This window comes from Alosa pseudoharengus, unplaced genomic scaffold (assembly GCF_046254945.1).
Source record: "Alosa pseudoharengus isolate Yale_2024_CS ecotype anadromous, Long Island Sound unplaced genomic scaffold, YU_APseudo_1.1 YU_APseudo_1.1_scf_6, whole genome shotgun sequence".
NCBI lineage: Eukaryota > Metazoa > Chordata > Actinopteri > Clupeiformes > Clupeidae > Alosa > Alosa pseudoharengus.
Window position 1 is genome coordinate 31,240,921 of NW_027468848.1, and position 288,358 is coordinate 31,529,278.

Genomic DNA, 288,358 nt, shown 5'->3' on the forward strand with positions numbered 1-288,358 from the left:
CGAATGTGTCTCTGATAGATAGTGCGTCTTTCTGCTGGTATCTGTTTCCCTGAAATACCCTTTTTATCCTAAAATCAAATGAATACATAGATGATCAACAATAAAAAAAAACACTGGGATACTTAAACTAACATGCTTTCATTTTCAATCACTTGGCAACCATATTTATTGGTTAGAGCGGAAAACGGGCCTAAACATCCCGCAACAGTAATGAGAGGTCTGCTTTAATATTTTCATAATATGGTAGGCCTATTTATATTCTGATTCTATGAATAGAAATTCGTTGCACATTCTTCAATTTCAATTGCCTGCTCAGTGGGTCTACAATTGTATCTTAAATTTAGATGACAGTAACTGGTCGTATTAGGGTTTAGACCGATTTAAAACAAAGCACAAATTCATGGGCCTATACGACTACACACGAAGGAATAATTAGTTTAAATTAATGTAATTGGTGTCAAAATAACTTGTGATGTGTGGGTCGACATTTCACACGAAGGCTCAACAGACACTCACCTCTGTCGCTTGCTGTCTTCTGAGCGCCACCTGAGCTGCCATAACACGCTGCCTTTCCACTACGAGCAGACAATTTGCGCACTGACAGTCCCGCCACCGACAGAATCTCTTGTGGCCCTTCAAGCACGACACCACGCCGTGGTTCCTGCAGCGAGCGCATTTCGGAGTCCGACTGAGTTTCCTCTGCTCGCCTGTACACAGGTTGGCGTGCCCCGACTTTTCATCGTCTTTGGAGCCCGGGTCGTCCTCCCCTGCGCTCGACAGAGTCGCGAATCCCGCTTGATCGTCGCCCTCCGCCTCCAGAGTCTCTACGTCGATTTCATATTCAGCACCGGTGATATCCGTCATACTTGCTCAGGATTAATAAACCAAATTTTGATATGGTCGATATCTTCTGGATGCTTTCTTTGTCGCCTGAAATAGTATAAGAATACAATGAATGGTACACCAAAATAAGCACGCCCGGCTTTATGATCTTAGCCTACCTTAACATAATTAAGAAATGAACAATAACCACTTTGACAGCAGAACCATCAGAAATTATCTCACAAGTACACCAACATCTTAGTCAAAATACTATACATAACAAACTTACCTGGTAACGACAATGGTGAAAATGACCAACTGGAATCCGTGTTTGACTGGTTAATGATTAAAATCTTACGAAACCAGTAACTGCTTTTGGCTCCGCTTCTGCAGAAGGCCCTATGTATCTTGCCGAGTAAGGGACAAATGACACTCACGCTGTGAGATCACAAGCGGATATTTACTAATGCTGTCACTTCAATGTGATCAAGGCTTTTCTCTAAGCGAAGCCATCAGGCACCTCCTCTTGCGCCTCTCCCAGGCTTTCTCCGTGATTGGCTCCTTTTCAGCGCCTTGCTGCTATTGGCCAGAGTCCGAAGCTCTCCCTCAATTGACTTCTTAATGGAGTGAAGTTACAAATCAAACAATCACAGGAAACCATTAATTAACAGCTCAAAGTCTATAGGGAAAACGTAAAGACAAAGAAAACATGTAGGTTACGTAATTGGGATTTTTTTCAATGTTTTATTCAATGTTTTATACAGATATTTTTCATTATTAGACAGGGCTGATATTTTGCAAACCTCTCTGCATGACAGATCGCATTCTGTATCGCTATAGGCATAATTTTTACAATAAGGGATACAGGGATATCGACACCTTTGGAGATTAGGCTACTGTTCTCCTCTAATAGGCTATAGGGTATTTTTAATTAACAAACCATTCAAGTAATGAGTATTTATTCTACAGTTTAACTACTAAATGACAGCTCAAAATTCGATAAGTCGTTTCGACAGCTGATTTGAAACAATTATATTCAATTGAAAATTAAATTGAACATTTTAAATTGTCCAACTCAAACAGATCAAAACATATCATACGATTCAAAGTTTTGCTTTTCATCATCACGATCACGCTGTGTACAAATTCCACAAGCGCGTCTGTAAAATAGCCTACATTATGTGCACGTTACACTATATAGCCAATACAATGTAGGCCTAAACGTTGCAAATATTTGCATTATTTGCAAATTGTATGGGCAACCAATAACCAATAATCATTATTGATATGTGGCCATTTATAAATGGGAGACGTGGGCTGATGCGTCTTTATTCCAACACACAAACCAGGATTCACAGATAAAGAGATAAGGAAGTTTCCCAAACAAAGCCAGTGGAAAAATCAAGCAGTCAGCATGAGGGACGGTTGCTACACCAAACAAAGCTCGCATGCCCCAACTGACCCAGCATATGTGACTTTCGACAAAACAAACGGGCCTTCCACCAGCCACCCGAGACTGACATCATTACATCGGACTGTTTGTAGGACTATATGAAAGCATTTTCATCGGTAAAGCCTATATGGATGTTTTGCCTAAATGTCAATGCATAGCCTACAATAGCCTTTATTTAAAATATCAGAAAATATTTGAAAATATCTAACTTTAGAAAAGTCTATAAATTATGAAAAGTCATCGTTGGCATTTTCTGCCTAATTTAATCAAATAGCCAGTTTATCCCCCACCCACCCTAATTCATAGGAAATACTGAAAACAATTCACGGACTTATGGTGGACACTGAACACAATCTTCTGACATTTGTGACCCAAACATCACAAAACAAACAATGCATTTTGTCTCCGAGGCCAATGACATGTAGCATTTTAGCGTAGCATATCGGAAACAGCCTTTGGATCATATTCTGCTTTGCAGGAGAGCCGCGGACGAGACCGAACGTATCCGCAGTAACCACTACAGCATGGAACATATATCTACATTATTTTAGAGGTGGATATATCTCTATCAACCAGGACATGCAGTGTGACAATTGCGCAAATGGAAGCGAACACATCTAAGAGTTGAGGTTTGTGTTTTATAACCTTTAGTTGCTAAAATGTATAACTATGAAACTATAACAAAAGCCTCAGCTTGTCACTATCAATTGTAGGCCATAATACAGAAAACTAAACATGAATTCTTCTCCAGAAATAAACGGACGATTGGCTCCGTTGGCAGAATTGTGCGTTCAGCGTCAGCTCGGTGTCAGGAGGACCTGCAGCTTGCCTCGACCAGACTCACATGTGGTGAAGATGTCAGACGTGCAGGTGCAGCTTCGTCACTCGCTCTTCCTCTTAAATTTATTAGCAAGGTTACGGCCAGCTAACCAAACTGCTACCCTGGGTGCTGTTTCCCTATAGCCTAAAGAATGCTTTGATCTTGCGCAGTTATCCTGCTCCCCAAAACAGATCAGATTGCCAAGCCAAAGACGATGCGAGTGTCTTCATTCATTGAGAGGAAATAGGATTAAAAAAGAAACAGAAATAAATTATAATTAAAAAAAAAAAAAAAAAAGCTTGTGCATAGGCCTACCCTGCAGAAAACAAGCCTGCTGGCCGAAACATGCCACCGGCACCTGAACCCGGCGTGGCAGTTTGCGCAAGGCCATTTCGCTTGAAAGATTAAACTCGTGTCACATTTAATTTGAATGTTTAGTCCATTTTCTTGGGTGGGCCTGTAATTGTTGACTAGGCTACTTTGCGTGTTTTACAAGCACCGCACTTAACGACTTTCCAGGCATGAATGTGGCCTGCGTGGAATTTATTCAAGTTGCAAAAACAATACGCAACCCTGCTCCTGGTTTGGTTCGCACGGTGTCCCTGTCGTAGGTGACTGGCAGTAAAACGTAATGTGATCCGTGCGGAATCGGCAAAGATCTGTGAGATCGCTATAGGGCCCTGTTTTGTTAATTAGCATTCAGGAGGCGTGATGGATTGGCAACACGTGCATTCCGTTGAATGCTAAAGCATCCGTAATTTGTCCTGTCATTAGATGGGCGCTAGAACGGCATGGTTTGTTGATTTAGCAGAGGCCATTCACATGCTCACTGCAGGAGCCCTCTTTTGGCTACGCAAACACTGATGGGCGACAAAACACATTTTCACACCTGCACTTCCTTGTGAAAATAAACGAATTACAAATTGACATAATAATAATAATACTAATAATAATACTAATAATAATAATAGTAAACAATAGCAACAATATAACCTGCCATTATTATTATCATCGTTATAGGCCTATTCATATTGTTTTATTCTCCTGGAATAGCCCATGGGGCGATTTTGAAATGGCTCATGTCAAAACGTTGATAATATAGCTAAATTATTTAAGGACTGACATGCAGAAATGTCGTTTCAAATTCAGGTATAGCGTAGCGGAAGAGGAAAAATACATCTTATTTTGGACCGATGCCTTGAAACGCTTCCTTCCCAAGCCACGCGGTGGCAACACTGAACTACAGGAAAAGTCAGTCCTGACCTCGTGCAGCTTAAACAGGTTGAGTTGCACGAAAGGCTCCCGGTGAGCTTGTTTGTTTCCTGTGGAGCCAGGTGTGTTTGAACCTGCCGCTATTCTGAATGTAATTAGTGTCTACACGGACCCGGCTAGGTGTTGCACCTAGAGAATCAGCACGTTACGATAAAGAAGGACGTGTAGACACTAATTACATTCAGAAGAGCGGCAGGTTCAAACACACCTGGCTCCACAGGAAACAAACAAGTTCACCGGGAGCCTTTCGTGCAACTAGCCCATAGGCCTTTATCACGGCAGCCTACGGGCAGCTGAAGTAGGGCTGTTCACTTTCCTGTTGGCAGGCAAACCACAGGTGTTCCTAAAAACATTAATGAGGCCTCTGGTTGAAGTAACTGTGGCCGAATCTGACACTTAATTAGAAACACCTGTGCTCACACAGGAACAGGGCTGTTCACTCCCTACTTCGGCTGCCGTGATAAAGGCCTATCTCAATAATATTAGTACTTATGGTTAATATTTTGATAAAACAACTCTTCCAGTTCCCCATCTTCTCTTCAGAGATTGAAGTATGGCCTATGCTAGCAAACTGATTTATTATTTTACAATTATTTTACTAATAGCAGTGTCTTGTAGTGAGAATGAAAGTTAAAATAAGGTTGCTTTCCTTTAGGAGTACGGTGATTAATCGCATTCATCAGAAAATAAGGCTTTGTGGGATGCTACAGTTTGTGTAGCGAACCCGCCACTAGGTGGAGTCATTTGCTCACATTTCCCCTGCAAGAACTCATTGACAAAAAGACTGAGGTTTATTTCCTGGCTATCTCTTAGTCGGCTTTGTTTTTGTTGTATTTACCATATAAACCTTCCAAATGTTCTCATATTGACATTATAAATGCATAAACACATTATAAATGCTTTGCATAAAATACAAAGTGTATTTTCCCATGCATTTACTCTCCCTAATTTTGTACATGGCATGATCATTAATGGGATAGGCTGTATATTTGGGAGTGATATTCCAATTACTTTTTGTTACTACACAAAACAATATAGAATATATTCAGAGAGAGATAAATAAGACCCTCCAAAAAACATAAATGACAAGAGACAGGTTACAGTGAGGGATTTATTAGTCATACTCTTCTCATGCATAATGACTGGAGTATTTCTACATTTGGAGACCCATTCACATGCAGTGCCAGGGAGATATAGATTTTCACAAACAGACACAATCCATATCATTCACTTTTTGGTCATAGTCATTTCATAGTGTTGATTGTTTTTTGTATGTGGGGGACTTGTAGTGTATGATTAAGCAAACACTTTTTGTTTTTAAATTTATTTGAATCTTTTCTCAAAGTAGAGCAAAAAGCATCTCTTTGCACATCATGGGGGGGTGGGCTTGTCAGCTCCACTGTCTTGTGTTACCTGGGTCTGAGCCAGCACGTTAGGTCGAAGAGTTCAAGATCCGAGAGTCTGAGGAGTCGGACCGCTCGTCATAGTCCTCGTCAGCGGCGTACAGAGTCTGTTTGGGGACGACGGGGCAGGCGTCCTCGGCGAGGGTCAGCCGATGCTCCTCCGAGGGCCGGGAGGAAGGGGGCGGCGAAGAGAGGACTGGTGAGCTGCGGAACATTCCGGCGTGCGAGGCGGCGGAGAAGGGCGAGATGTAGCCCGAGCGCAGCTGGTACTGCTGCTGCAGCGTCATGGTGTTCCACAGGGTCACGTCGTTGTGGACGAAGGGCCCCGCCTGACCGCGGGTCAGCGAGTTGCGCAGCATCAGCGGGTAGCGCGGCGGCTGGGGGAAGGGGTGCTGCAGTGGCATACCCAGCGGCCCGGGCATCACGCCCGCCGGCGACTCGGACGAGAAGCGCAGCGAGTCGGGCACGCGGAAGGCCGAGCCCACCGACCACTTGGAGGCAGCGGACGCGGCCGAGGCCGAGGAGGACGAGGAGGAGGTGGAGAACGAGTAGGGCCCCAGTGCATGCTCGAAGAGGGGCCCGGCGGACTGCAGGACCAGGGCATCACCGCCGGGGGACGAGGCCTCGGCCTGCGCTTGGACCTTGTCCGGCTTGAGGGCCGAGCGGCTGGACAGCAGCACCTCGATGGCCCCCACCAGGTCGCCGCCGCAGCCCTTGAGGATGAGCTCCAGCACGGCCGGCTTGTGGCCCGGGAAGATCTTCTTAAGCACCTCCAGCGGCGGCCGGTTGGCTCTCAGGTTAAACGGCAGCGACACAGACCCTGAGAGGCCCTCGATCAGCAGGCTCTGATCGCCGGCGTAGCGCGGGCTGTCCGACTTGGACTCAGGGGGGTCCGAGCTGAGCTTCTGCAGGCTGTAGGGACTGTCGTCGGGCTGCGGCGTGGCCTCGGGCGGCTCGGGGGTGTAGCACGAGCCAGATTTGGGCTCCTCGGGGGAGCTGGCTTGGTCTTGGTCCTTGTCGCTGATGGTGCTGCCATTCTCTCCTCCGGACTGGTCACCTGACACGTCATCACTCAAGTCTGTGGGGAACAGAAACAGAACTTATCTCAGTGGCCTATCCAACCAAATGACACGGTCAACACAAGTGCACTGAAATAAGTTCCATTACATAGATGAGCTGCCACTAAAAAAGTAATTTTAAGACCGAGAGGATCTCATACTTTGTCATATAATTTGTAATAACAGTTGCAACTCAAATATACTGTGCTGTCTAATATTTCCTTTTCATTTGATGAATGACATTTAAAACGTATATGGTTTTATATTGGCCTATCTGTCAACTCCTGTGTGATCTACAAACCCCTTCCTCTCTTTCGAGTAAATAGCTGATAAAACAAAATACTGAGCAATCTGACATCAACCCATTTCCCTGTAGCATGGTAACATTTCACTCAAGGTTGACTTCAACCAAAATGTGGCTATTGAATGTGGTTTCTATAGAGCCTTCGATTAATGTTTGAAGAGCCTGTATTGTATAGTAGCCTGTCTGATTAAAATTGCAGTGGTGCAAAATCTGTGGCAGCCTATTTCTGTGGAGCCTTAAACTTAACACTGTCCTACATGTATTTTTACAATTTTACAATTAATGTACCCCTAGGTAAAAGAATAACAATGAAGGGTATTCACCACATACAAACATGTATTCTAGTGATAAAACAACTTCCATAGTTTTTCTTAGTGAAAAATATTTTAGTTCTGAAGAACTGGTATTTTTCTTCAATTTCTATTTACTTCTACTACTACTACAGTAGTCTCAGGTATGGCTAGGAGAGAAAGGGTCCACCTATTGCATACCACAATAGTAATGTTTTTTTTTTTTTTTTTTTTTAGAGTATTACTGTTAATTTTAGGATACTGTCAAATTATTATTATTATTATTATTATTATTATTATTATGTAGGTTGTTATTATCAGGTCAAATTGCTTTGTAATGGAATGTATTTAATATCTTTATTGTTTTGGCTGTTGAGATACTTAGTAGTGGGATATTGTCCTTATATGCCTCAATCAGCTAAACAAACTCAACCTCTCCCAAACTTACATAACAACTCACAATAATGGTATTAAAGAGTATGAATTACACTATTACAGTAGCCTATATCAGCAGTTGCGTGCCTATAGCTTGCAATTGCCTATATTAAACCAAATTATCTTACCAGTAGACCTAATAGGTTACAGTGACTATAATTAAACATGTTAAATAGGAAAAGTAAATCATTTTGGAAAGATAAAGTTTATACATTATTTAACAGTGGTCGTAAGTACGAGTAATATCTGAAATAAAATGAAAGTGGCAGTTTTCGGCATTTAGTGCAGGCTTCAACATAACATGTAGGCATACCCATCATTTCAGTTCTTGAATTTCAACACAAAAGTTCAGAAGATTTAGTCAAAGAAGTTGCTAAAGATGAAGGGTCTCCCCTTGCTTACCCTTAGCTGGATGTGATGTCCCCGTATCGTTCACCCACCTCAGGTCTATTTCTCCAGTGCGCGGTGGCGCGCCCTGGGTGCCCTCTCCACTCCCAGCCACGGCCATGCCGGGCAGCACTCTCAAGGACTCCGGGATGAGGCTCTCCAAACTCTCATTCGCCTGCTGCCTGCGAAGCGCCACCTGCGCCGCCATCACCCGCTGCCTCTCGATGATCAGGATGCACTTCTCGCAGGTGCAGTCCTTGAAGCGACAGTAGCGCTTGTGTCCCTTGAGCCAGGAGAGCACGCCGTGGTTCCGGCAGCGAGCGCACTTGGGCGTCCTCTGAAGGGGCGCGCGGGGCTGCGACACCGGGCCCCCCATGTAGAGGTAGGGCGATCCGTAGCCATTCATTTTCCACGGGTCACACAGGCGCGCTCGCTTTCCCCCGGTGTGGCAGTGGCGCAAGTGCATCTGATAAGGTGCAGCAGGGGCAGGAGCGGCTGTTGTCAGCAGCGCAAAGATCAAGCCCCACTGCTGCTCGCTACACTCGTGATAAGAGGTGTTGACTTTGACTCAGAGATGAGGATCCACCTTTTCCCCCCCGGCAATAAAGACGTGCATCAGGCGATCTGACACGCTTTAATGGAGCCGAGTAACTCAACGCTATCTCTCGCATCACTGTCACTTTCACGGCAAATCCCACCGACGCACCATCCCTTCTCAAACAGATTAGAGAACAGATATTTCGACAAAAAGAAAAATCTAAAATATTGCTGCTGAGAAAAAATGAAACGCATCTTAGCATTGCATGTTCAGCCTTATCTAGACAGGCAATGCTTGTCATTTTAAACAACCTGATGTCCTTGAATTATGTAACCTTCCATGTTTTATTTTAGCCAACTGTCCTAGGTGTTGTAATATATCAGACCTCAACGAATTAGAGAAGTCTACAGCCAAGAATTTCCTAAAGAATGCAGTGCTGATTGACATTATGGCTGAGCTTTTCTGAAGGCAAAAGCACCAGGTAAAGGCTACTTTCGTTTGGCACATGCTGTGAACAAGAATTAACCAGCAGCTAAATAGCCCACCTCGGTATTTTGCATTTCAATATGTGCTTAACTTATTCCCACGAAGGAATTTTGAAGTCAGTGACTGGCCTATACAAACTGAACACCATTAAATAAAATTGAGTTGGGGTAGCCTGTAGTGAGAATCATGGGGTTTATTTATCAATTTAGTCTATTCCTCTTAATGCCTGCGAGATGGTAAGCCGAGATGTCTTGTGAGGGATTTAACCACAAACTCTTCAGTTGTTCAAAGGTGATTTTAGCTGATTTTTACCACTCAGGTGATGTTAGCCTTTTTTATACCAAGTATTTTAACCACTACCACGGGCCTACACCCAGCCGGCATAGCCTATACTGGTAAAACTATGCACCATAATTTCCAAACAAAATGCTGAAATTATTATATAAAAAAAAAAACTTTCAACATGTGGCATGCCAGCACGTCTTCAAATGCCAAATGCAAACAATATTTTGGACGCTGCGATGTCCTCTCGCCCTAGAGCCCATTGAAACACAACACCGGACACCCCGGAGTCCCATTTCTGTGCGTAAAAAGGGTTTATTCAAGCACATAATGGGATCCCATCAGACCGGCTTTGGGAACTGGAGGCCACGGTAAACTTCACCATATGAACTCGGTTTCCAGGGCTATTAAGCTTTTAATTGGAAAATAGCAGAGGAAATTTCAAGGTGACTATAATGCGTTTGCAGTTAGTGCAGGACGAGTAAATTTGCAGCTATTGAGAGTGGGAGGGAACCACGGTGCTATACAGAGGGGCAAGTCACAATAAAATCATTTATACTTTATTTCACTGCTAGTAGTGTGCATAAAACACATGCATAAAATATTTTCTCTGCACAAAATGTGACACTCACGTAAGAAGACTAATATACCTAAATTGTGCCTATTACGGACAAGCAATTTAAGCCAAGTGTTTCATTTTAGATACATCCACCTCCCACCTTCAAACCAATTTCGTTACGATATTAAAAAAGTTATTTTCTCTACATTTACGCATAGTAATTGTATTCAGCGATGCCCTAAACAAACATCTCGGTCTATAAACTACAATGTGGCTTTCTAAGTTATACATTTAAATTATATTTAATACGTAAGAATTTAATTGCATTCGTTCCTCTGCGTGCTTTTCTTATGGTTTCATTTTTCAGGTGTTTAGGAGAGCCCGTGTTTGACCCCATGGAATAAGCTCGACATTTTACAGTCATTACTTCTGGAGCACATGCGTACAAGGTCAGCCTCCAAATGGTTCCATATTAATAATGATCAAATCAAGCATACGCCAAGATAGATGTTTTATTAGTTGGTGGGAGAATTCGATTCAAAAGTGGCACTCAGTATGAATGACACGGACATTTTTTTCCTCTCAGAAAAACACTGATATTTTCATAATAATAATAATAATAATAATAATAAAACGTCTAAATTCCGATTATATTGACAGCACCAACCAACGTCTAATTATATTTCAAGGTTGGCAGTCTTTATTTCAAATTCTGTGTGAGGAATAGAAATATTAGCTAGCCATATGTCCGTCTATAGATTGAGTTAAACAATCCGAGCACAGAATACAACTCAAATTCCATTTCAGAGCGTAAATGGCGATAAGGGAGGCCGTTTATGATTGACATTGAGCGCTGAAGTAAAAAAGCGAAACCATCAGCATCAGACGGTGGTTTATCTGCGGGGGACCCCAACACTGTTTTACTCTGAAGGACAGCACAGTGGCCATAAACGTCCCAGCCCTGAGAATCAAGTACCCATAAAGGACTGACTGACTAAAACCAACACAGACGACCTATCCTCACGGGCGGATCTGTCTGCCCTCAGTCACACTTAGGCCCACCCAGACTGATTTGTACCAGCTGAAGCAATTTGAGATTCAATTTCCCCCAGATTTTGCTTATGCAGCTTTAGAAGTAACATTAGAAAAATATTTTGAATGTAATTTCGTTAATTTAACATATGTAGTTATATATGTGATAGACTTAATACATTAATTAAAATAGGTCACATGTAACCTGGCTGACACCAAACCAAATGCATCTGCCAGAGCAAATTAAAATGCATTCTCAGATTTGCCTGGTCCCCACACACTAGATAATCTGCCTAAAACCCATTAAACGAAATACAACTCAGCACATATGAAATTAAACATTTTTTAACAGCTACACATTTTAAACCAATGGTGGTGAGAATTATAGTGACTACAGGACATAATTTGAAGTCAATAATATCTGACACAAGTGTCACCTACAATATTAAAGACTAAAGTCTAAAAGGGGACTAAAAGGGGACTAAAGTGGTTCCCCAGAGACCAGTCTCTTCTTCTGGACAATCAAGTCTAAATAAATATCGAATGTGTCCACTGAATAATACTCTATTCAGAGGTGGGTGGGCGTTCCCACCATAGACTGCTCTGACAGGCAGCCAATGGGCTTGCCGGGAGTGAGTAATTGCAGGACATCTGTCCTGTGAAACGTCCAGCTAATTCCTCCATGCAGGCAGCGCCGCCAAGGGCATTGAGATGTGGCAGGGCCTGAGCTGGGTCTCTGAGCTCAGAGACACACCCACCCACAGCAGAGCTGTGAGAACTATGAGAGCCCTGCATGGAGCTCTCTGGGCTTCACTTAAAGACACTTCTAGAACATGTCTGTCCTAGTGTGGATAAGAATCAACAACCTCAAATTCAGCCATGTTGTATAGTGTTTTAGGACTCAGGTTTTAGTCCCAATGCCCCTGACACAAAGATGATGAGCAGACATGTCAAACAAACACACACACACACACACACAGATCTGTCGGTCAGATACCACCACTTTGCTGATCTCATCAATTTAACCACCTCCTCATGGAGTCTTCCAAAACACTTCAGCTACAATCTGTAGCTTTCATCTAATTCCTGTCACCCTCAGTTATCATTAAAAATGCTTTAGCTTTTCAGTGATTTTAAAATGGAGATAAGAGGGAAGATACAGCATTACTCAACATGCTGTTTTAGTATAAAAACAGGCTAATTTTGGACACAGTTGATAGAGGAAATCAAATATTAGTTAACAAAATAAGCTCTTGATAAGTTACAGCCTTACTGATGTTTCAGACAGTGCTAGTTGCTAATGTGCACAGTGATATATAATGTATGATCATTACAGAGTACATGGCATATCAGCATAATTGTAACAGGTACCATACAGTTCTTGATTGCAAGATGTTCTTTTAATTAGTTATATTTCTCATGGGGGGGGGGGGGGGGCAATATCATTGTGGGCTCAGCAGGCTTTTAAGTCTCAGAAAATCCACCACTTTTGCCACCATTTTTCCTACCACTTCCACTACAATCAAGGACTCAGTGGAAGTGACACAAGACATAGCCTTCCTGTGTGTGTGTGTTTGTGTGTATGTCTTTGTGTTAAAGTGTGCGTGTGTGTGTGTATGTGCGTGTGTTTACCATTATTCAAATGTGTGCAGGACGGGCCCCAGCTTTATCTATCACGGGACGTCGGCGTGATTGATGGCGCAATAGCAGCTCAAGGAAAACAAATCCGCCAACACTTTCTCCCTGGCAGTGTACACAGGCTCAGAGCAGCAACAGAAGGACACGCCCGCATGGCGAGCCACCCCCCCCCCCCTGACAACCGTGATGAAATGGCCTTCCTTAACTAAACTCGTAAAGCACACGGCAATAAAACTCAATCTTCTGTAAAATCCAATTAAGTCATTATCTGACTGATTGTATCTTTAATTGAAAACAGAAGTGACAGTAAATTTCTGTGATATATCAGGATCAATCGATACCTCCGTACGATCCAGTCTCAAGAAGTGATTTATAATGTCAAAGCCATATAGGTAACTCCACATTATTCTCTCTAAAACCACTGGGGGATGAAATTAAGAGTAAAGTGCGTTTAATAAAAAAAAAACAAGATGCTCACGTTATTGATTACAACAGATGGGACCAAATCAAATGAATGTTTTCAAAGAGCACAGCAAAGAAAATACAAGTAATTTTCCTTTTGTGTTTTATACTTTTGTGCGTGCTGCAGCTACATCCTCATCATGAATATTTATTCCCATTCCCATTCCACATTACCATACAGACATCCATGATGGGTTTTAGTGCTATTTTATTAAAACACAACTACAATTTTTTTTTTTTTTGCAACAAATAGAATTCAGTTTTAATCCCTATAACCCTTACCAATAAAACAGTACATGTTCAACATGGCCTAACCAAAAAAAGAGCTGATTTGTTAAGCAAGCATAAAGGATACACTGAGCAAGTGTGCTTGAGAGAATCAAAGTAAAACATATTCCACTGAAAGTGCTTTTACAAATTACAGAACTACTTACATGGTAAGATGTAAAAATGTTGGGCATGTAAGACTTTTCGAATGTCATCATTAAGTACATAAAGTAGCACATGTATCTAACCTTGAAAGTATGACTAAAATTGAAGAACATTACAGAACATTAACACTTTTTTAAGAAAGCTTGAAGCTACAGTACATGACTTTTATGGCATGATTTCAAAACAGAGGCAAACCAGCTATGATATAGAAATATGTGAAGCTCTTCTGAACATTTAAAACAGTTATAAACTTTCATAAAAATCAAAGGGGTAATCAGACAGATAGTTGTAGATTGTACAACAGAAAGTTGAAATCATACTGTAATCACAATGTAATGTGATTGAAGGTGAAACGGAAACTTTAATGGACTCTAAACTGACATTTTGAGTTGCAATTTGTTTGTATTTATTTTGGTAAGAAGATAATATATTTTCTCCAGTTTTGCATCAAGGCCACATTTGTACATTTTGATAAGAATTCACCAGAAATTGATATACAGGATAGTTGCATAGTTGCACAGGATAGTTAACAAATGCATGTTAAACACACCTATTGTCATTGGAGTAACAAGCTGAAGTCTTAGTTCACTTAATGTTTGAAATTTCAGTCAAGTTTGTGAACAAGGTGACAAATATCTCAAATGGTATGTGCAGCTTAGAAAACAACATTAAAAATAACAGGGAGCAAAAGGAAAACACAAGCTGAGAAGAAGTTGGCACAGTAACTTGAGCAAGTGTGTGTGTGTGTGTGTGTGTGTGTGTGTGTGTGTGTGTGTGTGTGTGTGTGTGTGTGTGTGTGTGTGTGCGTGCGAGGAAGCTCAAGGCTCCTCGGAGGCAGATGCCGCTGCATATCATCCAGGTGAAAATGATGCTGTCCGCCGCTCGCCATAAATAAGAGCTGCACTCGTTGGGCGGAGATCGAGTAGAGAGAGAGGCATAATTCATGTCTCAATGTCTCATTTTCTCAAGCCTCCTTGGAGACTAACCTACGCTGCCATTTCGGTATAAACACAATGTCGGAATATTGACATGTCATCGGTCTCTCTGACAAACTGTAATGGTGTTTTTTTTTTTTTTTTTTTTAAACAACACACACCAAGAATGCAATAACTGAAATGAGAAAAGCTAATCTTTACAATGCCATCATTCGGCAGAAAGTATGTGTTTTGAGAGTTTGAGGGGAAAGAAAAACAGAGAAAGAGAGAGAGAGAGAGAGAGAGAGAGAGAGAAGGGTTGCTGAGGGAAAAATAAATCTTTTTTTGTTTTCTTCTCTCAGAAAATATGAATTGCCGTTGTAGAAGAGCAGATATATAAACTTCTGTCCCCGATCACTCAGCAGAGTAATGCTGTGTCATACCTTGACAATTCAATTAAGTTTTTCTTTGATCTACTTTTGGACGTATAGATGGAAAAACAGTAAAACAGACATAAAAATTGTCTCTGTAAGGCAACAAACCATAAAGAAAAGAACTTGTCTGTTTAAAACATAACCTGCACATTTAAAAAAAATCCATGTGGAGCTGTAGCCCTGCACCACTGGGATGTCAGACATCTGGGCTTGAATGACTTCTGCGTCTGAGTCTCGTTTGGCAGGCTTCTACTTGGCGGTGCCGTCGATGATGGAGTCCACGGTGAAAGCACCAGACTCAGAGTTGGGCTCGCACTCGGGCTTGTTCTCCTGGTGCACCATGGAGTTGATGGACAAGCAGGCCATGCCGGAGTCCTGGCCAGGGGAGAAGACTGGACACAGAACACACAGGCGTCAGATGGGACGGAAAGCGCAGTAAGACCCAGTGTAAGAAGCAGTGGAGGGGCAAAACAGAGAAGGTGGCAGAAAAGGCAGAAAAAAGCTGAAAAGTGCAACAGAGGCAACTGTGGCATGTGGGAGTGAGTTTCAGCATTACTTTTTAAGGTGCGGTTCTGGCTGAGCCATTTGCAGACCTGTGGTGTCATTCTCTGCCTGTCAGATCAATACTGCGAAGGCTGAAACTGAGGCAGTCAAAACCAGTGAAAGAAAACACTTCACGTTCACTTGATGCGGTCAAAGAGAGAGAGAGAAAAAAAGTTATCCATCTCCCCCACAGTGAAGGGTGGCCTATGGAGTCCGGGCCATACTTAAAGACATTGCGCCGGACACGGCACTTTTGGACTGACGTTATCTGGCCGATCGATACAGGGCTCATTGTGAACCTCCTGGCAGCCACGCGGTTGGGGAGCGTAGGCTTTCAACATTACAACAGCAGAGCGCCAATGGCAGCTGAACACGCTGAACTCTGGCAGCGTCGGTGCTGAACCTCGCGTCAGATATATCGACTCACCGGAGACTGCTGACCCTGCATTCAAAGCAAGAGGGAGCAGCAACCGGCGAAACGATGGCCCTGCGAGATGAAGACGACGACAGCACGAGGCGCACATTTCAGTGAAAGATGAGTGCGGCGGCCGCTTCCTTCTGAAGTTATGACCGAGCGTTTTTTGAAAACGTAATCACTGCAGTCCCCTTCATCTATCGAGTTGTTAAAGCTTTCGCGATTTATATTACAGATGTAGTGGCCGTTACGGGCAAATTTCATTCATTGCTCATTTCCTTTACACAAAATGACACTCTTAATAGGATTGTATTTTTATTCGTTTGTACATACTGGCGACAAAACACATGAAACCACTGAAGTGGGGGGGGGGGGGGGTTTGATTAAAACAGTTGCAGCATGCCCAATAATCCGTCCTCATTAAAGAGAGCCGTGATTAAAACCATCTGTGTGCATTCCTCAAGCTCAGTGGCCCGCAACATCATGCGTCGCCTATGAGACAAATATTACAGTGTCCACAGATTCTATCAAAGTTACAAGACGGGGGACAGACACACGGGCTGCCGGCTCAGTCACTGACCTTCATAACCCTGAGGGATGTGTTCTTAGAGAGCGAGATCCCCGGTCCTCCCATTCAACCACCCCTTCTCCTCCTCCTCCTCCATCGCCCCCTCCCTCCTTTGTCTCTCCCTCTTATTCTCTCTCTTTCACTCACACACACACAGACACACACACACACACACACTCTCTTCATCTCTTTCTCTTGCACACTGGAGGTAATTAAGGAGCGCTAGAGGAACTGGAGTCATTTCCCTCCTCATTAACTTCCTGATTGGTTTCTGGCCTCAGGATTCTGCTGGCCAGCAGTTTGTCACCAATTCCAAACTGGCCAATCGTTAATGCTCCTGTTTGTGTAGCTAACTGCCGTGGCGCCCCTGCACAAGCTGTCCGATGGACAGCAATACTGCTCCCCAGTGGGGCGGGGGTAAACAGAGGGGCTTGTGGGTAGTAGTTGGGGGATCGTGTTAATTCTCCCAGAGTTCAATGTGTAATTAGGAGCATGAGCAATGCATGGTGTGAGAACATGTGTGTGTGTGTGTGTGTGTGTGTGTGTGTGTGTGTGTGTGTGTGTGTGTGTGCGATGATCAATCAGTGGCTGCAAAACGACCTGTTCACATCATGGCTCCGTTGCCTTTGATTATCTGCACTTTACTACAATTTAACAGAGATTAATGCTGGCCACACATAAATATTTCCAAAGTGCTTGTTGTGTGGGTCATGGCTAATTGTAAGAACAAAACACAAACACACACACACACACACTCACACACACACATTGTAACAGTTAATAAATGCATGCACCAGTTGAAAAAAAGCTACGAGTGACTATTGTCCTGAAGGCAATTTTTAGTTCATGGAAGTGTTTCTTGTACTTAAACCTTAAGATATCCGTCAACACGACAGGCTGACTGAAGCTGTTCTAAAAAAAAAATGGAGGGAAAGAGAGGTGGGCGTCTGTCAATTAGCAGAGACTGACACCACACGGAGCGTGGGGTTTATAAACATTGCATATGTCTGCCAAGTGCCGAGGAGCTCTGAAAGGAGAGAGGCTTTGGCCCCTGTTATTGTGCTCCCTGAGAGAGCTTATTTTCCCTTATGAACTTTTGCCCTATTCACCCGTGTTCAACCGACTATCTAAAATTTCCCGACTATTAAACTGTCTTTGTGTGGCTTAACAAAAGGAAGTTTTTTTGTTTTTTTAAAGAGGGTGAAAGAAGCTCAATCATTCTGTGTGTGTGTGTGTGTGTGTGTGTGTGTGTGTGTGTGTGTGTGTGTGTGGGTGTGTGTGTGTGTGTGTGTGTGAAGAAAGAGAGAGAGAGAGAGAGAGAGAGAGAGAGAGAGAGAGAAAGGGAACAAAAGCCCAGATGTGGGTGAAGATGGTAATTCAGGCCTGATCTATAGCGGATAAGTCCTTTCCGCAGGCCACATACACTACCTGCATGGGGTCATGTGGGTGGATAACTCCTGCACTTATATAAACATACACACATAGACACAAAACACATGCACACACACACACACACACACACACACACACACACACACACACACACACACACACACACACATCTGTATGTAATCTACTTAACATTTTGCCATGGTATAGGAGAACAATCCAAGGAGTAACTTTATTCTCATAAAGATTTTCACTTCTTTAAAACTAAAAGTATTTGGGGGAAAAAACATTCAGCATCCCACTCAAAATATGTCAACAATTGATAGCTGTGTTGGGTGCTGTTCTGTTCTGGTAAGAGAATAAAAATGTGTGTGTGTGTGTGTGTGTGTGTGTGTGTGTGTGTGTGTGTGTGTGTGTGTGTGTGTGTGTGTGTCTGTGTGTGTGTGTGTCTGTGTGAGTGTGTGTGTGTGCATGTACTATGCATATGTTTGCATTAAAGGGAGCGGGGAGAGGGGGACATGACAGAGGACGAGCCTCTGGTGAGAACGTGGGGGAACGACATGAGCGTCTCTCTCTCTCTCTCTCTCTCTCTCAATCATTAGGGCAGTGGCAGGACTTAATGGCGCAGAAAACGCACTCCAGCAGCAGTGGCAGTAGCGGCGGCGTGGGCACAGGCAGATGCTGACTACTAAAAGAGCCGGTACGCCAGCGAAGAGACGGATGCCGCGTCGCACGCCTGCCACTTCTTCACCATCCCATTGGCCCACTCATGCACCCACACAGCTCACGCAGGGAGTCCTGACTAATAAATATTATGCACTGCTCAAGTCAGTCACCCTTGTACCTTACCTTGCGCCTGCGACAGCATATAGTGACTGAAATGTTGGCCATTTCATAACTCAGTTTCCAGTGAAAAAGTTTGAGACTTAATCGTTAGGTATAGCTGAATGGTTTCACAAATCTCAAATGAAAAAAAATAAAACAAAAAATTCTCTGGTAGACAGTGCTCCAACAAGGGCAGTCATCCGAGCATTTCACTTGATCTATGGTGATTTGATATGACAAAAGATGATAGGGTGTAAAAGAATAACACACCATAGCACAATGTACAGGGGTTATCTGATTATGCTATGATATGATATACCATAATATTCCAGAATCCATAGCAGCAATATTTTTCTGCTAGGTGCAATTCATTCTGCAGTAAATATCACAACCTTCTGAGATTAGAATATCAACATTGTATTATCTATATTTTGTGGTCAACCAAATTGCTGAAATTGGTCTCTAAAGTAGACCTCAGCCCTCTACAACAAAGACTCATCTGAAACATCTGACTTTATAATTACTTATATAATTATTTAATCATAAGCAGCTAAGTCCTAGCCTGGCAACACCCACCTAGATCTCCTTTCAGGGAGATACTAGTCTGGAACACCATAATTCACTAACGTCTCCATCGGTAGTGGATAGGTAGGGCCAGTCAGCAACGAGAGCCCTGCAGTGCAGACATAAAAAATTGCAGTTGGAAGAATGTGTAGATTTATTTACAGCAAAGGTAGGCCTACATACATTGTTTCCTGCTGATGCTGTTTATTGTCAGTTTGTACAGTCTAGGCGAAGTAGGAAGTAACATGAGGAATCCCTGATCAATGTGATTGGTTAGGCTGGACCAATGACTTCAAAGTTAACGCTATGTCTACGCCCGTCACCATGTTAATGTTGGAATGATTTTGGAATTGTTAGTCCCCAGACTTTACTCACCATGTGAATGAGTCTGGTTTTAACCATGCTAGCTAAGTCCTCCGGTCAACTGTTTCACTGTCATTAAACACGGAAACAATAATCATCCAGCACTCTTACAGATGACACTGCCCAGCTGATCTCCTCCCTTCTGCATTCAATAAAGACAGGGCTGATCACCAGTGGATACAGCCATCATGGGATGGGTGGGTGACGTTCCCACCCCCTATTACGAGAGGCCAGGAGTGTCCACGACAGACTGGGACAGAGAGCCCTGGCTGAGAGGTCAAAGGCTAATTAAACACATAAGCACCTCTGCTCCGGCATTGTTAACCAATCTGTCCCCAGTGGCACTGAGCGGTGTCGCGGAGAGCTCAACGCTGCCCAGGCCGGTTTCACGGCGGCGGTAATGTGGGCCCCATCAACTCTGCAAATGACCTGTCCATCTTTCTGTCCTCCGTTTCTGTCTGTCGAAACATTATGGATATACTATAATGAACTCAAACGGCCGATCGATGGAGCAGTGGGAGGAGGGGGGAGGAGTACTCATGTCGGCCTGTGTTTGAACGGGAGGAAAATAATTACAGGCGCGGAATGGGTAATTTACGGGGGAGAGTGGAGGAATGCCCAATGAGCTGTCGGCGGGACATGGATCGAGAAACGCGGCCCGCTAAATAAAATAACCGTCTACTGTAAGTCGATGATTTTAGACACCTAAATTAAAAACACAGAGAGGTGAGAGTTTTGTGGTTTCTTTCCTTAACTGTAATTTCTTGGTTATTGGAGGAGGACTTAAATACACATACACAGTATACACTTTTTAGTTTATTCTAAAGATCGTAAAAGTCTTATCTCTCTCTATACCGATTTATACTTGGGGGAGGGACTGGCATTGCACATAGTCCAACAGCGTTAATCCATAGTTCTGAGACCCCCAATTTCAGTCCAGTTTTATTCCCGTCTATCGCCAGGTGCCACCCACCTGCGACCCATCACAATCAATCAATCAGCGTGGGCGTAGTCGACACGGCCAATAAACAGAGTTCACTACAAAACTAACTCAAAGCCATTCTTTTTAATCAAATGAACTGATAGAACAATATCCTGGTAAACCAAACTCATTCACAAAGTGAACAAAGTCTGGTCACTCACGACTGGGAAACCTGATAAGCATTCACCACCCTTGATATTTGCTTCTTATTTGCATAATATTCAACTTTTTCGCTTTGCCCAACTTGGTCTTTGCCATCGTCGGTCTATGTCAGCTGCCCCCAACTGAAAATGAATGGAACACAGAACTTCGCTTCACTGTCATTTATCTCGACCATAATGTCTATGTGTGTGTGTGTGTGTAAGTGGCTATGGCTGAGGAGCTGGTCAGTGGTGGGAGCGGGAGAGAGAGAGTGAGTGAGCGAGAGAGAGAGAGGAGAACATAAACCAGACAGCCCCGTCCATTTAATCTGTGCACAGCCTCGGGGCCGCTGCTAATGGGGATGTTGTACAACACATTATCGCACATTACCAGAGCGCCCAAGCCTATGCAGCCCGTGGGCAGAGGAAGTGCCGGCACTTAGCACCGCGGCAGGGCGAGGAGAGACAGCTGTGGGGCGCTGAGGTGGAGGGATGGCCGAGGGGAGAGAGCGAGAGAGAGGGGGGGGGGGGCAGCTGTCAGAGTCTGCTTAAAGTCCTTATGGTGGGTGTTAACACTAGCCCTGGGGCCTACGGGACTCCCAGTGGACATGCAAAAGCAACTCTCTCTCTCTCACACACACACACACACACACACACACACACACACACACACACACACACACACATTTTCTGTTCTTCCTCTCCCATCAACAATACACTGCCCATGTTTCTCTCTACCGATCAACTACACTAGCATGAATTAAATGTTTACCTTATTTAGCAAAAAAACGTTTCTTTACAAAACATCCCCACAGCCATCAGCCTTTCAACCTCTTCATCATCTACTTCAGCACATGCTGTATCACATGCAAGTATCTACTTTTGCTTCTGCCCTGTAGGTCACAACAAATGTGCCTTTTGGTGTTTTAAACGTCGTCTTCCAGGCAGTGCTGCATGGAAGGCACTAGGGTTAGGCAAGGGTTAGGGTTAGGTGCCTTGAAGTCGACGGTCACACCGCTGCCTTGGTTAGAAAACACCATCGAGAACACCATCGAGCAACAAATGTGTGGTGGAGCCGCTTGGGGAAATCTGAGGGGGAGCTGAGCAGGCAAGCGGTTCCTTTGGCGGGGTGTGGAGGTGGTGGGGAGGTGCGGGTAATGTCACCGATGGGAGGGTCATGTCAGTGTGGGGATTAAGGTGTGCGTTTGGGAACAGCCGTGAAGCTTCTCTGATACATGAGACGTTACACCTTTTCCTCCGCAGTTCTCTCACCTCCCCATTGTGCAGCGAGCTCTGAGAGAGAAGCGCGTTCCCCTTTGCCAGACTGCCCCCACAACACAAGAATGAATGGCCTCTTTGATTACTCGCAAAGTGGGGGCCGTATGTGCGGAAACATACACTTGTAACTCAATCTCTGTTTGCTTTTAGAATGATTTTACTCTGGGTCACTTCAAATGCGTAGAATACAATAACATGTTTCAGCCTCACTGGACGGCACCTGAATGTTTACAAACCAATGACCACTAAGATGCAATGGTATGTGGATTGTGTCATACAGACATGAAATCCTATTGGGAATTGGTGGATGGATGAGTTAATATGTTCCCTATTAAAGGAAACAATGTTGTTCTTTCACCTCAACATAACTTCTTCAAACTCATTCTGCTGCTAGAGTGACTTATAATATGGAGAACATAGTATCTGACATTATCAATGCGCGCCTGGAACAATTGATATGCCACTATGTAACATTTAACATTTAGTTGTGTTTTTGACTAACTGGGTACCGCGGTAAAAGGTGTTAAATATTGAGGCAAAGGAGCATAGATATTAATTCGTCCATGATGTTTATTAAAATGCTGTAAACTACCTAAAGGTCTGATGTCTGCAAATTTGGCTGTTAAAGTGTACCAACCAAATGAGAAGAGTAGCATTGCTTTCAAGACCTTTGCAGGAAAGGTGAGCGGATGGTGATTTTTCAGCTGCATGAAAAAAAAAAAAATCTGGCCTCAATTAAACAAGCAGACATCACCTGTCCCCTAAACTACCGCAGAAGGAAAAGAAGAAGAAAAAACTACCTTTAATTCAAAAAATGCCAAGACGACAAAAACTAAATCCTTGCGACGACAAAAATACAAAAGAAAAAAGGAAAAGTCTCGGCTGTCTCGTATAACACCAGAGTTCGGACATAACTCTGTATGGGCAGGCAGCTCATCTGTGGGGCGGTGGATGACTGGCGCGCAGGAGGGGTCTCAGTGTATGTGTCTGTGTGAGCGTGTGTGTCTGTGTGTCTGAGTGAGTTAAAGTGTGTGTGTGTGTGTGTGTGTGTGTGTGAGTGTTTTGTGTATAGAGGAGGGATGGGGGTGCAGCTCTACTGATGGGCCTGAGTGTTGAGCAGTGAGGCTGAGGTGTGAGTGTGTGTGTGTGTGTGTGTGTGTGTGGCGGCGGAGCGCGTGAAGCGACAGCAGCGGTGCCGGTGGCAGCCGCCGGGCGATGATGGAGGGGCGCGGGAGGATCGGGGGGGTCGCTGGGGATTTACGGTGCGGGGCGGGTGACGGGCTGGCAGGCAGTAAAGCGCGCGCTGGGGCGTATTTCACAGCGGGCTGGCTTTTATGAAGAACACTCGGACGCCCTGGCCAGGGATGGGGTGGGGGGGGGGGGGTCCCGCCGGCGTGACGGATGGAGGAAGACGCATGACAAGCTTCATCATTGTTTGTAAATCTTAACTGTTCCCGCTCACTAACTCCAGAGGCAATTTTCCGGAGACAGCGGGGTTGGGGGGGGGGCATTTGGGGTGCGGAGGAGGTGGTGGAGGAGGGTGGATGGGTGGTGAGAAGGACAGCGTCGCACTCCTGAAGGTTATTTGGCCCTGTATTTGACCAATGTATTACCCAGCATGCAGAGTATAAATACTGCTTTACGTCAGGAACAGTTGGAGAGAAGAAGAGGAGAGGAGAGAGGAGGCACAGACGGGTGAAGCTTGGCTGAAGCACAGGCACATAGGTGGGGGATAGATACACATGTATGTATACATGTCTGTGCAAATACCTAAATGTTGGACTAATTAGCCAAATAAACAGCAAACAATGCTATAATGCAGATACATATCTGTCTAAAACCATCTAAATAATCTGAAAACTTAAATTAAAAACTAACCTGAAGTGCAAGAAATGGATATTTCACTTGTGCCCTCCTTTTACCAATCCTCCTCAAGACAAAAACAACCCCAATCACGGGGTTCTCTGCTAAGAATCTGTACACTTAAACAAACACACCCCATTTTTTTTTTTTAAAGGCACTTGTGGCCAAAACTATCTCAGCAAGTTCCACCAAAGGAGAAAGCCCTATGTGGCCGTGATCTGTGGCAGTTCTTCCTGTGTGCTCTTGGGAACTGTTCAAGGCTACCTTGGCCTGCCCGCACTGGCTGCACCTCAGGAGCCAAAAGAAACACTGAGGGCTATTGATGCAGGAAATGGGAAGGGTGTGGGGATTGGTAGATGTAGGAGGAGGGGGGGTGGTGGTGGTGGTGGGTGTTAGTGAGCTGGTATCCACTGCCTGATAACGCAACTATGTGCAGTCATGCCAGGGAGGCGAGCCGGTACTGACCTTGCCTGATTGTATGCTCTGGTGACAAAGCCCTGCAGCATGCCAAGTCGAGCTTGGAGTGTGGGGCATGAACTGAGGGCTTGGACTTCCTCTTTTTTTGGCATATGATTTACAAGCTCTGCTTTCAGGACATATTATACCAAAATGTGCAATCTGAGCCACTTTGAAAAGACTCAAACATGCAATCATGATCGCCCGAATAGAAAAAAATACATGCCCAAATAGAAACCACAAACAAGACCACAAGAACTGCCAGCAAAACAGATGACGGACCGTCTCTAGTGGAGACTATAGGATACTCTGCACTCTCTCTCTCTCGGCAAAGAGAATTCTCGCTCCCCAAACGGTTTACACTAACGGCAGCAGCGGAGCGGCTAGTAAGCGATTTGAGATGCCGTCGTCACCACCGCGCTCCTCCTCAGTGTCTGTGCTGCGCTAAGCAGACTGGACCACCCGCCTAGCAGCGGCTCATTGTGTTGTAATGGGGCATGGCGTGGCAGCCCCGGGGTGGATAGGGACCCCCATGTATGACTGGGAGGATCTCAGCAGGTGAAATTCATTAAGCACCAGGGGCAGCTGTGCTGATCGGAGCTGAGATGAGGTGTGTTTTTAAAGAGGATGCATCAACTTAAAGAAGAACAGAAAAAAAAATCAACCTAAAACAATTTCATACGGCTAAAGAGGGTAATCTCCGGAAGGTGTTTTCATGTCATTTTGAAGCCTCGTGGTGTATGTTGGTGTTTCAAGAGAAACTGGTTGTTTGAAGACATGGACATTTTTATTTCAACAAATATGTACTGCATCATAGGCTGAGCTGGGTTTTACATGTAGCACAGGTATGCAAACAGCTGGCATTAGAGGTTGAATATTTGCGCTGTGGTGCGATATTTCTGCTGTGATTAGCACACAAGCATGAGGTTCTTGTCTCTTTAAATCCAAAGCCAAAGAATGAATGGCCCTAATAAATGTTTTTGCTTCTGAATTTATTTCTTTTTATGATGATTTTTTATGGCGCCCTTGACTTGAGGTGTATGGAGTGTGTGTGTGTGTGTGTGTGTGTGTGTGTGTGTGTGTGTGTGTGTGCGCGCGTGTATATATATATGTGTGTGTGGAGGTGTAGAGGGGGCCCTCCCTACGATGTACTTCAGCAGACTGTTGATAAACTCTGGATAAAAGTTTATGGGCCTAAGAGTGAGGAGTGAGATGTGTGAGTGTGTGTGTGTGTGTGTGTGTGTCTGTGCGTCAGCGTATAGATTTGTGTCTCTGTGTTTGTGTGTGTGTGTGTGTGTGGTACTGACCGGCTGCCTTGGGTTCAGGGCAGATGCTGTTGTCCTCCAGGGTGAAGATGGGGGGCACGCAGGCAGCGGTGCCCAGGCCCTGGCTCAGGTAGGAGGCGGCGGAGTAGTATGAGTGCATGCGGTACTGGGGAGACATGTTGTGTCCAGCCAAACGGCCATCGCCATTGGGCATCTGCTGCATGACGGGACACAACGGGGGGAAAACACACACATGCACGCACACACACACAGGCATACACACAAAGACATATAGTTATATGATCAGATTTGTAACAAAGTTGAAAACAATAAATAATAATAATTCAGAGCTAAACTCACACAAAGGGGAATTTTAAAGGGAATCTGTAAACATATGTAAAGTGTATATGGTCCTCTTGTAGGTTAAACATCTATAGGATAGGTCAGCATCCAGGGACAGATAAAAAAATACCAAACTCTTCCAATTAAAGCATACTGCAAATTCAGTAAGTAATTCCATGATTGTGAACGCAATACAAACTGGCGCTGCATTTGGGGAAAATATTGCAATATGATTTTTGAATGTCAATGAATTGATTCAATTCAATATTCCAAATGCCACCCCTGATTGGTGAGCACGCCTGGTGCACAAGAAGCACAGCACCCCCGACCGACTATGAAGCTCACCAATCAGAATGTCTGTGCCCCTCACACAGTACTCACACCCACCAACCAGAAGTGGCATAGTCAAGGAGGATGAAATGAATATAAAAGTCTGAAATGTGACAAAATTAACTGTGCATTATTATTTGTAGCTTTTGCGATTAGGTAACTGTATTGGTTCATATTGCGATTACGATTGCGATAATTGTGCAGCCCTAATACAAACCAGTGTAGTCTTTTCCACTGCACAAAACGGTGCATGTGACTACGACCAGCACCTCTCTCTAGGAGTTATAAACAGTTTGCCTTCAGCAGAACAATGTGTCACACTTAACACAAACCATCATTTATGTGCTTTGCTATATACCAAACTCCTGCGCTCACGACTTTTTGTCTCCAATCTGTGAGCGAGTGAAACGATTGCCTGCTCCAAAGTGAGAAGTCATAGTTGAGTGCCTGTGAGCTGTGTGTGTGTGTATGTGTGTGTTTGTGTGTGTGTATGTATGGGGGGGGGGGGGTGCTTTTGCAGAGAAATGAATTGCAACAAGCGAAGAGGCGAGTTTGCCTCAAGCCCCGCTCCTTCTTGCGCCAACTTTGAAATGAGCTGTCTACTCAGCAGCTCAGGGGCCTTAGAGGATTTTCAATTTCACTTTTATGGAATTTGATTTCTGTCAGCCTATAATCTGTCACCATTTATTGTCCACGCCATCAATTCCAGACAGGTTTATAAACTGTTATTTAAGCTACGCTCGGCTCTTGTAGTACCTATGACAAATACAATACAGATGGAACTGTATATTTTTCTTAGCTCACTGTTTGCCTCTTTCTGAAATTCCAAAATTGCTTTCATGAAAGCAATTTATACAAAAGCTATTCACACTATGCATTTAAGAACTTGATAAATCTCTATGGGCAAAGTTAGATGTGGCACCACCAACGTGTACATCATTTAAACACAGTACAGCACCCTTCACATTTATTGGCACCTCTGATAAAGTTATAAAAAATCATCTTTGGTGTTTATCTTAGTTTCATAATGAAGGCATTGAGGACAAGGAATTTTATTCTGGGAAGACCCATCTCCAATAACTTCTCATAAAGTTGGAGAATACAAGGCATGGGATTTGAAAGCATTCTACTTTACAGAATATCTCTGGATCGTCCAGATTCCTAGGTCCTCTCATGTACATTTTCCTGTTTTGGCTTCTGGTTCTCTATGGAGTGCAGATCAGGGCACTGAGATTGTAGCAGAGCGCTAACTTCTCTAGCTTCGTTTCTCATTTTTAACTTTATTTTGGGGAAACAATGCTGTGTTGCCTAGTTAAACGAACTTAAACTCAAAACTTGGTAAATTATTGCTACCTGGCATCTGAACTACTTTTAGTTCCAAAAAGTATCCCCTACTCCTGGTTTTGCTAAGCTACAAGATAACCATGGCACAATTTTTTGTGTTGGATCATTGACATGATCCAATAATGACCCATTTTTAGTGTCTTGGCAGAGGCATCCAGTTTTTAATGTAAAAAGCCCAGTTATTTCATGGAGTTCATGATACCATGAACCCTAATGTGGTTCCCAGGGCCTTTGGATTAAAAACAATCCCAGAATTCATCACAGATATACGTAGGAATTAAGTATTCATTCTTCTAAGTACTGTACACCAAACCCACCTTATCAGATCACAGAACAGGATTCCTGGCAAAGTGCCAGCATCATTTAGCACCTCCAGCCATTTATTTTTGTGGTAACAAAGACTTTGTCCTGGCACACCTTTTAAATAATCTGTTAGCATGGAGGTCACTTCTGACATTTTTTTTAGACTTGGTGACCCCAAGATTCTCCTTTAATTTGTATCTCTCCAACAATGATCCTTTGGGATTTTTTTGCCTCTCTTATCATCCTCCTCACTGTGCATACAGAGAAGATAAATATGGGTTATTTTCCAGGCAAGATGGTAATAGTTCCATTAGATCAGAACTTCTTAATTTATGGTTTAACTGTAATTATGGGCATTTTATGTGTTTTTTATATGAGACTGTATTTCAACTGTAATTTGACTTGTGTAACCCAACTATACTCAAAATAACAATCTTTCTTCTTTAACTGCCACACTTTATATTCCTTCTCCGGTTTCCCAGCTCTTGCTTTCCCAGCGTGGCCTTTTTGGGGGGTGAGGCATGAGGGGTGCCCTCCTTACCTCCCTGGGTGTCTCTTATCTGGCACCATCGGCTGTCTGGGGCCTCCACGCCACCCTTATATTTTCATTCTCTACCTGCAGTGCAGCGGAGCTCCTCTCGCTTGGGCGAGGAGAGGGCGGTGGGGGTGAGAGGGGGTGGGGGGTGGGGTGGTGGGGTGAGGTTGGTGAGGGCGGGAGATGGATGTGCTCTGATAAAGCACAGCCAACATCTCTCCACTCCAAGTGCTCACACGGCTCCACCACACATACTAGCCGAACAAGTCTAACACACTTGCTCATGACATAATACCCTACAGGCGCCCAAAGGGCCTGCAATGAGGTGGCACTAGGCAGCACAGCTTAGTTTTAATAATCTATCTACCTCACTCCATTCATTTGATCTGCAGTCCAGTTCCTGAAAAGACTCAGCTTACACAACTTAAACTAACTAGCTGTAACATTAGCTTGGTGCTCTGAGTGAGAATCACACATCCTAAGACCCTGAAATAGCCTGAATCATTTTCTTGGCCATTTTGACTTGAATTGGCATCTGGACTTTTTATTACTTCTGAACACTTCTGACACAAAGTCACACATGACATGGTTCTTATTGGCTTGGTGGTTACTTGATTTTTCATCGAGTTGTTGGCAAAATATTGTAGTCGTACATTTATCAGCATATAGCCCCTTTTGACCGCCACACAAACCCACACACACCATACACATCACTGCCCCCCACACACTTCATATCCCCCCATCCACACACCTCACCATACACACAAGCAACCCTGCACATAACTCATCTTCTTATATAGCTGGCTTATATAGCTGGCCACATTATGCATAATGAGATGAGTATTGAAGTCCCACGTTTGTTCACAGCTCTCTGGGACGGTGCTGAAACACTATAGCTGTTCCCATGTGACAGACAATATCATTAACCTTTGCGATTGAGGCTGGGGCTCACAGAGAACTGGCGGAGGCAGTGACCCCAAAGCAATCGGCTGCCAGTGGGACCGCAACTGCACACCAACCCCTCCTGAAATATGGCCCCATCAAGAGCCCCTGAGGAACAAACACCCCCCCACCACCCCTACCCCAACCTCACCCCCCAGTCCAGGTTAGGACCCCCCCCCCCCCGCCCCCCCACACACACACACACACTGGAGAAATATAGATTTAATTTACTTCACGCTTCAGCGAATATACCCTGCTCTGGTTCGGACACAACAGGGATACATTTTCAAGCATAAATCAGGCATATATGCAAACTGATGGGGGGATTATTGAAGAGCTCAAGCACGTCTGTGTGTGTGTGTGTGTGTGTGTGATGTCGCCATGGCAAGAGTAGCCAGGTGGAGTAGCCTGCTTGTCGGTGCGTGATGCTGTGTGATGTAAGGCAGACGGAAGTGAATGAGGTGAGATGGGGCGCCGTGCGCTGCGATACATCAACGCTGAGAGGGTCGTGACATTGAGGAGGCCCCCAATTTCATGCAGTCAAATTCAATTGTCCCTAAGTGCGCCTTGCTATATTTACAGTATGCTGCCAGGCCTAGGCAGCCCAGACCCCACTTGACAGCACAAGGCTACTCATTTCTAATTCCTGTTGAGTGTCACACAGGGCACTAGTCTCTGTGGTGTAATTAGCTAAACGAGCCTAATTACATTTACCAGACTGCATACTATTAATTTACCAGGACTCCAGGATTGTGGATTCAGTGAATTATAATGAAATACTATGTAATTACTCATGTGTACAACATATTGTTAACACCTTAAATGAACCAAATCATGTACCTATGATAGGCAATCATTCCTTAATTGGCTTAGATGAGTGCCATGAACATGAAACATCAAATGCATGGAACATCTGGCCTGAAGTATGCCATCTATGCCATGAAGTAACTCTGCAGGTTAGACATCCAGCATGCGATAAGATAATCATTCCCAGAAACTAAATGGACTAATGGGCTATTTGGACTAAAGAACCTAAAAAAGGCAGGGAATAGCCTGACAGCTAGTCCTAGTTGCATGTGAGTGTCCGACTATCCCCTAGCATTGAATGTGGTTAATTTGGGTCATGTTCCTCATTCACTACAGCAGAACAATGTGTCTAACTGAAAGTTCAAGTTCAAGTTTATAATCAGACAAAAATTCTGCTCAAAACTTCCCACTGAATCGCGCTACGCATCACTGTGGTTCCTGATTTTGACGCTAACACTGCACATGCAACGCTGCCAAACCACATGTCAGTAGAGTTGGGGTCTAAGTAGAACGGGGCCACAGGGGTCTAGAAATGGCAATATAAGAACTAAATGTGACAGAGTAAACCTACTGACTACTGTACATCTTGCTTGAGATATCTCACTAGAGAAATATGAATAACAGCAAGAATGGTGGTTAAAGAGGCCTCTATATGGCATGTAGACCAGCTCTGGTACCAGAACCTAGCTGAGCTGCAGTGGATAAGGGTTAGAGAACTCCCAGTGGCAGAATTAGTTGCGGTTCCGGCTGGGGGCCTCGGGGAAATGTAAACAGCACGCAGCAGGAGCACCCCAGCATGAAGCCTGCACACCTTCAGCCCTCCACGCTGTGCTCGCCCACTGGCTCGGAACGGTGGCACAGCCGGCAGCACGGTGCATTGGCATTCTGTGTGTGTGTGTGTGTGTGTGTGTGTGTGTAAGAGTGTGTATCTATGTGGGTGGGTGTGTCAGTGTATGGGGGGGGGGGGGTTATCTGCCAACCAAAACACTCATTGCAGGGGGATAGGGGTGGTGGTTGTGGTGGGTGGTGGCGGTGGGGAGGCAGATGACAGCTACCTCCATCAACAGCTATGCCCCCCACACTTACTCATCCTACTATAGCACCCAGAGATGTACGAGGATACAGCCAGAGAATTAACTAGATTAACTAGTATGAAAGTGTGACCTCTGTGTTAATAGCCACACTAGAATAATAATACTCAGTATAAGGCTCTGATAATATGTGTATTTGTCTGGAACCCCCATACGAACCTCAAGATTTAACACGTCCAGGCATACAGAGAATGCATGGTATATCTGCAAATGATGAACTTAATGCTAATTCTTATTGTTAGAGACAGAGACAGAGCAAACAGTTTTAAAGGAGTGGGGTTGGTTGCATGGTTGTCTGGTGTGGCTGTCTAGCAACGGAAAAAGTTTTTTTTTGTATGAGCTGTGTATGTGTAATGCAGTGATTGTGAAGCCCAAGACAAATTTCCCCTTGGGGACAATAAAGTATATTTTACTTTACACCTCTACCGAACACTGTGATATGAACCAAACTGTTACTTCTCTGTACCATGACACCCCGTTCACTAATGTCTAACTGGGACATTTACTTGCATTTACTTACTGAGATCTCACTTTTAAGTAAAGCTAGCAGTTTGAGAGTAAGGAAAACATTTTGCTACATAATGTCTCAAGGAGTAAAGGGGATAAACCATTTAGTTTGTTACTGTACTTAAGTATATTTTCCACGTATCTGTACTTTACTTAAGTACTGTAGGATCTATAGTGCATACTTTTGACTTTTACTTCGTTACATTTTGCAGCAATGGTCTATACTTTCTACTCCACTACATTTCTGCACACCATCATTCTGTTCTGTTACATTTTATCATCATTTTATTTTCTCTGACAAAAAGGCCTAACTGATCGGCACACGTTTGTCTTACCAGTGGAGTTGGGTTGCTACAAAAGATTTTAGAGCGCTACGTGCCCCACTCTTTCAATCTTTGAACCAGCTTGCTGTCGACACCGAAGATTCACTTACTGTAGCCGTAGTCACATGACATTTTGAACCACGTTCCAAAAGACTTGCGCTTCAAAAGCTCGACACTGATCGAGCTGATTTGAGGCGTCAATTTCGAGCATCACATCCTTATCATAAAGACACCTTTCTCAACAACTCACGCCTTGAAAAAACGTTTCTGTACAACCTGGACCAGCAGTGCTGGCATTATGATCCATCGGGATGTTTCCCTCATCCACCCCGTTAAACGTTGTACTGTCCTGCTTTGCTTAATGGTATTTAACTCAGCAGATCACCCTAGTAGATAACCGAAATTACAGAATTGTAAGTAAGAATGTAAACTGGGCCACAGATGGTAAGCATTTACATTAGCCTAAAACTAACTAGCCTAGTATAACCTAAAACTAACTTAATTAAAATGCCACAGCCCATACTGTTTCCTTTTTTATTAGAATATAGCCATTAACAGAATAAATCGTTAGGCAAATACTTTTACTTTTAATACTTCACACATTTAAAAGCAGGCACTTTTAAGTTAACTTAAGTAGGGTTGTCATTGTGGTACTTTTACTTTTACAAGAGTAAATATTTCTCTGGTAATTTGTACTTTTACTTAAGTACTGAGTTTCAGTACTTCCTCCGCCACTGGTTGCAAGCTACTATGCATGGAAGTGACTACTATGTGACAATTCAAATGAAAATACCAAGCCGCATCCTATTTGCAAATGACACACGTCACTTGTCACAAACACAGTCGCCTTAAAGTCCTCTGCAGGGTGAGATGTGTGAGGCGTGTGGGCTTCTGTGTGGTCCCAGTAGCGTCAGAGTGTGTGTGTACTCACCTGGTACTGCTGGTAATTGTACAGGTTGCTGTAGTATGCTGGGTAGCGGGAGGGCTGGTAGAAGTTGTAGTAGGAGGCGTCCACCACCAGGTCAGAGGCGCCCTCAGAGTGCCCTCTGCTGGCGGCCGTGGGGCTGGACGGCAGGCCAGTGCGACCGCCTGAAACGTACAATATGCTCATGTTCAATGCATGATTTTCAACTAAAACTGTTACACGAGTTTCTCACTCATGGGTGTGGTACATAAAATGGATAAATGTTTCAATAATTTCACCCCAATGGTAAGGCCTAATTAGGGCTGGGTACAACCTCACGATACCATACCCACCATGATACAGAGGCCACAATATGACAATACACATATAATATGCTTCGTAGAACAGCTATTCTTTAATATTCTCTATAACCATGGGAATAAAGTCTTTGATGCTGTATTGATACAGCAGAGTCTGTAGCAGTACATACATCAAAAAGGAGGATGTCATGATATATCGCAATATCAATATTTTGAGCACACCCCTAGACCTAAAGATACAAAAATTAGGCCAATTCAGATAGTGTCATGAAATGTTAAAATTTCTAACCCTAGATTGTACTGGTTAAAGAGGGTATTATAAAGTACTAGTGGCCTCGTGCTGTTATATATATGTTATATATACTGTATATGTATTGTTTTCACTCATGTCTCCTCAACTCAAACACCAAAAGTGATAATACCACTCAAGGACATGGGGAAACTTTTTGAGCAATGTTGCTGCTTTCTCATTGGCTGATCCTGACAGATTTAAAAATGTGTGAAACCAATAGGAGAGTGCTCAGGAACATTGGCCAGCAGCGTACCTCAAAGGGTGCGCAGCGTATCATCACATTCAGTCTAGCCATAATTCATAATACTGTAAATCATAGTTCAATTTAATCAATTAGCATTTGATGGGTGAAAATTTGCTGAAAACCTGTCCATTATATTGCCGCCTGCTGCACTGATGAAAATATAACAAAAAAAAAATGTCACAGCATCCAATTACTCATTTGAACGTTATTATCAACTTCCAGACATTCAGCACATGATGTGTTCAGATATTTAATTCATCTGAGCGTCATCTCTGTTTTTTTCGATACTCCCCCTCCACCCCCTCCTATCCCCAGGCTCAGATAGATTAGCCTTATCTCATCACATGAGCGGTGCGCTCAGATTGAGAAAAATGCTGCCCTTGTTGTTGAAAGCATTGTCAACGGAAAGCACCAGTGAGTGCTGCCCTCCTTTCTCTGTCCTCCTCTTGCAGGACAGCCTGAGCCCAGAATCCTGTTCACGGCAGCAGCCTTGACCGGTCTGGTAACCCCCCCCCCCCCCCCCGTCCTGTCACTATCACAGTCACCAAGAACAGGCTGTCTCTCCCACCACCACCACGCCAAGGGGAACAATCAAAAGATGTGCCTGACAGGCTGGTTTGGCACAATGCAATCAGCCAGGCTAGGAGACATGGTGACGAGGTATTTTAGGGATGTGCCACCATTACTGCCAAACACTTACAAGCATGCATGCATTGCACACACACACGCACGCACACGCACGGGCAGACAGACACACACACACACACACACACACACACACACACACACACACACACACACACACACACACACACACTAACACTGAACACATAGACAAAAAAGAGAACATAACCACAAACACAATCTAACTATTACCCCCCAACTGTCACCACCTCCTGAATAAACTTAGGTCACTGACAGGCAGTATTGAGTTCAAGCTGTGTTCGTTCAGGAGGGGCACAGAAAGTCCAGAGCAAGGTACAGTCTGTTCATACCCCCCTTTCCCAAAAGCGGCAGCCATGGGAGGATAGGGTCATGAAAAACAGCTTATCTTCTTACTGGTCAAGTGTGAGATGGAGAGGGAACCTTCTTAAAAATAATACAATAATAATAATTAAAAAAAAAAAAGAAATATGAAAAGAGTGAAGTGATGCTGGCAAATAATTGAAACAAGTTTAGCACAAGCAAAAGTTAATAAGTGAAACCGTTTTCAAAACCCAAAATTTGCCCAAAGTACACTTTCATTCCAAAATCTAGGAATACGGTTACTGCGCCGTTTCAGATTTTGCTCAAAATTTGTCTACCTAATATTTAGGTCCCAAAACTAAGTCCAATGTTTTCATATATTATTTAACTTGAAAATCTTGAAAAGTATTATTCCCAGTCTGCTCAAATGTGGGGTGGAAGTCAGACATGTTTTCAGTATGATTGTACTGTTAAAAGTTTATACTGCATGCCCATTATGCCCAATGATTTTGATTATTTATTTATCTATGGTACAACATTGGCACTTTGTACACTAAATGTCCATACACTGATCTACTTTTACATAGATTTTCAAGAGCCTCCTAGCTACCCCACATACCATTATCATCCTATGAAAATGAAAAACCTCCCTTTGTTTAATCCTTAAAATCTTCAAGCTCATTATATGTGGAGAGCCTAAATATTGGTACAACGTTAATAAAATATAGTATGTAAAGAAAAAAATAATTATTGATATCAAAATGCATACAAAAAGCTTATACTACCCATAATGTCACTCTTTTTGCACTTTTTTCCCAAATCTAGGGCCCTGTAGAAAACCAATGAGAATGCCGTACAAACCTTTAATGGTTCAGTCACACTAAGAACATGTTTGTCTTCCACCTTACAAAGTTTGCCTATGAATAATACTCTTCATGATATTAATGCCCAAACATTGCTTCCCAGATAATGTGATTTTCAGGCTGTAAAACTGATGTAATTTTAAGGGCTGAAAATAACATGAAGACATAGGATTTGAACAGAAATGTTTTACACACCTTGGTTTTAGGAGCCATTCTTGATCTAGGCAAGGTTCGAACAAAATCTGCAGCAACAACCTTATCTGATTTGACACAGAATGACCCATAACAACAGAGAAATGGAATTGATAGCGAAAAATAAACACTAACAATTTCTTAGGGAACCCCTTTTTATCTGAGACTGGGAAGAAAGGCAACTGTTTAAAACAGTTCATTTGTTACATCCCTTGCAACAAAAATATAACACACAAAACCATACTATTTTAGGTGAAGACGAACATCCCTGCCCTTACAAAAAATAACTGTAGTTTTGACACAAGCAGTGCAGTTCTCTTCTGTAAGGGTGACCCTGTCACAACCCAACAGTAAATTAACAGCCATGTAGAAGAATGTATAATTTATATGAATTGGAAAAGTTAAATATTTTGCTCCATGATGCCATGTCCATGATCATTTTACAAAACATGTCTTTAAAACAGATGTTAGCACACACACGCTTGCTCGTGCCGTTTTCAGACACTTCTGGACAAAGTGTTTCAGTGTTCATTTTTTTCACTCACCAGCGGCAGAGGGAGAGGAGGCTGCACTTGTAGTTGCCGATGAGGGTGACCTGGCCCCAACCGCGAAAAGCAGGTCTCCAGACGGTTCGTTTTTGACCACAATATCGGCATTTGATAGGTTGACTGGGTTGCAAATGCCCATCTCCTCCTCTTGTGCCTGCTGACGACGCAGAGCCACCTAGATTTGCAAAAAGAAATGCAAGTCTCATTGACTGCTGAGGCAACAGATATTTATACATTTCATTATACTGGTAGTAAATCATCATAAATTAATCATAAATCTACTTAATTACTCTTAACGTGCTCGCCTGCATAATAGTTAGCAATGTTGCTACGTTAATACATTTTGGAATGGCCACCTTGAACATTGTATCCTTAGTGCTAAATTGATTGTATCAATTCATGTTTATTTAACTTTGTAATTGCACACTAATACCACGAGCCACACGTCAATTTAGCAACAAACAAACAATCATACACTCTGATGCAAAGATGTTGCTACAAAAGTTTACTTTGTTTAGGCTACACAATGTCCACCAAAACTTTCTGCTAGCAACTACTGGGCTAGGTTAGCAACTACTAAGTCAGCTAACGTTAACATAAGGTGCACAACTAGTTCAAGGCATGTTATTGCAAACAAAACAAGTTTATAAACAAATGTCGGCTACCTGGTGGAAACAAAATATTCATACACCGGCGATATTAGAGGGAAACGTTTATGCATGCAACAGTTTTCTAAACATTTTGTCTTCTGCAAATTAGTATGTTAACATATGCTAGTCAGTACCAACAGACACAAAATTGATATTAGCTGTCTAGCATAGACCAGCTACCTGAGCCGCCATAACCCGCTGTCTCTCCGCAATCAGTTTACATTTTTGACACTGGCAATCTCTCCAGTTACAGAATCGTTTGTGGCCCTTCAATGGCGACACATAGCCATGGTTTCTGCAGCGAGAGCATTTTGGCATCCTCGGTGGTCGTTTTGACGTTGATGGGGAGACTGATCCGACATTTTCCATTAGATGCTTTGCCTGCTCCTCCTTGCTCATAGTTGAAAATAACTACTGTAAAAAGGAATAAACCAGAACGAAAAGCTGATCAGCAAAGACGACGAATTGACAAAAGTGCTCTTGTAAAAAGCCTGAGATAAGATTGGGCTTATAAAGCTGAGAGAAGCTGCAGGATAAAAAAGCTACAAGGTTGCAGCAGTGCCATCAGCTTACTTTCCTCAAATGACCTAGTGAAAGTTTGGCGCGATCGTTGTAAACATTCCAAGCCAGTGTGGGAGCAGGACTGATGGACAGAGACCTCCTCCAACCTCTGAAGACAACCATCACCAAAATTGATTATTTTTTAATTGTATTTTTATGAACAGCAATGGGCAGTTTTCTTCATTAGAATCTGAAAAAGGGGATGCACAAAAATAGCCTTAGGAGAGGATTTTTTTTGCTGTCAGGACAGGATATCATATAGCCTACTCTGCTGTATATGTTTTACAGTCTATGTGTATACCGTGTGTCAAGGCGGTTAGGCTATTTTACTCCCTGAGACATCTGCTTTACAGCCATTGGCATGTAGCCTACAGGTTGTATAGACCTATTTTAGCTCAAACTGCCTATCTTTTACTGTCTATGCAAACTGCCGAGGCCTCACCTCATATAATTTGTAAACCTAAATGTAACAGCAGAGGGCAGCATTTACTAACCATAGCCCGTTCTATATATACAGTCTATGCCATAGCCCAACAATTATTCTGCTGTTCTGAGAACTTAGCCCAGGGCTGCATTTCTAACAATAGATGAGGACATGGGCGTAGATTTAGAGTGGGACGCTAAGGACTAGTCCTAATCAAAATTTTAAGATGACAAAATTGTCCCCACCGTTAGCGAACTTATTTGTGCTGCTGATCATTCCGACAGCCAGCACGACAGTACAAGAAGAAACGTCATTTGATTGGCTGATCGAGGGGTAGGGGGAAGGGTTATCTGACACGCACGCTACACGCATGGAGAGTGCCAATGCACGGGCTACTTTGCACTGGCAGTCAAGCGAGCAGGTGTGTTAACGACAACGGTAAGTTACCAGGGCTGTCTGCCAATACATACCCCATAAAAGGCCAAAGTAAAACATTTTGATATTCCCTTTGCCCTTCAGCATGTACATGTTTGACCGAGGTGAAGTTAGTTTGATATTTGATATTCGGATATTCGACAGATATTCAAAAAAAAAGAAATTATGCGGCCGGTTTCACCCCGTGTTTGCAGACAATGTAGGCTACAAACAGATGACCTGTCTACTTGCTCCTAGCCGACCATAGGGACCGTCTAGAAAGTAACTTCTGAATTACCTTCATAGTCTTTTTTGTCAATAGCTTTGACATCATGTGACCTAGTGACTCCAAACCAATTCAAAATAGTTATCCTATATGGGACTCATCAGACACACCTCTTTTTATAGTCACTGTATGCACACTGTATTTTATATGAATATTTTAAAGATAATACATTATTTATCATAAGAAACGGTCTCCTTTTTTTCAATACCTCCCAAGCCATGCGACTTAGTGACTCCAAACCAATGCAGAATTGTTATCCTATATGGGACTCATCGGGCACACCTCTTTTTATGGTCACTGTATGCACACTGTATTTTTTATGAATATTTTAAAGAAAATACATTATTTCATATAAGAAACAGTCTTCTTTTTTTCGATACCTCCCAGGTCATGTGACCTAGTGACTCCAAACCAATGCAGAATTGTTATCCTATATGGGACTCATCAGACACACCTCTTTTTATAGTCACTGTATGCACACTGTATTTTATATTAATATTTTAAAGAAAATACATTATAAATAACTTCGTGCACAGAGGAAATAAGCGAACAGCTACATGCAAGGTGTGTGGCACCAGGATAAATTATGCCTATTCAACAACGTCTGATTTCATCAGGCATCTCCAAACGCACCAGGTCATGGCCTAGCATATTGTCACAGGTGACAAGCTAACCATCGCAAAGTGTTGTGCTAATGCTGGGAACAGACAGGGATGGACAAAAATACATCAGAATATATTTCAAAATAAAATACCTAATAGGCCTACCCTAATTTTTAATGTATCAAAAATACTGTATTTTTGTATTTAGAAAATACTCAAAATACTTTTTTCAAGGAAGTATGGAAGCACGGCAAAAAAACGTTTTTTATCCCAAACATTTAGCCTATTAAAACTAGCCTACTGTATATAGTAAAAAACAATCAAATTTGGCCCCTGTTATAGCAAATAGTATACCGTATGCAAGTTCATGTAGTGTGATCAAAATTAAGAATAATTCAAGAATTTACATTTACATTTAGTCATCTAGTTGATGCTTATCCAAAACAACTTACAGATTCGGCAGCTGTGGCCTAGGCTACTGGTTAGCGCTTCGGACTGCCGGTTCTAAACCCCAACCAGTAGGCACGGCTGAAGTGCCCTTGAGCAAGGCACCTAACCCCTCACTGCTCCCCGAGCACTGCTGTTGTTGCAGGCAGCTCACTGCGACCGGGATTAGTGTGTGCTTCACCTCAATGTGTGTTCACTGTGTACTGAGTGTGTTTCACTAATTCATGGATTGGGATAAATGCAGAGATTAAATTTTCGGGATCAAAGAGTATATATACTTATACTTACTTAATTAACCACATTATAATCAATAGGCCAAAATCATAATTGTGTATCTGTGCCGAATTTCGTAATTCAAGTCCAGTGCAGAACTGAATAAGAAAATCATAAGGCTATGTATCTTGAAGTTCCAGTATGTGAGAAACTTGACATGCCTTAATATCTCCAACCTCAAGTATGCAGCTAATAAGGAAATAAAATTGTTATTTAATTAAACAAGGATAACTTCTCCCCACTGTGGAATGCAGATAAGGATGCTACAAGGAAGGGAATTCAAACACACTCAACACCTTACCATCTATTGATGTCATTGTGGTTCATTGAGATATCTGACATTTTTTCTGTTAAAGATCGGCATGGAGACAATAGGACATTGTTGCTTTTGTCTGTGTCCTTATGTGAACTTGCACAGGTAAACTTGCTCATCTTTACTTGTGTACGACTTCACACCAGTGCTTCAGGGCAGCCGTGGCCTACTGGTTAGCGCTTCGGACTTGGGGGGTTGCCGGTTCGAACCCCGACCAGTAGGCACGGTTGAAGTGCCCTTGAGCAAGGCACCTAATCCCTCACTGCTCCCCGAGCGCCGCTGTTCTTGCAGGCAGCTTACTACTGTATGCCGGGATCAGTGTGTGTTGGGATAAATGCAGAGACCAAATTTCCCTCACGGGATCAAAAGAGTATATATACTTATATTGTATTGTCTATTTGCTTATACTTACTTATACTTTAGACCAGAGCTGATGCTTCAGCAATAGCCGTCACTGAAAAGCTGTGAGTGTCGTTGAACACAGCTGTTCTCACATTAGCTGATTGCGATAAACATAAACCATTGTTGCCTAATTACCAATTATTCATTACATTGTGTAGTATCTACTTTTTAGTGTCACATATAGTATTTTGCAATATTTTTAAAATACAAAAATACAAAATACAGAGCCATTTCCTTCAACCCAATAAAATACAAATGACAAATTACTATTTTGTATTTGAAATACATATTACATGTTTCAGAAATACTACCCATCCCTGAGAACAGGCAGATTACATCTTTATAGTTGGCCATATGATGACATACTTAGGTTAATACTGTATTTTACCAGTTAGGGCACCAAAATGGCCAGCACTGTGTAGCCTATCTTGACAGGTAGTGGGCTCTCTGTTGATTTTAATGAGTAGGCCTAAGCCTAAAGTTACAGCATTTCTATCACAATTGACCAGACTTCAACCTTTGGTCTGTTTTTAACAAAATTCTGGCTATGATTTTTCCTTGTATTGCATCATGAGCCATCACTGCGCCTATTGCATTCTACTGTTGTTAGCCTTAAGCCTAGCTCAGTCATTATGTTCGCCCTCCATTAGAAGTGCAATTAGCTGCATTGAGCATAATAATAAACTGCATTTAGAATTCCAAATCCATATTTCTAGATATTTTGGTAAAAGTAACTTAAAAGGAATACAATAGTAGTGTAATGCCTTACAATTCAGATACAGATTACTTTGAAATGACAGTAATGAGTAATACATAATACATTACGATTTTGAAGTAACTTTCCCAACACTGATGACAACCAGCACTTTCTATGTGTGTGTATGTATGTGTGTGTGTGTGTGTGTGTGTGTGTGTGTGTGTGGAGGGTCAATCAAATTGTATGATTGCCACTGATGTGAATGATCTCACAAATCACACAAACCAAATAATTTTTTTTTTAAATCGCAAAAGTATCGATTCGAGATTCTTAGTATTGTTATTGAAACAATAATGTTGGTATTGTGACAACAGGAGTTGGGGATATGTCCCCACCAAAGCTGAGACCAAACCTATGCCCTTGGATGAGAATGTGTGGTAGACTGAACTGAATGATAAAGATCATCAAATCGTTCAAGCTTCAGTCTACCTAAATCCTATGTCAGTTTCTTAATTTTGAATTTTACGAGAAGAGTAAAAAGAAGATAATGAGAAACCATGAACTTGTAAACTTAAAAAGGCCCTTATCAAAAATAGGGATAGATGTCTATCTCAAAAACGTTTATCTCAAGAAAAACACAAGTTTGACATCAATATCATGGTACTGCCATGTGTCCTTATGTCCATACATCCTAAAAGCAACCCTGTTTAAGCCTCTCCTCTATGGCTGTATACTTGGAGCTCCGGTAGCTCTCTGATTTACTATTATTGAATTGTGCCTGTGTCCATTAGAACTGGAAAATAGATATCTGCATGTGTGCGTTATGATGTATGGCAGCAAGCTGTAGACTAGCCTACCTCTGTACGGGGTGGTGGTAAATTAGACATCCCCATGCATAGACAAGGGGCTTGTAAAGCGCAGGAAATGAAATGTTGCCAATTAAAAACCACACCGCCACAAGGCTGCAATACTTTTCATTGCCTTACACAAACCATTTCCTTGGTCTGGTGCACTTTCCATTTGGAATAAAACCATCAAACAACATGATTCAGAGGTGTATAGCATACAAACACAATGGCCTAGAATAACCCATTTGCACGATACTGTTGAAATTGTTGACTAAACCATTAGTATTGACTAAATTATCATTTGAGCGTATGTTTGTTACCATCAGAGAGTCAGCGAAGTTACAACCATTGAATTCACAAAATCAGACCGGGAATTTAAATTACATTGTTTTTATTAGTAAGATACAGAGAGAAAATAAATTACATCACAAGGCTGGTTGCCAAACCAACTACCACCAGATGAGGGAGCCAGAGTGCTAACTGTCAAAGGCAGCAAAGACAATAGAGGGACCTGTTGGATTATTAAGGCCTTTCACAAGATTAAGTGTGACTGGGGAAAATACATGTTTTAGTGTTGTTTACACTTCTATGGCAAGTCAAAGGCACTTCTGTTCTGATATTACATGAAGTACCTAATAACATCTATAACAGGATAGTTTATTGTACAAAGAACAAGGTGTATCTCCAAGCTCTAGTAGCTCTACACATACAATATGTACAATGACCATACAATTATACCTGCATTAAAAACTTTTAATTGATAAATATATAACTTTATGTACTATTAGGAAATACAAGGAAATATCCAAAATACTGTGATTGTTTAAATATATATATATATAAATGACATGTATAAAAGTAAAGTTTATATCCAATTGAGATATAAGATCATTTGAAAATAGCCAGGAAAATATTGTCTTAGGAATCCCAATCAGCAAGCATCACACATACCTGCTGGAGCTTTGAATGGATACAAACAGGACTGAACACAAAATTGGCTGATACGAAACTGGGCAGCATATACACATATACTGTATAAACAGAGACTGTTTAGTCTCAAGTATAAAGCTTTATTTTTGGGCAGTGTAACCACACACAAAAAAACGAGTCCTGGGCACATCCACAAGAGATCATAACCCCCGAAGCTGATCCCTTCAGGGCCACCTCACCATCATCTTTGAAGCACTTATTAATAACCACATCTATATCATCCAGACCGAAGAGGATCTCTGCAGACAAAACCTCCAGTCAGACAGGCCAAGGCAAAAAACAAAGGCCTCCAAACGTTTGACGTTCCAGTGCCATGCAAGTCATTTCCTCTCCTGGACGCTGGTGGTCAAGCGTTGACCCTTCCTTTTCACACTTGCTCTGTCTGTCTGTTTCTTCGTTTGTTGGTCGTTCCTGTTGAGGGGCTGGGTTACATTCAGTCAGTCCAGGGAGTGGAGGGGCTCCTCAGCCCTTAGTCCTGCCAGATTGGGAGCAGGTGCTCAGGTGTGGCAGCGCTGGTCACCAAATGGGCCGGACCTCTGGAGAACGAGCTTTGGGATTCCTCGTCAAACCTGAACCGATAGCAGCATGGAAGGAGAGGGTGAGTGGGGGTCAGGTGGGGTGGGGGGCATTCAGGGCTGGGCTGGGCTGGGCTGGGGTGGGGTTGATTTGGGTGGGTGCCGGTCTAGTCGAAAACACTCCTCCTGGTGGGGCTGGGCGATGTCTTCCTGCTAAGTCGGGGCGTGCCCTGTGTGGAGAGACGTAACAGCAGGGTGAGTCACAATGTCAAGAGAGAGGGACGAAGAAGAACAACATGGCCTACAACAACACTGCTTATCCTCCACACCCAAGCAGATGAGCTCCGCTTCCTTAAGTCTAATACATGCCAGCAGAGTTTTAGAACAAAAATGTCCCGAGTTAACCCTTTAACACTGCATGGGTTAGGACACAAAGCTTTGCAATACCTCAGTGATCAATCCACTGCATCATCATTTAGAAGTGAGATCTTAGGACACAGAATGTTATGTGCAAGAATTTACTGTAAAAGACTTTAAAATGAAGGTCAGATGAGAAAGTGAAGGTTAAGGTGTTAAGTGGGGAATCCTGGGCTAAGAGAGGCATGAGGGTATGTGTGGTGAGTGTGTGAGCAGGTGGAGATGAGTGGTGAGTGTGTGAGCAGGTGGAGATGAGTGGTGAGTGTGTGAGCAGGTGGAGATGAGTGGTGAGTGTGTGAGGGTATGGGGTTGGGAGGAGGAGGGGTACACACCGGTGACTGGGCTTTGGAGAAGTTGACATGGGCATACAGCAGCACTGCAATGTCCTTGTGTCCCGCTTCCAGAGCTATGGACAGGGCATTGCTCTCGTCCTACACACACACGCACACACAGGGAGAGAAACACACAAGGAAAGCATTCCATTAGCAACTGTCTTGCTGGTCGGTATCTCAAGTGTTTAGGGTGAACACTGACAGGCAGCCGAACGACAGGACACACTCTCTCTCTCTCTATCACTCTCACACACACACACACACACACACACACACACACACACACACACACACACACACACACACACACACACACACACACAGAGAGCGAGAGACACTCACGCTGTCGCTGAGCGTGGCGTCGCAGCCCGGCTGCGCCAGCAGCAGCTTGACGATCTCCACGTGGCCGTGCTCGCTGGCGCACATCAGCGCCGTGGAGCCCTCATCGTCCTGCACGTTGACATCGGCGCCGCACGCCAGCAGCGCCTTCACCATGTCCATCCTCCCGTGGCTCACCGCCAGCATCAGAGCCGTCTGCCCGGCCTGGCCACACCACGCACACCGGGGAGAGGAGGGGGGAGAGAGGGAGAGACAGGAGGGAGGAAAAGAGAGGAAGCAGAGACAGATGGTAAATGACAGACTGATGACAGGCATGATGCTCTGACAGTGCTTTATGATGCAGATTTATGCTAGTGACACTGAAATCATATACCGTGTGTGACTCTAATATGCATAATTGCATATGTATAAATAACAAACACAAAATGGCATTCCTATATTCATATGTATATTTACATCGTACTGTGAGAGTACTGAGAGAGAGAGAGATAGAGAGAGAAAATACAAGGATTTTTTACACAGATCTTTGTGTATGTGGACACATAAACTACTCATCTACACAGAAAAACAAACTCCATGCTCTGTGTAACTCAGAGGGGTCAAATGTGTGGTCAAACAGGGTCGGCAGAGAGCAGGGTCAGGCACTCCCTCTGACCTGGCTGGCTTTGGCGTTGACGTCCCCTTTGCTGAAGAGCTCCTCCACGATGCGCATGTCCTTGGGAGACTCAACTGCCGCCAGGGCCGCCAGCATGATGGGAGTGTAGCCCGCCTTGTTCTGCTGATTGACGTTGCAGACATCTGCCACAAAAGGAGAGATTGACATCAGAAAGACCTCCTGGAGACCGGCCCTCTTGTCCGAGAGCCAAAGGAGGAAGGCGGCAGCATTGTCGGATGGTGCTGACGGGGGGGGGGGGGGGGGCTGGAGTGGGAAGGAAACACACACACAAGCTAAGGGATGTACAAAGTGTTCACTTACACACACACACACAGACCATACACAAGCACTGTCATACACACATGCACAAGCATGGTCTGGTCACACACACATGCAGAGCACTGCTAAGCAGCATCTACACACAGAGAGAAACACACACACACACACACTCTCTCTCTCTCTCTCTGTTTTCTATTGAGCCCATCATCTCTTTTGAGAAAGGGATGGGAGGAAGGAGCTTCGGGGGCTTAGCGAGTCAGGGGCATCGTAGGCCGAGGGGTTTGGGGCTGGAGGATCTGAGAAACGGTGGCTAACAATGGGCACAATGGAGCCCCCCCCCCCCCCCCCCCCCCCCCCCCCCAAGCACGGGGCGTCCGACAGCACCGGCGCACAAAGGACCTCCCCGTACAAACAATAGGCCCTCTCCCTCACAAGGGCCCAGGACCTCATCATACTCCACTGGGCTTTTCAAAACGGGGAGCTTCGCTGCCTTACTGCCTTACAGCTGCGTCTCTGGAGAGGACAGCTCGCCCATGAAGACCAAAAGGGGGAAGATTAGAGCTGGGGGGAGGGGGGGCTTCTAGCTGCTAACTTTGAAGTGTGTGGATATGTGATGTGTGGGGGTGTACAGCTGAGGAAGCACATCAGAGACGGACGATGCCTTTTTGATTCGAGTAATGAGCTCTTTTGCTCCGCCATTACCCGGATCGTTTCTTAATTAAAGAGAAACACGTTGACATGTGTTAACAAATTGAAGTACTTTTTTTTTTTGGAGGGGGGAGGGTGTGATCTGATGTTAACACAAACAGGGTGCATGCTTCACTGGAGCACTGGGGAGATTAAAGGGACTAACTTTGTATCAAGCTTGAAAGCCTTTTAATTACCTCATAATTATACAGAGTGCCTCATGTTCAAGAGTGCTACTGAACAGAATTGTAATCTGAACATGTATGTATGTACTGGATGTGTGTGTGTGTGTGTGTGTGTGTGTGTATGTAACAAACATATGGTTTGGCGAGGAAGTTATTTACACTTGTGCCCAATTACCTGCGTCCAGCAGTCTCTTGACGATGTCAAAGTTGGAATGGGACACGCTGTAGTGAAGGGCGGTGTTGCCGTTGCCGTCGGCCATGTTGACCACGTGCCGCAGCACGGGGCTAGAGACGCCACGGAAGGCGGCCAAGTAGTCCTCCACCATGGCCGGCACCGCTGACTTCTGGCTGGACACGCGGAACCACTCCTGCTGCACGGTGTTCAGGGACGCCCGCTGCAGATTCACAGAGCCAACAACAGCAGACAGGCCGTCAGTGGGGAGCTGTGGCACAAGTGGCAGCAGCCCTAATCCGTAACGTTACCACCTTTGGGTCTAAGTGTCCAACGGGGACCCGTGTTTGGTTCCGACATCTGGCTATCTCTCTCTCTCTCTCTCTCTCTCTCTCTCTCTCTCTCTCTCTCTCTCTCTCTCTCTCTCTCTCTCTCTCTCTCTCTCTCTCTCTCTCTCTCTCTCTCTCTCTCTCTCTCTCTCTCTCTCTCTCTCTCTCTCTCTCTCTCTCTCTCTCTCTCTCTCTCTCTCTCTCTCTCTCTCTCTCTCTCTCTCTCTCTCTCTCTGTAAAGGCAAAAGCCCCAAAAATATAGTTAAAAACTAAAGACGGACAGGGCGTCAGCGAGCGGCGCAGGCATTCCCGAGATGCCGAGGGCCAGCTTCCCTCATGGCATTCTCCAGGGGGAGGTGTGCAGGCTTCCTTCCCACACCATTATTCCACACTTCCTCCCTCTTTCGATTAAGCATTCTTGGGCCACGCCGGTGTTCAACAATAGCATCACCCGAGGCCAACTTTGCCAAGAACTAACAAACAAAACCCTCGCTGCAAAAACGAACGCTTTTCCAAACATCAAAAGGTGGCTCACGGCAGCAAATCTATAAATGCTCCAGGATTTAATTATGACTGGTCCCACATGGGGGGTGGGGGGGGGGATAACGATATGCGCAAACCGCCCCAGGGCAGATCAAGCGCAGCCTGCCAAGAAGGGGGCAAACACCCTGCAGGAGTGGGCAGTTGTGCCAACTGCCCCGCTGGAGTCCTTTCAAAGCCCCGGCTGGGTGAGGGCTGCTGCTGGCTGGGTCTGGCATTCCTTCATAAGGCATTAGGCACCGAGGACCTGGCCCGCCTCAGCGCTTCAGATTGCGGGGCATGGCCAAGTCAGAGAGATGAAACAGCCGTCATTCTAATTTAACCTGAGGCCTCGTTTGTTCGCCCTGAGCTGGCTGTTTGGAGAGCACAGGATTCTGCAAAGCCCCCAAGCCGACACAGATGTTCAGGAGGAAGAGTGAGAGGGAGAATGAGGAGGAGGAGGAGAGAAGAACGAGAGGGGAAAGCATTCCCTCCACAGAACAGAGAGAAACACAGAGAGAAGAAAGTCATAAACTGTAGTGTTTTAAGTTCATGGTTATTTAACCTATGCATTTCTTACCACATCTTTGCTGGTCAGTGACTTGGAATCGTTCAGGTGGGCTTTCAGCACATTGCACGCCGACACCATCTTTTCACTTAACTCGTATCTGTGGCAAAAGGGAAGAGAGGTGTGATTGTATCGCATGTGCATGTCTTACATTATTTATTTAACATTCATTTATTTCCAGAATAACTTGAATCATAGGTCTATTGTGGGCTTTATGTACAGTGAATTGCCATGTCCTGGACAGGTCACTCACCTCTCTCGCCTCTCCTGCTTCTCTGAGCCGCTGAGCTCAGCCCTCTTTCCCACCTCCACCGCTCCCTCGTTACAGAACTCCTCTCCTCCCATTCTCCGTTCACCGACATTCTTATGCGCCTCCTTTCCTTCCTCCGCCTCCTCCTCCTCCTCCTCTTCCTCTTCATCCTCTGACCCCGAGGAGCTGCTTTCCTCGGAGCTGGAGTCGTCACTCGACGTGGTCTCGTACCTGCGGACAGAAGCCGGGGAAGCAGGGACCAGCTCAGGAATGAAAAGACGACACAGGAGCCCCAAGCGATAATCTGACACAGGAGACGACACAAGACGCCTGGACATAGGCGACACCAACTATTCATAGTCATATTAAAAGCCTATTGTTATTTGTTTAAAATGGACTAAGCATAACACAACACAATGCAATGCCAAGGTCTTTATTGCATTGTTCCACTCATGTGTCTCTTGTCATAAACCAAACCCTATAGTGGTGACACTACAGACAGATAGCCCTGTCTGATCGAAACAGTGTGACTCAAACTGCAAAAAGCCTTCCTTAAGTAACACAACAATTATATTCTTACTCTATTTGTTGCTAATACCTGTGTGATCAGGCATTGCTTTGTCTTTCCTACAGTGACGCAGAACTGTCTGTTACATATTTCATTTGCGCTGGGTCTCTGGCACGTTCTCTTGAACCAAAGCTTTTAAAATCTCCTTGAGAGAATGGCTCTAGGGGTTTCAACAAAACAAAACTGCCCAAACAGGAAACAACAACAGGAAATTAGAAAATGAATTACAAGATCCAAAACACCCCTGACTGTTTTGGTAACAACAATAACTCAAATGTCTACTTAGTCTTGTGCAAAACACAGAGTAGGAAGGCTGTCATTCTTCACATTATTGTCTGTAAAGCATTACATCCTAAACTGTAGGCGACAGTGTTGAGAAGTAAGGGTTCCTGAAACTCACCCTCCATTGACACCCACAAACTGCAGGTTCTTTTTGGTACCATTGGATCCCTGACGGCCATCTTTCTTTTTCATGATGGACTTCAGGGTATTCTGACTGCCAGACTGCCCTAAAAATAAAATCATAAAGAGCCCATATTATTACAACTGTTTGATTTGTATTCATTCTGTTTTTGATAATTTGGTCAGCAATCATTTATTCATACGGTACAGATATACAGTGCTTTTTCAGTAGTCACCCATGTGTGCTCCCTTTCAATCAAATCAGTGTTGGTGTTGCTTGCACCTTGCATTACCAGTTACTCCACAACTTCAATCACAAGAACATTCAGTGACCAAACAGCTTTAACCGAGACAATCCATCCCCTCATGAACTGTCTGATTTGATTTGGCATCAAAACCACAACTCCGCCAACGCACTCGTGCACGGACACGCTGCATGCTCTGCTCTGTGCTTACAGGACCTCTGTCGGGTCATAACTCACTCGGCAGCTTCTTCTTGCACAAGCATAAACATCTAAGAGCGTGCGCAGCTGCACTTTCTCCCCGTGATTCACGTGTGCGGAGATGCGCTCCGGAGCGAGTCATCCATCAGCGCTGCGAGATGGAGGAGACGTTAGCCCGGAGCCTTAGCTGGAGGAGGCGCGTGTGCGGGCGCTCATGCCCTTTTACAGTATCAGAAAAGCCGCGTCCTCCCCCTCCAAAAAAAAAAAAAAAAACGAAGGAAAAGAAAAAGGAATTAAAAAAAACTCATTTTGTGTGGCACGGGGAGCTCGTTCCAAAACCCCGGAACTATCCCAAACATTTTAAGTACAGGGTCCGTCTGGCCAAGTAGCTGCAAGAGACCGCTGCCTCTCTGCTGCAAGTCTGTAAAGAGAACAACCACGCTCAGTGCCAGGCCTTGCCTTCTACATACAGGGGCCTCTGGCTCTTTTACTTAACTTTCATTCTCATTCTCCCTCCCTCTCTCCCTCCATCGCTCAATCACCATCTTTTCGCGTTCTATCCAGGAGTGGGCACCATGTAGCAACATGGTAATTGTGCACGCTTGCTTTATTTTGACAAGTGAGGGTCTAACTAACAGGCCTGAGGGGATTTAGCTGGGACATACAGACTGAATATAGAAAAACACACACACACACACACAGAGTAATTTCAGGGTAACTAATGGCTGTGTTATCTAGTTGATAAATGGTGTCCTTTGTGTGAGTGGGACACTGGTCATCGTCTTGACCCAAGTGGCCGTGGGTTGAGTCTCTTACCATGCAGGGCCGTGGACATCTGCTGATCCATGCGGCTCTTCAGCTCAGCCTGTCGGCTTTCGTCCGTGACCGTAACCCCCGAGCTCACACTCTCCGTCCCTGTCTGGATGACCTCTGACCGCAGGGTCAGAGACTGGGAACTCACCCTGCTGACCACCTGCTGGTCTGTACGGAAAAAGCAAAACAAAATAACAAAATAAGACGCGTACAAAATATCACACATTGCCCACATACAACAAAACTTCTTTTACTGTAAACAGTCCTTTACTCTAACTCAATTACATTCAAATTGGACTCAGCTTGCTTTATTGGCAAGATAAATCAAATCACTCACTGCTTTCAAATTATAACACACACACACACACACACCTATCTGGCATGGAGGACAACAGCATTACATGAGTTCCTGGTGGAGAGGAGCATTGATCTGAAATGTACCCCTGCGCTCAGAACTCTTCCTGGTTTGGTCACACATGAGAGCTTTGGCATGAGCCCCATCATAATGAGAGACATGCTGATGCATGTGGGGAAGAATGTACATTCCACAGAGGAAGGTGGAATCTGGAATTCCACACTCACAGACACTGCAAATATGTTTTTATAGGGACAGTTTGATTACAGGCTAGCATATTATTAATAATGTAACGCTAAAAAGCTCTACTGGAAGCAGTGTTTTTTTTCCAGAAATCAGAAATGGTTCTGTTAAGATTATAATTTGTATACATTTTGTATAATACTGTATATACTGACTAATTTGCTTTTCTGTCCCCCTCTTCACGCTTGGATAGTCCCCTCACAGACACTTAACAGATAATCTGTTAAGATTCAAGTTCATAACGTGTAGTTAACAGAGCGTCAACAGATAGCTCGTTGATAATCTGAGCATCTGTAGAGCGTCTGTGGGTGGATTATCAAAGCAAAGTGAAGGGGGCATAATTATATTAACCAGATCTTCAAACATACAGCATTTCCAAACAGGTTTTGAAATATTACATTTGTTCAAAATACATGAGCAGCTCACACATACTGTATACATTCCTCTGGTTACAGAGTTTATATAGACTACACAAGGAAGAAAGGAGCAAATGAACAAACTGTTCTCTACAGAATAAAAAAAGAGGTTTCTGAGAACACCTGACAAGCCGATTTCTTTCTTCTTGGTCCAGAAAAGTGCTTTAAAGTGCAGATGAAGTGGAAACATCCTGCTGTTGGCAGCAGCTAGTGCAGCTGGCCATTCACCACAACTATTTCATTTCACTTGTGCATTACAGTTCTATTCAGCTATTCATAGCATGGGCCATGACTTGCCAATTTTCCCCCATAATGTCATCCATAAACACATTATGGTAAATGCTCCTTTACATTAAATCTGAGTGAAAAACTATGTTTGTATTCATACATATAGCATATAGCGATACATATAGCATACTGCTGTACACTAGGGTGAAGATGATTATGGTCCAAATCAGCAACTGTTTATTTAAACAGCAGAAAGCACTCACATTCCTCAATCATTGCAACCAACTAATCAACTTTGTCCAAAAAATCCCACACGCTGTCCTTCCCACAGGCTATTACACTCATCTTAGTGCAAATAAGACCCATTTAAATACAGCATCTTAATAAAAATGCAAAACAGAACTTCTGTCTGTTGGGGGGGATGTGACGGGAGCCATGTCGCTCCGACGCCTCGGCACGTTACATAACGAGGAGGACCTATGAATCAGCATCAGCACAAACTGGGGGGGTCAAAACAAGAACAACAGCGCAGCCATTTAGCGCGAGCTGCTGCTTTCAAAAAGGAATGAGCTCACTGTTGGTTTATGGCCAAAGCCCTGATGCATTTTTCGGGGTCAGAGATAACTTTGCCCTGTCAGATCCGATCAGCCATCACACACACACACACACAAACACACACACACACACACACACACACACACACACACACACACACACACTGTGAGCACACACACCCCTTGCTAGCCTGCCTGAAAGCCTCACTAGGGTGGGGGTGTGGGAGTGTCTGGTCGCGGGGTCCGAGGGGGTAAAAATAGCCTTAGAATATGGCCTGTGTCCAGAAGTCTAAAGATCTATATGCTCTGAGGCCCTGTTGTTTTGTGAGGCTCCACTTTTTCTAAGGGCGAACAGTAGGCCCTTTCATAGTCAAGCAAAGTCCCTGTGGGCTGTTCCACAAACAGTTTCCATCGTGGGAGTGAATAAAACCTGAATTTACTGCCCAAATACAGCACAACATCATACTATCATACCACTAAGCTGGGTGCAATCAAATGTGCTACAAAATTTGCAGGAAACTATTATGTGTATGTAAGTGCAGTATACATGTTATTTGACTATGCTGGATAGCATGGATTTTTCTTTCAACATTTCTAGAAAGAACTTCCTTGCTGAATCATCTTGTTCCAAGTCCATCTGTGTTAATGCATAATGTGCTATCCATCATTCGTAATATCCACTATGGAAGTTAGCTAGTCAGAGCTGTACTGATGTAAGTCATCACTCACCTCCTCTTATGCTTCCATCTGTTGCCAGCTTGGTGACGTCAGTGGCGCGGAGCTCCTCCACACTGCCGTACTTCATGACTGAGTTGATGGACGACAGCGTGTTGACCAGCTGGCTGTTGATGGAGCCAAACTGGGTGTGCGGCTGGCCAAAGGCGTCAGCCAGCTCACTGTAGTTCTCCGCCAGCAGCATCTGCTGCTCCTGCAGGAGCTTCTGCACGCGCTCGATGTAGTGGTCCAGTCCGGCGCCGGACGCTGCTGGTGGGCCCGGCAGGACGCAAGCTGGAGGAGCCAGAAGCGGCACCTGCGTCTGGGTCGGGGTCTGGGTTTGGGTCAGCACCACGGCTGCTGGGCTCTGGCCAGGCTGGGTGAGGTTGGGCAGCTGGGGAAGAGAGGGCCCACAGGCGATGGTCCTGGTCTTCAGTCCCACCAGGAAGTTGTCGTTCACGCAGACCTGCCCCACCCCGCTGTCTTTGGTTTTGGCCGACGCTGCCGACCGCTCGCCCCCTGCGTCGCCCGGCGCTGCCGTTCCGACGGCGACTGAGCGCGTCTTCACCGTGGCCTGCACGTCTTTCACCAGGCCGTCCCCGACGGCCACCGTCCGGGTCTCGGTCGGGGCTGTGCTGGTTTGCTGGTCTCTCATGCTCAGCTCTGTGTCCGTGCAGGAATCCACCAGAGCAATCCCCTCCGTGCTGGTGGACCTGCTGACCCCTAGCACGTCCGTCTCAGAGTACTGAGATGAGGTCTCAGGAAGGACCATAATCCCCTGATCTGCTCGGCTCACAGCGTCCATCCCTGTCCCCGCACTCATCAGCTCTTTGATGGGACTCACGGTCACGTCCACTGAGCAGTCCCCACACCCGATGGACCGGACCTCTTTGGCCGCCTCGGCCTCCGCCTTGCGCAGTCCCAGACTCTCCACTGTCTCCTCCGTGTTGATGCCCATCTCACACACACTCAGCTGCGCCCCCACGTTTTTGTCCGTCACGGTCACCTGCCGGCCCACGCACTGGTCCTTCACCTCCTTTCGCTCGTGCACGACCCATCTGTCCATCGGTACGTCCGGACCCACGGCGGCCGGTTTCGTGTCCGGTCGGCAGGACACCCCGACTGCCTGCACCTGGGGTGCTTTGTCGGTGGTGCCGACGACGACGTCGCCGCTGGACTCCTCGTGGTCGCCCACGCCCAGGCTCTGCGTGGACACCCGGGCCTCCACGGCGGTGCTGTACATCTCGGGCCGGGCCATGCAGCCCTTGTCGGCCTTCTTGCGGCTGCCGGCGGCCTGCAGCTCCAGCTTAAGCTTGCTCATCTCCATATGGTGGGTGGTCTCCCTCAGCGCCACCTCCAGCCGGTAGATCTTCTCCTTCAGGGAGTCGATGGTCTGGTGCTGCAGCTCGATCTCGGCCTCCGCCTCCGAGCTCGTGCCCAGCATGGCCTCGGTCACGCCGACCGCCGCGCTCCGCGTCTCCGGACGCTCCGTCCCCACCGACGCGTCCCTGCTCCGATTCGGTGCTGGCGACGAGCGTCGGCAGATCACCACGTCGTTCATGTTCTCGTCCGAGCCCACGGCGATGGACTTCTGCTCCCGACTCGACTGCCTCTGCAGTGTGACAGCGGTGGTGGTGGTGGTGGTGGTGGTGGTGCGGTCATTCTGGGTCTGTCCACGCTGCTGCCTCCGGTCCTCCTTGGTGGCAGACCCCGGGTCCTGGATCTCCTTCTCCAGCGCCTGCATCTCGGCGGTCAGCTGCCTGAACTCCTGCAGCCGCTGCGAGCTCTGCTCCATGCCCTCCAGCTCGTCTTCCGAGTCGATGTGCAGCTCAGAGCGCCGGCCTTCCGCCGGGAGCTGGGGGGCCAGAGACGACTCGAACTGCTCGGCGCTGCCCACACTGTACGAGCGCTTCCGGAAGCCTCCGGAGCCCATCTGACCCTTCTGGCCCTTCATCTGGGACGACATCTGCCGCTTCTCCTCCTGCAGCACGGCGATCTTCACCTGCAGGATGGGGATGGTCTTGACCTGCTCCTCCAGCTCCTTGAGCCGTTTGAGCGCCACCACCATCTGGTCGCGGATGTGCTGCAGGTGCGCCGGGCTCACGTTAGTGACCGGCGTGGTCATGCCCGAGCTCATGGGGCTGTGGCGCATGGAGCCGCCCATGGACGGCGTGAAGTAGGGGTTGTAGCCGCCGTCGCCACCGCCGTTGCTGAGCAGGTGCCCGTTGTGCGCCAGCAGGTGGTGTGAGACGGGCGACACCTGGCTGGGCATCCCTGCCGAGCCGCCGAAGGAGGACGAGGCCAGCGAGCTGTTGGAGCCCATGCCTCCGAAGCTGGCCAGCCGGCGGCGCGGGGGCGGCAGGGGGTCGCTGGCCACGGCGGCCGGCGGAGGAGGAGGCGGCGGCAGCAGCGGCTGGGCCAGGAGCCGCTCCTGCTCGAGACGCCGGCGCGTCTCCATCAGCGTCTTCTCCACCTGCAGGTTGTGCCGGGGGAAGACCCGCGGGGAGGGGGGGGGAAGCTGCTGCTGCTGCTGCTGGCGGGCCTCCAGGACACTCAGGAAGGCCTGGGGGGCTTCATGGACAGGGCTAGCCGGGAGGGTCACTGGGCTGGGTCGGATTATCTGCGACTGGGGTAGGGAGTGAGGATGAGGTGGTGGCGGCGGCGGCGGCGGCGGCGTTGGTGGTTGATGTGCGGACGTGAGGAACACGGGCGACGGGGACCGCTTGTTCTCATCACTGGCGGAGGACGAGAGCGAGTCGGTGGACGTCCACTCGGCCAGGCCGCAGCCTCCGCCACTGCTGCTGCTCACGCTGTTGTTGTTGCTGTGCTGCGAGGAGGTGGAGGGCCGCGCCGACTTGGGCTTCCGCTGGATGTTCAGCTTCTTGATGGTGTTCCCCCGCTCGATGTCGTCCACATACTTCAGGAAGTCCAGGTCTAGCTGGTAGCCGTACGGGGTCTCCAGGTAGTACGGAGCCACAGGGTCCTTCTCATCCTCATCTTTTGCTGTTGATTCAAGAGAAAGAAAAAGCAGAGGTTAACACCACTTTCCCTTTTACCAAGCAACAATTATTCAATTCATCTACCATAGTTGGACATTAGATGATAAACACAGCATGGTGTATGAAAAACTTATGAACTGGCTTCTATTATATCTCTCTACCTTGCAATAAGAAGCAGATGAATAACTTCCTCCGGTCGCTATGGAGCCACACTTATGTAAGCTTTCAGCAAATGACCAGCAACATTTGTGTCAACAAATGACCCTGATTGTGGCGACAGAGAACAATGACTATAATCTAGTGGCAGCTATTTCCCCTCAACTGCAGCTAAAACACAGTCACATCCCATTAGCGGGCTGCATACCAAACTTCTCTCTCAGGGGGATCCTCCTTACGAGCTCATTTAGGGGAGGGAGAGACACACAGACACACACACACAGACACACACACACACACAGAGCACTAATTGTTTCTCTGTTAGTCTGTTCAGACTGATCACTCTGATTTACTGGTGCGACTAGCGACACGAAAGCAAATGTGCGTCTGACAGGCAGTAATCACTTTGGTGCGAGTGTGCTTCGTCACAGGAAAACTATCTCTGGCGTCTCGGAGGGGGGGCAATGTTTTTGGAAGAAACCCCGCACAGATCTTTTTTAAGACTGCAGACACCCACGCAAAATGGCTTCATGCTTTACTGCCAAATGCTTTTTAGCTTTCTCGTAGCACCACACGTCTGTTAAACTGTATCCTGGTCTCGCAAAAACAGGGTTTTTTTTATGGCAGAAACAGTCAGACATGCCAATCCCTGCCCATGTGCTGGTAACATTCTTGCTGCTGAGAGAAAGTGGAGCTAGGGGTGCAGGGAAGGGAGGTGTGTGTGTGTGTGTGTGTGTGTGTGTGTGTGTGGGGGGGGGGGGGGGGGGGGGGTCAAAGAGAACAAACATATTCCTCTCTCCACACACAACCCCCACCCTTCTGAAAAATCATTTAGTGGAAACTGGAGGTTTGGTCAAGTTTAAAACATGAAAATTGCGTAACCCTTGAGGCAAAACAAGGAGGGAACACTTGCCAGGAATAATAAAAAATAGAAGCAGCAGACGTTGTGATAACCAGTATCTATACCGTAAGGAATTTGAACGTATAGGGAGGACATCCATCAAAAAAGCAGCTTATGTCAAAGTCCAAATGCCACACCACAGACAGAAAAAGCCCTCCAGTTTGTCAGGCAACCAGCAGCAGCTCTCTGTGAAATGTTCAACTATCCAGGCCACTAAAGAGGCCAGCATACACAGTCACACACACACACACACACACACACATACTTGTACCAGTCACTAAGCAAAGCCCTATTGCTTCAGTTGTTTTCTACCCTGTGTACAACCAGGCAGTTCCACTCACCAGAAGTCTAACTCTTCCCTGAGTCTATTTACTGCTTCAGTGTAGCCCTCCACTCAAGCAACACCAAAATATAAACAAAATAAAAGATCAACAAAAGTTAAAACAACAAGAAATTTGTTCCGATCCAGATGTAAGCCGATCCAGGTTTGTTTGAGCTTCACTTACCTAGAGGCAGTCAGCCGTCCTGAATAGAGTGAAGAGAGTGCGTGTATGAGTGACTCCCTTCCTCCCTCCCTCCCTCCTTCCTTCTCTCTCTCTCTCGCTCTCTCTCCCTCCCTCCCTCCCTCTCTCTAATGTGCTTTTGTAAAGAGAACAAGCTGGAGTCTAGCTCCCTGCTCGCAGTGTTGCTCCTTCCCAATCTTCACTCCATAAGGGGAAAAATTCCAGTATTGGCGTAAACTTAGCCGAGATCTGCTGAGCTTACCATAGGCTGACGGGCTCCTCCAATCACACTCAGTTCTCTTTCTCTCTCTCTCCCTCTCTCGTCTTTCTACCTCTGCACTAAGACAGACCCTCTTTTCTTCTGTTAGAGATACCTCATCCCCCATCACAATGCTGTGCTTGGCCATACTGAACCTTGACCACCGACCACATTGCTTCCTGTATACAAAAACCATCCCTTTTTTCTTAAGGGGGAAACAGAGCTTTTATCTGCCCATATTCCAAAAGAGTATCATTCACAAACTTGCATACACAACCAGTCCCCTAAACACACGATGAGCACACACAACTATCTAAAGAAATCATTCTTTCATGACAACGGCCTCATTCAGATATTACAAGACTTCAAACGAATGTCATGAATGTCACTATTCAGCAGCTGCACAACAGTAAGTCTTCACACATTTCTGTTGAGATTGAAGAACTGAGCTATAAGAACAGAACGGAGACGTCATCAGTGGCGAGACGGGGCTGTCCGGCACAGGGCACTGCCCCTGGACAGCTGAGGGCTGACCTCACCCCTGCGAGAACAGGCAAAGGTCACAGACCTGCTGCCTTTAGGGGGCAAAAGTGTCGGGATGGACGACCTGAGACTGATAGGGCACTCCAATAATATTCTGCCGTCACACCATAAATTAGCCATTACGCAAGACTGGACAGGACGGTTGAGCCACAAGCAAGCTGAGTCTGCTTGTGTCCATCCATCTGATACATGAACAGGACAACCAAGGCAGATGATAAACGGACACACACAAATTGACCAGGGGAGAACACAGAGATGCGACAGTTTGGATAAGAACAACCTCCGCTACAGAGCGTGCTAGGAGAGTTAACGTTTAACAGAGACAGCTGGTGCTGTATTCTGAGATAGAGACCACGAGGAGAAAGCAGATAGGATATCAGCCAATCAGTGTTAATCATTCAGAAAGAAAACACCAGTATAGGGGAATATATGTCAATTACTACCAGGCAAATGAGGCGGGAAGCTGTCCTCACCTAAACTGTGGCAGTTGAAGGCTTTTTCCTGAGTGTTGTAGTAGAGACTTGAGTAGAAAGTCCTCCCTGACAAAGTCAAAAGACGTGGAGTGCTAACTGTTTGCTAAGGCCCGGATTGGCTGAAGCTCAGGAAAAGAATGACAGGCTCAGAAAAGCAGCCAGTGAGACAGCAGAAAAGGGCTGACACTGGAGACAGCGAGTGTGTGATTTTAGACGAAGAAACGTGAGACAGTGGCATGCCAATATCATCATATGTTGTTTGAGAACAAAGTGCAGTTGAAAGGGAGAGTTCAGAGGCCCTCACTAAGGGGGTGGGTGGCAAAAAGGAAAACGCTAGTCAGAACTAAATGCATACACATACAATACGTGTACACTGTTTGAAAGACAGTCATTTATGTTAAGTCAGAGTATAGTGAAGTTGTACATTTGGAAAATGAGCAATGCCCATTTCTAAAATATATGCCCACGTCCACGTGCCCAAGTGTCCACGTGTTTCATCTACAATCAAGTCTCATATTCTTCAGAAAACCATGTTTAAAATAGTACTACAGATCTTTCACTTTGTTTCAAAAATATACTCAGCTGGACTGTGCTATGTTTTCACAGGTTTTGTGTCAGCTGAAACATGTCAAGGCCTAACCAGCCAATGAAATGTAATGTTAGTGTCACGTAAACAACTGAAAATAGAAGGCTCCTAGCATTCCTATCAGCTTGGGTTCTCAACTCACATGTGGGCATATAGACCTTATGGCATATACACACACACACACACACACACACACACACACACACACACACACACACACACACACACACACACACACACACACACACACACACACACACACACACACACACACACACACACACACACACAAAGAGTACTGATTAAAGCACAAGCATTTCCAATCCAATGGCATGTAAACGAAACAAGGCCCCATTTATTATCCTACACTAGCTGAGACGCAGTTCAACCTCTCCAGACAACATGTCATTATAAATCCTCTATCTGCTTGTCTAATCTCACTCCTTTTACAACAACTGGTACAGTTTGTGCTATGGCACTCTTATACACACAGCATTGGCACGGACTGGTACCCTTGGGGAAGGGTCTAACAATCCTCTGCCCCCCACTGTCCCTAAGGGTCAGCCACAGGCCTGGTGACTCCTTGGAGATTTCTCCCACACCACACAGCCCATATTTGTCATCTAAACACACCATCATCTCTTCTGAGAATGACCACTGCCTGGACTCTGCTTTTCTTTCCCTACATTGAAGTCTCAAAGATCCTGCTGGCCGTTCGGGTGGAGAGCCTGTAAGTCATGGCAGACAGGGTGAATTCGCTGATTGTTTGCAATGAAAATAAAATGCAGACAGGCATGTTTGGCCTTGATATAGAGGCTGTGATGAGGGTGGAAAAACAAACAGTGAGAGCCTGTTGCAGATACAATGGCTAAGAGAAGTCAAGCCACTGTCAAGCCATATACTCTTCCCGTTTCAAATCGAAAACTCATGCATTCATTTCATTGTGAACGCTACATGAGATGTTGGAATGCTTCCGCGTAGAAAAAAAAACTCAGCCTGATATTTTTTTTTCTACACCAAACCAGTTATTAAGCAGGCGAAGTTTAAGATTACGGTTAGAGAATTTTTATTTTTAAAAGGAGCTATCCCAATATAGAAAATGGGATGCAAAATGCATTTTATGGTTGCCATCTTGCAATTCATGGAATAGAAAAGAAACCCCATCCTCCAACCTATACTGCAACCAGGGATGCGAGGGCAGTTTTACAGTATGCAATGTTTATTTGACTGAAAATATGCAGCTGGACATTTATTACATAATGTATACTTTACCTGCCGTATGTGTTTCTAAATGGTGCAGTACAATACATTGTTAATAGCAAGTTCCATATGTTCAGACTGAAGGCATTCATTAGAAATGCATGTAAAACAAGCTTGCCATACTATAGTGATAACCAATACAATGGAATGTGAATGTCTACTAATAAAACAAAACTACATGAAGCATTACAATGTCTGTCAATACAGTATATTACAATGATGTAAAAGCAGATTCCGTACCACAAAACTGGAGCTTTTGGCCTGTGCATTCATTTAAACCACACATTCATCATGTTCTGAAAAGAAACCAACATTTTCTCACACAGCTAAAACGAGTATCAGCTAGGGTGACTGTTCAGACAACAAAGCTATTATAAAAAAAAAAATTTGTGAGCAACAACCTCTCAACAAAGCCTACATCAATCAAACCAGTTTGTGAACCAGCTTCCCCCAGAAAGCTTCCTGGAAGCCAAGGGCATTGGAACAGACATTCCATACCTTATAAAAACCCAAGCTTCTCAGTCATAATATCACCCTACCACAGAGCCCACTGCCATGAAATTAGTATGGGAATAGAGGAGGGAGAGACTGCCATTTTCGGCATCTTGTAATGGGACAGAAAATCTGAACAGTGGGGCATTGACTGCTCCCTCAGCGCAGGTCCCAGTATTGGCCCAGCCCAAGTCCTCTGGAGCAGGGGATATAATAAAGCATTATGCGACTTACTGGTGCGAAGACACAGCCTGGTGCTGTGCTCTGCTGGTCTGGTTGGCATATAAAACAACTCTGGGCTGGGCTAGGAAGGGAGTGCTAACGCACTAACACGCACATAACCAATACACACACACACACACACACACACACACACACACACACACACACACACACACACACACACACACACACACACACACACACACACACACACACACACACACACACACACACACACACACACACACACACACACACACACACACACACACACACAGGGGCAACAGAGGCTCTTTTCTCACACTAGGCTGGTATTTCCTGAGCCGGCCCCAGCGCAGAAACCGCGTCAGTCAGCTAAGCTAACCCAACGTTTAATTACTCTTCCTCCTCCAGCACCATGTCAGGCTAGCACTGACACAAAGCAGCACTCATTAATCCACAAACAAACACCAGACCTCTGCTTTAGGAGCCTTCTCCTAGAATGGACATGGTGTGTGTGTGTGTGTGTGTGTGTGTGTGTGTGTGTGTGTGTGTGTGTGTGTGTGTGTGAGAAAGGGAAATGGCAAGATAGGGGGAGAGAGAGAGAGAGGGGTGGAGATTTGCTGATATATTAGCATCCACCCATAATGGCAAGTCTCACCAGTACCAACACAGACATGGCAAAAACATCCTGAAGGCAGAGCTAATGGTACAGGAATTCATGAGTCCTTAGCTGTCCAAACCACTGCCCTAACCAGTCCAAACCACACACAAAAAGAGAGGATCCCCACTGACAATAACAGAACTGGTCTACTAATGCCGACTTCATAGATGTCTGCATTCAATACATTTGTTTGTGTTTACAATGTTAAGAGATTATTGGTGTATTTTTAAGCCAGCGGATCAAGGTGTATAGATCGAAGTGGCTCAGCTGTTCATGCATTAGTCTGTCTATCAACACTAAGCTGCCTTTTAAGAGATCATTTAAACTACTATAAAATATCTATTCCTGGTAAGAGCATTTTATTTAATTTCTTTAATACTCTGACAAAATAAGTTCCTCTTTGATGCTGGCTGACCAAAATGGAGCTTGTAACCTTGAGCCCGAGCAGAAAAACAAAGCACAGACTCTGCATAAATATTAACCAAGGGAAAATAAAGCTAAACGCTGCCTGGACGCACTGTGTGGCACTGCAATGCCTTCCCCTGCCCTTGGCACAGTGCTAACATAAGCTCCTGGACACAAACATATTACACTCCGTTTGGTATTGAGGAGGTGTGACTCCCAGCCCCCAGGCCTTCAGCCATGCCACTTTGACACAAAGATTAAAGGGGGGACTCGGACTTGTCGGTGGCACCCCTTGGCAGCCTTGTTCTCCATGACATGCTCTCCTTAGACCTTAGCCTTGGCTAGCAATAGCGCTAGCGCCTTGTGGTTTTTCTGCCAAGCTCAACGCAAAAGCTGTTTAGTCTGTAAGTGACCTAATTTGAGGTTGTGCAAACAGTATAGGTGAGGAGCCAAGGGCACACAATCAGTGTTAGTGCAGTGAATGGGTCTACAGAGGGGGCATGTGTTGAGAGAGGTCAGGCAAGCAGGGTTTGGCAGATGGAACCTCCCTCAAGCTTACTGAGATGCTAATCACTACAAGTACAACAAGAGGACCTTGGAGACTCTTAACCTTGATGAACAGCACTGGTCATGTTTTTTTTTTACCACTGCCTTGTATGTACACAACAGTTTTAAAGAAAGAACATATGACACAATGACTGAGAATGTACCATCCAATCCTTTGATAAACAAAGCATGAATTAATGTGTAAAAACATGAATGTGTGTTCAGTGCTTAAGAGTCTTCAACTCAAGAAAAGAAAAAGCCTCTCCCTTCGTCTGTGTGTGTGTCTGAGTGTCAGTCATGTTTGCCATACGCAGCAGCGTGAAGTGAAGCGTGAAGTGAAGCGTGAAGTGTGAGAGGATTGCAGGTGTGTGTGTGCCTGCGTATCTGTGTGTGTTTGTGTGTTTGTGTGTGTGTGTGTGTGTGTGTGTGTGTGTGTGTGTGCCTGCGTGTGTGTGTGTGTGTGTGTGTATTGCCCGGCTAAGCTGACAGGGCATATTTCACATCACACTGAGAAAATCCCATGGAGACCCTGTCTGAGGTCTGTCTTTGCCAGGACAGGAATTTGAGGCCCTCACTTAAAAACAAGACGGAGACCCATAGCTTTTCTCCTAAGAGATAAGGGTGCTGTCTTCAGACTTATAGAGTGTAGGAATTCACTGAATTCATTTGAACTTGATGATAATCATGGAGACAGGCATCACATGGGTACAAGAGTGACGGCAGTGTTCAATGCAATTCATTTCGGTCTTCTTTGAACTTGCATGGTGGTGCAGAGCTTCCAAAGACCAATAAGTGTGGAAAGAATATGTATCTAAATAACGACCGTACCAATTTAAAGGGACACCAGGCAACGTTTTCGTGTTAATTAATCATCTTCGTAAGTCGGTATATGGGTAAATCAGTCATTACAGGGCGAATGAAGACTCTCTTGCCCGCCCCTACTGCCTGTAGGAAGAATATCCCGCTTGCCAATTCGGTGTATCCTACCCACGACCTTCAGTCTCACAAAGTCTCAGACATCGCGAGAAACAGGATCAGTTTACATCCTGCATCCCCAGCACAGAGGAAGGCTAACGAAACCCGGCTAGCGATTGTTGCAAACGTGTGTATAATGGCAGAGCCAGCGAAGAAGCACCTTGACGTAAGATGCAAAGAAAAGGAAAAGAGCTTCAGACCGAGCGAGGGCTCACACACGTATCGACACGTACAGACGCTAGGGGGAGCTTTGTAGAGAAAAAGCATCAGGCTTGCCTGGTGTCCCTTTAAATTCTTCCAAATTGAAGTATAAACAGCTGTTCAAGTAAAACATTAGCCACATTAACACACACAAACACAAACACAACGCATATTTAACTACTAGCACTGGGCAATTCAACACCACTTAACACAACATTATTCAAAAGACATGCAAAATATAAACAAGGTCATTCATTTGTGTAACTCTGAATTTTTACCTGATTAATACTCATACCCATGAAGATAAAACTGTTAAAATATACTCGATACATCAGCACAATAACAACAACAACAAACACAACAGGCTAAACCGGAATTTCAGTTATACCTGTCCAAAACACACATCAGTGTAACACTGTCAAATCAATAGCAGGCGTTTCCTGTCACACATCCAGGGGAGGAGGGGAGTTACCTGAGACGTTGCCGTTAATGTGTAAGGTCTGAGCCATGGTCACAGGTCACAGCTTGCGGTCAGCCCCACACCAGCACGCAATGGGATCATGCAAAGGCCATGCATCAAGTCCAGTTTATCATGCAACCTGTACACTGGGGGAGAGAGACACACACAGACACACACACAACAAAGTCAGGATCAGCGAGTCTGCAGGCAAAGCATGTTTATCTACATTTACATATGTCAGCTATTGGAAAATAATTGCATGAATGTTGACATACAGGAACTGAACATTGTTCTATTTTGTTAACCCAAGGTGTCCTTAGTGTCACCGAGCGAGTGAGTGAGTGAGTGAGTGAATATATATATTGTGTGTGTGTGTGTGTGTGTGTGTTTATATTTTTATATATTTGTGTGTGTGTGTGTGTGTGTGTGTGTGTGTGTGTGTCTGTGTGTGTGTGGAGTAGAGCACAAAACACCCAAAAAAAACATTACATCTTATTTTTTCCCCTTCCGTTCTCTCTCCTTCATTCTAACCATCATGTGATTGCTTCCTTGCCTTGGACAAAGTGAGATAATGTCACAGAATAAAAATTGGATTATGTAAAGATTATTAAAACAGTGGTGAGTTGAGGAGTTTGCCATTCTGCTTGCGATTTGAGGCTTCCGTGGCCAGTGGAACATTTTGGCCTGTGCAAAGCTGGCAAAACACCACAACACTGACCTTTGATTGTTTACGAGTTGATGTGTCCCTGTTGCTTTTGAGTCACTGAACAATTTGGTCTCCAGTTAGTCCAATAGAAGAGAGATCTCAAAATAATGCGTAAATGTTCAACCCGGAGGCATCAAATCACCAGTGTGTACAGGAAAATATGCTGTCACAAACCCATGATTAAATCTCCCATGCTTAGAACCCACTGCTTTATGTCAACCTTAGGGGATGAGTCACCTCAACACACACAGAAGCTCTGTTTGTGGCATGGGCTAATCAATGCAAACATTATAACTGAACACACAGGAGGCTTTCTCCTACTTGTGAAGTGTGTGGGAGAGATGAAGGGAGGGAGAGAGAGATAGAAAAAGAGAGATAAAGAAAGAAAGAGAGAGAGAGAGAAAGAGAGAGATAGAAAGAGAGAGAGAAAGAGGGACAGAGAGAGAGAAGGGGGAAGAGAGAGAGACACACGCTCAGGATCAGGTCTGACCAATGGTTTAAATTAGCACCTGAGAGGCCTTGGAAACAAACACAGGGCAGCTCAGATGCTCGGCCGGCCGGGTGCAAATATAGGCCTGGTGGAAATCCATCAAGCACAGCCAGCCAGGACCAGGCCATTCTTGTTTTATCTCCAGGGCGTACATAAAGAGCAACAGGCAGGGGGAGGGTAACTGACCAGTGGGTGAATGGCCTGAGAGCTCTGACTGACTAGGGAAGTGTGTGTGTGTGTGTGTGTGTGTGTGTTGGGGGGGGGGGGGGGTGGTCAGGTCATGTGGCCTTGTTCGGAGGCCCCTCTTCATGGGCTACAGCCAGTGTCTGGACCTTGAACCTTAAACGACCCCCCCCCCCCCCCCACCAACACACACCCCCCCACCTTCCCCACCCCCGTCTGGTTTGCTGAAGGGGCAGGTTTGTTTTAAAGTCAGGCCGAGATGTACACATCTGCCTAGCAGACTGACCTAGAATTTCCCAGCATGTTCCAAGCCATAAATTCCTTCTAGAAAGCAGAAGCAGGGACATAGGGAGAGGGGGGGGGGCAACCAAGAAAGAGAAGAGATAGAGGGAGGGGGGGACAAATAAGAGAGTGAGAAGAGGACAGAGACCAGAGGCCTCACATGCTTTGCACAAATATGATCTGCAAGTATTTATTTGGCCCCCAAGGCTTAATTGTGATTCTAAAGAGTCAAACCAACGGCGAGCCTAAAAATACACAAAACAAGAAAACGCTTCCTTTGGGCTTACCGTGTTGGATTACAAAGGCCTTCATAACATCCACACCAACGTTCCAACGTTTGAAAGTAAAACTTTTTGCAAGACCAGCAATGGTTTATGACTAAATGATGGCTGAACCACGTTTAAAAAGCACAATGAGTCCAGCACTGAGACTGTCCAGACATCATGCTGATATCAAAAACATCGTCATCCTTAGAGATTTCCCTGTGGTCTGATGGTCACAGGATCAAACGGATACCGTTTCTGGTCAATAGTTACGTTTCGCATGGCACAGCCAGGCCATCTTTCCGATCCAATTTTGCTGAGATTATAGTCTGGAAACACTCAAGGAAGATGAGTTCACTTTGGCAGATTTTGGGGCCAGTCAATCAGCAAGCTAATGCATCGTATATCTAACGGTTCATCATAACCTTTAAATTTGTTATGCTACTCTGCCACAACATGATACTTGCAACAGAAATGTTAGAGAAAGCAATGAATATAATATGAATTCTGGAAAACAAGCTAGTTGCCTCTATGTGTATTCTAAGTATTCATATAAACAGTGCTTTTTAGTCATCATCCAAATTAGCAGCTAGTGAAGAAAGTATTCAAATAAATACCATAGCTCTGAATATCTCTACTGCAAAAGGCCTATAAAAAAACTGGATAAGTCATTAACTGGGCTTAATCACACAAACTCACACACATATTTATGCGTACCCACAGAATCACTACACATGCTTTTAAGCATTGGATCAGGGGGATGCACACTGTGCCAAACTCCACTGTGGGTCTGGTTGTGTGAGCAGGCAGACCTGGGCAATGTCACATGCTAGAGAGTCAGACTAGACAGAGAACTGACCACAGATCTCCAGGGATTCAGTGTCCATTGGTTGGCCGAACACAGGCACCTAGAGAGGGGGAGCGGAGAAACTCAACACTGTAGCCGCTGCAACTTCAACAAAGGCGCCAAAGGCACACACACTTAGCCAGTGTTAATATAGCCAGCCAGCCTATCTGTTTAACCATGCCGTTAAAGGAGCTTGAAAACAAGTGCAGGTACATGATCAGATGGTGATGGTCGTTTACAGCATAAACAAAGCCACAGTCTGTATGTCTGGCCATTGCATACGTTGACAAGTTGTGTTAAGTCGGAGGACATGGCAACTCAGAAGAACAGTGCATTATTAATTAATTAATGGTTTGTAGTGGTCAGACACAATGCATGCTGGGAAGAGAAAAAAGGTAGCTTTTCAGCAACTGAGGCTATTTGAACAGCCAGTGCTGTAGCTTTAGCTGAAGCCACCCCAGTAGACCACCATTCCCTACTATGGTAATTAGTGTGAACATAGTCTAGCCAAGTCAATTAGCAACACGAAGCCTGTCGCAGCACAACTAGGAAGTAAATATAGGTTTTAAAAAAATATAAATATAGAGCAAACTAGTAGACATGATGCCTCAAACTCCAAATTCATGACCTTTTATGGATTGCTGACAAAGTATTAAGCACACATGTTACTTTGATTGAATGAAAGTGACAATTAGTGTAATTTTACAAGGTCTACATTAAATACGATCCTGAACTGCATTTTCAGGTACTCAGTCATGACATAACGTTGCAACTAATCTACCATCCTCCACTTTACAGTTGTGATAAACTAAACATAGTATTTCTCCACAGGTTGTCACATTGACACACTCAAAGAATCACTGCAAGAGTCCAGATTTACTGATCCCTTGTCTCCTTCCTCACAACATATGAAAAAAGGCACGATTTTTAGTAAAGAACATTCTCAGAAATATGAAACTGCAAATGGAAAGATAAGGAAAACCATCTGAACGCACATGGCCTACCTTTCACTTTCATTCTAATCCCTGACCAATGGCCCACACAACGGCAATGCGTGCGTGGCTGTGGCAATGGCTGCGGTCACCACCGTAGGTCCCACTATAACCTACGGCTCTCCTCAACAGAAGAGGTATGGGTTACAGCTAAGATTAGCAGACTTCCTCAGATGACAGCCAAACGATCCGAGCACTAAAACAGGAAACGATGCCCTGCTAAGTGTGGCCAGAAAGAAATCACAGGGTCCAGAGGACTGGACAGGAGGTTGGTGTGCGGTTGTTGGACGACTGTCAATCTGTTTGTTAGTCTCGAAAGCATATCCCACAGGTAGGGCAGGTGGAGCTTAACACCTGAAGTCCCACCCTGTCCAAGAGACAGTGGGGAAACAGTTAGCATTTCATTGTGACATAAGCAGGCCAGGTGTTTAGTTTATATGGCCACACAGGTTGACATTTAACCATGGGGGCGTCAACGCCAGAGTAACCTGTTCTGGCCCAGGAGTCAGTCACACAGTTGAGTCCCGACATGAATCCAGGTCACAGGGCTCCACCTGTTTTGTTAAGCACTGTGAGGGGAGGAGGAAGGAAGTTTAGGCGGGAAGCCACCTTGCCCTGGCAGTGGGTGTGAAGGTTTATTCAGGTTAAACGTTAGAGGAGGAAGATGCGTTTTCTTTTTTATGACTGTAAGGGGAGTAGGCCGGGGGCGTGTCGATTCAGGCTCTTCATCATGTCACGGACAGGACAGCATGGACGTAAAACACCCGGCCCCAAACACACACACACCCACTCTCGCCCCCCTCTCTCTCAACACCACATATAATCTCTCCATCTCTCTCTCTCTAAACCCCACACACAATCTCGCTCTCTCTCTCTCATGATCATACACACATTCTCTCTCTCTCTCTCCCTCTCTCATACACACATTCTCTCTCTCATGATCATACACACATTCTCGCTCTCTCTCTCATGATCATACACACATTCTCGCTCTCTCTCTCATGATCATACACACATTCTCACAGTGTCAGCTTTATTGGCATGAATGTAAATTTTACAGTGTTGCCAAAGCATTCAATACAATAATAATAACAAGAATAGTAATATAGATAATAATAATAGTAATACAAATAGTAATAATACCCATCCCTTCATACATAAACACACAGACTCTGTCCCTGACACTTATATACTCTTTCTCGCTGATACAGACAAATGAACACTCACAACTCTCTCTTATAACTGTCTCTCTCTCTCTCCACAACACACACACGCAGGTCTGTGATGCCCACGTCACACACCAGTGATTCTAGGAGACCCCGGGTAAGTGAGATGATCTCCCCGGTCTGTAGGTTCCATGACACACAAGTAGGAGTGCACATACCACAGGGAGACCATAGATTCACAATTACCCGACTGCAGCCAATAAATATGCCCAGTCATAGCAACGAGCGACTTGGCCAACTTCAGTTTATCCCATTACTTACCACTCTACAATGTCATGATTACCATAAAATCCAAATAAAAGTATGCAAGGAAAGAGAGGTGCAGTTCTGGGGATGAAAACGTTTGGGTAGGAGTGATAAAAAGGCAAAGTCGTGTTGTGTTTAAAAACTGAGTGCACAGTAGTTGAGAGCATCATGCAGTACACTACATGGTGTACAGGGGATGCTGGCATTAGTGGAGCTCAAACAGCGGTAAAGGAAAGTAGCAATCGAACTCCTGAAAGGCATGCAAACCCCTTACAATGATCAACAGCAGCACAGTTAGCAGAAGCATGCTAACGTGTGCCATTGGCGATGTCATGTTATGAAGGATTTTTTACATTTCCATGGGGTTGGTCTGACCTGCACCACAGCACTGTAGAGTGCATGGCTCATGCAGCTAGTTGGAACTATAGGTGTGTTAATCGGTCCTTCACATGACCATACACCATGGAAATGAGTTTGGAGATGCTAAAAGTACTACCTTGCCTATAAAACACTTCACAATTGTTGCATGCGGTCTCTTTGATGATACACTGTAGTGAGCGTACTGTGTCAATAACCCCCCTAAGGGGCGATACCTGTGCATGGTTAAGGCAAGAACACTCAGACATGGAGAGTCAGGCTGTCTGGCAGCCTGCTGTTCACCACTGGACAAACACTGAAGAGTGAAGACCTGTAGGATTCAGCAACGCTCCCTCCTTACACACACACACACACACATGTGAGGGGAAAGCTTTCTCAGGAACCAGAATTATATGTTTTTCAAGGATCTCATAATTGATTAGTTGTTGATTATTAAATTAATCGCCAACAATTTTGATAATCGATTAGTGTCATTTTTAAGGAAAATGCATCAAAATTCTATGATTGTAGCTTCTTAAATTTGAATATTTTCAGCTTTACTTACTCCTTTATGACAGTGAACTAAATATCTTGGTGTGTGGCCAATACAAGGCATAATCTTGGGCTTCGGAAAACAATGATCAATATTTTTTTTACTATTTACTGGCACTTTATTGATCAAACATTGATTAATCAAGAAAATAATCAGCAGATGAATCGACTATGAAAATAATCGTTAGTGGCAGCCCTATTACATTATATAACGTATTAATTATTACATGAGAGAATATGAAAAAGTTTGCGCATCACACTGAACTTAACTAAACTTAATGGACAGAAAAGACATTGCTCTGTGGAACAACTACTCCTGCTCTCTTCATTAAGGCCCAATCAGACACCATGTGTTTGCCTGGTGAGAGCAACGCGGGCGACACTTTCTTATTCTGGATGTAATTAATGACAGATCCAGTGGTGCAAGTACTCACTTTTATGTCTGCAATCAACACAACAGATGCTCATTTTCTCTTTTAAAGAGTGGAAAAACTTATTCACTAAATCTCTCTCTCTCTCTCTCTCTCACACACACACACACACACACATTCCCAGTAGGACCTGATAAACACCTCTGAGACAGAGGCAGGAAGTTGGGGTGAGGGTGGAGGTGGTTGGATGGTCTAGCTTTAGAGGGTGTCTGAGAGTAAAATAGAAGAAGGTGTCTGGAACAGTGGCTGGTCAACCGTGAAAACAAGCAGCTGGGCTCCATTTAAGCACACAACGTGCAGATCCTTTATGCATACACACACACCCTTCCACTATCACTCTCTCTCCCCCTCTCTCACACACACTTACAGATATGCTGATACAGTAACACATACATAACAGACCCACAACATACCTCTGCATATTTATGGGCACGCTAACACTGGCACACACACACACACACACAATCCTGACCCAACAGCAGCAGAAGGGTTCAGTCGGGCTGCGGTTCCCCCCATTATCAGCCCCAGTCCCCATGCTGAGCAGCCCTCCAAATCCACCTTCAAAGCCCAGCAATTATCCACACAAGAAAACAGCAGTGCAGGAGAATGAAGCAGAAGAAGAAGAGAAAAAACACTCAAGTCTTTTCCTCTGTCCTTTTTTCTCTCCCTCTCTCTCACTTTCAATTCACTCAGTCCTTCTGGAGAACCTCCTCTTATCAAAAGACCACAGAAATGGCCCAAAAGAAGCATAAATGACAGGCTTTAGAAAAGAGGAAAGCCTAAAATCAGCACTACTTCAAAATCCAAGGCAGAGAGAGTTCTATATTCATTCACATAAAAAATGTCTCTGGCCTAAGAAAAATACAAAAATAAATGCTGACAAAAGCGCTCAGCTTTAATCAAATCTGGCTGGAGCAGCACTCAGTCTGGGCACTCCACTTCAACGCTGTGTCGTTCTGGACGACACCTCTGTGCCAACGCATAAGAGACTGCATCACCCTGGAGATGTCCACATCAACACACACACACACACACACACACACACACACACACACACGGTACCTGGATCAGCCGAAGACACACACAGGTCAGCCAAACAGCCTGACATCCAAAAAGGCATATGGTGTCCAAATTCAGCCGCAGCGTGTAAGATCACCTAAATGCAAATGCGCCCACAGAGACAGACATAGGAAGAAAGAGGACCAGGCAAAAGTGAAAAAGCCCATACCACCCTGGGTGACCTAAATATATATGGGGGAGTATCTGTCCCCTGAAAAGAGTGTGACTTAATTGTCGCTACAGACATGCTAATATAATCACCCGTACTGCAACGGGCTAAATTTATCGCCTTCACCCCAGCCCCCCCTGAACCCAACCCCAGGCCGGTCCACTCTTAAGTATGCCCCCGTAGGTCTGGGCTCTGGGTTAGAACAAGGTGAGGATTAAGATTTGGGAAAGCTTTATCAGGGCACTAGCCAACAATTATCTGAACCAATGTGTCAACCTGCAAACATAAATGTTAACTTTGACCTCAATCAAAACATCTAGACACCAACGTGTATGTGGGAAGGGCATTTAATTTCATACATTTTCCAACATGTTTGAACATGTTGCAAAACAAAAAGAGAGACACACAGACAGTCTCTCTCCCCCTGTTCATCTCTGGGAGCTCTTGGGTCCTGCTTTTGAGAGGTCTGCAGGGGGTTAAGAGGTTGACCTCTTCTCACTCGCTCGGCCCATCAGAGGAATGAGAGCTGGGGCTAATCCGCAGCACTGGAATGCTTTGAGGAACTGGCTGATCAGATTTGCTTCGTCTGCCTGCCCAATTAAAAGCGATGACTGAAACACACATACACACACACACACACACACACACACACACACACACACACACACACACACACACACACACACACCTAGACCTAAAGCCACCTAGACCCTAGACCCACTAAAACCACTTAGAATTTTGCCTTCCTTGTTATCCTTTATTCCACTTCCTGACAACCTGCCAACTTTTGGAGCAATAACAACCACATAACCAGCCCCATTTATTCTGACTGGATGATCATGACGATTTGACTACTGATGGTTAAAGTCCTCCAGAAATGAAATTGTTGCCCAATATTAATGGGAATATGCCAGAATAAACAACATTGCTCAAAAAGTTGCCCCATCATGAACTGAACCCTTAACTGACCCTTGTGCACAGCAATTGCTCCTTTGCACAAAAAAAGACAGACAGACAGACAGACAGAAGTAGTTTGGCCCAACAGCCATCTATCAGCCATGTCCTGGATCATACCAAACAAGCAGGAGCTGCCCTCTCTGCCACCCTCTCACAGTGCTCTGATCTTCAGGGGCCCTGGAGGGTCAGCGGGGCTCTGGTAATGAGCAGGGGCCGGTCGGGAGGACGCGGAGCGGACAGCAGCTTCTGGAATGCTCCCCTTGGCTTCGACCGCCAGCCCCTCTATTTTAGGAATGTGTTTAATCTGTCCAGGCTGGAAACCATGACCGATGGCTCTGCACGTCTCCTCTCCCCAAAACCCCTCAACACACACTTAAAACACACATAGACACACACATATCCATACACACAAACACAAAAACACACAGTCACACACACACACATAAAGACACAAACACAGACATACACACACCACCCCTTGCCGCAATTCGTGGAACCTTTCCACACACCACGAGAAGGGGTGAGAATGCCAACTCTCAAATTACTCTCAGGAAATGCATGCTAATGGCCTACTCTTACCGCAGTGCATTTGAGAGTCTGACACAAATGATAAGGCTTGTAGAGAGATGAACTCCAGAGAGGGGGATTCTTTTTGTCTCTTCGTCCCCACTATCTCTTTCTTTCATTCTCTCTGTCTCTTTCACAGAGAGAGAGAGAGAGAGAGAGAGAGAGAGAGAGAGAGAGAATTCCAGAGTTTCTCCTGGCAATGGCGGCAGAGATGACTGTAATTAACATGTAAAGACAGAGCAATGGGCTCGATGAGAGAGCGTGCTGCCTTGGTGCTCCGACTTCAAACGGTTCTGCCCGGACAGCCTTGGAAACCTCCAGACTTCCTACACCACCGCGCCCCGCTCTCCCTAAGGTGAGACAGCGCCAGTGGGATCCAGCACTGAGCTGAGCGCTTCACTGGGCGCTTTCTTCTGTCTCTCAACTCCCACCCTCCTACCCCCCCCCCCTTTCTTTCTTTCTTTCTTTCTTTCTTTCTTTCTTTCTTTCTTTCTTTAACAGATCCCGTGGACCCGGTGCCAACCAGCTTCTATTCAGGTCCGCTCACCGAACAGAAATATATAGTCCACCGTGAGCCATTATTATCCCTGAGAAGGGCAGGCTAAAAAAGAGAGAGCCTAAGCTGAGACACAGAGAGAGAGAGAGAGAGAGAGAGAGAGAGAGAGAGAGAGAGAGAGAGCCTGTAGAGAGAGACTACAGGAATAGTCAAGCATATCAAGTTCTCCGCAATTCTGTTGGTGATAAATAAATAGACTGCAGGGAGACGGGATTTGTTCAAACAGTGTGCTAGCTGAGTGGGACAGGGGTCTGGAAGAAGTCTGCATTTCCTCTTCCTCTGACAACACTGCCACCTAGAGGCGAACACACACCAACAACATGTAGCTTTAGAAATGACCATAATGAGGTATCCACCTGCTTCACAACTGGACTGACTATATGATAGTATAACATACACATGCACAGTATATTAAATGTTTTATATAACACTGTGTCTTTGTCTGAGCCAAGAGAAAGTAAACTCTAAATACAGTGAGAGGTTCATTAAGTGTGAGTGAATGAGTGAAGATGAGTGAGTGAGTCAGTGAACGAATGAATGAATGAATGAATGAATGAATGAATGAATGAATGAATGAATGAATGAATGAATGAATGAATGAATGAATGAATGAATGAATGAATGAATGAATGAATGAATGAATGAATGAATGAATGAATGAATGAATGAATGAATGAATGAATGAATGAATGAATGAAATGAAATGCATTAATAACTAGATGTCTTCCTCTAGCTAAAGGTCAAAACACAAAACCATTCCAACAAGTTTACAGCTTAACGTTGATATTCCAAACCAAACAGCCTTGCTTACCCAGAGAGAGGTGAATGATGAATCAGACAGTCCATTGAGCAGTGAGCGCACTGAGCGCCCTCCTACACACACGCTGCGCACCAAAGGGGTAACTGGGGGGGCAGTGGGTTGGACATTCCCATTCTGTTGCTCTGCCCTCCCCCTAACGCTCCATCCTCTCTCTCTCGCTCTCCCTTTTTCTCTCTTTCTGCTTTGCTCTCTCGCTCTTATCAACCACCCCCCGCACTTGGCCAAGGACAGACTGGAGCCAGTTATTTGTTTTGCACTTGAGCGGAGCCGTGCAGGCTGAGGGGCCCGGAGAGTTAGTCATCAAAACCTCAATGCACTAATACAGGGACCCCCGTGGGTCTCTCTCACACACACACACACACACACACACACACACACACACACACACACACACACACACACACACACACACACACACACACACACACACACACACACACACACACACACACAAATGTGCCTTATCTAAATGAGTGACCAGCTGTTTTAACACTGACCAGTTCTGACAGACAGATAATCTCACTATACCAAGCTTTGTGACTTTCCCACATTTCCACACGTTTCCTCATTTCCCAATAACTCTGTCCTCATGTAAGGTACCAGCCCCCATAACAACTGTGAAGGATCCCCTCTCCCCAACAGTGTTTGCTCATGTGTGTTCGTGTGCATTCGTCTAAAAGGGACACTATTCAGTGCTAAGCATTTTGACCTTTCCAGAACAGCCAATCAAACGCCTGGGAAGCACATTATCTGGCCTTCCTCACAGTTCAGTCTCAGTCTCTCTCCCCCTCTCTCTCTCTCTCCTTCTTTCTCTCTTACGTCTCAAAGTTCAAACAGAAGGGCCCCTGGCAAAGACCTTTCAACACAACTGATTGACTTGTAAGTGGCCCAGTTACATTGAGGGGCTGTTGCTGCTGCAACCAAAAGTTATAATAACACTGCCAGACTATTAATTAACACATAGCACCTGCTGACTCCCGGCATCAGTCAAAGAACCATCCTCTATATTCCCGTATGCTTCATGTGCATATAGTAAATCTGGGTTCTGTCTTTTGACCCTCTATCCTCGACCACCTAAGGTCTATCTATCTTGCCATCTCTCTTTCTTTATCTCTCGCTTTATCTAAACTAGTACAAAGTGACCATCAGGCACAGCAACTTTAGCAAGTGAACACCAAAAGGATTACAGTGGATGGAAAACTGATCCACCCTACACCCCCCCCCCCCCCACACACACACACACAACCCCATTCAAACACTATTCTCAGGGAGAGTTTAACGAGAGGATTTGGCCCCTGAACTTGGTAAACAAAACCCAATCAGTTTAGCAGTGAGGAGCCAAATCCTTAAGGGGGACTTCCTTATTGACCATCACTGCAGGCGTGTTTAAAATATTGGCTCAGGGAACAATCCCAGACATTCCTGGGCTTAACCAAACCTTGTCAGTCTTAATTAGAGGTGCACTCCGAAGCTCAGTCTTTTTGGTGTGTGTAGACTCAGCTCTCGCACTGAGGGCTTTATAATGGTGCTAATGAGAAGAGGGTCTGTTCTGGGGGGGATTAGGCTGCAGAAATGTGTGGAATGGGCAAACTCTCCCTCTTGGCACCCAGAGGACTGGCCCAAGGCCGCCTACCATTGCCCAGCAATTACCCCCACAGGGACAGATAGAGAAGAGAACGCTGGAGCATTTCCATGTTCACGTAAAGAGAAACAAACACTTGAAATAGTCTATAGAGTTACTGTAGGAAAGTTACTCTGTTACTATAGTTACTGTAGGCTATGTAGATACAAACAGGACGCCCAAGCCTATAAATTAGTCCAGTACAGAAATGCTAGCGTCCCCATGGGAGAAGGGTGAGGGGAGAAGTTCCTCACCTTCCCTCCATCAGCAGTTGGTAATGGATTGGATCGGTCCCAGATGAGGGTCTTCTCCATCCCCGAGTCATTCCCTATTTGGGAGTTATTCCAGACACATGGTTCGGTGATAAACCTCCTAATATGAGGGCTCTATGGCTTCATTCTCCAAAGAAAACAATCATGGGGCTACTTTATGGCATGCTCAGAGTTGGAACTGGCCCAGGTTTATCACTAAACCACTTACATGGAATATCCTCCTGATCAAGCCCCATATAACCATCCTTATCCTGTGTTCATCCTAATCATTTGCTTTTCACCTTTGACACAACAGGCCGTAGTGACGCCTGGGTATGGCCTGAATTGGTTTCATGTCAAGCTATGTTAGCAGGGGGCTGGAAAGGCCATTGAAAATCAATCACTTTCCTCCCCCTCCGAATCAAGCGATGGGATTTCCTTAATGCTCTTTTCTCATCCGAATGATGCCATTGCCGGATCCACACAACAATGACCCAGACCACAGGCCATGACAGTATGTGAAATCAATCACCCATCTCATCCAGCAGCAGATGATCACTGTGCTCGACAGCCACAAACACCCTTCAAATAAGCCTTTCCATACAGCCATACAGTGTTACAATTTCAACAGGTAAAAACCTATCACGGCAAAAACAGGTTCAAAAACACAATGCGCAAAACTGGAAGACTTTGAAGAAGACTTTGATTGAACATATAACTGAGTGGTAACGGTTCCATATTCTGATGAGGTAATTTCCTAAAAGCAGATTGTATTCTGTGTATGAGCAGAGGGCCTTGTGGAGCCATTAGTATTTACATCTGAGTGGGTGGGTATGACACTGGATCCATTAAGCCATGTTGGGTTTTGCATAGTGATGGCCCGGGCGCGCTCCTCTGAGGATGCACCTATTGTGTTCATCTGATTTTATATTCCTGCTCTGATCCCCAAGCTCATCTTCTCCATCTGTTGACCAACAACAGGAGCAGCTGGTCCAACACCCCCCCCCCCCCCCACACACACACACACACACACCACCACCACCACCCAGAAAGAAAAAATCTGTATAATTTTATTTCAGCATGTCTGTGTCTGTGTGTGTGTGTGTGTGTGTGTGTGTGTGTGTGTGTGTGTGTGTGTGTGATCATAGCCTTGGCTTGGTCATTGTCTGCAGGGAGGGGGATGCAGGAGAGGTGTGTTGTGCCGTGTCGTGTTGTGTTGTGGTGTGGTGCAGAGAGGGGGGAAGAGTGAGTTAGGGAGAGGGAGAGAGAACCAGGGGACTATCAGACTGTGACTTAATGAGATGACATCATGGTCAGGCACGATTAAATAGCCTCGTTGTCATTCAGCGTGATATCAGGCTTGCTAATCTGGACCAGCCTTATCAGCGGGGGGGACGAGTGACGCTCTCCGTGCCAGAGCCCCTGCTGCTGCTGTGGGAACCATACGCTACGCCCCCCACACACACACACACACACACACAATCCACAAGCCCCACATCCAGCTATAGATAGCACTGTGCGGTGATGGGCAGCAATCTGTATGCTTCTGCAAATTCACTGTGAAATATGTTTTCAAGGCATAAACAGGGTGGTCACACATACTGTAGAGGGGAGGCAGATGTCTCCCGGCTGTACTGCTACGGGACATGTGGCATAAAACCACAGCACGCCCGAGCCCCAAATCTACAACACCCAGCGTTTAAAATATACCATGAAACTACCAAGGCCGTGGACTTCTACGCTATAATTTTAGTCTTATCTAATTAGTAACATTTTTGATGTGACATGCCAGGTTTCAGACCAGGAGGAAGAGAGGAGAGAGGGAGGGAGAAAGAAAGAAAGAGAGAGAGAATGAAAGAGGGAGGGAAACAGAACTAATCACATTGGAGTCGCAGTTAAATGATTTCTTTCACCATTCAGGGAAAAAGTGGGGGAAAGAGAGAGAGAGAGAGAGAGAGAGAGAGAGAGAGAGAGAGAGAGAAACAGTCAGAGGAGCGATCACAGTGGGCCACTGAGAATGCAGGAGTGGATGGGTGAGGAAGGGAGGGGAAAGAGAGAGAGAGAAAAGAGAGAAAAAAGAAAAAGTCCTAATCCTGTTTGGGTGGTGGTGGGGTGGAAGGGTCCTCGCTCTCCGTTCCACCACTTCAGCGGGGGCCAAGTGGACACTCTGTGCTCAGTGGTTCAGCTGTCCAACCAGGCCTGGTGGGTGCTGTCATCCTCAAGCAGGGCAAATAGGGCTCTGCACAATGCCACTGACCAGAGTTTAATTGCTTCCTGTGCTAAAATAAAGGAGGGCCTGGGCTTAGGCCTCTGTGTGCGGGAAACAAAAGGAGAAAGCTGAACAGAGAGAGAGAGTGAGAGAAAGAGAATGAGCGATCAAGAGTGTGTGTGTGTGTGTGTGTGAGAAAAAAAGAGAAAGACAGAGTGAGGGGGTGAGTAGGAATGGGCAGAGCCTTTGACTTGACTCTCATTAAGCCTCATTTGTGCATCCCTGAACACACACACACACACACACACACACACACAGGTCCTCAACGTGACACTGTGCAGGTCTCCTTACTTCCCCTCCATTCCTCCGCACTTAATCCCATTTAACTTCCATCTAAAAAGAAGAAATTAACACTAAATAAAAACGACACAGCAGCCTATTCAACTCAATTGAACAAACCGCCCACTGTTAACTACATCAAGTGCATCAAACCTGCTGTGTTTCTCTCACACCAATAAATGGAAACCAAGGAGATCTTGTGAGTGTAATACCAGAGTTCATCCTCTTTCCATGCCGCAGGGCTAGTTTACAGACACTCTACCACAATGTTTTTTGAAAGTGGGTCACAGAGGTGTGCTGGGAGGAGGGGTGTGTGTGCGTGTGCGTGTAGTGATTTATGTCAAAAGATGCTTCCGGTTGTCTCATCGCCATTCGAGGGCCGTCACAAAGGCCTTTCTGTGTGAGGATGCTTACTCACTATGGATGGGACAGGCTACATGGGGGAGGGGGTCTCTCTCTCTCATGGCTGTCACTCCCCAACGGTACAGGCTCAGGGGGTAAAGGGGTCATGCTGTCAGTCGGCAGGATGCTGGTTCAGGCCTCACCTTACTTCCGACATGCTCAGTCCTGGAGCAAGAAACTCAAGCCGGAGTTGCCTGCATGACGTTTTGTGTGTGTGTGTGTGTGTGTGTGTGTGTGTGTGTGTGTGTGTGTGTGTGTGCGCGATGTTCAGAGACTTTCCATTGCATAGTGCTATTTGGTACTCTTGTATAGCCACACTTACCATCAACAGCTGTGTCAGACAGTTGAGGCATCACTCTTGAAGAGTTTCATGCCATCAGTTATTTAATTTCAGCAGAGCTTGGAACCTTCAGCTGTAACTGACCTCACAATATGAATATGTATGGAGGAACTTGTAAGTAAACATGAGACATGCCCTACCTTTCAACCAGCTGTCCACCAAACTGAGATCCCCACGTCAGAAATGGCCCAGCTTGGCAAGGGGACAAACAGCGCCTGGAAAGTGATAAGAAACGTGTATTTAAATAATAGCCTAATTAGTCTGCACCACACACAGCTATGTAATTATAATGACCACACTGTAAGGTGATACTGCCATTGGTATTACTCTTGTTCCATCAAAAGAAGTTCCAACGGTAGTTCAGTAGTCATTATGTAAACGAGAAGACTTATCTCAACTGGGGAAGTAAATGTGGCGGCTATGCTGTGCCATTAAACTGATCCAGTGACTAGACTGGAAATAGCTGCTCTGATATCAAGGAGTACCCAACTATGCCAAAAGGCATTACACAAAACTGAAGAGAGTTCAGGTAGGCTGGATCCTTCCTGCTTCTTAGAGATAAAAGACACACAGAAAGGATTCTTTACATGGAAACACGCATGCTGTGTTGCCGTTGAAGCCATAATTGCTGTTGACAGCTATGACTGCTCCTGAAGGGGTTTGACACTTGGAGTTCCTGACATCCTTTCTGAGGCCCCATGACATGCACACATTCATATGCGCACGCACACGCGCACACACACACACACACACACACACACACACACACACACACACACAACAAAGTACTCCTGAGCTGTACCCTAGCTTTAAAAATCAAGCCATTTTGCCATAACACATTGCGTTCTTCACACTAACTACCAAGAAGAAAAAGCAATTTCACCGAGCCGTGCGGTTAATTCTCTATCTGTGTCCTATTGGCCAATCGAGTCCAGTCGACATTTCTTAAAAGATTAGCAGGCATGAGGAGAGTCTGGGAGTGTTGCACAAAAGAAGTCAGATGAGTATGAACAATCACAAAGACAGGAACTGGCCATTTCCACAGGTATTATTCTCCATTACACGCACTGACAAAAATGGAACAAAGGGGGGCTATGATCTAAAGTGACATAGAGAATCATGGCCAATCATTAAGCAAGTTCAGCTTCCCAAATGAAGTATGGATGGGTGTGTGTGTGTGTGTGTGTGTGGGCGGGGGGGGTGATGATGTTTCACAGTTCAGTGCGCAACACCCTGAACACACAGAGATGGCAATCAACTTACTCACACACACACACACACACACACACACACACACACACACACGGCAGCAGCAGCTAGCAGCATTCAGCATCACAAAATGGAAGGCATGGTTTTGGCCAAAATCGGATGGGGATGGGGCTGACAAGAAGGGATGGAGTGCCCCGGCCGTGGCGCAAATGGCTGGGGCACCTGCACCGTACACCGGCGACCCGGGTTCGATTCCCGCCGCGTGGTCCTTTCCGGATCCCACCCCGACTCTCTCTCCCATTCACTTCCTGTCATTCTCCACTATCCTACCTGCAATAAAGGCATAAAAGCCCCCAAAAATATAGAAAAATATAGGGATGGAGTGGGATGGGCGACGTTACGTACAGGGTCAAGAAGCCATGTTGCTATGCCAACATTAGTGTCCCCCATCTAAGGGTGAGATATGTTTCTATACCATCACAGTGACACACACGCACACACACACACACAGCAGGGAAGCTGCTCGATTACAGTGGACTGTCCTCTGGAGGGGGAACAGACACGGCCATTGTGGCTCCGGGTCACTGTTCTCTCCAATCAAAGCCAGAAGCCTGTATCCGATCCCCACCACCAATTATAGCTCCGGAGGAAACCACTCGGACAAAAGGAACTCAGGGGGCAAATTGCATCCACTGCAAAAAAAAAAGGGGGCTCAGAGGGCAAAATGAACAGAGCAATTTCTGGTAAAATTGTGGGGAGGAAAGAATTCGGAGAGAGGAAAACAAAAGGTGGACTTGTGATGCTGGGGTCAGGAGTTCACGCTGAGGACATGACGAGGGCCTGGAGGGAACGGAGCGGAGAGTCCAGCGTTTTTAATAGATGAGCTCACTGAAACGCTGTGGCACCCAGCATGGCAACGGAGTGGGCAGCTCCAGCCGGTTTAGGGAGCAGCGGCCGACCTTCACGCCACAGGAATGCCTGGGAATGAGTTCAGTGGCTGCGGGCAGGCTGTAAACCAAATCAGCAGGCACTGACCAAATTAGCCTAAAACGCTGTCCCAAACACAAGCCAGGTTAGTGGGACAATCCTCTGTGCAGCAATTTCCAAACTTCGCTCTGTGTGTGTGTGTGTGAGTGTGAGTGTGAGTGTGAGTGTGAGTGTGAGTGTGAGTGTGAGTGTGTAAGTGTGTGAGTGTAAGTGTGTGAGTGTGTGTGCTCGTCAAGTAAGCCCAGCACTCAAGAGTATCGGCTTGGTCAGGGTTTCTTGCAGTGTCCTTTCTATAAGGTTTGCCATGGTCAGCTGTTCCGTAAACAAGACTGCCCCCCTCCTCCTCACCCTCAGTAAAAACATTACCTCACTCTTGGAAAGTGATGTGCATCACTGGGGCAGACTCTCCAACCAAGGGCCAAGGTGGAGGAATTTTTAATCAAGCCATTGCACAGCGAGGGCCGGCAGAGCCCTCAACCCCAGACAGGACTTCTCTGTCTCAGGGCCCATCCACATCAGCCCTAGAGCACTCTAGCGGGGAGCTGGGACACCACAGTGCAGTGGTTTTACGTCCAGACTAACAACTTTGAGATAAAACGACAGCACTAGCCATCCTCAGACTTAATGTGGGCGCTGCTCCCAAACAATCAAAATGATCAAAGAAAAAAAGTCATGAAGTGCAGTGAGGAGTGCACATGTATGAATGAATGCTCATCTGGATCAAATTCTGTGCAAACCCTTTTGTGGTGTGTAACATATGGATGTGCACTGACACACCCTCTAAGGATACATGGACAGGAACCACTGCATCCTGTCATCTACAGCATCTGTATGACATGCTGCACCATCTTCATCTTATTTAAATAATTACATACATACACAGTAGAGACTACATAATATATAGCCTACTTAACATAGTTCTTTTGAACATTCTATTTCAACAACTATATACTGTGTTCTTTCTCGTAGTTAGTTATGAAGATGAGCAAGCTCACCAACTAAAAGTCAATAGGCTTCCCTTGCCAACACTAACAGCAGCACAACTAGTACTGTCAAAAGCTATATTTAGAATATTTATGACAACACTGGACAGTTCCATCTACAGTGGTTCCAGGGAATGAAAAATGTCCACAGCGACCAAATGGAGATGAATTTGAGGATTAAAACTAATTCCTAACAAATACCCTACAAAAGGTAACAAATGAAAGGCTGTTTCTGTCTCTCAGACAAATATATACATACATAAGTTAACTCCTGTTAGTGTTTGGACCTGCAATGAGGACGTGTGGAAGTATGGAAAATGGGGCCCTCATCAGCGCAGCTGAACCTGTCGGCCCCCTCATAACGTCAACAGGACCAGTGCATTTAAACAAACAAAGTAGGCAGATCTAGAAAGATATCCTGGAGCAGTGGCCATCTTTGTTTCCTTTCCTCCTCCATGTCAAACACCTCCGAGGCAAGGTGGTGACATTTTTGTATAAACACAAATTAACTCGTCTGTTCTCTGCTCCGAGAAGAGGTAGGAGCTGGGGGCAGCGCGTCAAAGAGGTGCATCCACACGGAAACTAGTTACCTACCTAGGAGAACACCCCCCCCCCCCCCTAGTCTTGAAAACAGAAATATGAGAAGGTCTTTGAATTGCAGCCTAGAAATAGTCAACAACAGCAGCTTGGACTAACATAGGCACACACACAGGCACACACACACACAGGCGCACACACACAGGCACACACACACACACACACACAAACACACACATATCCCTATGCTGCAGAGGGATTTGCTTGTAGTCATGGATGTTCACCTGGTCCCCCATTACAGATAACAGTGAAATTAATATTGGCAGCCTCATGAATTCCATGGAGGACAGATAACCATCAGTGAATCCAATTTTGTGGGCATAAAAAGAAGCACACAAGCACAGGAAGCATTTGGGTAGATCAAAATCAAGGGGGAGAACGCCAAAGGGCTTGGTCGTTAATAAGCAAATGCACTTTCGCAGTAGGCAAAGGGGGGGGGGGACAACAACTTTCCACTCCTCTGTTCTACGCCTTTACACGATGTGGGCCTATAGCCGACATGTGTTGGCTCGTAGCCAAAAACATCCACACCTGCTAGAGTTTCTTAAAAGTGCATGCATGCGTTCCATGTGTGTGTGGGAGAGATGCATGCCGAGGCAGGATTTAACAAGGGTACAGGAAAAGCAAGACCGACCATGTCACCGGGACGCCAATGCCTGACTGTAAACAAGGAAAGCCCAAACCACAGCAGGAAGCAATTTACTTGCTCTAATTAGGAGTGGAGACACAGTTTGGTGAAAAGCTGAGCCCCTATAGAGGGGACTGTGAGGACAAAAACAAGCGAAAGCATGTCGGCCTACCGAGTTGGCCCAACTCCTTCACATCGCCTATTTTCAAAAAGACCAGCCACTGAAAAGATACCCCAGGGACATCTCCGCATTCTAGATCGTTCTCCAGATCTCTTAAATCACTGTTGTTCTGATCTTGATCACAGCAATCCTTGCACCATTGACATCCATCATCAAAGATCATTTACAGTATGGCTCATTTGTGAACAAGTTTGAAAAGTCTCTTACAAAAGAGCCTTACAATTTGCACTTTCCCTTCAAACACACTGTAATCATACTGAAGTTCAACTGTTAGTCCAAACACCTGGGACTAACGCCCTGAAACATGTACACACCATTAGCTCATGAGCCTAGCCAACAGCTGTACATTGGCCAAGCAGTAGGTGGTGGACACACGGGCAGAGATTGGGGACGGGATGGCTGACATCATTCTCCATACTCCTGCAGCTCATTGCAGCTCGGCCTCTCACAGCGCGATTTACTACCAGCCTTTATGGTCAGCGGGGGAAAATGTGCAGGTCAGCCGTGAAACAAAAGGGGGTGAGACACAGGGCCTCCGTCGGGAGGGAGACTAAATGAGTTATCAGCAGGAGGCAATTGTTGGTCAAGGGCGCTAAAGCCACAAAAGGAGAAAAGAAAGCGCGTCTCAGGGACATTTTCTTGGTGTTTTGCGTGTTTGCTTTTCTATTGTCCCCCCTACAACATGCATGAAGGCATAGCACAAACGCAAAACACATAAAATCAAGTTCTTAATCCGAACAAATGTAGTCACATTGTTCACAAGTGACATAAGTAGGGACGAGTTCCTAAGGTGTATAAAAACATATTTGAAAACCAGTCGAAAAAAAAAATAAAAAAAAAAGAACAAAAACAACACAACTTCTCGGTAGCAACCACGAATAAGCTCAAGGACCTCTCACCTGTTGGGCGATCCCCATTCATCTAAAGATCACACGCCATTGCTAACATTTCTAAGTAACAAAAGCAGAAATACGAGCAGAAGAAACTGGCGAGGCTGGGCAGTAGCCCATTACACCACACCACACCACGCTACAGCAGCCCAGCCCAGCGTTGAGACACTCAGAGGGGTAATCTGAGCAGGGCAGTGGGGACTGGGAGACACTTCCATGTGAAATGTAAGGAGGCCTGTGGCCAGAGCGCCGAGCCCTCAGAGCAGAACTCAGCTGATTGAAGTAAAGGCATGTTCATTCTACAGGCCACACCTCATAGAGAGACAGAGACAGAGAGAGAGAGAGAGAGTGAGAGAGTGAGAGAGTGAGAAAGAAAGAAACTCACAACAGAGTACTTCACTGGAAGGCATTGGCTCTCAAAAACATTAATTCAGTAAATGTCATGTGGGAGGCAGCATTTAGACCTGTTAAATCCTGCATAAATTATGCATGCATGCCCGCTGAATTCCACAACAAGTGTTCCTTGCAGTTGCCTAGCCTTTCAAGACATGACTGAATCCATTTTCATAACTGGGTCAAAGAAAAGAAAAAAATTCCATAACTTCATTATTTTCAATAAGTCTAATAACTGTAATAAGCTAGAGAAATGTGACAGACTGACTGGGGAACCCTTCATTGTCTTACTTGAAGCCATTTCTCCAATGCTCTCTACCACGAAGGGCTATCAAAACATTCAATTAGAGCAGGCCTAGTCAAGCAGGGCACTCCAACCTATCCCAGGGGGCATCTTTTCATGCTGGAACTGAAAGGCAGTTGATTTTCTGTGGCGCTCACAGCAGTTCAGATTAGCCTGGGCAGAGACTCACAAGGCCTACAGTGTGTGTGCCCCCGCCCCACACACACACACACACACACACCATGGGAATGACACAGCTGTTCAACAGTGCAGCATTTCTCCTCGAGAAAGATACACTATTAAAAGCTCCTTAGCCCCTCTCCTCCACTTGTCTGTCACAATGTGTTTCTGCTTCACCACTTGCTGATGAATAAATAAAGAGCTCAACTAATGAATAAATGTGTGTGCGACAATAAGGGAAAGACTTGCCAAAGGCCTACCAGTCAGCAGGGAAATGCACACAACCCACCAGCTTCAGACTGTTTGTTGAGGTTAGCAGAGCCAGGCACATGAGAGCAAGATACTGTACACACTGGTGAGTCACAGCTGAAAAATACATACTTAGAGAGCCAAGAAATACATTTAGCACTCACTTACTACTTTAATAGGGGTTGCAACGACATGAAAATGTCAACAGTACAACTATTATGTACTGTAAATATCCCATTAAGAAACCGACGTGCAAACTATCAGGCATTCTTTCATACACCTGAGGTCTTGTGAGAACCATCGCATGACATTTGACAATTACTGTGACCAAAACAGAAACCTAACACTACACAAGCCATTGTGAAAAGGGAGGAGGAGGCCTAAAAACATGGCACTGAAAGAGTTAACTCCCAATCACAGGCAAAAAAATGAACGGCACGTGATTAAACTTTCAAAAGTGGGGTCTCCAGAAGAAAAGGCTTAGCGTTATGAAGAACAAAAAGCCTCTGTGAGTGGCCCTGACACATTTGCAGGGTGGGTGTTTTGTGCACAGGGGGGTAATCCCAGCTGAAAACAGTCGGCTTTGCTCATTCAGCCTCTGCAGCCCATCTTCAAGTTTAAACATGCACACCTTAGTAGTCAAGTCCAAAGTTCTTAAACATGCCCTGTCAAATGGAACTAGGTCAGGGTGAGGAAAAAAGAAGTCAGACAACATAGAGTTAAACACTGGAATTAGTGTTGCAAATGGTAGAGGTGTACTCCTCACCTTTGGTGCAACAATGTTGTTTCAGTGGTTGACTAATGAATTCAACAATAACACTAAGCTTATATTCACTTCTGAAAAATCCATAAAGCTTCGAGTAGATCCAAGAAAAAAGGCAAACATTGAGAGCAGAGACGGCAACTGTGTGTGTGTGTGTGTGTGTGTGTGTGTGTGTGTGTGTGTGTGTGTGTGTGTGTGTATGAGAGAGAGAGAGAGAGAGAGAGAGCTCTCATTTCAACAGATGCCACTGACAGGGACTTCTCTCATTAAGCACTACAACTTAGACTTCAAAGGCAGCTGGGCCAACAAGCCTCTATCAGGCAAACAAAGGGAGCGTCCCCTCGAGCTCCTCTGGACACAATGAGTAGAGGAGCATGGTGGGCCGAGCCTGACGTCACCACCAGGGGACAAGGGGTCAGGTCAGGGCCCCCAGCTTTTAACATAGGCTCCAGGCCAGAGAAAGGACAAAGTCGGGTAAAATATAGCACACTGTGGTCATGGTGGGACTACTAGGTCTTCAGCCCTAGAGGAACAGGCCTGAGGACAACCGATGTGGGCTTCTTTATCTTCTCTTGATTGACATTTTCTACTTGTGCCAGATTCCTTTGGCCACCAAGCCCTTAAAACAGTACAAGTAGCTACATGAAGGCAAATTGAAAGCAGTCAAAGAAAGCTGGGTAGCCACCCCAAAGTGACACTCAATGACCGGATTAAAACAGTCACTTCCACGCCTCCTTTTTCTGGAAAGAAGCCAAATAACGAAAAGTACATTTCATTCACAAGCGTACACAGGCTTCAAGGCATAGAGGCCTTGTTCTAATAGTAGTATCTGGTCCAGGTAGTAAGAGTAAGATAAGAATATGTCTGGTCCAAATTTTTACGAGGCCCCTTTTGGGAATCCACCAAATGCACAAGTGATGATGCTCCCTTTCCATTTTTACACTGACACATAGCCATGTTAAAAAGCCAAAAGTGGCCAGTGACGCAAGGACGTTCTGTCCAGTTTTTAATTTACCATGCATGTTTGTCTTAAGATGGGGGAAAGGGAAAGTTCACCTCGTGTTGGCAGCAGCGTATGTACCATGGGAAACTTGAGTCCAGGTGCTGAATGAACTACTGAGAAACGGCGAGAGCAATTCAAACTACGGCTTCTGGGATTCTGGGTAGGCCCCATTTCCACGTTTTATCTGATCAGTCACAGGTCATTTGGCAGCTGATTACCAAAACTGGCAAATTTCAATTAAGTATTCCTGGCCTGCTGAATTCTCTACAGAGCTACACAAAACCAAAATGCACGTCTTCACAAATCCATGGTTCTTGGAAATTTGGAACTGGTTCTCAGTACCCAATCCTATTCACATTATAAAGGTCTATTTTTCTTAATGAGGTTGTGCATTATAGTTCTTATTTAACTGACATCTGCCCTATCACAATACAAAAATCCAACTACATGGACATGTAGGCTACCCCCCCCCCCCACACCACCTTTTTTGGCTGTTTCTAATCTTTTACATCTTGAAAACATTTAACAAGATGTTTAAAAATCATGCCAAGGCTTTCATCTCTAAATAATCGCTTCCGGGTAATTCTGTAAACACTCCTAAGCAAGACTGGCCACAATCCCAATGAACTTGGTCTCATTTACAGACCCATGCTGCTGTGGTAGCAGCAGCATGGGTCCCCCCCTCTCTCTTCAGTACTTTGTGTTTAATCTGAAGCTATTAAGTCAGCAGGGAGTCGAGCTGAGCTGATCAAAGTCCTGGGCCTCTTAACCCTGAGAATCCCAGGTAATAATCTAAAAGGCACTAACAATTATGGGTGATTATGCCACTTCATCATTAGTGTCTTCCACTACAATGCAGCCAAAAGGGATGACCTAAAATCTTGCAATCAGCCAGCCAGCCTTGAAGAAGCATGTCAACACCTACTAATGACAGCACTGAAAAAAATGCCAAAGGCTTTTCTCAATTCAACTAAGTGTTAACATGTTGGCTCATTTCAACTGCATTCTATATAGCCTCTGATGACAAGTGTTGAGAACAAATCAGTGAAGCAGATTGTTCCAGATTGGCATTGTAAATAAGGTGTTCTTAATGACTTGCGTGGCTAAATAAAGGTTAAATGTAAAAAAATGGTCTCCCGACTCCATGACTTACGTTGACGTCCACTACTAGCCTGCAAGTGGTGAATGCAACATGGAGACCTTAAATATAAGCCTTACTAGCCTTGTTGTCAGTGTTAGCATCTGTAGTGCAGTTCAATTCTTCATTCTGTCATGTGTTCCGCATTCCCCCCCCGAAACTACTTTAAAAGGGTGTGGATGTAACCAACACTGTGGGTCCAAATGTCTCTCAAAGGGCTCTCCAATTCTGTCTCCATCCATCCTGTCCTTACCAGTTATCCTCCTGCTGCACTGGATCAAAATCCCCATGCATGAAAACATTTGCCCACATTTGCCTCTAGGGATTAGTGGGGTTGTGAGGATGACCAGGGGCAGATTTGATTTGCTAACAGTTCTAACCGGGCAGTAGAGTGGAAGTAATTTCCTAAAAACAAACAGGGTGACTAGGGGTTGGATTTTTCCAGCCTGGGAGAGACAGGGAGAGGTAGAAAGTGAGAGAGAGAGAGAGAGAGAGAGAGAGACAGAGACAGAGACAGAGACAGAGAGAGAGAGAGAGAGAGAGAGAGAGAGAGAGAGAGGTGAACGACGTAGAGGATGTGACTGGTTCCTCCAGAGGAAATTGGTCTTTGATCACTCAGCATAATGTGGCTTCTCAGTTAGGTGTAAATTGCAAGGCGTCAACCATATGTCAAACAAAGGCCCTAACTCAAAACACATGCATGAATGGCCAGCAAAGTCCCAGTGAAGCCTAACAACTATCATTAGCATGTGTCCTCTCCATTTTTAAATCCAGAGTCAAACTTGGCACAGCCATCTGCACGTGTCAAGTACAAAACTGCCCCCCTCCAACATCCCTGAAAGTAACTTGATATCCAAGTATGGTAGTTCCATCATAAAGGTCAAGGCATGTTTGCATTTAGATACAGATATTATTGTCCAGAGTTTGTAAAGTTTAGGCAAAGCCTGATCAAGGTGATTGGTTAGGCTGGACCAATGATTTCAACGTTAATGCAAAGTCTACGCCCATCACCATGCTAGTGTTGGAAACGTATCCCAATCGTGAGTCCCCAGACTCTTTCCACAAAGTGAATGAGTCTGGTTTTAACCAGGCTAATTATCTCATACCACCCTCCAAAAAAATGGGAACAGGTTTAAGCCATGTTGTTGAAGAAACCACATTTCACTTTTGCTATCAAAAACAGGTTTCAGGCATGCATATCTGTTTTTGATAGCAAAAGTGAAATGTGGTTTCTTCAACAACAGCTTAAACCTGTTCCCATTTTTGTGGAGGGTGGTATGAGATAGTTAGCCTGGTTAAAACCAGACTCATTCACTTTGTGGAAAGAGTCTGGGGACACATATATAGTAAAAAGGTGTACAAATCAGTTTTCAATGTACAAGGACAAGAACCTTTCACAGATGCAAAACCTTGCACACTGACCATGTCCAGTGCTGATCCACCACATCAAATGCCCACCCTTCACATATTGTAAACAGCTATCTCCTAACTGAAAGATGGTCTCAGTTTATGAAGTGAGGATAACGGGGTAAAAAATTGTGGGAGCTTTGCCTGAAATTGTGTCCTGTTGAAATGTTTCACAGGCTCATGCCAAAGGAATGCCATCACCCACTGGTAGGCATCCGCTGCAGTGGCTTTATTTTCACCTGGGATAATATCAGAAAATCCTTTTGTGGGCATAATGAACCCTCTGTAAGGTCTCAGACACTGCATTTTTTGTCCCTGTAAACCTCAGCAGGATGAGCAGGACCTATGCCCAAACCTATGCAACATATTATGAAAACAGATAATTTTGCTGACTCATAAATCAGAACAATAAATCTGTGTTGTATATGTGGGAAAATGTCCATAATTGAAAAACTATTTTAAAAATAAACCAGGTAGGCCTGAACTGTTTAAAAGAACATTAAAGCATCACTACACTGTACACTACTGTACTACAACACGAATGAGGATTTAGATTTTAAATAACGAAGAGCAGGTGCCTTTATGCACGTCAAACATAATGGCCTTGTCTCAATATTGTTACTATGATACGGCGGAAATCTCAAATCCATGGTTAACAAAAATGACGCACAAGTCTGAGCGCGCTGTTTCTCACCGGAGTGGATGGATGAAGGCAGCTCACGGTTAGCCTACTCCTCAGAGAATATCATGGCGGTGCAAGGTCAAGTAAAACTTCCTGACTACAATAACATGAAGTCATGTGCATGAAGGCTACTTGACCTGCAGTTTTCATGTAAAGGCATATGTCGTTTACAATTATTTGAGCAGCAATGTAGTTTAACAGAAGTGTGGTTTGGCTGCTATATGCGAGCATAACGTAAACTTGTAACAAGCAGGCTATGACAAACGAGCTACTAAAGTTTTCGAACAACCAGTTGGCTATCCCTTCCCAGAAAGACTGTACTACTACGTCAAATGTCCAACACACTGCACTTTATGTTGTAGTATGTAACTTGTTAATGTGCAGGTTACCAACTTGAATGGTTAGGGAAGGAAGGCTGAGTAACCTTTCCCAATAAGCGTTTTTCCCCCGCTTGGCAGGTGATTATACGCTGGAAAAGCCAGTCACATCAAAATACTGTCCATGTAGATAAGACCATCTGTAGCAATTACAGAATTGCCAAACTATACATGACGACGTTTTCCTTCTTGTTCTTACATGAGACAAACCTTGCAACTCGTGTGAATAAATAATTACACTATCGCACGCAACATACCATGTGCCAATCTACTGTGTGCCCACGACAAATAATAATAATAAAAAAAACAATGTAGTGTTTAGTCCGTGACAAAACATTTCATTAAACATAAGAAAGACCTTAACTTACCTACCTCCAATTACAATGACACCAACTCTGCAGCACTGTGGAGAATAGTTGACGCAGTTTTCCCTTGTAATTTAACACCCTTTTCGACTCGCACAGTAGACCTCTGCTATACTTCCTGCAGCCTTTCACAAACAGTAAAATAATCGTAATTTCACCAAGCTCGGTTCTCCCCCTGCTGCTATCTCTGCACTACGTACCCTTTGTGATTCCTCGGAGCCCTAAGTTACTAGGAACCCATCCACCACATACGGTCATGCGCACAAAACACGCATGGATGCCATTGAGTGGAATACAATGGATGTTCCCTGACGCAAAGACGTGACGTGCTGGCAGGCACAGGTACACACCAACACGCGTCCGTCCTGTCAAGTTTACAGTGCATTTGCAAAGGATGCATGAAAGACTCGAAGTTGCTTTACCAGACCTGGGTATCATTTGCCCATGCAGGGCTGATTATGTGGAGATTTGTATGTTGCTCTATCGATCAGCCACTTGTCTCTAAGCATGCAATGTGTCAGGAAATTACCAAAGTATATGACAACCACTTTCTCCCAGCATCTCCCCCTATTTGTTCTATAGTAAGAAAGGTATGAACCAGAATCCCCCTTCTGTGACCCCCACACCAAAATCCAGTTCAGATGTAGAAAGACTTTTTTTATTTTGTTTGATGAGTTTTTGTGTAGTTCAGGTCTCTACATGTCTGACAGTGACGTTCCCCCCTTCTTCTGATCTACAGATATAGTAGTTTCTTACATGTAGTATAAATAGTCTCTCATGCATCGCATACTGCACTAGGCCCATCAGTTCAAAAGCTGAATAAAAAACCCTTGTACCCAAAAGAACCAATTGTGTTAACAGATATGATTGTAAGCTTAATGCATGTCAGGCTCTTAGTATTTGTAGATAAAGACTCATTTTCATTATTCATACAAATGTGCAATCTCTGAAGCCAAGGTAAAGCTGCAAGATTTGGTGAAAAGCTAAACTACTTCACAAACCTAGATAGATAGATAGATAGATACTTTATTGATCCCCGAGGGGAAATTCAGGGGGGTCTCAGTAGCATACAGACATCACACACAACATGCACTTACAGCAGAAATGGTAAATATAAGTATAAATATAAACATATAACCAAACTCCACTGTACAATAGAGACAGTAGGAGATAAGAAAAACTAACAAAACTAAATACTAAATATACTATATAAATAAATGGAAAAAATCCAGTGTGCTTGAGGGTGATCAAGCATGAGACGCTTGTAGTGACAGGGCCTGTAGTTCTATGTGCATGGTGAGAACCTACAGAAAGCTGAGCTTGTACTTCATGAAATACATTTGTTATGTGCTTGCTTTTACACTTCTGCTTACACTCTAACCTTAATCCTTACCAGGGAAATCAGATTGCTGTCAGGAGGTCATAACAGACACAGTCAGCATTCCTGGAGGGTAACAGACAGTGTATAAGTCTTTGTCACACCTCAACTCTTAAGTAGCAGGCTAAAGTAGAATAATTGAGAGGACTTAGCTGATACTCAACTGATTTTCCAGCTCCTAAGCGGCCCTAAATTCCAGTGCATTGTGGGTATGTTCAGGGGTGTAACGGTACACAAAAATCACGATTCGGTAGTGTATCGGTGTTGAGGTCACGTTTCAGTTCATTTTTCGGTACAGTGAATCTGTAAGTAGTAGCCCAACATGGGGTCATCCCTATGTTCCCCACTCAGGGTTAGGGTTAGGGTTATGGTTAGGATTTTAAAAAAGGGTCCTATGTTCCCCGGTAGGTACGCTCCCCCTAACATTCACTGACAATATTGCTGATGTTCAACACATTCAAGCAGCAATAGTATTTTGAAAAGGTGTCAAATGTTTGTTGGCGTTAATTAAACTACATAGGCCTAGGCTAACTGACATAGAGTAGGCTATGTCACCTAATTTGTTTGTCAGAACTTTAATTTGAAACATGGTCCACACACAAAAAAGCCTACTGTTAACTAGATGTACCGCAGAGCGGTACAAAATATGACCGCCGCCAAGTCCAGCACATTTTTTCCACAAAAATACCTAGGCCCTACGGTTCTCGAGATATTCACAGAAAACTGTCTCCGGCCACCTACAGGCCAGTTGGTGTATAGTAACATAAATTAATTTATTGTGTGGCCCCCCATGAACGGAATTCCACAAAACTTGGCGTGCGTACAGAGGGTGTCATAATGATCCTACACTTCCAATTTCGTGCAGTTTTGACTATGTTAGGTCACAGATACCTGCGATTACAACACCTAATTTTTACTTTTTTGTGTTTAACTAGGTGGCACTATACATGAAATGAGTGGTTATGGGAAAAAAATGGTCCTCCTAAACCCTACGGTTCTCGAGCTTCGCTGCGCGGCGGTCATAATTACTCTTTAAGACTGCTTCTGGCCCCAGCTGTGGCGCAACTGGCTGGGGCACCTGCGCCGGCGGCCCGGGTTCGATTCCTTTCCGGATCCCACCCCTGCACTCTCTCCCATTCACTTCCTGTCACTCTCTACTGTCCTATCATTAAAGGCATAAAAAGCCCTAAAAATATACTGAAAAAAAAGACTGCTTCCAGTACCGCTACACATCTGTATTGAACATAACATTAAAGTGTGTAAAGACAGGATATGTGTTTTGTCAATAAATGTAATCATCTGATCTGTATTGAACCTAACGTCTCGTATCATTATGCATACGTTTGCCTTTACACTTCTAATACTTGTTGATTGTTTCAAAGAAATGGGTCAATTTAATTATATGTTTTTATTTTATTTTGGAAGAGGATGGGAGGGGGGTGCCTTTATTCAGATAGGACAGAGTGGGAGAGGGAGGTGGGGTTGGATCGGGAAATGAAATGACCATAGGATTTGAACTCGTGGACCCAAATGTGGTAGCCAATAGACTCTGCAGCCGCTTGCACCACAGCTCCCCCCATAGGGTATGTCACGTGATTATCTCTTTGTTAACAACAAAACACATACATTGTTATGGTTATGGTATTTAGCAGACGCTTTTGTCCAAAGCGACATACACATAACAACAATAGGCTACAAAGTTAAATTTAACAGTAAAATAATTTAACAAGTTGGTAAGACTACATTAAGGAGAATAGCAATAATAACCAACAATGCCAATTCAATCAATAGCCTAATGAAAATAAAGAAATACTATAATATACAAACCATAACACATAAGATATATATTCATGGGTTTCATCAGGTCCCTTTCCACAGGTGTATAAAATCAAGCGCCTAGATTATGAATGCAGGCTGCATGGTGCTTGATTACACCTGTGGAAAGGGACCTGATGAAACCCATGAATATATATATATATTATGAGAGACATAATCTCTTTGTATCTAAATAGCAGGCCTATTTTACAATTATCTTCCATGCCTGCATGAATAGGGCCTGTAGCCTGTGTCTTTCCATTGCTTTAAAATAAGATTAGATTAGATTATACACCAGGGAAAAATAGGCTTCAAGACCTGCAGATCTCATTCTCATAAATCATGGCTGATGGAATATAGTGAATCTTTTCGGACTCCGATAGACCTTGCTATTTGAGTAGCCTACTTACTTGGCTTGTTTGAATCAGATGTTTGGGAAAGTTATTGGTATGTACTGCCTCCTTGTGATTACAAGTGGTAACTACAAGAGTAGCCTAACAACCATTTACTAATCAAGCTTTTCACATACCTAATGAATTAATGGTCATCAGGAAAATTGTGTAAACATCCTCTAAAGTAGAACATATTTGTAGCCTATTGCACCAAAAACATTCCACTTCAGGGCACTTGTTCAAGGCATTAGCATAGGCTATTTCAGTGATGGGTGGTTAGTGTTAAATATTATAACATCATATTGGTGTTTTAAAATTATGAACTCAAAAATAAACAGAACGTGACTTAAATGTGGCCACTGGCCTCGCGCGTATGTACACACATTGCTTCTGTCGTTTACATGTGAATGATGACGCAGCAAAATGCTTGCTCACACGTTCGGACGTGCCAGCTTTTACTTAACAAATTACAAGCCTGAGAGAACCCATTGTACGCGTGCGACCCCATCCCCACTACAGTATCGGTTCTTTTACAGACCGGTTGCTCGCAGCAAGGCAAGCTGGAGTTGCAACTTTCCAGCGGCCACTCCTCAATTGCTCCGCAATCTGACATCTCGATTGGTTAAGCATTTTGCACACCCCCTCGGCCAACAAGTTCCGTGTTTGCAACCAGCCCCAAATCCTTTTAAGACTCAGTGACCAAATCATCTTTATTGTTGTCAGTTCCGTGAAGAGAGTAGCGCCTTACTTTTCTCCAAGATGTCAGACAGGGGGTCTTTCGATACCAATGTGGTAACTCTAACACGATTCGTATTAGAGGAAGGAAGAAAAGCTAAAGGTACGGGAGAGTTGACAACGCTTCTGAATTCACTGTGCACAGCCATCAAAGCTATCTCCAGTGCAGTCAGGAAGGCGGGGATCGCTAATCTGTAAGTATTACCTTGTTAATAAACAACAATAACACATTTAGCTCTCTTCTGCCTGTTTTCCTGCAAATGTAAGAACTCAACTTTTCTTTGGTTGAAGAACTCAACCAAAGAAAACCCATTGCACGACCACCACCATTACTTTTCGTCTTTGCCTGACCAGAATTACCGTTAACTCAGCTGTTGTGGTTACCCCCTCATTGTCTTACATAGTTATGGCATTGCTGGAAGTACAAATGTGACGGGTGACCAGGTGAAGAAGCTGGACATCCTCTCCAATGTCCTGGTCATCAACATGATCAAGTCATCCTTCACATCATGTGTGCTTGTTACAGAGGAGAATGAGGAGGCCATCATCGTGGAGGCTGAAAGCAGGGTAGGACACAGGAGTCAGTTCAATGTTATGAGTAAAATAAGTGTTAGAATGTTTTAATTTTACATGAATTCTAATCCATTTGTGGGTTCATAGGGCAAATATGTGGTATGCTTTGATCCTCTCGATGGCTCTTCAAACATTGACTGCCTTGCTTCAATCGGTACCATCTTTGCAATCTACAGAAAGGTAATACCATGGACTACAATTGTTCCTTTAACGACAAAACATAGAATCTGCAAACTGTTGTATTGATGAGGACACTCTTTGTGATTTATCCAGAACTCTGATGACGAGCCGTGTGAATCGGACGCCCTGCAGCCAGGCAGGAACATTGTGGCGGCGGGGTATGCACTCTACGGCAGTGCCACCATGATGGTGCTCTCCACTGGTCAAGGAGTCAACTGCTTCATGCTGGATCCAGTAAGTCGCTGTGGTCGTCTGTGTGTATGTCAAGTATGTCAAATACAGGACAGCATTTGTCAGGATATGCCTTGTGGGATAATGTTGAGGTTGTCCTCAAAATACCTTTTTTTATCACGTCTTCTTGTGGTTCACAAGACAAGTGTGTTTTGTATTAAATCAATCTTTCTTTACAATGCACACTTTTACTTTTTGCAGAGATGTGTGTTGTTTTTCTTGTGCAGTTTGCATAATGGTGACTACATGTCTTTGCAGGCTATTGGGGAGTTCATTCTGGTGGACAGAGATGTGAGAATCAAGAAGAAGGGGAAGATATACAGCTTGAATGAAGGCTATGCCCAGTACTTTGACCCGGCTGTAACAGAGTATTTGCAAAGGAAAAAGTTCCCAGAGGTAAATAGCTCAACAAATAAAATGTATTGTTTGAAGAACCTACTCCTATCATTACCCTAGTGCCATGTCAATATTTGTACCAGTATTTGCGATTGATTGATTGATTGATTGATAAAAAAGATTACAGTCGTATTACTATACGTCTATGTATTTGTACTGTGACTTGACACTGCTCATGTTATGAACATGCTGGTGTGCAGGATGGCAGTGCTCCGTACGGCGCACGTTATGTGGGCTCTATGGTGGCCGATGTTCACCGGACTCTGGTTTACGGAGGAATCTTCCTGTACCCAGCCAATGTGAAGAGCCCAAAGGGAAAGGTATGAGGAAGAGGAAGTGGTTGTGACCGCACTCTTTTGTTATTGTTCTTTTGTATTCTTTGTCAAGTCATGCAACGTTGTAAAGTATAGTGAATGTGGTGTCCAGGAATCTTGTTGGCAGAAATCCATTTCCCTGTTCTGTATGACCAGACTATCACACCAGGGAGACACTGCATGGGAGATGTGCAATCAAAGCGTAACACCGCTGTCACAAACACACACACACACACACAGACACACACACACACACACCACACACACACACCACACACACAGGGCATGCAGTGTGTCCCTGGCTGTTAGGCTTTGTTGCACCATGGATTTAAAAAAAGAAATTGAATCACCGATTGAGCAACACATCATGGCATTAGTCTTCAGTCTTCCCCTTGCAGTGATTTCTCTAATGGGGGTGACTGACCCCCAGTCCTGTCATTGGTACTGCAGTTTCCTAGTCAACCAGTAGGGGGCTCAGTGTGCCATGAAAGTTCTAATACGTTTTTCTCTCTCTCTCCCTCCCACTCTCTCCCTCCCTCTCCCTGCAGCTGAGGCTGCTCTATGAGTGTAACCCCATGGCCTTCATCATGGAGCAGGCTGGAGGCAAGGCCACTACAGGGGCCATGGACGTGCTGGACATCCAGCCCGTGGGCATCCACCAGCGAGTCCCTGTGGTACTGGGCTCTCCTGACGACGTGAACGAGTACATCAACATCTACAAGAAACACTTCCCCTGAGCGGGCAGCTGAGCGGAGCAGAGCTGCTGCTGGAAATGCTGACACCAGAGACCAATAAGCATCGACTAAAAGAGAAGGTCAACCTGACCCACGCTCCATACCTCACCCACACAAACCAAAACACACTGGAGACCAAAAAGCATTGACCAAATGTACAGAACCAGCCCAGCAGCTGGGAGGGCACTGTGAAACGTTTACTATAATGATCATTCCATCAGAAGAATGGACCACATATTTCTGTTACACTTCCAAACGGATTGACATGATATTGAAATGAGGACAATTACATTAATTAAAGCCTGGAAATCTTTATACAATATGCATTGTGGACTCAATTTGATTTTCCATTACACTCCTTACACTCCAGCAGCATTGAATACAACCTTATACAAATTATTGACCGTCACGCAAGCGAAGCTGCGTTCATATAGGTTTAGTCAGGGTTTTTTTCTTCCGGATTTTTTTTTTCATTTAAATTTTTTCTGACATGTTCAAAACTGCAGGAAATTTGAGGTGTAGGATCATTATGAAACCCTCTGAATGCTACACGCACACATGCAAGCACACAAACACAAACACACTGGCATACACACACACACACACACACCATTATGATACTAACTATATAAACTAGATCTCTTGTGCAATTATGTTATTATTAAGGTCTAACCTGTTACATATGTACACATAACCTGACTCCGCCAGATGGATTTGCTCCGCATATGTACACACTCATTTACATACACAAAAGTAGGGGATGGAGTAGAAGATGGAGACAAATTGACAAGCGTGATTTATTTTTGTGGAGAGAATGTGCAGGGCTAGGTGCCGGTCATATTTTGTACCGCTCTGCGGAACATCAAGTTTGAAATGGGTTGTACAAAATACAGTGCAACCGGAAAGTATTCAGACCCTTCCAAGTTTTCCACATTTTGTTATATTTCAGACTCATCTTGAAATGGATTTAAGTCTGGGGTTTTTCTCATCAATCTACACACAATACTCCAACACTCCACAAAAAATCAAGTGTTTGGAGTGTTTTGTAAATTTATAAATAAAAGTCTGAAATATTCCATTTATATAAGTATTCAGACCCTTTGTTATGACACTTCCTTCTTTACGCTTCTCTCATCCTCTCAAAGGAACTCTAGATCTCATTCATAGTGACCATTGGGTCCTTGGTTACCTGTCTGACCAAGGCCCTTCGTTCCGGATTACTCAGTTTGGCTGAGCGGCCAGATCTAGGAAGACTGTTAGTTGTTCCAAACTTTTCCAGTTGAGAATAATGGAGGCTACCGTGCTCTTGGGCACTTTAATGCTGCAGAATTTTTTTTGTATCCTTCCCCAGATCTGTGTATTCACACAACGCTGTCTCACAGGTCTACGGACAATTCACTTGACCTTGTGGCTTGGTTTTCACTCTGACATACACCATCAACTGTGAGACTGTATATAAAGAGATGTCTACCTCTCCTAATAATGGCCAATGAATTTATTTAGGCACAAGTGGACTCTAATCAAGTTGTAGAAGCATCTCAAAGACCATTGATAGAAGTAGGATGCACCAGAGATCAATTGCAAGCGTCATAACAAAGGGTCTGAATACTTAAAATTCAGTCCAAAATTGAACAGGCTCTTTCTTGGGGCATGTTACACCTTTCCAAATTTCATGAAATCAGCCATTTTCTTCTTACGTAATCACACTTACAGACAGACAGACAAACTGTACAGAAAACAATCTCCTTGGAGGAGGCAATAAAAAAACATAGTAGAAAACTCACTCACTGACAGCATTGAGATTCACATTGAATTCTTCACATTGAATTCTTGAATTTCCCCTGGAGAAATCAATAAAGTATCTATCTATCTATCTATCTATCTATCTATCTACATAGAGTGACCTGCTCCACTAACTATATCCTTCCAGGTTGATGGAAAACGGCGTGGATCACTGAGGTCATACTGTAGGTCACACAGAGTTATTAGGCTACCTTTGTCAATGCTATCCTGGTCAAGTTGAACGGTTGTCTGTTTGATAGAGAGAATATGGCAAAGCCAGAGTAAGAGTAGCAGGGACACTTCTGATGCTGATTCTGATCATTACATTGTGTGTGTAATACTATATTTCTATATTGTATTACTATAAGTTGTTTAGTTCAGCCAGTAAAGGCAGAAACCTGTGTAACTTGGCATTACATGAACAGACAAAGAATCAAGGCATTCTAAATCCACCAAAGAACTTTGGAAATGTCTCTGAAGTGTTTAAAACCTTTGGGGGGGATTTAGAGTTTGTTTGGGTTTTTTGATGAGTAAAAGCTATTCCTGTCGTTATTTTACAAAGCATCCTTACAGTTTGCATTACCAAAGACTTGTAGACTTGTACTGTGTACAGTATGCAGTATAAGTAATATGCATACAAATAATTGCTCTGATAATTCTCCCTTCTCAGTCTGTCCTGCTGCTCGTCAGGCTATTCACACCATCTTGCCAGATGGCCCACTGGAACAGCCAGTATTCCACGCATTACAAGACATGCAGGTTTCTGCAGTGATATTGATCTGCCAGAGGTAGACCTATCGAATTTCAGAGGTTATTTACCTACATCCCTTACATCCCTATTAGAGAGGCCATTCCTGGTGCAGCCTGTTTGTGTGATGAATTAGAGAGGAAAAACAAGTTGTTGTTCATGCAGTTCATTGATATTATGTTGCAGATAGAAGGGTTCTCAAAAACATTAAAAAGTTCTGGTCAAGTATCATATTGCATATGCTCTCAGAGAAAGCTGTGGAACAAATCAACACAGCAGAAATGTATTTGAAATCAAAGTTCTGTATGTCAAGTCAAATATGCTCTTTTGTGATAGCATAGCAACTCCTAAGTTGTGTAATATGAGCCCCTAAGACACACCTTGCCTGTAAGGTTGTGGGCAAATAATTATGGTTGTTTACTGTAAATCCTTCATGAAAATTATATTTTATTTGTTGGTCTTACACACCCATATTGAGTTTACATCTCTGAACTTTCACCTACTTTGACAATGAGCCTTTTAATTGTGGAAGTATAAGAAGAGGAATGGCCCAGGAAGTGCCATTGTTAGTCAGTGCAACACAGATGATCTTGTGGTGCATTCAGGACCTCTGGTGGACACACAATATTTATGTCAAGAAAGCTGCAAAAGACAGTATGCTGGTTTCATCTAGTGATCTTTGTGATGTAAAGGTGTGTTCTGCAGATTACAAAAAAACAGAGGTGAAAAAGCTTCAGCTTCAGAAAGTAAAAGTCCTACCACATACAGTATCTGTGCCAACCATTCACTTAAACAATGAGCACAGCTCTCCAGCCAGATAGAGCAGCTAATTGGTGAGATCATCTGTGTTAAGTGCACAGGTAGTACCAATACATGGTTGGACTTTTACTTTCTGAAGCTGGACTTTTCCACTTCTACAAAAAATGTGTTCGCTGCCGATAATGGACATATATCAGTATTGGTCCTCCTGGACCTCAGTGCTGCCTTTGACACCATAGACCACAACATACTACTCCACAGGCTTGAACATTCGATAGGCATTAAAGACTCAGCACTCGCTTGGTTTAGATCATACCTTTCCAACCGCAGACAATTTGTACAGGTTCACAATGAACCATCTACCCAGACTATGGTAAAATATGGGGTGCCTCAAGGCTCAGTACTAGGGCCCCTGTTATTTTCTCTCTATATGCTTCCTCTAGGCTCAGAAATTAGGAAACATGGCATTAAATTTCATTCTTATGCAGACGATACACAACTATACCTTTCCATAAAACCTGACGAATTGACTCCGTTAGCCAAACTTGACACATGTATACGAGACATAAAGACATGGATGACAAACAATTTCCTGCTTTTGAACTCCGATAAAACAGAAGTCATGGTTTTAGGTCCTAAAAAGATGAGGGATATCCTATCCTCATCACAGGCTACATTTACTGATCTCCGACTATCCTCATCCACATGTGTTAAAAATCTAGGAGTCACAATTGACCAAGACCTATCACTAAGTAATCACATAAAACAGATTACCAAAGTTTCATTCTATCATTTAAGGAACATTTCAAAGATAAGGAAGTCTTTATCCCTACCAGACGCTGAGCAATTAATCCATGCTTTTGTCACCTCAAGGATTGATTATTGCAATGCTCTATACGCTGGCTGCAATAACACCTGTCTAAAGAGCTTACAGCTTATACAAAATGCAGCTGCTCGCACACTCACTAGAACTAAAAAATATGAACATATTTCCCCTATCCTGGCATCTCTACACTGGCTGCCTGTTAGAAGTTGCATTGACTTCAAAATATTACTTCTAACATACAAAGCCATTAATGGCCAGGCACCAGAATATATTAAAGATCTCCTAGTTCCATATAACCCACCCAGACCGCTACGATCACAGAATACTGGCCTTCTTGTAATTCCAAGAATCTCAAAAACTACAGTAGGAGGCAGAGCTTTCAGCTATCGCGCACCCGTCCTCTGGAATAATCTTCCTACCTCAATTCGACTAGCAGACACCCTCCCTATTTTTAAGTCTAGACTTAAAACATACCTCTTTACTGCCTCCCATAGTTAGGTATGGTGCGTGGAAATTCACCCACCTCAGGGTTTTTTGGAATGGACCACCCTGCTGAGTCCTCGTGTGACTGGCACCCCAGTCGCACGTGCGATGGTGGTCACTGACCATACCTGCGCTGGTGTCGACTACCCCTCACCATGCCTTAGTTATGCTGCTATAGCATAGTGCTGTCATGGACTTTTCATGTGTCACGCCGTACAACCCCCCCCTCTCCTCTCCCCCCTTCTCTCTCTCTCTCTCTCAACTCTCCCTCTCTTGCCTATTCCCACCATGGTATACTGTAACAATATATAGTACTACTGATTACTTATTGACATTAACCATTTTGATTTTCAGTAATACTAACCCACTCTACATCTCTCTTTCTTCCCCCTTACTGTACCTCACTTGTGAGGTATATCATCACCAGTCATCAACCATCCGTGTGTTGGCCCTCCTCTCACCCATCTCACCTGAAGTCCCATCCTCGACTGCCCTATTACTGCCCCCTAACTGGACTCCTGGCCCGTACAGCCTAGCGACCCACCACCAGCCTATGACAACTCTGCCCGGATTACTGGCCCATCCACCAACCCACCACATGCCCCTCGCAAACTCCCTTCCCCTGGACAATCCCAACGCTGGACTATTGAACTTTCTGTCACTAAATCAGGAATAATGAATTACCATAACGGATACGTAATCATCCCACCTCTTGTAACTTTCAGCTCAAGTGCTTTTAACACCATGTCTTATTCTCTACACCCGACTATCATATGCATTTGTCATGTATACAGACCTTACTGCCATGTACTGACCCTAGGCAGATGGGTCAGGCCCTTGAGTCGTGGATCTGCTCGAGGTTTCTTCCTATATATATCTCCAATTCTAGGGAGTTTTTCCTCGCCCCTGTTACCCATGGGCCTCTCTCTTGCTTTCCTTTTCTTCCTTTCTTTCCTTCTTTCTCTGATTGCCTACATTCTGTAAAGCGCCATGATACATGTGTTATGTTTTGGCGCTCTATAAGCACAATAAATTGAATTGAAATTGAATTGTTCTGTTTTCTGCAATCGGTGTGGACCAACAGGAAACAAAAAAGGGAAACAGAGGCCTGCACGGGATATTTGCTATGCTTTGGGGTGTCTACTAATATACTTGATGCATTGTATAATATGTAGTCATATACTTTAAATGGTTTTGATTTTTTACACACTTATTTTTATTTCAAGGGCACTCCTGTGTAAAATCATAGTGTGGAGTGACTGCGTATCTAGGGGTGACGACCTTTTCTTAAAGGTCAGGTGAAGTGCATGAAGCTCCATTGACATTTGAGGCACACTTGGAGTGCTTAGTGCCACCTTCATGCCTGCTTTATAAAATTCTACATTATTTTCTCCAGCATAAATTCATGAGAAATGTTCATTACGATGTTCAATTGGTATTTTTTTGGAATGTTTATACCCACATTGATTCTTTTTTATCTGGAATATCTGATCTAATTGTGCAATGTTACATGGAGAGAGATAATATGATTTCCACAATATACTGTATTTATGTTTCTTTTAGTGTAAACGTAAGCTTTTTTCAATATGATAGTCTTTAGCTTCCATGTTTCAGATCAAATTCATTCTCAAAAATTGGAACCAATGAGTTTCATAATACTGCCTCTCTTCTAAACATGGCATTACCCACATACCCGAGTAGCAGTACTCCCCCTGTCTATAGCACACCCTGGTAATGTCTTGTTGGTGGGCACTGGCTGTGCTAACTCTGATACCTGATCCCCCTCATGCTCGACCAACAAATATAACCCATGGCCTTTATTCGCATGCTAGGACTGGGACCAGTTCGCTTCCTCTTGCCTTCCCTGATTCACTCTCACCCAGAGACCCTCACACACACGCTCCCCTGAACACGGCATACCCCATCTTGGGCTGACCAACGGCAGGATGACGGATCAGTCTATGTTTGACACGGACGTATGGACCCTGACCCGGTTCGTCATGGAGACGGGCCGGAAGGCCAAGGGCTCGACCGGCGAGCTCACCCAGCTGATCAACTCCATGCTGACGGCCATCAAAGCCATCTCGTGTGCGGTGAGGAAGGCGGGTCTGGTTCACCTGTAAGTCCTGCTGGCTGACCTGAGGTCAGAGAGTCTGCAAGTGTCAGGAGTGGGCAAGCAGGAAAGAGAGTTGTGGCAGAGAACATTTGCATGCATACTCTTTTTCCATAATGTAGACTTGCTCATACATTTACTTTCACATGCTGTACAAGCTGGTGTGTCAGACTTAATTTAGTGTTGTTTGAAAAAACTGTTAATTTCAAAACTGTGCATTTAAATAATCTTTCTTGGTGTTTTGACCTGCAATAGTTTAAGAGATTGGGTATGGTCTCATGTCCTGCACAATCACAAAACAGTTTAAGGCTTTGTACTCAACATACCCAGCCCTTATAACATCAATGACTGTAGAAGAATGATCTATCACTTTATCTTGTTCAAATAATGCATGGCAAAAATAACCACAGCTGTGTTCCCCCATATGGGTGTGGTGTTATACTATTGTTGGTAGTCTGTGGTATTTAACATCAACTGAATGTAGAAATGCCCCAAGGTCAAGTAGAAGAGGTCACAGTATATATTTTGTGTCAGATTCCTCAGGCTACAGCTAAGCTAGGATGTATGGAATAGCTAAATAAAAGCATACACAACTGGCTACACTCATGGACAATAAAAGCCCAGAGGGAATGATTGTCTGCACTCAGGCAATGCAACATGATGCAGATTCTAGTGTCCATCACTGGCACTGTTGTTTGGTAAAGTCTGCCTTGTGTCTCTCGCCCTCACTGCATCTCTGCAGGCAAGGCATCGCTGGCAAGACCAACGTGACGGGCGATGAGGTGAAGAAGCTGGACGTCCTGTCCAACGACCTGGTCGTCAACATGCTCCAGTCGTCATACAGCACCTGCATGCTGGTCTCTGAGGAGAACAAGGACGCCATTGTCATTCCAGCAGACAAGAGAGTAGGTTAAAGCCTGCATGACCAAATGCAGGGCCTATATACATTGAGTTAGGCAGGCCTGTGTGACTTTCTGAATATGAGCTCTAAATGAATGAGTATATGTGGTCAGTCCTCAGAGAATACATAAACAAGTGTTGGAACTGTTAACAATATAAGTTTTTTTTTTTTGTGTGTGCTTTGTTTTGTTGTTGTTTTGCTTTTGTTGTTGTTTGTTTATGATATGATACCGTACTAACTATAAACCATTCACAGGGTAAATATGTGGTCTGCTTTGACCCGCTGGACGGCTCTTCCAACATTGACTGCCTGGCATCCATTGGCACCATTTTCGCCATCTACAAAAGGGTGAGTGTGCTGTGCACAGTTGTATACACATAATTAGACTTACAAATATGTTATGTAAGCACTGTTGAATTATGAAGAGAACTGTTTCCGACTAGCAGTGTTGATTATGGGAACAGCTGCTGCGTTTGGGGTGTGTGTGTGTGTGTGTACTTTATGAGTGTAAGTGGCATAGACTAGTAAAAGTAGAAAAACATCATTCCATGTGTCTCAATTTCTTTCATACTGAAATGCAATACACACATCTGTATAATATCACAGTTTAAATACATTTCACCTTGTGCTGATGGTACCGTAATCTCCCAACTATTAGCAGAGGTTTATACATTGATTTTATACAATTTCTTCAGCTATGAGGTTAATACACGGGGTCAGTTAATATGGTATTAATATGTTTGTTTTTTTTAACTGGCATAAAATGGGGCTAATACACAGGAATTTACTGTAGATACTCACATATAATCACACATAGAGAAAAAAAGTAATATTTGCATTTCGCAAAATGTAAAAATGACCTAAATTGATGTTGGCCATTGTTGTGCTATTGTCTCACACAGATTGACGAGGTAGATCCAGCTATCCAGCAAACCAGCAGCCAAATCCAGACAGCTGGATAAGCACTATTGTATCATTGATTGTTTGTATTATATGTTGGGGTATTTTTTTCTAGTTTCCAAAGTTTGAAATCTAACTCAAGATACTTCTAAACAAGACTAAACTCACAATACGTTTAAATGTTATCTGCTTGCAACACTGAATATGTTGGCCACACATAACATTTGCAGTGTAACATCAAAGCCAGATTTAATGAAGATGTATGCCAAAATTTTAATCATAGACTTATCAGTATATGATTGCACAGAATTATTATTTGGCTCTACAGACCTGGGGTCAGGTTCTGAAAACGGTCAGAAATGCATCTCTGTATGTCATAGATTGAGATGGAATCAGAAAGATATACTACACAGCAAGGTCACTGACTTACCCAGGTAACTTAGGGAGTTACTTCTGATCTCAAAACAATATGTCATTTAAGAAACAATGCATGCAGTAAAGAGTTCTTTTGGAGATCAGCGGTCACTCCCAAAGTTACCAGAATAGGCCAGTAACCTCGCTTTAAAATATACCCCTCTGATTCACAATTAAATAAACGTTGCAGTAACTTTTATTGACACTGGATGGCGATATTTCTTTAACAAGTGCCTGTTCATTATGATCCTCGGCACAATGGCTAAACAGTCAGTTAACAATTGTCATGAAAACAATTGGGTAAAAACAGAAAGAATGTACCTTGAACAATCATTGTGCCTTCAAAATGTAATACACTTTTTAAATATCGAGTTGTTTATTTTTCCTCTGGACCTCCAGACTTCAGAAGGGGATCCCACTGACAAGGATGCCTTACAGCCTGGCAACCAGATAGTGTGTGCTGGCTATGCTCTCTATGGCAGTGCCACTCTAGTCGCTCTGAGTACCGGGGCAGGGGTCAACTTCTTCATGCTGGATCCGGTAAGTGTACTTTACACAAATCATCTTGCCCATATGGTGAAATCAAGGTATTGGCAGGGGACTGGGCAGAGTTCCTTGATCATTTAATTTTATAGCATATCAATAATTTACAGTTTACGTAGGCCAGAATGACTTGGACTCATTTGGAATAACACACCTGGGTCATAATGGGAGCGTTTGCAGCTGTAAAACAATTAATAGCCGTAGGGTGACATACATTTGAGACATACGGGAAAACTAGGTCTAGGATATATCTTTAATGGCATTGGAAGACAACCAGAAGCCACATCTATGCACACATTCAGAGGATCCATCAGGCTCAGAGCCTCTGAACAGGTCTGACACAGATATTGTGAATGGACCCAATGGATTTGCAGGCCCAGAACTATTTCACTGGTATCAGTGGGTGGGTGGGTGGGGGTTCTTAGCTCTCTATGGATGGTGTAACATTGCTGTGTTCTGTCTCACAGGCTGTGGGTGAGTTTGTTCTCACGGAGAGGAATGTAAAGATTAAGAAGAAGGGAAAGACCTACAGTGTCAATGAAGGCTATGCCAAGTACTTTGACCCTGCAGTGAATGAGTACATACACAAAAAGAAATATCCAGAGGTATGACCCCAATCTCTCCCACACACACACACACAGTCACACTGAACACACATGCACACAGTCAGTCACATATAGACACACACACACACACACACACACACACATACACACACACACACACACACACACACACACACACACCAACTCTCAGGATGTCCTGCTGTAGCAGCGGTTGACAACGCTCCCCGGTTGTTTTTTTCTCCATGTAAGCAGAACTAGTGTCTAATAGCACACAAATAAGTTAAAACATCACTTGGCACGTTCTTCAGACAGCATGACCCCAACAGGATCAGGCAGGTACAGAATCAGCTGACCAGAGGAGTGGTGACAACCTCCAAAACCAGACAGAGCCCTGTCACTAACGTCCTTCCCCAGGACATGCACTGGCTAAAGGCAGAAGTGGGGGGGGGGGTTGATGCCAGACTATGATCGTATGGAATCTATAGACTCAGCTAATTCGACACTTCAGCTTTGCACAAGCCAAATCTGGTCACATGGGGCTGAAGACTTGATGAATCCACACAAAAAGAAACCAGGCTGCTCTTTTACAGCAATTAATACACACTCTTAGCCACTGCACTCATCAGCAGATTCTTTATTGTGTATCTCTGGATTTGTAATTCACCAATATTGATTCCCAGAAAGCATTTGTCTGACATTGCTTTTTTTTATTATTGGTTTCTTTTGCTTGAGTGGTGGCTATTTTTTCTGTATGTGTGTGTGTGTGACGTGAAAAGTGGTAAATGATTGGCTTTTTTTTTTGTTACATAAACAAACTAAGTCTATCCAGCCAGCCAGCCACACACACACACACACACACACACACACACACACACACACACACACACACACACACACACACACACGCACACAGACGCCAGAGGAAGCACATGACACAGCGGGGTCCATGACTAAGCAACACATGACTCCTGCTCCTTTCAGTGTTCCCGTCACACTCACACTGATTCCATAAATCCATCACAAACGCATCTACTGAGCATACACCTGCTTAATCTGCTTATCAACCTTCACACGTATATCACACACGTATATCACACACCTGTATTGGTGCAGTAGCAACGACCTGTCTTGCTTAGGGTCTGTTGTGTTTTTCAAAAGCAGTTGCTTTGAACCTTGATCCCAGCCTTGTTTGTCTTTCCCGGAGCAGTGGAGAGAAGTCTCTTATCTCGCGTGTCAGCCTGATTGTACCACCGTAGGGCCAATGGAACACTGTGTTGCCCCCTGTGCACTGTGTGTGTGTTGAATTGTTGCCTTTGACCATTTCTTGGACATTTCTGGTGGTTGTCATAGATTCACAGAGCTGATTGACACTGACTATGTGCCCTAATGTTTTTCTTTTCACTGATGTGGAATAACATCTGTATATAATGAATTGTGAAGCATCACAGAGAAAAGCATAGCACTCTTGGTCAATTTGAATTCAGTGCATAATAATTGAATGCGTCGAATGCTTTGTATAAATCAGCTAAACTTTCATGTTGATGTCATGTCGAGTTAAACATAATGTAGACTTCTACGTATGCTTCTGCCACCTCTAGGATGGGGGTGCCCCATATGGTGCCAGGTATGTGGGGTCCATGGTGTCAGACATTCATCGCACAATCGCCTATGGAGGCATCTTTATGTACCCTGCCAATGAGAAGAGTCCCAAAGGAAAGGTGAGAATTCTGCACATCATCAATTATCTATGGTTATAATGAGTGGTTTGTGGAATGAGTCATGCCACACCAGCCGGTGTGGTATGGCATGACACTGACCCCTTGTCTTTGAGTAGCCCTCATGACTGCTTCCCTGTGCCTGTGGTTTATTTTGTGGCATGACTACGTAACCAAGTGTAGTAAGGCAGGACATCCCTATTAGTGTATTATGCTTTTGTCAGTCAATCCAGTTCTTCATTTTAAGCTGTGCACTAAGCACTAACATCTGTTACGCACCAGTATGACCTGCTGTCGAAATGCTGCCTCAGCACTTACTGACCAGGGTGCTCAGCACAACCATTAGATACAGGATATTGTCAGCCTCATTTTCACAACTCCGGAAGAGTTTCTCTCTGTGTGTGTGTGTGTGTGTGTGTGTGTGTGTGTGTGTGTGTGTGTGTGTGTGTGTGTGTGTGTGTGTGTGTGTGTGTGTGTATGTGTGTGTGTGTGTGTGTGTGTTTGTGTGCGCATGTATTAGGGAGAGGTTGCGTGGGAGTGGGGGCTTTTTCCTTTTCGAATTATTAAAAACACACTTTAGTCTAAAATTAACCAACAAACCAAAAGCAACAGCAAAAGCAACAACAAAACATGAATCAGAGAATATGTAATAGACTGTAAACTGGGGACACATACCTCTGATTGGATCCACATACTATTCCTATATAGTGTACTTTAGCTGATGTTGAATTGCTGCTGATTAAATGGCACATCTTGTCACATCTGCAGATTAAAAAAAAAAAGCTTTAGAGTGTGTAAGGCTATACATATTGTTACAAAAAAATGCTATTGCCAGACAAAATATTGTAATCAATTCTGGTAGAGTTAATGACTAAATTCACAGTTAGAGATTACATTCACTAAAATTGTAAAAATAATAGGTTGCAATTGAAATTTAAGAATTGCACTGAAATTGAAGAATTCAAAAAGGGTAAATGAGTATAAATATTGTATGTAGTAAACACGGTGCACATATCTATAAGTAGGTGTTAGAATAAGATTATTGATTATTGCCAGTAAGAATATATTACGTATCTGTCAGTTTTCCTGTCAGTAACTGCAAGTATACAAACAGCTATCTGAATGGACTTGTTTGTTGGTAGATTTGTCCTTGCTGACTGGGCAGCATTAATTAGAAGGGAATATGATGCAATACGGTCTAGCTTGGAAAAAATGTGATCCTATCTTGTAAGTGTAATAGTGAAATTCATAAATTCAAAGTTCATGAACTTGGTAAATTCATTTAGATTTTTGTTCTTTCAATGATTAGTGTCAGATACTAATATATACATATTTATTTACACTATTCTTGATGTAAAGATTTCATTAACCACTTTCATTTTTTAAAATGTCTTACATTTGGTCATAATAGAAAAGTAAATGTTTGGTAAATATTTCAATGAACCAGTCTGGGTTAATGACAAGTTTGCTCTTGACAGTAGGCCTATGCTTCCCATATTATCTGTTCCAGAGCTTATCTCTTCAGAGCCAGAAGTCTGCTAGCATGGGCAACAGTTGCCATGAATTGTTGCCTTCTCTCTCTGTAACACTTTTCTCTCTCTGTGTTTTTCCCCCTTTAGCTGAGGCTCCTGTACGAATGTAACCCCATCGCCTTCCTCATCGAGCAGGCGGGCGGCATGGCTACCACGGGCACCCAGAGGATCCTGGACGTCCAGCCAGAGGCCCTCCACCAGCGGGTGCCCTTCATAGTGGGCTCCCCTGACGACGTGGAGGAGTTCCTGGCCATCGTGAAGAAACACCAGAAGTAGATTGGCGGTGGCGGTGTGAACGTGACCACGATGCCGCCCCTTGGCCCCTGGTCACCTCAACACGAGTTTCATTTCAGTTCATTTTGTCAGTGTGACAGTAACTCTTATGCCAGGGACATTGTCTGCCTTTTTACAAGAAGACCAAAAATAGTAATAAAAGTGGGAAAACAATGTAGTCATGGAAAATGTCTTTGACTGTAAAAAAAAGATCATTTCATATCAGTATACTTAGTTTAAGTATATAGTGCAGATATTGGGACAATACTAACCATCGAAAAGTGGTAAGCAAGTAAGCGCTCAGTGCACACTAACATTGTACTGACGGAAGTATGCGGTCTGAGATAAAGCCATGATGAGCAACATATAGCTGAACACTAAAAGCCTAAAGCATGTCTATGAAGAGGTGTCCCAACCAGATTTCTAAGCCACAAGAAAAAGTGATAGTAAAAGCACTACTGCACTAATGAATGTAAACGTACATAGGTAGAGGCTACAGAGGGAATGTTCTTCCTGCAGCTCTCTCTCCCTCTTTATGACTCATTGTGTACTGGTGCATTGTGGGTGGGTACATTTGTCACGTAGAGAGGAAAAACATCAGGGTTCCATGTTCTATCCTTTTCTCTTGGGCAGGTCAAGTGCGAGGTTGAGAGTAAACATAGGATCTTTTTCCTGTCCAATGGCCCTCCCACTTCAAAAGTTTATCTGACAATGTAAATAAAAGTCCTTGCCAAGAGGCACTTTCGTCACATTGTTGTGTCCTGAGACTCAGCTCAGATTCAGGTTGTGAACAGGAAAACAACTGTTCAACCACAACAACTTTTTGAAGAACACTTGAAGGAAATTATTTGATTATTGAAATACCTGTGAATAACATTGCAAAAGTACTAGAAACACATTCTTGATAAATGCTTAATAATACACCAACATCCATGTCTATAATCCAACTAGACTAAAGGCATTTCTAAACTCAGTCTTTTATTATCAGATTTATATATTCAATTTCAATCAGTTTTATATATTAATTTGTAATGCATGTATCCTCCTGAGACCGAATCCATAGACCTATGTCCTAGTGGACATAAGTTCTAGATGCATACCCCTTTACCCCTTTGAGCTATTCTATCAATTCCTGTGGTCTTTTAAAGAGGAATCCATCCTGGGCTTTCTAATGATACATCATGTGATTGGCTGGGTTGCTGGGAACCTCCTCTTTCTTGTTCTCAAAAATGGTTGACATCAAAACAAGCACATTTTATGGAAGGAGGAGAGATAAGTCAAATAGTGTCTTCTTATTAAGCATTCATTATGATGGCAATATATGGTCTTGTTAATGAAAATGTCAGGAATCATATGATTAATTTTGAAAGAAGTTAAGTTATTTACATTTTGAAATAATAGTGACTTTTTGAATGTCCATTATAATGGAGACCAGGACCAAAATATTTAGATTTATTGGGAAATTTAGATAATTTGTATAGGATGAATGAGGGGGGGGGGTCAGATTTGGAGCTCTCAGGTGATGAGTGAAACAGAGAGGAGGACTATGAACCTGTGCCTCAAGAAGATAGCGAGGAAGAGTAAGACTAAAAAAAATGAATTATTGCAGATGAAAGAAAAACATGAAAATGAAATGAACAATCCAGAAAAAAATAAATACAACTGTCCAAAAAGGCAAATAAAGTAGTCTAGAAGGATAAATAACCTTTTCCCTTATATTTGGTTAAGTTTACCCTTAATTTAATAACACTAAAAGCATGTCCATTTTTGTCTATTTTCATGGCTACCTTTTCTTACTAAAACGGTCCTTTTGACATCCTATAAAATTTAAAATAAAAATTGTAGATGTTTTTTTAATCCTAAATAGAAAGGAAATCACAACAAAAAAGAAATTGTTGGACACTTTTTTTTCTTGGTTCCTAGGAGGTTATTTTAAGATTTCTAAATTGTTATTGATATTGATAAAAGCAGCCCACAAGGACTGATGAAATGATTTATATATTCATAAAACCACAGACAACGATGATTGAAGAAAAGTAATTTTTAATTGATCGTGCTAGGAGGTAGAAATAAAAAGAAAATCTTCAAACACACAAACAGATAAAAGACACTTCCAAAATGAAGTACACATATTTACATAACAATTTATAAAACCTAGAAATCAAGGCGGCATAAAATGATCTCAAAAAAAAAAAAAACTCAATTCCCTCTATGAACAGTGTTATTTCTTCTATATATCAACCCTGACAGTCACCTGTAGGGTTGGAGCAGCAGCCTTCAAGGCTGTAGTGGGGCAGAACTCAAAATGGCCCACTATTCCCTTACATAGTGCACTCAGTCTCAACATCTTTAAACAGAACTCCCGTGTATCCACTTAAAAAAGCCAAAACTTCCATGCTGAAACTTCACAAGCGAGCCGGATGAGACACTGGAGCGATCCTTTAAAAAAAAAAAAAAAAAAAGGAGTAAAAGTGGCAGTGCGACTGAGGACCTCTTCACATGAGTGGGTAGCTAGCAGCTGTGGCAATGCCGCAGTGGTTTTTCCGGTCCTTGGCCATGTAGATGTAGCCTTGATCACCCCACTTCTCACTCCAACTGCAGGGCGAAAGAAAAACAACCAAAAGCCAATGAGAGCAAGTCCCATAATGAGGATTTGAATAAAGAAAAGTATGATAATTGAAACGGCTGCTTTCTAAACTGCTTCTTATACCTGTTCTTGACAATCCAGAACTTCTTGCCATCAACATCTGCACCCTCAAAGCCATAGCCGACGGCCAGAACACCATGGTCAAGCTCGGTGCTGCTGCACTCCTTTTCATAGTAAATACCTACAAATAAAATATATCATTAGAAATCACAAGACATTGACATTTAGGATAGCAGCCAGCTACTGCCAGGAGGCTGTGACTTCTCACTGTGGCTTCGTGCCAAACCTGTGGCTGAAGATAGAACCGTGACGGTTCCTCACCTGAGTGGTAGAACTGGAAGGACTCGTGTCCAGCGTCAATCGCCACAGATACCGGCCCAACGGCAGCGATGGCCTTCATGAGAGCGCGCTCCTTTCCACTGGGGATATCCACGAAGCCAGTGTCGTTGGCAGAATTGTATTTGGGATCATAATGGCAGGGCTGATCATCCTTTAGACAACACAAGAAAGGTCATTTAGCAATTGTATTCCCGTATAGCATCTTCCAAACCACTCTAATCCACTCATCTTTTAAACTGCATTTATTATTTTATTCCAGTCACACAGTTGTTGGATATGATAAACAAAATGAAAAAACACTTACAGTGCCCAGGTAGGGGTATGCTTCCTCAGAGTCCAGGCCACCGTTGTCATTGATGTACTGGAAGGCCTGGTCCATGAGCCCACCGTTGCACCCCTCGTTGCCCTCGGGCCGCGAGCAGTCCACCAGGTTCTGTTCGCTCAGGGATACCAGCTTGCCCGTCTTCTTGAACACCTGGCCCTCCATGGCTCCAGTGGTACTGAAGGCCCAGCAAGAGCCGCACTCACCCTGAGGAACAATGCCATAAATGATCACATGGTTCAACCACTTGCTTAACACGTGCATGGTGTTATAATGAAAACCTGTTTCTAAGTGTTCCCGTGCACCTTGATTTCTGAACAATCAAACTTCGCTTTTTGCAACACGGCAATCTGTAGTTGCCTTGGTTTACATTTTCGCACGTCAAACCAAGAAAAGAACGGGTCATATGACAACACGCCCGCCTTCAAATTTCAACAAAAATCTCATAAGGAATAAGAACCTTTACACCGACACCATCATAGCAAACACCCCATGTATTGTTCATGGCTATCCATGTAGTTCCTCTAAAATATCAGAAGAAAGTCAAACACTTTTTTAAAGTGCGCTATCAGCATTGCTCACTGAACTTAGTGAACTATAAAGCAATTATCTACATAGACATTTTGTGTCTGGGAGGAGACTGGCCCGAGCGGTTTAGCCATATAGAAAGTCATAAACACGGCTGCACTCTAGAGCTGTTGACTACTGCACTATGTACTTGTTTAAATATAGCTGGGGGGAGGGGTTTGTTTTTGCTTCTCTGTATGGTAGGGAGGGACAACAAGATAACAGCAAAACATTGCGGGGTACAAGTGTGTCTGCATGGTCTTACCTGATCCTTCACTGGAGTCACATATCCCATCTCCCTGTAGTCAATCTTTTTGGGAAGTTCAATGAAGTTGGGCTCCAAGAACAGGGATCCCTTGGACTTCCTTTGCCCCTTCTGTTGGTAACCGTTCATGACCTGCCTGAACTCCTCATGAGTCTGCAGTAACAACAGCAACAACTTCTTGAGCAACTTGTGTCAATGTATTGACCTATTTAGTTGTGTAACACATCAAAACCATTAGCTGCAAAACCGATACTCTGGTACACATCTGTCTTTCAGTAAACGTTTGCCAAGGAAATGATTCATCTCAATCTTACCATGTCACCGAAATGATTCATCCCCAGGCGGTAGGAATGCTTGCCCACAGAGTGCTCAAGGTTGTGCATTTCAATCTTTTGCAGGTTCTTCTCCCAGACCACCCGCCGCCATCCTTCTTCCTTCTGCAGGGAAGATGTGCAGTCACTTAGTGACACAGTTCTTAAAACAAATCTAATCACACAGTTTGTAAACACATTCAAGTCACTCATTCTCCAACCTGATGATATTCTTTACTGTGGAAAGACTTCCATTGGTCCCAATGCTCATCAAGTACCCGATTAAAACTCGGAGCTGCCAAAACGGCACCGAGGCACAACGTGAACACCGCCACCACGTACATTTTCACAAAGTTCTGAGGATAAAGAAAAGGAACAGGTCAAGACTTTCTGCTGAATCACGCTACAGGGTAGACGTAGCCTCCGTCCCCTTCAACTGTATGCTAGGCCTATTGTCTACAATCACTTTTCATTCTAGTTAAAAAAAAAAAAAAAAAAAAAAAGTGTTCAGTGGGTACAGAATCATCCATTTGAGACACTATTAGGACAGAACTTAATTCAGTAGGCCTACCAATGAAATTTCTAACGGGGACAATATGTACTGCAACATTCCTGGCCAGGGAAATCAAGCCCGCAGCTGTTGAATAGCGATTGCCAAATAATGTTGACTGACCTAACTTTAAATAGGCCTACACAACATCTTAATCAAACAATTGTATGGCAAAAAATATAGCATCGTATTAATAAAGAAGAAAATAAAAACTTTGCAAGTTAATCTACAAGATCAACGTAGCCTTAATGAAGTAAGCAGAACGCAAGATGGAGTGCTTTGTTTGTCCCAGTCACGGGTTCCGGGAGGATCCAGCTATGCAGCTGAAACGCTTCCAAGGAACAAAACAAGGCCAGGAGCTCGACGACTAGGAAATCGAAAACAAAAGTGATACTACGAAATGCAATTCATTCATGTATCCAGATTCCCAAAACTAAACGGAACTCGACGTGCGGCCACAGTCAGGGAATTTTACGTTAGGCTACTTGGCGAGGTCTTTGATGGAAATGGGCTATGACTAGGCCTACAAGCACAATTATGGCCCTAATAAAACAATTACTGTTTTCACGTCAAACGCGTTTTCGACGATATAATAGCCTAATACGTATCAGACCTGTGTATCTGTTTAGATGTATTACTAAATACGACAGATTAAAGACAAAATGCAAAATATGCTTACCTAACCAAGCTGCAAAGCGAACGAATAATACAAAATCTATGGAATGTGGACCTATCCACAAAATAAAATAAAGACTGGGTTTGGTAAATGGTAAAACTGTGCAATGTAAGATAGACTACCACTCACCTCAAAGACGCTGAGAAGTCTACAATGTTTGTGATAGTGGAGAATACAAATTTATAAAGCCGTTTCACGAATGAATAATCTGCAATAGGCTATTCTTATTGGTTGGCTATTGATGTCGATCCCGCCCATGTGAAGTCACCCTAGCATGTGACTTGGCGGCACGTGATGTTGCAGCAACAGCAACAATGACCAGAGACAAGCAAAACTTCCCAGTAGGTCTATGGAGGAAATTATATAGGCCTATAGTCTGCAAAATTCAGTCATCCCAATATAAACACATTGTGTGTGTATATATATGTATTTACATAAATAAATAAAATGCTATAATTTGGGCTACTAGAGGCTTTTAACCTTATACTAGTTAATTTGCTAGATCGAGATTCTGGTCAGAGAGGCCCCCAACAATTGAAACACTCCTGTAGAAACATAACCCTTTTATTACAGTGCATGAAAATGCACTGTATTGTTCTTCCTAGGCTTCTTCTTCTTCTTCTTCTTCTTCTAACGCAATTAATGCAGCTTCAACCGTTTAACGTAGAAACTTAATTCAAACTTTTTAATTTTCATGCACTGGTAATTTCCTCAAAATGACATTTTCTAGTTAAATACTGTGCTTCAGCTCTTTGGCTTCTTTCTTATTATGCTGTTACTTGGATTCTGCTATTTTCACTTTTATTACCTGTTCGAGCATAGCATCATTTCCAGTGATTTCAAGTTGCTCACAGAGAGCTTGAATGAAGCTACTGCTACCTTTGTATTTTTTGAAACATTTTATATTTGTTTTGCACAATTGACTACTGTGATGTCAAAAGTGTTCATTTTCAAAACGAAAGACTACCTGAACAGATACATTTAGTTAAACAATGGGTACAGGTCAGATTTCATGGCTCATCTATTTTCTGTGTTGATGTAAAAAAAAAAAAAAAAACAGCCATGACACATTAGTTAACAACATCAAGGTTCTGGTGTGTTTTTGTTTTGTTTTGCAAAGTAGATAAGCTTCCTAAAGGGAGTTAGTAATGAATGTGAATCAATTCAACATTTTCTCAGAGATGTAAAAGTCCGGCTTGAGAAAGTAAAAGTCCTACCATGTATTGGTTCCCCCTGTGCACTTAACACAGATGAGTTCATAAATTAGCTGATCTAAAGAGTGGTGGTTTAGTGAATAGTAGAACAAATATGTGGTAGGACTTTTAATTTCCAAAGCTAGACTTTTACACCTCTGCATTTTCATCATATCTTTTAAAACCCTGATCGCATAACAAATATCACAATGAGCAGTGCACTATACATTTCCCTGTTTTGTGGGCTACAAGTCTGGACAGTCTACCAATATGCCCCATCAACCACAGGGGTGCAAAAGGAAACCAGACAGGCCCACATTCTACCTGATTATATTGATTTGACCCCCAGTGGTTAGGAGGAATTCCTTTCTTGTACATGGTTTATTGACCAACCTGGGTAAGTGTTAACAGAAAAGCCTTTTGGCTTCATTCTCCTAAATAATGGCATATTCTTCAACTTAGATAAGTTAACCCAAAATGCAAGTGGTTGACACTAAACCACATACTTTACCTCAAACAAACATTTGACCAAATTAGATCAGCTGGCTGGCATGCGTTAATTCTCTTAAAACTGGTGCACACTACAATAATATGGTTAAGTTTGCCAGTTAATGGAGTCTCAGCAGTCTTCCTGAAGTTTTATTTCTAAACCAGAGAAATTGATTTTGATTGGATGTTGAACTCAAATATGAACCCTTACACAAAATCAAAATGGCAGACTATCTTTTATTGTTGAGAGATTCTAGAGCAAGGGCACATTTAAATGTATTGACTGAAACATCTTCACTAGTGAAGTGATTGCATTCAGGATGGTTGCTTATTGAATAATGGAAAGGGCTGGGTAGAAAGATAACGTTTGAGAACTGGAATTCTCAGGTCAATTCTAGCCCTACAACATTGCTTTAAAACAAACCATCAATGCTGTTTAAACACACATAAGTGAGTCAGAATAGTCTGATAAGGCAACAATTTTGAAATGCATGATCAAGTGCTCCCCTCCCACACACACACACACACACAAGTGCCCCCTTCAACTTTCCTTAATCTCATTAGTAAGTGTTAATAGTTTTTTAGCAGTCTCACACAGCAGGCTGCTTGTGGCCAACGTCGCTGTAAGGGAAATGATGGCTCAATCCCTTGCCAGACAGGATAGCTTTACACAATAGTAAGTTCTCATGATCTCCAATAAAATCACTTAGTACTTCATGTGACTTGAAACATACAACATTGTTGAACATGGCTTTTGGCGCAAGGCCACTTTTTGCTAATTTCAAAAACTGACTTGTCCAAATACAAGTTTGTAATACAGATGTTAAATGGATTGTAATCAATGGAAGTCAAATAATCCATCAGGAGGTCTTTGGAAAGGGGGCCAAGTAAGAGGTTTTGCTGCGGTGTACCCAAGACAAGCGCCAACTTGCCTAACCTCGAGGCTTGGGAGAGGGGACCACATGTGAGAGTCATCCTCGTCTACTGACTGCGTTTTACTGAGCTTGTGAGTTTTCTGCAGTGTAAACGACTCTTGCAAAAGCCAACGACATTGCACAACTGAACTGAGGAAAACAAAAACAGAATTGGGATACAAAATATTAATGATAGTTCACATTTTACTGTCTGATTGAAGAGAAGAAAATTGCACACAAGATTGTGACATAAACAATTTATTATAAAATGTACTACACTTAAAGGAAGTATTAAGGAAATGACATTCTGAGACATGCTTTAAGAACATAATATAAATAGAACAAAGGTCATGTGCAAAGAGATGACTGTACAAAGACTTTTTTTTAAATACAATAACATCCTTTTCCCTAAAAAGGACATCATATAGCATGAGCCTCACAAGGGGAAAAAGTGATAGAACCACTGCTCGACAAAGAGAGGGAAAAAACCCAACACAAAGCGAGAAAGCGCAGTAATTACATGTATATTCAATCACAATATATAAAAATGTGCCTTTTGGAATGAGAAAACACCATCTGTTTGGTTCCCTTTAGGATACATATGTTTTTACCGACTTGACTGCAGTTCAGACAGAGGGAGAGTGGCCTCCCCCTGTACTGTACAACTCATGGGTTACCATCAGGTGACTCTTCATAACCATCCTTCATCTGGTCAAGCGTTCTTTGTGTCAAGAACTCATGTGGCATTTGGGTTTGCCCAAATTCTTTGCGGCTCAGTCCAACTGTCTGAATCTTCGGATGAAGTACATTCAATTTTTATAAATTTTAATTAAGACTACTCATATGGAATGATGGTAGGAGCTGGGCTTCATCGAGCACTGTGCAGAGGAGCATGGAGAGCGAAAATGCCTGGAGAAGGCCACAAATTAGATGCTAAACAATAAGCAGGAGGATCACTCTCCTCAGAACTCCAGGAAATCATTTCCTCTGACTGAGATTGAGAATGCTCCCTCCACAACCACTACTTAGTCGATGGATGTCCATTAGTTCAGTGCAGTCAACAGTATTCGCTCTCAGCTATACTTCCTTGAATACACAACAATAACGCTACCCTGCTCTGCACATGCTCTCAATATAAAAGGGGTTTTGTTTGGTTCATGATCCATCACAAAAAAACACAAAGGCTTGTTAGCTGAAAGAGATGCAATAGCTTTAGCAATAGCTAGTTTTGGCTGTCAAAGAACAAAAATCCCTCTACACCCAAGACAATAATTTCCTTACTCTGGACCTAAAAATGTCATCTGGCTGACACATGACTTAAACTCATTCTTATTGAATATTATTATTATTATTATCTAGAAGTGGTTTCATATTATTATACTGATGTTACTCAGAACATGCTCCTTCAGACACTCAGATCAATGGAGAGATTCATTAATATGCAACAGCAACAGCAATCAAAGAGTACCCTTCTTTTGAGAAACACTCAGGTCACACCCAGATGAGCTGTTTGGATGTACTGACACATCAGTAAATGTGGCAATGACTTGCTGAAACTTGTGTCAGCACAAGATGTCCTGTCCACATCACATGATATCACTACTGTAGAGCTTGGGATTCCATAGGACATTTTTTTGATATAGCTAAGTACATATCTTTGACGATGCAAGATAGCAAGATGCTGATTTTTGCCCAGATGTTGTGTAATGCCATGTACTTTTGATGTAATGCCATGTACTTTTGATGTTACCGTCACTACACTGCCAAAGGGAAACACTGTAACAGTCTGGCCAAACCGTCTCTTACTCCCAGGAGAAACAGAGTTATTTTTTTTACTTTTTTTAAAGCTAACTGATTTTCTTCATAACAATAAAATAGCTTTTCCTCACACATCTGAGCTCTTGAGTGTTTTCCCCCCTAGCCAGCTGGTCACTAGCAAAACACGAGAACACATTTACATGGATCATGATGTGTAACAGATCTTTACCAAGCACTCTTGGCCTCTGTTGGTACGCCTGAACACACAGCTTAGAGAGTCACATGAGCTAATTCTCTTCTTATAGAGAGAAGCTAATAGTGAGGTTTTGTTGCATGGGCACAAATAACAGCTATTCTGTGCAGAGTAATACAAATGGGTAGCTGTCTTGTGGAGGTAGAGGGTGGGTCCAATTTGTAGTCTAAAAAGGTGGTCTTTTGACAAGTTACCATTGAAAAGGCACTCGAATGTCACTCTTGTTTTTCTTCACATCTTATCTAGCCTCGGCTAGTGCTCTCGTTAATTTGCCATCATTTTTAATCAGTAGTACACACTTAGAAGAATGTATTTTGTCAAAATAAACTTCATTTTAAAATGCATGGAATAAATTCAGCTTGTCGGAAATCCTTTGGGGATATCGTTCTTTTTGCTTTTTACAGTTTAGCAGTATTTTTAGAAATTGAACTTGATGAGATGAATATATTGATAGAAAGCACTAGAATAGATGGGATCAACAGACGTGCACATCCTCTCTATGAGATGCGTTAGCTGACAAACATTCAAACAGGTAGGGACAGCAATGTGGATGAATACAAAGCATGGAAAGTCTTCACATATTCATCCTATCATTTATACGAGAGCTAGGAGGACGGAGGCCTTAACAAGTGCCTATCCTGCTCCATCTGAATTGCACATTTTGCTCCGACTTCTCCCCCTCACTCCTTCCCTCTATCGTGATATGACGGAGCTGATGGAGTTGTAAGAGATGCCGCCACCGTTGCAGGTGGGTCCGTAGCCATTGGGTGTGGCCAGTGCCTCAGGGCTAACCCTGAACACGGGAGCCCCCTTGAGCAGGAAGTCAGCTGCGTCACGGCGACCCAGCTCCCGCAGCTTGGTCATCAGGACACCCACGGTGCTTTCGGGCTTGCGACCCCACTCCTGCAGCAGGGCAGCGGTGGGGCTAGGGGACGGCAGCGAGGACGAGCAGGATCCATTAGGAAGACCGTTAGCCATTGCCAGGCTAACGCTAGGACTGACCCCGTTCCCGGACGAACCCCCACTGTATTTAGCTACCAGCTCGCTTAAGCCCAGGTTCATAGCTAGCAGGCACCAGTCTTTGCCAAGTGCATCGGGCGGGTCCAGCATGCGACAAAGCTTCCGGCGAGCCAGCAAGCCCACATCGGAGATGTGCACGTGAGCCCCCAAGGTTCCCTGCCGTAGGACGTCCGTGCATCCGAAAACCAGGATGCTGCTGAAGCTCTCCTTGTAACCACCCATTGTGTTGGTGAGCCAACTCTCGCGTTGCGCCTGTGCCCTGTAGAAGTCCTTGGGCTGGTAGATCATGACTGGGCCAAGGTGCTCACGCAACTGCTGGGGACTCAGGTAATACTTCACTGTCAGCAGGCCGGGCAGAGTGGTGGCCAACAGGCCCTCCGTGATGCTGCAGATGGTGTCCAGCAGGGCACAGCATCGGGCCCGCTCCGAATCCCGGCCCCGGATTTGCACCTCGATGCCCTGCCCGTGGTTGACCAGCAGCACCATGGCCTCGACATATTCCAGGGACACTTTGGCCCCATTGGTCCACAGTCGCACATCATCGCAGATGTTGAAGCTGCCCGCTTCCCCCTCCCCTTCGCCCCCCTCGGCCTCTCCGTCCGGCCTCTGCTGCTGCTGTCGGCTCCAGCGGCACAGGTTCACCTGCAGCTTGTGGAAGAGGCCGCAGGGGAACGGCGCCAGGTGCTCGGCGGGCACAATCCTCACTCCTCCGTAGATCAGCGCGTCGCTCTGGCCGCCTTCCACGTCGTCGTCGTCCTCCTCCTCGGTCCAGGAGCGCTGGAGGCCGCTGGTGCGGATCAGGGCCGGCACGTCCACCATCCCCGGCGTGCTGAGGTCGCGGGCGCACACGTCCATGGCGTCCAGCACCTGGAGGAGCTCGTCGGCGTCGTCCCCCTCGGCCACCAGGTCCTGCAGCTCCTCCAGGCGGTAGCGGCCGCGGTAGTGGTGGATGGCCTTGGGCGTCTCCAGTGAGAGGATGCGGCCCAGCACCGTGCTGCACAGCCAGCGTGGGTCCAGCAGCACCACGTCCTGAACTGTCTCACTCTGCATGATGTTGATCTGGGGTGGAGAGAGAGAGAGAGAGAGAGAGAGAGAGAGAGAGAGAGAGAGAGAGAGAGAGAGAGAGAGAGAGAGAGAGAGAGAGAGAGAGAGAGAGAGAGAGAGAGAGAGAGAGAGTGTGTGTGTGAGTGAGAAGCCTGAATGACAGAGACCTAAAACGGTGTATGTAGATGTCCTGTATATATGAAAAGTTGTTTGTTTATGTCCGTGTTCATGTTTACAGATCATCAGAGTGCTAAAGATGCTACTTTATTTCTGTGTTACTGGAAATAGTTTGGCTTATGGCAAACACACTGTGCAGCAGTTTTTACTTTATAGTGTCGTTTTGTTTGTTCTTCATGCTTTCCCTTGTGGTACAGGTCTGGATAAGCCTGAACATGCCATTCAGTCACGAGATGAACACCTTGTTATGATCTCTCATATTTCCTATAGTGTCCCTCTCCTTACTCTATTGGGTAACAGTGACTTAATGTATCCTTTAAAATATCTATGTCATAATGTATCCTTTAAAAGTTTCAAAATGAGACAGGTAAGAGAGGTAATCTGAGAAGCAATAAACTATACATTTTCATGATCTCATGATCTCTGTGTGGCTATTTATATTCACAGAACAAACATATATCCATTACAGATGATTCTGTCCTTACATTTTATGGGACTATGATAGAAGTTCAACAACAACAACTTTTCAAGGCACCCAAAGGGCTTTACAGTGAAGGAGGAACCTCACTAACCACCACCAGTGTTTTCAATAATTTACATCACAACATACAACACAAGTACAACTATTCACTGTACACTTCATGATAGCACACGGCTAGTAAAGCTGAAACTACAGACAAGCTCACCAAACCACATTTGCACAAGACTAGCCAAATGGGTTCCGGTAAACATTCCAGCTCACTGAACTCATGCTGTAAACAGGTTCTGTGGAAGTGAAAATTGTTTACAGATGAACTGGTATTACCAGAGTAGAGTGACACCTTGTGGTAGTATTTCACATAGCCTTCTCTCTCTCTCAATGAATTTCTCTCTCTTTCTCGCTATCCCTCTCTCTGCCTCCCTCCTTCTTTCTCACTCTCTCCCTCACACACACACACACACACACACACAGCCTCTTATGCACACAGCACCACCCTCACCTCGCCCATGCTGTGCAGCTGTTGGGCGATTTCTCTCAGGTCCTCCTCGCTGACCAGCGGGTTGATCTGCTCCTGGACGTCCAGCACAAACTGCTGCCAGGACATGAGTTGGTTGGGCCCGTTCAGTTTGCGCCATGTGGGCAGCACGGCGAGGATCTTCTCCGAGAGCAGCGTAATGGGACCACAGGCCTGACCGAGACAGAGAGGGAGAGATAAATATCATTACCATTCAGTGTGTGTTATCAAACAGCAAACTGTTATGTGGTGGAAAATGGGCTAATGTAGAATGACATGTGCGTTGTTGAATTCCAGATGAAATGAGTTCCAACCGACTAAATGACAGTTGTGTTGTTAATAGTGTAGTTTCACAGTCGCACATCATCGCAGATGTTGAAGCTGCCCGCTTCCCCCTTATACTTACTTAATACTTTCAATTTTTTTTACTACCTTGCTTGTTATTATTTGTTATTTTAATATCCAAGTGTAAAATGTGGCTAACCATATCACCAAAACAGTTGTATCCAGTACCAACTGGGCTATTATTTATATTATTTACATCCTTTTATTGTGAATGGGTGCCATAGCAATGAGGGGGAAAAAGAGACATATTGCAAATGTAATTCCTATTTCACAAGCCATTAGAAATTTGACCAAGAAACCAAGAGGAGCCTGCCAAATTAAAACAGATGACACACAATGAGAAAGATAATAAAAGGGTGCAAGAGAGAGTGAGAGAGAGAAAGAAAGAGAAAGAGAGAGAAAGATGAAGTGTGATGAAGTCATTGTGAAGGACAGGCACAGAATTACAGACACACACACACACACACAGAGATAAAGGGCGGTCAAAAGAGTGGAAGGAAACGGATGTGTGTGCAAGAAGGAGCATATCTCATTAAATGGCAGAAATGGCAGGAGCTAGTTAGCAGCTCTTGAAAGAAGGTGTGAAAGGAAACAGTTAGGAACAGTGAGTGAGTGAGTGAGTGAGGAAAAAAGTGTGTGTATGTGATAGTGGGAAAGACAGAGAGAGAGAGTGAGTTATTGTTATGCTGTTATTGTTATGCTGTTTTAATTGTGCTTTGGCAACACTGTACTTACAGTCATGCTAATAAAGCAACCTTGAATTGAACTGAATTGAATTGAATTGAGAGAGAGAGAGAGAAAGAGAAAGAGAAAGAGAGAGGGGGAAAGAGGGGAATGGGCTGTAGGTGTGAAAAGCACTAAGCAAGTGAATTCAGACTGCAAGAGACCACAGTCAATATGAACGGAGTGACTTGAGACACCTCTACAGAAAAACACATCCCCACAGCAAACACTTACAGATCAGAAAAAAAAACATTACTCTCTTTTCATAAAACTACTATTGTTGTTACTGAGCAGAAAAGAGGCAGCGTGAAGAGGTTTACCGGCTCTGAGTTTTGGAAGCGTCGCTGTGCTTACACGAGTGTGAGACAAACACCTGTGGGTGGTGTAAGGAGACAAGTGTGTGTGTGTGTGTGTGTGTGTGTGTGTGTGTGTGTGTGTATGTGTGTGTATGTGTAAAAGAGCAAACAGAAACAGAGTGAGTGTTTGTGTAAGACTGATAGATAGATAGAGATAGATAGATAGATACTTTATTGATCCCCAGGGGAAATTCAAGGTCTCAGTGGCATACAGACAACACACACACATTCACTAACAGCAGAAAGAAGATAGAAGTTAAAGAATATACTAAATATACTAAAATACAAATTATACTAACACTTAATCTAAATAAATTCTAAAAACAGTATCCACATTAATCAATCAAGAGGCACTTGCAATGACTGAGGCAGGGACTGAGCCTGTGATTCTCTGTGCATAGTAAGGTAAGGTAAGGTGCTCTGTGTGAGTGAGTGTCATGGTGATAGTGGTCATGGTGATAGTGCAAATGAGTAAGTCCAACAGTGCAACAGTGCAAGAATAGAGTCTATATATCTATATATATAACTATTTTAAGAAAAGGTATAAGTGTGGCCACAGTTCGGCTATGGCATGGAGGGAGGGGTTATGCATATGTGCTAATGTGCTAATATAGCACGCAAACAGTGAGGCAGAAAGACAGTGGTAAAAAGTGGCTAGTGGACAGACAGTATCCAAACATGGAGGGGGTGAAGAGGCAGACAGACTATGCAGAGAAGTCTATCTCTCCTCTTCCCTTAAGTGAAGCATTGAACAGTTCAATGGCCCTGGGGACAAATTACTTCCTCAGTCTGTCTGTTGTGCAAGGCAGTGAGCGAAGTCTCCAGCTGATCAGGCTCTTCTGCTTAACAATAGTGCTGTGGAGTGGGTGACACTCATTGTTCAAGATGTTGATCAGTTTGTTCAGGGTCCTTTTGTCAGATAGGGAAGTGATGCACTCCAGTTCAGCTCCCACTACAGAGCCAGCTTTCCTTACCAGCCTGTCAATTCGCCCCGCATCCTTCTTCTTTGTGCTTCCTCCCCAGCATACCACTGCATAGAAGAGGACGCTGGCAACAACAGACTGGTAGAACATCCTGAGGAGCTTGCTGCACACATTGAAGGGCCGCAGCCTCCTCAGGAAGTACATCCTGCTCTGCCCTTTCATACAGACTGCCTATCTTCATGGCCCTATACATGCAGTCATGCTCTTTTAAGGGATAACGGCCGCCGATGTGTCCTGTTATACGGAATTAATGGACGAGGGACGAGGGGCTAAGAACTCCAACAATAGTCATGCCTTTATAGCACACAAAGGAAACAAGCGGTTCCGTTTAAAATGAAGCCGACTTGTTCAGTTTGTTGTACTTGTTCAGTTTGCCGACTTTTTCAGCTTGTTGTTGAACTTTCTTTGGCCCTATGATAGAGATAGCATGGACAGTTAACTTGTTTACAGTTGATTCCATTGTTGCGAAGCCTGCTTCCAGGCTCAACCGTCGTCCTACTATGTTATAGTTACCATTCATTAGCATTGATATGGAACGGTAATTTACCAGATCTACTTCATAGGTGTCCCGTTATTCAGAATTAATAGCCACCCCACCACCCAATCAGAAAAGAGTATTTCTTCTCTCCGGGTGAATGGGAATTAAACGTACCTTACAGTGGAGTCTGTGTGTATGAAAATATCTGTCTTGGTGTACTTCACAGCCTTTCTTTACAGTGGACAAGTGTGAATGTAAGCCTGAATGTAATGTAAGAGTGTGCAGGTAACTCACTCTCTCTCTCTGTTTAAAAATGAGACAGTGTAGAGTGAGAACTCACTGAGATGATGCTATTGCGTAACTCCAGTATCAGGTTTCTCAGTAGTTTCATGTCCTTGGAGTTGGAGGCTCCTGCGTCCATGATAAAGAGCTTGTCCGCTATCTGCAAGTCATTGCCAAACCTGCACACAAACAAGCACAAGTCACACACACAATGGATCACACAGGTAAGGAGGATTAACACTCCTATAGAAAGTCTACATTGTTACATACATACTATACGTATGTGATAAAGGTGACACATTGTAGACAAATCATACACACAATCAACTTAATTGTCTTTTACGAGACAAAAGTAAAACTGCTCTGAAAATGTCACCTGTTTCTGACTTCCTTCAGCAGTGATCTCTCCTTGTCGTAGGCAAACTCGCCCCCGAAGGCGCGGGGCAGGTTGACGATATCTGCGTGGGAGGCCACCAGCACCACCTGCAGGGGGTTCTTGATCCTCCCTCCGAACGCTGGGGAGTAAAAAAGCAGAACAGCTTAGGTTGAGTATCTATTCCTTCTCAGGCAGTCTTTGGACCAACACAACCACCTCTAAATGTTGTTACCGAGACAGAGATGCTGAATTTCACAGCAGCTGTCGTCTTAATCTATAGCTATGAATGTGCTTGTCTGTACTTACACAATGAAACCTCATTTATGACAAACAAAAGGCAAGCCAGGCTAGAGAGATGATGAGAGAGAATGGCATGAGAGAAGAATGACAAGCGTGCATACACACATGCACATACCCACCCATGCAATTACAAACACACACACACACACACACACACACACACACACACACACAGAAAAAGTTATCACAAATCTAAAGTACCACAAGTACTACAACATGGCACACACCCACCACTAAGAGAAACAGACATTTGTTATAGAGACACGATGAAACTTCTGCCTCTGCCTCTTTTAATATTTCAGCTTGAGGGGAACTGAGCAGTCTCTTAACCCAGCCGTCTCATTCCCACACACTCACACACACTTACAGAGACACACACGCACACACTTACACAGACACAGACACAGACACAGACACAGACACACACACACACACTAATGAATGGAGGAGTGAGTTAGCACAGGGAAAGAATAAATGATGCCCTTCCTAAAGGCAGAGTCTGCTAAGGTTGCAACAACAGTGGTGCATCATACAGCTGACCTGACCCCTCTGCTCCCCTATGCATGACTCATGCAAAAAAAAAAAAAAAATAAAAAAAAAAAACACATCATATTTAATTACGCCCGCTATAGTCACAGTGAGTGGATCCTATGCTTGCGTGACGCCACGTTCTGACGAGTGTCAGTGCTCCATGACAGAACGAGTTCAGCTAGTCTCCCCGGTGCATGAGTGAGAGAGGGAAGGAAAGATATAGAAAAATGCCAGAGCAGGAAGACTGCGACGGGAACCTCCCACGCGCGTTTGTGAGAGAAGGCCAGTGTGGGAGGAAGAGAGTGAATGCAGAGAGAGAGAGAGAGAGAGAGAGAGAGAGAGAGAGAGAGAGAGAGAGAGAGAGAGAGAGAGAGAGAGGGGGGTGGAGTGTGCACAAGATGAAGGTAGAGAAGAGAAGAGAGGCCAGGAGAGGAGAGAGACAGAGAGGCAGAGGGGTGCCCACAGCAACAGAGAGCGATGGGGTAAGGATGAGAGAAAGAGATTCACTCAGCTACAGAGAGGAAAGAACAATAAAATGTCATCGAGAGAGATGAAGAGAGCATTGGAAATAATGAAAAAAGTCAAGCCAGACAGAGACAGAGGGAGTGTGTGTGTGTGTGGGAGAGAGAGAAAGAAAAACAGATAGATAGAGAGATAGATAGATAGATAGATAGAGACGGAGAGAGAGAGAGACAGAGAGAGATTTGCATCCTGAGAGGGAGAGTGAGAGCAGCAGCAGCCCTGGTGTTGTTTGTCTGGCCCTCACCTATGTTGTCCTCGGGCAGGGTGAGGGCTTTGAGGAAGCTGAGCCAGAAGGTGACCTGGTTGAGCTGCGTCTCGTACGGCTCCTCCAGGCTGAAGAGCACCAGGTGGACGGCCGTGCTGTCGTTCGCTGCAAAGTAGTCGTACGAGCAGTAATACACCGGGTTGCCAGAGAACTCCCACACGCTGAAATCCCCCACTCCTAGAAAACAGACAGCAAGAGAGAATACAATACTTTAATGAGAATGTTCCAGTATTCCAGATATGCTTCCAAACGGATCTTGTGATGGGTGCATTAGCAGGTCATGCTAATGATGCTAAGGTAATTTTGTGAAAGATTAAAAATTATAGAAAAGGAGAAAAATCCCACAATTCATTGGAAATGAAAAATAATCTTCACTTAAAATAGATCACAATCATAAAAACAGTACATGATTAATCTTAATTCTTTTCAGTATATACTAATACAATCCATCAGATCTAAATTCAGCAGATTAACATTGTAGTGACTATTAGAAAGACTAGTTTGTGTTAATGAGCTGAAGGGAACATGACTGTAGATGGCTGATGCGGACACTCACCGTTGACGTTGGCGTTCTGGATGTCGATGGCCTTGGTGGCCTGGTCGTCGGCTGAGGAGAGAGCGCTGTGCATGGGGCTGAACACCTCCAGCACCCCTTTGGTAAGGCTGGGCTCAAACATCATGCTGCGACTCCGCACGCTCACATTCTCACAGCCCGGGTACAGGTTGGATATGCTCACCGAGACTGGACACAGAAACGGACACGGACACGGACACGGACACGGACACGGACACGGACACGGACACGGACACGGACACGGACACGGACACGGACACGGACACGGACACGGACACAGACACGGACACAGACACAGACACAGACACAGACACGCACACAAAGCAGAGAATGGAAATATATGTAAATAACATTACCATATTAAATGCATCACATTTTTTTATAGCTAGACTGACAATTTCTAAATATAGTCATAACATAAATCCAAAAGGGGCAGTTCTGCTTTTGGCCACAAGGAGGAGCTGTTGTCCTCTGCAAGTGCGAGCACAAATACATGCCGCCTCAGCAGCTGTGTCAAAAAAAAATGAGTTTCGATTAAAAGGGCCTTCATGAAAGGTCTCCTTCTCTCACGGCCTGGGTGGACATGCATGCCTCAGATGTTTGTGTTCATAGAGAACGTCTCAATCTGATAGGTGAGGAGAGACGTTAAAAACCTGTCGACGACACGGCTGGCGAGAAGTAAGACGAATCTGAAATTAGCATCACAGTAGCAGATGAAGAGATTAAAAAGGGTGGTTTTAATAAAGACTTCAGCAAGTATTCTTCAGCAGCCTGTAAAGACGTCTGATCCCTTGTCAGATAGGCCTGCTCACAGAATACCAAGAGACCGGCTCATTCCAAAGAACATTAACAAAGGTGAAGATATTCCTGTGAAAACTAAATTGACTATGAACTCCATGTGAAACTATGTGGAAGGCTGAACACAGCCCCTTGGCAAGTGGCAGAAATCTTGCGACACCACAGATGTAGGGAGGGTGCCAGATCATGAAACACAAGCATGAAAATGTGTTTCATAACAGTCATGTAAGACCATCTAAACCAAGTGAAAGTATGCTTGATACTATATCTCTAATCTAGGACACTGTATTTCTTTTTTGCTTCATCCATACATACACCTTACTCTGATTGCACTACATGTACCTAGTCATTCCTAAACTAAGTTGCTCTCCAAAAAAGAAAAAGTCATCCACAAAAACAATTCAATAAGTCTTCTGTTCCTCCCAGAGAATGCCTGCTTGTGTCTACACTTCTCTGCATTTGTACTGCTCTCTCACACGTGGTGTATTTTAAGGCTGAAGAAAAGAAAAGAACGCGTTGAGGGATGCTGCTGTTGACAGCCGCCGGGATTCTGCGTTCTCCTTCTCGCCTCCGGAATGTGTTTGTCACACCGTGCTGCGTATGTCTCCCTCCCTCATCAGCTATGCCAAGAGGCGCCACAGAGAGAGAGAGAGAGAGAAAGAGAGCGCGAGAGAGAGAGAGAGACAGAGAGAGAAACACAGCCGACAGAGGCTGCAGCACGACTCAAAGAACTCTGTCGAGCTTTATTAACTTACAGATGTCTACCAGAGGAAGTTGGCAGCTTCTAAAGAGGTGCAAAGACACTAAGAATAAAGGGAGAAAGATGGAGAAATAGACTGACACAGTAGGAGGAAAGGAGAGAGAGAAGTGAGGGAGGGAGGTGGGAGAGAGAGAGAGAGAGAGAGAGAGAGAGAGAGAGAGCTTTTTCCATGGACTGTCTCCCCTCGATGAGCTCAGAGCATTTTAGGAAGGCTGCCAACTCTCTCTGGAGCCCAACCCTGGTCAGATGGTGTCAGAGACACGTCCATCACCGGACAGCAGATATCGAACCAGAGATGCGCACATTAGCCTAGTCTTTTCAATCATCACTAATGCCCAATAGCCTTTTCTATCCGTAACAGTACCTTTTATAATGATGCACTGCTTTCCTGGCAATAAATCTCAGGCTTGGGCGAGGTCCTGAGCTGGTAGCCATGTAATTGGGTCAGCGAACTGAACCCAATTACCTATTGAAGTGAAGCACCTGGTGTATGGAGGTCATGTGATCAGCCATACTGTATGGCTGGAACTAGCATGTCTGAGTTAGGCTATAAAGTGTTAACCTCGAAAAAAAAAAACAGAATGTGCCGTTTGTGCCAATCTAGATGAAGGGCACTGCTTCAGGGTTGAGGTTATCTCTTTGTGCACATTCAGGTGTTCTTGGTACTGTGTGCCGGATTGTAAGTGCTTGACTAGCAAATGCCAATATTAATGTGGATCAAACTGATAGAGCAACTAGCTAACACCAAAATGATGAAGGGTTCCACACCTAGGAAGCACATATGCTGATGAACAGGTATGTTTGTATGTTGTGTTGGACAAAACAATCTGCTTTTAATGATTACTGAAATGTAAACAATGAGTGTACGTCTGTTTTTGACTGTGAATGTGAACGTGCTCTACCTGCAGGTTTGGAGTTGATGGGGGAGGCGGGGTGGCGGGCAGTGTTGGACAGTCGGGGCCTGCGCCTCCTGAAGAAGCTGCGCAGGATGCCGCACTTGAGTGACTCCAGCAGTGTGCTCTTGCCGGAGCCCGTGTGTCCGAACAGCTTGAGCTTGATGCGGGGCTGGGCCGTCTGCGAGGGACGCAGCTGCTGGATGTAGCCCACTTTATGGTTGTCCTGAGGGACCAATCACAGCCATTTACATTTCACCACAGCCAATGGGTGCCAGTGTGTGTGTGTGTGTGTGTGTGTGTGTGTGTGTGCGTAAACCAAATGGCATGCCGCCAAAAGAATATTAATCGGATTTGTGATTCGTTCAGAGCGCCTTGTACAAAACCTTTTGACAGAAATGAATTGCATTTAGTCAAGGTTATATCATTTCAAGTAAATGAAAGACTTTCCTTTTTATGGACCAGGTTAAGCTACACAGCCATAAAAGCCTAAATGAAATGAATGCATTGTGAGAGCAATTATTTTATGGTGCTGTCCGAAAAGCAGACCAGACCAATTAGCACAAAAACTGCACAGGCAGAGGCTAATTAACCAGATGTGAGATGGGGTCGGAGAGACTCCCACCCGCTTACCCACATCCCAACTGCACTCTGCTGACCTACATAGTGTGTTAAAAGCGCGTTTAGCATGTCTCCAAGAACATAAAGAAGACAAATGTAAAGCAGGAGTGACTATGCATCGCATTTAATGCCATTAAAGTGTCCTTTAGATGGTACCCTTAACACATTGCACAAAATATTATATTGCAATATATATCTTGGCTATGATAAGGTAATAAAGCTAGATATTAATCTATTTAGGGAATGTTAATTGAGATGATTCTAGCTGCACTCTCACACTATTATGGTGCAGCGTAGGCCACAAGGCTGACCACTGCCATCAATAAATGCCCTAAAGGTGCTACCCAGACCAAAGAGAATAGCAAATACAGAAGGCCTAGCAGAGGAGGCCATATACAGTGGGGATATGAGAGAGAGAGAGAGAAGTTTAGATCTATGTCTGTGCACTGTTTTATATGACTGCTTTGGCAATGCAAATGGCCTTTTTTGTCATGCCAATAAAGCACCATTGAATTGAATTGAATTGAATTGAATTGAATTGAATTGAATTGAATTGAATTGAATTGAATTGAATTGAATTGAATTGAATTGAATTGAATTGAATTGAATTGAATTGAGAGAGAGAGAGAGAGAGAGAGAGAGAAAGAGAGAGAGAGAGAGAGCTGACTTTCTTACCTTCTTCAGTTTGCTCAGCAGGAGGGCGATGTGCTCATGACCCTCTGCACCGGCCAGGTCCTCCGCCGTCTTGCCATCCTGAGATAGAAGGGAAAAAAACAGGAGGAGGATTATGGAACCGGAGCAAACAGATGAGGAACTGGAGAGAATATGACAGGACGCGCACAGAACCAGGGAGGAACACGAGCCACAGGGTCACTCAGGTGAAGCAGGAACAAGCCGAGGGAAGGAAAGCCATCTGGACATCCAGAGAGATATTCACGTGGTCAAGCCTTGCACTAAGTGCAGTTATCAAACTCCATGAAATGTCTGCCATGACTGTATTGAGAGTCATTCCAGTTAAGCCCTGGTGAGCCCAGAACACACACATACACACACACACACACACACAAGAAGGCACATCAGTGGGGCAGCTTAGAGTTAATAACAGCTTGCCGAGTTCCGCTCAGCTGAGTGAGTGACAGGTCTATCAGACTCCCATTCCATCTTCCCCTCATGTCAACTGGGACCTCCTGCACTATAATAGGTGCTGCCAGAGGTGTGCCAGTCTACCCCCACCTCTCTCTCACACACACACACACACGCACACACGCACACACGCACACACGCACACAAGCACACAAGCACACACGTCCTGACTCCCTGCCCGCAGGATCGCTGTGGATTGGCTGATTGAGGCCCTGCGCTCACACCAGTGTGAGATCATTAGAGTGTGCAAATCGATAGGCTGGCTAAAAGTGTGGATGCATCCCTGGGAAGGCAGGCAGGCTTAAGACCATAACACAGAAGACACCGGGCGGCAGCGGTCGATTACCGACGGCCTTTCACTGGACTGCAACTGAAGCGTGGACGTGCTGTGCTAAGGACCACTGGGAAACACTACATGTGCATATGATGCATACTACACACACACACACACCCTCCATTCACACATAAACATAACATTTCATCACTCTCAATATATGCAGACTCAACAAACACACAACAAAGATGTTCACACACACACACACACACACACACACCTTGAGACCACAGGAGAAGCACTTGCTCACCACAACGTGCCGCTTTCCCACTGAGCTAGCAGTGCGACCCCACCGGCCAGACCTCACTCAGCACCACATTAGACATGCTGGTGCTGCAGTAACTAACACACACACACACACACACACACACACACACACACACACACACACACACACACACACACACACACACAAAGTGGTGGATCCTACAGAGGTATAATCCTTCACCCAAACACACACACACATACAGATATATAGTAACACAAGGTGGGATATATATGATTCCACCCATGTACTATCATATCAGCAAATGTCTACATGAACCGGTCCATATTTGCACAGAATCATTTTCAACAACAAACAAACATGCGCACTAATGTAACACATGGCCGAACATGTTGATGAGAACGTGCCAATACACCTAAAACACACATCCACGCAGACATACACACAGTCCTAAGCATACACACACACACTTTAATAATCATATCCCGAGGACGAGCAGCTGAAACAGTGAGGAGGGAGGAGAGGAGAGGAGAGGGGAGGAGAGGGGAGGATGGAGAGGAGAGGGAAGGAGAAGAGAGAGGAGGAGGAGAGGAGGAGGGGAGAGGAGGAGAGCTGTGAGAGGAGCAGAGAGGAGAGGAGAGGAGAGGAGTAGAAACCAGGGAGTGCGAGAGCAAGCGGTCAGCCTGTGTGTCGGCTGCTGAGTGGAGTGTGATGACGCGTGCGTGTGGAAATGAGCATGGGCTCATGGGCCATTATGCACAAACCGAGCTGCTGCTAGTGCCTGCGCCCCGGCCAAAACAGCTGCCGCCTGCCACTGCACTCCTCCATTTGGTGTTCCGCAAGCCATCCCTCGCTCCTCTCCACCCTCCCTCCCTCGCTCTATTTGTCCCTCTCTCTTGCTTAGAGCCCATAGGTCACCATCTATCGATTTAACACTTTCAGGGGTGTTCTTTTTCAACACAGGGGGTAGCGGAAGAGTGTCCATCTCCTCTAGATGAGTTGAAATCTTGGGCACTTTCAGCAAACTCCACGCCTGCACTCTGCTAGCAGGCTGATATGGAGGGAGTCATTGTCTGTGCTACAGCAACACACAAGCAGCCTCAGCAAGACAAATAAACGATAATAAATAACATACATGGGAGCTCATAAATAATAACATTATTTAAACAAAAATAAACTGCAGTCATAAATACGGGAAATGCAGGGAAATAAAAACGAGATAAAGACTATTCCAACCTTACCACAATTCATAGAGATTTAGTTCAGCCATTGGGAGTACATTACTATTTCAGAAGGTGCAGACCCTGCTGCCAAGAATGAATTATGGATCCTCATAGGGGCCTTCTATAATGTACATGTACAGTGCATCAGCCATCATGCAATATTAACACTGCCAGTGGCAGAGAGAAAAACCACTGATTCCAGCCGTTGCCCTGGACCCGGTCAGTCAAGAAACAGTCACACACATGTGTAGACAAACACACGCACACACACACAGTGACCTTTGTGTCCAGAGCAGGCCTGAAGAGGAAAGTGAGGGTGAAGGTTATTGATTGGGAATGTTCCCCTGTCTGTTCAAAGCCAGATGTCCTTCAACTTTACCCCTCCACCCCCCCCTCCTCCCACTCTCCCCCAGACAGGTTCAGAGGGAACACAGAGAGATGCTACTCCACTTTTTAATTAAGAGTTGCTCTCTGGGGACAATGGGAAAAAAAGAAGAATCGCTCTTGGTTGACGCACATACACACACCACAAGTGCAGGCAGACACTCTCTCTCTCCATCTCTGCCACACACACACACACACACATTTTACAGAGTAAATGAAAAGGAAATACTACATATGGAGACCATAACAACAGCCAACAGGAAGCTAAAAAAAAAAATCAATGGTGAAATGTACGTACAGTGTACCACACACACACTTTCTCTCATTCTGCAATGACTCCGACTTGCGAGCGATCAATGTCTTAGCAGATTACAATCACTGCCTAGTTGCTTCCCATATCTTATTCCAGGCCGAATACTCAGGCCTGAGCTCAGAACTCCAGAGACAAATCTCCAGCAGAGGCCGATCGAATGGAAACACCTGCCCTGTTCCTATTCGCCAGCTCTCCGACTCCTCGCATACAGTCACAGAATGGAAAATGGATATTAATATTCCCGCTCACCAACAAATGAACTGCTATTTGAAGAGAGAAAATGAAAATGTGTCATTAGCCTCCTAACGCATGGTAAATCAACACTTCGTCTGGGCTGTGATTCACTAGCAGACTCCCCTGGGTTATAACCAAGCCAGCCAGAACACAACCTTCATGTTGATTATAGATGGCCTGGCTCCAAGCCATTATGTCCTTTTTCCTATTATGTCTCCGCGGCATAAAGGGAATTTACTCGAGCCCAATGATAAGATTCATGTCTCAATATCTATCTTTACCTCCTCCTTTCTCATCCTCTCTTTCCATCTTTTTCTGTTTTTGCTTCTGTCTATTCTTTCCATTGTTCTCTCCTCTCCCCCATATCAGATTTCAAAATGATCATTACTCCCGTGGCATCACTGACCATACTGCAGGTACGGCTGATGGATGTGTTATGCGAGTGGTTGGGGTATATAAATCACTGTTGCTTACGTTGGTGACAGCATCTGTGTTGGCCCCGGCAACGCAGAGGTGTCGCACCACCTCCAGAGCACCACTGTTGGACGCCAGGTGCAGCGGGGTTCTTCCAAACTGTAGAGGATCAAACACAAGAGGAAAGCAACCATTAGTGCACACACACACACACACACACACACACACACACACACACACACACACACACACACACACACACACACACACACACACACACACACACACACACACACACCTCTGTCGATTCATCTAAGCGAGCTGAGTTTTTTTTATTGTTTAAAGCCAAAAAGGAAACATTATTTCTGCAAACTTTTAATGGCCCTCTCAGTGTGTCTCTTTAACTTCCCTCTGTGTCCTCCTCTTAATCTCTTTCTGTTTCTCTAACTGCTGAAAAAAAAGGAAATAGAAAAGACAAACTGCATGCAGAGGGTTTGCTTTGCTGAGTCTTCTCTTCTAACTGCAGCACAACTCTCTTTGCAATAAAGAGGGGTTGGAGGGGGGTGGTGGTGGTGGTGGTGGTGCTTCAACTTGGGTGCTGGGCGGTGGTGCTGACAGGCCGGTTTCAGTTCCGAGCTAATGGCAGCGCCCTTTTGCCGACAGAAACTAAAACCTTGCATGACGGAACATCCATCTTCCATCAGAACCAGTGTGTGTCCCTGAGAGATGCGAGTGCCTCTCCAGACACGCATCACGAGCAAAACGTCGCAGATCGAGGAAGAGGAAAAAAAAAAAACATTCGGTGATGTTCGGGGCTGCAGGCAAACTCAAACCCATTACTCCTCCTGGAGCCCAAGCACTCTTTATGTGATGCACTGGGCAAAGCTGTGGGGCAGATATGGGAGCCCCGCAGTGGAGGGCAAGGCCTGCTTACAATGCATTATCCCCACAGGGGGAGAGGGATGTCAGGAGGCTAAATTGGATTTCATGATGTGTTCTCTATGGCTCTAGATGAGCATGAGTAAGCGCTACACAGCCAGGGCACCAGTGCCACTGCAGCGTGGCTACTGGCATTAACACATAAAGGATTTGATGTGTATAAAGAGTTACCTGCATGTGTTCTTGTGTTAATGATTCTGAAAATGATTTTTCTTCATTCACATTTCAGAGAACCCACAAGAAAGCTTGCATGCCTGCTCCGTTTAGCAAGTGTTGCTTTTCGGATTGTCTTATATTTGACTAGCAAGAAGACATCTGCAATATGCTACCACAACTAACAATTGTAGACATGTTTTGCATTGAAGGTACCAAATACACTTACTTATCCTTATGTACCTGCACTGAGAGCCTTAGATGTTGGACCGTTGTATTGTGGTCAGGGGGAGGGGTAACTCACCTTGTTGGGGATGTCCAGGTTGGCCTTGGCTGCACAGATCGCCATGGTAACGGGCAGGTTGCCATCCTTGCAGGCGATGTGGAGGGCAGTGTTTCCGTGGCGATCCTGGTGGTCGGCGGGACAGAGGTGGGCAAGCAGGCATCTTGCCACGTCCACCTGGCACCGCCGCACGGCCAGGTGCAGCGCAGTGTGACCGTCCTGCAACATACACACACACACACACACACACACATACACACAGATGTGAACATGAGCTAAATTATAACAAAACAACACATGTATGTTCCCTTTCTCTCTATCTCTCACTCCCTCTTCTGCACATCACATCCATCATTAAGCAAGCACAAATGCATCTCTTCATCATTTCATCACACACACATCGATGCACATTTACACACTATTTCCCAGCGCCACTAATTCCTGCATGTCCTCTAAACACCCTCCTACATACAAAGAGAGAGGGGGAGAGAGAGATAGAGAGAGAGAGAAAGAGAGATAGAGATAGAGAGAGATAGAGAGAGGGAGAGAGCTACTGCTCTCAGAACTCAGTAACTGATTTTCCCTGCTATTGGTGCAGTGGTACACCTACAGCATATAGACTAGGACAGGTGACTGGCCCTATAAGATCCTTTATTTCACACTAGCCTGACAGATGATGATCCTCTAAGTGGTTAAGTACTGGCCTCTTATGCTTGGAGCGTAGGAGGGAAGCCTTCATTAGAGTCTGTGTGTGTGTGTGTGTGTGTGTGTGTGTGTGTGGTAGAAATAGAGAGAGAAAAGATAAGGAACATAAGGAACAGAGTGACATTCAGGTTGCCTCCCATTTTTATCTGGAGTGTGTATCAAACAGTGTTTGTGTTACGGTAGCTAGCTGATACGTAGCTGTGTAGTATGCACGTTGTGTAAACCTTCCTCCCAGTGCCTTAACAGATGTGCTAGCAAAATATGCTAGAGCCTATGGGTTTTAGCTCACATTCCACTTCCAATCTGAGGTGCTGCAAAAGATGCTAGAGCCTATGGGTTTTAGCTCACGTTCCACTCCCAATCTGAGGGCTAAACTAACGCAGGTTACCTGTGCATACAGTATGTAGTGTAGGAAGGTGGGAAGCTGTAAACATCATGTCACCAAAGCACATTTTTTTAACCTGATGGTGCATACATCATGTACATGTGTTCATTATGCACTGAATTTACCTTATCGGTGGAGGTCAGTTCGGCCCCATGTTCCAGCAGGCAGGCCACGATGTCTCTGAAGCCACGGGCGGAAGCCGTCAGCAGGGGACTCTCGCCCTCACGGTTGCGTGCATTCACGTTGCAGCCCGCCTCGCATAGAGCCCGCGCCACCGACGAGTAGCCGTGCCACGCTGCACAGTGCAATGGTGTCTCATGCTCCTGCAGCGCAGAATGAGAGAGAGACAGAGAGAGAGAGAGAGAGAGAGAGAGAGAAAAAGAGAAAGAGTTGTGGGCATGAGGAGTTGACCTTTGACCTCTGCCGTGGGCTGACGGCAGAGCTGAGTTACGTAATGCAGGTATGATCAGAGTGCGATGATGTGGTGGAGAGAGAGGATGCCCCGGGTCAGGGAATTACTTATCGTCCTGTATTCACAATGTGTGGCCAGTCTACTCTGCAGAGGAGGACAGATGGTGCAGGCATACACATAGAGCCCAAATGCACACAGACATATCTACAGCAAACATTATGAAATGTCTATATTCATTTCCACATTTCCAAATCTTATCTCTAGATTTTTATAAAAATGTCACTAAAAGTGAATTAAATTAGCCCCGGAGAAGCTGAAGTATGTACATTTCTCCACAAACTACCAGTGCTGGAGTGGGCTGAGGAAGGGAATGGGAGTGTGGCTAAAGTGATGGTGCTTATTTAATCAGGACTGGCCAGCCAGGTGTTCCCACATGTTTGCACAGATGTGCGCGTGGTTCCATGAAGACGTCTGTGGTGGGGTTACCTACCCTGTCGACCAGGTCCGGATGGGCGTGAATGCTGCAAAGGTACTGCACCACGTCCACGTTGCCGTACCGCGCGGCGACGTGGAGTGCCGTCTCTCCTGACTGGACAGAGGGGGGAAAAGAGAGGGAGACAGAGAGAAGGTGAGAGGAGGAAAAGAAAAGGTTAACAAGGGATGGAGAACAACAAAAATGAACAGGAACACATTCAGTTCAATTCAATTGTATTCATATAGTGCCATTAACAGCTAAAAATAGTCTCAAGGTGCTTTAGACACGGCCCAGGAGTTTCACCCATGGCCCTTTCAGTGCTCGGAGTGGAGAGGGTGGATGCTGATGGGCACAGCAAGTGCTAACTGCTGCCAAATGCTGACCAGCCCTCTAACTGCTAACGTCAGGCTGGGGGGGGAGGCCTGGAGGACAATTTGCATCCCATAATGAGGCGACAGTCTGGCAAAGCGTGTCTGAGTAGGTTCTGCCGCAGTTCCTGCCAACTGGGATTTGGAAGGCCGACAGCATGTGTGCAAGCACACAGCCACACACACATATACATACATACATACATACACACACATACACTTCGAACACAAAACACATGGATTTGTGCACACATACACACACACACAGGCATCACAGACTGCATAGCACAGCTCGGCGGTGTAGCCATGGCAACTATGAGCAAGCAAGTCAGAGGAGCGGCAAAGCGGTGTTGCCCTGCAGAAGGAGCTATAGGAGAGTTAACCTTCACAGACAAGTTCACACACACACACACACACACATTGATATACACACACACATTGATGTACAGACACACATACATACATGAACACACATAAAAGTAGGCACCCCTATAGCTTGTGTGTAGGTACACAGATAAGCCACCAGTGCACACATATACCCACTGATACTGTGACTTAACACCAAACACATACATCCATGCACTCACATGGTGTTTCTCTGTGTGTGTGTGTGTTTTTTTTTGTTTGTGTGTGTGTGTGTGTGTGTATATATGTGTGTGTGTGTGTGTATGTATGTATGTATGTATGTGTGTGAACGTGTACGGGACGCACCTTATCTTGGGTGTCCAGAGGGCATCTCTTTTCATGGAGGAATTTCAAGGTCTCGATGTGGCCGTGCCTGGCTGCGTAGTAGATAGCGTTGGCACCCGACTGGGAGACGGAGAGAGAGGGGCACAGAGACATTTCTCAAGGCTCTAAGGATGGCCACATCGATAAATAATGGGCTCCATATTCCATTAAGGTCTCTGTTCTAATGCAATATTGAAAAGGTGAGAGGTGATGGGAAGACAGGAGAGGTGGAAACACGTGTGTGTGTGTGTGTGTGAGAGAGAGAGACTGTGGTGTCAGTGCGGTTGCACCTTGTCATGAACTTGGATCTCGGCTCCTTTTCTCATCAGCACGTCAATGATCTGGATGTTCCCGCAACCGGCTGCAATTAGTAAGGGGGGCGTTCCATGCTGAAATGTATCACACACACACACACACACACACACACACACACACACACACACAGAGAGAGAGAGAGAGGAGGATGAGAATGAGAGCGATCAGCATCAGAGTATGATTTCTGCAGCAAGGGTGTGCACTCATAATATAGTGGCTATGACTGTCTCATCATCATTAGGTTCATAACATGACTTTGGAGAAGTGGGGAGGACAAGAGTGTGAGGGAGAGGAGAGGGAGGGCAAGAGAGTGAGGGAGAGGAGAGGGAGTGTGAGTTCCACACAATTAGGGTAAAATCGTTTATGATCGTCGACACAGCGGACACTTAATTGCAACACTGCGAGTTCCCCATCTCTCAGTGGTGGCTTAAGTACTGACAGAAGAGCCAGGGAGTGATGGAGAGAGAGAGTGAGATGGGAGGGGGGAGAAGAGACACAGACAGAGAGGGTGGGTGAAAGAAAGATGGATGGAGAGAGAGAGAGAGAGAGAGAGAGAGAGAGAGATGTTTAATCACTGAGCATGCTGGCTGTAATGTGGTTTTGCATAAATGCATGAGCTATGGGAATATTCCCCTCACACACACCCCCCCACACTCTAACACACACACACACACACACCCACACACACTCTCCCAATCACTGTCTGGCTCTTATTCCTCTTTCTTACATCTGCACACACTTCACACATCAACACACTCTCCTCACACAAACACACATGCTTCATCTCCATCCACCCCCATCTCTCGAACACACCCAGACACACACACACACAGCTGGATGGGTCTGAGCGATGCAATCAGTGGCAAGCTTGTCCGACTCACTTCAGTGCACAGACTACGGTATACTTCCCCCCCCTGCCATCTATCCATTCCTCAAAGGCAAACATGCTTTTCCCCGTAATCGCCAAAGAGATGCTGCCGCAGAGATGCCGTTCACACCTCCTTTGGTGTGGGGCTCGAGCGGGAAATCACAAGGATGACGCTCAGATTTATTTCTCACACACTTCAAAAACCTTTATGGCCTATTCTGTTTTTTTTTTTACCGTACTGCTTGATAAATTAGAAAAGTTGAATGTGATAGGACAGTAATGCTTAATACTCCAACATCTCATCTCAATACACACACAGAAAAAAAACCATACGCCCACAGACTAGACATATTTCACATCTCTCCTCAACAAAGGGAGGCTTTTAACCAACAGCTAATGCAGTAAGGGTGTGGGGAATTGAGAGGGAAGATTTACTTTTATCACTGTAAATAAGACTTTTGCTTCTTTGGGGCAAAGGAACTGAAAAGGCACTCATTTTGTAGACTAGAGCAGGAGTTCCCAAACTTTTCAACCCGCGACCCCCAAAATAGCCCTGCCAGAGATTGGCGACCCCCACTATCCCTGGATGTGACTCAAAAAATAAAATAAAATGTGCGCACCAGCCATACGCACTAGGCTTATCCAAACACGGGCTTAACGACAACACAAAAGAATAGACCAGCCTGTTATGATTTTACATATAGAAATTTACTATATGATAAAAGCAGAATACCTTAGTCAAAAAATAATATCCATGTAACATGAGTGCACATTATTGCTGTCGTGCAAACTTAACTTTGAAACATTACTTTAATTTCCATTTTAACAGAAGAATATCTCAGTCAGAGTAATATCCACAAACTGTTGTAAACATATGTACATTGTTGCTGCGCAAATTTACATTTTGCCAACTATGTTTCAGCGTTAATCTCATCTAATGAGATGGATGCGCGCTATGCGCGGAACACAGCAAGTCCATTCTTGGTTTAATTGTGGAGACGGCCACACGGAGATCATCCTCCACATTTAGACGCGATCTGTATTTGTTTTTAATATATGTCAGTGCAGAGAAGGTCTTTTCGCACAGGTATGTGGAGCCAAACGGTGTCAGTACGCCCATCGCGGCCTTGAATAGCTGTGGATATTCCCTCTCGATTGAAATCCAGAACTCAGCAAGCGTCTTGGAATTAAAATCTGTCTTTAAAGTGCGGTCAAGTGACAGCTCTTTTATTTTTCCCAAATTTATTTGATTTATGGAAATCATTTCGCGACCTACCCCTCGGCGTCCCGCGACCCCCCGGGGGGTCCCGACCCCCACTTTGGGAACCCATGGACTAGAGGGAGTCATATTTCTTTCCCTCTGTGTCTCTCATTCTCTTTGGTCCCCTTGTCTTGTCTTGTCTTTCCATCACTCACTCCATGCATTTGATTTAGTTGAACGGACGTGTGTGTGTGTGTGTGTGTGTGTGTGTGTGTGTGTGTGTGTGTGATGTGTGTGTGTGTGATTGCGTGCTAGAGAGTGTCTGCAAAAACGCAACCCATTTTCCCTTACTCATCCGTGTCCCTGCCGGGTCTAACCTTGTTGGGCTGGTTGATGTCATAGCTGGTCAGGGACCCCAGCAGGTGCTGCAGGCCAGGCACGTTGTCATCATTGATGGCGTGGATGATGGCCTTCATCACAAAGGAGTCTTCCTCATCCTACACAGAAAAGAAAAAAGAACAAAAAAGTTCTTTGATAGCTTTTTTTAATCTATTGGTTGTAGGCTATGGGTAATACAGGTTTGATGGGCAAACAGGAGACCACAGTGAAGTGAAGTTACAGTGATTAATCCACTGTGGGCAAGTTTGACTACATGAACCAGCGCTTTTTGAGCAACCACAACTGAAAGCCCCTGTGTTCCAGCCAAAGTAGGTGCGGACGCGGATTAGCCCCATCACGTCACTCGACAGACACCGATAGGGGAAACTGTAATCTCTTTAAACAGTCGCGGCGTGGCCAAATCCTGTTGGTGTGACACAATACGGTGGCGGCAGCAGCAAACAAACAGCCCACCCGGCTAATCCTATTGAATAATGCAGAATTCTGCAAAAGAAAGTGGCGATTTTCATGCGTTTGTTCCCCCCCACCCCCCCCCCCCCTCGCTTTCTGCCGCTCTCGGTCTCTCGTCGGTTGCAGGGTGAGTGGCTGTGACAGCTCAGAGCCGAGGCTCTACACGCTCAGCTGCACCGCTCCGCTGGAATGACCACGGGCAGGGGATGGAGAGAGGAGGATGGAGAAGAGGGGAGAGGAGAGAGAGAGAGAGGGACAGAGAGAGAGAGAGAGAGAGAGAGAGAGAAGGGATAGGAGGGAGAGGAGTGATCAACCCACGCTGCTCTGACAAACCCGGTGTTCCAGCAGCACTGTGACTGCTGCTGCCAGCCAAGACAGCCCCTATGGCTGTGCACGCACACACAAGCACACGCACACACACACACACACACACACACACACACACACACACACACACACACACACACACACACACACACACACACACACACACACACACACACACACACACACACACACACACACACACACACACACACACACACACACACACACACACACACACACACACACACACACACAGATAGAGAGTGGAAGACCATCAGAAACACCAAATACACACAATTTCACAGAGCCACTCTGCCACACACTTTACTTACTTATTTACACACACACACACACACACACACACAAACGTTCATTTTGATGGAACTACCACTGGGTTAGATTACAAGGATCAAAAGACAAGTGGGTCATACTAGTGGCTGAGATCTCAGTGGCATACTAGACACAGTGGCAATTACACGACAAAAGGCCAATCTCCCCCTGTTAATGGCCACATTTCCACCACAATCCCGCTCCTCTGTCCCACAAAGAGAGGATGTGCTTTACTGCACCCTGGCCTCCTCTTCTGGGTTTACCTCCAGCCACACACACGCACCCACCACAAAGGAAGACCCTTTAAAAGCCATTTGGGGAGACAGGGGTGGCGGCTTTAACAACAACAACAAAAAAAACCTCACATCTGCCAAAAACAGGAGGGGAAATCTGTGGTTAAGAGCACGTCGTCTCGGCAACGGGTGTCGATCACACCCTTTTCCTGTATACAAAACAGCAAAACCACAGGTTCTCTTCTTACCCCGACTGCACACCCAGAGAGAGAGAGAGAGAGAGAGAGAGAGAGAGAGAGAGAGAGAGAGAGAGAGAGAGAGAGAGAGAGAGAGAGAGAGAGAGAGAGAGAGAGAGAGAGAGAGAGAGAGAGAGAGAGAGAGAGAGAGAGAGAGAGAGAGAGAGAGAGAGAGAGACTCAGTGGGTGTCATGACGGTTAGAAAAGGGAGGTGGCTGGGACACGCAAACAAAGGCATGTGCATGTTATCTCTCCTCTTCAACCAAGCTGAGGCGGTAGGAGAAATCGGTCCGAGATCTTCATCTCGCAACCACTCAGGAAATGAGCTAACCTCAGGGCCAAACTGATACCATTCGTTCATCCGTTTATTCTGTTGGCTGAAGCCTACATCAGTTTGAGATTGAGGTGGTTATTATATATCTATCTAAATACCACCAAAATTGCATGAATTAAACCTTTATCAAAACTGACTTGATATTTAGCCATTCCCAAGAAAGGATGGCGGGGAGCTTAACCCCTTTCTACATGCAATATGAGGTCAAAAGAACATTTATTCACATTGCAGCTGCAAAACAGAGGCCCTGACTGTTCCCATTTGGCCAATCATTAATCACAAATGCACAGGGCCTTCGAGGGAGCCTGGACACCTGTGTGATATGTGTCTTTCCACCTTCACTTCCTGGAGTCTGGAGGTCCAAACAAATTCTGTATTTTATTACCCACTGTGACCCCTGGGTCTGTAATGAATCAATGAATGATTAAAAGCCTTGGGGGGTGTAGAGAGAGAAGTAAACAAAAACAAAATCGAGCGTTAAACATTAAAACTGAATTGAGTATTCAGGGATTATGTCCACACCTCTTCAGCCATTCCAGAACAAACCTCCATTGTCATTATATATATATATATATATATATATATATATATATATATATATATATATATGTGTGTGTGTGTGTGTGTGTGTGTGTGTGTGTTTGGAGTGCTTTAGTGTAATGAACTTTGACTCAGCAGAGAGTGTGTGTTATGGATGTGGTCTCTTTCCCTGGCTCTGTGGACAAGTAATTAGGTGAGATGGCACGCGTGGGGCTCAGTGTGTGTGTGGTTAGGGCTCATTTGCCCTTTCGCCTCGTCAAAGGCCACGTCTTACCAGTGTGTCTTCGCTGCGCGCCACGCTCATGTTGCTTCTGGACAGGAAGGAACGCGACAGACGGTTGCACAGCGAGATGAGCCGCACAGATTGCTATGGAGAGAGAGAGAGAGAGAGAGAGAGAGAGAGAGAGAGAGTGAGAGAGAGAGACAGAGAGAGTTTAGCAATTGAGGGAAAGAGAGTGCTGCATACACCATGACACAAGGCAACAATTCGGAACAATTGAGACAGCATGCCTGTTGGGAGTAGCAGTACAAATGAACAGACTGGATTTAAGTCCTCAGCATTTCGATGCTTCTGAATAACACCAACACTAACAAGTTTTCGCCTCAACCTCTGTGCCTCTGTGGTTGTGCAATGTTATAGGTATTGCTCCACTGTGGCTTACATACTATGGTGCTATTTTACTGCAATGTTCTACCAACGCTTGACACATCTTGGTTGGGACAACAAACAACCACATCCTTTCTAACGTCCATATTTTCAGCTGACATTTTATCAGTGTATCGCTTTTTCTCAAGTATATACGTTCGCGATTCTGAGAATCAAGAGAACCTTGAAAGTACAAACAACTGCTGCGAGTGGCATCGAGTTGTAAACAAACCTTCCATTTTCTCCTCGCGGCAAACTTCTTGAACTTCTCCATGTTCACCGCAGACTCCTTTCTACTAAGTGCCTGTTGTGTGTCCTTTGGCTGGGACCGAGTGAGAGAGAGGGACAGAACAACAGTGAGATTCGCCCCGAGCCAATCTTTTCAGCTTTAAAATTCATTTCATACACATTAAAAAACAGATGACCCAAACCTTGATCCAGGGATGCTGAAGGCTGTCCTGAATAGTCATTCTTTTTCTGCAGGGGAGGACAAACAGAATCAGACTTCATTCTCTGTTTGCATTACAAAAAAATACTTAACACAGCAAACATGTTTTTTGTAAACATTTATATATATATATATATATTTTTATAAAATGAAACATCTAAACCACCTTACAAAATAAAGTGAAGGAAAATTTGTAAGAGAAAAACCGCACGACAAAAAAAGCATAAAACATGGTGTAGGCCTATCTGATTTGTCGTTTCATGTGACAAACACCTTACAAGGGCAGTGAAATATGACACGTGAAATATACATGAAAGCTAAAGCTGTTTGACAGATTTCATGTCTGCGCTCCATTCAGCAGCACATACAGTATGTTACCAGCAGACACATCGTAATTCCCAGGTGTGGTGTGGTGCATTTTTAAAAGAGCATGCTTGTGTGGGCTGGCTCTGCCATTGTGCTGTAAGGAGCGCTGCCAGCTAACTTCCACATTAGACAAGCTGTGCTTCCCTTTTCAACAGCCCTGTGAAGCTGAATGAGAGCGAGAGGGTGAGAGAGACGCCGGCCTTTGGCAGCTGAGCGAGTGACGGGCGGCGGCCGAGAGATGGCCTACCACAATCTGGTCTGCGGAGGATGAGCCGACGCAAGTGCACAAGCCAAACAGGAAGTGCCGTGGTCAAAGGCTTTCACGGATGCACTTCATGTTCCTGTTTTCCTGCTTCGCTTTGTGCCGTGCCTTGTTTTGTTGTCGTTTTGTATTTCCATTCCGTGATACGACCTTAGTGATGTCGGTAATTAAAATGTCACGTAGTGCTGCCTCGACACTTTGGGTTTTAATGGCATCCTGTGGCGTGGTCAACTCAGACTCAGTTAATCTCTGGTCTCAAAGCTAATGCATTTAGCGAGGGGGTGAATGTAGTGGTAGTGGTGGGGGGGGGCAGTGTCTTACTTGGGATCTTTGATCAGCAGCCTCTTGATGAAGTCTTTGGCCAGGCCACTGGTGTTGCTGAAGTACTCCTCGTCGAACTCATAATCCACCGCCGACACGTTGGCCAGGGTCTCCTGTTTGTTGTCTCCGAGGAACGGGGATGCACCGCTCAGACTGTTGGGGGTGGGGAAGGAGGGGGGTCAAGGAAGTGTTGTGATCATTTCCCTTCTTTGTATCTGGTCAGACAGACCATTGAGCTTAAGTAAGGACATGGGTCATGGGGAGGTCCACCCCCACCATCAATCAACAATCAACATACAATTACCTACAATTTAATCATAGAACTCCAACTCCACAAGGGTCCCCCAGCGAAGCCTTTTGCTTAACTGTGACTAAATAGCTTGTGTCTGGGTTTGGTCAAAGTGGCAAAATATCAAGCAGGGAATTACAAGTCAAATGCAAGTGAGTAAATCTCAACTGGCTCATGCACAATCTGCCCGTCTGTGTTTTTTTGTTTACTGTACGGCAGGAATTTTAAGCGGTGTGTGTATGTGTGTGTGTGTGTGTGTGTGTGTGTTAAGGGGATTTGCCCTGATAAGTGTTTTCACACACATTCACTGCCCGACACCATTTATGGGGTTTATTCATTTATTCACAACTTAACTAAAATAAAGCCTCTGGCGACATGCTTACACAGGCAGAGGTTCTAAGTCATCTTTAAGGTAATGAGTGCTGACTGTGGCAGAGAGCAGAGAGATTACCTCGTTCTCTCCCTCAGACTCCCCCTTATCGCCCAAATGGCTAATTAAGGAAGCCTCCCCGCCAGTCGTCTGTAGGTGGCACGGGTGGAAGCCAACCCAACCCATTTTTTGTTTCAAATGAGGTCTTTGCTGAAATCTGCATTTCTTAAATTACGGCGTGGCAGCTACTGCGGAGGGGGGGGGGGGGGGGGGGGTCGCAGTCAAAGATCATACAGCCAATTAACTGTCGACCGTGGGCTGACAGACGTGATTGGAGGAACTCGGTGAGGAAGGGGGATGGGGGTGGGGGCAGTGTGCGTGCATGTGGGGGGGGGGGGGTTAGGAATGAAGATGAGGAGGGGCAAAACACCTGAGAAAAAAAACTGTGGATGATGGTGATAATAGCCTGATGTCAGGCACTATTTTTACCCAGGGGCTGAGAATGGAGGGGAGGAGAGGAGAGGGGGAGGGGAGAAGAGAGGAGGAAAAGAGGTCTAGAGCTACAGAGACATGGAGATGCCAAGCTGAGGAATAAGCACAGCTCAGGACCAGGGAGAGAAGGAGGTGGAGGAAGAGAAAGGGGAGGAGAGAGAGAGACTACATGATAGACATGTGGAGAGTGAGTGGGTAACATGTGTGGGAGGAAAGGTGGGATTGTAAGATAGAGAGCGGGGGGGGGGGGGGTGGCAGAGAGAAGGACGCAAGAGAGTAGCTTTCAAAAGGAGGGGCCTAAAAAGGACATGAGAGAGAATGGAATAAGATAGACAGACAGGAAGCCTGAGTAAGGAGGATAAGGGAAGGGAGAGGAGAGGAGAGGAGAGAAGAGGAGTAAAATTGGACAACAGGAAAGGAAACATCTGATGTGGAGAGGCAGTTCTGTGAGGAGGAGCAGAGATGAGAGAGAGAGTGTGGGGGTGGAGGAAGAGAAGGATGAGAAGGCGGTGTTGGAGGATGTGGAGAGATGGAGAGATGAGAGAGGAGAGGGAGGAAGTAGGCGGAAAGAAGAGGACGCTCTCAGGCATTACAGGGTCAGGACAGGGCCAAGGGGTGTGTGTGTGTGTGTGTGTGTGTGTGTGACACTGTGTGTGTGTGTGTGTGTGTGTGTGTGTGTGTGTGCGCGCTTGTTTATGCACACGCGAGACCAGGCAAGCGGATGCTTATCGGCAGCAGACGCCTGAGAGAGGTGCTCTGGTTTTCTTCACACAGCCCACTCCTCCTTTCTTACGACCTCTTATCTGCTCCACTACAAACCTGGAGCCCACAGACACACACACAGCCCTGCTTTACCTCTCTCACACACATGCGCACACACACATGCACGCGCACACACACACACAGATAGAGGCTCTATTCAGCACCATCACACTATTTTTCAGTTACATTACAAGTTCACACATGGACACACACAGTTCTTCTTCAGCTTGAACATCGGCACACAAACACACACTGCAGCTCACCTTGTACCCAATCCCCAACATGCATCAACCCTCAGCACTCAACCCTCCTCCAAAGTGCTCTCGCCACACGCACTGAGAGTGCCACGGCTTTAGGTTGACCCGGGGGACAGAGCCTCTGTGACCCCGGCTATTAGACACGCCACCAATACGGCATCAGCATGACAATCAATGGCTCACTTTAGTCTCCCTCCATTCCATGGGTACTCCCATAACTCACACAATTTTTCCCCCTCCCAACCACCCGACAATGAGCACATTTCCCATTTAGTAACAACAACAACAACAACATGTGCCCATGCATGTGCCCATGCTGTTCACCAGCAGTGTCTCCACCAAACTAAAGAGTCCCTCCCTCACCCCTAAATGATTTACAGCATGCGGCACCATTGCTGATCGTAATCACATGCCACTGTTCCATCAGGTTTTATTTCCCTGCTTTGTATAACGGCACCGCAATTACGCACATGGCCTCGCTAGTGGAGTCAATAGGGAGTTGCACACGCCGTGCACATATTTCACACAACGCACGGTGCTAAATCACCATTACTGTTATGGTCTTGAATAAATGAATACTTACAGAATGTAAGTTATCACGCCGACACTCCTGCAATGGAATAAATGAGGAAAGAGGGGGAAAGAGAGACAGAAAAGGGGAAAGAGGGAGGAGAGAAAAGGAGGGGGAAATAAAGAGGGAGTTAAATGGAGAAATGATAGCGCATGAATAATTGTCTGGGAGTGTGTGCAGGGGAACATTAGCGCTCACCACATGTCTGCCTCCAGGCCTAGGGGCTCGTAGTTCACCACTTCTGGAGCTGTGCGATCACACACACACACACACACACACACACACACACACACACACACACACATATAAGTGCACGCACACATACACACAGACCCACACACACACACACAAAACAGTTTAGACAAGGCCACATTTGTTAAGCATATGCACATTGCAGGCTTAATTACATTGTCTATTTAAAGCCAGACAGAGAGTGGTCATAAATATAGAAAATAAACGACTGAGCAAACAGTAACTGCCTTTCATATGATCAGCTTAAACTCTGCTGCATCTGAATCTGAATGAGCGGGAGAGTGTGCCTAAGAGCAGCCCGGCCTCAGACAGGCTGGTTATGGGGACAGTTAGCCCGTCTGCTGCGTTTGAGTGTGTGTTTGCCTTCAGCGCATCTGGTGGCCTCCTGCTGCTCACCCCTTCCTCTTTCACCATGCCATCTCCTGCCACCCAGAGCCTCCTGTGACTGTGTATGTGTGTGTGTGTGTGTGGAGGGGGAGGGGGGTTATGGAGTGGGTGCACATGGGTGAGAGGGATGTGTGTGTGTGTGCACAGTGGGCAGGACAATGGGGCCTGCCTAACTGCCTGGCTAGCTGGCCATTGCTCTCTGCAGTTCATCTGCGGGGTGACGCGCTCTGGAGGTCTATTATCTCCTCCGTCTCAGTGCTCCCTGCTGGCACCACTGGCCCCGGTACAGAGAGGCCTGACTGAGGTACAGAGAGGCCTGACTGAGGGAGAGGGAGAGAGAGAGAGAGAGAGAGAGAGAGAGAGAGAGAGAGAGAGAGAGAGAGAGAGAGAGAGAGAGAGAGAGAGAGAGAGAGAGAGAGAGAGAGAGAGAGAGAGAGAGAGAAACCAGTGCTAGTGCAGGAGGATGCTTTAAATAAAAGATTCTAGAACAGAGCTCTGGATTCCTCTAAGCTTTCCTTATGACCAGATGACCAGTGACCAGATGACCAGTGGAAGCCACTGACCTACAAACTCCGGAGTTCCAAAAATGTTTTTGAAATCGTTGCCAAAATCAATCTTGTGGGCCAGGCCAAAGTCAATGAGCTTAATGCGCGGGTGAGGAGCCGAGCGGTTCAGCAGCATGATGTTCTCCGGCTAGGAAGGAGAGAGAGAGAGAGAGAGAGAGAAATGAAAGAAATTGGGGGGGATGGAGAGAGAAAGGGGGGAATAAGACAACAAAAGAAAGGAGAAAAGAAAGAGAGACATGGAGAGAGTGAGATGGGAGGCACAGGTCAGTCTTCACACAGGATCAGGAAATACGCCACCACACATGGAAATCACATGCAAACCTGGTGAAGCCCTCTCTAGAAAGCAGTAGGCTACTGCAGCCAGGGCTCCAAATACACCTCTTCCATGAAAACACTACTGTACATGAGTGGCCCAATTCACTTTTAATGAACTGGTCTGCTTGCAAATATTTGAGAGAACACATCATTGACTTCAGTGGAAAGCTTCAGGCAGAAAACTGACACCGGTCATATTACATGTCCGGAAGACCACAACAACGGATCAGAGAATCGTGTTTGTGTGTCAGTTCATCTTTAAAGCCGTTTACAGTTCCTCTTCTCCCTCACAAGAATTTGCCGTGTTACCTGATTTACCTGTTCCGTGACCTACTTCTGCTCGTCTTGGCTAACAGGGAAGTGCTATGTACCAGACCACTGAGTGCAGATGAGCAAGCATGCTACGCACAGTGACTCCTTTCAGTCCACCTCATAACTACACAACAGTAAACAATGTCAAGGACAAATTACAGATATAGAGGGATACCGTGACCTGGTACAAGCACTGGCATTGATTTGTTGTGGCTGGTTGGTTGATTTTAGAGGAGCTAATAACAAGCGCTGGGGCGGTTATGCGGACGTGACGGGTGAACGGGGGTTGGTGGACGAGGAGGTTGTGGTGCTGACCTTCAGGTCGAAGTGGGCGATGCGTTTGGAGTGCAGGTAGAGGACGCCGTCCAGGATCTGCTTGAGGAACTCGGTGGCCTCCTCCTCCGTGAGCGACTCCTTCTCGGCCAGGAAGTCAAAGAGCTCTCCGCCGGCAACGCTGCAGGGCAGATCACACACACACACACACACACACACACACACACAAATACATCACAGAGGTCAAAGTTCACCAGTCATCCGGTTGAGTAAATGCTCTAATTATTGCCCTATAGTCACTGTGTTTGCTCAGGAAAAGTAACTTTGAGTTGTAATCAGCACATCGCTGATCGTCAAATGACACCCGCACACTCTGGCATGCCTGTGCATTAAGCAGCGGCTTAGCCAAGGCAACAGAAAGGCAGCACGCAAACTGAAAAGACTGCTGTTAAGACTGCTGAGCCAGAGCCTTGGGGGGTCTTTCAAGCAGAGACGCAGCCAGCCAGCCCCTCTGATGGTCTCTGAAGTCCGCGGTTGAGGGATGGTCAGTAATCAGTGGTTTCGTATGTGGGTAGTTACGTGTGTGTGTGTGTGTGTATATATGTATGTGTGTGTGTGTGTGTGTGTATATATATATATATATGTGTGTGTGTGTATATATGTATGAGTGTGTGTGTGTGTGTGTGTGTGTGTGTGTGTATGTGTGGCCTTCATGAGCCGGACCGCAGGCCTGTTTATTTAGCAGGAAGAGGAAACAGGAGGGCAGCTGTGTGCTAACACTGTGATAGAGCTCCGATAATAGAGCCGCTCGACTGGGCGCAGCCACCACGGCCATACAGCGACACGTCCAGCCCAGCTGCAAAAACAATCAGCAGGCACAGACATATCGCTTACACACTACACAAGAACAACACGCACACTCTCTCTCTCACTCTCCCACATACACACACACACAACTGATGATGTTTTGTGAGAACAGAGGGGGCGGGGGGGTGCCGTATAGAATAACTGAGAACAGGTAGGCCGAGCAGTGAAGTGGAGAATTTGTAACCTAATGTAACCTAAACTTGTTGAAATTCCAGGCTGCAGTGCTGTTGTGGCGCCTTCAGGGCAAAGCACTTAACCTGAGCAAAGGGGAGGGAGGGAGAGAGAGAGAGAGAGAGAGAGAGAGAGAGAGAGAGAGAGAGAGAGAGAGCTAATGGATAATACGTTACAAAATGTGAATAAAGGACATAAAAACCTGCCGTGGGGCAGCCTTGTTTAACAGTAACCATGACTGCCAGACAACAGACCTGTGAGGGGGAATGGGGGGAGGGGGCAACCTGCTCTTCCAGGAGACATGTTTTGGGAGTCCGCAGATGGCATTATGATATGAAAATGGAAATATAATCCACCATAGAAACCATCAAAATTACCACTACCTGATTTCAGTTCAAATGAATCCTGCTCATACTGATTAAAATACATACTGTTCATACTGAATTAAATACAGTCCGTTGAACAGAGGAAGCGAAACTTAAAATGTAAAACAACTTTTAAGTCATAAACTGTAGCATACTGTACAATAGTAGGCCATTCAACACCCTATTCTCATGTACAACAAATCTGAATTGTGTTTGCACAACAAGCAAAATACTAATTATTTAGCATACTGTGATTATGGATTTAATCACTCATTTGTGTAATCCTCTCCAATTCTACAAACAAAGGCGGAAAACAGGATCACGGCACTTGGTTTTGTGGTGCTTTCCACAGTCAGACGCGGTGTTAACTTCCTCTCCTCTCAAACCCACTTGCGTCAACATCAGGGTTTTCAGACAAATATTGACCACTTCTGCGACTTACTTGCTCTCCACATTTCCCCGCCCCGCCCCTGACATTTACTTGCCTTCGCATGAACTCAACAAACACTCAGCATGTCAATATGTGTTTCAGGATACTGCCGACACTCAGTGCTGCACGATATGCACGGTAAACGAGGAACTGAGTGGCTCGTCTCGGGACTCGTTGTGTTGATGAGTTGATAAACATCTCCCTGAGCGTGCAAATAGAGACCTAGCCAGACAGGTCGGGCCACAGTTGCACGGTGCCTTATGTGGCTTCAGGAGCCACACTTCGAGAGGAGTCATCTCCGTGAGATGATGGCAGAGATTAGGACTCGGTGACAGCTAAAAACTCCCGGTGTTTTAGAGATCAGCATAGCAGTTGTCTCAAAAGTGGAGTCTCCTATTAGCAGGATTGCGCAAATAACCTGAAAACACGCACACATGAACTTACAATGTACTGTAGCTCTGCTTGTTGTTTAGGTCTCCATTGCTAATAGATAGATAGATAGATAGATAGATACTTTATTGATCCTCAAGGGGAAATTCAAGGGTCTCAGTAGCATACAGACATAACACACAACATGCACTTACAGCAGAAATGGTAAACATAAGTATAAGTATAAACATATAACTAAACTCCACTGTACAATAAAGACAGTAGAAGATAAGAAAGATAAGAAAACTAACAAAACTAAATACTAAATACACTATATAAGTTAAATTAAGAAAGTCCAATGTGCTTGAGGGTGATCAAGCATAAGACGCTTGTAGTGACAGGGCCGGGACTGGTGAGGTGCTAAAGGGAGTGAGTGTCATGGTGAAGGTGCAAACAGTAGTCCAACCATAGTCCTTAGTTATGTGTGCCTGGCAAGGTGCTCAAGAGAGTGAGTGTCATGGTGAAGGTGCAAAAAGTAGTCCAACATTAGTCCAACAGTGCAACAGTGCAAGAGTAAGGTCTAGAGACCAGCATAAATAATATAGACAAATAGGAGAGTAAAGTATAATGTAGACAAGGTAAAATAAAAAACTATTTCAGTGCAAGAACAGGTTGAGGTAATAGGGTTATAGCCATTCATTCATTCAGTATTGTATCAGAAGCCTGACCGCAGCCATTGATCATGTGTGCTAATATAGCATGAAAAACAGTGTAGCAGTAAAACAGTAGTGAAAACATTAGGCTGTGTACATTAGTAAAACAGTAGTAAAACAGTAGTAAGCAGTAGTGGGCAGTCAGTGGGCAAACATGGACATGGAGAATAATGCCAGTAGCCTTTGTTCCTATCATTCACCACAATAGTTCCCACATCTCCAGCATTAGTTCCTGTAACTGACTACCTTAGTTTGTATATCTCAGAGATTGTGATATGCATTGACCTTGGGATGACCCTGATTGGAAAGGAGAGACACTCACAGCTCGAGGATGAGGATGACATCGCTCTTGTTCTCGAAGACGTCGTGCAGCGTGATGACGTTGGGGTGCTGAATCTCTTTGAGGATGCTGACCTCGCGCTCGATGTCGTCCTTGGAGACCCCGCGGCGGCTGGACTTGCTGCGCCGCTTCTTGATGAACTTGGCGGCGTACTCCACACCTGTGCTTTTCTTTCGGCATTTCCTCACCACCGCAAACTGACCGCTGCAGGAGAAGACAGGGGAGATAAATAACTGTTAGTCCAGTCACACACACACGCGCACACACACGCACACACACACACACACACACACACACACGCACACGCACACACACACACACACACGCACACGCACGCACTCACACACGCGCACACGCACGCATGCACACAAGCACACGTACACACGCACGCACCCGCACACACACACCCACACACACACACCCGCGTACACTATTTAAACGAAAAGCAAGATGTCTGGAGACCATAACCATCCTATGTTGATATAACCACCACACACAAACAAAAGTGCACACACATAATCATACACCTACACACAGGAAAAAAAAACTTGAAGGAGCCTTCACCTTGCATAACACACTCAGAGAAATCAAGCACCGCTCAGTCGCAGTATAAGAACACCTGCTGTCAGTCAAGACACTCATTAGCTAGTTACACGTTCAAAACCGACGTGACGCTAACTATGTCTGGCAGGAGTCACTGACAGCGGCCATTAAAAGTGCAAAAGCAGGAGCGGAAGTCAGGCTCTGGCTAACCAGCAGTGGCCTAGCAGCACGCACCGGGCAGTGTGACACGGGGCAGTCGGTACAGCACTGTGCCCCAACCTCATCTATCTAACGGTGCCAAGGACCTGCAGTGACCCAGGCTGCTCTAGCGTCGGACCATGTCATGTGTGACAAGTCCCTCCGCAGCTCTCAGTCACCCCATGGCTTGTTGCTGCGCTCATTCTCTGAGGGCCGTGCCGAGTTAGACGTGGGGTCCTGCTAGTGCTTGACCTTTTGGGGTGATTTTAGCCTTATGTGATGTGAAAGGGGTGTTGTGACTGCAGGGTGAACTGTAAATGTGTTGCCAGGGAACAGGCCAGTGGGCCAGCACTCATGTGTGCAAGTGTCCTCGGCTTTCTGGGAGCTCCCGAGGCTCTCCTCCCAGCTGGGGCTGGTTCATCATGCGTTGATGGTCATCAGTGGATGGACAACCCTGGCAGCACCGGTATGCCAATCTGGCAGTGCTGGAGTTGAGCTATCAGTCAACAAGGGCACTCTGGCAGGGCTCTGCAGACATGCTTGGCTCCTTGGCTTCGAGGGTTTGAGCAACACACACCCACACTGTCGCCACCGCTGTAGACTCAGTGCTTCTCATTCCTTCTCCTACTTCTGTTTTTTTTTTATTATATAAAACCTCACTTCCTCATAACAGTGTCCATGACCCAGGGAAGATGTATTGCTCCATCACAAACAAAGCATATTGTTGCTTATTGATGCAGCAGCAAGTTGCTAAGTATAGAAGTCACTGTGTACATGCTGACAAGAAAAAAAGTCAAGTGACAACTAAAGCAGATTTATCCACCTACAAGATCATAAATGTAGGGGACAACGTGACACATCAGCACGGCACACCACTTTGCAGAGGATGATTCTCATCATGACTTTCTGATAAGACAACAAAGTGCCATTTCGGTCCCTTGGAGGAGTGTTTTTCTCATGCTAATCGGAGTTACAGGGCCTTCATTCAGCCTCCCTCCCGCTCACCTTTTGTCAGTCAGGCACCAATCAGGCCCCGAGACATCCACACAGGCCATCTGCAGTCATATATATGGCCCTCGGAGCCTCTGCACAGACACAGGGGCCTGCATGCAAATGGAACACCAGGGGGGTGGTGAGAAAGAGACAGAGAAACAAACAGAGGGAAAGTGAGAGAGAGAGAGAGAGAGAGAGAGAGAGAGAGAGAGAGAGAGAGAGAGAGAGAGAGAGAGAGAGAGAGAGAGAGAGAGAGAGAGAGAGAGAGAGAGAGAGAGAGAGAGAGAGATGGCCAGTCTATGTGGTGGTGGTGGCCTACAAAAGCAATATAACTGGACACGCATCAGCATGGTTGGTTGCTCACCATCACACGTGTGCAGCAGCACTGTGCAGCGGAGCACTTCAACTCAAGGCCAAACGGACACAAGCAGCAAGAGCAATACATGCATGGTGCCCATTCGACATCACCTCGCTTTCAAAAAGTGGAGAGCTGTTAACAAACCACACAAAATCACTTGTGCAACACTGGGCCATTTCAATGGGCTGTGTGGTAGCAGTACAGGACCAGGCTGGTTAATTGATGCCAGAGCACGCAGGGGGGACTCAAAACAGGGCCTCTGGCACTCAGGCATATTGGAGCAGTTTGATCTGTGACAGCGCTAAATCAGTGGTGGGCATGGGTGCTTAGCTGTGCCTGTTTCCATGGTAGTGTTGGGTGAGAGGGAGTGTGTGTGTGTGTGTATGTCTGTGTATGTGTCTGTGTGTGTGTGCGTGCGTGCGTGTGTGTGTGTGTATAAATGTCTGTGTATTTGTGAGTATGTATGTGTGTGTGTGTATATGTGTGTGTGTTGGCAGTGCAGCTCCTCCCCCCCCTCTCTTGACCCCTGTGGAGATTCACAGCCCTATTATGCGCTGCTGGTGACATCACTCACGGCCTGGCTGGAGGGGGGTGCAAAAAGGGCCGTGACTGGACTTCTACGAGGCAGTGTGTGTGGACGAGCAAGAGAGAGAGACACATACACACACACACACGCTATTGTTTATTTTGTGTTCACGTGTTTACCCGCATTGCTGTATGTCTATTTTCTTTCTTTTGTCTTTCTACTGTGCTATCTAACACTGGCTTTGGCAACACTGTACCCAAAAAGTCATGCTAATGAAGCTTCTTTGAATTTGAATTTGAAAATTAGAAAGAAGAGAGAAGAGAGATGGCTAGAGAGAGGGACACAAAGTGATATGAGAATAAGAGAGGTAGAACAAGTTGGGTAGAGTAGTTGAGAGAAATGGGAACCATGAGATGGCAGGTTTTTAGCTGCAATTATGTGTATGATTGCGATCAAGTGCTACTTCCTTCCCACACAGACCCTGTGCTGCTAATCCTCACTTTACACCTTCTGGCTCCTTTCCCCTCTGTGGTTTGCAAAAGAGGCTGCTCTATTTGCTTATCATTCATACGTATCTTTTTCCATTCCTAACAATAGCTGACCAGCATACGCAGGTGCTGCATTATCAGCAATACGGTACAAAACTGAAGTTAAAGAACTTAAAGTTCATCTCCTGCTCTGGCCAGTGTAGCCACTGCTAATGCTACTACAATCCCACGTTTTTCCGGGAAGAATGGGGGGGGGGGGAAACGTCAGGAAATGCCACCAGTGAAGCGTTAAGGCCCCCACAGCCTCACATGACCTTGGCTCCATCTCCATGGCTTTACATTGTGTGCGGGGAGAAAAAAGGCACTACGCCCCTGCAAGGGCTGGGTAATCCCTGCGTGGGTTGGGTGGGGTGGGGCGGAGGGGGTGGTGTGAGGGTAGGGGCTCAGCATAATCAAGGCTTCCGCATTATCGTGACGGAGTTCAGCCACGACTCCCACCATTCATTCAGAGTAGAGGGGACCCAGACCTCACGGACACGGACCGGATTTGGGCCGGATACGGACCAGATATCCACTCACATGCCAGCGGCTATGCGTTTCATCTGGGTCATCTGAAATCACTCCAACACTCAAGCTCTCGTCTAATAGGGAGACTGAGCACACAGAGCAGACCGAGCACAGGGGGTGGCCAAGAGAAAGGGTTGTGTTTGCTTCCCCAAGGGAGAAGAAGATGGATCAGAGTTATCTCGGTAAGGGGCGAGGATCAAGCCTGTCAAGCCCCAATGATGCTAAAAAGTAGCAACAGAAAAAGAGAAGAAATCCCTTTCAGGTCGTCCCTTCACTGTGAGTTTGTAGCTTGTTTTTAGAAGCACATTTCAGACACACACAGAAGGAAACCCCTCCACAGCTGGTGGGATCCCTTTCCAGGGGAATCTCCACGTTCTGGCCTCCTGAACAAACACTGGGAGGATGCAGCCATGCACGCAGCCAAGCTAATTATGCATGACTTAATAAGCATCTGGAGACAGGAACCACAACAAAAAAACTCCTTATTTTTACTCACACCACCAGTTAACACAATCGGTTTTGTGTGTGTGTGCGCGCGTGTGTGCATGTGTGTGTGTATGGAGGTGGGTGGGTTGCTAGGTTGCTGTTTCTTTTTTTTTTTGGCTGCGCTTGTTTTCCTTTCCAGCCATGCTGATTCAAGGAATGAGATTCTCCTTAGTCACTCTATTCTTTGTGTGTGTTTGTGTGTTTGTGTGTGTGTGTGTGTGTGTGTGTGTGTGTGTGTGTGTGTCTTCTGCCCACAAGTCTGAAAGGGGCGTAATGGGTTGCATGGGAGTGGTGGGAAGCCATACTTCCCCCTTCCTTGTTGTTTTCCTTGTACCTATGAGAGGCCTACTTGAGGTCCTTGGGAAGGGACGAACTAAAACAAGACATTTGCATTACACAAACCAAGTGGGTGGAGAGAGACAGAGAGAGAAAGAGACGGGAGAGAGAGAGAAAGAGAGAGAGAAAGAGAGAGAGTGTTAGTGGTGTTGGTGTGTGCGTGTGTGTTTTGGTCTAACGCCACGGGGGCCAAGGTATTTATGGCTTTATGGCACCCATTCTCGGCCAAGATTCTATTACAGTGATCAACACACACTCAGACACACAGACACACACACAGCAGCTGTTTACATCCCAAACACTGAACCATACTTCAGGGGATGCTCCCATACTCTGGGATGAGGTGTGTGTGTGTGTGTGTGTGTGTGTGTGTGTGTGTGTGTGTGTGTGTGTGGGGGGAGGGGTTGGGGGGGGGGCTGGTCAGGCTTATCATTTTCACACACCTCCTCCCATAACGCACTGTAATGACACCAGAGTTAGCACCGGAACAATGAGCGTGGATGGAGAATTGGAACTTGGGCTCACGGTTCAGCCTGCTGCCAGCCGATACTATTATATGGTGGGCACAAGCAGTGCATGGCATGCCCAACATCTCTCTGGTCATCCTACTGGAGACTGCCCATGCCTTAAGAGCACTCTGGTGTGGTTCTTTATGTCTACGAAACTCCCCCTTGCTCGGTCTGAAGCTCTTTTCCTTTTTTTTGCATCTTCCGTCAAGGGTTTTCGCTGCTTCTTCACCGGCTCTGTCATTATACACACGTTTGCAACAATCGCTAGCGTTTTGTTAGCCTGCCTGTGCTGTAAACTGATCCTGCTTCGGTCGGCGGGTAGGATACACCGAACTTGCAAGTGGGATATTCTTTCTACAGGCAGTAGGGGCGGGCGAGAGAGCCTTCTTTCGCCCCGTAATGAGTAATTTAACCATATACCGACTTACGAAGATGATTAATTAACACGAAAAAGTTGCCTGGTGTCCCTTTAAAAAGGTTCATTTTTGTGAACCCTTCAATTATGTCAAAGACGTTGACAAATGACACATTTCTAAACCAAAAATGGTTAGCCACTGCACAGCAAAGACAAGACAGTACAAAATGCAAGACTAAAGCCTGGGGAGAAAGAAAAATACAAGGGATGTTTCAAGCAGCTCTTATACACATTTGAAGACTGTGGGGGCGGATCTGCAGGTAATTGCGAGCTGTCTGAACAAAAGCTTTTGTTAAGGCTGAGGCAATGGCAGGCTCTGCTGAAAGCCCCATCTCCGCTGGCAGTCAGATTCCCCACGGCCCTGTGAGCAGATAAGCACACAGGTGTTTCTGTCAGGAGGCCGAGGCCGAGGCGCACAAGAGCGGCCCTCGGGAACCATTCCGGCCCTGACCTGTCCTTAGGCTACCACATTCACAGAGACAGGATCCACTCAGCATATTGATAATATGATTTATTAATAGTATTATATGATGTATTAATATTATTATATTTAGATTCATGTCTGTGCATGCTTTGACAACACAGGAACTCGTCATGTCAATGGAGAAAGAAAGAAAGAAAGAAAGAAAGAAAGAAAGAAAGAAAGAAAGAAAGAAAGAAAGAAAGAAAGAGAGAGAGAGAGAGAGAGAGAGACTGCTTCCCAATAAAAATTCTAATTTTAATCTCGGGTGAGAGAGGTGCTTTGTACTACCTAACCATCACTAAGAGTATTACCCAGCAGCCTCTACTCTCGATGGCCATGTGCATTTAGAAGCAGGGAGATACGAGTGCTTAGAATGTGCAATAAACCCTCTGAGAAAGACACAGTTATCGCCACTGCTGGGCCCACAGTGCGCTCTTTAAAACCCGACTAGAGTGCCTCGCTTCACGCTCCCAGTTCCCAGTTTCCCTCCCACAGCGCAGTCAGCTGTACAGATGAAAGGGGAAGTGAGCTGCCTTCACAAGTCATCAGCAGGATCTTTGGTCAGATGTCATTGTCTAATCAAATGTGGACAAGCAAGTCGTTCAGCATGACGTGTGTGTGTGTGTGCATGACGTGTGTGTGTGTGTGTGTGTGTGTGTGTGTCTGTGTCTATGTAGGGGGGCATTTCCCACTGCTTTCAAATATTATTCTTCTTAATGCCACAGGACATCTCATCTCATCTTTCCTGGCTGTTAAAAAAGCACACAGTCTCTAGGTATTTAGATCAAACACCAAATTCTGCAAATCCCTTGAAATACAGTATGTATTGCCAAACAATTCTATAAGTCCCTTAGCATCATACAATGACAGTGCACAGTGACTCATGACTCACGGTAGCAAATGATCTGCTGGGATAAATATGCTTGTGGGTGAATCTGTGGTGAATGGTGGCTGGCTGTGAACGTATGTGTGTGCATGTGATGGAGGAGGTGTGTGACAGAATAAAATGCATATTTGTGTGTATGTTTATTATTATGACCGCCGCGCAGCAAAGCGGCGGTCATATAGGTTTAGTCAGATCTTTTTTTTTTCTTTTTCGCATGTCCAAATTTCCGTCAAGGATTCCCGGGAAACTGTAAGACCGGGGTACACGAAACTTGGTGGGCATGTAACCCCACATGGATAGCATGGAACCATCATTTTTCGTTTTGATCTGTAGCCCCCCCGCTGGACTGGACTCCCCGAAAGGAGGGTAGGGCAGACACAGTTTTCTGTGAATATCTCGAGAACCGTAGGGTTTAGGACAGGGGTGGGCAAACTGCGGCCCGCGGGCCGGATCCGGCCCGCCAAGCACTTTTATCCGGCCCGCCGAGCATTTCATTTAGTTATTTAGCTCGCTATTTTTTTCCTGCGATAGAGACGACATTGGTTAGCTTTACTGCAAAGTGCTTTTCACTCTCCTTAGATAACGTTTACAATGTCAATGTCAAAACATCATGTTAAATAGAGATAACATCATGTTAAACTAAGTTAACTCTTAGTTATCTCCTTTGCAGCAGATCTAACGTGAACTAGGGGTGTAACGGTTCATGTATTCGTATTGAACCGAAACGGTACGGGCGTCACGGTTCGGTGCATGAATTTACACGGAGAATACACGGTATAAAAATACATAAAACTCGTGTGCGGATTAATTAATGTCATGCGCAATTACTGTTAAGTAGCGAGAGTTACGGGAGTTCTTTAGCGACACCTAACGCTAATCTGTAGCCTCGCCTTAGCTCTGAAGCTCTGATTGGCGCCTATGTTTTTTTTTGTCAGGTCGTCGGTCGAGTCCGTCAGTCATTAGCAGCACTAAGGTTAGACCTACAAGAGTTAGAGGATCCGCTGGTCTCTTTAAGATCGCAAGTTTGAGAACTTCAGTTACAGTAACGTTAGTACAGGCGAAAGAGTGGTGGATAAGATGAAATTGTGTGTCGGCGTTGTTCAGCATTGGGTATGTGAGTGGAAAAAATGCTACACATATTCGAAGCCATCACCCAGATGATGTAGGCTACCAATCACTGAAACGAGGGGAAAGAAACTTCCCGTGCGCTTCAGCAGCCTTTGGATACACATACAAATAGGGCCAAAACCTATGGCTTAAATTAAATGATTTCGTAATGACAGAAAGCTATGTAAATCGCGTGGTAATTACCTTTAAGTTGGGGTAACTTGTAACTTCTCACACGAGGAGCTGGTAGTGTAAGTGCAGACAGTAAAATAAAGTGACAACGCTAACCAGGCTAATAAACAAACCATGCTACGGTGAGTTAACGTCAAAGGGCAAAGTCACGTGACTTCTAGTTGTAGTCTGTTTATGAAATGAAAGGAGCAATTTCGTTTTTAAAAAAAAGGCAAAATAGTGTGATATTTTCACAGTTAGTAGGCTAGATTATTACTTTACACACAATGAAAAATATTGAGGCAAATTGTAGACCCTTCCATATACAACTAAACACAGATGTTGAAGGTCTTGCTTAAGTGGATTTTTACAAATCATTTTCTATGTAATTTGCACTTTCAGAAATAAGAGATGCTGTAGGCCTATTTTCAGTTTTATAGCTGATTGTCTTATTTTGTTTACAAGTTACAGATTGAGTCTGGGCACTTATTGTACTGTTTAGCCTACATCTTACACACTTCAGACTGTTGCAGATAGCTCAGGGAAGAGACTGTATGACACTAGGTGGTACAGCCTGGGACATGTACAAAAAAAAATGCTTTCTGCATTTTTGTTTTGCTTTTCCCTCCATTGTACCGAACTCGTACCGAACCGTGATGTCCGAACCGAGGTATGAACCGAACCGTGACTTCTGTGTACCGTTACACCCCTAACGTGAACATTATGCAATCCATTTAATTGGGAACGCGTCTGCACTCACGAGAGGGAGAGAGAGCCGCAGGTTCCAGCTGGCTTGTGATTGTTGATAATTTATATCTCCTTCTTATAAGAAAGTTTTAAAAGGAAATCATGAAGGCAACAGTAGCTCCCACTACTGACCATTTAAAAACTGTGAGAGGGCCCAGCCGTAGGTACAGCACTAGCCATAGCGGAGCAGGCAGAATATAATTGAGAAATAAACGTGAATTAAAGCGACTGTCTTAAAGCAATAGTGCACAATTTATACATTTGTTAAACAGCATAAAATTAGCAGTATTGCAGTATTTTTAAGCAATTCATATTTTAAAGCAAATACTTTTCATACTAAATTATAGGCTATAAAAAATGTATTTTTTTATGCGTGTGTCGTGTGTGTGTGGGGGGGGGGGGTTGTTGTGCGGCCCGCTGGCCAATTTTCAAAACCCAATGTGGCCCTTGAGCCAAAAAGTTTGCCCACCCCTGGTTTAGGAGGACCATTTTTTTTTTGTATGTTGATCTCAAGGGGCCATGTCAACCCATTCCATAACCACTCATTTCATGTATAGCGTCACCTAGTTAAACACAAAAAAGTAAAAATGAGGTGTTGTAATCACAGGTATCTGTGACCTAACATAGTCAAAACTGCACGAAATTAGAAGTGTAGGATTATTATGATACCCTCTGAATGCACGCCAAGTTTCGTGGAATTCCGCTCATGGGGGGCCACACAATACATTAATTTATGTTCCTATACACCAACTGGCCTGTAGGTGGCCGGAGACAGTTTTCTGTGAATATCTCGAGAACCGTACGGCCTAGGAGGTCCACCTTTTTTTTGTATGTTGGTCTTAAGGGGGCATGTCAACCCATCCCATTACCACTTATTTCATGTATAGCGCCACCTAGTTAAAAATTAAAAAGCAAAAAATTAGGTGTTTTCATCACAATATCTCTGGCTGACATGGTCAAAACTGCACGAAATTGAAAGTGTAGGATCATTATGCATGCCAAGTTTCGTGAACTTTCGTTCATGGGGGGCCTTACAATAAAATAATTTATGTGTACATTTAGTGACCGTACACCAACAAGGATTCCCGAGACACTGAAAGACCGGGGTACACGAAACTTGGTGGGCATGTAACCCCACATGGATAGCATGGAACCATCATTTTTCGTTTTGATCTGTAGCCCCCCCGCTGGACTGGACCACCCGAAAGGAGGGTAGGGCAGACACAGTATTCTGTGAATATCTTGAGAACCGTAGGGCCTAGGATGACCAATTTTTTCCGTATGTTTGCCTCCAGGGGTCATCTTAACCCATTTCATGTGCACACATGTGCATAAAAAGATACACACGCACACACATACATTCACAGTAATCATACGTATGACACATACTCACACAGTAGACATATGTACACATGCATGCACATGCACAAACACAGGCACATACGCAGGCACACACACAAGCACGCACACACACACACCCACACACATAAACATGTACACGCACACATGCACACAAGAATTTCTCAGAATTATGAACAGGCAAGATGGGGGTGGGGTTGTATAAACTGAATTTTACATGTGAAATCTATGAACTAATCATGTTTTGGTACTTGTTGTCTAGCAGATACCAGTGAGAATTGAGTGTGGATAATGCAATTTAGTGAGACAGTTAGAATCATATAGGCCTTTCAGCGTGATTTATTTTTGTGGAAAAAATGTGCTGGACTGGGCGGCGGTCATATTTTGTACCGCTCTGCGGTACATCTAGTTTCTTTAATAGCTGACTGAACAGGGCATAGTGTGTGTGTGTGTGTTTATAGTGTGCATGTACATAATAGTATGTTAAGTGGTAGTGAAACACACCTTAGGTGACAGACACACAGGTCTTGAGTGTTGGGTGTTGAGGGAAGATCTTTCATTATATGGACAAAGTAGCCACACTTTTATTATTTATTGAAGACAGACGTTTCGGCAAACTGCCTTTATCAAGGTTCATTAGAGAAGGGAACCCTGTGAACCCGAAATGTCGTCCTTCAATATATAATAAAAGAGATGAGAGTTATTGAGCAGCTACTCTGTCCATATTTTGATGAGCTCCTGGCCAGCACCTCTACTTGGGTGTGCATTCCTCATGCTTACTTTTTCATGAGATCTTTCATTAGTAGAGACAGTGTCCACCCAAAAGCATCATCTCTAACACACACAGACACACACAAACACACACAGACACACACACGGCTGCTGTTCTGGGGTCGGGGTCTCAGTGAGAGTGGGGGCAAAGCAGCTGGGGGAGAAAGAGAGAGACATGGAAGGAGGGGGGAATAACCATCCTCCTAATCTTTGGCCTCAATCCTGCCATAATCCAGTACAAAGTATGACTGATGGGTGCATCAAACGCACTCTAATTCTGCCTAAAATGTCAGGATCCCTGACCCCTCCCACCCCACAAATATGTCACACCCGACAAAGACATACTACTGTGCACAGATTCCAAAAAAAGAAAACATTCACCTATTGACCAACTGGAAATTGTCCTAATAAAATATCAGTACAAGCGTTGATAATGTATTCTTGTCCACAGTGCAAACAGCCATCTCTTCAGTAATTAAATGTCCACAGGTCTGCGAGCCAAAGAAAAATATGAGCACTCATTACTACAGTGCTGCTTTTAATTGGGATAAAAATGCTGCGTCTGCCCAAACGGGGTCCATTTGGGGCCTTGAGACGTTGCATTTAGATTCAGGGGGTGTCCTCTCATCTCTCAATCTCCATTCAGTGCAGCCGGCTAGTTCATTCATGTGAGTAATTGAAAAATAGCGCAGAGTGATGGGGGTGGGTGTGTGTGTGTGTGGAGGGGGGGGGGGGGGGATGGGCAAAGACAAAAAAAATCCCACACAATTAAGCAAAGCCACACTGGTAGCCATGCAGGTTGGTTATGACATGCAGAAGCCCCCCCCCCCTCCCCCAAGATTCATAACGAGTAGGCACGCCACCTTTGTCCTGCAGCGCGGCTCAGATTACAGAGGCACCGGGTTCACGGCACACAACTGCCCCTGGCCAAAACAGGGGGAGGAGGAGGGGAGAGAAGAGAAGAGAGGAGAGGAAAAGAGAGAGAGTCCTTTCGCTCATCTGCACAGAATCCATGTTTACATCTCGCAGGAGAGCCGGAGTGCGATCTCACCTCGTGTGAGGGGCTGACGTCAGGGGGGGGGGGGGGGCGGCAAGAGAGAGAGTGAACGAGAGATGAGAAAATGAGCTGAGGAAAAGCCGGAGGAAAGGCTCCATGGGCCTCACACCACTGATGGAAGCTCACAGCCACTGCCAGGCACACTGGCTGGCTGGCTGGCTGGCTGCCGGTGAGGACTCTCAGCTAGGGCTCTGGAGCTGACCCAACCCAGCCAACGCTACAGAGGAGCAGGTGTGGACCTCCTACAGCCACCAGTTTCATCTGGTACATCCACAAATGTATCCCTGCTGCTGCTGCTCTGCCAAAATCAGCTGCCAGCCATTTTCATCTACAGTACTGATGCAATTATGGGCTTCTGCAAACTGCCTTGAGATAACGCTCATTGTTAACGGCACAATATAAATAAATAAAACTGAATTGAATTAAACTGAATAATGACAACAATAATACAATTAAACCTGGTACAAATTACACAGCATATGGGTCTAATATAATATGAATTGAATTAGAATCTGCAACAACCCAATGTTGTTATTATTGTTCTTGGAGTTGAGAATTACAGTTAATAACTCATCCAAGGGCCAACTAATCCATGGCCCTTTTTGTGTTGGTTGGCAACAGCTGTTACATACTGTATAATTTGGCCTACACCTCTGGCAAGGTTTAAAATCAAGGCGTTCCACCCCTCACTGTTATGCATTTTTGGGACGCAAACACTAGAGTATATTTCAGCGCTGCCCAGTTCAGTCCTGTGGTAATAATAACAGCTCCATGTAATCTCACTGCCTGTGTCTCGACCCCTGCAAGGTTCCGTGACAAAGCAGCTTTTGTACCGCCCTGCCATTGGCTCACCCTCCGATTCAAGGGGGCTGCCAGACTGTTTAAGTCTGCCACGGCATCGCTCCGCTTTCTATAGCCAGGGGGAGAAATATTACATTGCATTACACAGAGAGGTGCCCTATGCTGGGCTTATTTCATAGCCTAATCTGGCTTGATCTGTTAAACAAACAAAGGAGGATGGTTGGCATTAGGATGACAATGCCTTTCGTGAAATGTTACTTCTGCAGGAGGATATGCACTTTTCTCTTTTGCAAACAGAAGACACACCTAGGAGTCTCTCTCTCTAGGAGTCTCTTTCACACACACACACACACACACACACTCTGTGTGTCTCCCACTGCGCAGCTTGCTGTGATATTCTCCACAGTCTGACAGGAGTCATTAAAAGCAGGCACCCACCTCCTCCGGGAGTAGCTCCGTCTCTGGCAGAGATTCTCTCACAACTTTTCAAAGCCCAAACCCTGCTGATAAGCTGAGCAAATCTATGGGACCGTGGTGTGTAATGTGTATCAGTGAGGCTTGCTATCTGGCTGTAGATTTGTGTTGCCCTCTTTGGGCAGATAGGCCTGAGAGCAGGGCCTTGGGCATGATCTCATAGCCTAAGCAAAGATCTCTGCTCAAACAAAGTTCCCACTCAAACATTTTCTCACCAAATTCCAACTTGCGCTCTGGGAATGTTTGCCGAGTAATTATTACCATCTTACTCACACACATACACATACACACACAAAGCTCATGTTAGGCCTCTTTCACAATAGCTCTTAGGTTAATATGTTCAACTCAGTTCTTTTTTTTAAACTGACAGATGCCATTCAATAAAACAAACTAAATAAAGGCTTCCAAAGACAGATGGTGTGCATGTGTGCACTACATGTCAATATGCTCTTGTGCGTGTGTGTGTGTGTGTGTGTGTGTGTGAGTGTGAGTGTGTGTGTGAGAGAGAGAGGGAGCAGGGTCATATGAGGATCAATAAATACACAGAGCCAGATCAGTCAAACAGGCCCACTGGGAGACAGTGATCCAAACCAGCCTGGCTGTCCTGACAGGGCAAGGACTTCCTATTATGGAAACACCTTCTGCGTCATTTTCCAAATCTAACCTGCAATCCAATGTTTACATAAAAAGGTTGAAAAATGAATGAACAACATGCGTCTACCAATGTGTCAAAAGCCAGGGCCATGAGTCAGCTAACCTTGATGGTTATGGCCTGGACACTCAAGGGAAGTAAGCTTTGAAACAGGCAGAGTCAGTGCTTGGCTTGTAGGATGAAACTAAGAAGAGGGTTTGCACAGCGACTTTAACAAAATGGTGGCTTTTGTGTTGCAACAAAGTGTTTTGATTTCTTAAGACTGCACTGCACTGTTCCCTTGTGAACAAAACAAAACAAATCAGAAAAAAAAACAGTGAGCAGACCCGCTGGTAAACGCTGCTCTTTCAGTTCTTCCCACCACAAGCCCATTGTCTCTGAATATTTCCTGCACCTCAGATTCAGCTACTCAATTACAGTCACAAAAATAATTATTTCAGTCACGGACAGGAACTTAAGATGTAAAGAAAGTAATACAACGGCATATGAGATTTTATATGGATAATATGGAGAATTTTACGCTTGTTGAAGTTAAATCATTCTTGTTGGCCACCATACAGAGATTCAGAGTTTAAAGAAATTAACAACACAACACATTTTCAGCTTTGCATCTACAGTCCGGCTGTCCCATTCAGCTTGAATCCGCTACTTTTTTTCAGCAAGACAAATGCGGGCACACAACCCCAATCTGAGGCTGTTGTTTCTAAAGGTTACAACGAGCTGGAATGAGCACCACTGCTGGGGTCGGATGACAATACTGTGGGGCGAACTGATGGCTTTGTGTTCAGAGCAGGGATTTTCTTCCTCCCGGGCAAATTGAATTGTGTCGGCCGCACATGACCCGGCCTGATGGGTGCATTTGGGCGAGGCTGAGAGGCCGCCATGGCATCTGCATTCCGAAATAAATAATGAAATAAACAAACAAAAACGTTAATGAAAAAAAAAAAAACCTGCCCATTTCCCAAAATGTCCCCTCAACTGCCTCCTGGGCATCTACAACCCAGACAGAAAAACTGAAGTGCATTCACTTCTACAGGGGCTGCAGCTTGAGAGCTCTTTTGCGACATGACTGCACTAAATGTTTTTTAGTTTTTCATAATAACAAATCAGTGGTTTGAACTGAAAAGCCCATTGGCCATGCAACACATCATCAGCTAATTGAAAACTACACAACTTTGGCTTTGGACACAACCTTTCAATCTTGAAGCACTTCCCTTCACAGCTGCCTTGCTTAAATCCCTCGTAAGATTTTGTAAGATTCTCCTCTTGTTTTATGACACCATATTCCACCTCTTTTATTGTATTTCACACAATGCTTATCTCAGTTACGTCTAATTGGACTTTTAATTTATTATCTCGCCATGTTGTCTTTTTCAGAAACCCTTACCCAGCAGAATCATAATACTGTGGAACATTCCCACTCTACAACACATCTGCCGAGGCCGAATGCAACAGCACAAAGCAGAGCATGCATAAAGAAACCAAGAGTCGTGATGTGAGAACTGCCAAGTGGCAATCTAGAAAACAAACAGGCTTAGATTATGGGTTTAATAATAAACACACACACACACACACACACACACACACACACACGCACACGCACGCGCACACACGCACACGAACGCGCACACACACGCACACACACGCACACACATGCACACACATGCACACACAGGTGGGCACAGAACTGCAGGTCTTTAAAAAAGGGGTCCCTCCACGCACTTATTCAAATGTGCATAATTTTGCTTGGTAATGCCAATGTGAGTCAGTTTGTGTTTATTAGCTGAAAATGAATGTGGGTGGACAGTTCAGAGACATCTGAGCCCACTAATCTGGATCAGCCCGAAACCGCACACATTACGCAACGGCTCCACAATGGTGCCGCTAGCGTGCTGTGCCAGAGTAACCAAGGAAACAGCACTACCACGAGCCCAGATGCACTCCCAAGGTTTTAGCCAAGGATACTTGGGGGGCTTTGCAGAGTGGCGTCTGGGGTGTGTTCAGAAACACTAGGACTAAATTCTACTAATGCTTCTCCAAGGGTTGTTTATGTGTGTGTGCGTGTGTGTGTGTGTGTGTGTGTGTGCATGTATGTGCTGTGAAAGGAAACCAATACACAATATACTGTGTGTATATGTATGTGTAATACCTACACTGTTGAGTTCTGCTAAGACTCTCTAAGGCCTTGAGTATGCAGACAGGGCCTCCCGCTTCACCCCTCCTCCCTCACAGCCTGGGCTCCATAAGCATCAATTCCACTGCAATTACCAGAGCCTGACTTGCATTCATAGACTGAGCATTGCAGAAAATATGCTGGGGGGAGGGGCAGTGTTTTGGGTTGGGGGTAGTGGTGGTGGTGGTGTGGGGGGGGGGGGGTATAGTCTTTCAGACATGGACATTTTTTTAGCACGCTCTCTTCTTTCATGTTTGTTTTTCTCGCTCCAGGAAGTGGAACTGGCGGTCTCAGAGGACCACTGTGGGGTCAGAGGTCACGAGAGAGAATGCTAGTCTTTCATTTGCCTGCACCTCTTTATCAGAACTTGACGAAACTTGAGGTGTGTCTACCTCTGTGTGTGTGTGTGTGTGTGTGTGGGGTGTGTGTGTGGCACAACATTCTGCACAAACCAAGTTCCTAATGAGAAATTCACCTCTCCAGGCTGGAGAAAAAAGTGTGCGTTACTGTGAGTGTGTGTGGTTAACAAAACAGTGTGTTCACGGCATACTGAGAAGCTTAATTTTAGACACCTGCAGTCAAGTCATGTTTAGGTGTTTACTCTCCCTCTCGCCCAGCAACAGAGCGGCGCCATTGTAAAGCTGTCAGCGCACGTCTTGTTCCCCTCGCTCCCCGCTGTTTGAATCTCACTCATCTGTATGCATTGAAATCGCCCGAGCCTGTCCACCACAGCACAGGCCACACATAAATAATTAAGCCGGGGATTATAGAAATCAAAGATGCCACGCTTCAAGGAGAGAGAGAGAGGTACAACAGTACAGTACAATGTTTGAGTTTTTCTTCAATATCTAATGGTGGCATGTGGCATGTCATCAGTTGTAGGGGTGAACCTTTGCTTTCAACATTGGGGCCCAATCAGCCCCCGTCATGGTCTATAACAGTTTCATATGATTATTGGGGGGGCATTTACACCCAACCCCACAGCCCCGTCCCGCCCCGGTTCCATTCTTTATACCTGTGTATCATCACTGATTCAGTGTCCATTTGTCATATAATCAAATAAGTGTGACTAATGGCAGCAAACACAGGGAAAGAGTGTTCAGCAGTTTCCATCCCAGCTTCCTGTTCTGCCTGTCACACAGTCAATCAGGTCCCATTAGGTAAAGTGGGCCTAATAGACAGAGACCTAAGGCAAGCAGGTCCAACTGATATTAAGCATGTTCCACACACACACAAACAAATGAGCAGTCACACACACACACACACACACACACACAATAAATGGGTGGTTCTCGTAGCAACCGAGTGGGGGGAGGACAACCTGTGTGTGTGCGTCTCAAACAACCCCCTCCTGTGCATACCTTGTCCTATCTTGAAAGGGCCCCATGTGGACTGAAACTGACATTCACCTAGTTTCGTGCTGGACTGCTTGCTGTCAAAACATGCGGGCCCGTTGACAAGGAGGCCCTGTGGGCTGGTTTCATGGCATTTAGTTTTTCTGCTGACACTTTCCACTCCTTCACTGTCAACATAATGGGGACATTGCAGAATGTAAATATGGGTGACAAAAAAAAATCATTAACATTTATCATTGTTTGAAGTCATCCAAAAAAAAATGGCTGAGATGTGCATAATACGTAACTCAGAAACAAAAGTAGTGGTTTTGGAAAACCATGAACAGGAGTAAAAAAGCATGCACACATTATAAGGTGTGAATAAGAGTTATATAAAAGATAAAAAGCATGCCACTGTCAAGAAGACACTCTCAAATGAAGACCCCGGTAGGAAAACCATGACAAACGCTGTCTGCCGAGATCTTCGGTGCCACAGGAAAACATGCCTAACCGGGGAGAAAATACCCTGAAATCCTGCCCAGCCAAGAGCATGGCAGTAACCAGGCAACGACAGCGTGGCCAAGGTAGTGGCAGACAGCAGCGGAACAATGACACTTACAGCATATAGCTGTATAGCATATTCAAGAACCATCTCTTTATTTTTTTATCTCTCTCTCTCTCTCTCTCTCTCTCTTTCTCTCTTTATCTCCCTCTTGACAGATGAATTTTAATACCTTTGCCAGAGGGTGTTAGGCCCACCATCAGCGGCGCTGTGCTTGAATTGGTTTAAGAGGACAATAAATCGCATGGAGAGTAAGGAGCATCAATTGTGACCGTGTGTGTCAATGGTCGCCACAATACATCACTCTCTTGACACCTGCTGAGATGCTGGCTGACAGGCCGCATGAGCAATCAATCCTTTTCACTGCCAGCCTTTGTGTACGATGAATATAAAACCTCGCATCTTCAGCAATAAAACAGCCAAGGCGTAAATGTAACTCTGCTGTGGGCTAGGAGAACAACGTTGAGTGGCCATATCATCACCGATGACACGCATACGGACGACCCCTTGCCTGGCCAATATATGGCAATGTCAATTTGGAGAGGCTGTAGGGGAGGTGGGTGAAATGAGATGTCACGGCGGGAGCGGATTAGGTCTGACGGGGGGGGCGGGGGGGGGGACCTCCAGCACCGCTGTGGCTAAACATTTGATGATCTGAGCGCTGAACCAAGACGGGGGAAGAAATTACCGTTCGTCCTTGGCCATCAACTCTAATGATAATATTTGAGCCCGCTGTCTCAATTAAAAAAACAGGTGGGGTTGTTTCAGTAGAACGGCTGGTTTGTTTTGAAGTGCTGCAAATGACCTTTTTAACAGGTGAATGGAGAGAACATAGCAGACCAGTCCATGCATCTATGGGGGGGATGGAAGGGGGGTCAGTTATTGATCGTATTGACTGCTTTCCTACATGTGCGCACACACACACACACACACACACACACACACACACACAAACACACACACACACACACCACTGTTGAGTCATTAGTATAGTGTGTGTGTACACAAGAGGAGGCCAAGAGGGGAGACAGAGAGAGAGCTGAGAGGAGTTCAGTGCATGCCTGTCACTTATCTCCATCATTACTCAGGATAATCCACCTGAAGAACTGCAGAAGCAGCAAGAGGACTAAAAGAATAAAGCCACCACACTGCTTAGTCAGATTCCTGAGCACCCTTTAATTTATTGTAAGGAATGTGTGACAATGTACAATAGCGTGAGCACATAAAACCATGAGAAGGCCGCCAATAAATTGGTTTTATGATACTGACTGATATACAATTTACTGATAACATAGGATTATCTTAGATACACATCAATGACAACACAGGCTAAAGTTCTACTCATGCACTTCACACGGCAGTTTGTACAGCACAAATTGCCATACGTGCTTAAGGGGTCAACTCCTGCTTTACAGTGAAAAAATTCCTGGTTTTAAAGTGAAATTACTAATGGCCATTACTAATGCCCATTAGCATATTACGACAAATACTCCGTTTTGCACACAATGGTGATCGCATGACAGGACATCTTCCCTATGGCACCCACGCCTGACACTGGGCCTCTCACTGTATGGTCCAGCACCAGTTATGGGCCAACACACAAGCGAGAGGAGGGGTGGGTAGGCACGACACAACACCCCCCCTCACACACATGCACACACACACGCACACACGTCCCTCCACAACCCTCCCACCCCCTGCATCCCCAGCTCACGCCATCCTTTGTGGCCGGCGTTCCATTTGTCAGAGTGGAGCGCGGGCGCAGACAATGGCCGGCACCCTAGGCTTTGATTTCGGTGAGTTTCCCCTGCACGCCACAGCACCTCTGCTGCCCCGTCCCCCGTAAACACCCGCGCTGCTCTCTACCATCACAACACACGACACACGACAACTGGAGGTAAGGTGGGGTGTGTGTGTGTGTGTGTGTGTGTGTGTGTGTGTGTGCGCACAGAGGAGTGTGGTGGGGTGGGGGTGAGGGGGCATATTTTAAAAGGGACACCAAAAACAATGAAAAGACAGTGTTGGTGCCTGTGTATCAGTGTGTGTATGTATGTATGTATGTATGTATGTATGTATGTGTAAATTTGTGTATCCATGCGTTTGCAGTATACGTATATAAGTAAGTAAGTATATATACTCTTTTGATCCTGTGAGGGAAATTTGGTCTCTGCATTTATCCCAATCCGTGAATTAGTGAAAGACACTCAGCACACAGTGAACACACAGTGAGGTGAAGCACACACTAATCCCGACGCAGTGAGCTGCCTGCTACATCGGCACTCGGGAAGCAGTGAGGGGTTAGGTGCCTTGCCGTGGCGGTAGCTTCAGCCGTGCCTACTGGTCGGGGTTCGAACCGGCAACCCTCCGGTTATAAGTCCAAAGCGCTTACCAGTAGGCCACGGCTGCCCCAATATATGTGTATACAAACACAAGTAAGCATATGCTTCTATTTGTATGTATGTGTATGTGTGTGTGTGTGTGTGTGTGTGTGTGTGTGTGTGTGTGTGGGATACAATGGCCCTCTGTGTGGAAAGCAGTGGGGCTGCAGCCTACAGTAGTGCAGGTTGCTATAGTGAACCTAACCTTTGTACATGACCGCACCTCCCCTCCCCAACCCATCACTACCACCAACTAACAGCTTTGATGTAGTCTCTGCTGGAGACGGCTGTCTTCAATGTGACGTGTGTGTGTGATGCAGCGTGTGCCGCAGACAGACAGGATGACTCCACACAGAGAGGACCAGGAGGAAGAGGAGGGGGGGGAGGAGGAAGAGGAGGAGGAGGCGGAACGACCCTGGGCCACTGTCTTTTTCTCACCATTATCCTTGACTTGCTTAGATGGCCAGACAATGGGGCTTGTTTTTACTGTCTTACGTTCCATCGTGTCTTTCCTTGCCTTCACACACAGACAGACTGACATACAGACACACACACACAGACACACACACACACACACACACACACACACACACACAAAGCTCTCATCGATCTCATTAGGCACCACTCGAAGCTTAAAAGCTGAACTTTCTGCACAAGGCAAGCACTCCTGGTGTGGTCTCCCCATGTTAAGTTAAGCCATTACAGGGGATTTCTGGGCTTGAGCAACTTCAAACAGGGATGTTCATTAAAGCTACACGCCATTTTGACTTTGACAACACACTCAGATCACTCAAGGCTCCCGCTCTCATTTCTGTAATTGTACATGGATGGGGGGGGGGGGGGGGGGGGTTGACTGGCGTGTGGTTGGGGTGGGACAGCGGGGGTGGAGAAGTAGTTCTTCATCATGAGGAGTAGCTATCGTGACAGTTCGGTTCAGCAATCTAGAGTTTCTGCCCTCCTCCACACCCACACACACTGTATCGGGAAGGAAAATCTAGGTCACTCCCTCAGAAATGTGTTTTGCATTTTTTACGGGACGGTTCCTGGGCACATCCAAATCCAAAGTTTAGAGCGGGAATACGTTCCTGGAGAGCCAGGCTCTCTGAAAACAGTTCACCTCCAGCCAGCTCACACACTGACCCTGAATACTGTGGCATGCATTCGTATACACCCCCACCCACCCTCCTCAACTCATACCAGACCACTAGCCTACATTTTTGGGGGCTGAGCCATAGGGTGGAAAAGACTGCAGCAGTGCCGCCGCCTCCCCTCCCCCTGGGCCCCTCCCTCTCCCAATCCCAGCACCCACCGAGGAGACACAAAAGGGGAACCAATTAGGAGTGGGGACACTCTGCGAGCAACCAGTCTTCCTCGCAGCCTCAGAGACTCCTACTGACACTGTAACACAGATATCACTGCTGCTGAATGAGTGTGTGTGTGTGTGTGTGTGTGTGTGTGTGTGTGTGTGTGTGTGTGTGTGTGTGCGTGTGTGTGTGCCTGCGTGTGTCTCAGGGATGGAAATGAGCACCAGCCACCAGCGAAAGGCTGGTAAAATAAGAAAGCCGCTGAGAGATCTCAATATCATTATTTACTACGTAGTTGCTAGTGAATATGACCATTTATTTGCCAGTGGCTGGTACTGTAGATGTCCATATTTTAAAAAGTGCCTGTGCATGAGGGTGTATGTCTGTATGTTGTTTCTCCACGTTTTTTGATAATTTCACTAATGACCGGACCAGGCCTCCTCACCGGTTTCTTTAGCACTACCCAGGAATGTTAAATGAGGCGTGCTTCATGCAGACTCACTGAGTAAACATTTCTGCAAATGTCATCCACCTGCTGCCAGCTGACTGAAGAGGGCCCTCCTTGAACTGACTGCATATGTGTGTGTGTGTGTGTGTGTGTGTGTGTGTGTGTGCCCTCAAAACTAGGTCTGAGTGTGTTCAACTGCTGCACTGGCGTGTCATAATGACTTGCTTCTAGACAGCACAACCTTTTCCCCAGGACTATCAATCCAGTGTGTGGATGGCGTGTGGCACGAAAGGTATTTTAAAAAGCATTTTGAGGCCCTTTTCAATATCACGGCTGAAACCAGCGCAAATGTCAAATTCTGACTCCAAAGAGAAGAAAAAGAGCTAAGCAAAATGTCTGGAGAACTAGGTTTTCATCACAACACACACACACACACACACACACACACACACACACACACACAATTAAATCCCAAAATGACCCCTCTGTGCTGTTCTGTGGCAGTCAATCGTACTTGCCTTGCTGAGGGAAGGACGTTGTGGCGGTGCCAACGTGAACCAACAAGCCCCATTCAAATACCAGCCTCTATTATACCGACCACCCTTGCACCAGACCGGGGCAAAAATAAAGAGGGGCTCCTTTTTCTCCCTCTTCTCCCTCTCCGGGCCTGCTCGGGGCGCCCATCGAGTGGGGCTGTGTGTTTAACCCCCCATCCTGAGCAGCACACAAGCCTGCCTCTGATGTGGACCCATTAAATGCTTTCAGAGCTCCACAAGAGGCCGATTCAGTTTAGCCCCCCCCCCCCCCCCCCCAAACACAGGCTACACACACACACACACACAGATGTACAAGCCTGAATGTACACACAAACACATACACACAGAGATGTACAAGCCTAAAAGCATGCACGCACACACACACACACACACACGGCTTTGAAAAGAGATCACAAGAGAGGGCAAAAGAAGAGTTTAAGGGCTAAGAAATACCCCATTTCAAGACTTCAAGACAAAACACTAGGAGGGGGTGGGGGGTGGGGGGGGCACTGAAGGTGGCTGCTGAGAAAATGCTGGTACACCTTATAGGCAGGAGCTCAATGGCATCATCATCACAAACATCACTCTCTACATGTATTTATTTTGCTGAGCAATTTCCAACAAGTTTCCACTCAGTCACAAACAGACAGACAAGCATCCCTGTTCCACACAGACAGACTAAACACATAATTCCCTGAGAGCTCTGAACTAGCACTAGCTCTCAATAATCAAACACGGGAGACTCGTTTCTACTTTATACACCCAAAAAATGGGTCCAGCCTAGCTGAACCGACTAGCCTAATTAATGCTAATCCATTAAAGGTGTTGCCTGCAATGTACCAGACACATGGCTAATGTTCCCATTCATCATTATCCAAGGCCTGTGCTCCTGGTCACAGACTTAGGAGTGGTACATCCCCAGACCCGGCAGTGGTGACCTCATGACACACTTTTGTAGGCCAATGTGATCTATTTTTCTTCCCGAGCATCTTAAGATTCATGAGGAGTCATTGTGAGGAAAGACTGCGGGAAGGGTTGCGGGAAAAGACTGCGGGAAAAGACTGCTCTCTCTCTCTCTATCTCTCTCTACTCTCAAGATGAAACTCTCCAGAGGCACCATAATAATGTCAGAGGAAATCGACGCAGACGTGCCACAGATGCACTGGGGGGGAGATGCGCCGCCGACCCACCTCGGCAATCAAATGAGTTATGCCCAGTCAGTCTTGGCCTGTGTAATAGCCCTTGCTTTTTAATGAAAACACGCATGACTACAACCAGCGACTTCTCTCTCTCCGCTTGGATGGTTTCCTTTCCCATTCTGAGTGGGCAGGGCGCCAGTCCGAGACAAAGTCGGGGGTAGAATACTGACTGGTTGGAAGCTTTTTTTGGTCTCAAGTGTGTGAAAGAATTAGAAAACAGGTCACACTGGCTGAGTAAAACAAAACGAAAACAAAAGATCTGCTGGCTGATCTGCAGAGAAATAGTGTGAGTAGGGAGACTGTACTGAAATGAGATGGCATTAATGCACTTTGCATTTTCTTCTGACCTTCTGCTGAAATGTCTACAAAGAGGGAATAAAACACAAAAAGCTGATATATTTTACACAAGACTAGGAGAGTTCAATAATCAATAGTCAAATGATCAATATGCAAATGTCTGTCAATTACAGAACCAGGTGTCTATTGCATGATCAATCCTAATTTGAATACTCACACAGGGGACATCTCCATGCGTGAGCATTCAAACCATCCATTCCTACTCTACCAACAGTTCGCATCCCATCCCAAAGCGCAACTCAATCCACTTTATGTGCCAGTACTTCTCCATTACAACTCAAATTGAATGCAATGCTTCACAAACTAGTGACTGGTGCATACAGACAGACAGATAGACAGATAGACAGACACAGTGGAGCAGCTTGCCTTTATCCCATGCTTATTTGAGAGACAAAGAGTCATACAATCAATTTAAAGCAATTGACATGCAGGGCATGACAAAATCCCTGGGATACATTTAGGAAGCACTTTGTGGTTAGAAATACCCCAAATCACGGTGCGCTCATATTTCTCTCTAGGTAACACAATCCAGCTCACTGTTAAATCCTGTGAGACATGTGTGCATCCTATTGGCATACAATCAGACAAGTAGGCTATACGCAGTTCCATATTATTTCAAAAGCAGACCAGTCTGATTAAGTTTGATTTTCACCAATGAGAGAGCGGTTTGGGCACACAGAAAACGCCTCCCACACAACCGAAATACGAAGATGTCCAGAGCACTTGTGTAAAGCAACTGCTCCCATGCGCGCTCTATACAGGGAACATGTCTAATGATGGATCGACCACAGACACATACGAAGATTACTCTCCAAAGGTTTAATAAACATGAGGGGAAACTTGTCATGGCAACCCAAATTAGTCACATCAATCATGTCTGCACGCATTCTTTATCAGAACCTATTTAAGCTGCACATAGCTACGACAAAGTGCCCAGGATCGCTTTCTTCTATGCCAATGGCTGTGAGTACAGACTTGAGAAACACATAAATACAGATACCAATGATAACTGATAATCGATCAGTTTAAATGCTTCGTATAATTTCACTACTCTAAGTCAGCAGCCATCCATAACCAATTGAAGTCTATGTGCGCTACTCGCGTAGCCCCTTCTGCACCCCAGAATCCACACACCACACCCCGCTTCCGTCGCCAGCTAAACCAACCAAAAATGACTTAATAGTCACTTACCTTCCGAGTTCTTCTCCTATATTGTACTGGTCCTCTACATTCTCTTGTTTAAAGACGGTCATGGTGATGGGCGCTTCCTGCTCCCCGGGATTCCCAAATCAGCGCCCCCGCTTTCAGCAACCCATCTCTGTCAACCTCTTGACAGTTTACGTCGGACCCCTCTCATGTTTGCTCTACAAAAGAGAACAAAGGCATGGGCGTTATATGCTGAACTCTGTAAAAATGGGATTTCAACTACGCTACGCATATGTTCACGCAAAAAGCAACGTTTGTTGTTAGCTTTAGTTGTGCACTTCGAGGCTGGTTTAGTAAAGAAGAAGCCGGGTAGAACGCACTTCAGGAGAGCCTCGTTCACAACCACACTCCCACTCAGTTACTCTGCAAATAGATATCTTAACTGAAGAATGAATCAAAAGGCTTTACGGCATCGAACCGTGTTCAAAGTTGACATAGTGTACACTTTCTAAATGTATAGTGTATCAAAAGCCCAACAGGGTCATAAACAAGCAATACAGCTGAAGGTTTGGCGTTGCCTAGAGAACACGGACTCTAACGTAAGGCTCAGCTCTTTGTGCAATGTCCGGTTATAATTACTAACAGAGCAGGTGCGTAGCCCATCAAAATATTTTAATATATTCGCCAAAAGGTTAACACTGTTCAGGAAAAAAGGAATTCACAAAAGATAGAACAAACCTGAAGCGGAATCGACACCGTTCTTCAGTTCCTTTGGCACAAGCCTACGTTGTCGCTCTCTCTAGGGATACAAATGAGCAATATAAAATTCAAAAGTACCTCCTCTTTCTCCCTGCAGACGTCCTTGTCCAGATGGCAGGTGAACTCCAGTGTAAAGCGACAGAAGCAACGACCGTTTCGTATGCCACATGAAAGTAAAATGTTACAGGAAATGGGTGTATTGTAACAATGTAGCCCTACTACTATTGGTGAGTGCGTTAATGTGTGTGCCGCCTTGTGTGTGTGCGTGTTGACGAATGTGTAATGCAACACCAGTGGCGAAATGTTTCCGTCTCAAGGAGGCAGTATAGAGTTGATTGTCGATAGGATGTCTTTCCCATGCAGAAAGATTTTAAGGTAACCATCAGCATGAACACACGAAATAGTAGTGAGTAAAGCTCTGGTGTTCCTTGTTTTCCTAAAGTAACGGTGATGTCTAGGAGATCTAAAAGTGCCAATTAAACTAATAACACACGTGTCATAAAAGCTTGTTTCACAGAGATTCTGCATGGTGGTGACATTAGTTCCTGCCATTCTGTACAAATTCGTGAACACATGGGTGATATGTGTATGTTTTCTTTAAACAATAATGTATAATGATATTTTTTTTTATCATTTCCGTGTGCCACTCTATCTTATGCCATTGGGAGCTGAACAGGGCTATAATCTAATGAACTGTGTATTGGTATACACTTTCATCATTAATGTTGCAAATGACTTGCAGAAAGAAATGGCTGATATTTAATGCAATATCTACATTGCCCATTATCAGCAACCATTCATCCAATGTTCCAAAGGCACATTCTGTTTACTAATGTGATATCATTTTAAAAGGCTAACTGAGAAAACATTGGAGAACCCTTTTGCAATGATGTAAGCACATAATGTAATCTGAAAAGTGCTGCCCTGATAAAAAAAAAAAAACAATGCAACTGATCTCAGTATTCTGTCTATAATGGAGGGGAATGGAAATTTCTAAGTGACCCCAAACTTTTGAACGGCAGTGTAGAAAAATAAGTCCAGATATTGTGGCCAAAATAAGCAGATATTCAAAAACTTGAATTTGGTTGTGCAACATCTGCATGTGCTTTTCTGGTTATGCCTTTGTGTGGCTATATTTCCATGGTTCCATGTGATCATGTAAACATGCCTTCAGAATAGCCTAAAGAGAGAGGAGGAAAGGGGGACATGATGATGGCAATTGGGCAGGGATCAGGGTAGGAATTTCATGGCGGCCACGACGGCCATGGCCGTCGTAGCCCCTTGCGTTGGCCGAGATGCCCCTTTGAAAATCAGAGATTTACAGGCCACTGTGGCCTTGGTGCCCCCTTCTCTCAATATTCTTGTTTGCGTTGGACTAATAGCGTATTTTATTAGCCTATGGCCTGACAAAATAATCTTTCACAGCGCAAATTATTGTAGCATTTTACGCAGTGGAAAAGTGACAGCGCACGGCAAGAAAGTAAGTGCGTCCAGATTCCCATTCTTCTCAGTTGAACTACTTGCGAAGTAGCCTACTCGTCATACAGGCATCACAAGTATCACATGAAAGAGCTTTTTCTCAGCTTTTAAAAGATGTTAGCCATTTGGTGAACAGTTCGCGAGACAAATAAATACTATGATTAAATTGAATCATAAATTCTAGGATCTGCGCCCATCTTCCTACCCATTCATCTTGGAATTACTAACGAACCCTTCGTTCAAAACATGGCAAACCATCAAAATAAACACCAGACCTTACCGAACACGAAGGTTTAAAGCAGTCCCCTGTACAGTTAGCCATTCCAGATTAATCCGGTTTTGAATTTGTAGCAAATTTTGACATGCATGTCTCCAAATTTGGGCTTTAAGTTTCTCAACGTGTTTAATTTTTTTCCTACGTGATTTCATAACACGCCAAAAACAAAATAAATGTTACAAATATCGCCTAGATGTCGGTAAATATTAAAATCAGAGGATACAGCTGACTAAGAGTTTGTTAAAGTAGCCTTAATGATGACAAAATGCTAAGCATGCATCTAGGCTATTTCAGTTTCTTAAAGCTGAGCTGTGCTTAAATTGTTCAATACATGATTTCATAACAGGCCAAATATAAATTAAATGTTAAATATAGCCTAGATATCTGTAAATATTAGATGATCAGATGATTTACAGTTCTATGTAATATGTCATGTTTCATGTTTTTGTAATGTTTCATACAGTGATGCAGGTAATAGGCTAAATACAATTTCAATCATTTTTATAGCCTGTATAGGCTATAAAAATGATTGAAATTGTTAACTTTGGCCTTGGTGCCCTGACATGTGGCCTTTGTGCCCCCCACCAAATATGCCCAACTGAAGGCCAAGTGGCCTTGCCCCCAAAATGGTGACATTCCAAGCCTGGCAGGGATAGAAGGTGGCACAGGGTGAGTAAAGGAGCAAAAGTGTTAGTAAAAGAGTTATCTAGTTAAAAAGTGGATAGCTTAGTCTAGGGTGTGTCTGGGCAGAGAGAGAAGGTAGTGCATCATTTCTCAGAAATAATGACCAATCTACACATCTGCTTTTTTTCAACTGGTATTTCATAATTCTACAACTATCACATACAGTAAGTGAGGGCTCAAGAGAGGATTATTGTGCAAGACAAGTCAGTGTTTTCCCAGCAATTATCTGTAATCAGGTTTCTTACAATTTTCCAGTTTGTAACAAGTGATTATTTTGGACAATAGTGAGTGATACTACTGTAGCTATGACTGTTTTTTGTTTGTTTTTTTTTTAAACGAAAGGGGCTTTTAAAAGAAAACATTATTATAATACTTTTGTATTACTTCTGTGGATCGCTTTTGAAAAAATAGGAAACCCACTATCTATATTCTCAACTTTCTCCATGCATTCCCCGGTGTCCCAGGGGATGCATGGACATAGAATTACTTGTCTCATGCACAACCGCTGGTGCCAGTTACATGTTCTCTCCCCTCCTGAAACATAGAGAGGTTAATTTGATGTATAACCCCCAGTCTGGTGCTATAGGCATCCTAGGGAGCCAGTGTCAGACATGTTGCGTTTCACCTTGACTGAGCATTTACAATGGCGATCAGTAGTGGCCTTTCCCCAGAAGCTGACACAAGATGAAAGGGCCTCCCCTCGCTGTCATGTTCAGTGAGCGAGCATCTCACGTACAGAACACTGCCTAGTGAGAGTGATCAAACACTGATATGAACTAGTTTCAATCAATATCAATGTGATGATTGAAAAGACTCTTTTAAGGGTACAGAAGGGACTGAAAACATAGAGGGATACCAACATGTGTATTTAGTTTAATGATTACATGAAGTGAAATTATAGATGTTTTAAGGTGTAATATCCAAACATATTTTGACAGTAGGCATATTGACAAAAATACACTGCACATTTACACTGTGGATTGTGAGTGACTGTTGAGCCAGACCCAATCTTAAATAGCATGATGCTCCATCATTGTATCCATGGGATCCATTGGATACAGCACTGATATGGTATTATAATGCAATAGCACCATCTTCTGGTTCCACAGTAAATTGCAGCCTATATGATCTGTGGATTGTGTCTCTACCATGGTGGTAAATGTTCTGGTAAATGTGTGGTATAAGTGATTTTCACATTATCCCATTAGCACTGCACTGCACTGTGTGTTGTTCTCTGAGATCTGAGAAATCTGAGATGCAGACATGGTACTACAATTCTAGTTTATTCACCTTGGCCACGTCGTTGAAGCACTGTAGCATTGTATGGAAAGGGCATTTTGGAGTTACCAATGACCAGCTGGGTGGAGGAGTTGTGCTAAGACCAGTCGGTAGATGACTTGGTCACAGTCTAAAGATCCAGTCATCAAGAACACTGCCCCAAAAGTGAAAACAGGGAGGAAGCTGAACAAGGCGCACTGCAGCGTGAGCAAGAGCATGTGGTGTTGAGAAGGGGAAGATCCGCTGGAGAGAGCTATGGGCCACCGGTGCTAACCGCTTTAAATTCATTGTAGGAGCCACTTATGATGTTCTTCCAACTCCACAGAACCTCAGTCAATGGGTTGGGGAAGACAAGCAGTCAGCTGGGTCATGGCTCTTTAAAGCATATTCTGTCTGGTTGTAAAAACTAGCCTGACCTAGGGTTGTTACACTTGGAGACATAATCACGCTTTAAAATCACTGACGGGATTGCTTGAGAACAAGAGAGCTGAAGTTAACATTTTGAAGGCAAATGAAAGGGGCAGTAGAATGTTGTTTGTTCGAAAGGGAAGTGGCCACGGGGCAACTACAAGCAATTCAGTGGAGATAGGCGTTGGAGAAAAGTCAGCCATATCACTTCTGTTGGACTTTTGTTTTTGAGTGCGGTCACTAGAAGGATCTGTAAAACGGTTATCTGAGGCTCCTGAAAAGGCAAGCCAATGACTACGGCTTGGCCACTCACAGGCTAGTTGGAGTCATGTTGCAACCTGAATTGACTGAACTGAATTGATTTGTAAAATCTTGTCATTGTGTTTCTGGAGTGGCAGCTGTTGGTGCCCGCATCAAGGGCTTGTGTTTTGGCTGGTTATGTTGATGATCATATAATTAGTGGCCACCACAGCAACGAAGAGGAATGACAACAGAATATGTTGGTATTTGTTGGTAAAGAACCCATCTTGAGTGTGGAGGGGGTGGGTCTGGGACTCTAGACACCGCTGTTGAGCCTTCTGGAGGTGTTGCGGGTCTTTTTCAATGAAATATAGGCAGCTCTGTTAGTGACTCTGCAACAAGCACAAGGAATTTAACACTCCTGTATCTGTAAAAAACAACACATCTGTGATGTGATCCTTCACATAGTGCACTCAAAAATCCTTGATTTTTGCTCCCTTTCAACGCTATCTGGTGAAATTTCACCAATTTAAGATTCTGATACCATCCTAGCAACATTCTGGACACTGTCCCCTAGCAAAATCCTGGATACCATCCTCCCAAAATCTTGGATGTTGCTAGGATGGTATCAGAATCATGAGTTGGTAAAATTGCACCATGTGAAGGATTTTCCCAGATTGCTTCCCATTTATTCTCAAAATGATGAGTTCTCACTCAGGAACAAGATCTGCAGTTGATGTCTGCAATTCAGTCTGATATTCACTGGTATTATCAGCATGATCTATGTAGTGTTTTTGCCAGGTGTGTGTGTGTGTATTTGTGTAGATAGAGAGTGGAGAGAGGGAAAGAGAGAAACAAATCGAGAAAAAAACAGAATGAGTGAGAGAAAACGAGAGATAGGTGTGTGTGTGTGTGTGTGTGTGTGTGTGTGTGTGTGTGTGTGTGTATGTGTGTGTGTGTGTGTGTGTGTGTGTGTGTGTGTGTGTGTGTGTGTGTGGAGAGAGACAAAATGCTAGCGAGAGCTAGAGAGCCTGAGAATTCTGAGAGCATAATTATGTTTACACTGAGTGCTACTGTGCGAGGGCGTCTGTGTGGGTGTCGTCAACCTCCCTCAGCAGTACTCGTCAAGCATGTAGGTCCTGGCGAGTGCGTGTAGGTGTGGAGTGAGTCAGCCTCTCTGCTGCGGCTGAGCAGGTCTGTGTGAACCGTTAAATCTGTGTTTAATTGCGCGCCGCAACACACATAATCATGTCCTCTAACCTCCAATTACCTAACATGCAAATAAATAATCTCAGCACCTTGTGTGTCTCTCTTCCTGTACAAAAGACATGTTTTGCAATGAGAGGTAGGCTAGTTGCTCCTCTGTAACCAAAACAAACAGATTGTCTTGACGTCGTGTTGTCAATATCAGAACTTCCACTCATCACTTTGATGAAAGGATGTTGTATCGTAGTGCACTGCCATGTTTGACAGCGGTACTTTAATGGCAATAACTCATAATTAAGTCCCAGTGACTTCAGTGTTGAGAGGCTGATCTGTCATCACAGATCGCTGCTGTAGGCAGGCATCTGGGCCAAGCTCTGTTATTACGGCACTGTTCCCTTTTCTTCGCCTCAGAGAGAGAGCGCACTCAGGCCAGCGGGTTGATGGCAGCTGTATGAAAAGTGAGTCATGGAGGCATTGACTGAGGGTTTGCTGGGCGTCAAGCGCAATTTTGATTTTTTGAAAGTATTGTGTAGCATGAGACTTCCATGAATGAGCATTTCCACACATATACAGTACAAACAAAACCAGACAATACACATATACAGTCACATATGCATACAAATAAAAACCTACACACTAAATCTACCCCATCTCTTCATTACATGAATCCTGTTTGATGCCTCATAAGCCTGCAGCAGACCATCAAGAGTCCATGATGAAGGTCATTTAAAGAATGGGTAATAACATGTTATTAGGTCATGTGGTCAAGACACTAATATTCATAGCTTACCACAATGTACAGCGACATGCCACCTGTAATGTCCAAGTGCAATCGGAAATATAGTAGACATGCCACAACATATAGTGGTACTGTTCCAAACCAGGTAACGTTATTAAGTCATGTCACTGAAATGGCTATTTATACGCTGAGTCGCTGATGTATGACAATGATAAGATGACATGCTTAATAGCTACTCCTGATGCCAATGTACATTGCATTATAAGAAAATACATTCCCTGTATGTTTTTTAGGTCCATGTATTGATTTTCCCTCATATGCAATTCCATAAATACAAGATTGCTGTTTTATATGCCGAATATTTGAACGAAGTATAATTATTTGTGACCCTCATTCAAATCTACTGATTTAAAAACAACCCTTATCTTGACTAGCTCTCAGTGGTAGTGGTTTAAAGCAGTAGAGATAAAGCGCCCTCTTGTGTTTGAAATTGTTCAATTCACGCAACAAAACATTGTTTGAGAAGCCTTAAAGCTGCTCTAAGTATGCTGTGCACAGCTTGAACATAATGGCGAGGACTGACCTCATCCCTGGATCAATGTTGTTGTTTTTTTTTAAATTTACCAAGATGTAATGAGTGCAATGCAGAAAGAGTATCTGACCCAAATGAAAGGCCATGGTTTGTGAGGCGGTCTGGAATACAGAGACTATTGAGTAAGCTTGGCGTGGAATCAGTTCTCCAGAGGCCTTTCTTAGAAACAGCTCTCTCCGTCTCCTGTCCCCCTGAGGTCTTTGGCTAATGTTGTTCCTCTAGCCTGGCAGAGGTGGAGGTTTGACTGTTGCAAGGAATTTGGCCTCTAGCATCACTCGTCTCATTTCAGAGTTTACTCTCACACACACATACAAAAAAGCACACACATGCACACATGCAGTACACATACGTACAGACATACTCAAACGCACACAGATACAGGCATAGTTACAGTCCCATTGGTCTCCTGGTTTGGAGTTTCTTGTTCACTCTCACGTTCTCAGCCACTCACACAAACTCTCCCCTAATAGCCATCTGCAAGTCATACCCTGGCTTTTCCCATAACTTCGTGCCCTCTCTCTCTCCCAATCATTTATATGCCCCTCCCTTACAGGCGCGCACACACACACACACACACACACACACACACACACACACACTCTCCCTACCCCCCCCCCCCCCAGCCCCCACCTCCCTTCAGTGTAGCTCCCTGTGCTGTCTTATGAGCCAGCTGTGTGTGGTCCTCTCTGCTGCTTTGTTTAATTAACCTGGAGAGACACAGGCACCTGCTTCTCCCTCCCCTCCCCATTCTCATTCAGTTCAATAGGCTTCACCGCCTCTTAGCTCACACTGTTTTTCTTGGGCCTGCTTTTCCTCCAGCCCAGAATATCTATTAACGTAAGCTAATTCAATAAAAATCTCATCACCTTTGAGACATGATTACTGTATATTTAGAGAGAGTGTGGAGATCAAATGAGACACTATGTGGATCATCAAATTCAAAGTCTCAGTGTAACATTAGTCCTGCAATCTATTCCTGTTCTCACACACAGATGACCCAGTGAAAAACACGTCCAGGCGAAGTGCATCAATATGACACGACACTGGATGTGGTGGAGGGGACAGGTTGGGTGGTGTGGCAGGGGGTATTAGAGGCTAGTCTGTGACAGGAGACTGGAGGTGGTGGATGGGAGGGGTGGCAGGGGGTAAGAGTGGCTGGCCTGTGACAGGAGACTGGAGGTGGTGGAGGGGTGGGGTGGTGTAGCAGGGGGTAAGAGGGGCTGGCCTGTCGGGGCTCGAGCACCGCGGTGTCATTTGGCTCATTAACGGGGCACAGGTGTGACCATAAATCACACTTGTTTTTACAGCTGCTCGAAATAAGAAAATACCCCCTCCTCCGAGTTCAATTCCTGCCCATTTAATTCACTCACACGCATTTTGGCACAGATGCTCACACATACTCACAGCCACACACAGAGCACATACACAGACTGCCACCAACACACACTAATCATGATCAATCCCCCTTGGCCCTCATCCTTAAATGTATCATGTTTGATGCCCCGGAGGAGTGTGAAAACTCATCCTGTCAAGAGGATGATAGGTTAAGGCATGTCAGGCCTCCATGAGTTGCCAAACAAGTCACCTTCCAAAATGCAAGCTTACGTTGGACTTGGACTTGGGCATTTGCAGTTTTTCTCAGTATCTGTGGTATATATCTCAAAACATGCTTATAATTTTCAAAGCAGTAGGTGCATTCCTGGCTACTTTCAGAGTTTGCAATCGGGATTGGTGGGTGGGGGTGGGAGACCTCTGCCCTATTAACAGTGGGGTGGGGGAAGTAGTAGTAGCCCATTGTAGATAAGGCAGTGGAGTTGCAGGTCTTGAGGTCTGTCCTGATGGCCCTGCCTCCACATCTTTTACCATGGCTCTAAAATCCAGTGCCTTAATCCCATACATGTCGTTTGGCCGTCCTTTTCAACTCACATCACTATAAAATCCCATGAAATCCCATAAAACCGGACAACCGGACAACTGCTCCCAATGCATTTCTATGGAGCCGTATGTTGAAGCTGTCGGAGTGTGTCTGCCTGCGCGGAGCTACTGAACTGCCATTGGCTCATCTGCGTTCGATGGGCGGGGCTTGCGACCGGTCAATTGCCCCACCCACCACTCTTATGCAGACCATGGTGAAATTGTAGGTAGTTAAGTTTAGGTAATTAAGTTAAAATAGTTAGTAGATGTACTGTATTCAGTATCAGTGTAGTAGTCCAACAAAAGCATTAGAAGTCAGGCCAGTGAGTGTTAAACGTAAAAATCCCTGTAGGCAAAACCACTTTCACTTACTTGACCTACTATTCAATAACAGTAATTGTTTTCTTGGCTTCAGCACTATTTAGCTGTTTAGTCTACCTATAATTGAACAAAGCATACTAACCTTCTTGGCTGCACATGAGGTAGCAGGAAAGACATAACATTGACATATTTCCATTCCTTGGACCCACAAGCAGAACCATTTGGCCAATTTGTTTTTCAACAGATGTTAAAATAACATAATGGAAATAACACTTTCATCTGTCTTAAGTAGGTTTCTGGATACAGGAGATATTTTTAAAAGCTTTGTCTTTCGATTACGTGTATGATTATCTTTCCTAAGCCCAGTAATTCCCTGATTTCCCTGATGTCTTTGGTTTTACCAAAGCTTGAGCCATCAATTTGCCTCCACATCAGCTTTATGACTGCGCTGTAGACATCACACCAGAAACCACTCCTCTCCATAAGGTAAGGTAAGGTAAGGTAAAGAAACTTTAATGTCCCCGAAGTGGCCCTGCATCAATTACCCTGGTCTTACTGTCAAGGACAGGTACCCCTTTCCTCTGGTTTCCCCTGCTTTCAAATGTTCATGTTTCTATATTGTTTATGTACATGCCATTATGTGAAGCACACAGCATACCTTTGTTGCCTACCTGTGTAAAAGATATGTTTGTGTAGCATAGCCTACGTTGATAACTGACCTTCAGGTTTGTTTGCTAAAGGGCTGTCATGCTACATTTCCAGAAGAGTGACAAACTGCCTGTCCTAAAAACAGGATTAGCATGGATGATCCTTTTGGACATGGAGGATAGCACATTCAAGAGCAATCTGAGGCTCACCAGAGAGCAGCTTTCCAAGGCCTTATTTTGACTGACCATCTCAGAGGCAGCTTTTGCATGTACTTTAAAATTTATTGATCCTTGTCTCCTCATATTTTTGCCATCTCACCCCTTTTCTTCATGCTTTCAACCAGGGCTGTGACCAGGGGCGCCTGCAGGAATTTAATGTTATGGTCCCCCCCCCGCAAAAAAATAATTCACCCGTGAACAATATTTGTCCATTTTAGGTCTGTGCATTGGTCAGTCAGCAAAAAAGTAGCCTACATAGCATAACAACATCCACATGCAATAATACAATGACAACGTCTACAATTACCTATTCCTTTGGACAACTTGATTAAATTAAATTAAAGTTACCTTTAGTTTTGTTCTAGCCAGGGGGTCAAGAGCGTGCAGATTAGCTTCGGCATGTTAGCATACGCCATTTTAAAATATGGCGCTGCATGGAGCATTTGGAACCAGCTCCATGCACGAAAATCCGTGTTGGGCACGAGCTCTCATGCGCGTACTTGTTGGTGGGCTGCTACAGCCAAACGTTATTCAGTGCGTATTTCTTGAGGAGCCTATGAGAAGACGTGCATATTATGGTTGTTTATCCATCATATGACAAATAAAGAAAATTGTATTGATCTTGTTTCGTTGTTGTTTGTCCCGAACAAACATAGCCTAAACATGATTAAAGACAATAAATTACACAACAGCGGCATAAAGACCTTGTCTCGTTACACCATAGGTCTCCAACACGTTGCTGTCAACCTATAGCTGCCCCCTTTGGAGCCAGAGGCTGAAGCACTAGGCTACTAGCCTGGCGAGCCAGACCCACATTAAAATGTAGGGTCTGGGCACTCACCGTTCGCAGTGCTCAGTCCGAGGGGCGGGATAATCAGTTGTATTTCAAATTCCCTCTGCACGCAATAGGACGCAATAGGATATTTGTTTTCAAGTAGCAGGGAATTCAAGCCAAACCGTTGCAACTCTGCCATCAATCATTATGTTAAGCCCACCAAACGACTCTATACACGATTTCAATGCCTGATTAAGTTTCGATTTCTGGAGATCACAAGCCAACGGAGAGTTGCTAGACTAGCCCTGGCAGCAAATGTAATTTGCTGACGCTAGGGGCGCGTCTAGATTTCTAGGCTACTAGATTTAAACACAATTATTGCCGCGAGGAATTCCAGCCTACGAGTTTAATAAAAAGTAAACCATGCATAATTTGAAAAAAAAACTCAATTTAGGCTACTTCGCTATGCAATAAGGTTTCCATTAGAGCACAGTGCACGTTCAATGAATGAAGGAAAGGCCTTGTCTCGCAATAAACAGCTGGAAATTCCAACACTTTTTCAACTACACGAAACTTTACAGTGATCATCAAATACCCTCTAGATTTAAATGCCCATCAGTCTCAACATTTAACTATATAATAAAAGTCAAAAAGTAAATTAAATCCCATACCAAAACCGAAAATCATCTGCATTTGATAGCCTGGTATGCCGCTCCAAACAAAACGCATGTCTCACAATAACGTACAATGTAAGAAATAAAGGTCTGCCTCGAATAAGCCTACCTCAAATAAATACCTGTGCTTTGCGCAGCCTAAGTAAATAGCAGACCCCGGACATAATTTAGGATTTACGGAAAGTATGCAATCATACGATGTTGGACGCCTGGCGATACTCTGGCCGTCTACTGTGCCTCTGACACCGCTGCCTTATTTGGATGGTAACTCCACAGGTGAGCGTGAAGACTGAATGTCGTGGATGCGTAAGTGAACTGTTTTTTGCTGAGTCCGCAGACAACATTCTCTTTAACGGTTACTTTACTATCTGCGGTGTACAACTCAAAGTAAAGACACCACATTTTAGATGAGTTGGGGACGTAATTGTCCGCTCAGGCTGACCGTTCTGTGCGTTATCCTCAATAATATTGAATACCTTCAATATTATTTTCAAAACAGGGTGGCTATTGAGGGCTCTGGCTCCAGTCATTATTGTGGCTACTGGCTATTATTGGCTTGATTTGGTCATGGGCCAACGCTAGAATACGTTTAGAGCACCCGCTATGAGATGGCAAACAATAAAATAAAAAACAAACTAATCATAGACTGTAAAAATGCGCTACACTTGGCACTAAAACCCGAATAGTTTATTTGTAGTTCGACTACGGATATTTCACGTCATGTTCGAATGCATATTTGCAGCAGGACAGCAGGCAGACCGCTCTTAGTTAGAGCCGCTGTTATCCAATGAAATTAAGTTGCGCTTCAGGGCGACTCCACTCGGACTCCATGCGCGTTCCCGAGCAACTTTTTCTTCTTGTTATGAGGCAAGGACTTTATGTGCATTATCGCCACCCTCTTACTGGAGGACGACTCTCTTTTTACAGAATATCCAATAAAAATCGACGTTGGTCCATGCGTCATTTCCAGCTTTGTAACTTGGCGCATGGTCAGAGCCGACTGGCGCTGGATCCGAACCCCAGTGTTCAAGATGGCGTCGACTATGAATTGGCCGGATTTACTAGCCTAGCCTCCACCATGGAGGGCGGGACTTAGTCACTCTCTCCAGTTATATATAATACCTCCATGGTTCTAGCGTAACGTGACGTCTGGCTTTAGTGCAGTCTAACGTTCTGACAAGCACACCAATTGCTTCTTGTCCATCTGGAATAACTCCTAGCTTTGCTGCCTCCATCCTTTCTGTTTTCGTTGTTTAAAACTTGTGATATTCATGATGAGTATTGAGTTAGTGAATTAGCTCAACATTGTGTGCTGATAACCATATATAGATAGACGAGTAAAGATAACCATATATAGATAGACGAGTAAAAGAAAACAACAAGTAGCCTATTGCGTGCCTGCGTGCGTATTCTCTCTCCTGCTCAAACAAAATGTGTGGACGTTAATTTTGATAACGTGTTCACTAACTTTACGTAATAGAAAATGGTAAATAGCCTGATGGCATGCAGCTAATGGGATACTGTGCATAGTTGGGAAGGTATGGTAGGCCAATTTGGTGTGAATACACACACACACACAAGGGAAATTTTCTCTCGCTGTTGAGTAGCCTGATGGTACGCACAGTGCGTACGGACGTACACCTGCAGGTGCGCCTGGCTGTGACCAGCTCCACCAGGGCCTGTAACTCCCTGAGCCCCCCTTAGGTAATCAAACATCCATGGCATTGCAAATTTTTGCATACAAATCAAATTATATACAGACTTACAGTATGGGTTCATACTTTTTCTACTCATAAAGCACGGGAAATCACACACACACACACACACACACACACACACAAACATATGCACCCCTTTACAAACCCATCCTGCACTTCTGTGTGTGGTTGTGTGAGGACACAAAATACAAAATTAAGCAACAACACTGTAACTGACACTGCACCGTGATTTAGGACATTGCTATCAGTACACTCATCTAGGCTCTGATTCAACTGATCACAGTTGGCTTGTGTGTGGGGGTGTCTGAAGAAGAGCCAGTTCAGTGCTGAGAATCAGGAGAAGAATGTGAAGCGAAGCCCAGAGCATTGACTTTCAGATGTGTTCAAGCATTTACCCGCCTCCCTCCCATGGCTTACCATGAGAATTTGGGCACGCCAAATTTCTGCTTTGCTTGGAATTCTTTTGGTTATTATTTTGATTGATGATACTCCCCTACACTGAGCTATTTTAGAAGAAGGTGGTGTTGCCCATGTGCCTGGCTCAGTCCATGTCATAAATCAGACCACAAGAAGAATCTGAATGGTAGCCTACATGTAATGTATCTCTCTTTGTCAGTGATTTCAATGTTCCACTTGTTATAATGAGCGTTGATACACAATTTAGCAGACAAATCTTATTTTTCAGAGGCTAACTGAATCATGAATGCTTAAGTAAATAAATTATGTTTTTTGTTGAAATTTTAAATCAAACACTGCTCAATCAGGTAACACAACAAAGAGTTAAATGTCTTAAGAAACCAAACCAAAGCTGAAGCACACATTTCACATCCAGTATGTGCATGAAGACCATTACAAATACCTGACGCCTTACTTTCACATGCACTGGAGTAAAAGTAAGTAGGGGAAATGAGAGGTTTGGAGCTGAAGTGGCCCCCGAGTGTGGCCCTACCTTGTTTTGAAAGGTTCTTTTCCAGCGGACTGGAGGGGATGAAACAACAGCGGAATAGTGAACCCCAGCATGGGTGTGGCAGCATTACCCCCCCCCCCCCAACTCCCTCACTCACTTCACCACACCCCACCCTCTACCCAACACCCGTCATCCACCCGTAGGTTCTCCCCCGGCGACCTTGTCATGGAACATTGTGTGCTGCCCACCAGCACCATGCTCAGCCCTCCCAGTGCCCCTTTCCACGTCGGCGCACATTAGCCCTCGGCTCTTGGAGCCTGATCAACAGTGGGCCAGGGGTATTTTCCCTAATGTGATTGTGTGGCAACACTGGCTCACTTGCACAGTACGATGACGAATGCTGTAACCATAGAGCACTTCCTCATGAGAACATCCAAAATGTTTGTTGATGTAGTACAACTTCAAATCTGCAAAGGTTACAGGGACAAATAGTACAGGGACTATAGTGGTACAGGTAATGTATGTATGCTTTTAAATTGATATGCCTCTAGGTAAGTGTATACTGTAAACAATAAATGTTGTTAACTTCTGTCTGTCTTGGCTCGGTAGTGATGGAGCTCTCCAAATTCCCCACTCCCTATACAGTGCACAAGTGCTAGCTAAATATGGTTTCACTTTACTTCACACAGTGAAAATACTCTTTCTTTTCTGTTCTTTTCTTTTCTCAATTTCTTTTCCATTCCACAAACGACCCACACATGGTTACAATACAACAATCCAAACCTGGGAACGGAGAGAGTGTCTGTGGTGAGACTGTGCCATGAGTCCAATCGGGAAGGGAGGGGGGAGCGAGCAGCGACCCATGCGTCACAGTTCAGCGAGCACACTGTTGGACCACTCCTATATCTAATTAACTTCATTCCGCCACTGTCAGTGATTCCAGTGTTCAAAAGCACCGTCACATCCAATGGGATTTGACGCCGCTTTTCATAAAATCCATAATCTCCTCCAGAGACGGCTTGCCCCCTGTGTAACTGCAGAAGTCCTGCGCTGGGCCGCCCGCTTGGCACTAATATGCACAGGGTGGACGATAGTGTCCGACCTTCTTATAGTTCAATCATACGCAGAGCAGGCAGAGACCATAAATCTTTGACTGGAATTGAGTTTTATATTCCCATTCACAGTTGAGAAACAAGAATAGACACCAAAACCCAGCCCTTTTAACTTTTGTCATAGTCTTTCCTTTCTTTATGTTATTGATACATATGAGTGTAATACTGGTCTGCATATGCCAAGTACCAGAATTCAGGAACTTGGCATGCACTAATGCCCCATCATATTTTAATGACAAACTACCAAGTAAAATCATATAAAAAAGATGAAAAAAGATTTGCTACAGTCAATGGGGCCTGAACAAAAACAGAAAAGGAGTTTTAATGAAGCAGAGGTTCAAAAACCCTCACTGCAAAATCCATTTGGGTTTCTCCACATTTCCCCTCCGATTAGCGGCGTTTTATTATTGTCCCTGTATCCATCCGAGTTAAGGGGGAAATAATTTCCCTCGATATGCCCGCATGCTCCCAGTCGACTGTTTCAATCAGGAACCCTATTATTTTTAAACGTTCAATCTCACCACAGCGACATCATCAAAGGCAACAAGAAAGAGAGCAAATTAACAGAAAGGTATTTAGCCTTTCGGAGAGACCCAAATTGGAGATCCAAAGTATTTATGAAGCCACTATACATAATTACGGCTTTTATAGCTATATAAACTATTATGTTACCTTGTAATTTGATGGTTACACACATAGCAATTTGGAGACCTTAGCTATGCCTCGGCTTTGTTTGTTTGCGTATTTGTGTAACAAGTTATGCTTTTCTGAAAACACGACTGTGTAATTTTCACGGGGTGTGGGATCCCCCCCCCCCTGTAGACCTAAAACTGCAGCAACATGACTCACACATGTGTATTTAGGCACACTAACGACATGCACTCAACTTCACATCTTAGAGACCAAGTTATTGTAGCTTTTTTGCACATAGCTTTGATTTCCGTGTCGGAGTACACTGTTCTGTCATCACAGTGGTTTCATAAGTGCAGAAACCACAGTGGTTTCATAAGTGCAGAATTGTTGGCCTAACGTGAAAAGGAGTTCCTCAGTGGGTTTGACACCCAAAATGATAATAAAAAAACTGCTGTGGGGCATCCTCCTCGAATCATATGAAATTCCAGCAGAAGAAACACCTATATTATTATGACCGCCGCGCAGTGAAGCAACGGTCATATAGGTTTAGTCAGAGTTTTTTTTTTTCCTTTTTCGATGTCCAAATTTCCGTCAAGGATTCCCGGGACACTGTAAGACCGGGGTACACAAAACTTGGTGGGCATGTAACCCCACATGGATAGCATGGAACCATCGTTTTTCGTTTTGATCTGTAGCCCCCCCCCCCACCCCTGCTGGACTGGACCCCCGAAAGGAGGGTAGGGCAGACACAGTTTTCTGTGAATATCTTGAGAACCGTAGGGTTTAGGAGGACCATTTTTTTCTGTATGTCTGTCTGTTTTTCTGTTCTGTATGTCTCCAGGGGTCATCTTAGCCCATTCCATGTGCACACATGTGCATAAACAGATACACACGCACACACATACATTCACAGTAATCATTCGTATGACACATACTCACACAGTAGACATATGTACGCATGCATGCACATGCACAAACACAGGCACATACGCAGGCACACACACAAGCACACACACACACACACATAAACATAAACATGTACACGCACACATGCACACAAGAATTTCTCAGAATTATTAACAGGCAAGATGGGGGTGGGGTTGTATAAAATTAATTTTACATGTGAAATCTATGAACTAATCATGTTTTAGTACTTGTTGTCTAGCAGATACCAGTGAGAATTGAGTGTGGATAATGCAATTTAGTGAGACAGTTAGAATCATACAGGCCTTTCCGCGTGATTTATTTTTGTGGAAAAAATGTGCTGGACTGGGCGGCGGTCATATATTGTACCGCTCTGCGATACATCTAGTTGACATATATATCATATCATAACGTACTTCCCCCTCAACAGGACCATTGTTACCCTCCCTCCTCGGGCAGTTATTCCTTTGATATGGGTAAATAAGCAAACTGAGGCAAACCATTCCTTCTGACCTGTGTCTAACATGTCTTGCACACTTGGTCAGATGGCTGGTGCATTCCTGGGCTAAGGGTGGGAACATGAATCAGATGATTTGTCTTGTGAGCGTATTGTGCCACCGGCAAACCCCTCAGAACTCCAGAAACAAAAACAAGGAGCAAACACAACTGCACTCATTCCCAGGTTGCACCGAGCTGACCCACACACACACTCACCGGGTTTATATCCTGCAGCGGCTGCCCGCCAACAAACACCTCATTTAGCCATCTTGAAAAATGAGGCTGAAATTTAGCCCCCCGCCAAGGCTAGTCATTTTTGTTTTTATTCGTTTTCTTTTCAGTGATTTTTCTTTTCTTTTTTTCTTTTTTTTAATATTAATGCTGTTCTGCTCGCTGTTCTGCTCGCTGTTATGCTCGCCGTTATGCCTGACACCCTGATGGATGTGGATAGAGTGGCAATTAATTCTAATTTGATTTTCATTGTCAGGCACTAGAGGTCAAGGCCACTGGGAGTTCAGCTGAGAGGAAGAAAATGTTTATCGAGCCTCAAGTAAGGACACACACACACACACACACACACACACACACACCAAACACACACATACAGACACACTGTACATACAGTACCAAAATACACACACTAACATCTACGTACAATTAATGTGCACATATACATGTACGCTACCTATGGTACATACAAAAAACAATCACACACCTGGACATACTGTGCTTCTCCTCACTGTATCACCAAGCAGAGGAAGGTGGTCTTTCCCCAGGAGGGGTACAACCTCTCATCAACCTGTGCTGTAATTGAAATAATGGCCTTTTGCATGTAGTCCAATTATTGCTCTAATTGAGGTCCTCAGTGGGTGCAGGATCCATGCTTTCGCAACTCCACATTGGTTTTCTTGGAATTCTTCCTCTCGTTTAACTGGTGGAGTAATTGTTTTTGGTTGTGAAGGGAAAAACCTTCCAGCCAACATGAAAAATGAATGAAGGAAATGAATGTGCGAGCATAGATCATATCATCACCACAATTACCAACATTCTCATGACTACTCCGTCATGTCTATAGACGGATTGCAATAGATAAAAGGGGTAGACCATGAAGAATGTTCACATAATTATTACTCACAGACTTTGCCAAAATATTACAATTACAAATGTCCCATTCCTATCAGCTGCATCACTAATAAACCAACGAATGCCATTACAAATATTTAGTGTAAAAATAACATAGGAACCAATAATGGGGACCTAATCTGAGCATACACAGCAATTGATCAATTAAAATGATCACTAAAAATATATAGAACAGTAAGAGTAAGGTCAAATGTGAACTAAAACCAAAATAGATTAAATGAATAGATGGAATTATTCATATAGGGCCCACATTGGAAAGCAGCCCAGACACCATCTGCTCAGTCTCCTGCAGATGATGTCACTTCCTCAGACTTTGTGCTGCATGCGCTCAGATTCTGCAATTTGCCCAGCAGTCAGCTGACATGTTATTCTTTCAATCACCTGGGGGTTGAGAGAATGTTTTTTTTTTTTTCTCAAGTCCACAGCTGAATCACTGGAATCAAAACATGAAGACTCTGTGTGGTCTCCCCTTTAGTCAAACACATGAGCAGTTTGGTGAGGTTCTTTAATTGTTAGGGAACGGACAGAGCCGTGGTTGTCCCTTCCAGACACACGATGGCTCCTGGATTTGTTTTCATCTGTCGCTTCGGTAACAGCCACAGAGATGGAGTAGCCACGCTGGGTGAAACACAGCAACATAACCCGCGTCTGAACCCGCCTCCTGTTTGCCTATGGCTGACTGATGTCTCACTGCTCTCAGTCTGTTGAGCCTTCGTATACATTTCATAATGAGGGATGAGGAGCCGCTGACAGATGAGCAGGTATCCAAGGAAATTTCACTCCCCATGCCAGCAAATGAGCCATGCCTCCCTCCTTCTCCAGAAGGCATGTTTGAGTTTTATGTGTCCAGAATCTGTCAGGTAAAACAAACCAAACAAATGTCAGGATTTGGTGAGTTGATTAGGTGAGTCATAATGTGGCAGCTCCCCTTGCAGAGGGATTATGTGGGTAAATAAAAAAAATGTTACAAGCTTCAAGTGTCCAATCTTTGTAAACTACTGGAAGAACACAATGGTTTTGAGGTTAAAGGGGGAGTATATTACCAGTTCCCGTGTAATAACAACATCCCTACATATCACTGCAACATTCTATTCACTGCACTTTCACCTAAATACTTCATAACTTTGTTATTAACCCTTTCATGCACGCATTATGAAAAAAATTGTCTAGATTTTTTTAATATTGATTTTATTACTCTATATGAGCCTAAAACTGAAAATCATTTTGAATTTTTAAAAAATATGATTTTATATAGAAGTTATTTTACTGTCCACGTATGTGGACAGTGCGCAACAATGGGGTAAAAAATAATAAAGAGTAATGACAGAAAATATGGACCATTATGTGACTTTAATGCAAAAAACCAACAGTTTTTTCAAGTACATTATAACAGTAATGATTTTAATGGCACAGAAGGATATTCTGAAGATGTTATGCAACATTACAAAGAGTTATTTTTTTTATAAAAGAGTTATTTATTACAGTATTTGATCAAATTTTGAACATATTTTGTAACAGATAACATAAATTATTAAAAACTATTTGTCCAGTTAAAAAAAGTAGATTTTACAATCATATCATGTTGGTTATGTTGTTAACTGCTGAAAAATATTTTTTACTATGTCATTTAGAAGATAATATTTACAAACATCTCAAAAGATTTAAAAAATGTTTTAAGTTTCAACAACTGATTAATTTTACAATCATGTCTGTAATGTTATGAACAGCATATTACTTTTTTAGCATGTAACATATTTTTAAACAGATTTGTGTGTGTGTGTGTTTTTGTGTGTGTATGTACTGTATGTGTGTGTGTGTGTACTGTATGTGTGTGTGTGTGTGTGTGTACTGTATGCGTGTGTGTGTGTGTGTGTGTGTACTATAGGTGTGTGTGTGTGTGTGTGTACTATATGTGTGTGTGTGTGTGTGTACTGTATGCGTGTGTGTGTGTGTGTGTGCTATGTGTGTGTGTGTGTGTGTACTATATGTGTGTGTGTGTGTGTGTACTGTATGCGTGTGTGTGTGTGTGTGTACTATGTGTGTGTGTGTGTGTGTACTGTATGTGTGTGTTTACTACTGTATGTCTGTGTGTGTGTGTGTGTACTGTATGTGTGTGTGTGTGTGTGTGTGTACTGTGTGTGTGTGTGTGTGTGTGTATGTGTGTGTGTGTACTGTGTGTGTACTGTATGTGTGTGTGTGTGTGTACTGTATGTGTGTGTGTGTGTGTGTACTGTATGTGTGTGTGTGTGTGTGTGTGTGTGTGTGTGTGTGTGTGTGTGTGTAATGTATGTGTGTGTGTGTACTGTATGTGTGTGTGTACTGTATGTATGTGTGTGTGTGTGTGTGCTGTATGTGTGTGTGTACTGTATGTATGTGTGTGTGTGTGTGTACTGTGTGTGTACTGTATGTGTGTGTGTGTGTGTGTACTGAGTGTGTGTGTGTGTACTGTATGTGTGTGTGTGTTTGTGTGTGTACACACCAATCAGATTTTTGGTCATTTAACTCCTCTGTTGCGCAACGTCCACATACGTGGACAGTTGTTTTTTAGCGTCTACAAACTATATTTTACATAAAATGTCATTTCTAACCTCATAGAGTTGTTCAACACACTCTCCTGTACACTATAATATTTTTTTTTACCTGGTTTTGCCTTCTTGAGTAGAAACTTTTTACAGATATGCCTGGAGCATTCAGCACATGGCCATTACTATCAGCCATGTTGAATTGATGATGTCATCAAGCAGTCAATATTCCAAATATAAGATGATACATATTGTTAATGTATTGCAATGGATCTATTAAAACTGCCCTCAAGTGGATTGGAGTATATCAACATGATAAACAAATAGAAATCAGAGTTAAAGTTACTGTCCACAGATGTGGACATTGCGCATGAAAGGGTTTTTAAAGTACACTAGAATTGTATACCTTTGTTATTAAAGTACAATAGAGTATTATAACACATACAGTATAGTAATCATGGTATGTTGATTTTTTTTTTCCGTTTTATAAAATTGTGTTTTACACTATTATTTATTTACTTTGGACATTCTGAAGAGTACTCAAATGTCATCATTCTGAGCTGCCAGGTTACATTAGCTCTACCTCTAAGAGGGTCAACATTTTACCCCCCCCCCCCCTTATAGAATATTAAGAAACAGCTCATATTCTGAAGGTGGATAAAACATCCTTCTCTTTATTTAATCAAATACATTTTAACTACTGCAAACGTTCAGGCCTGGATGCCCACAAGTAGCCACTAGAGGGCACCCAACTGTAGGTTTCTGAAAGGCAAAAACTGTACAACTGTACAACTGTACCAATTACAGAATTGTGGGTCTGTTAGATATTCCAGCTGATAGTCAACTTGGTGGTGATGATGATCATGATGGCTCATAGTCTGAAAATGTTCTTGCTTCATTTGCAAAGCCACGGAAAATGCACAAATACCAAAAGTACAAAAATGAAGGCACAATACTGAAATACATACTTTTAACCACATATTACAACTACAACAGACAATATTTTAAAGTACTTTCAACATGCATTTAAAAGGACTTAGGAAAAATAATTTGAAGATGGATTGTTGAACAAATTATTCTGTTTTATCTAGGGTTTGATGGCAGACATAGACAGATGCACAGTTTCAAGCAGCATTATTAAAAGACTAACTGCTATAAATGAACAAACAGTATCATAATCAAATTTATCAATACAGCCAGCAAAGATTTCAACCAGTATTCATGCGAGCAAGAAGAGGCTACATAAGGTTATGAGATTCTAGTCACAAGCTTGCTTTTTCCAGGGGAAGTGCATAAAAGGGACTTTGACTGTCTAATAACTCATAACTTTATTAAAAACACACCACACATGAGATGGGCCCTTTTTTATGATAGGCTTCAGTTGTCTGTAACATCATGCTATGTTGGCTAAAGTGTAAAGGGAAAACAGCAATGCCCTATCTCTGTGCTCCAGTCTTCCAATAGATGCTCATGTCCAGTAATGACATCACAGGAAAGAGACATTAATGCAGCTGCGAGGTCAATGAAGTGAGCCAGAGCCATAAATCTTGCCAGGCTCAAGGAGGTATTTGGTTACAGGCTGAGTGACAATACTTCAAAGGGGCCCCTCATCTTAAAATAATCTTGTGTTCGTTGACACAGTTTGGGATGGGCAGCTGTTTCACTCGCTCGTTCTCTCTCTCTCTCTCATTCTCTCTCTCTCTCTCTCTCTCTCTCTCTCTCTGGCTACAGAGTAGAGGTCTGGGCCCTGAGGCAGGAGCCAGGGAGACCCCTTTGACACTCTGGAGAGGGTGGAGGTATACAGCCAGCTGGTGTCAAAGCTGAAGGGCCTTGTGGGTAACGAGGCCTTTGGCAGAATCCTTTACTCCACTCTGCCAGCACAATGAGCGTGTGTGAATGAAAGGATGACATGGACAGAGGAGAAGACAAGAGGAGGGAGAGAAAGGACTGAGTAAAGGGGGAAGGAGGGTTGTGAGTGTCTAGAAAAGTTGTAATGACAGCGATGCTTTTTGCCAGTTTAGAAAGAGCTGGGTTTCGAAGGGCTTGATTTGTTTTGTTTGCGTTTCTAATGAGGCTCAGATAGACAGCTGGAGCACATTGGCTGTCGCTGCATTTCTCTGCTCGCTCTCTCCTCTCTCTCTCCCTCGCTCTCTTTCTTTCACTCTGAGGTTTTAATTCACTTGTCACGTTAATGAGGCACAGAGAATACACATGGTGCAGGTCAAGTGTCAGCCTGTTTCTTTCCTTCCCTGACTCTCCCTCTGTCTCTCTTTTTTCCCCAAAATATGTTGCTCTTACAGATATGGCATACACACACACACACACACACACACTCCTCCTGATGTTGTGCTTTTCCGTGTCAGCACCTAATCAAGCCCAGTCGCGTGCGGCTGTCTTATTTAGCAACAGCGCGCTCAGTGAAGGTCACACTGCTGTATCTCAGTTTGATTTTTTTGATTTTGCCATCTTTTGCACAGACCAAGCGCTGACCTTCCTTAAGGTGCACTGACGGGTGTTATACAGTATGCCCCCTTCCCAGTGGTACATCCATCTAGCCTGGGCGTTAGCCCCCTGATTCCAGGAACACCCAGGGCTCCTGGACCGGTAACCCTACACCCGACTCCGGGTGCCCCAGGGCTGGAGCTCTGCAGGGCGGGGGAGGCAGCAGCCGAGGTGAGCCTGTATGGACAGGCCTCAGTGCTGCAGAAGCTAACACAGATATCAGGGGCAGGCCGGCATGTGTTTTCTTCAGCTTCACGGTGGAGCCCTGCCTTTCCTCCGCACCCCAACCCCCACACACTCCACCTCCACCCTCACCCCCACCCCACCCTACCCTTCCCCACCTCCCCTCTCCCCTGCCTTGACCCTCTCGCCCTCGCTCCCCGCAGGCGTGAATCATCAGACATGCACACGTCTCTATTCAGACGGCGCAGTATTTCACCAGAGCCTCCACCATTTCCTCACTCGTGAAGGAGGAAGAGGTGGCTAGCTCTCCCTCCCTCTTCCTCTCTCTCTCTCTTTCTTATCCCCTCTTTTCATTCCCTGGTTGTCTTCTCTCTCTCTCTTTCTGATCCCTTCTTTTCATTCCCTGGGTGTCTTCTTCTCTCTCTCTATCTCTGTCTGTTTCTGTTTCTCCTCAGACTGAAGCATCTGGTTAGCATGCAGCCGTGGGGAGGGGGAACAAACAGGACCAGCACGGAGGGGTGACAATTTTCCACCACAATTTTTTCATACACAAGGGGAAAGAAGAGTCTCAGGCCTGCTGGCCAAACTCCTCCGCACACACTTTGGAGTGGGGGAGTACGTTGGGATTGGGGATTAGGGCGGGGGTGTGTGTGGACTTTGCGGTCAGAGGCCTTGAGTGTGCTGTCTGGTTCCCTCGTGGATGAGCCCTTCTGTTCTGTTCTGTGACGAGTCCCGGAGAGTGACATCGGTGGTCTGTTCTGTGTCTTGTCGGCCCCGTATAAAGCCTGTTGTTTGTGTTTTTGGGAGTGGATGGTGGGAACTGTGAGAGTATCCGATCTAATCGTTGAAAGAGTAAATCATTGGAAACCACCAGAAATAAGCCAAAGAGAACAGAGCTTCCTGTCAAAATCTATGCCCTGAGCGGAAATTTTGTATGGTTATAAAAAGATTACATGTTTTTTTATTAATAGCTTTTCCTACAATCTATCCCTATCCTGTTGATCATAAGTTTAAAGGAAGGAGGACTTGTTTCTCAGACATGGATACCTCTGCCACAAGCCACTGACCACAGCTCCTTCATCCAGGGCTGTTAGATTATGGTTTATACCCCGAGTACCTTCATTGCACCTTGCAGGCCACAAACACTAAATGACTTGTGTAACTGACAAATTTGAGGTTTCGCAAGAAGCTGTGGTAAAACATGACTGTTTACATGTGAGAATCCCACAGAACCACAGTCGTGTCTGAGCACCCAGGGAGTCAGGCACTAGCGTAAGAGAGAAAGAGAGAGAGAGGGAGAGAGAGAGAGAGGAGAAAGAGGCTAATGTGTTTACAGGGCTTTTCTCCTTGAAAAGAGAGAGAGAGTGAGGGAATTCAGAGGATTTTGCACAGGTGCCAAAGCAAACAGGGAATTGTACTCAACAGCAGAGTTGGATTTGTCACAGCGATTGTGATAGCCAATAACCAACAACAAAACCAGAACGTCACCACAGCAGCAGATACAATCTTTTATCTCTCTCTTACCTCTCTTAAGTCTTTACCCAAACATTATATGTCAGTTTGTCTTCTGTATTTAGATATGTTCTGTAACATTTTTAAGAGCAAAGTATTCTGTGCCAAGAAAAGTGTCATTTTACAATTCAAGAATCAGTGGCCTTTGAAAGCAGTCTCCTCCTCTTTCAAAGGCAGATTACAGATTATAGAGCATAATCCAATCAGTCGCTGAAAGGCATTGTCTGCAATCTGCCACCATGTCATCAGTAAACCAGCTCAGATTTCTGGGAATTGACTTAAATTTAAGACATTCTGACAGATATGTTTTGGAGACTGAAATATAATATAACACACATGATAATTTCATTTGAACGTTTTTCTTTTTTGTATTTGGTTTTGGGCAGAAGGGGACTTGAAACTCCCCACAGAAGAAGTCTGTTTCTGTACAATGAGAACGTTGTCTGGGGTTTTCTTTGCAGGCTTGGAGGGAATCTGTCAGAGTAAACAGCAGTTTACTGACACCATTGTTTCATTTTGCCTACAAGAGATGCTATGTTTGTGCTTTAAGGAGTTGAGCTCCACAAAAATAAATGCACAGTATCAAGAAATATGAATGCATCAGTGTAGTTATCATATTTCCTGCATAACCCTAGTTACTGGAAAGTCAACGTTTAGGTTTACAGTGTATCATACCTGCCTCTAGTGAGACAAAGGACAACATTTAAAACAGTCTTCAAGAGGAATGAAAGGCAAACAAAAACAGTCTGTTGGATTTGACTTTGTGTTGACTTTAAACTGAAACAACAAACAACCTCTCGCCAAAACGAAAACGGGCCTAAATTACATCGAAACGCAATTACCGAGGGTAAACGGAGAGAGGGGGCGGACCACAGACCTGACTGTATGTCTCTGTGTTGCCGATTCTCCCCTCCCCTTTCTGTTCATCTTAATTATCGTAATCCGTCAGGGCCAGAGCCTTACACATAGTCCGCCAACTGTAGCCGAGGAACGTGCGAAGGCCAGGGGGAGAAATAATGACGCTTTTCCAGCGCCACGAGCGAACTGTGCTGCCCACCAGCCAAGCGGCCACTGTTTCCTGATAAAAAGGAGACATTGTGGCCTGATGCTGACAGACAACGTGAGCCATTTAGCAGGGCCACACGTGAACGCCTGCTCTGATAGTACATCGGGCTCAGTCTGCACACATATGCTCATTTATATGGAGATACTGGAGCCTACCATCAAACACTGACGCCATTTAGAACAATATTTAAGCAAATATTCTATTTGTGCTATGTGCTATGCTATTCTTTGCATAGCACAATATGGAAATACTTCAGAAAATCTAAATATTGTGTATGTTAAAAAACAAATCCTAAATACAAAACAAACAAAAAAGGTCTCTGCAAGTATAACAGAGTAGCGTCGTTAGGTGGGCTTAACATAATGATTGATGGCAGAGTTGCAACGGCCAAACGTTTGAACTAGCTAAATAGCTCCGGTGGTGGGAAACGCATGGGACTCATAGCGCTGCCGCTGTCCTATTGCGTGCAGAGGGAATTTGAAAGACAACTGATTATCCCGCCCCTCGGACTGAGCACTGCGAACGCTGAGTGCCCAGACCCTACATTTTAATGAGGGTCTGGCTCGTCAGGCTAATAAAAGAGCATTATGTCAGCAGAAAGTTCTCAATCTGTAAATAATATAATCTGCCCAGTTTAAAATGTCAGTCTGACCAGTAGCTCAGTATTTGGACAACGCTCCAGCAAACAGAATAGCTACTAGAAGTATTGTTAAATAGAGGAGCTCGGCCCCCAAACCCCAAGCTCCAACTGACATCTGTGCAACATCCCCTCATCTTCTTAATATTACACAGCCTGCGGCGGAATTCTATAAGATTAGGCCACTTGATCCGGGATATTGAAATATCACTGGCCACCCAGCATGAAGAAGTGTGACACAAGATCATATCAGAGCAATAAAGATGTTCTCACACACATATTCTCACACTACAACACAAAACCTCTCACCACAGACAGGCACGACAGGGATTCAGGCTGAAGAAGAAATTCTGTGATTATAGTCTGTTAATCATATGGATATTCCTATAAGATTATTTATGTGTAATTCAGGTGAAAAGACTCAATCCATTCTATACCATGTAAATCTGTTTGCCACCACTTTTACTGAGCCATGACAAAGACATTTGTGAACTACAGAGGATTCAAGGATTGCGTCCTATAAAGTATTCAAGGGCTGTGTCCTATAAAGGTTCAGTGGGAGGTTTACTGATTTGTAAAACTGTGCAGCAACATTTCTAGCTGTACTTGGACAGCTTCAATTTATTTTATGAATTGTGGAGTTTTGTCAAAGGTTTTGATTATGGAACAGGGCAAGCTGATCACTAACTTCTTTTAGTCCTTTCAAGCAAGAACATGCTGAAGACTACTATAATAGGTTTACTGTATGTACGTCAACACTGGATGATGCAATCCCTTTTGCATCATCTTCAGGGACAACTAATGGTTTTGAGTGTATACATAGGAGGCTGGTATGAGTGTATACGTAGGAGGCATATGCCAGCTTCATTGATGCATGACATCTTTATTTATTCTTCAACCTTTGTTGTGTTCTTCGACAGTGGAGGATCTGGAGGTCGGCAAAACCATAATGCCCAAACTCCCTCTCCAGAGAGTCCTGAGGCCTTCACGGTGGCGTGTCATTTCATCCAAGAATTTGTTCCTTGTTCTTTGCTGACGGGAGCCTCACTCGCGCCTCATCTGTGATGTGGTCCGTTCACCGACACAGTGGCCCGGAGCCCCCTTCTGGATCTGACCGCAGAGTCTGATTAGCCCCTATTCTCCACTCTGGCCCCGGTCAGCTGCAGGAGAGAGCAAATCTCCACTCCCTCGCTACACGGGGCTGTGCAAGCGATGCTTTTTCCCCTCTCGTTTTGGTCTGTCTTTCCTCTTTTTTTTTTCTTCTTTTTTTCCTCTCCTCTTCTTCTCCTCCTCTTTTTTGTTTTGGCCGCGGGCTATGGTGATACGGTCTGCTTTGCCAGTGGCAGGCCGAGAAGAGTTTCCCGTGATTGCGCTTGGCGTCGTCCGCGCGCTATCTCACGTCCTGTGTTGTGGAGCCAAAAATGTGCTAGCATCGGCACAAGACTAATGGCCCATGAACGCATGGCCTGGACGCGCTGTGCAAGAACTCTCATTCCACTGACAGTTTACTCAGGCTCCCCACAATTACAGCCCCCAAAACAAAGGCAGCAGCAATTCTAACTAGGACTTTATATATTTACGAAAGTAAGAGGAATGTACTGTCTGAATGTGTCTGTGTGTGTGTGTGTGTCTGTGTGTTTGTATGTGTGTGTGTGTGTGTGTGTGTGTGTTAGTGTATAACTTTGTGTTTGGGAGTGTGTTTTCCAGAGAGGAAAGAACATGCAAATTGAAACCTTGCACAAAAACTGTTCCAGACTGGCTGAGTGGGCTCATGCGTGATTGGCTGCAGGCAGGTCACGTGATGCCCCTCTTCCCCTCTCTGGGAATCCCATCCAAGTCCAGAATGGATGATATTAAGTACGGGCCGAACGCGAGTGAGCTTCAAAAGCGACGTGCTCACACATCGACCAAATTTTATGATCAATGCCTTTTCATATGGCGCGCACTTGGGCCCATGACTGACGTGCCATATTTCAAAAAAAACATTGCGCTAGTTAAAAGAGTCGATTGCTTTCATCATTCCATATTTTGGCAAGCGATAAAAAGGCCCTAAACATCAGTTCGGTCTTCAGGATGCACAATTCATAGTAGGCAAAGGAGAATAAGAATGACTAGCAGATGTCTAAAAGGAGAAGTGAGGAAGAGTCGTGGTTCTGAGACATCTGTTGGTATGTGTGTATTGTCAGATAGGGCACATACTCTTGACAGGCACTTTGATGATGCAAATCAAGCAGCCTCACACTCCAAATCTCAATGCCGACTAATGCCATCTCATAAACAATGATTAATCCATTATGAAATTACAGTTAATTTTTAATGTTCAAGAGCGTCTTTGGAGTTTAATAATGAAACAATCGCCTAACAAATAACATAAGTGGCAAAAGTGACAAGAGAATAAATCTTTCATTTGATGTTGTTTGGTTGCTAATATGCATTTCGCTCTGTTTTAGTTCCTTTGTGTTCCTTCATTTGCAGTCCAGACTCTGATGCTACTTCCATAGGGCCTTGTGAATGATTGAAACCACATGAAAGTCCCTGGGTCCGAAATGCAGCGCTTCACTGTTTTGAATGCAACATTTTCCTCATCTCCAAAGTCACTGAACACTGAACTGAACAGACTTATTTCAGCAGTATGTCTGCCACAATACACCTGTAAAAGATTAAGTGCTGCATCAACTCAATCCACACATCTGTACTAAGGCCATAATAGAATTGAATGCAGTTTAAGCATTTTATGAGTTACATCAGGGTTGCAGGAGAAATTAGTTTCATTACATGAGAAGAAAACATCTCAAATAATTTTCTCACGGTCTAAGGACACTCTTAAATCCCAAGTCAACTTAGACGGACAGGAAGGCTGATGCTGCCGCTAGCAAAATTCACTCCACAGTTTATGGAGACTGACCTTTTAGGTCAGCTCTGAGAAGCTTAGTGCATATTAGCACAGCACAATAAGGGCCAACACTTTCTAACAATCTCTATCCATTAGCACCTAATATAAGTCAAGACTCACAGCTCTTCACCCTCAGCTAGTCAATCAAGTCACCCGTTCCATTACGTAACTCTTCGAAAAAGAAAATATGGAAAAGTATGTGCATTTCTGTAAAGAACCCCCAAAAAACATTGGACTTCAGAATGCAAACATGGCAGTTAAAAGCCTCTGTACTCTACATTAGCATGACGGCAGCGAGCCATTCTCCTTCCATTCTCAGGGCTCCCAGAAAAACCTCAAACAGAGGCCATTACTGGATTAGTGTGGCAGACAGCCCCCGGGCAGCCTCACTCTCTCCGCGCTCGCGTCCCGAAGATGTCGTGTGTTGTGGGGGGGGGGGGGGGGGGGACGCAGGCAGGCTAGGGAGCGAGGCGAACGAATGGAGGAACGCGGCGCACATGTGGCCGTTTATTTCCATTCTGTCATGTGTGCGTGAATCTGATTACAGGTCGCTAAGTCAATATTTAGCTTCTGCGGACAGATCGCAGGCGGCCTGTTTGTTTTGCTTCTCGCGTCTCCACATCTGCTGCCAATGTCATACGTGGAAACAAACGTGTGCCATAGCAGAGGAGGCTGAGTTTTTTGTTTTTTTTTAAATGGAAGAAACAAAGTTGGGGGAAGGGAGTCACCAGTAGAATACATAACATATTTATACATTACATACATTAGGGGATGTGTATTTTCACCTCTTTAGTGTGTTGTATATAGACCATATGGGGCACTTAACATTTGGGATACATAATTGCTGTACATAAATTCCACAAGATCCATCATGTTTTAATACACCATTATTAGTCCTTTTTCTCAGTCCCATGGTTTATTTTTCCAGCATAAGCAGTATTATGATGTTGTTAAACATTTTTGCAGAGTTATCTACATCAATTCTGATAACCCAAAGCATTTTCACTCATATAATTATCACTCTTTTGATCTCCAGACTCAAATTTAAACGTAAAGTGTGTTGCAGGAACACCAATACAGCTCTTTTGATGTTTATACAGTGTCATATATCTGTCATTCGACTACTTGGAAGTGCTTGTAGCAAACAAAACAAAAAAACACAAAAAAACACCAAAGCATACTGTATGTATAAACATCAAAGACGATCTGCAGAGTAGACTGGGCCATGGGATCTATGATAAAGCAGAGGGATGGGCAAGAATGCAAAGAAGAAAGTAGTAATTGCGCTTTAGGAATGCCTGCAAAGTGCTGGTCGTGTAGGAAAACAGAGGAGAAAGTCTGTTTCATTACTGCAGAGCGATAGTGGAACCCCAGTCAAGCTGGGGCCTTGGCCCCTCCGGCGGCGAGGATTTAAGATTTATTAAAAATAGAGAGCAGTCTATTCCCCCCCCCCCCCCCCAGTGGACCACACACACACATACGCGCAAGCACGCCACACGCATACACAGTCATACAGTACACACACATGTACAATGCACACACTTCTCCACTCCACACATTCGTTTGCACATACACAAGTGCATGCTCACACTCATACACAGTCATACAGAGACACAATCATACACAGACACATTTTATGATCATATTTTCGCACTCATTTACAATTGAAACCAGGCTTTAAAACTGCACACAAGCATAGCATTGCCAAAGACTTGTTGAAACAAAAACATCTGGCCGATGAGTTTTGAACAGGAGAGCAAAAGCACCTGAAGTATATATCTGTCCAATGGATAAACATTTACAAAAAATATGTCTAGTATTGTACTTACAGATGCATTACAGTTAGCGTAATTATATTTTTAAAGCAAAAAATGGGTCAGTAGTTTCTGCTGTTGACATTAAGACGACTTAATGATGTGAGGTCTCGCAAGGGGTACAAGGAGACAGCTCACATGAATCTTCATTTTTTTGGCAGACATTTGCCTCCTCAGAAGAGTAACGAAAAGTGCACAGAGAAAAACACACTCTTCTCTGGGAAGTATTCTGTATCCCAGAATGCAAAGTCTCCAGAGGGTCTCTAGGCTGACTCCTCTTCTCCTCCTCCTCCTCCCCCCTCCCTCCCTCCCTCTCTCTCTCTCTCTCTCTCTCTCTCTCTCTCTGACTGTTTCTGTGATCGATAAGGGATAAACAAGCAGGAAGTACATTTACTGCAGCCCCAAACTCAATTTCACTGAAACTGAAACACATCTGGAGTTCATTGGTTTGAGAAAAAACAAAAAGCAGTGAATGAGCAAGTGAAAGAGAGAGGGAGAGAGAGAAAGATAGAGAGAGAGAGAGAGACTTAAGGCCTGTTGCCAAATCTAAGTCTCCAGCTATACATTCCCTCTGATGGCAAGATAGTGGTGCAATTTGGAAAAAAGGGCATTTCTGTTTTGTTTACTCCCTAAGCACACACTTTTTAAGAATAGCGCTATTGTGAGTTTTCTGGGTTCGGTGCAAATAAGAGGTTCACATGTAAAAAGGCCGCCCCAGAATGTGTTTATTACGTGGCTCTGCTCCAACACGCAGAATTCATAAGCTATTAAGGGACAAAGGCAGTTTAAAGGCAGCATATGGTCATAAAACCAGCCTGAAGCGGAGACATTATGCCAAGAGCAAATAGTTTGCCGATAATAATAATGATGATGATGGAGCAACAGAGTGGCACCAGAAGGCTTGCTGGGAAGATTAGAAGTTTTTTTCTGTCATCTACGTTGTAGACCACCAGACCAGAAAAGAGACATTGGCCACTATGCGCTGTTGGAAAAAATATACTATTTCCCTCAAGCTATCCCATCAGACCACATTACAAAGACGGTGTCAGTACTCAGTGTGTATGTGTGTGTGTGTGTGTGTGTCTGTGTGTGTGTGTGTGTGTGTGTTTGTGTGTGTGTGTGTGTGTGTGTGTGTGTGTGTGTGAGTGTGTGTGTGTGTGTGTGTGTGTGTGTGTGTGTGCGTGTGTGCGTGCGTGTGCTGTGTGTTTGGTTGTGTCGGAAACAATGTTGTTTTTGTTCAGAAGGCACATGTACAAATATTTTGACCACACAATTATCATGCTTGTCATTAAGCACCACTGATTTACTGTTTGCATGTGTTTGACTAACGAAGATAGCCAGTCCAGTCCTGGTTGTGTGCGTGTGTGTGTGTGCATGTGTGTGTGTGCGTGCGTGTGTGTGTGTGCGTGTGTGTGCGTGCATGCGTGTCTGTGTTTGTCTGTCTTTGTAACGGTAACAAAGCCACTACTCATGGAGAACATTCATCAAACCAAGTCATTCATTAAATGATTTACCCATCTTTTCATTTCTGCCTTCCCTTTTGATCAGCAAAGTCAACAAAGGCATGCTTACTGGAAGTCCAACTGGCATCAAGCTGACTCTCCTGGCCAAAGCCAGCCACCCACCGCCCCATGCCAGCCACCCACCGCCCCATTCATAATCGTCTGGTCATCGCGATTCGAGACTTCAAATTGTTCCACCATTGAGACGCACTTTTGGATCAAAGTGGCCAGGGCGGCACAGATAACGCCAAATGAGAGCAATTTTGATTGGTGCCTGATTTTTGGGAAGCAGTTGATTTCTCCGAGGATAATTGGCGTGATGTCACATGCTCGCCCGGTGCTCTCCCACCGCTCCCTCTCTGACCCCTCTGTGGGGCAGACATGTGCCCATGCCTCTCCGTTGCCCTCTCTCCCCCTCACTTTTTACCCCCTCAAATAGAACTGAAAAGTAAAGCAAAACTTGTCAGACAAAACACATAACATGCCTGAAGCAGAAATAGCCACTCCTTTCTCTCAATATTTTTTCCCCCTCTCTCTCCTTCACAGCCAATCGAATTGGAAACACAAGAAAACCTTTACTTTGTTTTTGCGAAGTTTAATTTCCTTACTCGGTTTAAGTGTTCCCAGCTGTGGGCCCCGGCCCATACGTAATACTTTTCTCGGCGGGGTCCCTGCCTTAACAAGGGTGCCGCGCTGTCCTGAGGTCCCAACGTTTATTTAGCACAATGCACACTGGGAGATCAGTGCGCCAACGAATGGCGACTAAGCTTCGATTTTAATAAGCTCAAAGTTGTGGCGTGGCTGCATTTTGCTTTCAAAGCCACCCAATCCACCCCACCCAACGCCACCCCTAATGTTTTGGGAAACATCAGCTACACTGCAGTGGACAGACCCCAATGTAGATTACATCACAGGGGCCAATGGTGCCTGCCAAACACTGTATTGATTGAGGGCCACCCCGCCCTCTCACTGCCACAGAGAGCCACTGAGCCATGAGGCTGCCCAGGTCATGCTGTTATCAGCACCGTTTAGGAGACTTTCAGGGACTTAAATCCCTTTATTTACATGCCAAGTGTTAGATCCCATATTGTTTTTTTCTTTCCTTTCTTTGAAATAAAAAAAAAAGCTTTTCCTGGCTCGAAGGATTAGTGCTGTCCTGGAGTCGAACGAGGGCAAAGTTGAGGTGCTGTTTAATATTGTAATTTGCTTTGACTTCGCCCTCTGTAAATACAGAAACGGCAGGGGAGCACTTTTTCGGTGCGTTACCCTGTGGCTAAGAAACGCACAAGTATCACATGTCAGAGGGGCTGTCGGGCTACAGGGATGAAAACAGAATCTTAAGCACATTCTAATGGGCTCGAGTCTCCCCCCTCAGTCCCTGGCCCTCACCACTATAGTCCTGCACGCTGCACAGAGGGTTCATCCTGCTGTCAAACCTCATCACATCTGGGATTTAAAGCAACAACTTCACTCTGTTTGCAGTTCTGCACATCAACCATAAAAACCCACATCCACCTTCGTCCAGCAACACAAAAGCTTTTGTTTCTCTCTCCTTGTTTCACATGAACATTAATATTGTACAGTAGGCATACTCTGGATTTTGTTTACATGTTGAGCTGCGTTGCTTGCCAAGTCACTAGATTTAGGTGAAGTCTACCGGTACTTCTTTTATTAAAAGCTATGTAAATGAATCTTTCCTCTGTCTGTTACAGAATCATTATCCGATGAAAATAATACTAGTACTGTAACAGCTTGTAGATTTTGTACTGTATGTGGGGGTTTGTGTTCCGTTTATGTAGGGTTTAGTTCTGCGTATTTTATGTGAGCACTGAGGTGCTTCCGGCAATGTGCTTCAGGGATCATCAGGTTTGCTTGCTCAAACAGCTGATATAACACATAAAACAAACTTATCTCTTTTTTTTTGCGGCTGCTCTGCAAATTTGTCACAGTTTTGACCATAAGACTCTCAAAACAAACTCTCTCGAGTGGAGGCTGCCCGCGAGAGAGTGTGTGATTTATTTACATGTAAACTTCTGGCTTTATTAAAATGAGTAAACAGCTCCTTTTATGTGTGACACTGGTGGCTGGCCAACGTAAATGGTTGTATTATGATAACAGCCCATTTCCTGTAGTTAAGATTTTTGTTTAACGCCGGGGCCTATTCTCAGCCACTGACTGGCAGAGAGCAGGGGGCTACCACTGTCAGACTTTTAACCTCAGCTGTAGCGAGCAAACCAGATGTGGCTTCCTTAAGCAAATTATTATCTGTTCCAGTGCTTGTAGTTTGGCTGCTAAGCGTTTCCATCTTATTTTTTTGGCAAGAACAGAGGACAAATTCCAGTGTGGTAACATCATATTTTCCCCTCTCGCAGTCACGCAGACTAATTATTTATCAGCAAGGAATTCCATTACAAATGAAATTAATACAGGAAGAGAATTGGGCCTTTTCTGCAATGTTATGACTTCACTTTTGCCAAGATATATTAAACAAATACCAAACAATCAGAGTTCCACCTCGTTTTGAAACATTGATGAATATTAATACAATATGTACACCTCATGCAAATATGTCTTGCAAAATTCACACACACACATCCAAACTCTCTCTCACACACGCACACAGACAGACAGACACACACACCCGCACACACACACGCACATTTAAAATGTGTTTCTGTCTCTCTCTCTCTCTCTTGGCCTCAACTGTTGTGTTGCTTCCCGCACTACACCCTCTGTGAAGAAGAGGGCATCTCAAATAACACCAAAAAATGTTAACACTGTCTCGCTGGGGAATGGGGGCCCTTGCCTCAGTGCCAGGCAGCTTCCATTACTCTCTCAGATCAGTTATGACTCAGCCTCCCCACTCCCCTCTCTCCCCATGTGCCCCCCCTCCCCACCCGTACGACCCCAGCCCACAGCAGGGCTAGGGTTTCATAATCTCTGCAATCATACAGACTTACAGGAAAAGATATCTGAATGGTGCATGTGGCTGGGTTGTTCTCACCGAAGGCCTATGGTTTGAGGAGTCACCCTGCACATGAAGGTGTGTGTGTGTGTGTGTGTGTGTGTGTGTTGATGTGTGTATGTGTGGGTTTGGCCTTGATCGTCCAGTCCACAGGGTTCTGAGAATTCACACATGTAACATGTTATCACCGTGGTTACCTTCGGAGAAAGAAAGTCAACGTTTTCACTTTCCGTCCAAAGCACACAAGGAAGATCTTCCCATCTCTCTCCTTCCCCGTGGAGCTGAATTGTGGAATCACGAGGATCGCCGCACTGGAAAGCCGCAGCCGCCCAAAATCCCTGCGGCAAAAATACTGCTGCATGTCTGAGACGTGTCATTACTGTACTCATGCTTAATATTTGTGCACTGGACGTTTATTCCTCATGACATTGCTATTCCTGCTTCCCGTAAGCACTCCCCTCTCTGGCATTAAAATGAAAAAAAATTTTCCACCATAGGTTCCTCTCAGGTAGAGCATAATTGAATGTTATAGTATAGTATGCCATTACTAGTCATATAATCTACAGTATAGCTGGGCGTCAGCTTGGGTGTTTACGTACCATAAGAAAATATGATACTATTTGAAGCTGTTCACAGATTCAGCAACAGATGCAGAATTTTGATGAGCTACTGTGAGAACTGTTGAGTTGGCATTCCACATGAACTGTGGTGGAGGTTCTTGGTCATGTTCCGCCTATGATAAAACTCTGCTTCAAACATGTTCCTTTATTAGAGCATATCAGGCCACATTGCTGTTTAAACTTTCCTTACATGCTTGTACCCTTAGACATGGCAACCACTTAAATAGGTGTGGGACGTGAGACAAATGCAAATGGAAATATTTACAGTACAGAGTATATGGACGCCTTGTTCGCCCTGTCCTGGCCTGCTGGATTTGATGGCATGAGATGGTGGTGGGTCTGAAGCACTAATTTAAACAAGCAGTAAGGGCCAGGGGAGGGCGCCCATTTAAAAAAAGCTACTGGTGTATACAGAGCGGGCTCGCACTGGTGTTGGAAAGTGGCAGACGCACAGCATGAATCTTCCCGGCTGTCACAAACGGGCACTACGTCTTCCCAGCTCGCTTCAGTGTTTATCTGTTCTGAGATCAGTTAAAATATTTGGGATGTACAAACATGGCAGTCCTGAGAGATCACGAATGTGACTGTCTCCGTCCTCCAAGTTTGTTTCTAGCCACCGCAGGCCTGATTAAATCTTGAGAAACTTTGTTTTTTTATTGCCGTCGGAGTTTGTGTATATACTGTACATGCCGCGTGAGTGTATGTCTCAAATCCTACATTTCGTTTATTTCTGGAAGCTTGGTCTGACGTGAACTTTGCACTCGAGGTTTGCACTCGCTGTTTTGTGGCATTTGAGATGTCTATTTAAGGAGTGCACCGAGACAATGTGTCTGTCGCTGCAAGCAGGGCATTTTGTATTAATACACACACCACACGGAAATGCTGAGCCGTTCATTCTGGGAAGCCTAGCTCTCTCTGCCCCTCTCCCTAACTCTCTCCCTCCCTCTCTCTGTCTGTCTCTGTCTCTCTCTCTCTCTCTCTCTCTATTTGTCTGCCTCTCTCTGTCCTGAACATGAAATGGGCCTTCCATCTTAATTGCCCTCTTCACGATGACTTCCTGTTGGGCCTTCTCGAGGGACTCTTGTTCTTGACTTTTGAGATGACCCCAAACCAGAAAACCTCAGCTTTCATTCCTCTTGCCCTTGAAATATGCTCTGTGGCTTTGAAATGCTCTCCAGTGGATCATGAATTGGCCAGTCTTCACATCGCAGGCGTCCAGCTTTCATCCGGTGCTCGTCTGCGCAGGAGAATTCCTCTCCGAAAGGGACTCCATGTTTTATTTATTGATTTTCAAATAAATGCTCGTCTCTTGGCTGGCCCCGCTGATCCGTTTAATTTCCTGCATCCATTCCTGCGTCAGTTTTCCTTTTGTTTTTATTGGTTTACAATAATCAATAAAAGAAGATTGCCTCTCCACAGATGACATTGTAAATGTTGAAATATGGCCCAACGAGAGTGGGATAAAACCAAGTTTCGGCCATTTGTCTCACGGTGGCCGGCCGCTGTGCTTGTAGCTCTCAAGCATCTCTGGCAAAGCCCAGAAAGCAGGGAGATGGATGTGCCTGTCAGATCGTGTTTATATTAAAACAATTCTGTGAGAGGTGCCGCTTATTGGGTTGAACGGAGTTTACAGTTTAATTTGGAGAAATGAGATAAATCAGAGGGGGGACAAGGGCCACCATGGAATGTAATAATAACCAGATCAAGATCAGATCCATCACTGCGGACGGTGGAGTGCATTAGTGAAGACTTTTTATCTCAACTTAGCTGTCCGAGCTGTCCAAGCAGCACCCCCAGGGCCAAGATTTGTGCTCGACCTCAGCTGAACTTTTGCACTGTGCTCCACGCTTCTTAAAACATTATTAGAGATATAATAAAAACAAACAAACCTGGCATTACAAGTACGCTGACAGATTCTCTGTGTGTCTCATTTTGTCTTCCTTTGATGTTGCCTTTCTTTCTGTCTATCTCTCTCTTGTCTCCCACACTATAGCTTACATGGACACATTGTTCTTCCTCTCATACTCATATATCTTCCTCTATCTCTCTCTCTCTCTTCTCTCTCTTTCTCACTACAGCCTGCATGGACATCCTTGATACACTCCAACCTCCATAATTTGCATCCCATTCAAAAACAGGGGAACACTGTGTCTCATCCTACACACACACACACACACACACACACACACACACACACACACACACACACAAATCCAAATCCTCCCACAGTCTTCATCTTCTTAAGACCCAGATATTTTCTCTCCCCTGTGAGTTTCCTCAGGGCGTGCTGACGAGCCAGGCCCGATCCAGAGATCCCTGTTCAAAGCCAGGGCCACTGAAGGGGACACGTGGAGAGAGAGAGAGAGAGAGAGAGAGAGAGAGAGGGAGACACATAGTGTCATTGTGCCTGCCCAGGCCCTGGTCCTCCAGAGAGATGAGGGGAAAAGGGGACAATAGGTCATTCATACCCCCCCCCCTCCTCCCCCCCCCCCTCCCCCAATCCTCCCCTGTCCTTTTGCTGACAGTCAGGATAGTGCAGGGATCCCACTCATGGGAACTTGATTGGGTCACATTGGAAAGAACAACAGAGCCTCTCTCTCTCTCTCTCTCTCCCCTCTCAGGTCTCTGTCCCTAGGAAAGCAGCAAAAAAAACAACAGCACCGGCTTTTCGGCCATCGGGGTGATCGGTCCCCTCATAGGGCTGACTTTCCCCCCTCTTCCTCTTCATCCTCTTCTTCATCACCCCTTCTCACTATTGGCTAGTCTTTTATTCATCCTCTTCTTCGTTACCCCATCTCACTATTGGTTAGTCTTTTTTGACTTTCGTCCCTGTGAGGTTGGGGGAAGGTGATCACTTGTGACCTTGTGTGTGTCAGGCACTTGAGGGTCTCTCTCTCGCTCTTGCTCTGGGCAAAGGTTGAGTTTTCAATGCTAATGATGATATGTTATCCTCAGTAGCCTGCTCCCTATTAACCCCCCCCCCCCCCCCATCATATCTCTTCAGTCCTTTTCATCAGTCCTAATAGTGGCCTTCTGTTCTTTGCTCAGATCCACCGTATGGGAGCAAGATTAGAGGAACAATGAAGGCCAGGCAAGAGAGAAGTATTCAGAAGCCCCGCGGATGAAATGCGCTCTGTGGGAATGATAAGCTTTTCCAGAGGCAGCTAAAAAGCGCTCAAAGGGAGTACAATGCAATTTGAATAATGATTCACAGCTTTGCCAGAATCAGAGGATATTTTAAATGTGGTTTGGTCTTCTAGGGCCCCTCCAAAAACTATCTCCAGGTGGAACATAGCAGTTTGAGATAATGAATGCGATCCTTCATATCACAATTGAGAAGCTACAAAGGTTACCCAGAAATATTTTCTCCTTTTGTTGCTAGGATAGACACTTCCACCCAATCTGCTGGGTCGACCTTCTTTGGTTGAAGGGGGGGGGGTGATTCCTGTAAGTTTGTCCTACATGTCTATCCCTGTCTGGTTCATCAGAAGAGATGAATCATGGAGAGGCATGCCCATTTGTAACCTGCTTGACACCGGGCGATGTTGTCTTATCCCATAAATGGTTAATGGGCCCCTTGCCCGTAGCAGAAAGCTCAGAGCGGAGTTGTTTTGGAGAGAGGAATAGTGTTTTATGATATACTGCTCTAAGCAAGCAGTGTGGACCACCCTGCTCGGAATAACACATAATACAATCCAGAACTCCTTCTACCACCACCATCACTGCCCCACCACCACACACACGCACACACAGACACACACACACACACACACACTCTGACAACCTCCCAGCCACCCCCTCTGTCTCCCCTCTTCGGATCTACCTATATTTGGGACCCAGGGAGCGCTCGGCTTTCAGAATGCTCTGGCGCACGGCGTGCTATGATAAACACTGTATCCGCACTCGGTTCGGTCCTGCTTAAGAAAATGGCACCCCCTGCGCCAGAGATGTCATCTATTATTTGACAGGATAAATCCCACCTATTAATCGCACGCGGAGAGAGTGCGAGAGAGAGAGGAGGAGGGGGGGGGGGGGCAATGCTGAGAAAACGAAAGTATTTTTTTAAATATCCCTGGCGCTCTCTAAGTGGCTAATGACAAAGCCACATTCAGAGGATGAGAAATTCTAATTCAAATGTTCTGTTCTGACCAAAGCACTGTCTTCCTTGTCTTGCCATTGCTATTCCATTGCAGTATCCTTTTTTGGTAATTTACAGCACGTTAAAGCAAACAGATGTTAACAGCTACTTGTGGGTTGTGAGGTGACCTCACACACACACACACATACACACACACACACACACACACACACACACACACACACACATACGAACACACACTAAAACACCTCACAGCAAGACGGCAAGTGTGAATCCCCTAGCATTCAACGTTAACCACACAGTAAGCCACTATAGACACCATAATGGCCGCTGTATCTGTGATCGCTTGCACCAGCCTGCAAACACCCACCCCACCCCCCAACCCTCCAACCCCCCACTCTCTGTTATCATTACTAATTGACACCCAAGCCTGTGCTGAAGCCCGGGTGAAACTGGATCGGGTCCATGTGGACCCAGACATGTGTTTCTGCACACCCGGCTCCAGAGGCAGCAAAGCAGATCATAATTTTGGCTCAGGTCCCGGGAGCTTTGGAGGAAACGCTGGCCCTCATTGAGAAACTCGGTAAGAGACACTGAGATCTTTTTGGAGGGGGGGGTGTTTTTTAGGGCGTAGGGCAGTGATGAGGGGGGGGGGGGGGTTGATGGTGGTGAGGGTGGGGGGGGGGGGGTTGTGTAGAACTGGCGCCAGCCTCTCAGGAAGCCGGATTGGCAAGACGAATTAAGCTCAAACTAAACGTCCCATCCGTCCCCCTTACGACTGGGGGGAGGCTGGTTTGACTTACACCGCAGATCCGTGAAGGCTCTTGGAAAAACAGAGATCTACGAATTACAGAAATACGGTAACACACATTACCGCTTAAAAAAAAGCCCTTGATGAAACCAAGACGTCTTTAAAGGTTGCATTATGTCTGTGGTACCACGCATTTTCACTTCCAAATCAAAATATTAGCTGATGTCCCATGGCATTAGCTCCAGCTCATTGCAAATAAATGCAATATATCTAGAAGTTTGTTTTAGATGTTATGTTTTAGATTAACTCTTTCATTTCCAAAGAAAAGTACCAGTCTTGAACAATCTAAGTGCGGCACTTTTATTAGAGCTAGTATTTGTAATGCAGTGTAATGCAGGCTTAGGCCCAGGAAAATTCTTTTATCCCTCTTTCAGTTTAATGCAGCCCCTGGTGATCCAAATATTAGAGTCCAAAGCCCATGAATGACCTCATGCTGTTCCACAAGACAACATTTAAAGTAAAGACCGACTATAAAGAGCACCTTTTCTAACAGGTCTATTTCGGGCCTATAGAATCCGCCGTTGTGGTCAGTCCCGATGGGAAGGTTCATACGTGCGTCATACATCTGCTGGACTGGGCCCACTGGCGCTGCAGTGGCCTAGAGTGTTTTTCCTCAACGCAGGCACTGTTCAACACACTCTGACAAGACCGCTGGCCACTGAAGAAAGGGACTGGCCTGCCTTGAAACCGCACTCTGCTCAGGCCTGTTTCCTCCAAAGCGGGGGAAATGCAAATGTCTCTTAATTGTTCACAAGGTGACAAACTTTGGAGCCATAAATCAAACCAAATGGCAGGCATTTATAACCCTATGCTGTGGAAAACGTGCGAAGGGGCAGATGTTTGCGTGATGTGAAACGTGTGGGGGCGAGTGCACAGAGAAAAAAAACATGGCACCTCTGCTACTCTTGTGAGATTCAGAAGTTGTTCTTTCAGCGCGAGAAAGCGCCATAAACTGTGCTGTGTAAGCTGTTGACTCAAAGTGCCACCATCGTGCCAGCACACCTACAACAGGGATTCATTTTCAGTGACATTTGCAGCTGTGCCCAGCTCCAATTTTCTGTCTTCATTGAATAAATACAAGTGAGTGTGTGTGTGTGCGTGTGCATTTGGTACCTTTCACATGTTCCATGTAAATAGGACTATTTTATTTTCCATTACTAGTTAATACACTCTTCTTCCAACTATAATATTGCTTCCATCCACCCCTTATACAAGAAATTCAAGTTATATTCCTCCATTTGAATTCACTATTTCTGTTTGATGTCTTTAAGAAAGACTGGTGTTTTTAAACTGGAGTGACAAAAACTGCTTTCAACTTTTGTCACCTGGTCATAAATCAAAGTCACACCATTCCGGATGGAACGCCAACACGCAGTGATGCTGGCCTATAGAAAGACCAACTGTATTCCCACAGAAGTGATCCTCACTAATGCCACACTACATCCTGTCTAGACAGGTATCATTTCCTCTCCAAGCTAGGGGGGTAGATGGGTGGGGGAGAGGGATTGGAAGGGCTTCACACATGTTTTTCTTTTCTTTTCTTTTTTAAACGGAGGAAGTTAAAAAATAAAAAATAAAACAAGTAGTGTCACAACGGTCTGTCCTGAGCTGCAACATGTGCTTTCTTTTGCATGTCTTGGCTCACTATTTCAAAGAGCTGAAAGGTGTCAGCGCTTTTTTGCTGTTAAATCTAAAACCTGGAGCTATTTGCATGTGTCCTGTCAGACTACCTCTGTTAGCTCAAAGAGTCCGAATAGAGGAGGAAAAAAGTGAGTCCCCTCCCTCCCTCCCTTTCCCCCTCCTCTCACAGTCAGAGAAACAGTACAGTGTTTCTTCCCCTTCATGGACAGGAAGATGGACGGCCTGAGAGAACATCTAAATTGATTCTACTCTGGCCGTGGGGATCAGGCTTCTGACCTGCAAGCTACCCCCTGCCCCGTCGAGGGTAGAGAAAAAAAGAGCCCTAACTACTTGGCTGAATCTTATTTTAATGCCACTACTGACGGAGGACCTCACAGGGAAATATGTAACCTTTGGGTAACACTGAGGAACTGTCCTGGGACAGGCACCCTTAGGAGCACAAAGGGGTGGGACAACGACGGCCGGCTTCTTCCCAGCCTAAGTGCTTTTTGGTTTGCTGGACTTGCAGTATGTACAGTATATTATATATAGATTGTCCGTTTTGAACAATAATTGTAACAATAATTCTGGCTTTAAAATAAGGTCTTTTCCATAGTGAGGTGGACATATTATTACATTCTGTACATACAAATGTCAGTGTACAAAACTGTAAAAAAAAATCAAAAAGGAACAAACCTCTCTGTTTGTCTCTCTCATTTACACACACACACACACACACACACACACACACACACACACACACACACACACACACACACACACACACACACACACACTCATTCATACACACTCATTCACACACACACACTCACTCACTGGCAGACTGACTAAGAGGGTTAGAACACAAGGAGCATAGCTGTGTTAAAACCATCAAAGGCCACGGCAGTGGTTCCTCCGTTTTCCATGACTGCATTTGGTGTCTCAAGGGTGATCTTTCAGTCTTTTTTTGGCCCTTTATCACTCTCCCTCCATCCCTCTTTCTCTCCCCTCCCTCGTTATTTCTGAGAAAACCAGATCTAGTTTAGAATAATATAAATACATGTAGCACTGCAGGTACCCCTTCATGAGAATGAAATGCTCAGGATTACACATTAATATTATCAATTTCTTTCACCATGTAAATAAAAAAAGATGTATCTTTATTGTGAGTCTGGGCCATAGATGAAACAAACACATATAAAGCTGTCGTATATGAATATTTGTTTAAAGGGAAGTTCATAAATCATTGCTATTTTTATTGTATATACAATATGTAGTCGTGTGTGTGTGTTTGTGTGTGGGGTGTGTGTGTGTGTGTGTGTGTGTGTATGTGTGCTCTTGGTCCTCATATAGAAAATGGACTCCCTGAAGCCCAGCTGAAGTCCTGAAGTCCAGAACCCCTCTGAGACAGCTACACCTTTCTAACTGATCCCACAAGCGGCTGCTGTCCGAGGCTGAAGATGTTTGCCTTGGACCACCACCAGCATCATGTCTCAGCCCAGCCTGGACTATTGTGTTTCCAGTTAAGTTGAGAGAGTGATTATTGTCTCTCGAAACAGCCCTTGTCCACACACACACACATACACACACACGGCCAGTGTCAAATAAAGCCATGCGAGGGGTGAGAACATCCAGCAGTGCCCGGGCCCTGTTCACAGCCTCGCTCCCTCAGCAGTGTCCCGTGGCTGCCGCCCGACGCCAGCCCATTGATGTTTAATGACCTGGTCATTTGAGGAGAGCTAATAAAAGGATTCCTGCTGGGATATGGGCCTTTCATAAACTGTAAATTCTACACATTGTTGCAAGGCGTAGCTCACCTCACTCCTCAGCGCCTCCCCCCTGAAGCGCTGCACGGTGACGTGGACCTCAGCGTTGAACCCCTTCTTTGGACTACAATTAGGGTGATAAACGGGGAACTGCTGCCTTAACTGTGTCTGGTGTATGTCATGTCCAGACTTAAGTCGTCCGCAAACTTTGACCCACCTGGAAACCTGTGAAACAAAGTGTAATAGTCAACCTGTTACATGTCAATACACGCACATTATCACACTATAAAACCCCGTTGGCCCACCTGATTTGGTTATACTCACGAAATCAGACTCTCAGTGACCTTTTGTGTACAGAGTTTTTCCTATTAACTGCTATTAATAGCGCAACTGCTGTTGTACAGATGCAGGTGCTATCAATTGATTTATTGCTGCGGGGCAATTGCAAGAGAACACCAGAGTTATTTCCCCTCTATCGCGTGCAAAAGGAAAATATGGAGAGGGAGTCAGTGATTTGGATTTAGCTTACTGGCAGTCAACGCCCCTCCGGGTCCATTTCCTGGCTAAATTAGACCTCTCAGCACCGTTTTATTCATGATGGACTCCATGCAGGCAAGACCTGGCAGACCCTTGTGAAACAGTCTCGATACACTGTGTAGTTACACCATGGTGAAATTCCAAAAATTAGGTGTGTGGATTATTATTTTGAGGGAGAAGTTGGAACAACCTGCACGAGGCAGCTTTCATTCTCCATCAACTGTAATTTAAGCATCAACATATTCATTATACTTCAGCTAAACATAGAAAACGCTCACAACTGGGACTCTGGAAAATGAATTAATCTGAACCATTTTAATGATGGCAGGCTTGAAGCTAAACAATAATATAGCATCATAGCATGTGAAACTTGCTGCTAATGTCTCTTTTCACGATGCACTTCCCAAATACGCATGAACGTAGATGTTTTTTCAAGGCTGTATTTTAATCACCTGACAGCATAAATGTGCTGTGTCTCTGGCATGTCTGTGTTTCCTGGGTTCGTTGTAAATCCACGCACTTAGAATTTGAAGCAGCCTGCCGTTGACAGTTTTTGTACGAGTCAGACCGCAGCACTTGAATTTGAATCAACGCTGCATCAACATCATTTTGATGAACTGCATTAATCTCGAGACACTGCAAAGATTTAGAGCCGCTGCATGTTTAGCCTAAGTCACTACCACACGTTGACACACATGTAAAATGGCAGCATTAGCATCTGGGGTTTATGCAGAACCATTTATCTAACTGATGTTCTCTTGTTTTTTTTCTTCTTTTTTCCCTCCTCTGAGACATTGAGAGAGGCTAACATGAGAAGTCCGGCGAGTATCAAAGAGAGCTCACGCAAGACAAATGACCTGCATGAGACTGCCCCGGAGCCCTGGCCCCTGTTCCCCACAGCTCCCCCAGGGACGACCCTGGGCTGGGTTGTCTGGGGTTATGGCTTCTCTCAATCTGGATTCCAGAGTCAGCTATGTCCACTCTCAGCTCGGGCCTTGACATGGGAGAAGGCCTTAACTTCTTCCAGTAGACGCCTTGAGCTAGGCTCGCATGGTCATTACAACCTGTATCACTTAAAATATTTAAAAATACAGTTCTCTAACAGCAACAAGTTGTTAATCAATTTAATGTATTTTTAATAAACCGTTAAGGACATCTGAGGACATCTAAAAAGATATACACTAGGCATTACATTTGGAAGGGGAAAAAAAATAATTGGCACAGCTTTAGGTCATAGTCAAAATGGAGATAATCGCCATTGAAATCATTCAATCATCATACTGATTCAGAAAGAGCTGTATCATATTCAAAGATAGGTTCCAAGATATAAATTAAAATAGTTCATCAGCTATTATCATTCAAAGAAGTTCCTTGAATATCAGTGCTTTATTTGACACTCAAAATGTCCTCTGAGTTGATGAATGACTATACTGCATATTCCCTTCATTTATCATGGCCCGTTTATCCGAGTCCAGCTCTGGGCATTTTGCTGACCACATGTCTAGTGTAATATTTCATTAATAGAGAGTTTGCCAGACAAGTCGTTAGTTTTCAGCATTTACATTTTCTCGTGGGTCTTTTATTCATGGAACTGTACTGCTGAGTTTTGTATAATTATCTAATATTGGAGTTATGGATGCATCCAAGATTTTTTTGCGTCTGTCTTATCTCATGTGTTGTGCTGTAAATCATCTTATATTTTGAATAAAACGGTCAACTCTGTCAACTGTCATTCTGGTAACTGGTGCCATGTCCATCCAATTTGGTTATATAGCCAGTTTGGTATACAGCCAAAAGAACACAGAAGATATGATTCAAGTCTGTACTGATTAGAATGAAGGCCATCTGTCCAAACATTGAGGAATTGACCACTTTTTGTTGGCTACTAGCTCTCATATCATCTTAAAATTCAATTTGTACTACATAGTCCTGCATTGCCTACAACACTTACTATATTACTAAAACACAAATAAGTTAAAATGCTAACATGTTTCTTATCTGTACCAACTCTACTGTTATTGAAATATTTATATCTATTTCTTTTGTCTTTTATGTCTTTCAGCACCTTCTCTCACTATTTGCAGACCCATTTCTTACTGCTGTCACATTACAAACAACACCGTTTAACAATTTGCCACATTGTGCTGAGGTATGTTTTTATGACCAACCACTTTTGGTTTGAACTTCATGGAATATGGTCATGTGAAGGACAGATAAACCCACCTGTTGTCTAGATATACAGGTTAGGGAGGTACCAGGGGTGTAGTGATAAAATAAGAGGAGGCTTTTTCTGAAAGTTCAGAGGTGGAAAAAAACGATGTTTACTTGCGTTTATAGCCTCCACTACAGCCCTGGTAGGTACACTGTAGTTCTGTGGCTTGGGTCGGATAACACCCTGCAAACATGTAAGAAAAGCCTTCTTGGCAACAATATTGCCAGAGGGCATCAGTTATCATGGTACCAAGCTCTCATCAGTGCAACTGGGCTGTTGATTGTGTTTTGTAATGTTTGCGGCCTTTTAGGTCTGTAGCTCGCCAGTTGTAGAGTAAAACTTCATGCCTCTGGAGCTATTGGCTTGCATACATGATATTGCAAAATCTATTGAGCGTTGTCATGGGAGGAAGCTGACACAGAGTTTTCTCGCTGACCTGGTGTCCCATGTCTGCTGTCTTGGAACTGTGAGGTGAATTTTGTGCCAGTTTTTTCCTCACTTACACATAGCTTTAGACAGCCAAATTCATCAGTTTTCATGTGCATACAGACGACCCTCTCATACTCGAGAAGAATGGCCACAAAGTTCAGACTTCAGCTTAATAGGGTCAACATACCATGGAGGAGTTGGCTTTGGCAGCAGATTTCAGATCGTATTTCATGTCTTTCCAATCATTAACGTTTTCGGTTAAAACAACCAACTCGACGTGGGCCAGTGCTTGGGCCAGTGCTTTCCACCGGCATGACATAGCAACCCACCCACCCTCACCCCCACCTCCCCAAGATCAGTAAATGCACATCCTGTCTGACTCAAAAGAGAGACATCTTGGATTGTGTGGATTACTATCACCTGTTTCTCACAAACCACAACACAGCAAGGAGCAAGGTCAGAGGCTGTAGTTGGAGGGTGTGTGTGTGTTTGTGTGTGTGTGTATAAGTTATTTTTTACTCCTCACACAGACCTAGAGTTAGCAGCTATTCAGTGTTAGTGGTAGTGTCAAAGAACAATGCTATGCGAGCACAAATGAGCTAACGCTAGGCCTGGATTGGAGACGAGCCAGCTGATCTGAGCCAGCCACAGTTTGAGTTACAGTCCCTGGAAAAACACCTCACAAATTCCCCCTCTGTTTTGCACCTTTGCTGGCTACAAGCAGCAGGGCCGGAGAACGTGTGATAAACTGTTTTACGAAGGCTTGGAAACAATGGCGCAGATGTGCCTCGCCTCTTAAAGTTCACCCCATTATTAAGTACAAGACCAAAGAGAGGCCATTGGATGATTATTATAGCTGCACAGGCTGCAACATGTTCTAGTATATTTCCACAATAGACGAAAGAAGTGCATTAAAAATAGGTAAAAAGAACAGGTTGGTTCTATTGCTCATCTCTGAGAACAGGTTGTATGTGTGTGTGTGTATCGTGTGTGTGTGTGTGTGTGTGTGTGTGTGTGTGTGTACCTTTGTGTGTGACAGGAGAACCAGCCATACATCTGCCTTTTGACCCCTATCATCATGCAGTAGGTAGGCAGCTGTATCTGCATCTGCCCTTACTCCCCACGCCTCCACCATCTAGGCTTTCCTCTTCACACACACACTCTTTCTCTCTCTGTCCCTCTCATTCTCTCTCTCTCTCTCTCTCTCTCACACACACACACACACACACACACACACACACACACACACACACACACCACCACCACCACCACCAGCTGTCACGGCTAGGAGTGCTGGTATCATGTTCCTCTATGGTGGATAGTAATTACCCCTCTTCTTAATATCATCATAAGACAACACTCTGCCTTGAGAGAAAGCCCAAAAATTCTGCCCCATATTCCAGTTTTTGTTCTACTGACCTCTTGGCTGATCTATTAAGAGGCCCTGAAAGAAAATGTTTAACCTGCAGCATGTTACTCAACCTTATTTCACCATCTACAAATTAATTCAATATTTTACATGCAGTAACTCATAGCGGTTTAGTAATTATTTTCCCCTAGCGCGCAACTCACATTACACTGCTGGCCACATCAAAAACCATATAAGTATGAGTGCAAGTTCTTGTGGCTACCACTTCTGCACCCATTAATGCAGACATCAGTAAGCCCATTAATCAGCTTTCCAAGTACTGGATCAAAGGCAGAGTCATTACAGCCATGTCCCTATCACTGTTTCTGACAGGTAGGACACCTTAATGATGATGATTAAAGTCCTATATATAGGTTGCAGGGTGAGATAAAATCAGCTGTTGGCAGCTGCAGTGATAATGGAACACAAACTAATAATTTACTTGAGGTCCTCAGTCAACACATCATGGGAAGCCCACCTGTGACGGCTGGAGGGAAGTGCTGAGGTTTGGTCATCAAGAGAAACAGGCAAGCAAACAAGACTGACAATTTCCGGCTTTTTTTTAGCACCTGACGTATTTGTTTATACAGCAAGTGACTTGACATTTCTCCGGTGGCGTTTCAGACAGGGATTACAAGGATATTAGTTACAGAAACAAGTACAATGTACTGTATATCAAAGAGCTGTTAAAGGGTCAACTAATATTGGCACAAACCCATACATTCACATAACCATTTCAGACATTTCCACTTTAAATTTCCAAGCCCAAATTCAATTGTTGTGTGTTATTGTGCACCAAGAAGTCAAATTTCATTATTGTGCAGGAAAGCTCAATTGAGCAGAGCAGCTCGCTGTCCAATGATAATTCAAAACCTCATGTTACCACAGAGTAAGGTTTGGCTGCAGATCCTCTTGGGTCATCTGGTTTGTTTCTGTTTCTCAGAGCAACCACTGTTTTTGGTTGTCACCGTGGCCCCGTGAACCTCGAGCAGTCGAACAATGGCCGCGCTGTTTTGGGTGCTTACCTTCCCTTCCCCATCGTCTCTCTCTTCTTTTTTTTCTTTCTCCCAACCCGGGCAGGTATTTCCTGAGGGAGCGGGCCATTATCACAACGCCAGGGCATCAGGTTTCCTCAGCCACCCCTTCTTGCTCTCACTCCGAGGCCTCTCTTCTCCCCAAATCAATACCTGAGTCTGAATGCGGTGCAGTCTGACAGATTTCCACCCGGCCACCCCCCACCACCAGCCTCCGGGCCTGAGCGCACTTTGTCATGGCTCAGTATGGCTGTCTCTCACAGGCTCTGGGTGGATGCAGGCTGGCCGGGGGGGCCTCAGCAGGAACGACATACTCAGAAACCTCAATACGGGCGCACAGCTGCTGGTAGACTGAAGTTACAGGTTGAAAAGGTCACAGAACTCAGCGGGTTCTCAATTCGTAATGCTGCTGTTCAAAAAGCATTCTTTTTCCAAGCACCCCATATGAACATCCTCTAGCACATCATTAGAGTCCCCACTACATTCCCACCTGGCAGGTCAGTATTTGGCTGAATGTATGATATAAATTAAAAATCATTTGACAGCACTTCTGGTTAGCTTAGTGTGCTATTAACCCATAAACAGTAAATGGGATACCCATTAGCATGCTAGCTAGCTTTGTATGCTAAGCTAAGCAAACAAACATACAACAACCCTTGTGTGGTGGACATTTGAAAAAAATATAGGGTGCTTCTTTGAAGTAAGTTACATATCAATCTATATTTTAGGCAATAGCTCACATGTAGTGATTGTACAAGAGCACACAAAGTTTCATATTCCCATTCCATCTCATTTTTTATGCCTATGAGTTTACTCCTCAATATGTTTGTCTAACCCGAAGTACATTAGCAATGGTATAACCGTGGATTGGAGCCCTCTGGTTGGTGGGTCGGCAGACAAGCCGACCAGCAAACCAATCAGAAGACTAATCAGAGGGCCAACAAAGGGTCAATTCAGAATTAAACCAGCATTTAGTTAGAGATCAAAATCAGAGGGGGATGCAGAAAGATATCTGCACATTTGATTGCATCAGAATCTGTCTCATGTTGTATACTAATGCTTTGCCTGTGAACTGTCAGAGATATCTGCACAGCCGATAGTGGCAAGGGGGAAAAAAGTGAATCACCCTCAAGTCAGCCTGCGAGCAGGAAAAACTAAAAGCACCGGACCAGACGCTTCCCAGATGTCTGTTGTAGTCTCTGTCTATGATGAAGATGCAGATATCTGGACAGCATAATCACAATCTGGCATTGTGCCCAGAAGTTTCTCTGGCTGATTTATTGACCATCGGACAAGGGAGGAAGGGGGGGGGGGGGTCTTGGGAGTGTCCAGACAGCTACGTGGCCACCTGGCGCTGCAGACCTGCCTGTTGGACAGGTTAGGAGTCACATGGACGGTGTCTGCTGGACAGCACGTGGAAATAGGTTAGGAACATCCTGTGATGGGAAGACGTGGGGGGGAAAAATGTTGAAGGAGTAGTTTGTGTCCCCTTTGGTCTAGAATTTGTGGCAAAAAATGTGTGATGCAGTGGAAAAAAATAACCATTTGCATAACTCACATACAAACTCGCACAACTACAGCCATAACTAGAAGCAATAAAACAGCCCATTGTCGGTATGATGAGTCACTAGAGTAAAATTAAATTGAACAATTTTCTCACTCCTTTTCCATTTGGATGTTGTAGCAATGAAGAAATAAGCATGTTTCTATAAACTTGAGTTTTTACATTCAGTTTCCATCTCAGTTAAGTTTTTTTTACGGGATTCACTCAATGGCCCTTGCAGAATCCCAGAGACTCTTACGATAGGTATCATGAGATCTAAGGGAAGCCGGCAGCCTGAGCAGTTCACAAGATCAGGCCATACTCTGCAGCTTCAAGGGAAAAATGACAGACATCACTTCGCCAGATCTGCTGTGCCATCTCTTTCAAGGCAGGATGATGATAAGCCTTATGTTAGGCCAAGCCACAGACCACGAGGTTGCTACTTTTGCAAGAACTGTATATAGGGCAGTGAACTTTCACAGCTTTGCAAGTTTTAAAAATACATTTGAGGGAAACGACGCACCAAAGAGACATATATACAGATTAAATTTGGGGGCGTTGGTTATACATTACAAGAGACACAGCTATATGCCAATGACCAGTGCAGATGAAACAGAAATAAATTAAAATGTATTTGCAATTTTATAACTATACATAAAATTTTATCATATAAATTTAACATGCATGTTATATTTTCTCTCACTAACTAAACGCTAGGCCTAACTGACTAACTTCAGAGGGCAATATATTTGTAATTCTGCACATGCTGTTTAGTTACTCCTACAGACTCATGTCCATATTAAAAACCTCAAAACATATATTCGCCAACTTAGAGATGCATTTTACAATTATTTTCCAATATACTTTTTTGTCACATTCCTCACAATCCTCTAGCTGTCTGTGCACCCATAAACACTCGACTGGCCATGTACTGTAGATGGCAGAACAAATATGGCTGACCAAAGCATAAACTATCCCATCAAATTGACTGACATAAACAATTCTTACAAATCAACAAGTTGCTTCAGGAGCACAATTGGGAATGGTGTAAATTGATTCAAATATCCACATGTTTTAGCCAGCAGTGTGCAATGTTATTGTAAAGAGTTGCTAAGAGCTCCGTTTCGGGGAAATAACATTCTGAAGGGGGAAAACATTCTTAAATCAGCTCATAAAGAGCATTTTGTTAAAAATACATTGAACATCATTTACCCTACACATTTCAATAGGCATTCAAAAAAATGTCCTGTCGTAAAGTGCTATGCCTATTTTAATGAGTTTAACAAGTTAAACTATGGCTTTATTATTTTTTATGGCTATGGAATGGAAAGATTTATAAACATGATTACATCATATTTTCATAAAGTTACCCTGGAAGAGTAGGCCTGTCAAATAATAGTCTTTTGTGACAAAAAGTGGTTTATCCTTGTTAGAAGAAATAAAACACAAACATGTCCCTGTGAGATGGTATATAAATGTGGCACCGGGACTATTTTTCTCATGCAGACTTATTTAGATTCAAGGCTTCACATTCATCCTGTTTAAAAAGGCCAGTCTCCTTATCGGTAAATATTTTTTCCATCAATTCTCTGTATTTGTGTATGCAAATAACTCTGGAGGATACGAGTAGAGGTCCAGTGAAAATGTGATCCAACGACAACACTTTTCAGTGAGCAAAAATATTTTGTTTGAAATTTTTGTTCCAAACAGACATAAGACCCATTTTATCTGCAAAATCGAGTATGCATAGGTTTGATGCCAAAAGTAAAACTTTTAATTAAACCTGTATGGGTTCTGTTTTTTTAAACTCAGACAGAACACCATAATGTCAGACAGACCAGAGAGAAAGAACTGTATTGCAGCGTAAGTGTTGAAAGACACATGGCTCAATAGATATACTGTATTATAAATACAGTTAGTAAAGTTAGTAAACCACATGCTTTAAAACCCTATTCCATTTTCCAGTGAATACATTGTTTAGAAGACCTTAAGCAGTGCCCAACCTACCACATGGGGATCACCTCATCTGCTGTGGACATCTCTGAACATCTCAACAAATGTAGCTATGCAGTCTTGGGATGTTTTTGCTTAATATTTATGTTTTATTTTCACAGGCATGCAGTCTCTTCATTTTAATGTTTGAAAGGGTGGAACCCCCCCCCCCCCCACACACACACACATCCACGCTCACAGAGGTGGGTGTAATCCAATTTTAGAAATCATCCTGGTAACAGTACCATTCCATATAACAAGCATATCTATAAGCCAGTGTAGTTCTTATTAATATACAACATATGTGTGAGCACTTTCCTCAGTCTTCAGAAACTGAGTATAAAGGCAAACACACAGTCTCCCATGTCCGAGAGTGTGCCGCCTCAGCAGACTGTTGAGTTAAAGTCCCTTGTTTGGCCAGAATGATCTCTGTGTTTACACTGGATTAGAAGGACAAAAAAGGGACGATGGGATAAGTGATAGAACCTTTGTGACCGCAGAGGATTTCGCCCAGATTATCTGCTAGGGTGATCGCCAGCACTGTGCTGTGGCGTTGGGAAAACTCTTAACTTCCTTCCGCAGTTTCTGACCACCAAAAAGGATGTCTGGGACAGCCTCTGTCCACTCCCATGAAACACAGAGAACTTAACAAAGACTTCATAATGTGAGTATTTTAAGCTGTGTGCCCATTCAGCAACTTGGTTAATATTTCACATTTCCCATTGAGCGGGAGAAACAGAGCCTCAATGGGGGCAACAATGTTTGCCCATTTGCGGCTGATCGCCTCTGTTGTTGCCCCCAGGCCCCTACAATGAAGGGTGGGGCCACATCACTCACTAGACCCCCAGCCAACATCACTCAGGCTGTATAACACACCAGGACAGCATCAGCACGGGAGTTGATGACACTGATGACACTGTGACATGACTATCAGATGAGGACATTGATGTGATGTCCTCCTCACTCGTGTATGTGAGTGTTACTGTAGGTGCTTATGCCGTTTTACCTTCATTTAAGGCTAAAAAGTGTCTCTATGTGGTATGACTGTATGGATAAGAGAGAGAGAAAGAGAGAGAATTACATATCCTTAAGTGCAATAGTGGGTCTTGATATTGTAAAACAAATTTGAAATGCAAACATTTTGAAAAGGGGTATTTTTAAGGCCAAGCTGCAGGGGGGGTAAACAGATGACCGGTGTTAACGAAAGGCCAAGGGTGCAATGAAAAAGCCTCACCATTCCCAGGGTTTCCACCAGGGGTGAGGAAGGGTCATCATCTCCTGAAAGGCCATTTATTATTTAACAGTCTCTCTCTTTTCCTCTCCTTCCCTCTCCCTCTCTCTCTCTCTCTCTCTCTCTCTCTTTCTCTCCTCTCCAGTCCCAGAGGCCCAGTCCCAATCATCGGCGTAACATCTGGAGTTAATATGCGGGACACAACAACAGCTAAAACAATCCAGCGCGAGGCGCGGCGAGGCGCGGTGTGGTGCGGTGTGGCGTTCCATTGGGTTCCTGAGCGAGGGGAGAGGAGATAATATATCAGAGCTGAGATAAGGCTGCGCTGTGCTTCTCTCTCGCTCTCCCCAGGAATCCACGTCCCACCCCCACAGGAAAGGAAAGGCAGCCTTGTCATGTTCAGTAAATTAAGTGCTGCATATTCCTTGATACTTGAGAACCCTGCCACCCCACTCCACCAACCTCCACCACCACCAATCCTCCCCACCCCAAAAAAAGCTGACTGGTGCGTCTTGCCTATCAGACTCATGTTTTATGCATTGCCTTTTCCTGTGTTTCTGGCATTGTCGTTTGTGTTTCTCTCTCTCTCTCTTTTTCTCTTTCCTCCTTTCTTCCTTTTTTCTCCGTTCTTTTTGGAGTCTGTGAGGAAAGGCTGTGTCTCTTTCCCCGGCCCGGCTCTGGAATGGCTATCCATGGCGTTGGGTTTCTTACTGCAGCATGCCTCCCGTGCTCACTTAGGCTTGGGTCTCGGCCACAGGCGTTAGCTTTCGGGGCGCTAAACATGCCAGGGCTCCTCGGTGCCAGCCGCACCACACAGTGAGGGTGAGTAGGGAGGTGGGGGGTGGTGTGTATGTGTGTGTGTGTGTGTGTGTGTGTGTGTGTGGGGGGGGGGGGGGGGTAGTGACCGGAATATCCGCTTGTGTCAGCCCCCCCCCCCTTGGTAAAATTAGAACATCATATTCAGTGTTGACAGAAATGCTGAGTGCAGGAGAGCGCTCGCGGAATCCTGAGGATGACACGGCCAATCCGTCACGGAGCGCAGCTGTGCCTGTCAGGTAAAGAGCTGCGCGGTAAATCACCACCATGGCCTGGAGAGCCCCCTTCCCCACCCCACCCCACCCCCCTTGCCTTCCCTCCCCAGGCCTGATGGAGAAAGCAGGCCCACAGGCTCACGGACGGGGCCTGCAGGAATGCTGTTAACTGTCTCACTCGGGAGGGCTATTCCTTAATCCCCTCAGCATATGCTGTGCGAAAACAACACTGTTTATCACCGGGGGCCCAAAATGTGCAGGCATGTTAAATCAAGAAGTTGTCCTTTAACTTAATTAAGGTTTTGCGCACTGGCTTTGGTCAATCTGCATTGTTCTTTGCTTGTGGCTGCTCCCAAAAATGACTTTATTTGCTTAGATTTTGTTTGGTCACAAGCAAAAAAGGCAACTATAAAATATGTCAATGAAATGAATGAAATAAATGATAAATTATGGATACTTTTCATGTGAGGTAGAGCCCATTGAATTTCAATGCACCCATTTCCCAGAATTATTAAGTGTTTTCACAGGAAACCGGAGAATACTTCCAACATACTAAATACAGTATAAAGAGAATCATTTCTCCAAGGCTCACATGATTTTGATCTCAATTCCAAAGGGTAGACACACATGGTCACCATGTGGAGACCATCTTATCTCAAGTTCAAAGCTGTGCTCCAGCCAAGGGCCTTACTCAACCTTCTGAATATGCTTTTATGATAAGGGCTCTTGAATGGTGTGTCACAGATGACTTGGATGCTGAGCGTTGCTGAGCGGAGGTACTTTAGCCGCCTCCTTGATGGGTGATGAGAGCTCAAAGCCAGTGCCAGGACCTGAGAACTCATGGCCCAGAGGAGGCTACTGCAAAGCACATAGTCCTTACATGGCCGCCCTTAATACAGATTCCACCGACAGGTACAACATCCTATTTTTATTCTCCGTAAAAGACCATTTGGCCACACTTTATATCAAACAGATATTTAATTGTTAAGTCGATATTAAAGGAGAACTACGGCCAGTTACAATATATAGCCCTGTTGTTCGAGGTCAGGGGAAAAAAGAAAAACTACCTAAGTTAGCCTGCTGGTGGCTAGCACAGCCAGGCAGCTACACAGCTATGTCATGGAGGCACTATGTGTGTTTAACTCATCTCAGAAACAGTATAAATCCAGTGTTAACTGATCATTTTTTCCCCCTACGGACAGTACTGAATTACTTAATATTTAAGGATAAGTCTGATGCATTCCTCTTAATAGTAGATGTTACCACTGGACATAGTATACAGTATAGGGTTATGTTGAGGGTTCACTTTTGGGTTTGGGTTATTACCATATAGTAATATGTAGTTACAGGAGAAGTATATTAATTGAAAGTGGTTCAAGACTGGAGATGTGAATTTTTTTAGACTTTCTCTCAAGGACATCAAGGGAGCCTATGCGATAGCTTCATGTGCATTTATGGATGCATGGCCATCTCTGTTTAAACAAAGACAAACTAAAACAGTTGCAAAGTAGCATAGAGAGGTTGATAGACCAAGATCCAGCAAGTAAACTTGCTTCTGTCTGAAGGTATGCCATGTTAAACACACAAACACACACACAAACACACACACACACACACACACACACATTAAACACAGCTCTTTTGTTTTGTTTTGACCTTGTGCAGTGTTCTACCTCCATGCGCCCTTTCCATGATAAACCAGCCCTATCTCTGTAATCATGGCCAGGGAGCCCTGGGAGAAGTCCACCAGTCCAGTGACAAGTTTTGACAGGAGCAATAATGTCAGATCAGAGGCTGTGTGCTGATTACCGCTGAAGGACCCTTATCCGTAACCAGTCCTTGGTCTTGGACATAAATAGCCTTTTTACTAGGTTGCCAGAAGTGGAGCGACCGCTCCTGTGGAGGGGGGGGGGGGGTGGTGTTGGCCAGTGGATGAGTCGTGGGGATGATGGCTGGCTCATGCCTTCAAAGACCAGTGGAAGGGCAAAGGGAATGACAAGGGGGTGGCAAGGGATGGAGTAGGGGGGTGGGGGAGGGCTCAGAGGGGGGGGGGGGGGGGGTGCAAACAGGGTGTCTCGATCCGACATTATCCAGTCATCCGCGCCATCTATGCGGTCCAATGTTGACAGATAAGCCGCGCCGCTGGTATTCGCATTTATCTCCATTCTCAGAGGGGAGAGTGACAGCGAGTATGTTGGAGCGGCGGGCCGCAGAAGAAGGGCCCAGATTGTTCCAATATTATCCCAGACGGGACGCGCTCCCTGGACAGGGCGGTCTGTTTTTCGTGGCGTTTGAGGCGGGGACCGCGTGACAGTGTGCCCACTGTCTGCTGGACGAGGCCTGAGACTGTCAGGCTCCAGACAGAGGGGAGGGGACAGGCGGGGTGGGGGAGAGGGGGGTCACCCCTGTTTGCCCACAGAGCCTCCGCACTTCCTCTGACTGCCATTATTGCATGAGGCTCTCGCATTGTTGTAAAGCCTGGTCATTTTTTCCCACTATTTGAGCTTGAACTTCGAAATGGAAAAGTCATTTTTGGAAACTGGAAAGTGCCACTGCGTCTTGCACCTGACAGAGCAGCCTTGAGAACATTAAGTAAGTTACATTCCAGTAAGTTTCACTGTTCAAGTGACCCATTTATTTCTTAAAAGGACACCAGGCAAGCTTGATGCTTATTCTCTACGAAACTCCCCCTCGCTCGGTCTGAAGCTCTTTTCCTTTTCTTTGCATCTTCCGTCAAGGGTTTACGCTGCTTCTTCGCCGGCTCTGCCATTATACACACGTTTGCAACAATCAGTAGCGTTTCGTTAGCCTGCCTCTGTGCTGTATGCAGGATGTAAACTGATCCTGCTTCGGTCGACGGGTACAATACACTGAACTTGCAATATTGGAGATATTCATCCTACAGGCAGTAGGGGCGGGTGAGAGAGTCTTCATTCGCCCTGTAATGAGTCATTTAACCATATACCGACTTACAAAGATGAGTAATTAACACGAAAATGTTGCCTGGTGTCCCTTTAATCAAATTTAACCTCACCGTCTTCACATAACTCATACAGCGCCATCCATATTTATTGGCCCCCCAAGTAATGATGAAGAAAATTTGGATCTTTCAGCATTTTATCTTAGCCTCACTATGAAAACAATGAGAAAAATCCAACTTTGAAGGGCAGCTAATTTATTTAGAGAAGAAAAAAATCCTCAAAAAAAAACACATGCCACCATTATTGGCACCCCTGCATTTAAAGGTTGTATCAGCGATGACGTCACTTCTGTTGATGTTCAAATAAAACAGAGAGCTAGCTCGACACTCCACCCCCCCCCCCCCTTCTGTGCAATTGAAACTCCTGAACGTGCATCTCGTCGGTTATTGGTTGGAACATTTTATTTTGCTTTTGAGTGGTTGGCAACACTTGTTGTTAGCAATTGTTTTTGTGTGCAGATCTGAGAACCTAGGCTGCCTACAGAGACGTGTTTTTTTTTGACGGCCTGCTTATGGGGTGGGCAGCTAGCGGATCATTAGGACAGATTAGATGAAAGTGATCATTTATCTTTGGGCCTTTTTTGGGCCTGCAATCGCTGATACAACCTTTAAGAGCTCTTAGTCTTCTATAATATCTCATAAAGTTGGAAAATGCAAAGTTCAGAACTGAAGTTCTATGGAGTTCAGAACAGGAAACTAAGATAGCAGTACCATAGCAGAATATGATTTTGTGCTCAATAAACCATTCATGCATTTATATAGACATATACGTTTAGGATCATTGAGATACTTGGTTGATCCAATTATCACTTTTATTCATATATCTCCAACGGTGATCCGTAGGGGGTTGTGCATTGGGATAAGATTGTGCATTGGGATAAGAGTAACATGGGTGTTTTTCCAGCCAAGGTTGTAACAGTTCCATTTGATTGGAACTTCTTAACTGTATTAGCATTTAGCATAAGTACCTGTTTTATTACACCAATTTCCTGACTTAGCGAGGTCAATACACTTTCCCTTATTTGGATTGTATTCTCTTGTCCTTCATGTTGACCAGGGCATTTCGACCTTATTTTTATATCTTAATGAAACAGTAAATCATGGATCATGGCTTGAAAGTTCATAAGCACTCTGAAAGAAGTTGAATAATAAATTAAAAAGGTTTCTGTTATATTTTGTTTATAAGATTTTCTAGGGGTGCCAATAATTCTGACACGTGTATTTTTGTTAAAAATATATTTTTTTCTTTCTCAGAAGGAATTAGCTTCCATTCTAGGTTAGATTTTCCCTCATTGTTTTCAATGTAAAAGATACATTCCCAACAGAGGGATTTTTAATACCTTGTTTCAATCATTTTTACCAGAGGTGTCAATAAATGTGGAGGGTGCTGTATATTCCAAGAGCACAAGGCACAAATCATAAAAGACAAGAAATTCTCACACACACAAACACGTGTGTAGTACAGGGGTTCCCAAACTTTTCCACAACAAGGCCCCCCAAATACCACTAGGTTCTGGCCAAGGACCCCCTTGATGTGTTATTAAACCCATCGACAATACTACGGCAAATGTAAAAATACATTACGCTAATCCTAATAATTATTTTAGCCACAAGCACTTCGCGATGGAGCATACAGTGTGTAAAAATTGCATTTGGGGCTTTCTGCTATGAGAGCTATCACTACTATTATTCACAGTCATCATCATGGAAAATATAATGTTCAGATATGCGACAAATTATACAAAATATGGCATTGTATAACAACCCTCATAGTAATATGTATATTTTACATTTTTCAAATGTATTTATTTGTTGCTTTTATTTTTCCTTCCAACTTGCTGAGGCCCCCCTGGCACCCCCTCGCGGCCCCCACTTAGAAAACCACTGGTATATTGTATAGTGTATACAGTATTCATAGACAAAATAAAAGCTGTGATGATTACAAATGTTTTTACCATACACTCTCCTCATGTGTGTGTCTACCTATGAAAAGCATGTCCTCAGTAAAAGCAGTGTTGCCAGTATGTGATGGCCTTGTTAGCCTTGGACAGGCCGGTGAATCGGAGCACGCTGGGGGCTGTAAAAATCCCCCGACAAGCCGCAGCGGATCCCTAGCGCATTCCTGCAGGGTACAGCAGGTCCCGGGGCCAAGGATGTGGAGCCCCTCCAAAATGCCAACGGCCGCGGTCGTAAAACCCACAGCTCGTCCGCAGAGGGACACACCTGCCCTCGTCCTGTCAGGACCACGGAGATGAGTAAATAACAACCCGGCACACTCCTTTTTGCACACGAAAGAAATATTGCCACATGTGGCTTTCAGGTTTGCCTGCAAGCGCATTCACCTGTGATCAAACAGTGGACTGTTGGGGTTCAGTGCTGCTACTCCTGTATGTGTGCTTTTTTTTTTTCTGCTGTCAGATGTTCTGGAAGTTAATGTAGTGTGTGTGTCTCTAGACCATGAAACAAGCTGCTCTTGTCGAAGAGCTAAGGCAGCGACCTGTATAGTCTTGCGGTCTTGAAAGTGATTGTGGAAGTACTCTTCTGAGTGAACCAAAAAAGAGAAAACCCTCCGGTATGTCGATGCTTCAAAACACCCTGGTGTCCAGATGCAGCTGCCGTGTTTCTGGATGGACAACACTGGAATGGATGTTGACAGAGGTGATGCCAGTCACAGTGAGGGAGAGCTCACACTGCTGGCCTAAATGAGATGGAGCGGGGCCAGTGGAATGCCGGTCCCAGGGTGGGATTGCGCTGCCTGGCCAATTAATGCACCACGCGGAGGGGAACACAAAGCAAACATTCCACGAGAGCCCGGCGACGTGTGGCGAGGAGGAGTGTGTTTGTGAGCGTGTGTGTGTATGTGTGTGTGCGTGTGTGTGTGTGTGTGTGTGTGTGTGTATGTGTGTGTGTGTGTGTGTGTGTACTGTGTACCCATACCACATCACCATGTTTGCATTACATCCCTTGCAGGGAGGAGATGGTTAAGACATTGAGAGAGAGAGAGAGAGAGAGAGAGAGAGAGAGAGAGAGAGAGAGAGAGAGAGAGAGTATGGGAAAACTAAACACCAACCCTAAAGTCTCAGAAGAGTACTTCCACGGTCACTTTCAAGACCACAAGGCTACAGGTCGCTGCCTTGCTCTTCAGAAAAAAAGAAAAAAAAAGAAAAAAAAAACTTGTTTCATGGTCCAGAAACACTACATTAACTTCCAGAACATTTGACAAGATTTAAGTAACTCCACTCAGATGTGTGTGTGTGTGTGTGTGTGTGTGTGTGTGTATGTGTGTGAGGGAGAATGCAAACATGTGTGTGTTCTCTTTACAAACTCTCTATTAACTGTGTCTTGTGTCAGAGTTACAAACATAGTTTTATGTGAATAAAACCAGGGTGTTACTGCATTTGTTGCCCTACTTTTAGTATTTTAAAGCAGACTGCTGAAAGTTGGTTGACAGTGAGGACATGAGTTGGTCTGAGTGTCTTACGAGTCATGTTTATGCGCTGAGAGTGGTGTGTTTATCAGAAGCTGAAGGTGGTCTACCTCCTCACAGCATTTTTGGCACCGAAGGGTGCTAGCCAAGGTGAGGTGCCCTGAAGCAGGACCACCAGGGGCTTATGTGTTTATAGTACGTGTGTGTGCGTGTGTGTGCGTGTGTGTGTGAGTGACTCAGAGCAAAAATAGTGACCAAGAGGGAGGGAGTGAGTACAAGAGAGAGAGAGAGACAGAGAGAAAGAGAGAGAGAGAAAAAAGAGAGAGAGGGGTGAAAGAGCACCTATTGGCCACCCAATATACTCCGTTCTCATGTTTCCTGACTCTGGTGGGTCTATATTGATTTGGCTACAGACAGCATGTCATCCTGTTGACAGGGATTCAATCAAAGAAGGCAACATCCCCCAGAATATGCAACCCGGGGACTTACTTAATACACACAGTAGACACACAAAGTAGTGTCATGCTAATTTCTTTTCATTTAAGAATTAGGTCCTTGGTTTCCCATTGACTTATCAACTTCATTTGATATTTGCCATTACAGTGTTTCCCATTATTTGACATCAGTTTTACATTTCTTGAATCACCCTCAACATTTTCTCAAACAGTAAAAGCATTTTCCAAAACAATTCATACAAACAGCACCAGCAAAATGCTTACGGTAGTTTATGTCAGTGACACCAAAATGCAAGTCCTTTTGTATTTACTATTACACAAGATAGGGCCTAGTCAAAGCACTCTCTCATGTCCATATTTATATCCTGGAAGTGTAGTCCTTATTTGTATCTCTTTCACCCATAGTAATTTATCACCATACCCAGGGATGGGCAGTATTTATGATACATGTATTTAAAATACCTATTTCAAATGCAAAATTGTATTTTGTCATTTGTATATTATTGGATTGAAGAAAATGGCGTCATATTTTATATCAAAATACTTTATAGGTTTGCATTTTTATAGTTTAAAAATATTGGCAAATATTTTTTGGTTTAACCAATACTTTTGGTGATGTGATGAAATCATAAAAGGGCAAAACAATGAATGACTGGTGCTGACTTTGTAATTTGCCTTGATCCGAATATTGAGATTCAGGACACACACACTATATATATACACTCTCTCTCACACCAACACGTTTCTTGAAAACTTTAACCATCAGTTTCTTGTAAACTTTAATCAGCAAAACACATGGAAACCATTATGTGGTTCACCTGCAACATTGCTCAAAATCTATGCCCATTGACATCAATATAACCCCAGCACTAGCACTTAGTACCCAGTTAGTTAAAAAAACAACTAAAAGGGTCATGACTCTACCTGATCAACAGCTTTACAAGTGCAATATCATTCTGAGCATGTATTGATCAGAGACTTCATTTTATATATCAGTGTACCATGAGTTTGAAGCTGTTATTTTAAGGTAATAGAACTGCGTTGGGTTGCTTTAAGCCCACATTTTGTGGCTCTCAGTAGGTTCTGTGGTTAGTTTGTACCACTTGAGAAGTTCAGTTGTGACTTTTTGAGTACATCTCTGATACAGTAGGCTATGAGATGTTAAGGCAGGTCAGCACAGTTGATCTGTTGACTGTTTGCAGATGTATGGCATGTCTTGTAGGCAGAGAAAAGCTGTTGCTCTCAAACACTGCCCACTTTATCAACAGATTCAGTGTAGTGATAAAGGAATAGATTAAATAGACAGATATGGAAGGTTTACAAAGTTTTCATACTCCCTGTAAATAGTACTTTTAGTATTTTAAAAATATAAAAATACTGTATTTTATTTTGATACATGGCGTGGCTACTGGATTTTGTAGTTTATTTTGATACACTTAAAATTAGAGTATTTGATCATTTATTTTAAAATATATTTTGATGTATTTTTGCCCATCCCTGACCCTATCTAATAGTTGGATGTCTCCAACTCATTGTTTTTCAAACAGGTAGACTGTAATTCATGGAACTGACAACAATTTCAATTCAACAAGGCATGAAATTGCACAAAAAGTGATTGTTGAAGAATATTGTAGCAGGATGCAGAAAACCGCTTGAGAGACTGAACAGTAGCCTAGCAATGAGATCAACCTGGTGAGAAACAACAAGAGAACCTTTCAGTCCACTTACATTCTTTGAGAACTAAGTAAATGTTAGTTAGTCATGATGAACAGACATTCCTCCTTCATTCAGTAAAGAGCTTTGCCATTAGATAGATTGCTAAGTAAAATAAAACCGCACTAAGCATTCTAATAAGTCCAACCAAACCATTCCCCAATGTTGATTACATTGACCCAAATGACTACACACAGTATTTAATTTGGCATGCTACGTTCTAACTGAAATGCCGAGTGAGGCCAGATCCTGCCTCTAGCTAAACACTTTAAAGCAGTGTGCCACAGCAGGTGTCTCCGAACTCTGGGTGCATACTGTGGACCAACTGAGTCATAACAAACCCCACAGATGAGTGAATTTGTTTTCCACCGAAAACAACCTGTGGACAACCAGGGCAAAGATTTCACGATTATTTATTTATTTACGTTTACCATAACATGTCTGTGTGATTCAACAGCTCTGCTTAAAAAACGCTGAAGCGTCCTCAGATTTGTGTGTGTGTGTGTGTGTGTGTGGGTGGGTGGGTGACTTTCCATGTAGGCGGGCAGCTTGGAGCAGCTGCTTACATACACCGATGTCAGTGTTTGCACAAACGTGTCAGGTTTATTTTCCACAACTCTCTGTCCCTGGGTGCTTTGGCTGTTTAACGGTCCAAGTTGACCAAACACGCTGTTTGGACAGCACGGACAAGAGAGCGAGGCAACCGGCACGCTTGCTTTTCTTGGTTCCCAACCGGTGTTGGTCAGAAAACGAGGCGTAGCAGCATTAGACTGACACTTGGACAGAGGGGAACCGTGGAGAGGGCAAGACTCCATAACAGCTGTCCTATCAGGCTCCAGGCATAACCAATGGAAAGTTTTAGCTTGGCCTAGAGCTGGCCTCGCTCCAACACTAAAGGGATTCCTACTCACTAAGTGGGACATAGATCTCCCCCATGCATAAAGCATTGTGAAAAAACAGAGGGCTTTTAAAACTCAAATTGGCAGACAGTTGGGCATTTTATTATGTGTCAATTGGTTCCTTTTTTCTTTCAATTTTTCCCGAGCCCTGAACCATTCAGCACTGTATTGTCTTTGTAGAGTTTCTCAAGGTTCAGAGTGAATAATAAGCCATGGCACACATTATTACCAAAGCTATAAAAGCTCTCTCAATTACTTCAAGATTTTCTGCACAAGTGATGCAAGAGAGTGAAAAATTATTGTGGTTAAGAAAAATTGCAGACAAACAATTCTCTCACAATGAAATCTTATTGTTGACTTTGACATTCTGTTTTCTTGCTTTGACATTCATCTTCAACATATATTCCTGTAATGTTTAAAACATTTAGAAAATGAATGGAGTGCATCAAAGCATTCTATCATGTTATTTAGTGCCATACTGCCATAACAATATTGTTTACATTATTTTCTGACTAATTTCCTGTACAAGTAATTTCCTGTATGTCTATTGCAGTAATACAGAGCAAGCCTTGTTTTGCTGGATGTACATCCGCATGATGCTTGCTTGACTTGAATATGACATCTAATGACCCATCATGAAAACATAACGTTTTACATAATCTGCATTTTGACCACACTGTTCATTTTCTCCTACTAATAAGCTATCTGCAAACACAGGAGAATACAGGCCTCAAGCACAATGGCGATAAATAGATGGAGGGATGGGTGGACATCCACAATAGCCTAGATAGATAGAAAGATAAATAGATCAATGGAAAGATAGCTAGATAGGTAGATAGGGAAAACAGAAGGAAGGAGAAAAGAGACAGACTGTTGAGAAACAAGAGTAAAAGATCAGCTTCCTTTTGTGTCTTATAGACCCCCCTCCCCAAAAAAAAAAAGTCATGAGGATTCACTAAGACAGATGGGCCACAGTGGGATTTACCTTGACCAGAGAATAACACAGCACTCAGGCACTGAAGGGGGGAGAGAGAGAAAGGAGAGGAAACCCCTGCATTTGCACATAAATTGTGACGGATGGGCGTTAACCTGCAGCTGAACTGGGAACACGGAGGGGTAAACAGAGGTATGTCTCCTGATTCAGAGTCCAGTCTTGTGATTTACAATAACTTCCTGATGGATTACCTTGCTCTGACCTTTAGGCAAACGTGATTAATATGTCTGAGGACATCTGGGGGACTCTGGAATTATAAGCTGGGTATTATTGGCTGAAACCAGACACCGACGGGGTGTATTATTGCAAAATACCAGCATGAAGTCTTTTTTTGTTTAACATTCATGTCTGAAACATTTTCTCCACCAGCAGAAAATACCAGAGGAAATTTCTTGTATAATAAGATGGGTAAATTAATAAAATATAATGCCAGTCTGTCCTCTCTTGAAGCTTACTGAAACTCATCAAAACAAATAAACTTAGATTATGATCTAAACTCATTTTACAATGCACACACAAATACTTAAACTCAGCGGGGAGCAAGGAGTAAATGTCCAACTTTTGCGCCAACATATGATGGTAATTACCTCACTACACATTCTTGGACTTAATTCAGTCACGTTTTTTTGGCCCAGTTCGACCATCTCCTGTGTTGCCTGTCCTAGATTAGCTGCACGATACAAAAGCTTTAATGGAGCTCTTGGAGACAGTGTGTCATTACAGTCTGGGACACTAATAACACATGCTGAATCAGTGGTTGGCCTCTCCATTAGTCATTTGTGAGTGGATGAAGCGAACTATCTGACATCTGGCATATCTAGAAAGCTCTTTTGTGTGTGTTGTGTATATGTGTGTGTGTGTGTGTGTGTGTGTGTGTGTGTGTGTGTGTGTGTGTTGTTTTTCACCGGTGGAGAGACAGGAGACAGTTTTCTTTTCCTCTCATTTAAATCTACACACATGGTTTTCCTTTTCCAAGAGAGCTCTTGAGCTCGGCTTCTTGCAGTGGTATATGCAGGCCTACTCTCAGTGACAAAGCATTCCAAGGACAAAATAATCACTGAGATAACAAAATGGTCATATATAACTGCATATACAAAGATATTCACATATTTTTCTTACTAAGCTGATATGAAGCACATTGTTAGGTATTCCTCTGTCCACTCTTTGCCTGTGTGACAAGAGGGCTTCCAACCAGAGTCCATTGTTGAACAAAGTTTTTTTCACAGCTTGAGACTGACCTTGGAGAATATCTCTACATCCCCTATAAGAGTATCCCTAACAGACACATCTCACAAAAAACAGTTTTTGTGAATATTTTTATGGATCTCATTGAATTTTCAAATTACAAAGGGGGAAAAACATTCCATTCCATCTAATCATGGATGAATGCAGTGTTTATGCCAACATGGCATTTTTGTAATACCAAGACATGAGAGAAGCTTGGTGGGCCTACTACACTTCCTTTTATAAGACCAAAGCAGTGATTTAAGTCAGATCTGTGAAAGAACAGTTTCCACCTTTTAATGAACCTTTCTCAGGTTTTGCCTCTGCCCGACAACCTGTAATCTTTATACAAGCCAAGTGCTGAGCTAGAGTGGCTATAACTGACCAGTAACAAGATCTTTTGAGTTGATTTATAAGTCATTGTATGGTATTTGTGGAATGGCAGTATGTTGAAGTGATAACATTATTGATGTTAGTGAGAGATACTTAAATGACTAAGATTAAACAACTCAGTGAACACTCAGGGTCAAGGAAGGATCCTACTTGTGTAATTTTCCATATCACATCTGTGCCAAGGGGAGAGGGTAGATGCATTCTGACCGTGATGATAGCTGAGTGCTGCCTGGCAGTGCAATCCTCTTTTATTTGAGGGGCAGCTTGATCACGTCAGCTGGGCTCACTCAGCAGCAAAGATGGTCAGCATGGGTCGACCGTTCATTTGTTGCCCTGCGTGATTCAAAATAGATGTGGTTAGCAGTTTTTGATGAGACAAAGCCTTTCTGCATATATCCTGTCGTGCTATTGAACAACTTAGCTCCACGGGACTGTCTCATTCCATCTGTGATATTTTTACAAAATGTATCTTTGTGACTGGTAACAGGGCTGGGGTTATTCTCCGTCCAGTCCAAAACCGCAATGCAGTGGACTGAGGAGAGAGAACCACAAGGAACACGAGACAATGCCGAAGCCAAACTGTGTTGGGAGAGATGATGTCAAATGCTCCTGGGGAAGTCTAACAATGGACCATTATGACTGTTCTTCTGCATCTAATGATAATAATTACAGAGTTATTGGTGTTCATGGTAATCCAATGCTAGTGAAAGAAGAATTGTTGTTCTTTTGCTTATTACTGACAATGTCTGTGCCAGGGCCAGAATACAGACCCAAGGGATAGCAGAGTTCTGAACAAAAACAAAACAATAAGGGTTGTACTTTGACTTAAAGTCAAGACACACAGAAATGTACTGATGTTTTGATGAGTGATGACAATAGCTGGTTTTCCATTCAACTTTTTTAATGTTTTGATCATTTTAGTGATTCTAACTGGAAGTCACATCTTGAAAATATTCTCATGCAAGTAAAAATCGGATTAGCTAGAGTGGATTAACTCTCGGTACGGTAAAACTAAGGTTGGGTGCAACTAAAGTTGATGGATCAAGTTTATTGGCATACATTTGCATTTGATGCAATTTTATAGCTCGATGGTGTTTTAAGCCCCCACCGTCGACTTCAAGGCAGCGCTGCGACCGTCGACTTCAAGGCACCTAACACTAACCTTAACCCTAACCCTAACCATTGCCTAACCCTAGTGCCTTCCATGCAGCGCTGCCTGAAAGACGACGTTGGGGGCTTAAAACACCATCATGCAATTTTATAACCTGATTCTGTCAAAGGCATCCTGACAATTGTTCACATATCCTCTCTTGAGTAGGAAAAGGTTAATTTTTAATTCACATAACACAGCGGAATGGAAATGTACACACATATACATTTTCTTAAGTCCGTATCTGGGTCGAAAATTTACCAATGCGGTGACCGAATAATGACTGTATGATATTTATTATTATTTTAGCAGAACCTGTATATCTTAAGTCCACTACTCTATAACTGAAACTGCTGTTGCACAAAATACAGTGGACTTTGCAGCTGCACATAACTCTACAACATGTATCTTCCAGCATGTTCTCTCGGTCTCTCACTGTCAAACAAATAGTGAAAGTAAGAGTGACTGCTGTGTTCCCAACTTAATGACACAATTACACCATAATTCAGATGACCATTCTCCTTGTATGTAAAATGTGAATGTTGCATCACAGGCACACACACACACACACACACACACACACTCACACACACACACACAGACAGACACACACACACACACACACACACAATGGTGCATCACACACAGTATATACCATATATAGAGAAAATGCACAAACTTCCTTGTCTGTTTGACTGTTAAAAGCTAAGAAAAATCTCTCTAATCCCACAGCTAGTTCATCTTCCTAGACCCCAGGAGAGGATGGACTTTACCTCATTCCCAGCTCTTTCCCTCAGTCATTTGTAGGGTACTTTATAAAAAGCCCAGCCATAATGGGAAGTAAACGCCAGCCTAATCTGGTGCTGAGGATGTGATGCCGGGGTGTGTGTGTGTGTGTGTGGGGGGGGGGGGGGGTTGATGTGAAGGGAACCCTATTTCCTCTGCATGTGCAGCCGCTGCTGTTGAGTGCTGACCGTGGGAGGACTGGAGGGGATGTTGTCTGTGTGTGTGTGTGCATGGGGGGTGGGGGGTGGGTAGTTACTGCTCTCTCCTTCCAGGAGTCCGGAATGACATGCAATTAAGGGGCCTGAGTAGATGGCAGATATCATCTCACTGGAGGGGCAGGAATAGAGGGCAGTCTGTGCTCACCAGCTGCTCTGCTCTGCTCCGCCAAGAAACAGGCCCACACTTCTGCAGTGGGGAGCAAGACTGGGAAGAAGAGGGGAGGGGAAAAAGAGTAAAAGCACTCACAGATGGGATCGCAGGAAAGGAAAGAGAGAGAGAGGGAGAGAGAGAGAGAGAGAGAGAGCGCACGACGGAGAGGGAAAGGAAAAAAAGAGAAGTTTTAACAACTTTCCCACATCTGTTTATTTAGAGAAGAAACCATTGTGTCATTCAGTTATTCTAACAACCTACAGCTCCGGTCAGTGTTATTCCCACAATGACGGCTTTTTAAATACACAGTTTACGCTCGCGTGAAGTGGCCTCCGGACGCCACAGTTTCGGGAGCGCGCCAACTGCGTGGAACACACCAGGGTTTCGCCTTGCCCTCCCTCGCTCGCTGAGCTGTCTCTCTGTAACCAAGCGCTGGCTATAGCGAGTCGAAAGGGCAGAAGAAATGGGAGGTAGGCTGGCTTATCAGCGACTTGTGTGCTTTCTTTAGCCCAAATCTCACTAATTGGTGATGGGGCCCTGGACAACTGCCAGTTCTACATACAAGGGTTGTTGTTTTTTTTCTCAGCCACAAGAGTCCAAATGTCACGGTACTTACAGTGACCGCATACTTCCACTGTGATTTTTCCATGCTTCTCCAGATAGGCACACATCTCACATATCTACTTCATGTGGGTCTTATCAAAGAACCTCTGGATGCCAGTGATAAACTTAATGAGATGTGTGTTTGAGTGGGGTGTGATTAAGAATATATTTTCCCCCATTAGATATCATTGAGGAGCTCTGTCTAAGATCACGTCTGGAATTAATTTCAGTGTGGGCATGTATGGCCAGCTTCTACATCCCGAGTCATACCTCTCTGTCCCATAAATCAGGTCAATGAAGGAATTAGACAAAACTGAAAGTCCTAGCCATATAACTTTTTAGATAGATACTTTATTCATCCGGAGACATAGTCAGTAGTGCTTGTATTCACCATTTCATATTTGTGGGTTTCCTTTTCGATCCTAATCAGTTATACAAAATCTTGAAGACAAAAGCTGCCGACTGATGTTTGATGGCCAAACGTCACTTAATTGACAAAGGCATAACACAGCAAAAGTCTGATTCACAACAGATCTGGCATGCGGAATGCTTTGTGGTGAAACTGATTTTACAGTTCTGCTTTGTTGTGTCTTCTGTTGTTAAATTCTTTCTTGCTGTGTACCATGTTTAGTGGATTAAGGTCACATGTCTGCGAAGGGAAATGTCTTTATTGGCCATGTGCGCTTATGGTATTTGCTCATTGGTGGTGGTATGACAGGACCTCAGGCCTGTATAAATAGGCTCCTCTGTAGGATGGCAAGGCGCACTCTCATGTGTTGTAACAGCTGGTGGGTTTGACATGCCCCCGAGTCTCAAACAAATGCAGCAGGTCATCTCCTCCCTACCCACTGTCTCATAACCCGGGGAAAAGATGCCGCAACGGTCCTCCCTACTGCACTGTAAAACAAAACAGTTCGATTGTGTCGGCGCTTGATTCATTGGTGCAACAGCTCAACAGAATACAGACTGAAGAAATAGATAGGGACCATTTTGGACAGTAAGTTAATAATGTTTGCCTTAAGCAGTATTAAAAAAAATATTATCCAAGGCCATGCATTTTCAGAGGTGCTCTTTAGCCCGTGGCTACATGGCTATGTAATTGCTAATCCAGCTGGTAATATTAAATCTCTTATTCCTGAGCTGGAGTGAGATTGGAAGCCTTTAGCCTTTAGCACAGGAAATATCCCCAACGAGCTGAATGTGCATATCAATCCTGCTTGCGCACACTGACATTAACAGCTTGATTAGACACCCATACCAGGACCAACAGCTGCAGGAGGACAGATCCGCACTGAGCCCAACTGCAGCTGTCTCTCTCCACGAGGAAGGACAAGCATATCATTTCGATAGCATGAACCTTGGGGACAGAGAAGTGTGGAGAGCACATTAATGACTTGCTCTGGGAAAAGCTCAAAGAATGTTTTCTTTTGTTCCTTTTTTTTCGCCTTGCATGACTCAAGTGTGTAGTGAAGTCTCTCATCATGGATGGCAGTCAGTTGAAACATTAAAGCTAACGTCTCCATACACGACCCCATCATTATAAGAAACAATTCAGATTAGGAGTCTTCTGTGAGCGCTTAGTTATTTAACAAAACATGAAATACACCTCAAGTTTGATGTTTCCTTAAATCCTAGTTCTTACATCAACATCACAACTCATATTCATACTCAATTTGTGCCATATTGGAGGGCAGTTTAGGCTACTGGACTAGTGACCTTAGTGACCAAGGTGTTGTGATAGAGGATAACAGGAGAACAATGGGGACTGAAGTCTCTTTCTAAAGGTTTGTTAGTAAATCTAATAGCTGTGGGAATCCTTAGTTGAGCTGATCAGCACTGATCTCCATAGCCTCAGGACATAGGACCTTTTCAATGGATCAGTGACTTCAAACATCTAGGGTCGCTCCTCTAAGGACAATGACATCAAAAAAAGGAGCTGGTCTACGCTCTCTTCACTTGCCCCCACAGTCAATTAAACAATGAGTGGCAGCTTCTGGAAACCCCAAAGTGAAAATTAAATAAACACATCCTCTCAGGAGAGGAAGAAAGAGAGAGAGAGAGAGAGATAGAGAGAGAGAGAGAGATAATGTATAGATGACAGGAAATCATGCAGAAAAACAGGACCCCCAAATTATGGCAAGTTTTCAATTAACTTATCATTTCGCTTCATTATCTATTTCCCTAAGCGTCCCAAAAAGGAAGTTCCATATCCATATAAATGGATAGTTCCTGTAGTCTCATTTCCTGTATTGAAATATTTTCTTTCACAAACATACACAAATAGGGTGTGTTTATGTGGGTGTGTGAAAGAAGGAGATAGAGTGAGGGATCAAAAAGAACAATCGTTAATGTGGCAATAAATTCTCTATGAAACAAATACTAACACAAAAAAACACACACAGGGCACAAAATTCTTATTAATAGAAATTCTTTGACAACCATTGTAACCATGCAACACCACATATTATGGATTAATAGGTCTTTGGAAACCTTTAGTGGTATGTATTTGCCAACACCCTACATAATACTGCATCTCTATATAAATCTTAATATTTATTGTTAATAATGAAAATATCCAAATTTAGATAATGCAATTATTCAAAGTACGCTGGTAAAATTATAATCAAATTTCTCGATCACAATATTTACTGGGGGGAGGGGGCATCTGGTTCAATCTTCCATTCTTTTCTAAAAGTCCTCAGAAACTAGATGAAATGGGGAAAAGGCTCTCCTTCAATCCTGTGTTTTTTAAAAAAAACCCTCTGTATATTCAATAATTTACATTTAAGTGGTTCCATTCCTCAAAATAGTCCAAAAACAAAATAGCCTCCACTCCAACGGACATCAAACCTTTGGCTTGCTGAAGACTGAAGAACGATATTATAAAGTCAAAAGAACTTCTTGAAATAAACATTTCTTTTTCATTATCAGCAGGGGAGATTTTTAATGTAAGTGACTTCATTGTGTTTGTCCTTTAATTGCATTATTGCTGTATGAACACACATTTAATGGCTCCATCAAAGTAATGGCATACAGCTTTCTTATTAGACACATCTGGTATACACCCTTAAGCTGCCAAAGAAAATAGTTTTCTCGTGTAAGTGTTTCTCTGAACTTCCACACATTTCTTGAAGTCAGAGAATATACTGGCACTCTTTTTTTTCTTCTTAAATTCACAAATACTGATGAACAACACCAAGCCATTTGTAGAACAGAGAAATGTGTTACAAAAAATAACTGTGAAGACTCAAAGACTCATAATCTAAAGTTGTTGATTTCAGTACTTGCCCTCTTGATTGACTGTTGGAGAGTATTGAATTCCGTGCATTCATCATTTTGGACTGGTGCGATCTCGAGGAAGCCCCAACAATGTCAGCGTTGGCCATCCGTAACTGACATTGAGTGCATTGTTTTCGCTGGAGCTTCAATGCTTTGGCCTAAAGGTACATTCCTGAGATCAGAACACTGTTTGAAAACGAGACCCACCCCCTACCTTTGTGCCACCTGAACCCCTATCAAAAGTGTCTGCAACAACCTTTTTATGTTCGGTGTGAATTTGCACAATATCAGTTTTCACTTGTGCACAGGCACAATTCATATTGACAGTCAGTGATGGCCGACTTTGGTGCTGTCTCAGATTGTTGCTTTCTATTGTACTGAACTAAAGGGCCCTTTGCCAGAGGGGATCATTTTCAAAAGTCAAATCCCTTCTTGCTTAACAAATGGATGGAGAAAATGACAGAAATGGCTCTGGACTGTGGATGTATTTCCCAGTTGTTGAATATGACACTTCAGCAAGTAAATACATGAGGAAAAGGGCTTAGATGGCCAGTAGCCTAGTACAGAAATTACAGCACAATTTTATCCAGAGAGGTGAACACTGCTTACTATCAGGTTCTTATACCTGATAGTAAGCAGTGTTCACCTCTCTGGATAAAATTGTGCTGTAATTTCTGTACTAGGCTACTTTTATCCAGAAGAACCTGATAGTAAACAGTGTTCACCTCTCTGGATAAAATTGTACTGTGAAAATTAAGTATACTTAATTTTCTCCTTTTCGATGATGATTATCCACTAGGGTTGTGCACAATTCAAATTGAAATTCTGCTTCCTGTTTGCTACCTCAATTGAAATGCAAGTGAAATTCAAGAATTGAATTGGAATTTAAGAGCCAGTTTCAATTCAATTCTGGAATTTTGCACAAGCCTGTTATCCACCAGTGTTAACCTCGATGACTGACTTATGTCTAGTGTGATTATGGTCACTTTTGATAAAACATGCTGAGATTTCAAGACATTGGTTCAGAATATACTGTAAGAATATACTGTAGCCTAATGGAGCTTGTATTCACATATGTCACTAATGGTCTAAATATAAAATACACTGCTATATATTATGCAGAAGTTGAAGTTCATGTAAAGGTTTAGAAACCTACATTAGTGCGATAGAAGTGTTACAATTTTCTAAGCTTGCATGTGTGACAGTATAAACCTAAATTTGGCTTATCAACACTGGTTTAGCAATAGCCTTATCAAACAACCCATGAAAAGGATTTTTTATCAGTAGGCTAGCCTACAGACAAAATCCCTAATTGATGGTTTAATTATTACCAAAATATAAAAATGTTCTTGATGAGGACTCTATCCTAAGGAGAGGAGTAGGGTGACACTGTAAAAAGTGTCTAAATCTGACAGCGCATCGCGAAGGAACCACAGCCCTATAGATATTTTCTTTCTCAAAGTTTTACCGCTCTCCCCCTCTCACTTTGTAGGGGCCATCGCTTAAGATCGCCCCACCTCCTTATTCCCGCCCAATGACCGACGTAGAGATTTACAACAACACATGGTGGAACCAATAGGAGCCCGTAAAATTTCGGGAAGAGGGTAGAGTGGATAAAGACAAATGAGAGAGTGAAAAGGGGGCCAGTATGCGAACTAGAAGCGTTGCTATTTTCCTACACTATTTGTTTGCGTTCCCATCCTTACTTAATGACGGATAATTAGCAATACCACCGAACCTACTTTACATGTAAGGTTGGTTCTTTATAACCAAAGACAGAGCATCGGGATTTGTTAGTACCCGTGACTTGCATCGGAGTGTGCACTGAGGAGGACAGCACTTGGGCTGCCTGACTAGAAGCGCTGACTGCGGAGCTAGGACTACTGAAGATCATGAGACGCCTGTATAACCAAGGCCACATTACCGTGGTTTGGTAAAGTAAATATTGTGTTTTATTTTTCTCTCTTGGCACTTACTTTTCGTGTTTTGACTCGTCGTGGACCATTCCCGGAGTTTATCAAGCTATCCTAGAAGTGCAACGGAGGAGGATAACTTTGTCTGAATTTGCCAGCAAGAAAAAGTAATTCAAATTCAAAAACAGCAGAAAAACTGTATCGAGGAAGTCTTTGATCGGAATGGATTCAAAGGATATATAACATACGCATGTGTCATACGGGCTCGACGTTTAGCGCAACCTTGCAGCCGTCGCAATGGCAACTTTGGCCGGTTTGGCACAGAGCGCCTGTAGACATCTATGGCCCTTCGGCTGCATAGTTATCTTTTTTAGCTATTTATGTATAGCTTCACCTACCCATGGACGCCGATTAATATGCTGGCAGGCTATTTTGAACTGTCAAAATGAAGCAGAGTGTTTGTATGCATATGACCAGTATTTACACGCCTGTGAACCCATACTGACCGGCCAGAGGAGGAAGTGTCCAAGTCACTGCATCTCTTCCCTAGTGCAACTCAATCTTACCAGAAACGGGCCAGCTCTTGAGGACTGTAGCTGTGGCAATGATGAAAGATGCAGGAAGACCAAACGCTCTATCGAGCCTTGCCTGCCTAGAACTAGCAACATGGGGTGCACAGAAGCACGGCGCCAGTGCGAAAGAGACACCCAATGCCGAAGCGCCATGGGTGAATATTTAACCCACTGTGGCAAACTTTTCAGTGGAGCAACCTGTACGAACTCTTGTCGAAATGTGATTGCTCACATGCGCAAGATACCCAAGGCTCAAAGCTTGGATACCTGCGTTTGCGACGGGACCGAAAGGACTATATGTGAGTTCATCAAAGTTAATATGAGAAACCTCTGCTTCGAATCACCACCTACAGATGACGAGGGCGGTAGTGGAAATGATGACGAAGACGACGAACAAGACATTGACTACTATGTCACCAGCAGTGATGTAGAAGACACTGGTTGCTCACTGAGTCCTCGGAGTGTTTTGACTCTGGTGGCATCCATCTTGGTTCTTCTGCCGTTTCTCTGATGGGCAAGTGAATTACTCGCTCAGACTGTTGTACGAAGGGGAAATGTTGCTCTCTTTTGTCTTCAAACAACTGTCGGATGCGTTCGGCTCCAAAGAGTAGACTACAAAGTCAGCAATTTAAGATTGGTTGCTCTAATATGAGTAAATGTGGTGGGGTAAACTCCCAACACTCTGTGATTGTCTATGCACGTGTAGGCCCAACTGTTTTGGCGCAGGGGAAACATGCCTTTTCAGTATGTCACAGTATTTATTTTTACGCAAATGGTCTGACATTGCAATAACGACGTGGCTACCAAATACTTAAGCTTGGTCTAACACTACTGCCCTAAAGTATACTAGAGGTTTGTGTCATCAAAGTGTTTGTGTCCTAAGTAAGATAAAGCTTGTAGCGCACATTTGTCACATTGATTTCAAATGTTGCCTTGGACAAGTGTGTGCAGAAATTATTTTATTTTGATACATAGAGATTTATCAATGCAGGTTTTAATCATAAAGCTGTGCACTGCCAATATGGGACTAGTGTTTTTAAAAGAAAAAGATGTATTTTTATATAAAGTTGCATTTGATTTTTGAGAGGCCAAGTGACATCTCTTTAGGATATTAAATGCTGGAATGAAATACAGATAGACTAAAAAATCCAATTAAGGTACAATAAAGTAATCTACAAATATATGTTGTAAAAAGGAATCACTGCACACATAGTGTACCAGACAGTGAAAGAGAAAGGTTTAAAAAAGTATTCCAGTTGTAAAGGGAAAGTAGGTATTTGATGTATTATTTTCCTTTGAAAAATACTGTACAGTGTATTATATAGATTTTCAGAGAATCTTTTAATTATGTTATCAAAGATGAATTATTCACTGTGTAGAAATGTCTAAATCCACTGTATGACTGCCTCAATGATGTACTTTTATAGAAGGCATAAAAAAAGTAATTACAGAAATCCATCTTTGTGTTTGCGGTTTTTGTTGTAAAGATATACTGTGAAGTGTCGGGTGTGGATCAGTTATCTTGGCTAATCTTACTTCAAAAAGACAGTTGCCTCAGTAGTAGGGAGTTAAGATAAATAATGGGTGCCGTAAGCAGCTTTAAGTGCTGATACACTTGACTTTGTAAATAGAAGTGTTTGCCGAAGGAATAAACTTTGACATTTGGATATTTTTAGAACATTAGACACAAAAGGGAGAGCTTTTCCCTGGGGTTTTCGCATGCCGACTGGGCCAAGACAGACAGAAGTTTATTTATTTTTCAATCACTGTGTTTACTCAAAGGCCTTACTTCGCACCATCATCACAAATAGCTGCCACTGCAACAGCCCTACCCTTAAGAGGCAGACAGTAGCACGCAGAAAGTGAAGATTGATTATGTTGTGTCAAAACACATATCAATTGCCCTCGATATTTAGTCACTCACACTTGTTGATACGTGCAGCACATTAAACCATGTTCAGGGGAAGTCGCTGCTCTTTCTGACTTTCACTGACATAATTTTTCCAGTGGAGGTGAATTATGGTAAAGATATTGCCACGACGATTGGCTCCTAGTTGGGCCGCTGAACTAATAATTAACTACCACCATAAAGCGGGCCTTGATTTAACTAGCTGTTGTCAAATGCATCTGTCTGGGATAAATCAACTCCCCCTCCCCCTTCCCACTAAACAGGGGTCCCCCTTCAAATAATAGTCAACAGTTTGTGGAGAGTGGGGTTCATTGTTATTTAAACACCACCGAACGCCATGCAGGTCTTGAGTTCACACTACATGAGCTTAGCAGAAGAGATGTATGCACACAGCCAGAGCACAATGCCACGTCAACCACTTTGCTTCCAAAGTTTGGGATTTGTCTGTCCTCACTTAACTCTGAAGAAATGCAACATTTCAAGAACATTTTGTATCATATGATCAGAGTGCCGCAAATGCTAATATGTCATGAATTATTTTGTTATAACGGTTGTATAAATGTCAGCATAACACTAATACCATAGTATTTACCACGTGACTTCACTGAGGGCAATAGGAGATGTTCTCATAATGTGTCACAGTGATGATTGGTGGAAAAACATTTCCCTCTGAAGAAATCCTTGATGAGGACTGTGGTCTGTGAATCCTCTGATGTGTGCTCTCTTTCATAATGTTAGCCTGCTTATTTGTTTGGTATAGCCACAACATTACTTTGCGCCATGTCCTTTTTTTTTTTTTTACTTACTCGCAAAACTCAGGCCTCACTCTCCCTCTCTTCATCGGTTGGGGACTTCAAATCGTGGTGATTGCTGCAAAATGTTTTATTAGAGCTGGGGACAAGGGCCCTCCAGCTGAATGATTCGAGGAGAAGTCGAGTGGCACTTTTGTCATGGTAATGTTAAGCACATAATGGTTCAGCCACACAATGCACAGCCACTTCATTCTTTCAGGCTCCCTGACACCTCTTCAGTGCGAAGCCGCAGGGAAGCATGTGGGAACGATCTGCTGGCCCCGGGTCCACACACCCCTCCGCGAGGGCCCTTGTCCACCATGGAGCCCCTGTGCATACTCTTATAAGAGGGAACCCATTCTCTATCTCTCTCTTCCTTTCTCTCTCTCTCTCCCTTTATTCACTCGATTCCTTCTGAAAAGTGTGTTGTGTGAAATGTTAAGGGAAGAAAGACTGAATGAGCCATGTAGAAAGAAAATGACAACAAAATATGAATATAATCAACAAACATGAATTCCAATGCTGCACCTGGAAAAAGAAAGATGGCATCACCAACATTAAGGAAAACAGAAAACATTGACTTAAGCACAACTTCTAACTGTAATTTAGTATATTCCAGTATGTTCTGAAGTTATTGTAAAAGTACAGATGTGTGATTTAGCAAGGATCCTGAGATAGACAAGGCACAGCCATAACACCCCTTCTCACATGAAAAGAAAAAAAGAAAGACACAAAGAAATTCAGAGAGAAAGAAATAATGAAAGGGAGGAGAAGAAAACAGCCACACTCTCCCTCCCTCTCTTTGCTGTAGCAGGGGGTCACTCCATCATTGCATAGTAGAGTGAACATGGTTTACAAAACGGTTGAGCCTGTTTGTGTTCCAGGTCTTTGAATGTGAAAGGTATCTTTGCCATCAATTCTGCCTGAGCTCCTCTGCATCGGCATCAGATTCTGTTCCCCTTCTCGCGCTGCACAAATGAACATATGGTCTGTCTTAGCAGCTCACTTTTGCTCAACGCCACTTGCACGGCTGAATGCGTGCTACAAGAGAAGTGATTTCAAAAAATGAATCTGGCACTTTGCAAATGGCTTGGTCATCGCCGGGCTCATAATATCCAGCTCCAATGGGTTTCAGGGATAAAAATATGCAGTAAACTCCAGGACCCGATGACAGGCCAATTACAGAGATTACTTAGGCCAACAGCTTACACAAACAATGAAAGGAAACATCATCCAGCTCGCAGAATGTCAATCACAAAACAACCCTATATATATATATACAGCAAAACACATCAACCGAATGACCCATTGTTGGTTAAAAAGTGTGACCCAACTTTAAAAGATGTATGACTGCTTTTTTTCTTTTGGATAATGAGGAATAGCAGTTTTTAGGTCTAACCCCTAACTTGACTTTCCCCTATGAAATGTTTTCAATTAACTCCTGACGTGGGCCAAGGAGTAGCAAACCATTTTCCCAAGCTGAAATATGGAAAATCTACACAGGACCGCTAGGCATGGGCCAGATTTTCATTTAAACGCATCATCATCATAATTCCCAGACTCCTGCCTACTTCCTTAATAGACTCTATTGATAAGCAGCTCCCGGTTTGTTTAGAGGGCCTATATGTTTTTTTCCTGACCCACACAATGAGGTGAGACTACCCCTTTACTTTTGCGGCATATGTTTTTTGGCCTCTGTTCATTGGCTCATTACTTGGTAATTGATGGAGAAACGGCTGGACAGTTGGTATGGCTGAAACTAAGGAGCACGCACTGAGATGGAAAGTTCATTTGATGGGATTTAGGAATAATCCTTTAAAGTTAACATTGGGAATTTGACAGAATGAGGTTTGGCAGAGAGGGGCCCTCAGTGGTTCTTGAGTCATTTTTGTTCATTGTGTATGGACACGTATCTTGCGTTCATTAGCACAAATGTCAAAGAGTTGTTTGATATATAAAATAAAAATAATAATAATAATTCTGTATTCCTAAGGAAACCATGCCGTTAGGGGAAAAGCCCTGCCACATTCATCCTGGCATTCTTTGTGTCCATATTTATAATCGCAACTACCCCTTCATTTTCGCTCACTTCTAAAATAGGTAAAAACCACTGAATTGTTAAAAATGAAAGTGGTCATTTTTGGGACTTCTCTTTCAAACTGTTCCTTTCTCCAGTCCATGGCCTTGAGGCTCCAAATCCGATTTCTCTTTCTCCCCCTCCCGCCGATCCGAGCTGCCACTTTGATTCCATCACCTCAGACCTCTGGTGAGTTCACAACCCTTTGAAATGAGTAAAAGGACCTGAATCTCAGTCGGCTCCAGAGGGGTCCAGATCTGTGGGATTATCACCGGCACAAAGGGGAAGAACTCTCACCTGAGGGAGAGGACATAGAGAGGCTCACAAAGGCAAAATACGGGGCCAATAGTGGGACTAAACATGGAGACTTAAAGGGTTCTACTAGTGACCTTGATGCGGGGGAAAAACAGTTTACTCATGTGAAGTCTGATATCTTTACATCTATGTCATAATCACTTCAATTATAAAGAAAATTAAGAAAATCAGCAACCCAGACACTTATTAATATGTAATACACATTTTTATTAATGTGCACTACAGTTTCTGGATACAGTACATTATTGTTAAGGGCCTCCAAATACAAAATACACAAATCTCACTAAAGCAGACCCTCCCTCCTCTAAATTAAATACTTTGAGGGAACTTCCCCTGCATGGAAAATAATGTTCTAATCCTATCCTAAAGTATTCCCAAGTGATTAGTTCTAATCACAGGGCATATAGAGATTTAGCGGACATTTATCCAAAGTGCCTTCCAGTGTTGTGTTGAGTTCCTTGGGAACTAAACCACTGGTCATCACACTGCTAGCAACACAATGCAATTGACCGATGAATGAATCTCACCCTGATCTGGGATGCTCCATCAGCTGATCTGTTGGAGATGCCTAAATGACTGAACATGTTTACTGCCAGCTCTTTGGAGTCAATGCTTTTTAGCTCTGATTCAGAGAAAAAAAGAAATCAACAGCCCAGCATGCTCCATCTTTGAGACCCCAAAAGGCCCACTGAATAAAGTAACTTGAGGCAGCTAAACACAACACTCTCCCAGGATCTAGTTATTTCCACAATACTCCAGTAATCGGCATAACGCGGGGGAGGGGAGAGTCCCTCTTTTTCCCAGCCACTATCAGGCCCCAGCGGTGGGAACAATTGCCGGTAAAGGAGAAGTTTGGCTGCCTGTTTTCACAAAAGCCAGAGGAGAAGACAGAGAGAGGGTCGAATAATGAGGTGATCTCTGGACTGAGATGTGTTTTTTTTGTCACCCTGCTCTCAAAAGCAGCAGCCATATAATTCATATGACAGGCAATGTGAGTGAAGAGAAGAGAGGAGAGGAGTGGAGACCAGGGGCTCAGGATCAGCAGCAGGGGATGAAGTGGACCAAGTGTGTGAGGAGGATGCCCAGAGAGAGAGAGAGAGTGGGCTATTGTGAGAAACAAAACTTAAGGAATAAGCCTCCTAAAAGCTAACCCATGGAAGAATAATTGCTTGAGTGATAAGTTTAAAAAAATATATAGGCCACCGCAACATTTCTATCATTGCAATAATGCTTGTGCTATTAAATTTCATTTGTAACCAATACCAAGTGTTGCCAAGTTATTTGAGGCTGGATGATGTGGTGAGGAGTTTTAATCCACTTAGTCATGAGTCAAAATGTCCAAACAGGATCTGACTTTAAATGAACTAGTTCACACCACCAGTCCTTACCCTAAATGAACCCTGCTTACATGCACATGGCCGTGTGTGGAGTCTTACTGGCACACAAAGGGTTAAGGCCCCAGCACTTCAGTGCCATGCTCTTCACTTTTGCTCAACAGCCCGGCGCTCAACGCTGTCACCAAGCCCTCTCTCACCCTCTGAAACGGACGAAGGCATCCTCACCGCCACAGACCACAGGACAGACAAGCAAACCTTCCCACAGACAAGCAGAAACAGCCAGAGCTCAAGAATGCTGGAGTGAAGTGGAGCGAAGGAGGGGGTGGAGTGAGGCACTGCAGGAGCCCCAAAACACAGCAGAGGGGGGGGGGGGGGGTCAGTGCCAAGGAGCCAAATCAGAGAGGGGTGGGAGTGTGAGGACTAAAGTGTGTGAGGGAATGCCATGAGATAGGGTCTTGGGGGAAGTGTCGGCTTCTAGAGAAAGTGATTTTACTATAATGTGGTGTGTGGTTGTTTGTGTGTTTGGTGCGAGTAGGGGGTGGGGCAAGAGAGGGGGGTTGTGGTGAACTCAGTCAAGGAGCTCTCTAGTGATGAAGGGACAAAGTCACTTCGGGGAACGGCTCTCGGCCATTAGTTCTATTTACCAACAGAGAATACAATAACACCCCCCCCCCACCCCCCACCCCGTCACGGCAACCCCCTTGACGCTCCTCTCCAGGGAACGAGAAGGGGACCGCTAGCAATAAGAGAAGAGGGGGCAGAGAGAGAGGGAGAGAGAGAGAAAGGGAAAGAGAGGGAAAAACACAAAACTTGCTGACACGGGGCATAACTTAATTTCCACGGTGCCAGGACAGCTGTGTGGTGTAATCGGCCGTGGCAGACCATTAAAACTTCAATGGCTGCACTGACCCAGAAGGGAAACTCAGTCTGCGTCGAGCCTCTTCGAAAAAGGAGGAGGTGACCAGTGCGATTTATGGTCTTGTCTTAAAGAAACATGCCCCTCTCATTTCTTATTGATAACCCCCCCCCCCCCCCATCCTTTGCATATCCCCCAAGAGACTCACAATGCGCAAAGTAAATTGGGACTGACATTTCTGAAGCTCTGTTTAAAGATGCATTTAAACACACTCAAGTGTTCCTTCGTGCAAAGCTGATGAAACTCAAATGGGTGAAATATCATTTTAGCTAAGTGTCACTCCCTATTTTCCCTCTCACAGTTTTTCATACTGTTTATCGGAGCAATATGATCACATAACTTCTCTAATGGTTAAGATAGGAGTTGTTGTTTTTGCCTGCACTGTGAGGATATCTGTTCTACAAAGGGATAAACTATCAAAAGTGCCTCCTCTGTGACCCTCAGTTTACTCACAGTTTAGAGGGTCAGACATTCTGTCCTTAAACTAATTCTTAGCTGTGTTGTCTCTGGTGCTGTGATCTGTGTCTCCCTCCTGGGTTTCTTGCACCAGCCCACGTTAGGGTCAAACTGGGTGAGATAAATTGTGAGAATGTTCTACATCTCTCTCTAGCTCAGTTTATGGGTATCGGAGGGAAAAGGAATTCAATGCAGCCCGCGCCGAAGACATCGTAAACAATGCAGACCCAACCCGGCTCCAGGCTCAACAGTTTATTGCTAGGATGAGGAATGGTCATTTCAGGGCCCAGTGTCAAGTTTCTCCTAAAAAAGGACTCTTTGCTTCGCTATGCCGAGATGAATCTTTGATTATCTGGTGGGTGTAAATCTTTTAACCCCCAGAGTTGTCCCGTCCTTTAGGGAAAATCCATCAACCTTTTGTCATCTTAAATAACTCCACAGGTTTTTTGGCCACACGTCTATGTGGAAGTTTATGAATAAGATCAACATCAGTGCACTCACCATCCTTGGTATGATTAACGAAGAGAGCGAAAGACAGAGAGACAGAGACAGAGAGAGAGAGAGAGAAAATAAACATCAATGGAACAATAACCTCACTGCAACAGGCACACTACAACCTCAATGAATGAAAGGATGGAGAAAAAAGACGAAAGAGGAAAGAAATGCTATGAGAGAATAAATAATGAAAACCCCCCCACCCCACCTCACTCAAAGCCGAGGAGTTGTTAAGAGTTAATAGTCTCCCATCCACTCAATGGGGGCCGGGGGTGTCACTCTATTAACCTGACCTCGAGGGCCATGGGCCAAATTGCACCCAGTTGTTGCCTTGAGAGTATTCATCCTTCACACATTCACTTCCTCCTTTATGCTTTCTCTTTTCATCTGGGAGAGGGGGGGGGGGGTGCTGCTGCACCCCAGGCCTGCAGTGAGAGCTCCGTACAGTCTGAAGGGAGAGAGAGAGAGTCAGAGGTTATAAATATGTTAAATTGCTGGATGAGTTTAAGTGGCTTTGTAAAGCCAACACAAATGGGCCCTCAGAGTAAGTAATGAATGTGCTGAGTCGAGGGCCATTGTGTGGCTCTACAAAAACCTGAAGGGGACTTTTTTTTACTGAGATATTTCATTATCACAACTGGAAAATGGCAATGTGTGTGTGTGTGTGTGTGTTTGTGTGTCCGTGTGTGTGTGTGTGTGTGTGTGTGTGTGTGTGCGCGTACATGTATTCATCTGCCTTTATGGGGCTGTTGAGTGTATAGGAAAGACAAAGTTTGTTTTAACTTATTAGTTCTCATTCATTCTCTGGTGACTCTAGTCCAGACCTGCCGTAAACCAACCAACACTGTAGATCTGTTTCACACAGTGTAGCTGCTAGCCCGGCTGGCATAGCATTGTTAAGTCTTAATTGAACCCTCAACACGCAAATGGAGACGGCCCATTTACCACTTGTCTCAAGCCAAATGTTTGAGGACCGCCCAGTGACTTGAATGCATTGGTCTTCCTTTAATAATGACTTGTTAATAATCCGTTAATTGGCACTTCATGTTGCTAAGCACCGCTTTGTCCCCTAGTCAAGGGCTTTGTGTCTCGGCACTGTTAATTTGCCTCAAGAGAGAGACACTTCTAGTCACAAAGTATATAATCAATGAATCGTTTTTTCTTTCTTTTTTTCTTTCCTCCTTTTTTTGGAAGAGTGTACTCCCAGAGAGTTGTTTTGCAGTCAACTCTAAATGCCAGCTTGACCTCTCTCTTTCTCCAGCGATACATCAAGTCGGGCAGGCTGGGCTCCGGCAGGGAGAGGGGTCAGAGGGTGAGGATGAGATTACAGGCCTGGGATGCACCCAGGCTCCACCACCGGCTGGGAATGACATGGACAGGGCCGGGGTTAGGGCCATGGGGGTGGGGGTGGACGGACTGGTGCCGGCTTGAAAGTGAGAAGTGGATGCTCACATAGGCACACACACGCACACACACACACAAAGATATGGAGTATACACACAAACACACACACAACATATACGTACATATGGTATCCACACACAAACATACACCTCCACACACAGACAATCAGAGACACACAGACAAGCTGAAACTCTTCTCACACACACACACAAATTAGCTTATACACCAACGCATTCGTTCAAGCACACAGTCGTGCAAGTACAGACAGTTATACATGCATGCACTTTGACAGGTCCTGACATTCACACACACACACACACACAAACTTCCTGTGCGAGGCCGTGCAGCACTAAGCAAGTTACTGGTCCAGAAACCCAAGACAGGTAAGCAGCTGGAATGCATGCCTCCCAGGCCCAGCTGTGCTGCATCAGGCCTAAGTCCTCTGGGGTGAGACAGGCCAACAGGCCCCGGCTCATATGTTTCCTCCATTCTCCCCCTCTCATCCAGTCCGCTAGCCTCGCCTGGCCCTGCTTAGTGGTCTGTGCTGGGCTGTGCAGAGACGCCATCCCCCCCCCCCCCCCCCTTTCCTGACCAGCACCGGGGCCAAAAACAAAAAAATCTCAGCACTCCGGCTCGCAAATGGCCTTCCCAGCAGACGGACTTGATTGCTAAGGAAAATGTTTTGACTTAGGTTTTTTTTTTTCACTTTTGTTCTTTCTTTCCTTTCTTTTGTTTTTTTGTTCTCCCTTCGCTCCTAATTCTATTGAGTGATAGGGAGAAAATAATGTCCTGTGTTTTCCTCCTCCAGGGCCCTTTGCAGTCGGAATTGGTTCTCAAGAGAATGTTTCATTAATCACATTTCACAGAGGAGTAAAACCTCAGCCTGAAATAAATCTATCTGTTTCTCAATCCAGGGTCCCACCTGGCCCTGTCCCAAGGTCGACAGTGAAAGCTTGAGTGGTTCCACAAACTATGAGTGAGTGAGCATACACACACAGCGAAACATCAGAGAGTGTACCCTCTTAGGGACCCCAAATGCTTCTCATTGTCTTTCAAAAGCCAAGGCAAAAGGCAGAGAAAGGTATTAATGGTTTATGTTTGTTACAGTTTCACTCTTTAAATGTATCTTGGGTTGTAGTGGTTTCCTGTCCACTGTAACATTGAAAATGATATTAATATGTCCTTTGCTATGTGCAAAACTATTTGCAATATGATTTGTCGTTAAAACAGGGGCTTTCCAACACAGACACACAGACATGCACACACACGTTAAATAAATTAACATTTTGGCTCTATCCATACTCAGCCATGTTTTTGGCATTTCTGTTTATCTCCTCAACCCTGAATTGGCTATCAGTTTTTTGGCGAGTGCCCTTGTACTTTGCCTAAGGGGGGGGGAAACAACAGCTGTCGCTTTCACAGAAATGTTTTAACCCCCATCACACACACACACACACACACACACACACACACACACACACACACACACACACACACTCCAATGAAATTGCATCAGGGTTTGAAAAAGAACCTGTTGCCCTGGAGACAACCCTGACTGGCGAACAACCCCCCTCCCCCCAATCGTCCACAACTCCCCCCACCCCTCCTTGGTTGGTGTTGGCTTTCAGCGTGGGCCCTGGATCCAGTCACCCTGGCCAAAGTCCACCCTCTCTCAGCCCTCATTACAGCGTCCGATGAAGGACGGGGGAGGAATCCGACGCAATTACTGCGTCTGCAACGCAACCTGCATCCCCTCCCCTTCCCTCCTCTCCGTGCACCTGACAAGAGAGCGGGTTAAAATTAGGCTCCTGGAGGAATTTTAATCAAACGTCCCTGACAACATACTCAAAAGAGTTTTGTTTTTTTCTTTTGTCCATTACAGCCGGTCCTGGTTCTGAGACCAGGTGTGTCCCAGCCCTTTTTGGATTCGATCCAATACAGTATTGGCTGCTTTATTTCATTACTGAGTTAAAGTTACAGAGAATGCAGTCATGCTCGACCCAAGAGTCTCTCAGGGGTGTCTCCTTGGTGATGGAGTAGGAAACCATGACATCAGAAAAAACTGAGCTTACCCAGGAACATTCTTTGATAGGTGTCTGTGATGGCCTTGTCACGTTGTTTTGAGAGCTCCAGTAGTTCATCCAGGCTGTGGTTAGCATGAAAGCTAACATAGCACCTCATATTTTGTCACTTCCTCAGCCTAGATATAGTCAGCTCCCTTGTCTCAGTAATGTCCTAGCTCTGTTATGGTGCAAGAACAGAGTATTTTGATCGGCCATTTCTAGTGTCCATTTCTCAGGATATCTTCATAAAACCTGTAAGTGTGTGTGGAGTCACACATTCAGCCCTGTGTTTCTTTCGTTATACGTGTACCTTTCAGTTTCGCCCGCCCCTCTGTTGAGATAGCATCTCTGCTCAAGCGCTTCAAGCTCTGGGTCTCATAACTCCAGCTTTACCTCCAGACATCTTTTATTAGCCTGTACCCCGACCATGTCAGCTCCCCTTGAGATGCGGTGATGTCATCCAGGAAAATCTGGTAGTGTTTTGGAAAGAGGAGAATAAGTTACAGATACTGCTGTGGCTTTTGATTAAAGACATTTGCTCAAGGTTGGGTTGACAAGACGTCTGCTCACAAGAACATTTTTGCAGCTGTATGTCATGTGGTGCTACAATCTCGGTCAATTTGGGCTAAGCTGTTGAACAACAAATATTAGCACTCAACACACAGAATTTACTTGACTAAAGTGAGCTTCTGAGGTGCTAATTCTGTGCAGTACAGTGTTTCTGGTGCTATTCTTAGAAACAAATAAAAAACATACCAGTAGTTAGACCTATCTGATTTTTTTAGAGAAATTCCATAGAGGACGTAGAGTTCATTTGGCGGCTCTTAATCCTGGAAAGTGTGGTTCCATATGCATTACTGTGTTATGTATCCAGATACGTAATATGACATTACAAATGTTGAGGTTGTTTGAGCCTAATTGATTCTGAACCATTCATGAAATGGTTTTCTCAACCCCCTTGGGCGAAGGAACAGCAACATCAAACAAACAAACTAATTACAGAGTTAACCAGGGTTGGAGCAGCAATTATGACTCGGTGAAATGTTTTGATATGGTGTGCGCATGTCTCCCGCCTCAGCTGTGGGAAAAACCACAACTCGCGCCCTGCAAATTCAGCAGGTTGAAGTGTTGGGTGCTCTTGGGGATGGAGGGTTCAAGTTTCAATTCTAAAGCTTGGATCTGCAGAGTTCAGGTCTGGTCTGGTCTGGTCAGATCTGGTCTCTGGTCTGGTTGCTAGTCCAGACTAATGCTGCATAGTTGTGTTCAATAGGGAACACTCTTGTTAAATGCCTGTCTGGGGCCTGGGCTAACCCATTTTCTCCACACTTTTCTGTTTCATAAGTCTGTTTCAAAGTGCATACCTTTAATGGCAAGATGTTCTTACTGATACAGCAAGCCTACTGTTTTCATGTGACAGTTCTTCATCACTGTTGTTTTTGTGATTGTTTATTATTCAAATGCTGCTTGGCCACTATCATACCAACAGTGCATGCCACACCACCCATAGAGTTGAACATTACATTGTGTATTGTGCATTTGTTTGTCTAACCCTATATCCTGTTTACGAGTATACATTTATACTGTACGCGATACAAGTATTCACCGACACATGTATTGCCCTTCCTGAGCGCAAGTCCCTTTGAGGGTCAAATACCACAGAGTTGGATTTTTCCTGTTTGTTTTGACATCACCAATGGCATAGGCCTGTTGAATTGGCTTTTTCCTATGGGACATCCCATTATTGTTCTTCCCCTTACGGGAGCGGGATCATGTTATGATATGGGGCAAGGAGAGGGCAAGGGCACTGCTAAAATGGCGCGGCGCAGGACAAAAGCAGATGCAATACCACAGAGGATTACTGGCCAGTTACTCGCAACTGTAGTCTGCCCCCTTTGTTTATCTAAGGTTAAGTGGCATTACAGCCCTAAGATTGGGTTTACCTCAGTTCAAAAGCAAAACCCCTTTTGGTTTCTGTTTTGTCAACTCCGGTAAAAACCCACATTGCAAAATATTGAGCTTTGTGTGTGTTCCCATCTATGTGCGATCTGGGTAACAACGACGGGGTCTACATGAACAGTATCACTGAAAGCTTGCTCAGCAGCGCTGGCCCTGTTCCTGCACTCAACGGATGGAGGGGCTTTTTAGCACTTGTAAGCTCTCGCTGGTCTTACGTTCTTAACCAAACAGACCCGGAGTGGAGAGGTCAGAGGGGAAGCATGCACATTTGCTTTTCCAGCCTTTGATTTTGCTCACCCCATCATCACCACCCCCCCCCCCCTCCCGGAGAGCACCTGTTTTCCTCCTTACTTGTTTTTTTATTTGTAACTTTTTTGTTTATTTTTGCACGGCTCCAGTTGGCCCTGAGGGTGCTTCGCTGCTCTGGCGCAGGCCCCTGTGAGCGGAGCGAGATCAGTGACATTCCTCCTAAGCTGCCGCCTCCGCCGCACGGCCCGTCGTACGAGGGGTGACAGCTGGATGAAAAAGTCCGTCCTGTTAAATGTTTCCCTTTCCATAATTCTCCGAGGCTTAATTCGTAATCCCACTTCTCTCCAAGCCGCGACCCACATGGCTCTATAATTTGAAGGGATCTCATATTCTTAACACTGTTCTCAGTTCATTTTCTCATCAAACAATGTTCTGTCAGTTAATTATTACCAGCACTTGAAATGACCGATCGGTGTTAAACAGAAGAGGAGTGCAATTAACCAAGGCTGTGGTATTTGTTGGTGAGCAGCACCACACCACATTCTTCATGCAAATGAGCATAATAGCTGCAATTGTATTGCCCCTACAGGCATTCCTCAGATGCAGGACTCTACCCTGCTGTGAGGTACCCTATGGGTTTCCACTTTCACACCTTCATGTTTAGCCTAACAACCAGACCCCCGCCCCACACACACACACACAGTCTCTCACAGTCCTCCTAATGAGACACACTACCCCAATCAAGCCAATCTCAGACAATGAGATAATGTCAACATACAGCATCTGTTGCTATTGAAAAGAAATACAATGGGGGGAACTGCTGTGGATCTGTGAGCAGTGGAAATGACTCTAGTGATGTACTGATGTTCTGATGATAAGAGTAACCGACATGCCGTTGGTGTAACTGCCGAGGAATTTATGATACATTACAGTGTATAATTGAAGAGTGAGTCATAGGTCTCAGCGCGTTATTCCTCCTGGTGTTTGTCTTGTCAGTTGTCCAGTCTTGCTCTGCCGTAATCATGACCTAATACCGGACGCATGTGACTCGGTGATCTGTCAAGAGAAATGTGAGACGTTAGTTTCTGGGTGAAACGACACGCTGTAAATACGGTACCCATGCAACGGCAGCAGCGCCATGGGTGTTCCTGACACTCATGTAACACATAAGCACACAAACACACATATGGAGTGTTTATTTACACACAAATCACTCTCATCTCCATTCTTTCCATTTCCCTGTTTTTTTTTTTTTTTTACACAGATGTGTCCATGGATATCCATGAGCAGATATGCATGGCTGAATGCATACACACAAACAAACACACACACACAGTACACATATGGTTTACACATGTAGATGTAGACAATAAAAATGCACACACATACACTTATACACGCACTGTGGAGCTACGGAGACTCTGTTCTCTGGAAGGTGTGTATGTATGATTGTGTGTTGACTCAGAGAGCGGTAGGATGGGCAGGAGAAAGCTCCAGAGGATTACACGTGGTGACAGAGACGCAAAGCCTCCCTCTCTCCTGCATTATGTGATGTGTGTTTCATAGCAATTGATACAGCCTATCTCCACTCTATCTTCTAAATCCTCAACAAGCCTCAAATGTATTTATTTATTGAATGCAATAATCCTCAATGAATACCCTGACAAAGGCCTCTGTTGTCTTCAGAGAGGAATCCCTTTGTGGGTTTGCTAACCCTTGGGTAAGCCTGTTGTAATCACTACCTTTTGATATAGGCCTAATTTGCCCGTGTAGCGCAGAGTGTAATCATTTAAGTATGGGACTGTGCAACGCACACAGGCTTCCTTTGGCAGGAGGGCCCGGTGCTTGTCCGCTAGCGAAAGCCTTTGTTTGCCGGAACCGCAAAGAAACAGAGAAGTATATCTCTGTCTGTTAGCAGGAAAAGACACAAGAGGATTATATGAAGTAGATAACCCATGAAACCAGTGGCTAGCTTCTATTTGCATTTATTTTGTTTAGAGAAAGTACTTCAGTGTACCTTTAGTATAGGTGTTTACACAACAATACCCACAGATAGACACCGAGATACACACAAAGTCAGTTGGTCTCTTATCTGTGAAATAGTTAACTGGGTTGTTCAGCTGCTCTGAGGTGGGAAAGCACTCTGCTGTTGGAAATCGACTCCACGCTGCCATTTGGTGTGCCAAGAGGCACAGATGTCTCCAAGGCAGGAACGCCTCCCCAGATTGGGTTCCAAGGTATTTACTATGTTTTTGTATCAGAGAATGTGAAAAAACAAAACGCTGACACTCAGAGGTGCTATGTTTTGAAAAGCGATCAATGGTAATTCCCAATATGATCAACAATCAGCTAAAAGGTTGGCCATTATTTTACCAAAAAAGAAAGACACTAGTTTTACATTTGTAGTTTTGTTGCACATTGTTGTAGATCTGTATATCCGATAGCCTTAAGCCTGCAAGTTATACAGTGCAATTAACACTTATAGGGCAAAACTGTCACGTCCATAACATCAACACAATGAAATGGTATGGTATGATGTGAATGATGATGACTTGAAATTTGAGCATTCACTCTTCTTGGTTGTAGAACTTACATGAAAATACCATGGCATTTAGTTGGTGTTATGAATGTGACAGTTTTGCGTGGAATTGCCTCATAATAACCAGCAACAATAGTTTGTAATAATTTTATTTTGTAAATATTTCTGTGTTGCAATGATAATACTTCTGTGTTAAAATAGGTTCTAAGTATATATACTCTTTTGATCCCGTGAGGGAAATTTGGTCTCTGCATTTATCCCAATCCATGAATTAGTGAAACACACAGCACACAGTGAGGTGAAGCACACACTAATCCCAGCGCAGTGAGCTGCCTGCAACAACAGCGGCGCTCGGGGAACAGTGAGGGGTTAGGTGCCTTGCTCAAGGGCACTTCAGCCGTGGCCTACTGGTCGGGGTTCGAACCGGCAACCCTCTGGTTCCAAGTCCGAAGCGCTAACCAGTAGGCCACGGCTGCCAACAAGCTCTGTGCACTAGCGTAGTGACAAACTTCCATTTTTGTCTTGAAGTTGGCAAACCCGTTTCCTGTTTGTTGTCATCGCTGTCAACAAGCACCTGAAGATTTGTGCTTCAGTTGTACCAAAACATAAGAAATACAATGTATGCTAGTCTTTTAAGTTTCTTAAAACTGTGGCGGCTCTAGGGAGCACTGCTGTGTGCCACTGTGTTCTGCTTCAAGTCGATATAAAAGTGATTTTAGCTTCCACCTTTTTCCTAAAAATGCCAGCCTATGTGCACAGTGGCTGCATAAAATAAGAAGGGCAGGATTGTAGGTGCCTGACATACTGTATGTTTTGGTACAACTGAAGCACTCAGGTGCTTGTCGACAGCGATGACAACAAACAGGAAACGGGTTCACCAACTTCAAGACAAAAACGGAAGTTCATCACTACGCTAGTACACAGAGCCTATTGAGTCTCTCCTATAGCATATATGATAGCGTCAGTGAAATAACAGAATACAATTTCTGTGGGGTTAAAATAAGGAGAAGAACCACAGGCACCATTTGAAGAGGCTCAGTGAACACAGCGAGCAGGGAAGCCCACAACTCACCCCCACCCTGCATGCGTCGTCTGTGTAACCGAGTAGCTGTGGTCTGTTTGCTCCATTCACATGGTTTATTATTGTTAACATTTGCAGGCTCAGAGAGCTCTTGCTCTGTTTGTTTCTGTGGCAGACATCGCCAGCTGCTCAGTCAAACAGAGCGACCATGCGCTGCAGCATCCTCGAGCCATTATGTCATCAGAGAGAAACACTAACAGCACTAATACGCCGTGACCCCTCGCCACCACACTGCCCGTCCTCCACAACCGGCAGAGAGTAAACAACTTAAGTATAGGCTAATGTTAGCATTAAGATAGGGGAAAATAAACATTTTGCAAGTGTCTGTGATTGAATGGATTGAGCAGATGCTTTTCCTATAGCAGATTTGAAAGTGATTTATTCCAGAGAAAATAATAATAATAATAATAATAATAATAAATAAAAAAAATAATAATAATAAGCTTCATTTGTATAGCACCTTTCATACACAGAATGCAGCTTTACATTTGGAACATTTAACACAATAAGAAAATAATAATAATAATAATAATAATAACACATTTTGAGACTAACGCAACCATCAACACAGATCTCGCATGTTTTTGACGGAAGTACAAATCTGTGTTGTAGTGACATTTTCAAGATGGCGCCGACCAGCAAACGACTCAACCCGGAGTTTATTACAGAAGACAGTTAAGAACACTTACCAACTGTCCCCCTACCAGCTCCTCCAACCCCAGCACGAATAATAGATTTACCAAACGCTGGGTTGGAGGAGCTGGTCAGGAGGGGGACAGTTGGTAAGTGTTCTTAACAGTCTTCTGTAATAAACTCTGGGTTCACTAACTATGTTGTTGGTGCTTAATTTTATGCGTAGGGACCCTGAGCAAGCTACTGATGAGGTTTGGTGCTGTTGAACAATATTACTGGTTAAAAAAATGCTATTTGGGAAGCGTTTAGCTCACCGCCCTATAATCCACTGTTTGCGATTTAGGGCTACAGCGTATACCGGGGAAAGCTCTTCTGTGGTTGATTAACAAAAAATACCATCTCCACAGATTATTCGATGTGTTTTAATGCAGAAAAAGACCGGAGATACACTTTAAATGTAGTTGTTTACTCAATTCCAATGTTTTCCTGGCAATTTTTTGAATACAGGTTTCTTCACTGAACTGAGATCATCTCACCACTGCATTCTGTTTCTCTGACAGTAATTCAATTTAACCATTTGGCATACCATTTTCCCTTTTGTGATTACAAGTGATTACAAGTGATAGCATCAACAAAGCTCTATACGCTTTTTTTTTTTTTACGCTAATTGTAAGTTGAAGTCATATGTTGAAAGCTATTTGATAAAAAGTCTTATTTGAAGTCGAGCTTCAAAACGGTTGAGGCAGTTAAGTAAGGGATAATGGACGACACGGTGGTCTGTTCACAGAAGTTAAAGGGGAACTTGGCAACTATTTCAACGTAATAAACCCGTTTAGAAATAATTTGGATGGTTAAATGACCTGTTCCGGTGAAAATGGTGACTTTCCCCGCTGCGCCTAGCATCCCCGGAAAACCAACCTTGCAACATTGAGTATACCGTCCCGGAAAGAGAAATAAGAAACAAGAAACTCTTTTTAAATTGTGTTTCTTACCTTGTAACATTCACATAGTTCTGCCAAACTTATGCTAACCGTTCCCTAGCTTGTAAACAAATCCATGTGCTTTATAGTTACCTTTTCCCTACAGTTTGAAATAGCATAATGCACAATTTCTCCAGCTGAGGGGGAAATCCTGCCAAGTTTCCCTTTAATGCACGTTCGAGGTTGTAAAACGGCCCCGACGCGAAGCGGAGGGCCGTTTAAACCTCGTAAGTGCATTAACTTCTGTGAACAGACCACCGTGGAGTCCATTATCCCGCTTATTCCACTGCCACTTGCTATCCCGCATTGCCACTTGCGTTGTGTTCATTTTCTGTTAAAATTTAAACGTTTAAATCGCTAAAACTGTCTTGTTTGTAGAACTACTTTCTTCCGACACATATCAACTAATTTCTCAACTTGCAGGACAAACTGCCGTTACTAGTTCTAAATGGATGGTTGCTACAGCCAAAGGCCAGTCGTTAGTTCTATCTCTCCCGTTGTCAAGTGGGCGTATCCCAAGATTCTGATGAACTTTAGCTTTGAAACATCGCTATTTTACCTAGCCTGCTGTCATCCATCTAGCTAAAAGCCACCTCCGTCATATGCTACAATGTTACTATGTTCTGAACGTCTGCATTTTACAGCTCGGATGCAACGTGACGGTTTATTTAAACTTCACAACGAGTTTGGCGAATTAATATACAAGTGTGATACGGCCAAAAAAATGGATCTACTTCATAAGTGTGCAAATAACATACGGTTAATGGTCGTTCTAAATTAAGTAGGACAATGGGAAATTCAACCAAGCAGTTGAATAAGGGAACAATAACGCTAGCATTATGCTACAAGCTCTCCTTTTAGGCTCGGTCGGAGCACGAACTGGTGGGAGAGCTTGCTGGGAAGAGACGCCAGATTCAGCTGAAGTATTGCTGAGGAGTTGGCGAGCGGCACAGCCTGGAGCTCAGGGTACTGCCAAGAGGAGGGTTTGTCTCTGACCCCCAGACCCATAACTCAGAGCCTCCTCCACCTCTCGCTCGGAGAGAGAGAGAGTGCGCACACTCCTTCTGAGAACGCTTGTTAAGCACCAGCCCCACGGCTCCAGTGGAGCCTCAGCGTGTGAACCGAGGACAGAAGGCCAAAGGTGATCCCACCGCTGGCACGTCTCTCTCAAATCTCCCCAGTGATACATATGAACACTGACACTGGTTTTCTTCCTCTCCCTCTCCCTCTCTCTTTATCACTTTCTCTCTATTTATCTCTCTTTCTTTTTCTCTCTCTCTCCAGTCCTCCATCTCTTTCTCTTTTTCCCATTAGCACATACTGTAGCTCTTAGTCAGAGTTCTATATACCTGCTGGGACCCCCTCTCCCTCTCTCATTCTTTCTCCATTTCTCTGAATCTCTATCTTTTTTCATTTCTCTGAATCTTTCTTTATCTCTCTCTCTCTCTCTCTCTCTTTTCGCTGTAATCTAAAAGGTGACTTCGTCGCCAGAGGGAAGGCTTCTCCTCTCTGGTCACATCCCTGAGCTCGCCGGGCCACAAATCAGGCATGTGCTGTGTAAACTCCTAAACACGTGGTGATAAATGGGCGAGATAATGGTGGCCTGGACGAGATGATATCGACGCGCCGTGCCTGCGGTATTCGAGCCCGACCACGCGGATATCCATCACAGTCCCAGGGGCGTCTCTGCGCCACGCAGAAATGCAGCGTGAACGCAATATATCGGCTTATGTTAGTAAACACGCCCGTAATGTGAACCCCACGTGCATAACTGATATTACACCAAACACCTGCAACCTCTCAATCACCCCCCAAAACAGCTTTTGTGCAGTTTTATCGGACAAAGTTGAAATTGTGTTACGTCACTAAGTCAGCATTTTTTGGACCGAAGACGGGATACCAGATTTCTGTCCTCAGGAAGGAAAATAAGACACAAGGAGATGATCCTGTTGTGAGGATATTTAGAAATAATTGTTATTCTTCCTGTCTTTTCTCCAGTGGTTTCTTAATCAGCTCACTGAGGTTCTCTGTGTGTTTGCAACACATCGGTTTAGGCTAGACCAAGGCCTTGGCTTAAAGTGATTTTGTTTATGTGACATCTTGGCAGAATGTATTAGTGGCTCCGGGATTATCTAACCAACTATTAAAAATGGGGAATCACATATAAAGGGATATTATTTGAGGTGGTTTCTCTGCCCATTTATATTGGCCACCACAAAATTTGATGGACTGCTTTAAATACCAGGTCATAAACCACAATCCTGTTTGCCTTAGCTTTGCGGCCTGCACTATGAGATACATACGCCTCTTAAGATTATTAGCATTACTGACCCTTGGTTCCTCTCCAGAGAGACTAATGATGAAGAAAAGGGGAGAGAGAGAGAGAGAGAGAGAGAGAGAGAGAGAGAAACTAGAAACAGCTGTTCCGGTGAGGTACTGAGAAACCTTGATTCAGAAAGTGTGACTTCAGAGGAGTTCTGACTGTGCAGGGATGGTCATTATGCTGGCCCTGAGCCAGACGGAGAAAGAGAGAGCACAGAGAGCATCCCTGACCAATTTACATGCAGGATGCAGAGAGATAGAGTGCAAGAGAAAGAGAGAGAGAGAGACAGGAAATGGTCTGGGGCCTCAGCGGAGTGTCTGTCTGTCTGTCTGTCTTGTGTTCCAGCACTGGCTCTGGCCTGTGAGGGGAGAGAGATGGTCCAGGCACGGCGAGTTCAGGGAGCTGCCCCCCCCCCCCAACCCCTCCACCCCCAAGCACTTCAGCCTCCTCAGCTGCCCCACAATGGCCCAGCTCGGCTTGCCTCACCGAGGCAAGAAGATTTATACACCCATCAGGCAAGACAGCAGCCTCCTCCCGCCAAAGGGGAAACCAGTGCCTGTGTTTATGGACATTTTTCTCCCTCGTCGACCGCAAGCTTTCCGGCCTCGGGTTTGGATGTGCCACCGTGAGCGCGTGTGATTTTCATCTCCACTTTTCTCCGCCCTAAATCTTTATCAGTGTTTCGTTTTAATTGCATGTTTAGCGCTGGCATAAGTATAGCATCACGAAGGAGCGCAACTCCGTAATGATTTATTAGATTGGCAGTTTCTAATTACAACAATATAATTACCACAATTCGGGCCTTAAAGCATTCTTTCTTCAATCGAGCAAAAGTTATATATGGTACACGTATTAGTAGTGTGAGATGTTTGTGATTAGGGTCAAAACGAGTTGGCGTCATACGATGGAAAAGAAAAAAAGAACCAGTCAGTTTGAGGAGAAAGAACTTAAACAGCTTGTGTGTTTGCGTGTCTGTTTGTTCTCATTTTTCCTTATCTCTGTGTGCAGTGGTGTGATCGCGTGTGTGTGTGTGTGTGTGTGTGTGTATGTGTGTGTGTGTGTAAGTAATATTCAGTATCATGGGGTTATTGCATATTATGGAAAGCACATAGAGGAAAGGTCTGTGTTGCATTACATGGTCAGGAAAACAACTGGTCATTTGCCAGGGGCTTTTTCTGCACAGCTTTGATAAACTTCAAAGTTTGGACTGCATACTTTCAAAGAGGGGTGTTTTTTTCTCTCCCTCTTCTTTTTTTCCTTTCATTTCGAGGGTATGTGGGTATTCGCTGAGTGTATATGGGTCCAGCATAGATGCTCTTTCCTCATATTAAGATACACATGCTCTCTCAAGCCAAAGCACCACAGCATTCCTCTTGCTCACCATCCGGTTAGCTCATCTCTTGCAACGTCAAAGTTCTCTCTCTATGTGTTTCTTTCCCCATCTCCTCCCTTACAACGGACAGCTGGGATCTTGCCGTGGGCCGCCGACTCAACCCTGCTGTGCCGAGTCCTGCTGTGACACTCCGCAGAGCCCTGGCCCGTAGCGCTCCTGCGGTATCTCTCACGCGTCGGACAAGTGAGTCCACATAGGCCAGACGTCCAGGCCTGTGCGGTTAGACCAATCCCAGACACCAGAGACCAGAAGGGGTTTATGATGATCTCATGACCTCCAGTTTCCCATCAAGCGTGCGGGTCACCGAGACACGGACCAGCTCTAGCTGAGTCAGAGAGGAGTGTTCTTAAAAGGCGCCGTCCCAGAATCCTTTGTGTCTCCATTGTTTATTTGCCTGGGGAAAAGGCACTGGCTGCTTGCAGCTGATATGAATCAGCAGTGGCTTTATCAGTGTCCTCCCTGCCCTACATCTCCAACAGGCCCAAAGAGTTTGTTTCTCATGGGCCGGTGAGCTCACAGTAAACCAGTGGGCTGCTGGGGACCAGTTTGAGGAGATTTGTTTTTTTTGTGTGTGTTGCATCATTCTGCACAGAGTGTGTTTCCCTGTCGTGGCATATTCTGACACAACAAATGACATTTTCCTTTGAGAAGAGGCAATAGCGATAAGGGGAGCTGGGGTGTTGTCATGACTTGCATGTTGACTCCGCGGGGGGAATTCAAGGCAAAATATCACTGGTAGAATTCCTGATCTCTTGTAAGGATTTGGGAGACAGCAGAGAACAACAAAGACTAAACACCTGGAACATTTCCCACCTTGTTTCCCCTCATTAGAACTACCTCATTTGCCACTTTTTTTCTGTGAGGTAATGGTCATATATCATTAAACCTGTAACTTTCAAATTCAAATGAGCTACAGCCCATTTAACAAGCTCTAACAATGTCATTTGCCAAGCACTGAGCATTGAAGTATGGGTACGTTCCTTTGTGAATGGCATTTTCACATCCTTAAAATGGTCTTCGCTATGAATATACTCTTTGTTTGGACTTTCCAAAAAGTTTGTTGCTGCTGAATTGACATTTATAAACCTGTCACAGCTGTAAACGGTGGCTATAATTGAATAAGTTATGGCCCATTCCTGACATTTTGTTGCCCGGAGGCTGGACTGGCCAGCTGCGATTCATAACCTATTTTTTTTCTGGTCCAAAGGTACCAGTTAATGAAAACTCCTGTTGGATTTAGCGCTGGGGCCTCCGTATGTCTGGAGAAGGATCTGTCTGTATTTTATTTTCTCATTTCTTTTTTTTTCTTCAATTTCCTCCTCCCCATCTCCACGTGCAACCCCATTTTCAATTTCCCCTACACACATTCCAAAGGGAACGTGTTATTCCCCTATACCGCCCAGCAGGAGCCTCGGGAGCAATGGCAGTGGACAGACCCAGTTGCTTAGGCCATTTGCCATTTTATTAGTGGCTGGACAAAAGCAGATAGAGACGTGTGATTAATTAAGTGTCTGATAAAGGAGGAGGTCTGTGTCCGCTGGAGAAGTGGAAACCATAGCAAAGGCATTGGTTTCATATAGTGCCTATAGATATTTGTGAAGCATTTGTGATTTTTCCCCCTATCATGGGCAGAATATGAGAGGGCCATGCACCTCATTTTTTCCCTTTTTGGGTTGAACCCAAAGTATCTGTCTTAGCCATCGTTTTTAGTCGTTTTAATTTAATCACAAAGGACAAAGCGAAACAAGTATATCCATTAACTTGAAATCAATAGCCATTATAAAAGGCTACTTCACTCCCACCATTTCATTTCCTTGTCTTCTTTTCCATGTGACACAAGCCACATCAAATATTTTAATCAGATTTTGTGGCGAGATATCGTTTTACCTTTGTCTCCAGTTCGACAAAGTAAAAAAAAAAAAAATAACTGACTGGTTCTCATCAGCCTGGTGAAATGGAATATGATGTCATAAACATTCCTGCACAGACGTATCACTTTTGAACGTTTTTGCTGGCCAAGCGCTCGTTTAGCTGGCGGCGGATGCAGTCGCGGAAATCGCAAGTGACAACCTGCTGAAGTGTTTTGCTGCACAGCAAGAGGGTTGCTAGGGCTATTTTCATGCAGCAATTAATTCCCTGATCGGCTTGGGGAGGGGTGTGAAATGTACGTCAGATTACGACAGCGGGCCAGCAGAAGGGCCCGAGAGCATGAAACAAGAGACATTCAAGCCCTCTGCCAAGACAGAGAGAGAGATAGAGAGAGGGGGGCGGGATACTGTAGAGTAAGAAAAGAGAGAGCAAGGGAAACATGAACAGAG

General features: G+C 44.4%; 9 protein-coding genes across 14 annotated transcripts in view; 3 read left to right on the plus strand and 6 right to left on the minus strand.

Moving 5' to 3' along the window:
• The window catches only part of dmrt2a (doublesex and mab-3 related transcription factor 2a), a 3,387-nt gene extending 2,084 nt beyond the window's left edge, over positions 1–1,303 (minus strand). The window contains exons 1-3 of the mRNA XM_076270368.1: positions 1,112–1,303; positions 517–930; positions 1–68 (exon numbers count right to left, since the gene is read on the minus strand). The exon at positions 1–68 is cut by the window's left edge and continues 35 nt beyond it. Coding sequence (XP_076126483.1) covers positions 1–68; positions 517–864 — 416 coding nt within the window. The 5' untranslated portion in view covers positions 865–930; positions 1,112–1,303. The remainder of the gene's footprint in view (positions 69–516; positions 931–1,111) is intronic.
• A 4,181-nt stretch (positions 1,304–5,484) lies between these two features.
• Positions 5,485–8,761, minus strand: dmrt3a (doublesex and mab-3 related transcription factor 3a). Its single transcript, XM_076270077.1, has 2 exons — positions 8,260–8,761; positions 5,485–6,848 (listed from the first exon to the last, which is right to left on the minus strand). The coding sequence occupies exons 1-2, from the start codon at positions 8,708–8,710 to the stop codon at positions 5,800–5,802; spliced, it is 1,500 nt and encodes a 499-aa protein (XP_076126192.1). The 5' UTR covers positions 8,711–8,761; the 3' UTR covers positions 5,485–5,799.
• Positions 8,762–15,270: 6,509 nt separating this feature from the next.
• Positions 15,271–37,574, minus strand: dmrt1 (doublesex and mab-3 related transcription factor 1). Its single transcript, XM_076270079.1, has 5 exons — positions 37,356–37,574; positions 36,523–36,700; positions 33,128–33,285; positions 25,715–25,889; positions 15,271–15,413 (listed from the first exon to the last, which is right to left on the minus strand). Exons 1-5 carry the CDS (start codon positions 37,572–37,574, stop codon positions 15,271–15,273), a joined length of 873 nt encoding a protein of 290 aa, XP_076126194.1.
• Positions 37,575–42,816: 5,242 nt separating this feature from the next.
• kank1a (KN motif and ankyrin repeat domains 1a) lies at positions 42,817–93,470 on the minus strand. Of its 4 annotated transcripts, none has more exons than XM_076271069.1 (13): positions 93,227–93,470; positions 81,045–81,119; positions 65,052–65,185; positions 53,431–56,418; positions 50,909–51,073; positions 49,648–49,756; positions 48,683–48,910; positions 48,442–48,529; positions 47,017–47,236; positions 45,691–45,833; positions 45,039–45,239; positions 44,697–44,795; positions 42,817–44,177 (listed from the first exon to the last, which is right to left on the minus strand). In XM_076271069.1, the coding sequence occupies exons 3-13, from the start codon at positions 65,086–65,088 to the stop codon at positions 44,115–44,117; spliced, it is 4,341 nt and encodes a 1,446-aa protein (XP_076127184.1). In that variant the 5' UTR covers positions 65,089–65,185; positions 81,045–81,119; positions 93,227–93,470; the 3' UTR covers positions 42,817–44,114. The 4 variants fall into 4 exon arrangements, with proteins under 4 accessions (XP_076127184.1, XP_076127183.1, XP_076127186.1 ...); XM_076271068.1 differs by having other exon boundaries at positions 93,223–93,470; XM_076271071.1 differs by lacking the exons at positions 81,045–81,119; positions 93,227–93,470 and adding an exon at positions 80,581–81,016.
• A 3,995-nt stretch (positions 93,471–97,465) lies between these two features.
• fbp1a (fructose-1,6-bisphosphatase 1a) lies at positions 97,466–100,287 on the plus strand. Its single transcript, XM_076270220.1, has 7 exons — positions 97,466–97,733; positions 97,944–98,106; positions 98,200–98,292; positions 98,386–98,526; positions 98,782–98,919; positions 99,120–99,239; positions 99,782–100,287. Exons 1-7 carry the CDS (start codon positions 97,564–97,566, stop codon positions 99,968–99,970), a joined length of 1,014 nt encoding a protein of 337 aa, XP_076126335.1. The 5' UTR covers positions 97,466–97,563; the 3' UTR covers positions 99,971–100,287.
• A 6,157-nt stretch (positions 100,288–106,444) lies between these two features.
• fbp2 (fructose-1,6-bisphosphatase 2) lies at positions 106,445–114,189 on the plus strand. Its single transcript, XM_076269792.1, has 8 exons — positions 106,445–106,684; positions 107,421–107,583; positions 107,835–107,927; positions 108,482–108,490; positions 109,293–109,433; positions 109,904–110,041; positions 111,601–111,720; positions 113,337–114,189. The coding sequence occupies exons 1-8, from the start codon at positions 106,512–106,514 to the stop codon at positions 113,523–113,525; spliced, it is 1,026 nt and encodes a 341-aa protein (XP_076125907.1). The 5' UTR covers positions 106,445–106,511; the 3' UTR covers positions 113,526–114,189.
• A 1,359-nt stretch (positions 114,190–115,548) lies between these two features.
• On the minus strand, positions 115,549–119,418 carry ctsla (cathepsin La). 2 transcript variants are annotated; one of them, XM_076269802.1, is made up of 8 exons: positions 119,329–119,418; positions 118,195–118,329; positions 117,977–118,099; positions 117,663–117,815; positions 116,813–117,037; positions 116,491–116,659; positions 116,233–116,350; positions 115,549–116,117 (listed from the first exon to the last, which is right to left on the minus strand). In XM_076269802.1, exons 2-8 carry the CDS (start codon positions 118,315–118,317, stop codon positions 116,018–116,020), a joined length of 1,011 nt encoding a protein of 336 aa, XP_076125917.1. In that variant the 5' UTR covers positions 118,318–118,329; positions 119,329–119,418; the 3' UTR covers positions 115,549–116,017. The 2 variants fall into 2 exon arrangements, with proteins under 2 accessions (XP_076125917.1, XP_076125916.1); XM_076269801.1 differs by lacking the exon at positions 119,329–119,418 and adding an exon at positions 118,545–118,598.
• A 2,619-nt stretch (positions 119,419–122,037) lies between these two features.
• Positions 122,038–186,275, minus strand: dapk1 (death-associated protein kinase 1). 2 transcript variants are annotated; one of them, XM_076270655.1, is made up of 26 exons: positions 186,128–186,275; positions 185,336–185,508; positions 159,929–160,150; positions 156,734–156,872; positions 155,789–155,918; positions 154,785–154,833; positions 154,599–154,625; positions 151,846–151,998; positions 150,880–150,925; positions 150,681–150,770; positions 150,077–150,169; positions 147,331–147,450; positions 144,860–144,958; positions 144,552–144,650; positions 143,488–143,586; positions 142,711–142,908; positions 141,517–141,714; positions 140,181–140,279; positions 136,525–136,602; positions 135,238–135,454; positions 132,760–132,945; positions 132,183–132,380; positions 130,586–130,724; positions 130,268–130,388; positions 127,028–127,216; positions 122,038–125,885 (listed from the first exon to the last, which is right to left on the minus strand). In XM_076270655.1, the coding sequence occupies exons 2-26, from the start codon at positions 185,395–185,397 to the stop codon at positions 124,500–124,502; spliced, it is 4,437 nt and encodes a 1,478-aa protein (XP_076126770.1). In that variant the 5' UTR covers positions 185,398–185,508; positions 186,128–186,275; the 3' UTR covers positions 122,038–124,499. The 2 variants fall into 2 exon arrangements, with proteins under 2 accessions (XP_076126770.1, XP_076126769.1); XM_076270654.1 differs by having other exon boundaries at positions 186,029–186,275.
• Positions 186,276–262,264: 75,989 nt separating this feature from the next.
• On the plus strand, positions 262,265–264,581 carry gas1a (growth arrest-specific 1a). Its single transcript, XM_076270216.1, has one exon. It carries the CDS (start codon positions 262,849–262,851, stop codon positions 263,632–263,634), a length of 786 nt encoding a protein of 261 aa, XP_076126331.1. The 5' UTR covers positions 262,265–262,848; the 3' UTR covers positions 263,635–264,581.
• Positions 264,582–288,358: the final 23,777 nt, after the last annotated feature.

Excerpts from the sequence above, each read along its gene's own strand:
- dmrt3a (XM_076270077.1), bottom strand. The coding sequence starts at position 8,710 with ATGCACTTGCGCCACTGCCACACCGGGGGAAAGCGAGCGCGCCTGTGT. Across the intron at positions 6,849-8,259 it reads GACATCACATCCAGCTAAGG|ACTTGAGTGATGACGTGTCA; the intron begins GTAAGCAAGGGG and ends TGTTCCCCACAG.
- dapk1 (XM_076270655.1), bottom strand. The coding sequence starts at position 185,397 with ATGACCGTCTTTAAACAAGAGAATGTAGAGGACCAGTACAATATAGGA. Across the intron at positions 141,715-142,710 it reads AACTGACCTCCACCGATAAG|GACGGTCACACTGCGCTGCA; the intron begins GTAAATTCAGTG and ends TGTATGTTGCAG. Across the intron at positions 130,389-130,585 it reads CTGAAGGAAGTCAGAAACAG|GTTTGGCAATGACTTGCAGA; the intron begins GTGACATTTTCA and ends GTTTGTGTGCAG.
- kank1a (XM_076271069.1), bottom strand. The coding sequence starts at position 65,088 with ATGGCTCAGACCTTACACATTAACGGCAACGTCTCAG. Across the intron at positions 45,240-45,690 it reads TCAACGCCAAAGCCAGCCAG|GCCGGGCAGACGGCTCTGAT; the intron begins GTCAGAGGGAGT and ends TGGTGTGGCCAG. Across the intron at positions 44,796-45,038 it reads ACGCCACGCTCAGCGACAGC|GACGAGAGCAATGCCCTGTC; the intron begins GTGAGTGTCTCT and ends GTGTGTGTGTAG.
- gas1a (XM_076270216.1), top strand. The coding sequence starts at position 262,849 with ATGGCAACTTTGGCCGGTTTGGCACAGAGCGCCTGTAGACATCTATGG.
- dmrt1 (XM_076270079.1), bottom strand. The coding sequence starts at position 37,574 with ATGAGCAAGGAGGAGCAGGCAAAGCATCTAATGGAAAATGTCGGATCA. Across the intron at positions 36,701-37,355 it reads AGCGGGTTATGGCGGCTCAG|GTGGCTCTGCGTCGTCAGCA; the intron begins GTAGCTGGTCTA and ends TTGCAAATCTAG. Across the intron at positions 33,286-36,522 it reads CTCCTCTCCCTCTGCCGCTG|GCGGTCGCACTGGCCTGCCG; the intron begins GTGAGTGAAAAA and ends TGTACGTTTCAG.
- fbp1a (XM_076270220.1), top strand. The coding sequence starts at position 97,564 with ATGTCAGACAGGGGGTCTTTCGATACCAATGTGGTAACTCTAACACGA. Across the intron at positions 97,734-97,943 it reads AAGGCGGGGATCGCTAATCT|TTATGGCATTGCTGGAAGTA; the intron begins GTAAGTATTACC and ends TGTCTTACATAG. Across the intron at positions 99,240-99,781 it reads TGAAGAGCCCAAAGGGAAAG|CTGAGGCTGCTCTATGAGTG; the intron begins GTATGAGGAAGA and ends CTCTCCCTGCAG.
- fbp2 (XM_076269792.1), top strand. The coding sequence starts at position 106,512 with ATGACGGATCAGTCTATGTTTGACACGGACGTATGGACCCTGACCCGG. Across the intron at positions 106,685-107,420 it reads AAGGCGGGTCTGGTTCACCT|GCAAGGCATCGCTGGCAAGA; the intron begins GTAAGTCCTGCT and ends GCATCTCTGCAG. Across the intron at positions 110,042-111,600 it reads ACAAAAAGAAATATCCAGAG|GATGGGGGTGCCCCATATGG; the intron begins GTATGACCCCAA and ends TGCCACCTCTAG.
- ctsla (XM_076269801.1), bottom strand. The coding sequence starts at position 118,583 with ATGTTGCAGTACATATTGTCCCCGTTAGAAATTTCATTG. Across the intron at positions 118,330-118,544 it reads CCCCGTTAGAAATTTCATTG|AACTTTGTGAAAATGTACGT; the intron begins GTAGGCCTACTG and ends CTTTATCCTCAG. Across the intron at positions 117,038-117,662 it reads TGACTCCAGTGAAGGATCAG|GGTGAGTGCGGCTCTTGCTG; the intron begins GTAAGACCATGC and ends ATTGTTCCTCAG.